Source organism: Leptonotus elevatus, chromosome 16 (genome assembly GCF_054856555.1).
Source record: "Leptonotus elevatus isolate MCC_2025b chromosome 16, RoL_Lele_1.0, whole genome shotgun sequence".
In the NCBI taxonomy this organism is placed as follows: Eukaryota; Metazoa; Chordata; class Actinopteri; order Syngnathiformes; family Syngnathidae; genus Leptonotus; species Leptonotus elevatus.
The window spans coordinates 7,494,799-7,731,508 of record NC_141254.1 but is presented as its reverse complement, the minus strand read 5'-3'; the positions used below and the strand labels follow the sequence as shown (position 1 = coordinate 7,731,508).

The window sequence follows — 236,710 nt, the reverse complement described above, 5'->3', positions numbered from 1 at the left end:
CGTCCAACCCGCCTCCCATCCCCACCACCAGAGGCCACCAACCCAAGTAGATTTCAAATCTGTGGGAAACACTGATATATATATATATATATATATATATATATATATATATATATACGTTTTTAAATGCAAATTTAAAATAATGTGTATTCATAATAATATGTATAAAACACTTTTGAATAATTTATAAATCGTAAAATAGCATTTTTAAAGGTAGAAAAATATTAGAATATATTTGGAATATATAAACTTGTATTCACAATATAACACTAGAAATCGCATACATTTTATGATTAATAAATCAATTACAAAATCGAATAATCAGCATAGTATAATTCATTTTGAGTTTTTTTTTAATCCCTTAATGTAATGTTATATGAACCCAAAGTTGTATTGAGTTTTACATACAGTAAAGCTTCTTGGGTCCATTTTGCTCTTTCCAGATTCTTTAGTTTAATTTAGTTACCATATGTACTCAACATCTCATTAGGAAAATGTACTCTTTTAAACTCATCTATCTATCTATCTATCTATCTATCTATCTATCTATCTATCTATCTATCTATCTATCTATCTATCTATCTATCCATCCATTCATCCATCCATCCATCCATCCATCCATCCATCCATCCATCCATCCATCCATCCATCCAGCCAATCTATCTGTGTCAGTGTCAGTCCCTCAATTAGCCACAAGAGGGGGATAACGGACCAACAAACCGACGACGCACTTGACACAATTTTCGAGTTTATTCTGAAACCTCTGACGCCATTTTATAAAAGATGTTTTACTTTGAAACCGGAACCGCAAGCAGGAAGTGGCGACGAGAGATATCTGGTTTGACTTGACGTAGCCCGGATGACTAGAAGCGATCGAAGTCACCGGGAACTGGACGAACACTTTATCCACCATCATCTTCGCATCCTTTCACGTCTTCGGCTGTGAAAGACGTCCTTTAATTCGCCAAATTAGTATTTTACTTAGCGGTCAGCGTCTCCTCTTCCTCCCCTCGGACTTATTTTCCTCCTCTGCCGCAGCGTTTGGTTGTCAGGCGGGCTAGCATCGGTTCCTCCTCGGTTCTCGCTGGAACATGGTGGTGTCCTGTGGCCAAGAAGGCGACGAGGCAGCCCGGGGTCGTCAAGCAGAGTCTTTTTAAATCCATATTTCACGACTGTACAATCAAACTGTCGTGTTTGGGATTTCGCCGTGTGGTTTCTAGACGTTGACGGCTATCCTCCCCCATTAGCGGCTTTTGGTCGTGGAGGTGAGCACAACGCGGCAATTTGGCGTCCGAAGTTGCCCTAAACTTTTTGGGGAGATAAAAGATGGCGACATTGGAGGAGACATCAAATGCAGTCTGATGGAACCGTTTTACCTCCTGCGTCACTTTTAACAGCCTTGTTTTCATGTTTGTTTGCTTGCTTGGATTACAACAGTATTAATATTATGGATATTCGCAGCCAAGCGACAGCTCGGGAATAACAACAACCAGCACCACCACTACCGGTGATGACGACGATGATGACCGAGAAAAGCGATGGTTTCCCCTCGTCGAGATTTTGAGTAGTCGCGGGCAGTTCATTACATGGAGACTCGCCTGACATGCCGAGGACGGAGTTGCCACTACCCGACGGTTGGGAGAAAGCCCGAGACTTTGATGGCAAAGTCTACTACATCGACCACATCAACCATAGCACCAGCTGGATCGATCCCAGAGACAGGTAAAAAAAGAAAAGAAAAAGGAACAACGCATGCCGAGCTGGCATGGATCAAGAAAGGAGCAAACAAATGGATCATAATTCCATGATAATCCCATTAAAAATTGGTCAATTTTGGCCCTCTATCCTTTACTTTGGAAGACTAAGAAACATCAGTAGCAAGGCAGGCAATAAGGCATTGCCGCAAACAAAAATAGAAAGTAATATGTGTACGATTTTTGTGTGACTCCTCAAGGATGAATTGAAAATGAAGAAGTTTTATGATCAAATAAGCGTTTCGAAAAATTTATGAATTATTTGAATCGATTTAGAAAATGTGAATTGTAGGTGAATTTCCTTTTGGAAAAACATATATTAATTAGAATAATTTAAATTGTCAATTAAAAAAGAGCAGATTTCTTTCTCAAGAAAAAAAATGGAATTCGTAACAAAGCAATAACATTTGGAGGGAATATTGATTTGAACCTTTTAGGAAATGCTGAATTTGAAGTGAATTGTTTACCTTTTCTATTAATTGGTGAATTTTCACAAGGATTTCTTTAAAAAAAAATAGGTTTGAAAGATTTGAACTGGAATTCATGTGAATTTACTTGTTTTAATTATATCCTTTCAAGAATGTTTTAAAAAGAAAACTTGTTACTCTTCCAAAATCAGGATTTTTTTTCTTTTTTTAATGTTGAACCTTTTGAAGTTAGAATGATTGGAATCATTGAGTACGAGGGCAATTGTAAAACAACCTCATCAATTGAAAAGTTATGTTTTTTGTGGGAAATGTGGAATTCTGGGAATGTGAAAAATAATTTCCACATGGTCCTCAGTGAGCTTGCCATTTTAACGATAGTGGGTTGAGAAATCTTGTTGAAATGTGTAAAAAAATCAGTCATTTGAGGGCATTTAAAATGTCATCAAGGTTTATTGGTAAACCTCTTGATGGGAAGATGTTTTAAGCGGTCCTGTTCCGTCACTGCTCACTTACTCTAACGCCACTTAAGGTTTATGTTACCATGTCGGCAGGAGATTACGACTAGACGATTGGCCACCACATGTGCAATGGCAGCCCATTCTGTGAAGAAAGATGGCGAGCGTCCGTAAAGACAGTAAAAGTGTGGATTTTATTTTTGCTTGCGGAGGCAGCACTTCATCACTGAGGCGTCTATTTACACATTTCAATTAATATTGTCGATTTGACACATGGCCGACCATATATATACATGCAGTTAAAAAAATAATTCTGTAATGTTCCCCTTGAGCACTTCGATAATGACAGTTAGGTGTGGTTGCTGCTGTCTCCTATTAGTTTCGTCCCTAACCGTGATGACTGTTAGGTCACAACAGGACAATCAGGATGGCGCATCCAATGTAAACAGCACCAACAGCTCGGCCATTAAAATGTTTTCCGCCCACTGGCAGTGAAAAACTCTTAATACGCAAGAAGCAGCAAAAGTAATTCACCAAGTGTATGATGGATGATATGAGTGATGAATTTAAGAAGAAGCTAGAAAAGAGTCAATTCCAGATATCTTGAGCAAGATGAGAAACACTTCATTTTTCAAACGACATTGTTTACACAAAGCAACACTTTTATGTTTGCATTACATATGCCATTTTGACCTGCATGCTTTGAAGAATCTTACGGATTTTAGGGTTGGGTGAGATGGCCATAAAAAACTCCCCCAACAAAAACAAACGAGCAAAAAAACATCGCAAAGATAACATTTAGATTATTATTTTTTTCACTTGTAGAGAAAACAAATGTAAAAGGACACAGATACCGCTTTTTACCCAACCTAGATGTTTTTCCAAACATATATTTCTTTCCTGACTTGACTACTGCGTTCCGACGTAAACCCCTGTCTGCGTTTTATGTCTATTATGAAGTGACATACGCTTTAGAATTTACAGTTATCTTCTCTTTTCTGCCAAGTACATCCTGCTTCTTGTTACCTTCTCATAGAAATCCACGCTGGTAATAGGCTTAGCATGCGCGGCTTTATACGTACAAAAACAAGGAATGGCGATGAGGACCCCCACCCCCTGGGCTTCACCTTTATCGCTTACTTAAGACCACTCAGACTTTGACACCAAATCCCTTTCATTCCTCATGTCTGGAATCCAAGAGGCTTAGGCTTGTTTTGCTTTGCTTTTTAAATTTTATTTCCCTCAGCTGCGGCGACTAACATGAGTCCAGATGTTGCGTCATGACAGTGCCCCTCAAGGTGCTCTTTAAAAAATAAAAATAAAATCTTACTTCCCTTTCATCCTCAGCTCACATGGTTGACATTGATGGCATCCTAAAAACTAAAGTGACTGCTTCTTGAAACGTCCACACGGCTCACGCTTAAATGAGTCGTGAAAGGACAGGGCTTGGCAAACTTAGATTTTTAAAACCGACCAATGGACCAGGTCATTCATATAGATGAGGTAATGGTTAAAAAAGAAGAAAGCTAAATTGACATAACTATTTTCGTTCTACTAATAAGAAAATGTCAGTTAAATTTGTAACTGTATATTGCTAATTAATTGGATTATAGTTAACAACCATTTAAATGCAAGTAAAATATTTATTTTATAATATTTCCGAAATAAATAAAATCTATCAATTTTAATTGACCATTTTTTTGCCGAAAGGGAAAAGTCAAGTCATATAAGCGAGACATATTTTTTTTATCGTATTATTTAAGATTAATTAACCACTTAACAAAATGAATTAAATGGTAAATGTACAGCATATATACAATTGAGAATTTGAATTACAATAAACAGATTAACAAATTGTTTTGAGATAAATTAATTGAAAAAATACATTACATATGACATTTGACATTTTTCTTACTTGTGACTGCCACCTCTGGCCTAAAGTGTAACTGCAGCATCTGTGTCAAGCTCGTGCACTGTGCCTGTGCAGTATGTGCGCTTGCATAAACTCTTCTATTTTTCATTTTTCTTGGAGTCTGAGCTGGAGCGTGGGCTGTACTTGAAGCCAGTCTCCTGTTTTTCTTTTTCAGTTTTCGTCCCAATTGTGTTGTACGCGAACACTAAATGTTTGTGGGAATGAGCATGATGTCACTCTCCACCACTCCACCACTCCCATTTCCCAAGAAACAAGCTGATAGGCGGAGTCACAGTTAAAGTCAGGGCTCTTTGTACTCATCTGGGCATTGTTGGAGCTTGGATGATGTAGAAAAATATTTTACATTAACATTTTAAAAGTCCTCAATGCACCTTTAAGGCAGTTAAACATTAGTGATATCGTTATAATATACCTGCCTGTTTTTTCACTCAAGTTCAGGAAGATTGACGATATTAGGCTACGTTCAGATCGGATTTTTTTGCCCAACTGCGACTTGTATCTGCTGACTTTTTTTTTTTTATGTCAGTCTGAACGGCTCAATTCCGATTTTTTTCATATCCGACCTGGGTCACTTTTATATGTGGGCCTAGATCGAATACGTATCCGAATTTTTGCAATGCAACCGCAGTCTGAATGGCCAGGTCGCATACATCCGATCTCGACGTCATCAAAAGTCCAATATGCGCTCCGTTCGGACGGGGGCATTAAGCTTGATTTATGCTTGACGCATCCTCGAGGTCTGCACGGCTCGGGAGACTACATGAATCAGTAAAGTTGTTTCGAGTAACAGTTGTGACTTCATATTTGACTTTAATTTAATCCCACTTGAAACACAAAATATAAAGATGACATTTGTGGTGGTGATATTAGTAATTTAGCCACGTAGACGGCTCATTTATTACGCGCGGCAATGACGTGACTTCGTTAGGGAGGGAAAAAAAGGAGAGGTCTCTGCGAGATGAGGCGCTCGAACAGGCTCGCTTCATTTTCACAAAATATTATTTCTACCTCCTCCTGCATCGCTCCTCTGTTGATATGAGATGGTAAAAATATGAGCCCCGACGACGGACTTATAAACGTCCGTGGTCCTGACACGCTGGACCATACGTATTTACTTCCGCGAACACAGCGTTGTGAGTGACGTATCTTCTTCTGCACATGCGAATCACTTTAGGGTCTCATTACGTCCACACAGCAGACAGACTGACAATTAATAGGTAATGTGAACGCTTACTAAAAAAAAAAAAAAAAAGATTTCACCCAAAAATCGGAATTGAGCATTAAGACCTGCAGTGTGAACGTAGCCTTAGTCAGTGTGTTTAGTGAAAGTACCACTGACAGGATAGCGCCCTCCAAACACACATACACTCACATTCCTGAAACACACGGCGTGAAGGGCCGAGCAGCACTCGCCGGCCAAGCGTACGATTCATCCCAAATCCCTTTCACTGCCTGCCAAGGTGCACGAGGTTCAAAGTTCAGTGTGAGGCCCCACAGACTGCTACAGGCACCACAGGCGTAGACTCATCCTTGTCAAATACGTAACCAACAGAATAAGAATTTATGCTTGCAATAACTTTCAAAAACACTTTAAAGACTCTGAGCATCGTAGCAAGCATATTCTTGATAAATCGTTTAGCTTTTTAATGATTGTTGTATTTGAGAGCATTTGAAATCATCACAGTTGGTTACTGGTTAGTTGTATATTCTCAGTGGGAAGACGTTTTTAAGATGTGGTGTTCTGTCACTGCTCACGTGCCCCCTCTATTACGGGGCCAATGCCAATTGCGGTTTATGCTAACATGTCGGCAGGAGATTATGTCTAGGCGACTGGCCGCCATGTGCAACGGCAGCCCATTCTGTGAAAAAAGATGGCAAGCGTCCGTACAGACAGTAAAAGCGTGGATTTTATTTTCGCTCGCATTATAGGCAAGCTGACACATGGCCAAGCACATACAAAAAAAAAATTCAGTAATGTCCCTTTGAACACGTCGATAATGACAGTTAGGTGTGGTTGCTCCTGTCCTCTATTTGTTTCGCCCTTCACTGAGATGACTGTTTGATCACAACAGGACAATCAGGATGGAACATCCAATGCAATAAGCGCCAACAGCTTGAGCATTAAAATATCTATATTGAAAAATTGAAATACTGGGAGTCATCTACAATTTGGAACATGCATCTTACACAAACCACAGTTCACACTATCACATTACATTAGCGTTTACTGTACAGGAATCTAACAACCGTGTCAATGAGGTAGCTCAAAACTAGCCAAGTCACATATGCTAGCAGAGGTATGTGCGACACGAATGCTTGGAAGCGGTAAGCAACATATTTCAGATTGCTAGCATTGTTTCCACTATCTAACTGGACGGACATGTTGCACCAGTAATCATCCGCTGTTGTTTGAAAATAGTCAGCGACTATATTGGCGCTAGTTTGAGCTCCAGAAATATGCTTCGCCTCCTAGAATACCAAAAAAGCACTTAAATGAATAAAGAGAAGCTAACAACCTCTAGAATGAAAGAAAATGAAAAATAAATCTACTGATGCCTTTCCAGACCCCTGATAAAGTGGGAAATGGAAGGCATTGGAAGAACAATAATTTCACTTCATGGTGGTTTACTGGCACTTCTGGGATTGCGAAAGTATTATACAGTGTCAATAACTTTGACAAACCCTTAGTACCAGCGAAAAGTGAGGAATCACCGTTGTTCAGTAAAATCATAACTCTCACAGTGGCTTCTATTGCTGTTATGTCACCCTTTTTGTCATTTTGTATTTCAGGCTTATTTTTGGTTACTTCTTTTGGTAGCACTGAATAAAGAGAGTTCAGTTTTGATGAAAACCACTCAAGTGAGTGTGGGCAGACTTTTTGGCCTTTAATAAATTCTTCAGTGTGCAATATCATCCCTCCAGCCTTCGGTGACGCACCAAACGCGTGTCGTCAGTCCACAGGAATGTTATCAGCCAGATAAGGCACGGTTGCCGCTCACAGATCTCCTGCTGATATTCCCATTTTTATCTGGACTGACGCTCAGCCGTGACAGGAAGTAGTTTGTGTTTGGATGTTGGACCTCGACACGAGGGATTCGAACGTAACGGCGAATGAACATTTCTCCCTTGCTGCCGCCGCTTGACTCAGCATTCAGCTATGCGGCCAGGCCTCGGCGCCTTTACACTCCGCCGTGCGCTTTGTCACTTTGCTTTAGCGCGCCAAGGCCCGGCCGCATAGTTGTTTGCCTTGGAACTCACGAGTGGGTATTTTGCAAACTCATTTTGGAATGTTTAGTGCTTTCCTCTTGCGTTTAACACAAGCCAAGCTATCATGTGATGTGACTGGAAAAATGCCTCAAAAAAACTTATTATGGGCACAATCTTATTAAAACATGTAGGAGAGCTTCGTCTTGCGTTTTTGCTTGCCTTACAATAGTTAAAGGTGTGTGACGTGTCAATTGAAAACACAGGAGAACATCAGTGAACTGCTTGTAAGTTAGGCAGAACGTTTACATTTCAACATGTGAGGAGTGGATTAAAAAAATAGGCAATGTTGAAATTCAGACGTTGTTAACATGGTCATTGAGGGACTGGCTAATTAATTTAGGAATGAAGTGTAGATATATCCTGAAGTTGTACAATCTGTCTACATGCACTTTGCGTACAAACTAAACCATATGATTGAAACTGATTTGGTATGTTGGTGCTGTGAAGCCGTGGAGCACACAAGAAGGACTTCAAGTGGCTATTGAGCGACTGACAGTGAAATGGAAGCTGGGCCGCCATAACCAGCTGGCCCTTCACACGCAGGAAAACGGAGAGCCACAAGTTTGGGTCAGCGGCCCTCAGCTCCCACCATTAGAGGACAGGATTTGTGGGCGAGAGTATAGAGAGGGGGGGATCAACTAATGGGGGATGCGGCCAGCCAACCAGCCGTTGGCAGCAGCCTCTGTGTCACTCTGTCCGGAAGCTAAATTTAGAGCCAAGCTGAGGCAGTCTTACCCTGGCCCCTTTTTCTATTATTCATCAGTGAAAAGGACCCAGTTCACTTTCTATCCACAGCGAGGCTCAGTGTTTGTTTTTGTGGCACTTGTCTCTTAGGTTGGATTTATACTGCATGCTTCAAGTGACAAAATTCAAATAATTTGCTCTTTGCTGGCACAATTCACTTCTGCGTCATGTTATAGTAGAGTAAATAGAAACACCCTCACATGGAATTTTGATATAAGATCAATCAATCAGTCAATCATCTTTTTTGGCCATGTTTGTTAAAACACACAGCACATTTGTCACAATTATTTACTCTTTGATCCAGCTCATTACTCAATTTGTATTTTTTCTGACATAGTAGCACTTTGCTGGATTTCTGTTATGCTCTTACTTTGGAGTCAGCCAGTCCTCTCTTAAACGTCTTCAATTGTTTCAAAATAACTGCAAAGAGACCATTGGCGACTGTCGCTATCCTTGTTTCTGTGGTGTATATGAAGCTTGCGTGTACCTGAAATTTTTGCTCGCACCACAAAGCAAAAATTCTACCAAGCGATGGCTTATAGTTACCCTACAAATGGTGGAACAAACAAAAAGAAGAGACCATCATTTAAGATCATGAAGGTCTTTAATGTGTACTCTTTCCATTTCAATGGGGGAAAAAATGCCTTAAAATCTTCCCTTTAAAAAAAAAAGAAAGAAAGAAAGAAGCTTTTCCTGGTTTCTGGTTGATTTCTAATTTCATTTTGGATTTTTAGTCTTGACTTTTGTGCTTTTATTGTTGCGTGTACTGTGCACTTTGAGATTTATTTTATAAATGTCAAGTGCATTCCAAATTCTATCTATTATTATTATTATTATTATCATCAATGACATGTAAACACTTCATCATTTTGAACTCAATATCAAATCCGTCACCGTTTTATACCCAAATTTGAGCTAGAGCTACAAGTTACAAACAGTATCTTATTTATTCAAATGTAGGGGAATAACATCATCAAACTTTTAAGATGAAGATCTCAATGTAAGACTTGAATTGCTGTAAAAAAATATGTTTGATTTTCCATTTAATTAATTTAGCTGTACAAATGAGCCATTTGCACTCTACTCAAGTATTACACAAGAATTCGATTTTTCAGTTGCAAAAATTAGAGTTTTTATGCCTCGGCCCTGGAAGGAATTCAGTCTGAAACTCATAAAAACACAGTTTTGAGAAAGAGAGGGCCAAAAAAAATGGTAGCATCATTGAGTACCCCCGCCCCTCACGACGGCGGTGACTGGCTGGAAGGCTGACGGTTGCCCTAGAAACCTCCAGGCGATGCGTTAGTGCTGCTTGAGGAATGCCGCGGGTCGGTTTCCTCCTATTGTGGTCGGCAGGAGGGCCCCCCACCGCCCACCCTCTGCTTTTTTTTTTTTTATCTTCCCCCTCTTGGAGGTGAATAGAGGACTGTGAAACTCCAGACTGGTCAACCACCTCCCTCCCACCCTACCTCCTCGTCCTCTCCCCAACAGCGCCTCATGGAAGCTCTTTCAGACATCGCAATGTGCTGGTTAAAAACCCGTTCAGAGTCACTTGTGTAAAAAGTTGAGGAAAATAAACACACGCTAAATTCAAAACACAATTCTGATTTTGACATAATTAGGATATGCATTGTGGTAGCTTAAAGAGAAGAAAACACATGGCAGGTGGTACCTTAAGGTCAGAATTAAGCTTCTTCAAAATGTGGCAAACTTTTAAAATTTACTGGATTCGTGGACTCTCTTGATAGTCATTGAACCAGAATCCTTGGGCCTCAGAAATGATTTCATTACTTCACAAATCAGCATCTACTTGGACTTCACAATGAACTGATAAGCATGTGTGGCCTGTCAAAGTTCACTGCAAGCTCACAAAACACTTTTTGGGTCCTTTTTGTCCTGTTTATTTTCTTATAATGATAACAGGCTGTCTAGTAGTATTTTGAGGTAATTGGCACTTTAGCTCACGTCTATATAAGGTACAGCATCACTAAAATACAGTTGTTTTTTTCTTCGCCACAGGCAGACGAAGCCTCTGACGTTCGCCGACTGCATCGGAGATGAGCTTCCAGTCGGTTGGGAGGAGGTGTTCGACCCTGTGGTCGGTGCATACTATGTCGACCACAACACTAGTGAGTTTCAACAAAAATGTTGTAGGTCTTTTAACAGTATATTTGTACAGTTCACTTGTATTAAACTTTGAAGAACAAATACACTTAATCTTTTAGTGTGCTGATCGGTGATCTGATCTCATTTGGTTCCTCCCAGAGAGCACCCAGGTGGAGGACCCGCGAGCCCAGTGGCAGCGGGAGCAAGAGGCCATGCTGCGGGAGTACCTGGCCGTGGCCCGAGACGCCCTCAGCGCCCAGAAGGAGATCTACCAGGTGAAGGAGCAAAGGCTCCGTCTCGCGCAGCAAGAGTACCTCCAGCTCAACAATACTTGGCGGGACAAGTCCACATCGCAGACCAGCTGTGAGTGTCACGTCGTATCTCATTGGTCGAGCAGAATCAGCTGGAAATTAAAAGTACATTTGGATAGAAAGTTATCTTGTATCCACGGCGTGCGGCCGGACACCCGTCCTCCTCAGTCATTGTCAGACCAATACCAATGCGCTGTGGATTTCACTGTTTCCAGTGGTAATGGAATAATTGAGTCACATGTTGTAAACATGTTTCCTATTACATAGCAAATGCTGTTATGCGTCTGTTGAATATTAATAAGAAAAATTTGGCTTTTTGTCAAACTATGAAGCTGTTATTGAAATGTTTTTCTAACATTCTCCTTTCCAGTGAATTCCAGAACATCCACCTCCAGCAAGTATGACCCAGATATCCTCAAAGCAGAAATAGCCACAGCCAAAAGTCGGGTAAGAGAGAATGTCACGCACACATTCACATTACTGTCACACCATACACGCCTGTGATCCACGATCTCACATGTACCACATAACCTGTACCAAAAGTATTACTAGTAACCACGAGCTTGATTCATCACCTCGTGCAATTTCCTATAATTATAAAATTGGACAAGGTTGCTTCCCTCATGGTTTGGGTTGGGTTCTACGCCCCAAAATATCCATTCACCGTAGTCAATACAAATAATATTTAATGGGGACACACAGTGATTGTCAGTTGATTATTGATCATACAATAGACATTCCATTTTAAGTTTACTGTAAATTAGACCCCAAAAAAATAATGTTCAGTGAACCGTTTAATTTCGTTTAGTAATTGTCTATATCTTAATACTAACATGCAAAACACTAAGGACAAGCTAATGGAAATTTGTTTAGACAATGCGGTAATTGTAAAAACATAAAATAAACTGCTACTTAAACAACACAGTGCAGCAACACATACAACAGCATTTCCTCTACATTCATTTAGCAGCAACATCCAATTTTGTTGTATCTGCACCTTACAATGACAATAAATGCTTTAAAAATAATAATAATTCTGTCCTCAAATTGATGTGTCTTTCTCAGGTCAACAAGCTTAAACGAGACCTGGCCTGCATGAAGCAGGAGTTGCAGTACAAAGAACAAGGCTTCGAGACCCTCAAAGAGTAAGTCATCTCTTTTGGGTGTCTTAAATGCAAGCGTATTTCTCTTCATGTCACGTTTTTAAGCATAGCTAAAGTGCAGATTCCCTTCCCTGTGTAACACATTGGAATTCGACATTTGTACAAACATCATCATTCTAGTAAGCAGTAAACGTCTCCTTATCGCTGCAGTTATTGCCTCAGCATTTATCGCACATTCCACACCGCCATTAAACACGGACACCTCAATCAAAACACCAGCTGAGGAGAGTAAGTGGACAACAAACGCTAGAAGCCGGTGGCGGTGGAAGGCATTCATTCTTCCTTTAGTTTTAATCCCAGACCGCCCCTAATGTTTAATTCTTTTATTTTGTGTACGTTTTTGAAATCCACTTCTTCTTTCTTCAGCAAATCAGCTGTCAGTCCGAGCTGAAAGGGGACAAGAATGTGTGTCTCTCTCGCTCTCTAGCTCATGCAAGTGAGAGTGTCACAGGAGGATTAATGAGTAGCCGAGCGGTTGAACAACATTCCTGCGTGACTTCGTCCCCCCCCCCCCCCCCCCCCCCCCCCCACCCCCTCTCTCCTGTTACAGTCATCAGGCGGCACTCGGCGACCTATCGCCGCTTGCGCAAATACAAAATAGGCTTAGAGCTGGAATGCGGCCGCCCGCTTCCTGATAAGATTTTGCTAAATACTTGACGCGTTTTGAAATTTTTCGGGCCTGGCGGGAATGCGTGGGAAACTTTGTTTGTTGAAGTAAAGCCTCATAGAAATTCTTATGAAATGTACAACAATCAATATAGCATGATGACCTAATATGAGACCAGTCCAATGCAATTTTACATACATTCTTTAATCTGACCTACCGAGTATTTGCATTAAGACTCCTGTAATATTGGTTCCGTAAACTTTCCCATTTTGTCCCTAATAATGGTTAACTAATTAAAATGCATTTATTTATTTAGACTATTAAACACTGCAAATAATTCATATAACATAAACATTTGATCATTTAATTGATTAATTGTACAGTAAACTCCCATTGATCACAGGGATAGTCTGATTCCAGACCCAACAAGAAATTTTCTCTAATACTATATGTTCAATAAACAACGTAGTGCGACTTATTATTAAAGTTACCCTAAAGCACTTTTATTTGCCACTCAGCCTCATCACACAGTTCCTCCCGCTCTGCCGTGTTTGAGAAGCACTTAATAGAGGATAATAGTCTTCTCTCCCCTCCTTTCGCTTCCTCATTCTCCGTGTATGTCGCTCTCTCTCTTTCTATCCTACCTCCGCCTCTTCCCTCCCTGAAGAATGTGGAAGGACCTGTTGTCCTGACATGCATGACTTCATTACCATACACGCTCCGCCGCCCCCGGTGGCTGTTTGCTGCAGCGCCGCTTAACGTGCCATCTCTTTATAGATAATAATAAATATGCAGAGGGAAATATGGCGAGCCGTTAGAGCACTTATTGATATCCAATTGAAAAGGACTCTTAGGCTTTTTGTGCTTACTAGTAAGACAATTCAGCACGCTAGAGTAATGAGTGTCTAAGTTACTAGTAATGTTTTTTTCTTGTCTAGTCGCACTTTTGGCCTACTTGTATGCCCTTAAATTGGATGATAAATACTCAAAACGCTTTTGATATCCTTGATATCAAGTTAATCCATAATGGAAAGACCATTATTTTTTCCTCAATATCCTTGAAGTTGATATCCATCTTAAAGTTTACAGTGCACAGCACAGTATATGGAATAAATGCTCAAACAGCTTTATACAGTGATAGACAAATTACCTGCCATGAACAAAATGACCCTTCCTCCCCTGCAGGATCGACCAGAAGGTGTCCAACAGCCCGTATGGCTTCAAGCTGCAGGAGGCGCAGGCCATTCTCAGTGAGGTGCGCTCCATCCGTGACGCCATCAGCACCGGCGAGAAGGAGAAACAAGAACTCATGCAGGTGCGAATATATAACTCGGCCTGTGTTCGGAATCATTCGCTCATTTCCCTGCTTTCATCACTATATAGGTTTTTTTAATAGTTTGTATTATGTAGGTCACATAGAATAATTCCTGTATAGTCATTAGGGAGTAGGAATGGGTAAACGATTCGGAATGGAGCAACTACGTGTGGAAATTCATCATCCCCCTAAATGGTTCACTCGTCAATGTATGAATGAGCTCATTAGTTGTAGACACTTGTCCTCACTCTCCACCTTTCCCGCCGCCCTTTTGTGATCATTTGCAGCTGACGGCTCGATCTAATCCAACGTGTGTTAGGTGCTTTTGTAGTATTCAAACACATCATGGTAACTGGCAAAATCACAAATAATTGAAGGAACAGTGCAAGTGTAATAGAAGTTTTCCCCTTATTTTTGACATTTCTTAAGCAGGTTATACGCTTAACGATTTTTAACTTAATAACGGAATCTTAAAATAAAAGAGAACTCCAAACTTGGAGTAGAAAAACGTATACGTATATAAAACGTATATTTTGCCATTTGTTCTCTCCATACAGAAATTGGCAGTTCTGAAGGATGCTTTCCAGCTGGACTCGGGCTCGCAGCAGGATCTGTGGGGCAGCAGTCTCTCGCTGGCCAACTCGGAGCTGTCCATCCCGCGACTCTACTCTGACGCCGGATCCCAGACCGACATCCCCGCTGAGGTGAGTCCCAGTTGTAAAACCAGCGACTGAAGCAATAAGAAAATAATTTCAATGAAGCTGCTTTCTGCGTGTGTATAGTTCGTGAACAACTCCAACAAACTGGCGGAGAAAGTTCGCCTTAGTCTAAAGTATGAAGAGGCCAGACGAAGGTAAGGCATTGTTTTGCCGATTTTTGCTACCTGACGATTTTTGCTACCTGCGACCCCCATCCTAACCTCCCTGACGCCCGCCAGGATTGCCACCATCGAGGTGCAGATCGCCAAGCTGGACAGCGAGGCGTGGCCAGGCCTGCTGGACCCAGAGCGCGACCGCCTCATCCTCATCAACGAGAAGGAGGAGCTTCTGAAAGAGCTGCAGTACGTGCGGCCGCGCCAGCGCCTGGAGCCCAACGACGCCCAGAAGCTGGAGACGGAGAAGAAACGTCTGGAGAGAGACCTGCAGGCTGCGAGGGACAATCAGAGCAAAGCTCTGACTGAAAGGTCAATCTCTCATTACTTGTGTCCCCAATTTCTTACTTGTGGTTTACACTGGTGGTTTTCAGATATGTCTCGAGACAGTCATTCGGAAACATAGTCATCATTTCTAAAACAATCACGTCCATCATAACTTTAAAAATTTATACAGCTGTTGGTAATTGCAAAGATATGATGTGTAACTGTCCTTTCTCCTGCGAGGAAGAGAGTTGCCAGGCAACCCGCTATGAGTCCCGACAGTTACGACCCCACAGAGAAATAAGCTGAATTATAGTTATGAGCACTGTGTACACTTTAATGGCACGACATGCAGTGAATGTGATTCTACCAGCTCCGCAAAGAATACAACAAAAACTTTCCAGAGTGTCTCTATAGTAAATTTGATAAACTTCTTTATGAGATGATGCTGTCGTCTAGTAGAAGGAGATCACAAGAACAGTCACGATGAAGGTTACTTTAAGGTGATGAAAAACAAATGACCTTCAATTGTCCTTTGAGAGTGACGTCAAACCTCTGTGATCCTTATCACAAATTACAGACGATCCCTCCCCCTTACACTCTCAACAGGTCTCCTGTTGTTCAGGTCGGACCCTTCCTGAGCTCGAGCTCTCTTTGTGCCCCGTCTCCTGTTGCCGTAACACGAAACGTTCATAAAAGTGCCTCTTGTGGGTCGCACTCAGGTGCTCACGTTCACAAATACACACATTAAGTACACTCACACCATCCATCCAGCGAGATTCAATACAAGAGCCTGCAGCCTGCATTCTATGTTCAGTTCATATAATAAACTACATAAAACACATTTGTCTTCTTTTAAATTTCCTGACATTCATTGTGCCACTATTTTGATCCAAATGAAAGTATAGGCCCAAATGTTCATATCTTAAAAATGCAGTTGAGGTTTCAGCCCTAAAATGTGAACGTTTAATTAAATATTAATTTAATATTATTATTTGATTTGATTTTATGTATATTAGGTGTGTGAATTGCCTAGTACCTGGCGATTCGATTCGTATCACGATTCAATCCGATACTGATTAATCCCGATACGAATCTATAAATTGATTATTGTGATTTTTTTAAACTCTAATTTAGAAAATAAAAATCATTGAACTTGTACATGTACACTGTAAGATTTGTATGAAAATGTATTTATTTATCTGAAAATTACTTACTGAGCCACTGTATTTAACAAACAGGTATCAGTCTTTTTCATGTTTGAACAACACTGAAATAAAATATTAAGGCTCAATGTTCCATTAATATAACAATCCTAACCCTAAGTAAAACGTTTTGTTGAATATTTCCATAAAAAATTTGATGTTTAAAAATCGATTCGGCCGCATATTGAATCGATTCGACAATTGCGTGCTGTAATATTGCAATATATTGCCGAATTGATTTTTTCCAACACCCCTAATATATATATATATATATATATATATATATATATATATATATATATATATATATATATATATATATATATATATAATTTCTTTTTGGGGGGGTGATTTGGGGTCAAATAATTACCGTAATATTTAATTAAATGTTCACATTTTAGGAATGAAAACTCAACTGCATTTTTAAAATATGAACATTTGGGCCTATACTTTCGTTTGGATCACAATAGTAGCACCGTGAATGTCAGGACATATACAGTACAACCACTTCAGATGTTGGCACGACAGCAAGTACTACGAGTGAATTAGTAGAAAGTGAAGGTTCAATAGCCACGGACCATGCAGAGCTGCTCTGTAACCCGATCAAAGGCTTCCTTTCTTTGGCTTGTTTCCATTCAAAACATTGGATCATGTGACCAGCTGTCAATAGCCACCTTTCCTCTTAACAAAGACCCCAATCAGATGACAACACTATCACTTGAACGCTGAAGCAGTCACTAATAATACCTTGTCTTTTGTTGCTGTTGCTGTTTTTAAGTCCTCTCCAGGCTTCTGTCTCTGAATTCAAATCACCCAATTGAATGAGACCGAATTTTTTACTAAATAAGTGACTTTTTTTCTCCCCCAAGGTTGCGACTTCACTGCAGGAGAAACAAGTTGGTCAGGGAGCTGGAGGAATTGGTTCGACTGGCCACGTCGTTACATACTCAGCTCAAAAGGTTGGTTCACTAGAGGGTCTGTGATGGAAAGAAAAAAAACAATACACTTTCTAACTTATACCCGGAAGAGCTAGCAGAAGTGTTAAGGTAAAGAGTGAGCAGAGAAGTCTCTCAAGTGTCATTTTGCCCCAATAAAATGTCCACATTTTTATGACAGGGATCCAGTGGGAATATAGTCCAAACATCTTTCTCAAATTTAAATATTCATCTCTCTCTGTACCACTTGTCTTCATTACGGTCACGGGTGGTTAATGTAGCAGGGTGCATAAAGAAAAAACAACACATCAGACCTATGGACAATTTAGATTCTTCATTGAACCTAATATGCATGTTTTTGTAATGTTCTGTCAGAAGTAGCCAGAGTACCCCAAGAAAACTCACATAAGTACTGAGAAGGCATCCAAACTCCACACAGGAGGGATGGAAGCAAAATTCCAACTGCATACTTGCTCACCACTCATCGACCGTGCATTCAAATATGAAGACATTAGTCAGCATATGTTTAAAATATCCATTCTATTTCACAAGACAACCGGTAAGCCCTATTAGCAGAAGAAAAGTGTAGAAATTTGAAGTTAAAAATTTCAAACAGTTCAGCACTGTTGCTGTGGCGCCATCTGTAGGAAGTGGTTGTACTTAAAAAATATATATTTTGGGGGGATAGAAGTTCTTCTGCTGGCATCCTTTATTTATCTTTTTTTCCATTTAATTTGTTTTTTTTGTGTGCAAACACCCTCCATTCATGTAATATTAAGTATATAGGCTAAACAACGCTTTTTTTTTTTTTTAATAAGCGTGGGGTTGAGGGCTAAATGCCACTGAGTGGGGGATCGAGTAAACAATATCTGCACACTCATTCACACTTTTTTTTTTTTTTTATGTAAGATACTCACTTTTTGGTAGAAATTTCAGGCAGAACCTAAGATGCACAACAATCTTTACAGGTGAAATTTTTTTAAACTTTTGAATGATTGTATAATGCTTTATTGTTTTCTTTGTGTGCCTCACGCAGCCTGTCCGCCAGCACGCTATCATGTTCGTCCGGCAGCAGCCGAGGCTCGCTGACGTCGAGCCGCGGCTCGCTGGCCACCACCTCCAGCCTGGGCTCCACCTCCTCCCTCAGTTTCACCGACATCTACCTAGAGCAGCCGGAGCTGGCCGACCCGGACTTCCAGAACAAGCTGGACAGCCTTCTGCAGGAGGGCGGCCAGGCGGGCTACCGGCCCTCCAACTCCATCACCACTATACACGAACACGAAGTGGTAACGGGCAGTGACGGCAGGGACACTGAAAGGCCCGTAAGCCAAACACCAGGGCTGGCTGGAGATTTTGACAAAGGTGTGGGAGGAGTTGGAGGAGGGGAGGTGGGACCATCCAGGATTCAAGCACTCAGACTCTCAGAGACCCCTCACTCCATGAGCTCTTTGTCGCCGCGTTCGTCGCTTTCCTCGCTCTCGCCACCTTGCTCGCCACTTGTCACGGACGCTACCTTCCTGTCCGGGGAGGCCTTCGCCGGCCAAGCAGGGCCTGGCGGGGTGAGCCTAGATCTGGAGCTTCAGAGCAGACTAGCAGAGCTGGACCTCAGGCTGGACTCCCAGGAGCAGCGGCAGGAGAAACACGGCGCCCCCGGTGGGCTGGAGGAGAAGCAGAAACGCAATGGCTTGCTGGTCGAGGAGGTGAAAGGTAAAACGTTTGTATGATACATTCCAGACCTACCCTAATATAGAGAAACCAAATAAAATACAGTGCGGGACACCTTTTAAAGTCATATTCTATCTTTCCAAGCAAAACACCTGTAAAAGTTTACTTTCCCTGCACTTTCCTTTTTCACGCTTTCAGCTCCAGAGTTGCAAGTGACGTTTCTCGCAGCGGTGCCAAAGAAGATGGGCGTGATCTCAGCCGTGTCTGACGAGTCTGTTGCCGGTGACAGTGGCGTGTACGAACCGTCTGAGCGCAGGTACCAGTACCAACCCGCCCCAAAAGCTTTCAAGGAGATAAATTCAGCGTTTTTTCCACCGTGTTTGTTCTCATGCTGAAAACACTATACTAGTGATTACCAACAAGATGAGATTTACTCACTTAATTTCACACTTAATTTGTGGGCGGGTACTACAGACACCCATGCATGTATGCCAGCAATAAAAAGTAAATTTCACATATGTTGTCTTTAAAATGTGTTCCCATAGTTGGTAGGTGAGGTTGAATTTTTTTAAAGTTTTTTTTAGTATTTCTGAGTGATGTTTGTGTTTCTTCCAGGCCAGGCGTCGCTGCCGACCTCCTGGCCTCCGACGAGGATCGGCTGCCTCTGGGCTGCGCTCAGGTGCAGCTCGGCTTCCGCTACGAGCCACGAGACCGGCGCTTCACCGTCTCCGTCATGCGGCTGTCCAACTGTAGCGCCCTCTGTCTTCCGGCTGACCAGAAAATGTAAACATTCAGCACTAGTTTTAATGAACTGCGAAAGTTGAAGTGTGATATAGCGGGGGAACGCTGTACGGCAAAATCCTCTTTGAAAAAGCTAAGGCATGATGTGACACGCAGGCATGTTCGCGTGGCGGTTCTCCCCTGCGTGGAGACGACCCGCTGCCTGTTCCGAACCTGCGGCTACCCACCACAGGAAGTCGTAGACTTCAACGAGGTCTTCGGCGTGCAACTGTCATACAGTGCACTGCGGCAGAAGACGCTGAGGGTTGACGTGTGCGACGCCGACAAGTCGGGCCATGAACAATGCCTGGTGAGTCTTGGAGAACTTTTGTGTTCTCCGCCGCTGGGAGGTAGCCAAAGTCACCATGGAAAATGTTGTTGGTTTTACATTCAGTGTGAAAAGTACTAACTTTTTTTCCCTCCCTCCACAGGCGGGAGCTCAGATCAGCCTGGCCGACGTCAGCTGTTCGGAGGAGAGACTAACCAAGTGGTACAACCTGCTGAGTCATGTTTTCCTGCCCATTGTCAGCGACAAGGACAGTGGTTCAGCCGCTGGCTTGGACACGGTAAGACCGGACGCAAGATTAGCGTAGGCTGCACACAAATTGATTCGTCATTCTTGGGAAGTTAGTGAAGTGCAGAGGATTTTATTTGTGAAGAAAAGGTTGGGCTCAAATCAATGTTACTTGTTTCAGACCGAAGCTTCCAGCAGTGACAGAGTTCCGGGCGACGAGGAAGCATGGTGAGTTTCCTCTTTGAGTTTCCTCAGAGCCTGTTGTGTCGACCTTGTGATGCACCGACTTCCACACCCACGCGTTGTCTTTTTGCGAAACGGCGACACGACGTCGGGCATTTCTGCGGTAAACACTTCTTCCTATTTACTCATGAGAGCGGATGTGAAAGGAGTAGGAGACACTGCGTCGGGAATATTTGTGGCATGACAAAACGCTCTGGAACGTGCGGTCGGAATGCCGCCGGGCCTGTTTGTGAGCGTAAATAAAGCTGCTTGAATTTCCAAAACATCTTGTGACATGTATTAAGGACAATTTTTGTTTTTGGTGATGTGTCCATGCACCAGATACACACCATGTAGTTTATGAAGTGCTGTGTTCATGAGTGACACCCAAGGGTCAGCGCCTGCAAGAAGTGGCCAATCTAGTTTCAAGGCCGAGGCTATTTCTTTGGTTGTCATGGTAACAAAAGCGGGACTCACCATTGGCTCAGCAGCATTTGGGGCGGGGTATATGATCGCAATGGAAAGCAATCAAACAGACCTTTAAATCGTGGCCTGTCTCATTTCTGATGGCTAACTGTACATGTGACTTTAATCAATTTAAGTCAAGTGAAATCAAGTTTATTTATATAGCTCTTTTTTTTTAATATATATATATATATATATATATATATATATTTATTTATTTATTATTTTTATTTTTATTTTTATTTTTATTTTTATTTTTATTTTTATTTTTATTTTTATTTTTATTTTTATTTTTATTTTTATTTTTATTTTTATTTTTATTTTTTTATATAGCTCTTAATCACAAAGGAGTCTCAAAGGGCTTCACATGCCCACAGTTGACAAATATTAACGACATCCCCTGATCGCACCACATCCTTAGGCACGGTGACCTGCTGGAAGTGTTTGACGACGAGGAAGAGCGCTGCGCTGTGGGAACGGAACCTATGGAAGAAGGAGACATGTTCTTCGCTGACGGCGGCCAGTGGGAGGCGGAGGAGGAGGAGCAGGAAGAAGAGGAGGTGGAGAGTCATACCAAAGTGCAACCTCTGGCCACCATTAAAGAAAAGGTAAACAAAAAAAAAAGAAGGATTTAACCCCCATACATAAGAACACCATTTAGTTTTGCCATCTCATCACATTTGTGCTTGCCTAAGGTGAACAAGGAGACGAGTATGGACAGCTTGCCGTCATCCACTCACCACTCGGTGGTCCGGCCCAAGGAACGGCGCGCCGACCTCCACCAGCAGCACGCCTTCATGCGGGGCAACGCCATCATCCGCTCCAAGACCTTCTCCCCGGGACCGCAGAGCCAGTACATCTGCAGGGTAAGCTAACTGGTAGCGCCGACGTTAACAGCAGCAACATGGACGAGTGCTCGGCTACAGCTCGTTGGTCTTCCTGCTTGCAGATCAATCGCAGTGACAGCGACAGCTCCACGCTCTCCAAGAAGTCTCCGTTTGTGCGAAACGCCTCAGAGAGACGCAGCATGCGCCTGAAGAAGGTACAATGCGCGACATCACATTTGAAATCAAAATTAAAATCAGTCACGCTATAACAACACAGTCAATTTATAACTTTTAACTTAGTAAAAAAAAATAATACACTGTTCGCCATAAATACTATTGTAACAAAGTAACGTTTGTTCATTTATTTATTTATTTTTAATGAATGTTTATATTGAGTGGAGGAGCACCGTAATTGAATCAAAATGGGAGCAAAACGTAATCAGATCCATCACAAAAATAAAACTTGAATGAATGAGATTTGATGTTAACTGGTGTTCACAATGTTTCATTTACATCATTCTAGAAACCTCGATCAAAATCTGAATTTGTTTTAAATCAATTCACGAATTTTAATTGGATTTCTCCCAATATGTGCATATGAGAAGAATGTTATAAAATATACATTGTTATATTTTTGATAACTAACAGAAATAAATGTCATGAAAAATGTGTATACCACTTTTAATATATTTTGAAAATGTATTGTAGTACATGGCACGATTTTTTTCCCGTTTACCTTTTATAGAAATTAAATGACATAAGAAATAAATATAGAAATAAATATAGAAATAACTCTTAAACTACCATTACCTGCTTTTCTCTGATTGGCTGGGAGAAATCACATGGTTCTCCTGCTTTTTTACGGGATGTGGAGCATCCATGGTCCCTTGCCGTATAAAAGCTGTTACAACATCCACATTACAAAGTCACAAATAAGCTAATGTCTCGTGTCATCCAGCCTCCCGTGCAGGTGAAAGGTCTAGACGGCCTGCTGCGCACCTCTTTGGACCTGGAGCTGGACCTGCAGGTGTCCCGCACCCGGCAGTCGCGTCTGGCTCAGGAGCTGCATGTATTGCGTGAGCTGAAGGCCCAGCTGGAAACGGCCCGGCAGCAGGGCCGGGGCGAGCTGCCCGCCTGGGTACGAGAAGACGAGCGCTTCCGCCTGCTCCTCAAGCACGCCGAGAAACAGGTGAGCGTTCAACCGACGTCCCCCTTTTCCACTACCATATAACATTTAAGCCCGTTAGATGGATTTCTAGCCAAGGAAGTAAATGTTCAAACAGTTTTCTCATAAGCTCTGGTAAACTTGTGGCTGTGTCCTGCAGACTCATGAGGAGCAGCTGCAGGAGAAGCGCGTGGAGAAGATGATGAGGGCGGCGGCGAAAGACGTCCACAAGATCAGAGGCCGCAGCCGTAAGGAAGTCCCCGAGGTGCAGACCTTCAGGTAAGAGGAACTGATTTAGTTTGATAGACATTCACTTCCTGTCTTGAAGAGGAAAGGCAAAACATATTTACCGGTAATGGTTTTTAGGGTATGTTTAAAAAAAATTTATTGTAATGTAATACTGCATCAGTAATAGCTATTAGAATTACACTTATTACTTAAATCATTTATTCTGTAAATAATGCACTACAATGACTAAAGTATTTATATATATATATATATATATATATATATATATATATATATATATATATATATATATATATATATATATATATATATATATATATATATATAAAAAATTCCTTAAAAATTGCATAAAGATTAAAAAAAAGTTGTTTGCTTTGTAAGATCCTGTACAAGCGCACTTAATTTGATGATATTTGAAAAAGATTTTCACATGAACATGTTAAATGAGATTTTCTATGTTGTGTTTACATTCTTTTACAAATTTGGATCAAATCTGGATTCAGATTAACTAAACAATTGCGGAATGACAGACAAACGGTTAACATTCTTGCACATTTAGTGAAACAATGTGGCAAAGTGCAATATGTCCTGGACAGCCTCCATCTTATCGCTCGATCTGTCTTTCTAGAGAAAAAATGGCGTTCTTCACACGAGCCAAGTCCACCATCCCGGACCTGCCGGCTGACGACGTCTAGCCAACATTTCAAAGGAGTCACCCTCCTCTGCACCTCCTTGCGCAAGTCAAGTCAAAACGGTTGTATGAAGAATTTTACAATATCGTAGACGCAAAACAAACATGACCGTGACCACTCAGCATTGTTAGCTTTTGTAACTGTAGTGATGACACTGCTCAAGTTTTTCTTTTTCTTTTTTGTGTTGTTTTGTTTGTCTATGTTACTAACACGCCTTTCAAATCATTCCAGCACAAATATCTAATCTTACATCAGCAAATGGTACTGAAGCAACAAAAGGTGATTGAAATCACAAATATACAATATGAACGATGTTTTGAAATAATGTATCTTGTTTTCAAATCCACTTGAACTGGAAGAGATCCTTATGTTGTGATTACTACAAGTGCCAGCACCTCATCACAAACACACCTTTCTTGAAAGTAGATAATTTCTCTCACAATATTGACTGCTTTCATATACATCAGCAAGAGAAAATATTTTTATGCTTAAAAAAATAAATCAGGTTGTTTATATTCTATCGACAGCACTGATGGTCATAATCGTGTTTTTTTTTTTTTTTGAATGAGTAAAAAACAAATACTCTCTCACACTCAGGTAGGAAATTAGTTAGTCGGCACTTTAACGGAATGATTGTAATCGGAAAAAAGACATTGTCACGCTGGAATGATTTTTGAAACTTTAATTTTTTTCTTCTTTTTTTTCTTTTAATGACTGCAAACATCTCGATTGTATTTTTGAAACCAGCAAGCACCAGCAAATGGGAGCACACCAGCACCTTGCTCTTCAGTCTGATTGGCTGTTTGATTGAACTTGTTGTAACTGGACGAAATTACAGTTTTAGCATCAGATCTCGAACTGGACCTTTTCTTATGTTTAAAGAAACAACAGAACCATTAATAATTTGTGTCTCTTAATTGCTGGGTTGCAAAGGGGCAGAACATTTCCAGTAAAATTGTGCAAAGTTAAAAATGTTGGAAATATTCCAGATTGGAAACTTTATGGTATTCAACTGGGAATTGAGGTTGATTTAATGGAAGTGTATCATATTAGAATAGAAACATTTTGATTTGTCATAAGCAGACGTGCAAAAATGATTGCTTTCCTGCCCTTGAGTGGCAGCCTTTACAAACCTTGCTCAAATTTTGGCACAAAACACAAAGCAAAAAATAATAATAAAAAAATAGACCAAGCGATTCCTACGAGTTATTCAGCCAAACCCGGCAGTTGTTTTTTTTCCTTCTCCCAGATAAATTCCCATGGAAATTTCCTGGCATTTTGCAACTGCTGGACATGAGATGGCGGAACTTCCAAAGCACACGCACACACACAAACACCTCAGACGTAAGGATGATAATCTTGTTGGACAGTATTGCAAGACATAAGATAGTCAGCCGTTTGGCGTCCTTGGTCGGGAAGGGTCAAAATCCGGTTATATCTACTTTTTTTTTTAAACATTCTACTGGAGGTCAACCATATTCAGCAAAAAATGTTTTGTGATTTAAAAATAACAACAACATGCGAGGCTTCCATCTTCTCTGCAATGATTCCAGTCACGCTCTGTCATTCCACGTGTCCATGTGTGTGTGTTGTTTTTATTTATTTTTTTAATTGGCTTTTGTTGTACCAGTATACATTTGTGTGTGTGGGTGAGAGAGAGAGAGAGGCCATTCACCTTTTGTACCAGCACGATCTCAAAAGCACTAAAACAATCTTAATGTGGATCAGCACTAAACGGTTCACCTTCCACTAGGGTTCCCCAACCTTTGTGAAAATGCTGTCATCCATTTTGTCTCTTATCAAGAAGCGCCCACAATGTACTAGCAAATAATTTTGTGTCCACTATATGTCCATGTTTTTTTAGTCCGTTGAAGATCCTACAGTGCTTAGAAAAAGTCTACACATCCGTGTTCAAATACTAGGTTTTTGTACGTAAAACAACAACAACAACATTCTAAATAATTTGAAAACACAACACCTTACCTAATATGAAGCATGCTTATGGGCTGTTGCTGGAACTGGGGCCTTAGTCAAGGTGGAGGGAATTATGAACAGTTCCAAATAGCAGTCTAATGCTAGAAATCATTTGGTTTATTTATGGTTGATCAGAAGTACTGATATAATTTGAATGATTTTGCACGCAGCCACATGAATTTGAAAATAACTAAGAAACTGTCATTAAATAAAGCAAGCTAAATCATGTTAAGAAAAGTCTAGAATAAAACAAAGGAAACAAAAGTCAGGTCACAATAATAGCGGAAAATGTTTTTGAAATGATTTCTGTCTTTTTTCCCCCCGTATGACAAAAACCTGGCCTTTGAGCAAGGGTGTGTGTCGACTTTTTTCAAATTCACAAGTGATGAGAGAGAATAATGAGTTAAATATTCTGTTTTGAAAAATCCAAAAGCTGGAATGTGTGTTTATTTTTCCTCAATGTGAACACTTTGTCAAGAGAATCTCAATGTTTCTTTTTGCATGCGGATGAAGGAATGTAGTTTTTACCACACACGAATGTCAAGAGAGAAAACATGCTGTTGATGGCACAAGTGATCATTTTTGTGTTTATGTAGTTAAGAGCCCCCCACCCATTAATCTGTTTGCGTTCAGATGATGAGGGTGAGGACGTGTGCGTTTGTATGTGTGTGAGGAGGAAACAACCAGCATGTATTTATTGCACTTTGTGATTTGGGTGTGCTTTCCCCCCAGTTTCTTTTTTTCCATTTTCTCGTCAGGAGTCCCAAAAAGCTGTGAATTGAATTCTCAGACACTGTACTGTCGACCGGAGTTGTAAATATTTCACCAGCACACAAAAAAACCCACACAATATGTTTTGTAGTTTCACAACAAATAAAACAATATCTTTTATTTTTGTTGTCTGGTTCCTGTCTTTTCTATCAATGGAACTATTCATTTTAATACCGTTTTATATATATATAAAATATTACCTTGAATTTAACATATTTTTAATGAAATGTGTATTTCAGCTCAATTTTTCCGTAATGAATAAGTTTTGCATTCAATGTATTAAATATAGCAGTTACATTTTAGTATTGTATATAAATAATACTATTTGTAATTATGTTTGTGTAGCACCTTTTAGTTGCCACCTACTGTTGGTCATTATATATATTTTTGCTTATGGGCCTAATGTAGTTTATTTAATGTACAGTATAGTGTATATATAATAACAAAATGTTTGCTGTATTTTGCCGTAATTTTATTTAAATATAGATGTGTAAGCTATGTTTGCTATTTGTAATAATGTTAACAAATTTATCAACTGTATGTAATCCACCGGTGTGTAATACTACGTTTGTGCAGCAGGCAGCGACAAATACGAGTCTGCTTTGCAACACCGCATTAAACAACGAACAAGAAAATTCTCCGCCTTCCCGGAAGGGAAACTGTCAACTGCATCCTCTGCTACGTTCGGCCAATTCATTTCATCAGCCACGCGACAACGCACTCCCACTTGCAGAGTTTCCCCACGACCCCGGTGCTTCGGAATGGACGGAGACCGAGTGACCGATTACACGACGCGGCTACAGAAGCAGGTGAGTCCCGCTGGGACAGCGATAACCAAGTTACAGCTAAAACCGGTGCAACGTGTACACCAATGACAGCCAGGTAGTTCCAGGCAGATTTGGCAGAAGCTTTCATATTCCGGTTTTAAGTATTAAAATGTGAAGTTATTTGGCTTGGAATGTAACATTTGACATCGACATGCACAATTCTCAAATTCGGCGTTAATTTAAAAGAAATAAATGTCTTATTTGGAGTGAAAAGAAGCGCATTTTGTGGTTTGGTTGGGCTCAACGCGCCGTGTCGTATTTTCTGACGGCACTTTAGCGACTTTTCTCATTGTTTCTAAGCTTTTAATTAGTACTTTGCAACTTATTACTCTGCCGAATTGTGCACACATTTATTTTCATATTTGGTACCTATTGATGTTAAATGTTTTGTAAATCGTGTAACTTTAGCTACAATCGCACATATTTGTTGAATGACTTATTTATTAAACGAAGTTCTGTGCTGGGCACGGCCTCTGAATCCAAAGGCATTTGGTGCCATCGGGCAATCAAAAGTATAATTTACCCCCCCCCCCCCCCCCTTATCATGTACTGCATAAGGCTATATTTGTTATGTATATAAAGTATTACAGTTTTGAGAATTTTTACATTCTGTTTTTTTTTTTAAGATCATTTAGGGCAGCCACCTACAGTCCTGCTCACTGTTATTGACACCCCTTCATTTTTTGCATGATCTCTACAATATCTTCAGAAATCAATGGAAATGCGCCAATTTTAAATCATCAGCACCTTCTAATTGGATGTCCAAAGTAATTCAACAAAGGAAATTGTTTTTCCAAAGAAGGAAATAGAAAACACTGCATGTGCAGCAATAATGGCACCCCTCTTTTATATTTGGTTGCACACCCTTTGGCAGTGATGACAGCTTCCAAACGTTTCTTGTAGCCATCCCTAAGCTCTTGCACTTCTCTGCTTAAATAGTTTTTTAATCATTTGGTCTTTCGGGATAAAACACAAGTTCTCTATAAGAAATCAAATGTTTTACTTGATTAATTTTTTTCAGAAGATATTCCACATTATGTACTTTACCTTCATGGGTGGCAATAATGGTGAGTAGTACTGTAAGTGCTGTAAAAAAAGAAAAGAAAAAAGTGTATTGCCTGTTCAAATTTTGACTTGGTTTCATTCTGATGCACTTTTATCTCAAAGTACTTTTAGCCGCAATAAAATTGATTAATATGTTATTTATGATCATATGCCTTATGTGTGTTGCTCCTAGTATGATTAAGCGCTTGCAATATTTTGTTCCAGGAGTGCGAGATCCAAAGTCTCTCTGCTGAGCTGGAGGGCCTCAAGAACCCGCAGAGGTCGAGTCCCTCTTGTCGTCTGGATGAGCTGCGAGAGGAGAACACCAGGCTGCAATATCGCCTCAACATCCTCAAAAGGGTGAGTGAGCGGCACGGGGCACTCTTGCCTCTCAAAAGCGGCGAGATTGTGGATTTGGAATCTTGGTCACATTTTGTTGGTTAAAATTAAGTAGAATATAAATTTATGAATGGTTATCAGAAGTTATTAATAATTGTATTTAATAACTTATTAAATTAAATGTAGTAACTTAATAAATACAAATTATGTTTAATATAATGTTATGAATTGTAAGGTCAGAGTATTAATTTAATATTATTTGAAAGTTAAAATGTATTTTAAGTGAAATTACTTCACTGAAATTATGCATTTTATTTGCTTAAAAATAGTTGCCTGTGCGCCCCTCAACTCACTTTAATGTAGCGCCTTGGCACCAAGATGCCGCAAGATGGCGCCAGAGTTGAAACATGTAGATTTTTTTAAATGTGCATTTAAAGAAATTACGTATTCAATTGAAATACAAAAGTTTGTATTTGATGAAATTAAATATATCAAAACCCATAAACTCATTCACTGCCATTGACGGCTATAAACGTCAAAAATTAATTTGAACTATTTCTATTAATTTTACATTTTTCTCCACTTTTGTTAACAAGAGTATTAAAACCTAGAACTTTTTTTATTGTACATTTAGAACAGATGTAAAATTTGTGATTAATTGTGGGTTAACTAGTGAAGTCATGCAATTAATTACAATTAAAATTAATTAATCTCCTGTTGCCCCTCATTTTTTAATAATCTTCTTTTTTTTCATTCACTGCCATTGACGGCTATAAACGTAAAAAATAATCTTAACTATTTCTATTGGTTTAACATTTTTTCCACTTTTGTTAACAAGAGTATGAAAACCTGGATTTTTTAAAATTGTACATTTAGAACAGATATAAAATGTGTGATTCGTCATGAGTTAACTAGTGAAGTATGCAATTAATTATAATTTGTCGGCCCAAATTTTCAATAATCTTTTTTTTATGACTTTATGGTAGTGAATGAGTTCAGCAAACTAAATGCAAAAATAAATATTTATACCTTAAATGTAATAATAAATAAAAGCAGATCCAATATATTTAATAACATTTTAAAATATTAGTAAAATTAGTCTTTATTGATAAAAAAAAAAAAAAGAAAGTAATGCGCAAAGATGTGCATATGAAAACAAAACAAATAGTACTGTAGACAAATTTATGAGGATGTCACTGCGCGTGTCCTCAGAGTCTGCAAGAGGAGGCCCCCAGCTGCGGGACCGCCATGATGAACATCAACCAGCGGCTGCAGGACATTTTTGCCCAGGCCATCCGGGCCTCCTGCCCCGAGCTGGACAGCCCGCCACTCTCCGTCACGCCCAACCAGCAGGCCAAATTTGGGGACTACCAGTGCAACAGTGCCATGGCCATGGGACAGGTAGTAGATGGGAGCCATTAGTTTGTCTTTTTGCAAGATAGATACAACAGTTTTTGCCAATTAGTGCTCGATTAGCATACAAGCCGTCAACTTGTGTTTCTCTTTCTTGCCTTTGGCAGATGTTGAAAACAAAAGGCATGAAAGTCAACCCAAGGGAGATCGCCGAGAAAATCATTCAGAACATTCCGGCAAATGAACTCATCCAGAAGACGGAAATTGCAGGACCAGGTATGAAAATCAATCATCTCAAGCGGATCACACGCATTTTCATTTTGTCGTTTGTCAAGTTTTTTGTTGTTGTTGTTGTTGTTGTTGATCACGGTTCCAACTTAAACCTCAAAGATTGGCCAGAATTTCAATCTGAAGTTGAAAAATGAGCTACAGTTGGCTCTTGGCGAGAGAAACGGGGCACACTTGGACTGGTCGCCAGTCGATCACAGTGCACATGCAGACAAACAAGCTGAATGAGCTCAATCTCGCTTGTCCAGGCTTCATCAACATCCACCTGAAGCGCTCGTTTGTGTCCAGACTGTTGAGCAACCTCCTGGTCAACGGCGTGCAGCCGCCTCCGCTCGCCTCCAGGAAGAGGGTAAGACGCACCACGACGACGATGATGTCACTCTCCAGTACAACTAACTGAATTGTTGTTCAGGTGGTGGTGGACTTCTCGTCGCCCAACATCGCCAAAGAGATGCACGTGGGCCACCTGCGCTCCACCATCATCGGCGAGAGCATGAGTCGACTTTTTGAGTTCATGGGCTACGACGTGCTCAGGTGCACTCGCGGTTATTTACTCACTTATTTAAGATTGACGTGTGTTAGCATAGCACGTCCTTAGCTTAGCATGAGCAGCGGAAGCCATTTCGCGCTAACGTTTGTCGGTTTGCGCTGAAGGCTGAACCACGTGGGCGACTGGGGCACGCAGTTCGGCATGCTCATCGCGCACCTGCAGGATAAATTCCCAAATTACCTGACGGTGTCGCCGCCCATCGGGGACCTGCAAGCCTTCTACAAAGTCAGTCCGCGCATCAGAAAAAATAAATAAAATATATTATATATCTCAGCCGACTAAGCGTCTATCTGCTCATCCAGGAGTCCAAGAAGCGTTTTGACGAGGAGGAGGACTTCAAGAAGAGAGCGTATCGGTGCGTGGTGCGGCTGCAGAGCAAAGAACCGGACTTCCTCAAAGCCTGGAATCTCATCTGTGACGTCTCCAGGGAAGGTGATGCTTTCAGTCTTATCGTCTTCACCACAGAAGGCCAAAATGAATAAGCAAACGCACAAATAGAAAATGACAACACATAGAGGAGATGCTGACAAACTGGTGTTCCCCACTATCGTTGGCGTCCGTTTTCAGAGTTCCAGAAAGTTTACAAGTGCCTGGACGTGCACATCATCGAGCGGGGGGAGTCCTTCTACCAGGACTTGATGAAGGACGTGGTGAAGGAGTTTGACGAGAGAGGTAAGAAGCCCGTTTTTTATTTGCTTGAAACTCACAGCCTCGGAATTTGCCCTAAAATGGCCACTTCAAACCAAAATGGCAGACTATTTGTTTTTCAGAGGCATGAGCATCTTTTTATGAGAAATGTCTTCTTGAAGTCATGTCAGATGGCGAAATTGGTGTTGGAGGCCTGATTTTTATCTTTTAAACTATCCAGGGGGCGCTACAGAGCATGTTTCAAAGCAGTAAAATTGACTGGGATTATTTAAAGCATAAGAATAATCATCCTTTGTGATGTTTCCAGTGGTGCGAGTTGACCACTAGGGAGCAGTATTGCCACATTAATTTCTCAACTTCTTTTTCCTCGCCTTCCTCTGGCCTTCTTTTTCATATTTCCAACTCTGTGTCTGTCTCTGATCCCCCAACCCCCCCCCCCCCCCCCCCCCAGGCCTGTCGGAGCTGGACGAGGGCCGCAAGATCGTGTTCGCCCCTGGCCTTTCCGTCCCGCTCACCATCGTCAAGTCGGACGGCGGCTACACGTACGACACGTCGGACCTGGCCGCCCTGCGTCAGCGCCTTTTTGAAGAAAAGGCCGATATCATCATCTACGTGGTGGACAGCGGACAGGTGGGATCGCCGGGAAATGATTGGTGGAGTGGAAAATATCACGTTGACGGGAAAAAAAAAAATCCAGTATGTTTTATGTTTTTATTTCAGGGCTCGCACTTCCAGTTGGTGTTTGCTGCCGCCAGGATGATCGGATGGTATGACCCCCAGGTGACCCGGGTGGAGCACGCCGGATTTGGAGTGGTGCTCGGGGAAGACAAGTAAGACTGAAAACTAAATTTGGCTTTAGAGTGGATGTAGAGTTTGGTTCCAGTATGCTAAAAGTAGACAGTGTTGAGGGGCCAATAAAATGCTAGAAGGGTAGCAATAAGGGTGAATAACAAAATACCACTTAAAGAACACATTGGTTTCAATGACTTGTTGAAATGCTAGAGTTGGGTTCCGGCATGCTAACAATCAGCTTTATCTGACAAAAAAATAAAAATAATAATAACATTACAACTCATAAAGTTATAGATTGACTTGACTTCATCATTGAAATGTTTGTGTAGAGTTCTGTTCCAACATGCTAACTGTCTACACGGCTTATCTGCCAAAGCAGCGCTTGACCTACTGCACACTAAGTTATACAGTGGTTTAACTTAATTGTTGAAATGTTCATTTAGAGGTTGGTTCCAGCATGCTAGCACTTCACGCTACTACTAAACTACTAGGTAACAGTAAACAGTAAAGCTCTTAGAGCACATTGGTGATGAAATTTGTGTTTGGAGTTTGGTTCCAGCATGCACAGTACGCAATCAAATGCTTGTAGGTAACAAGAGTATAACACATTCATCTGTAGTGTGTTTACTTTCATCTTGGCTTCAAATTTAAAAGTTTGATGATAGTTTGGTTCCAGCCTGCTAACAATCAGCGCACACTGTTTATAAGCCAAAATTAATAACAGTATAACTTAAACAATAGTATGTATTTGAACGTTAGCATTTTGGGCCCAAACTCTAATCTTACTGTAGATTTCTTCCAATATTCCTGTTGAAATGTTGGATTAAGACTTTGGTTCCTGAAAAACTAACATGTATTGGTCCCTCTCAGGAAGAAGTTTAAGACTCGCTCTGGAGAAACGGTGAGGCTGATGGACCTGCTGGAGGAGGGACTGAAGAGATCCATGGACAAACTCAAGGAGAAAGAGCGAGACAAGGTGTGAGAGAGGCTCATTATATGTTGCATAAAAATGGTGGAAAATCCAGGATTTGTAAAAGGGTTGAATGGAGTGAGGTTCCCAAAGTGAGCGAAGTTAGCTCATCAGTTTGTCGGCTTCCTAACAAGATGGTGTCTTCAAAGCATTAAGAGTGTGATCTTACTTAGAAAACAGGTGGGACAATCCAGGGTTTGTAAAACATGGCAAATGGAGTGAGGTTACCCAGGTCGGCGAAATTAGCATATCAGTCATGCTTCTTAACTGTTTATGTGTCTTCAGAGTGTTTACTTGTGTGCACCTACTTAGAAAGCAGGCAGAAAAATCCAGGCTGTGTAAAAATGTGTGAATGGACTAAGGTTCCCTGGGTTGGCGAGTTAGCTCATTCACGTCATCTCCTTCCTCATGTTTCTATCCTTCAAGAGTTTGTAGCCTGGTCTTGCTTAGAAAACAATCAGAAAAATTGAACCTTTTTTCAGGCTGTGTAAAATGGAGTGCGGTTACTCTGGTGGGCAAAGTTAGCTTAATCAATTCTTCTACTTCTTTTCAAATTATGAGTGCATGGAGGATGGACTGACTTGGAAAAAAAGCACCAAATCCAGGCTTTAATAGTTGTGAATGGAGTGAGGTTCCTAAAACGTACAAAATTAGCTAATTTATTTGTGTGCTTCACAATTTGTGTTTGGTGGATGGATGAGATCTTGAATTTCACCCGTCCTTGCAGGTTCTGACGCCGGAGGAGTTGACGAAGGCCCAGCGCTCGGTGGCGTTCGGCTGCATCAAGTACGCCGACCTATCGCACAACCGCATCAACGACTACGTCTTCTCCTTCGACAAGATGCTGGACGACCGCGGCAACACGGCCGCGTATCTCCTCTACGCCTTCACGCGCATCCGGTAAGCGCCCGCTACACCCGCCCGATCCCGACCGCTCTGACGCACCTTCGGCGTTCCCGCTCAGCTCCATCGCCCGCCTGGCCGACTTGGACGAGGCGACCCTGAGGAAGGCGGCCGAGACGGCGGAGGTGATCCTGGACCACGACAAGGAGTGGAAGCTGGGCAAGTGCATCCTGCGCTTCCCCGAGATCCTGCAGAAGATTCTGGACGACCTGCTGCTGCACCCGCTGTGCGATTACCTCTACGAGCTGGCCACCACCTTCACCGAGTTCTACGACAGCTGCTACTGCGTGGAGAAGGACCGGCACACCGGTAACGAACATCAGTTTTGCCTCCCTTGTAACGTCGTCGTCGTCGTCCTACGTGTGTGCAGTGACGAAACTTGTCAGTCAATGTGGGTTCATCCTCCCTGGAGTGTTGCCACTTCAGGCTTCAAGCTGTTAAATTATGCTAATTCCCTATTAGCACCGCGGGGCTAATATACTTAGAACCCCCCGTGGGATTGTTTTATTGGGTGTAGTACAAAAGCCCTGTTGGAAAAGCTTTTATTTCTTCTTTAAACATGGCTGAAAATTTGCCAATTTTGTTTGTATATGAAAACACTCAGTAGTGCCCCCAACTTGCCCCTGACACTAAGTTCATTTGTGGACACAAAACTGGGTGGACATGTCTATCCTAACATTCCGCCCAAAATAGCCTTCAATGACCCATGCCCAAAATTCAGCCATTTTGGTTTGCAGCAGCCATCTTAGGTGAATTGAGCACCGATCAGAAGCCTGCAAGGAATTGTGATGGATTTATAACTTGTTGTTGCAGGTGAGGTGGTGAAGGTGAACATGTGGCGTATGCTGCTGTGCGAAGCCACGGCGACCGTCATGGCCAAAGGCTTCAACATCCTGGGCATCAACCCGGTGCAGAAAATGTGACGGCAACGGCCGCTCTTTTCCATTTCCGCAACTCAATATGATCATGAACTCGCGCTTTAACAATATGTCAATTTTTTTTAAATTAAAAAGCTGATATGGAACAATCTGCTCCCCGTCAATTCATTTGTTTTTTTTCTTAGCTTAACTTTTAAACAAAAATTGTTAAGAGAAACATTGGCATTGAATGCTAACATGCTAATATGAGTGATGAATGTAAACGATGTCAATGAAAAACACAACTTGACCAAGCTTGAAAAAAAAAGAAATTTGTTGAAGGAAACCCTGGCAAGCTACACGTACCATGATGTAGCTTCACATGCTAATAGCATCCGTAGCATTTTTTTTTCTTGTGAAAAGTTATAACACTAACTTACTGTATTATGCTAACTTTCAAATAGCATAGATGGAGTATAAACTAGAATGAGCAATTCTGCTGTCTCATTAGCAGCCAGCTGTTAGCGTAGCCGCAGAATATAAGCATTAGCCCTTGCGTAGAGTGACATTTTGCTAATGACGCATTATTTGATGAGGTTATTTGTGGCCAAATCGTGACAGAGAGGCTAAAAAAAATACAAAATGGAGCATGTGAGTCAACTAGTTTCCTGGTGATGAATGCGTCGGGCCTCTGGTGAATTGGGTTAGCGTTTTTTGGGGGTGGGGGTGGGGGGGCACTGTCACTTCAAGCTGTGCTGTGCTCCACATGGGAGAGGAAAACAAATAAATTCAAGTAAGTTTCAAGTCAGCCCTCAGGCAAGAATCATGTTAGTCGTCGCATTAGTCATGTGCATAGATTACGTCTTTCCTCAAAAGCATTTCTACACAGCGGCGCTTGTCCTTCGCCATGAAAAGTCTTTATTTATCTGCTGATTTATTTGCCAGTCTTGTCTCGTGTGGCGTGGAGAGATTAAAACGTCTCATCTGGGATGAAATCGAGATCTATGGAAAATGGATGCAAATGAGGAGAGGGCGATTGACGCCAGAGGTGACTTGTTTTGATGCGCCGTGTGACTGACACCTTTATTAAACTCTTGTTTTCTCCTTCAAAACACTTGTTTGCGCTTCCAAAATGCATTTGCATTTGCTCTCTTTTAAATGTTTTCTTCTCTAAGATGTTTTTGTATAAATAATGTATATTTTGTTACTTATATACTGGGATTTAAATCATTCTTGCATTGACCTTGTTTAAAACTTTTTTTCTTAAAATCAGTTGTCTCCTTTGGTTTGGTTGGTTTCTCCTTTAATTCAGATAATTTCTCTTCTGTTCTTTTGTTATTTTCTTTTGTCAGTTATTTTCTTCAGTGACTCTTTTGTTCTTCTAATCTGATCCTGTCGCTTCTTTAATTCTGTTAATTTCTCTTTTAATTCTATTGTTTTTTTTCCCTTTATTCAGTTTTCGGGCCCAAAAATGTTCCTTGTTTAAAAGCTTTTCCTTTGAATTTGTTGTCTTCTGCAGTGATTTGGTTAGTTTCTCCTTTAATTCTATTAATTTCTCTTATAAATGTTGTTTTTACACCTTTAATTCAGTTTTCTCTTTAAAGCCTCTGTTCTTTTCTCTATTGATTCTTTAAAATGTCACAACTCATTTTAAAGTGTTTTCCATTTAAATCCCCCTTTAATTCTCATGTTTTCCCAATTCATTTATGAAGCCACTTTGGTTGTTTTCTCTCTTGAGTTTGCTGTTTTGTCCTTTAATTCAGTTCTTTTCTTTTCATTCTGTTGTCTTGTTTTTCTCCCCACAGATTCTGTTGCTGTCTTTGTTCTTTTCTACTTGAAAATTTTCTTTGTTGAAAACATTTTTCTCCTTTCAATTTCTTTTATTTCTGTTCTTTTAACTTCTTTTCTCCTTTAATTCTGTTGATTTTTTAAGTCTGTTCTTTTCCTTTTCTGCCTCAAAAACTTTTTAGTTTAAAATCATTTTTTTCCCAAAAATTCTTTTTTTGTTTATTTTTCTTTTTTTTGCTGCTTTCTCAACACCCCCCCCCCCCCGTGTCTTGTTTTAATTCAGCCGTTTTCCCCTTCACAATAAAGACAGCAAGTTTGTTCTCAGAGAAAAAGAAAAAAACTCTTTAATCAGATGCTTAGCTCTGATCACTTCCTCACTCCAAACCTTAAATATCTGTGACTGTAGTTACATTAAATAATAAGCGCAGGAGTATCGCGCATCCCCCGAAGAGCGCCAACGGGCGTCCACTTGTTGGGGTACGTTTGAAACTGTCAAGTGGACGCCAAGAGGTAGATGTCGCTCATATTTGACTTCCTGCTGTTGTCCTCGTCCCCACTTCCTGTTTGTGTTCTAGTGTGACTCTTCTACGCTTGTTCTTCCTTTGGACAGCGCTCGCCGTCCTTCGCCGTTTTTCTTGTCAATTGGAAAAACTCCAAGGCGAATAATGCCAGGAAGCTTGCGACAGGTCCCCGTTTGTCTTTTGAACAAGTTGCAGTGTGGGAGGGTATGAAGCGTAAAAAAAAAAAAGCAATTTAAAAAATAAAAACATTCCTCCAACTGGCCAGTAAGCGTCCTCAACCCTCATGTGGCGGTGTCTTTGTGCTGACCTCGGAAGGACGCTTTGATGGCCAGCAGAGCAGCGACCATGCGATGTCCGCTCACTTTGTGGTGCCATGCAGGAGAGCGCCCCCTAGAGGGTAACACATGAAACGCTTCATTAACAAAATGTGCAGTCTTTTTTTCCCTTTTTTTAAAAAGATGAAACTACTAGCTGGTTTTCCTTGTGCAAAGGAGAAAAATGGCAAAAGAAAAGGGATCCACAGGCTTCAAAATTGGTCTTGTCTTTTAAACCTGAAGAAACTCTCTTCCAACAGCTCTGGTAAAGAACTTGACGTAACACGGGTGTGAGAAAATGGATCTAAAGTGTGTACCTGGTGTCGGTGCGGCACAAGTGGGTGAGACGGGTCTTGCCAGCTGGCGTGGGCTCCAAAAGGTAGAGGCAAGCGTGCGTGTGCACTCTGATGCCCTCCGGTGGCGCGTTCGGGTGCTGCGTGGACACGGACGACATGTAGAGTGGCCCGCAAGTCGCATCCGCCTGCCACGTTCTACAACGGCCACATTTCTTAAATTAGTACATCAAAAAGTCAAATCCTATTAAAACATTGTTGTCATAAGTGTCTTAAAAATGAAGAATTTTGTTAAAAGAAAATAGTTTGTGAATTTTTGCAAGTATGAGAAAAGGGATGGCAGGGATTTTAGATATTGCTTTTTCCTTCCTTGTGATTGGTGCGTTGCGATGCCTCACGTAAAAAAAAAAAAAAAAAAATCTGACTGACTCAGAGGTAACGCAGAGTTCACTTACACTGACAAAAAACACGAGCTCATGACAAAGGCAAACACACACGCGGTCAAATATCATCTGACTCCAGGCTGGGATAAAATATTCAGTAGCTTCATTCACCCCAAAAAAATTTATAAGAAAGTGCCATTTTTCAGTGGTTGTTAGATTAGATTATTTTTTTTTTTTACCTGAGCAGCAGGTGCTCCCGGGGCAGGCAGGAGGCCAGTCCGGCGTCGTGGCCCTGGAGGAGGTAACGGCAGACGTGGGCGCGCTCACCCAGCGTCTGGATTACAGCTGCCGGCCGCGTGCTGACGTCGTCCCACGGCCGCTCTTCCACCAGGAGTCGGCGCAGCAAAACCTCATGGGCGACGTCCACATCCGCCGACACGCGCCACGTCCACAGGGGGCAGTCGGCGCACATCTGCCAAGACGAAACACAGGAAACAAGTTGAACTATATGTTGTTTTTTTAGAGGAAAAAAAAACAACCCGCCTTACTATACGTAGTCATTTTAACTTAGTATATATTTTAAGTCAAATTACATTGACGTAATTTTTTTTCTATACGTCATTTATTTAAAAAAATAAATAAAAGTCTTAATATCTATAGTCTTTTTAAATAATAAAAGCCTCACTATACATGGTATTTAAATTTTTTTATCAAATAAAGGTCTTACTAAACATGGTTATTTTTTAAATAAATGCCTGATTATACATGGTCATCTATTTAAAAAATGCCTTCCTATATACATGGCTATTTTTAAAATACATGTCTTAACTATACATGGTAACTTTTTTTTAAAAAATATTAATAAAAGCATTACTATACATGGTATACATTTAAATAAAAGCCATAGCATACGTGGTAATTTTATTTTAAATAAATGGTCTTATTTTAATAATTTTTTTTTAATAAAAGATTTCCTAGTATAAATGGTTGCTTTTTTTTTTAAACATCTTACTATAATATACATTGTCGTTTAAAAAAAAAACACCTTGCTATATGCTCATATTTTTTAAATAATAAAAGCCATACACATTGTCAAAAGCCTTATTATTGGCCGTTATTTAATTTTTTTAAAGTAAAAATTATAATAAAATAAACACCTTACTATACATGGGTCTTTTAAAAAAATGTGATTAAAAGCTTTACTGTAAATGGTTGTTTTAACTTACTATAGATGGTCTTTAAAAAAACAACAAAACCCCCCGCCTTACTATACATAGTCATTATAACCTAGTATACATTGACATAAAACAACACAACCATTTCTATACATAGTCAATTTTTTAAATAATAAAAGCCTTATGATATATGTATTTTTATTTTTTTAACAAATGTCTTACTATACATGGCTATTTTTTAAAATGAATGTTTTCTGAATAAATGGTAACTTTAAAAATAAATAAATAAAAGCATTACCATACATGGTCATTTGTTTATTTGTAATAAAAGCCATAGTATACATTGTAATTTTCTTTGAAATATATATATTTTTTTATAGTTTTTTTTTGCTTATAAAAGATTTCCTATAAATGGTTGTTTTTTGTTTGTTTTTTGGGTTGTTGTTTTTTAAGCATCTCACTGTTGTTTATACAAAAAAAACACCTTACTGTACACGGTTGTTTAAACAAACGGCTCACTATATACATAGTGATTTTTTTAAATAATAATAATAATGTTTTTTTTTTAAACAAATGTCTTACTGTACATGGCTATTTTTTTTTTAAATGAATGTTTTCTAAATAAATGGTAACTTTAAAAAAAAATAATAATAAAAGCATTACTATACATGGTCATTTATTTATTTATTTTAAACATCTCATTTTTGCCTTACTGTACATGGTTGTTTAAACAAACGGCTCACTATATACATGGTCTTTTGTTTCTTCTTCTTTTTTTTCTTTTTTTTTTTTTAAATAAAAGCCTTACTATACATGGTCATTTCCTTTAATAATAAAAAGCCTCAATATACATAGTCATTTTTTTAAATAATAAAAGCCTTATTATTGTTTTAAATAAATGCCTTACCATACAAGTTCATGTTTTTAAAAATGTGGTCAATTTAAAAAAAAAGCCACTTACTATAAATGGTCATACAAAATCCTTACAATATATATATTTATATATATATAAATAAATAATAAAATTAATGCTTTATAAAATTAAAATAAGACCATAGTTATTTTAATTTTATGTTTTTTCTTCAAATAAAAGATTTCCTAGAAATGGTTGTTTTGTATTTTTTAAACATCTTGCTATATACATTTATTGTTACGACGGCGTAATAGGGCCACGTATAAATATATATATTTTTTTAGAGGGTGGGGGCAATATTCAGAGAAAAAAACTCGCAAATTTGCCACTTTCTAAAGTGCAGAAAAAAAACTCAGAAAGTTACGAGAACTACACGTAACGTACTTTTACTTTACTTTACTTTTCGGTCGGGGTTCCAAATAAGGAAATAGTAATTGCTTTAACTCTTTGAAGCGTTGTGTGCGGCCACTGGCCAGCAACAAAGACGCCTCACTTTGCGAAGGTCCACACCCGGACGATCAAACATTTAAGTTAATTTGTTAAAATGTACATTTACTTGTACATTTATGTTTCCAGAATTATTATTTACACATTCATACATTTTGGTATTTTTTTGTACAAGTATCTAAGTTGATGTGTCGAATCTGCTGCTCTCTGTCGTTCACTTGCGTTTACCTAAAGTATGCTAGCATCTGATTGGTTAGTGTTAGTCAGCTGATAGGGGATCAGGAAGTGTTGTCGCTCTAGCTGCGGTGAATGACGAATAAAGTTAAAATTTAAGAATGAATCCGTCTCCATCCTGCCTTTTTATTTTATAAACAGTGTCCCATTAACCACCAAATTTGCGAGTTTATAAAATGGCAAATTTGCAAGTTTTTTCAAAATCACCTAGCTCGAATTGGAGACGGTCAATTGTCATCGCTGCACTGCTAATGCGAAGGATATGCGGTTTGTGTCCAATCTGTAGGCTCTCTTGGGGCCCCAAGCAATTGCCTGCCTTGCCTGGTTAAACTAGCTAACCAACTATTGTTGACAATCTGCTGCTCAGATTTAATTATAACTGTTTGATTTTAGTTATAACTGTTTAGATTTAGTCATAACTGCTTTAATTTCCTCAGTAAAGCTTGATGAGTGTAATAATGTGACGGAACGTTTGAAGATTCTTCCTTCCTTTTCCCACGTAATTAGCCATCTGTTTTGGGGGAGAACATGTGTTAAAAAGGATTCCTTTGTTTGCTGAGGGGGTGCCAGGTTGTCTGACCTACTGTATTTCCACATCAATCGGCCATCTGTCAATGTGTATTGTCTGTCTTGCTTGCGAGAGGGGTGGGGCTTAAGGGCAGCAAAGGAGGAAGAGGAAGGGGAGGGTTTTTTGGGGGGCTGCTATGCTGAAACTATAAGAACGACTACAAGTGGGAGGAGACACACACACAAGGGGAACGACAGCGTTTTGACTGTAACTTGTCTGTGACCAGAAATTTCTGCAAAATAAATCCTTCGAAGGACCTGTTAACCGATCTCCAGTCTGATTTTACGATCGTTTTCTTACACTATGTATATAAATGTACATAGCTTAAACTAGACAACTGGCTAACTGTGTATCAATACAGTTTAAAGTAAACTTATGATATACATTAGATAACTGTTTTTTATAAAAGTAGTTCAAACTCCCTAACACTAACTGTATTTAAGCATATATACATAGAGGTGGTGAAAGAAACCAAGAGTCCTGTACATAAAAGTTGCTAGCGCTAGCAATCTGTCTCACTGACCTTTTTGACAGCTAGCGACACATTTTCAGGAGCGGGACGACTCTCCCAGCTTCGACTCTTGTCCTTGGCTTCCTGGATGAGCAGCTGCGTAGTCTGCTGGAGTTTCCTCGTCTTCTCATCCAGATCTTCCTCAGTCGGCTCGTCAGTCGGACCCGCGGGGCTCAGGCTCAGGGAAGGCCAAAACTCCGGAATCTACATGGCATGAAAATGTGAAAGCCACAGAGCCCGATGATGTGTTTTGCGCGAGTTCAGGACGAAGAAGTTGGCGGCTACCTCGAAAAGTCTCCGGGCTTCGGTGATCATGTCGGCCAGGCCCTGCGTGGCGGCCAAATTCTCGCTTAGGTCGCGCTGGTCCGGTCGGCCCAGGCTGTACTTCCTGTGACTCGATCTGTCGGAATGACACGGGAGAAAAAAAAGGTCAGTCAAGCAAGTTTCCAATGCTGCTGCTCGAGTATGGAATAGAAGTAAGAGAACGGATCGGTTTCTCTGTTAACCAAAATGTGACTTTGAAAATTTTGAATCAACACTATTCGAAGATGGCGACTGGACTTTGCGGTGGTTGTCGCTGAAACATTTGGGAAGGTTTCTCACCATATTTTCTCATAATATTACTTACAATTAAGTTTCTTTTAAAATTCAGATTTATAATTTATGCAAATTTTTTTAAAACTTTTTCATTTTAACAGGACTTTTTTATTTATTTTCTTTTTTAAAATCTAAAACATTTTTTATCAATCTGTCAAACAAAAAAATGTTTAACTTTTTCATTTTAACAGGACTTTTTTTTTCTTTTCTTTTTTAAAATCTAAAACATTTTTTATCACAAAATTACAACCTCACGTGTAAAATTATGATTTTTTTTCATGGTCAATAATGATTTTTTTTCCTTCATAAAATTTCTTTTTTCTCGGAATAATACAACTCCGAAATGATTTGTGCTAAAATGACAACTTTTTTTGTTTTAATTTTGTTTTTTGTTTTTTAAAAATTTAATTAGAAACTTTACTCATGTAAAACGAGCATATTTTCTCATAAAATTCCAACATTAATATTATTATTGGGACCTTTTTTTAATAATAAAATTAGGACATTTTTTTCCATAAATTTGTGATTTTACTTTATGGATTGATATTATTCTGATAAGATTAGGACAGCATTTTCTTCATAAAATTAAAAACATTAAAATTATTATTTAAATTTCAAATTAGGATTTATGTATAATTCCAACTTTATCTCAAACAAGACCTTATAATGTAAAATTATGTTTTTTTTTATGGCCAATTTAGATTTTTTTTCCTTCATAAAATGACATTTTTCTTGGAATAATACAACTTTGAAATAATTTGTGTTCAAATGATAACTTTTTTAGTTTTAATTTTGGGATTTAAAAAAAATAAATAGAAACTTTACTAATGTAAAATGAAAAGTTTTTCTCATGAAATTCCAACATAAATTTTCAATATTCTGACCTTTTTTAATAGTAAAATTAGGACATTTTCTCCATAAATTTGTGATTTGGACAGCATTTTCTTCATAAAATTAAAAACATTAAAATTATTATTTAATTTTCAAATTAGGATTTATGTATAATTCCAATGTTATCTCATACACGACTTTATAATATAAATTTAAGATTTTTTTCCCTTATAAAATTATAGTATTTCTATTATGAAAGTATAAAGTTAGCCCCTTGTTTCACATAAAATAATGACTTTATTTTTAAAATCCTTTTACGTAGAACCATTTTTTTCTCATATATTAACCTGTTAGCGCCGGCGTCCCTCTTGAGAGCATTGAGGTGGAAAAGCGAGGGTGCGAGGCACACGGCGACGTTGGTGGGCGTCATGTGGTTCTCATCCACACACGCCACCACGTCGCGGAGGAAGTAGAGCAACGTCCGCAGCGCTTCGCGGTTCTCGTCCGGGAGCAGCAAAATGGCCGCCTGGGCCGCCAGCAACTGTTGATCCTTGGGGAAATCTGCCGACAAAAGACGATGTTTGAACTTTTATGGCCTCCAAGATAAATGTTTTACGATTTATAAAGTGCAGCACGCATACAACTCCTCCAAGGTCATATTCGAGTGGTTTTAAAATAAATGTTTATTTTTTATTTTTTCCCAAAAGCTTTCTAAAGCTTTAAAAAAATTTTTTATTAAAGCTCCATTTGAAAGATAAAATGATGCTCACATTGGTAAATGTGCAGGAAGGACTCGCACAGCCTGAAAGTGAAGATGGGCTCGGGCAGGTCCCGGAAATACTGCTTCACCAAGTCGGCCACGTCGAAAGCCGACTGACCATCGTAGCAGACGCCGTCGGGGTCGGACTCCAGCATCTCCCGCAGGTACTGGATCCGAGACTTCAAACCCGACTTCCGAAAAAGACCCACCTGAAATCACATGCCAAGTTCAATTTCTTGACCAGACAGACTGTCTGGGATGTGAAACAAAACAGGAAGGGGAATCTGACGGGTCGCCAAGCAACGCCCCCGATTTCCGAGGCAGAAGCGGAGTCACCTGGTCCAAACATCGCGTCCTGAGGTAAACGAGCGCCTTGAGGATGCTGGGAGGGAGGGGCTCTCCTGTCTGCTGCGCGTTGACGAGCAGAGGAACACCGAAAACCCGCCTGGACTTGGCAGGCGACGCCTTGCCCTTCCTCACCAACGGCTTGGGAATGCTCCTGTGGGAAACACACATGCTCGTATTTTGTCCCTTAAAAATAAATACATAAATACTGCTATGTCAAAATGTGATTTTTTTTTTTTGGTCATAACGAATGTTTGACTTTAGTCTCATAAACATAGTACGGCTTTCTCTGTCTAAAATCGGACACTTTTTTTTTCCTCTTATGATTTAATTCTCGCAAAAATGACATATTATTCGTATAGTTACGATTGTTTTTCTCATAATGGTACGATTTGATTCTTGTAAGTTTTGTAACTTTCTTGCTATTTAATTCTTTTTTTCCTCATAAAATTATGATCAACTCATTCACTCCCAGCCATTTTCACTGAAGCAATCCCCTTCACTTCCATCTCTTTTACTGGAATTTGACTGATTTTGTAAGGCCCACAGAATATTGTGTTCTATTGCTATAAAAACATGGAACCTACCAAAAGAAAGATTAAAGTTTCTTCTTTCATCGGGAAAAAAAGTATATTTCTATCTGTTTCCGTTTTGCAGCAATTAGCATTAGAATATAGCAAAATGTCATCATTATTCACAAATCTATTTGGAATTGTGAGTAAATTTGCTTTTTTCCCCCCAACATGGCCCTGGTTGATCTCTTATACTCTGCTGCCACCTCCTGGTAATTTTTTCTAATAACTACCATTGCTTCAACCGTTCTGTGCAGTTGAGAGGCTGCATCAAAGCCTTCTGTATGCTTTAGTATTAAAAAAAAAAAAAGCACAAATACGTCTTTCGGACACTTAAAACATTTAAAATAGAACATATTTATACTTTTTTGGGAGCAAATGAGTAATTCATAATAAATTGCATTTTTTCCTCTTAATTACTTACCTTTTTTGTCTTCAAATTATTACTTTACTCCAGTCAAATTCTTATTCTAATTGTAAAAACTACAAACTAATTGCTCCTTATATTTTGAATTTTTACACGTGATGAAATTATGACAATATTCATATCAATTTTGACTTGTTCGGATATTACAACTTTCTTCTTTGAAAAAAATACAACTACTGACTTAAAAAACCCCTCATACAAATATGGAATATCACAATACTGCTTTTATTCATGTATACTTCACTTGTTTGTGGAATTTTCTCTTGATAGTACACAACATTATTCTCATAAAAACTTTTCCCCCCAGATGAAATTCTTGAGAACGGTTTTGGAACGCTCCTGCCAGGCTACACAGATGATACTGAGATCCGCTGGTGATCAGATATATATATATAAAAAATTTTAGGCCATCAAACAGCTTGGACGGCCACACAGGAAACTGTCTAAATCCTCACCATGGCCCAATGTGTTTCCTTTGAAGGAAGAGCCAAATGAATTTTTTTTTTGTGTGTGTGTGTGTGTGTGTGTGTGTGTGTGTGTGTGTGTGTGTGTGTGTGTGTGTGTGTGTGTGTGTGTGTGTGTGTGTGTGTGTGTGTGTGTGTGTGTGTGTGTGTGTCCCTGATGGTTGAATATGTGCAGCCTGGAAAAACCATGCAGGCTCAGGAAATCATGGAACAGGATCAAAGACTGGGACATTTCAGGACATTATTATTATTATTTTTTTTAGTAATCACTAATGAATCTCTTGTGCGGCTCGTCATCCTGTTTCACGGCGCCGTTATGAGAGCCTTCGGGCTCCTTTTTTACACCACCACCATCATTTCCTGTGAACCCGAGAGCGGATTCCGCCAAAGTCCCAATTGTGTCTCAAAGATTATCCAGGTTATCCCGTTAAGAGCGATTTTTTTATTTCCCTGCCTGAGTTAAAGTAAAGTAAAGTAAAAGTGTGAGTCAACAATTGTAAATTATTATGGTCTGTTTTACTGCCACTTCTCTCTTCCCTCACTCTTCTGCTTTCAGATTAAGTAAATCTAATGTATAGCGTCATATCACGTGATTGATCTTGCCCAGTCGGCATCCAATGCAGCCTTAAAGTTTTTTCTTTCTGCCTAAGTGGGTTTTGTTGGAGTTTTTTCTTGCCCCGATGAAGGTTTTACAACATGGAATACCTTTGTGAAATTTTACTAAAATGTAAATTCAAAATTTTAGTTCACTGTCCTGTAAATATAAATATCCCAACACAGACACATTATTATCTAAACTGTGAGTTGATCTATAAGTAAAAATGTCCACATTTTGCTCAGTGTCAATATTTAGTGTGGTAACCATTATTTCCAATCACCGGTCACAACTGAACTCTTCTTAAGAGAAGTTATAATGCCACATTTACAAAAATGTGAGGCATGTACTCACATTTGCGAGATACTGCATCACAGCAGTAAAAACACATGCCATTTTTATCCAAGGTGTCTTGCACATTTTATGTGCGCACCATGCTTTAATCAGAACTGGGTTAAAAATAATAGCTCATCCAAATGAGGGATTAGCTCACAATTTGCTGTCAGGGCAACTTGAAATGTCTGGCACTCAACAACGAAGCAGAAGATTCGTTAAAAAACAAACACATTTACATTTGGAGATAATAATAAAATGCAAAGATCACTTCCTCATATACAAATATTATTAAGGGAAATGAGAGATACAAAAAAAAAAAAAAACTGCTCCAAATGATTTAACCTTGTTACTGTATGTTATCTCCAGAGTGCAATTTTTCAAAAGTTTCTCTCCTGGAAAAAATATGTTGCTACTTACAGTAATTTCACAATCGGGGAGCCAATCTGCACCTGAGCCATGAATAATAGATGACTTTTCAAAATAGGCTGTCTGAAATATTTATCCTTTTTGCCCACACTTCAGCAAATGCTGCAATTATGTTTGTGTTCATCATCAAACGTGTTCCTTACCAGCTCCAGCCTTGCTTGCTGGATGGCGAGTGTTTGTCCATCAGGGCGGTGAGTTTAAGCAGGGCCAGCTTCTGGAGGAGAGCCAACTGGGAGACCGACTGGTTTTCCACGCCCGGACTGGCTGGCAAAGAGGGAAGGCTCTGCTCACTGGACCAGTGCAGCTGCTGGCTCACTCGGCTGGAAATATAAAAAAAAAAGAGAGAAAATGCCAGAAACACTTTACTAAAGAATAATAGGGAATCAAATGACCATATACTGTCTTGACATTAGTGAGTTAGCATTTAGCTGTTTGACTTCCATTACTTCTTATATGGCTTAGTTGGTTGAACATGTATGTGTTTAAATATATACAGTTTAATTCTCTTTCGTTTTATGTGTCAGTTTTACAGCAAACGTCGACTGGGAGTGACAAAAGAACATCTTGAAGAAAGCATACTTGCTATCTTATTTGGAGAAATGTGTGAGTGAGAGAGTCTTGTACGATAGCACTCTTATAGAAATGTGAGACTAAAGAATACTAAAAACAAAGTGTTTTATTAATAAGTTTAATTGTGTACACAAAAAAAATTGCAGCGTAGCAAACTTAGCTCCGCCCCAAATACAAAGTTCTTCATCTGTTTGACTTCAGCATCAATTACTACTTTCAGGACTATGCTGCCATCTTGTGGCATCTTAAAGGTATTGCAGGTCGCACATAAAAAGTTTGAATAGGTGAAGACATACAATACATCCCAAGTGAAAGTGTAGTTTAAAAACTCACCTGCTCTTATCCTGCGGCGATCTGGTCTTGGACTCGTCCTCGCTCACCGACGACTTCTCGCAGCTCTCCTCTTCCTCCTCCTCATCTTCTTCTGAATGCTGCGCCTCCAGGTGGATGTGAGTAGGGGAGGAAGGGCAGGGGGAGGCGGCGGAGGAGCCGTTGGCAGGTGAGTCGTGCGAGCAGGAGGAAGTCGAGGAAGAGGCGGAGGAGGAATCTCGCTGACAGTCGTCTTCGGAGAGACTCTCGGTCCAGGTGGAGACCAGTTGCTGCAGATCATTGATCCTTTTCAAAACTGTGTCCAGAGCCGAGAAAACGTCCTCGCCTCCCAACAGACGAGATACCTGTCAGATAAACACCAAAAATGGAAACACCCACAAGGAAAATGGCGCAAACAATAACGGGGTGTAACCCACCTCGTCACCCATCCTTTCCGCATCGCTAACACTCCCCCCGCTGCCACTCCCCCCGCTGCCACTCCCCCCGCTGCCACCTTCGCCTTCAGAAAGCTGCTGGTCGTCCGGCACGTTGTCGTAGACGCTCAGCCGGTGGTCCGGCGGGCTCGGCGAGACGTCGAGCGAGGACGCGCCCCGGCGGCAACTGCGTCGTTGCTGGTAACCGTGAAAGCTGCCTGTCCTCCAGTTGACGGAGGACTGATCCAGGATGGGGGACAGGAGTGCGTGTTTGTGGGCGAGGGAGGTTGGAAATGTGCCCGGTTTGTGGCTGCGGGGGATGTGGAAGAGCAGGCTGTCGTGGTTGATGTTGTTGTTGTTGTTGTTGATCTGGTCTTTGTAGTCCTGAGAGAGTAAATGAAAGGTTGAAGTCAAATTTACGGAAATATTATTGAAAAATATATATTTTTAAAGGCCATATGTCTCCTTTAAGATATTAAGAAAGATGCAAAATGACAGGTGTCTGAGAAGTGATCCTTGTGGGACACCATATGTGATTATTCCCATTCATTTCCACGCATCCACTTTCAACTGTTTTGTACTGACCGTGGTGCCTGTGTGGTGGTGGTTGTTGTTGTGGGTCACTCCCTCGTCCATTTCTGTGCGTTTGCAGTTACTCCGGACACGCGTGACCGGGCTCGGCGTGCTGACCGCGCTGCTGTTCTCCGAGTGGCTGTTGCTGCTGCTGCTACTCATGGCGTGCGGGGAGGAGGGCGAAGAAGATGTACAGCTAGGAATAGACAGTAAACAAAAAAAGTTAGCTTTCAGTTAATGGGAATTTAAAAACAACATGTGATTATGTGGCTCCGTAAAGATTTTATTTTTTAAGAGAAAAAAAAGGGAAAAAGTGGCTTTAGAAAGGAGCCCTGGGGAATACCACATTACCTTGTCCAGGGGTCTACCATTTTTGCTATCAAGTTTCTGGCATTTTTGGCAATTTTGTGGACATTTTATGGTCATTTTCAGGATATTTTCTTTTGTTTTTGGACATTTAATGGTTAGTTTTTGAATGTTTCTTTTCTGCCTTTTTTCGTGCAATTCTGACATTTTAGCAATTTCATTTTATGCTATTTTTATGCTTTTCCTCTTCCTTTTTGGACATTTGAAAGTTAAAAAAATTAATAAATAATTTTTTATCTACCTTTCACATCTCTTTTTCTGACGACTTTTAAATGTGGACTCTGACATGGTTTGAATAATTAATTAATATATTTTTATTTAATTATTAATGCATTTAAAGAACACAGTATTTGATCTAAAAAATATGTTAAAAAAATATTAATTTCTACTAATTTCTTTAGAGATCCACAGAGAGCTACAGAAGAGGGACTAAAGAGCCAAATGTGGCTCCGGAGTCACAGATTGCAGACCCCTGCCTCGTCTCAAAGCATAAAGCCAGATAACCGATTCGACAATCCTCACCTGGAGCCCCTTCCTCCTGCAGACCCTCGGACTATGCCGGCCATATTTGCATGGTTCCTCGGTGCCGAGAGGATGCCAGTTGTACCTCTCAACCTCAGTTTCTCCATCTTCCTCAGAAGGCTGGTCCCCTTTTTGCGAGGCGGTTTATCCATGATGCAGGCTTCCAGACTCATGATGGATGATCCTCCGCCGCTTCCGCCTCCAGGTGACGGGGGTCCGCTGAATGAGATATCCATGGACGGGGTCTTGTTAGAGGAGGAGCAACGTGAGGAGCTCCGGCTGGTGGCCTGGTCGTCCGTGGCGCTTCTGTTTGGGTCGGCACCTTCTCTCGGACTCTTCCGGTTTTGACCTTCGCTCTCGGTGCTGCTTGAACTGTGAATGGAGCAGACGTCGTGGTGCTCATCCCGGAGGTCACACGGAGACCCGTCCTGAGGGGACCTTGAGGTGTCAGATAAGTGGAGAAATTCCGTAGAGGAGTCCAGCCGTCGCCATTGTCGCATCCGACTGTTGTAGTTCCACCTGGGGCTGATGGCGCAAAAATCGTCCTCGAGAAAGTCTTCATCGCTCTGAAAGAGGACACCGTAATTGTACAATAATCACATAGAGCACCACAAGCAGTAATTAACCTGTTTTCCTTTCAATCTTTCCCCTCGGAACAGAAGCCGTCAAGCACCAACGGGCTGAATCATCCGTTCAAACTAAATGATGCCGAACAAGTAAATGTCACGGCGCGACGCCATTACACACCACTAATACGAGCATTTTGCTGCGTTTCATTTTCTTCATTCTTTGTCCGCTCAACAACTCACTTGTTCACGATGTTTCGCTTTCGGCAAGTCCAGCCTCATCTCCGCGCATTTGTTCAACGTGATCAGACGCCTGCAGAGGAGTTGGAAGTTAGTCAAAAAGATTGCATATTCAGGTCACCTAGGAAATACTAAAGCACTACTTTGGCTAGATAGCTAGCAAGCATATAATGACTGTTTTGATTCCAACGTGTCGAACAACTTATTATTTCTTCAAAGGCAAGCTTTCAATTTTCAACATTTAGGCAGACAAAACAAACTAGTGCAACAACAGCATCATCTAGGACTAAGGCACTTAGCAGCTAGCCTGATGCTAGCAAAAGTAGATCGATCTGAAAGCTTCAATTGTTTTTTTCCCCTTCCTTTTAGTAAACACAAAATGCCTTCCCGTTGATATAATGGCCTCAATGCCATATTACTATGTTGGCTATATGTTTGTTAGTTGAAAATAGCTGCTAAAACATGTAGGATAAGAATGTTTGATTAGCTCCTTTTTGAAAATAAGCTAGCTGTTTATTTCCCAGCTAATATGATTCAATTAGATCTAATGACAATATTTCTTCACAGCAAGACTTCTGGCTACATCATTTTCAATATTTAGATGGATTATAGCATTTATGGAAACAACATTGTCCAGTACAGTAACAAACCATTTGTAATTTGCTACTTCCCGCCACAGCTATATTGATTTCATTTCTACTTTAAAATTTGCTCTCCATCGGCAAGTTTCACTTCTATTAGCTTCTGTCATTAGCTGCTTGTTTAGTTCCCAGCAGGCAGCGTGTCAGGACTTTTCTAGCACTTTTACTCTACCGTGACATCCTGCCAAAACACAACTCTGCAGCCGGGAGAGAGCATAAATGTGAGCTGCCGTCCAAATCTCATTAAAAGCTGAGCGGTGAAAAGCGCCGGCGACTTGCAAAGTGGCTCAAGGACTCCCAAAGTGGCATTCGATGCCTTCTTCGTGATGTGTAATTATCAACTGCAGCCAGGTTCTGACTTGGTGTCCCAACAGACAAACGACAGTATTTGCAAAGAAAAATTCCCCAATGTCATCATCATGAGCGTGTTACCTGCAGAGGGAATCCAGAGCGTCTTTATCCAGGAAGTGGTGATCCCTTTTGGCGAGTTCCACATCAATGGGAAACCTGCAGTCTGATACGCAATCATATTAAGATTACTTTTGTATTTCCTCAGATCGACACATGTTCCTTTTGAATTCTAAAATTGGTTTCAAAATGGTCTGTTCCAATGAGAGCAACGTGAGACTTCATAACTCCTGATTTATTTTCCTTCCATTACCAAGAGTTCCACAAGTCTTGTCCCGAACCCATTTAAAAAAATCTGACCGCAAATTATTTTGCTTTTGCTTCAACATTGAAAATTAGGACTTGCCTGAATGATGCTTCAGGATATACATAAAGGCTGGTTATTTACCTTTGAACAGCTGTGCGTACTGAGGGAAGCCGGCTGCTCGTAGCCAATCGGAGGCCTCCTTGGCTTCGATCTCTGTAAAGAAATAAAAACGACGACTCTTGAGTCAATGGCAATCACTTCATGCTCCGATGGCTTTAAGAGTACAAATATTTGCACTTAATCAGCCGTCCCTTTATGCGATTCGATTTCCATTTTGGGGGAGGGGGTTGGCAATTAATTATCTGTAACAATTTTAATTACTGCTGACTGGTGGGGAAGGTGAGGCAACTTGGGCCTTGTTCAGATTGCCAGCCCAAATCCGATTTTTAGCCCAACCAGATTGAATGCGGAGGTCTCTTTTGTAGTCTGAACAGTCACAAAACACATGAAATCCGATTTTTGCGGGTCGGATTGAAACCACATGCGTGAGGTAGTTTCATATCCAATTTGGACAAGATGCGTCTCAATCTGATCAACTCGAAACACTCACAACGGATTTGATGTGTCCGTGACGTCACTACGTGCGCAAAAAACAAAGTCCAATCGGTTCGCTGCCCGGCTGGTTTTCTCACGTGTCGGCAGTCAAACTCCTTGACTGCTCCACTACCCCGTCGACTCCTCTTCATGCTCAACCGGAAATAAAGTGACATTTTACGTTACTTGCGCTGCACCCGGTCTTGCTACCCCATCAATTCTTCACATGCGCAACCGGAAATAGCGAGCTATGCCGTACATGTGGTCATTAAGGGAGAAGGGAGAAGAGAAGAGAAAGAAACAGCTTAATGCGCTTGCGAGGAACGGGAAGTACGGAGCGGCAAACTGCGTCATGACGTCAAACACTATACGCGCTGGGCGCCGCCTCCGTTCCACGCTGTTGCTCTCTTATTGTCAGTGTTGTGGTTCCATATTGCTCCAGCAACCTGTCAGATGGGTCAATAATGTGGCTCAGTCTGAACGGGGCCAGATCAGATTTGGACCCTTGCTAACGGTCAGCCCTAAAAAGGAGGAATCCGATTGGAGTCAGATATGCCTGCAGTCTGAACGCAGTTTTGTTGGTATTGAAAATCCATGCGATTATAGCCCAGATATATTTGTGGCAAAATGAGACAAAAAAATATCATCAAACGGAAGAAGTTTTAAGTATCCATTAATTTCCGGGTCATCTTACTTTCCCTCTTTCTCTTGAACAACATTTTCATGAAAATTTCCAGATGGCTGTCCTGTGGGTAAGGCACTGATGCGGGATCGGGCTTGAACTCAATCTGTGAATATTCTGGTGAATAAATCCCAGCTCTAATCTTACGCCAATTTACTCGGAATGCAGTGTGGAAAAGGGCTAAATATAGCAGGGCCTTAGCCTAAATAGACTTGTGGTGTTCTTTGCACTCGAGTGAAAAAAACCCTGTTAGCAACTCTGTGAGAAGAAAAATGGCATTATATTACCTTGTGTATATTCATCCTGAACAGTCCAACAAGCCCCTTGGCTGAAGAACTGAGCCTATTTCAGGGGCCTTACGATGGAGATGTGACATTTGAGCTTGAAACGGGATCAAGTGTGCTCGCCGAGCAGGTCGCAGATGTTGGCGGAAATCCGAGGGATATGTGGATGTTAGAGCCCAGGTCTTAGTAACCCACCTCTTTTTTCCACTAGACCACCAGTACCGCAGAGAAACGGGTTACAACTTTGAGGGTCACGTACAGTAAGCACTTTTCACTCGAAACTAGCAGGGAAAAATATACCAAGAACATGTTTAGTTGAAAGCGGGGTACACACATCAGCCTTTACTGAAGCATTTTCCCTCCTTTGAAATCAGAGTCATCAAAAGTGCAATTATTGGATGTCTTCTAAAGATCATCCTGAGTAAGAAATTTGTAATGCGGGGTGTTTAAGTAATTTTTCCTCTCCAATTTACTCTGAAAATGTAAATGTTAAAGTGGTGTAAACACATCATCAGCGCTAATTTGAGCATTTTCCTTATGGCCTGTTTCTTGGATGTCTTGTAGGTAGGAAGATTTTTTTCCCCATCCCAATCGGTTCAGAATGTCGAGCTCGACATTTTTGAATGTTAAACCTGTTCAATCAGTCACAGATGAAATCGACAGAGTTTTTAGTAAGACTGGGCAATAAATCGATCTAATTTCATTAATTGTCATTTTAAAACTCGAATGTTGAATTTGAGTTTTGTCTTCTGGATTATTATTGAATTAATAAAACGTTTAAATAAATGTTTTTGGGGGTTTATTAGATTAAAATTGATTAAAATTATAATTATCCTGTATGACTGATTTTTTTTTTTTTACTTTTTGGCCATATCACCCACCCAGCCCGAGTTTTTAATTTTTTTCCTCATCATGTGTGGCTCTCTTCCATTTGAAAATTCAGAAGTCCCTTTTAGATCCTCCACAGCAGCTTCCTGACCTTCAAGCAGAGCACTTAATGCACTTGCCCAGAAGCCGGCAAGGAGTTCACTGAGGGGTAAAAAAGGTGAAACTCAGCACTCCCATGTCAAATGTCAGACAGAATGCAAGCAAGAGAAAGAATGCGGACGCCCGGAAGGATTTGCCCGTGTACCTTCCTGACGTGATGACACATAGTCGATAACATGCAGTCGAGTCGTTTGATGTTGACAATAAAGCAGCTTGACCAGAAATGACACAACTGCTAAGACTCACTTGTCTGTCCCTTACAAACGGAACAAATGTTTAATGAGGACGAGCGCTACAGAAAATAAATGGCCGGCTAACCTATCCTGGCTCAAACGTGACACTTTCATATCATTTCTCACGGATATTCCTTCGGTCCTGGTCAAAGCTATGGCCAAAAACAAAATGGTGGATTCCATATGCATGATGAGAACTTCCCAGGCGTTTCCTATCGAGGCGGGGCCCTGCTTAATCGCATATCCAAATCTCTTATCAGAGTCCTTTGGGGCCACGCCACAACTTCCTTTGGCACACAGTCATTTAGAAAAAGGAAGAGGCCTTTACCGAGCGACCGCGGTAATAGGACGAGTTGGGCAGATAGCATCGCTTACGTAAACACGGGGTCGGGACGGCGGACGATTGAACGCCATGGCCGGGTTTGACAGTTCATTGTTGTTTCTGACAGGTGTGGAGTGTTTTCTTCCTGGCCTGGGCTTAAAACTTCCACAAACTAATTAGATCAAGCGTGAATTAGCGTCATTTTCAAGCTATTTGCTCTCTTGCGTTTCTATTTCGGTCAGTTTCCATTTTTATCGCTTACATAACTTGCTGTCAGATGAGATTTGGGGGGCATATTCCGACAGTATCGCACCTTCAAGGCCCGGGTTTGATCTGCTTATCACTTGTTCGCTAGTTGCTTTGAATTCCTTCAGCCAGAGTTGAGTTAGCTAGAATTGGACGCCTCCTCAAAACCCAGCAAAAATGTTATTGTAGTTATGAGTTTGGTTGAATTACGAGCAAGATTCAGATACGCTCGAGTGGGGAGTAAGATGAAGGAACTTTCAGTCTCCATTGCCTTTTTTTTAAACAGCATAAATAGTCAAACGCATAAATTGTTATCCTAATAGCATAATTGTCAAAGTGTAAAAGTCATTATGAATTTACTGTTACGAGATTAGTCGTCCTGATAATTCGCGATTTTTTTCCTTTTAAAAGGGGAAGACAACCCCAATTTTTTCTTTGACAGTAATATGTTCTATTCAGCCCCACTAGTCTAAATATGGTATTCTGGTTAATATTGCGAATATGAGTTAAGCAGCAAAATCCAGCCGTTTTTATCCATCTCAGGGGGCGGCCATTTTGCCACTTGCTGGAGATGACATCAATGTTGCTCAGGGCTCAGGTAACAACCAATCACAGCGCAGCTTCAGAAAACTGGTGAGCTGTGATTGGTTGTTGCCTGAGCCCTGTGCAACATTGATGTCATCTTCAGTTGACAGCAAGTGGCAAAATGGCCGCCCCCTGAGATGGATAAAAACAGCTGGATTTTGCTTCACAACTCAAAATTGCACAAATATTCATCTGAATGTCATGTTTAGACTAGTGAGGTCACATATAATATATTATTGTCAAAAAATGTTGAAGTTTGACTTCCACTTAACTTTCCATTTTTTTATGAGGAGTTGAAGTGGACTAAACAAAGTCAGGACTTGGCCTTGTTGTTGTATTTTGCTTGAGCGCTTATAGTGTGAGAGATGCACACCCCTCCGACCCCTTCTTAATTACCCGAGAGACAATGTAATCACGTTATGTATAAAGCAACTCGTTAAAAAAAACCCTCTTAATTAACCTTTTGGCTCTTTATTTTTTTAACGATTACACTACACTGTACACTTACTGACCTCCGATACTCCCTGCAACCTTCTGTACTTTATTTAAGACAAAACAGCAATCAGGCAGTTTTTTTTTCCCCAAGGACATCTTGTTTAAAGAGTCTTCCTAAATTCCATATGCTGAAGGCGCGATGAAATCAGATTCACAGGTAATGCATTGTACAGTAATTTTTTTTACCATCTAACAGCCATCAATTAGGCTTATAACCCTGAATATTAATTGGAAATTAAAGTTTTTCTTAATCCATAAGGGCCTCAGAGTTGCTCAAGGTTATGAAAGGGCATCACGTCCATAACTGAAATATTTGTGGTCTGGTTTTCTGGTGTACTGGAAATGGGCAACACAACATATCACAAACACAACCCACAACACTCAGAATCAACTTTCACACACACACACACACACACACACATCAGATGACTTGATAATCAGGCCCAAGTTAACATGACAAACAGGACAGGTTAAAATCACGACTGAGGAATAAAATTGCCAGCTTCTTCAAGTAAGGCGACAAAATCACACACAGCTGGTAGTTGCAGCTGCATTATGAGCTAATGCCAGCACTCTTGTTGCCATCCGTTGCTAACAACACTCGTACAAACTACAGTGGAAAGACAGCTCTACTGAACCCCCCTTCCCCCGGAACCCCCTCCCATCCAAAAGAGTTTGTAGTTCCGCGCCGAGCTCTAATGAGGTGGAATAAAGCCTCCGAGTTAGGATGAAGCAAATTGGAGCGACGGCTGGGGATTTTTTTTTTCAAACAAAACACATCACGATGCGGTGTGTTGTTGATTCCCTTTTTGCGTTTGTAGCTGTATACGTGATCAAGAATGCGGCAGACGCAAACTGACGGCAATACAGCACAAAGAGTCAGAATGTCTACATGGATAAACCACTGACGGAAAAAGAACTGAGTAGGTGATACGTCTGTAGTTCACTGTCGAAGCTGAACTGCAGCACTTTGGAATCCACAGCTCATGTTAAAATACAGACAAAACTATCATCAGATGTCAGAAAAATGTGATGATAACCATAAAACAGGAACATGAGGGAATGATTTACAGTTATTTAATGTCACAGTTCATTTTTGGTGCTAAATTGTGGATTTTCAAGCCATTTTCAGTTTAGTAGCGCGGAGGGTTACTGGAGTAAATGCAATGTGAATGAGGAGGAGGATGAAGAGGCAGATAAGGTCCCCAACTGAGCTTCAGTAATACCACAGAGCAGAGAAAATTAATGTGAGTATTGATGTATGATGTGTTGCTGCTCCATGTAGGGTAAAGTAGCACTTGTTTGAATGTTTATAATTACAGTTTCATCGATGCTAATCTCCGTTAGCCTGTCAATCACATTATATGCTAGCATTAAGCTGGAGGACTGTTGCTAGATGGAATTATGTGGTTCGGATGAACATTTTGGTGTTTATTTATGTGATACAAAGTCTGAGTTTATTTATTGATTTATTTTTGTCAGTTTAACAAAGTTGTGCTATATTAGCTATAGGCTTATATGTAATTATATTTTGCGACTTTTCCTGCCACTGTAGTGACTTTTTCTTAACGTCATTTGAAAATGTTTTCACATCATCTTTAAAGACAAAATATTTACATCAAGTAAAAAAAAAAAAGTTTTAAAAAAAGTAGATTTTCGTTGGATTTTTCTGGGGGAAAAAATCTATTAACAGCAGAAATCTGTCAATTTTTTTAGATTGTATTTTAAAACCATACACTCCAAGCTTACGATCAACATTTCCACACTTTTCCAATGTGATTGTTGCTCTTGTAAATGAAAACAAAAACAAAAAACCCTCCCCGTATAACCGGCAAACAGACATTCGCAGAGGACACATTTACAGTAGCAAAGGCTGCATCGGCTTCTAATTAATTACCGCTCACGATGCTAATTAAACACCAATCGCCCGCTTATTTTGCGGAGGCCTATTAAAAAGCAGCTGTCATCACAGGCAAACGTTCTAATATAAGTCAAACACATACTCACTTGGGATTAACATGCTTGACGCTTGTTAGCAAACTTCCATTTGGATGCGATAAAATACACACAGTAAAAAAAAGAAAAAGGAGTTTTAAAAGAAGTCAATCCAAGATGGGTGAAAAGTCTTATATCCTGAGCTGGATCCTGTCCTGATGTGTTGCTTGTGTTGGGCATCATGTTAATAAAGTCATTGTTCAACATTTCCCCTCCCTGCCACTCCTCTTCCTCTGGTCAGGACCAGACCATCTAAACACCAGGGGAAAGGAGGGGAGAGTGTTGGGGAGGGGGGGTGGCCGGTCAGTGTCCTAAAAATAAACCTCGGCGGGGAAATGCTCCCGACATGTGACCATCAGCAGGAAACTTTTTTGCAGTTAATATTTCTTTTTTTTTTTTAACAACATAATGGGCAGTAGGGTCATTTTGAAAAGCTGAATGCAGCAAGGTTGTGGCTCACATGGATTTTCTATATGGCTCAGAGCAAAAACTAATTTAGAAGTTTAACCCGGCATACTGGTGAGGTCAAATTTGACCTGTTTCGACAGCAATACAAATAACTTAAATGTCTTTTTTTTCACCCTGAAAATTGTTGACTTTTACTACAGTGACCTAAAACACATAAAAATGGAAATATTTAAAAATATCTAAATTGGAATTATTAAAAAAAATAAAATCATAAAATACAAATCCCTCCCCTCTTAACACATTCACTCCCGGCTGTTTTACTGGATTTTGACTGATTTTGCAAGGCCCACAGAATATTGTGTTCTTTTGCTATAAAAACATGGAACCTACCAAAAAAAAGATTAGAGTCTCTTCTTTCATCAGGAAAACAAGTATATTTCTATCTGTTTCCGTTTTGCAGCAATTAGCATTAGAATATAGCTAAGTATAATCATTATTCACAAATCTATTTAGAATTATGAGTAAATTAGCTTTTTTTCAACATGGCCCTGGTTGATCTATTTTGCTCTGCTGCCACCTGCTGGCCGTTTGTGTAATAACTACCATTTCTTCAACCGTTCTTTGCAGTTGAGAGGCTGCATCAAAGCTTTCTGTATGCTTTAACATAAGAAGCCCCATTTGAAAAACTTATAAATATGTCTTTGGGACACTTAAAACATTTAAAATAGACCGCATTTATACATTTTTGGGAGCAAATGAGTTAAGTGCTGTGGGCGTGTCCACTTATTGAAATCAAATTCCGCTCAACTGTCAATCAAATACAACTACTGCAAATGGTTGCCAACTACATATTGAGTTGCGAAAATGTGTCCACTCAAAACATCCGGTGGCTGGACTATATCCTACCAGGTTCGCCGCATAGCTATTCCATTCTGCGACGAGGCGCTCTAAAGCAGCCATGCCGGTGTGAAGCCACCGTCTACATGCTGGCTGGCATGTCAGACTTTTATTTTTACTTTTAGGCCGACACTGCTGGGACGGAACAGTTGAAACAGTTACCGCAACTGTCTGTGCTCCCACCAAATTTCACTATTCCACCTTGCTGCCCCGTCAGAGAACATAAATTCTCACACACACAGTCCCAAAAAATTGTTGCAAAACCATTTTCCCCATTGGAATTAAAATTGTTGTCTTAGCATATTTCTTTTTCCTTAACCTATCATCGGATTCGGAAAGAGTCGTAAGGAAGTTTGTGGGGGGCGGGAAAACTGAAGGAAAGGTTGAATGTGAAACTATTGCGTAGCCACGGCCATTAGCACATTAGCTTGTGATTCTATTGTCTTGGATTGCACAATTCACAAATAGAGAGAACGAGGAAGGTCATTAACAAGATTACCACTGAAGAAGCGGCACTCAGCCAAAATGAGAAGGTATCCAAATGGGCCAATGACTAAACCCGTAAAGTGAAGTCCTCGCCATGTGCTCACACACTCTGTACTTCTTCAAGGTTTCATCAGCACTCAGTCCAAGGTATACCATTAGCGCTAATGGCCTTCCATTTAATGCGTAGGTGTTTGCGTACGGGCTTTCAAATGTGAATAAACTTATAAAGGGAGAAGCAAGGTCTCGGTGAATCGCTACATTAATTTCCAAGTGGAGGAGCAAAAGAGTGGCTAATCAACTTTTTCAGAGTTTGCTGAAAGGAGACCTACTTCTACAACTCTGCTTCAAAAGTTTCGGTTTAATCCCTACATTTGAAAACAGATATTTATACCTCCATCCCTTTATTTTGTTAAAATAGGATTGTTACATTTATTCAAGCTCAATTAATGACGACACGTGTCACTATTGTAGGAACGGAACTCCGTCATATACCGAGGACATTTAATCGATTATTTTGCCTTTGCCTAAATACACAGTAGTGTTAATTTCGTTAATGAAAACTAACAACAATATTTTCGTCAACACACATTTTTCACTGGACTAAAACTATACCAGACTAGACTAAAACCCTCATTAATAAACAATAACTGGGATTAAATCAGTGTGCATTTACATCAACTAATGAAGACGAGACGAAAATGTACTCCACTAAATAAAAACTGAACTAAAATCTATGAAAATTTTAGTTCGTGAACAAAGACGAGATGACAATTATATGATCTTGTAAAACCGTGTCTCTACTAATTAAAGAGCCACTTGAAAAAAGAAACCACAGTCGGAAATTTAAAATGAGGTTGGATTTTGCTTTTCTTTTTTCTTTTTAATTCTGCTGCAGACACCATTCAAACAGGTTCGAAGCCATATGTCAGCGCATCTGCCATATTGGATGTGGCAATTTCGCATTCGCCATTAAATCGTCAAATAATTAGTAAGACTGAGTTAGAATGGGATACCATAATCAAAGGTAATGGTTACTTATTAATCCATCCTGAGTTGTGGCTTGATGATACATCTAGAGGAGAAACTGAACGAGGCGTCTTTACAAATAGCTTCACTTCGCCTCACCCAATATGGCTGCGGCATCAACGTACTCAAGACGGCGTTGCCGTCTACTGTAAGTGTATGTAGTGTAAATGCTGTCTATAATACTGTCAGCGGGCGCCATTCAGTAACCCCCCCCTCTGAAGCCAGGGCTCTGGTGACGGGTCTGGTCATGGTGACACATAGTGACACACACCCTTTCAAATCTGCAGCTAGATATACATGGGACAGACAGGAGGTGAATTCACGCTGAAAGGTTTAAAAAAGAAAAAAAAAAGAAAAGGAAATTGTAGTTAAAATGTGACATCAATCCAACAGCTATGACGTTCCATCAATAACGCTAATCCGACCGCTAACTAATACTGGCTATTTACTAGCTTATAGCATGGAGCCATAGTAAACAGCTTGATATATTGTAATTGTGTGTGAAGTTGTTTTTCATCAAAAAGATGAGAACATTTTATGTGAAATAATTTTAGATCCGAAATTTTCAACTGCTGTCAAAAAAAATAAATAGGGGTAATATGATTGTCCTGACTAAAACTGGACAAAAATTGGCAGTTTTTGTTGCCTAAAACTAGACAAATAAAATGATGTGTTCTTGGACTAAAGTAAAGACTAAAATGCTAGATTTATAGTCGACTAAAAATGGACTAAATAAAAATGGGATGAGGTTGACTAACTAGGATAAAAACTAACAAGCGTGGTTGAAACTGGACTAAAACTGAGACAAAACATGGCAGATAAATTTAACCCTAATACACAGCAAGTTGTTCGTCAAAAACGGTCAGAGGTCAGAGACTGTCTGACAAGTCAGACTTTTTGGAGAAACTTCCTATGCAACCCTCAACTTTGGCCTCCATGGACTTCAGGGTAAGACGCGTCTAGACCAGGATTGATCGGAATTTGTCATGAGGCTTTGTCATCCACCAAAAAACCCTTAAAAAAAACTCTCTCTTTCTCTATCTGTGTGTGGAAAGGTTACACAAGACTGCATTTCCTTTTCCTAAGCCTGGCGGGCGTCAGAAGAGGAAGAATCCAACAATACTCCCAACGGATGGGAGTTTCAGTGTGTGTGTTTGTGTGTGTACACGCTTGTATTTGTGTTCCAGCCAGGCGGCTATACGCTTACAAGGGGACGTGCGTGACGTGTTTACTCCCGCAAACTTCGCATGGCTGCTTACTTGTGTGCTCCGGGGTGTGTCCCAGTTTACTGTTGTGTAAATGTGCATGTGTGTGTTTGCGTGTAGTCTAATCTGAAGGCAGCCTCAGAGGCTTTAGGGTTCGGTATTTCCGACTCAGTCCAACAGGAAGCGTCCTTCCCTCTTGAAATTTTGCCTCACCCTCACAGCTCATGTGACAGAGCATTAGCGTAGCGACAAAAGCAGTCAGTATGATATGGCCAAAGTGAAAAAAAGTCCAGATCGATAAGACTTCCATCCATACAGCTAGCTAGAGTTTTGCCAATTTCACAAAAGAAAAGTTACAAGTTTGATGTCCACCAACGAAAAGTGGCCGATTCAAATCAAAATGGCAGACTTTCGGTTCAATTTTCAGACATGGGTACCTGAGACTTTGCATGTTTGTACGTATGTTAGATCTTCAATAAAAAAATGACTTTTTTTTATTTATTTTTATTATTAAAGATGACAAAGTATCAGAAGCAAACTACCTCGCGAGGTTCTCCCGAGCCAAGAATAATATAACAATGTGTCCTTGTTGACGACACTATAAATAAAGTGTTTTTGTTCAGGAGCTTGATGGAAACCCGGGGACGCTGCCAGGAGCCCGTGGAGCCCCTGGCAGTGCGTTAGAAGGATGCTATTACCGGACTTTCAGCCCTTTCAGCCCTATTAGTGTTTGGAAATTCCTCCCTACCCCCCAAAAAACCCAAGTGAGTCAGGTCAGGTCCCACCTGAAGCCACTTGAGCGGTTAGTGGGAGTGTGACGCGGGGGGCTGTGGTGCCAACCTCACCAAATATAGACACACAAACATTTGGGTTGAGTACAATGGAGCACTAAACAAGGACGCGTGAAGTCTCATTAAGAAAGCATTGATGGTTGTTTGACACACACTGACAAAAGTAAAAATCCATTTGGACAACCAATTATGAGCTTCTTGTTTGCTGTCAAATGATCCCTTCTGAGTATTGGACTTGGAATAATTGAGTGATGCCATTTTTTTTTATATATTAAAGGTCAACAGAGGATTAAATGTCTTCTGAGGCACGTGTCTATTGTGCTGGTAGCCCTTTTTTTTGTCAATAGTTGTTTCTTTGAAGAGAAAAGTACAAAATACGAGGACAAAAAACGTTGAGCGTTTGCTTGAAAATCAAAAGTCTTTACTGCAGTCTGATGTCCTGTTGAAAAACCTTTGCCCTGCATTCTTTCGGTTCCCCGGTGACGCCGTCAAGCAAGCGTAACAAGAGGAAGTCTCTGCCCAGAACACAGCGATCCGCAGAACCAAAGCAGACTTCTATGGAAGCAGCGGAGGAACCGTCCTGTCGGCCCGCTCAGGAAATGCCTCAGTGATTAATCGCCGCCTTCCTGAGAAGGCCGTCTGTGATTGTTGCTGCTCGTCATTTCGGCTCATCTGTCAGAGCATATAGAACTCGTAAAAAATGTGTCTGATTTATCGGCATCCCGTGAAATCTTCTGAATGGTATTGTTCATTGCTGGTTGACATCAGCGTATCAACAATGAAATGAAAGTTTCTATTCAACAAATTCAGTCTGGATACACTGTATCTTTTTCACAAAACCTGATGGCAGCATTGTGGTTGGCACGTCTGCCTCACAGTCCAGAGTTCTTCAGCTACTCTCTACTTTCTGGGTACTCCAGCTTCCGCACACATTCCCAAAAAAATCACACAGTGCAGTCTAGGGTGAACCCCGCTTCTCTTTACAAACGTTGACTGGGAATCCGCCTCTTGGTGTGAATGGTTGACTGTCTCTATTTTTGCCCTGCGATTGACTAGTGACCAGTCCAGGATGCACACCGCTTCTCTTGCCAAAAGACAGCTGTGCCCTGTGACTGACTAACGGCCAGACCAGGAAGTACTCGGCACCTCTCACCAAAAGTTAGTTGTGACCTGCCATTGACTGGCAGCAGTCCAGTCATCCGGGATAAACTCCAGCTCATTGTGTTGATAAATGGTTTTCTTTCTTTGCAATATGCCCTGTGATTGTCTTGTAAGGAGTCCAGGGTGCACTCTCCTCTTGCCTATGTTCTGCAATTGAATGGGCGGCCATTTCAGGCTGTACCCTGCTTCTTTCGCCAAAAGTCAACTGAGATAAGCTCCAGTTACTCGTGATGAGGACAAGCGGGATAGAAAAGAAATGGATGACAACGTGTGATATTTGACAAAGTCAAATTGTCAAAACTCAAGTCTTTCCCGAGTTATTTAGAAGTTGACTTCAACGCCAGACCTTCAATTAGTCTGGCAGCATTTGACAACTGTGGCGCTTTCCTCTCCTGAGGCCTGTTAATCTTTGGAGGAGAACAATGACAATGAAAAAATGGGGCTGCGTCATTATTGGCCATTCATAATCCACTTCTGTGTTAAGGGGGAAGCCATATTTAATCTGCAAATGTTTAATTTACTCTTTTTGTACTCGCTCTAAATCCCCAGCAGTGTTCTTTTGGCAGCTTTAGGGACTTAATGGCAGCTCGGGTGATGATGGCAGTGTTGGCTGCCTTCCCAGGACTTCACGTTTTGGGGATTCTGAGCACTTTGAGGAAACTTGGAGATACATACTGGGTATTACCGTTTCCCCCTCGATCGATGTTTACGTCACTCTCTTTGGGATTTAAATGGCACTTTTTGATTGATTATTCCTGGAGGAGCAGGTCCGGTGTGGTTTTCGCATGACATTGGCTGTACTTTGGAGTGCAGAACTCACTCACTCAGCACCGCAAAATGACTTTTAAAGCATCCACGACCTCTTTGAATTACTGCAACATAATGCGGCTGACGAGAAGACAAATTGCTTTAAAAAGTACTAGAGAGTCATTAACTGTGAGACGGAATCCCTCTGACATTGGCATTAATGCCAGACTCCATAATGACGCCTGCAAACTGCAAACGGATCAATGCACTTGGAAACACATCAGACCTTCAAAACAAACAAACAACTAGCGAAGTAGCGAAAATGTATGTATGGATGGGTGCTTACATCTGCCACTAGAAAACATTTGAATGATTTTAAAAGTACATGGTGTTTGGTAGCTCTAAAATACATATGCACGTCCTAAAACTGGTGAGTTTTTGGGCATGTTGAGGCCCCCCAAAAAAGCCTGACATATTTGGGAAAGTCGGAGTCCATCAAAGTGCAAGTCCTGGAATTCATTTAAAATGGCTGCTTGAAAGAAAAATGGCTGAATTCCAGCTCAATTTGATGCAAGGATCCTTGAGACTTTTTCCTGCATCCTGTTATGATAGATATGTCCTTCCAGTTTTGTCTCGATTGGTGAAACTGGTGCTGGGAGCTAAATTACAATTTTACTTACTTCAATGTTTTGCTTTAAAAATGGCACTATTGATTGAGTTGTGGGGGTCATGTTTAGAACCCCTAAATTAAAATTAGAATATATAGTTCTCAGGCAACAAGTATGCAATTGGTGACCCTAGGGCCCGTCAATTCCAGTCAATCCTTTTGTTTCCTTTTGTTTCATGTTTCAGTCATTTTGGTAGGATTCCAAATTGGTGCTCTACATTTATGGCTGCGCTTCAACTGGAAATCCGACAAATGCGGTTGACTTCCATTTGCTCACAGCTCGCTACCTTCATCTGGGGGGCACCCAAACCAAGAGGTCTGCCCCTTTAGATGAGGACGACACGGGCTGGACAAGGGCTTGCCGCCGAAAAGGTTAGACCATCTTTCCCTATTGAAAATCATTAGCCTGAAAAGATCATGACATTAAGGTATGATCTTAGTGGCTTTGAGGGAGCGATGGCCGTGGCAAAGATGGACGGATAAAAGGATGATAACACATACGTCATGACATAGCATGGAATGCATAATATCGTAAGTCAAAAGGAATAGGCCGTATAACAGGACCGATGTGTCGCAATTAGATGGCTCTTTTATGGATGTGGCAGTCAGAATGAGGAATAGTGTCCACTGTCCAGCCATCCCGATACTTCGATAAATCAATGCCTCTGTCAAATAGAGGGATTTTTTTCCCCAAACACGCAAATACAAAATGAAAACATTTGCAAGCAACTATATTCAGCTTTGTGACAAGGCCACGCCTCTCAAAGGCACACAAGGATACAACACTACAGTTGTTGCGACTGGGCCGAAATATACCCTTTTTTAAAAAACTGTTTCTTTCTTCATATTTCTCTTTTATTAGGTTTTTATACAATGCAGTGCTATCATTAAAAATATGGAACAAAAAAAAATTGTGGGCTGGAATGGATTAATGGCATTTCAATTCACCTTAATGGAGAGTATTGGTTTGATATGAGTAAACTGAGTTACGAGCTTGTTGACAGAACAATTAAAACTGCTAAGTCAAAAAGTATCAATGTATTCCAAAACTGCATACACCTAACAGCCTGCCCCCTCCGCATTTGCAGTAGAGTAAACAAACACTTCCAGACACTATTGCAAATACGATAAGTGTTATTGGAGGCAGCGACTGTCGGATAGCATCTATCTTTTCCTTACAGAGCAACCAGGCCAACATGCTACAGGCCCAATTCGACATACTGTATGTATTTAGGCTAATGCTACGCTAGCAGACACTGTGTGGAACCAAATGATTAGAGCATCCAGCACAATATGCGTGTGCGTGTTTGTGTGTGTGTGTATGGTTTTGTGGGTTCAAATAAAAAAACATCCGCCAACACAAAGGCTGGAAGTGGGTCACTGAAAGTTATTCTGCTGCTGCTGGTCCTGCTATTTTTGTCACGGTGCAAAAATCAAGTTTATATTCCGCCATAGGTCGACAGATTTTTCCATTCTGAGGTTTAGTTTACTTGACATTGTCATAGAGAATGACATTTTACAAATCGACAACATATGAGGGTTCAGAGTTAATGTTTATAAATAGTTGTTTTTTTCTTTAAATTTTATTTAAAGACATTTGGTGATCGTTTCTTATGGGTGGGACGGTACAGGCAACAAAAGTGAGTGGACCCCTACAGTAAAATGCCTGAAATGTCAATATTTTGTTTAGCACCTTTACTTTATCTGGAAACCACTGCTTTGAATGGGCAATCTAGTTGAAAGCATCGACTGTGTAACGCATGGTCCGGTCCGTACCTTGGTTATCAAGTGGGCACGGTTCATTCCATTTACTTTTTCCTCAAATCTTTATTTTGCCTGTGAGCCAAAACTGCATTTTGTAATGTACAAAATAATACAGCGAACTGGAATATCAAGTTAACTTTGACCTTTGTGCAACATGTCCATCTGAATTAAGTGGAAAAAGTACTCACACTCTTTACTGAAAAAGACTCCAAAATGTACAAAAAGTACAAAAGTATTTTTTGTGTGTTTATTACAAATTACAATGCCCGTTTTGATAAATTCTTTGAAATCTTCTCTGCACACCAGCTTGTTGTCTTTTTACTTTCTTTTCAAACAATCAATCAATCATGATCTCAACAGCGATTGGCTTTGCCTTTCTCTACACTAAAAAAGTCACAAGCTTCTTTCGACAAAGAAAAATTGGGGAATAAAAGTAACAAGTCTTCAGAAAAATAAACACTCATGTAGAGTACAGGATACCTGGAAAATGCATTTAACGCATTTGCTCCCAAAAACATATAAATACGTTCTATTTTACATATTTAAAGTGTCCCAAAGATATATTTATACGTTTTTTATGTTTTTTGTTTTTTATGCTAGCGCATACAGAAGGCTTTGATGCAGCCTCTGAACTGAAGGGAACGTTTGAAGCAATGGTAGTTATTACTAAAACGGCCAGCAGGTGGCAGCGGAGTATAAGAGATCAACCAGGGCCATGTTGCAAACAAGCTGATTTCCCCACAGTTCTAAGCAGATTTGTAAATAAGGATGAAACTTAGCCATATTCTAATGCTAATTGCTACAAAACGGAAACAGAAATATGCTTTTTTTTCCTGATGAAAGACGAGACTAATCGTTCTTTTGGTAGGTTCCATGTTTTTACAGCAATGGAACACAATATTCAGTGAGCCTTGCAAAATCTGTCCAAATCCAGTAAAACAGCTGGGAGCGAAGGGGGTTGCTTTTGTGAAAATTACTGGGAGTGAATGAGTTAAGTACTTCCTACCACTGCCTTGTGACATTTCTCTCTTCCTAGGCCTGACTGTGCCTGATTAAGACACGGCATCTGGTGGCAGGATACGGCTGCTACTGTGTGACATCAGGCATCTGAGTTTTATGTATTTATAATTTTGCGAATGATTGGAGGGTTGCGGGCGAGGGGGTGGGGTTTGGATGCTGAGATACGATCTCAAGGAGAGAAGGTGGATATGCTCATATAAGTCAAGAGGACACACAACAACTCTAGGGACAGTTAAATTTGTCTACAGTGAAAATAATATTACCCCCCCTGAAAAAAGCATCGTTATCTGAGTGAAAGTAAATGAAACTCTGGGTTTCATCCATCCCGCTGTTGTTTTTTTTCCCGACACCTGCAATTTCATCCCCCCCTCCGCCCTCGTCTGATTGAAACAGGTCGCCTCGAATTGAGCGCGGCACCGAGAACCGGGGAGAAGGAAAACAATCGTTTGCCATTGTTCACTCGCCGAATTGCCAGCTGTTGTTTTCCCTTAAAGCCCGAGACAATCGGATGATCGTTAAACGGGCCCCCACCGCTTCTCTCCAGGGGAGCTTTAGGGAGAACGCTAATGGACGGAGAACGGTGACAGGAAATCGAAAGCATCTCGCCAGAGGAGTATGACGAGTCAGTTCAGATAAGCAATTAGTATCTGATGTAATTGCAAAGGGTTTTTGGATTGGTTCACTTTTTGAAGCTATAACGGAAGTCCAACTTTTTACATGACTTCCTTCTAAACTTCGGGATTGCTAACACTGTTACGCCCCTTAAAGGCACATACACAATACTACTGTTGCTGTGACTTTCGGCTGTTTATTTTTTTTACTCATCCAATGAATAAATGAAGTTAGGAAAATTGTTTACAATCAGTGAGATTACGATCCAACTTGTTGCTATGAAATAAATTGGATTGCATTTGGACTCAAAAAACAAAACAAAACAAAACATTACTGTGTTTTCACTCCATTATTAAAACTTTGACCTGCTGTCGTTTCTTATCATGGATCTTATCTGCGCCACTGCCTTATCCCGCCCGTCACGACCCCTAAGCTGCTTCTCACAATACACCTACTCTCTTGGATTCACCTTCATCTCCCCCACTTAATACCCAGACTCACTTTTACCACTTCCCTCTGCCTCTTCTCTGATCCAACCCTCTTACACCTTCCAATCCATCTCTCCAGGTGGCGCGGAGGATTCTGGCAAATAGCACCGGAGCGGGGATAAGCCGGTCAGATGGAAATGCAGCAAAAAAAAACACCTGATACGAGGCTATAAGGGCAGTAAAAAAAAAAAAAAAGTGGCCACCTGGAGATTAAGGCATCTCCTTTTGTAGGAGGAGATGGAGAAGTCACTAGAGCTGACAACTATGATGAATGTGCAGAAACATTACCAGGAGGCACCGGTGCACAGAGAGTGCACACTGCACATGATCATGAAGACGAAAGAAAAGCAACAGAAGAGATCTTCACTTAAAGCACAGGAGTCACGGAATTAGAGAATGCTTTGGCTTGCACTTGGAATTGGCACGATGAATCATGTTTGGATTGCTTTGGTTGATTATGTGGAATTCAATCAAAGTTTGGATTATTGCGATGTAATTTGTTTACTAAAGTTTGCTGCTTAAATAGGCAGCTGATGAAATCAAAACTGACATAAACAGGAAGAAGTTTGGGGCAGAACAGGGACCATTTTGAAACTAAAAGAAATAACAATGCTTATGCGAACATTGTGATAGGCAGGTGCAAAGTCAATTGAGTGAGGTTCCCAAATTAGTTTGATGCCTAAATGGGCTGTTGATGAAATCAAAACATAAAATTAAACAGAAAGAATGCAATGTGAAGTGCAGAATGGCGACCGATTTTGAACTAAAAAAAACAATGTTTGCACAAAATTTGTTAGAGACAGGGAGAAATTCAATTGAGTTAGGTTATCCAACTACTATGCTGCCTAAATGGGTTGCTGATTAAATCAAAAGAAAGAGTAAACAGGAAGAGAAGGAAATTGGAGGCAGAATTAGGAAACTTTTCAACTTTTGAATAAAAAAAAAAACTGTCAGCGCAAATATTACAATACACAGGTGGAAAGCCAATTGAGTGAGGGGACTCACCTCATTTGTGGCCTAAATGGGCTGCTGATGAAATCAAGTCAGTAGACAGGAAGAGAGGGACATTTAGAGCACTATTTTATAGCTAATAAAAAAAAAAGACTGGATAAATATTTGAATACCGTGAAAACCTATGCCACAGATGGGTGGAAAGTCAATCGGGTGAGATTCCCCAACGAGTTCGCTGTGTAAAGGAGCTGCTTTTGAAATCACTACAGAAACTAAACAGTAAGAATGCAAAGTTTGGTGCAGCAAATGACATTTTTACTAAACACAGCAATTCCAAATATGGTAAAGATCCAATTCAGACTGGTAGAAAGAAATCAAATGTGGTTGCCCAGAATTCAGACATGAGTTTGAAAAGAGTCTAAAAAATACCAGACCCAACCATCTGGCTACCTCAACGGGCAGCCACCTAGATCACCACAGAACGTAAACAGGGGGAGAGCATGTTTAGTAACAAAGAGGTCTGTTTTATAATTATGAACACGTTTATGCTATATGCCTTGAGAGGACACAATTCAGGCCCTACTTGTCTTCTGCCTAAGCGGGCTACTGTGGAAATCTTAACAGAAAGTAAACAGGAAACAGACAATATTCAATAAGTGATTGGTGACGGTTCAATTAATTCAGGCCCTACCAGTTTACCGCCTGAACGGGCTGTTGTCAAAGCTAGGGAAGAGAGCATACAGTATTAAATATCTCTACCAAATTTTGGTAGTGGCCGTGCACCATTTACTAGCACATTTCTGCTATAAAGTATGTCTGGAGATTATGCAATTAATTCAGACCCTACGAGTTTTCTACCTAAATGATTAGCCTTTTAAAATGTGATTATTTTGTGGCTGCTATAAAAATAATACAAACTAAACAAGAAGAGCTCAGATTCAAGTTGTATATTTAACTGATGGGCGTTTTAAACGAACCAGAATTGATTAAAAGTGTTAACAAACAAAACGCTAAACAATGAACTGTAACGGATTCCAAATCTCTAGCAGAGAGTAAGCTTCCCTCCCAGGCGGCTCTGCCCCCCAAATTTAGGCCCAAAAATGCAAATGATCCTTGCCTCCTGTGTTAGCGTGCTCTAAGAGAGCCGTTTCACCACAAACGCCCATGTTGCCATGTTTCCATTCGGGGAAGAAAATAATGGATTGATTCATGACTGCGAGGGAGGCGCTGTCACAACAGCAGAACTCTAATTTAGTCAGACACGCAGAACTCCCGCGGCATATTTTGACATCGGCAGATTCACACCAATGTTTAGGTTTGGGAGGCCTGGAAATAAAAGAAAACAATTACTTTACCCTGTGAGATGGAGGTTTAAACTTTTTCGTTTTTTTGCCGTGGGAGTGCGACAGATTGCTGCGCTACCTCAGGACCAAATGTAATTAAAGCATCCTTTAACGTTCAACCATCTGGAACTACATGAAAAGAGGCATTGTGGTTGGGGAGATGTGAAAACAGAAACACAATGCTCCAAAAATGTGAAGTTTTGTCGAACCCCAAAAATATATATATAGAAAAATTGAAAATGAGAGCTAATGCTAAACTCGGGATATGAATTAAGAACATTTGTAAAATACCTCAATTAATAAGGGAATATTGCAATTGAAAATGTGATATACTGGATTAAGGAGGGGAGTTTTTGGAATGCGAAAACATTTCTCATGATGTCCTGATCAAGTGGAGCAGTTTGATGTTGGAATGGTTTGAATCAGTTGAGAAATGTGTACGCATTAGGAAAAATTGTAAATTGTCTACATTGATTTGTGAATTTTACCTAGACAAATTTGGAATTCTGGATAAAGTATGGACTTTCTTGGAAGACAGACAATAGCTAGGATATCCTTAACTCATTTGCTCCCAAACGTATAAATAAGTTATATTTTAAATGTTTTAAACATCCCAAAAAACGTATTTATACGTTTTATGTTGTTGTTTTTTATGCCAGACCATACAGAAGGCTTTGATGCAGCCTCTGAACTGCATAGAACGGTTGAAGAAATGGTGGTTATTACACAAATGGCCAGCAGGTGGCAGCAGAGCAAAGGAGATAAACCAGGGCCATGTTGAAAAAAAACATAAATTACTCACAATTCTAAATAGATTTGTAAATAGAAACTTAGCCCTATTCTAATGCTAATTGCTGCAAAACGGAAACAGGTAGAAATTTACTTTTTTTTCCTGATGAAATAAAATACTTTAATCTTTCTTTTGGTAGGTTCCATGTTTTTATAGCAATAGAACACAATATTCTGTGGGGTTTGCAAAATCAGTCAAAATCCAGTAAAACAGCCGAGAGCGAAGGGGGTTGCTTTAGTGAAAATGGCTGGGAGTGAATGAGTTAATGGGAGGAACACTGGATAAATGTGGAAATTTTAATAGGATAAAAAAGGGGAGTCATTTATTCATGCACAACATGTCTTGTCTTATAATGGGATTACTAATCGTTAATCATCATTATGATAAGAACAAAACAGATTTTGTCATTAGGAATAAATGCAACCATACAACAGAGCTGCATCAAAATATTCTTTTCTTACAAAAATAATGAGCTAAAATAGGGAAGAATAAAAAACAGCATCCCACAGTTTCCAACAATAAAGAAAATAAAAACAACGCCCCCCCGCAAGTCTCCAAATCTCATCCCCGGCCGGTGTGTGACCTCCAAATATAAACAGTGCCAGATTTGTTTTGGGCCTCCCCGCCGCACCTCCACCACTCGCTGTGTGTCGCGGTCGACCCGCAGGCGAGAGTCTCAGGTTCGTCAGTGTATCAGCACAAATTAACTTTTTATATACAAACAAGCTCTGATTGAGCAACTGCAACAACAAAAATTGGATATCATCCAGATATTTTTTCGACTGCAGGGATTCGAGCCGATCCAAGGCCGACTATATCCGGAACTGGTTGGGCGATTGAGTGGGAATCGATCAAGCGGCAACTGCGAGAAAGTCAGCTGTGTGAATCATTACATCGTGATTCATATGAGGGTAAACGGCAACGGTAGGCAGTCGATATGAAGAACTGGGAGCCAGAAGTATCAGGTTCAAGACCCGCAATGCCTACAAAATATGACAATTGGGAATGGTTGGTAAAGGAGACCCAGGTTTTTTTTCCCCGAACAATTTTGAAGTGCCCTTGAGAAAAGGCATCAAGGCATCATTTCTAATGTTATGCTGCAGGATCCGGTTAATGTATGTCCCAGACCTTGATTTTCCTCATTTTAATTTTAACCGATTCCAAAGACTGTGCCAAACTCAAAGACTGAACCTCTTCCTCCCTAATCCTAAATTTATTCTTAACTTTCAACCAACCCTAACACAAACCCCAAAACTCGCGAGCCCCAAATCATAAATCCAAACCGCTAACACTTTAAAAATTGGTCTTTCCTTGGTTTGTGATCTATCACCTAAAATCTTAACAAACACTTGGTTGAAGTAAATATGATGATGACGAACTATGAAACTGTGTAAAAACACATCAGACAAATGGATGATGATCTTCTGAATATGGCCACATCCTTTTAGCGGCAGACATTTAGAATAACGAGGTGCGAGTTGTCCAACGGGCAATCGATTTGTCAAAAGTGTCAGTGTAATTGTGTGGTCTCAATGATGAAGCCATTCCTCCCTCTCACACACGATGACTCACTCTGAAGAAGCTGTCCAAAGCGAAATTCCGAGCACAATAGTGACGATGGAAAACTGCAAATTGAAACGCTGCCTTGTGTGTGCGTGTGACTACAAAAGATGCAAACGGCTTGTTAACAAACTTTTGGCCAGACAGTTGAGAGCGCAAGCGGGGTGAGGCAGAGTTTTTTTTAATTTATTTTTTTAAAGACAAGATGCTTTTAAAATCTGCCAACAAGGAAAAGACTGACGCCAAGAACAAGAAACGCTGAACTCCGTTTGCTCCCTTTCATGCTTGTTTCCCTCCCGCCGTCCTCCCTTGTAAAAGGTCAAATCATCAGCTGGCGTGCAATGTGGTCACCCCATCAATTACATAACACTCATTTAACATGCTAAAATGCGTCTCGCCGTAGCTTGGAATTTTAAGGACCGTGATTTCACTGCTCCGGAAGGAAATTTCAGGTGGAAATTTCCAAGCCAGATTCCTCCCCAGGACCAATTTTTGCATGGAATCTTGGGGGAAAAAGTTGAGTAATGAAACGGTTCAGCGAGCTTACGTCGGCCATTGAGCCAACTAACTGCAAATGGAAAACGTGTTAACTGCAAATTGAATGTCGCCTAACAGGTGTCCACTGTGAGGGAGGAGCACGTTGTCTTCCTCTTGGGGGGTGAAACATATAGATACAAACCGGAAAAGCATCTCTCTTTGTCATTTTGATATCACTAAATGTTATGTCTGTATATGTGTGTACTGAGATTCAATATGAAAACTTCTTGAGGTTGCACAGAGGTTAGTTTGTACGCACTGCACTTCCATCGCTACGTGACAGATGCTGAGACTGTTGGCTGTTTTTTTTCCCTCTCTCTTGTCCAAAAACTAAAATCCCTGCTGGGCTCACACACACAAATATACACTCAGCGTGGAAGAAAACTACCTCATAAAACAATATCAGATCATTAGCGAGCCCACAATCACAAACACATGACCCGGCTCGACATCTTGTCTCGCCCTTATTAAGGCTGTCACCATATTAGCGACGTTGAATTTCACGCCAAGAGGAGAGCAAATTAGGTTGGAAAGAACACGTGCCTTTGTTGCGAAGACTACAAATTCCATTATCTTTTATCGAGGAATGAATTAAATTAGGTATGACTTAAGAAAAACAGGATGCTAGAACACGGATCCAGATATAATTCATTATGATAAATGTAGCCTGGAAGGAGCCAGGAAGCGCCACCTTTCCTTCAAGACTTCAAACCGACCTAATCCAAACCCTAAAAGAATAATCCTTACCCTGATTGAAAGACCAAACCTTAACCTGACCTACTCGAACAAAATCTTACGGACCCTAACATATCAGTGAACTGAATTCCCGAAACCAACCCCGACTGTACTGTAATCATGTGATCACTACTCTGTCCTACCCTAACCCAAAACCACCAACACTAGCTCAATCAAAATCTTAACCCTAGAACCTCAAACTACACCAACCCTAACCTGATGTAAAATTTGCTGCCTATGTACCGGTATTTATATTTGCTTTTTATGTTGCTTTGATTTAGTTGTCGGCTGCCAGTTCAGCATTGAGTGAATAAAGGTTAAATGAATAAATAAAGAAAGGTTAAAACACTACAATGACGCTAAATTAGTAACCTCAACAGTGGCACCTGTCCTCAACACATATTCAACCACAAACCCGACTCTACCCCAAACTTTGACACTACTGAGCCAAATCCTACCTAACTGTACCCTAACCTTACACCCTACCCGGACCCACTAACTCAACCCTCACCCCATCCCAAAACCATAAACATATCAGTCAACTATAATCTATTAAACCATTTTGAATGGGCCTTAAATACTGAAAAACAAAAAGTAAGGAATGTTTCTGCAAAAGGTAAATCGCTCAAACATCCCCTATTTAATGCTGGCTTCCAGGAACTTGAAATCCGAATCCCGTACTTCTAGTCCATATGGATATTGTCTTATTTCACAGCAGGCAGGGATCTCTCTGCCATTTCACATCTGGAAATGTTTTTTTTTTTTTTATGTGAACAACAAAAGAAGAGTGGGAACCCACATACAATCCCTTGAGCATGTAATAGAGACGGCATACCTACGAGTGAGAAAGCGAGGCAGCAGGAAAAATAAGAAAAACGGATGACAGCTAAAGAAAGATCTTTTTGGGGGTGAGGGGAAGGAGGGGAGTCACATGACCGAGGTGCTTAGGATGGAATCCAGGCGGCCGTGACGACAGCTCCTGAGCATATAAAAACAAAAAGGTACGAGGGAATTGGTTTTATTCTGTTTCTTTTTCCACGGCAGGCCTGCCGCATCTTTGGTGGGAATCAACAGCAGAGCACCTTTGACTCAGAGCTCCCGTGTCACTGTTACGTCGCCAAATTACTACTTAGAATGTGAAGTGTTGTATAATGGTCGGCGTGCGTTTCCCGGGAATTCGTAAATTAAAAAGTAATATATTAAACGGAATGACAGTGTCACTATGATTGAATTCCTCACTTCATACAGTTGAACCTATTAAGTCGCCTGAGTTGTACAATTCAGAATTTGAGGCAAAATAGCGCATTAGGGGTTAACACGTCGGAGTTAGTTATTTGGTTCGAATCTGCTCAGGTCTTCCTGTGTGATGCTCGCATGTTCTCACCGGGTGTTCTCTGAATTCTCCAGCATGTTCGGTTAACTGAAGACTCAAAATGGACCACAGGTGTGAATGTGGCCTGTGATTGGCTACCAACCAGTCGGGAGTTGCTTTCCTCTCGCCCAAATTCAGCTTGGATAGTCTCAAGCCTGTGATCTAAATGAGGCGCTACAGAAAAATGCATGGACGAATTTGCCATTCAATCCCTTTCCTGGAAAACCAACGATGTATACGGAGAACAAGAAATGGAATTTATTGCAATGAGATACTCACTTCAGCGGCATGAATGCTCCTCTTCAGTACTCTTTTTGATTTTAAGATTAGTTGGTTGATTCAGGTAAGTTTTAAAGTTTGACTGTCAAGAAAGTTAAAAAACAACAACCAAAAACATCATCTATGATCTTTAAATTCAACTTTTACACAGGTTCGACTGTACTGGGTGTCCTTGGTTTATGATGGTCCCGACATAACATTGCGAGGTTACGGATGGCACAAGGAAATAGTCTTCATGGCTTTTTTCCCGTTTATAGCTTGGTTGTTTTTCATACAATTGTTTACTATAATTATTCCTTCTTAAGTAGGCTACAGGTTCGGGTTATGTGCGGAACTATGGCATAAACCAAAAACCCCGCCGTATTTGGAATAGGAGAGCACCAAAAAAGTCAAGTCAAAACGAATGTTCTTAAACCAGTGAAGCGGGCAAGTGTAATATTCCTAATCACAAATGAAGTTTTCAGCCCGCGTTGCCTTCGGCGCTACATCACCAAACATAAGCGGGAAATGTTTTAATTCCCTGTCGAGGAACATTTAAAAGCTGAACTATCAGACTTCCGCACTGGTTGTCCCGCCGAGACTCGCATTTGCCGCGGGTTGAGGTTAATTACGGACATTCAAAGCTGTCCGTGTTGGAAAGGAAGCGGTTGAAAACCAATGTTGCTACTCTGCCACTTTGTGAGGCATGGTGGCCTTATAAAACTTGATTGAATGCTTCCTGCCGTATTATCCCTCAGAAGTATCCCTTTACAACTACCCCACCAAAAATAAATCTCATACCATGACAATGCTGTTTCTAACGTTTGCAACTTCTGTGGATATCCTGTCTTTGCAATCATTTTTAGATTCTTCGTTGGCGTCCGGGCTTCTGGAAAGCGTCACAATGTCCCATCGGTTGACGGGGCAAGAGAGGCGTTTACAGAATGCGCCTCGAGAAAGACTTTTGTTTGGAGCAGTGCTGTGGGTCAGAGACCTTATTTGGCCTGTGAGTTACAGAGGCGTAAATATTGAGACGCGGAGATGATGAAGACGAGGCAAGGGGACATAGCGAGCACAGATGACCAATAAATCTGTTTAGCAGGCAAAGAACACTGATGAGTTCTTTGTTAAATGGACTTAACCCATCAATCGTTGACAAAAAAGATGCAGACGCTTCTGTATTAATTCTGAAGCATAATCAGCCTGAGTCAAAGCATTTTTTGGTTCAACTTATTCTTTTTTACTGTATATGTGAATATCATCAGCAATCGATGGTAACATTCCATCAGCACTGAAATATTGACATGCTATTTTGCCAACCTTGGGAACCTCACTCTAATAAGTTTCCACATTCTCACCAGTGTGTGTATACAGTACAGTATGACATATTAGAGTACAGTAATTTCTGGACTACAAGGCGCACCTGACTATAAGCCACGCCAGCTAAATTTGGGGAATACTACACATATAAGCCGCACCCGACTGTAAGCCGCAGGTGTTTTTAATGTTACCGCACCGGGTTCCCGCTACTTTATTTTCCATAATGAGGGTGCAAATTGTCTCACTCTCATTCTGTCTCTCTTACTGTATTTGGGCTCACTTGGTTTGTTTTGCTCTGCCTGACGCTCTTGCACTTCCTTTATAGCGCGTCCCATTGTGATCGGATGGATAAGCCGCACCTTTGTTTTAGCCGCAGGGTTGAATGCAAGTGAAAAAAAGTAGTGGCTTATAGTCCAGAAATTACTGTAAAATGCCGTCATTTTTTGTGCAAATTGCTTCAAATCATTTTTGTCTTACTGCTTAAAAAGTCCTTGAGGCTCCAAGCTAAACCATGACAAAATAAAGCTCTTGTTGACAAATATGAGCATGTCAACACATGAATGCATTCAATAGCGAGTCCAACAGAAGAAAATTCAATAAATCTCAGGTATTGATGTACTAACATTGCAAATCTGGCCAACCTCACACACTCTGCCTAATCAATTTTTACAGCCAACCAACTGTAAGACATTTCAAGTCCATAGCTTCAAACTTTTTTCTTACTGCTTAAAAAAAGCACCTGGGGCTCTGAGCTAAAACATGCAGAGTTAACTCCAGTTTGTTTATTTTTTTTTAAACACATGCTGAAATGTGAAAAGAAGCGACAGTCACTATATCAGAAGGAAATGGTAATGAACCGCAGAAGCTGGGGAACCTCACTCCAATTACTTTCACCTGCGTATGTTTACACCAATGCAAAATCAAATGAATTTTAAGTACAGAATGGTTCAATAAAAACATTCCAATTAGGTGTTGCTCAGGGATTGAGGAGCAAAAATATTGTGAAGCTAACTTCAACAACCTGGGGAACCTCACTCCATTGACTTCAGGCTGCAAATGAAATGGGCATGATTGAATGGATTTCACACGCTCCTGGTTGCCTCTAATATGCCTCGATTGTGCCGCAAAGGAACTTCGCCAGCTTTAGGAACTTCACTCCGTTCACTCTCTGTTTATATGGCTATTGATATTGCAATATTCAAATAAGGCAATTTTATTTCTACAGTTGAATAAGCTAGTTAAGTCACCACAAACTATCTGAAGGACGATCTACGCTTTTCAGGTCTGCTGCGCTCACAATTTAGAGGAATCAATGAAGAGAAACAAAACAGCTCGGTAAGCTCTATAATCACTTCTTACGCACACATACTTTCATAAATATTACCAGAAGCGCAACGCTTGAGATGGCTGTGTATAATGAGGCCATGGCCTTCATCTAAGCGAGATAAACTGGGCAAAGAACAAAAGTGCAAAATGGCGATCTGAGTAAGATATGAGATCGACGTGAAACTCTTGACAGACGTTTGTGTGAAGTGCGAGATTACATAACACGCCTCAGCCAATCGGCCGGCGCGAGCGCTCTGACATCATGTGTTGACTTTCCGACGCACGCACTTACCACACAGCTGGATCTAGTGTCAACTTTCTCAGGGAACAAAAAGACCCAAACAGCTGTAAGCAGGAAAACATACAGTTGATGTCCAAACATAAATCTGCTTTTAGCATCGTTGGGATACTTTGTGCACAATTTGCATCCCCTTGCTTCACATTCTAACCTCGCATCTAAACCTGAAGCCCTCATCAGGGCATTGGGGGCGGGGGCGGGTGTGAGGGGGTCACCTTGACGTTTAGCAGCCAGTCTGGTGAGTTAATCATCCATTAAATAGCCCCTCCCAAACAGGTCCGCCATACCGAAAACGCAATAAATAACACCTTCATTTTCATCACACACTATTTCAAAGTAAGCCTGATTGATGTCCGTTCCCAAGCACCACCACCACCGGCATCAGGATGCCACCTGCAGCGTCAAATCAGTCGTGAAACGGCCAATCAGTCGTCGCTCGTAACTCTTTTGGAGGTCTTTTGAGGATGTGGCGGACGGAAAGTGGAGTCACACAATGCGCTTTGATGCACTGCTGTTTCTTTTTCCTTTTTCTTTTTAGGTGGGCCACCGACAACTTAACTAGGCTGCATACAAGAAAACTACAGTTCTTTGTCTTACTTTTTTAATTTCTCTTCCAACTGCAATTTCACATATCATTAACACTTCATTAAAAAACTTAACAACCCAAATAAAACTTTTAGCTACCGAGCAGTTACAGCACGGTAGATCAACAGAATTTCTGCTCTTTTTTTTTTTGTGGCCTGGTCAAGCCACACGTTTCCCTGGAGTTTTGTTGCTCGGCCAAACGCTGAACACTAAGCCAAAATATGACAGTAAGAAATATAAGACCAGTTCATTTATGCACAATAATTCCGGAAGTAAATCCCTTCCCTGCATTAAATATAAAATACATATTGGTCAAAAGGGCTATGAGGGACTAACATGACTTGAAGACTAACATGAGATAAAGAATTGCATAAAAATGTCTATCAAAATTACAACACATTCAAACAGATGTAAATTTTCTAGCTTCACAAATACCTTGAAGGTATTTTTATGAAATCAGAAATGTTGTTAGGACACTTGGGAACTGTTTAAGATTGCAAAAAAAAAAGAGGAAAAAAAGCAATATGTTTCCACAGTTTTACGCTTACTGTTTTACACATCTATTTAAAATCTTAGCTTATTTCATTGACGTGAGAGAACGTTATAAGGCGAAATGATGACAAATGCACAAAACGGACATGCGACTTATGCCCGTTTCCATCTGTTCTTCTTTAGCCAATATTGAGAGGGAACTCTGCCGCTGTAGGTGGCAATATACACCATAGAGATGTGATTTCCCCAGTAATTTAAAAAAAGAAGATGAAAAACAGGAAGAGACTGCGTCGCGCGATGACGTCGTATGAATTTGCTTTTGTAATTCTTGATAAACCGTAGCGTTTCTTTGCTGTTTTCCATCTAAAATTGCATTAATATTCGCTTCTTTAATTAATTCCAAAAAGATTTGTTTCGTCATCCCCCAAACATACCTTACTTTGTCGTCAACCATTGGTTTAAAAAAATTAAAATACAATTATTTTAAATCGTCCGCCATTGCTTTGTGACTACAAAAGTACGCGTGACGTAATAGCCGGTCAAAACGTGCGACGTGTATACGGACTTGTCAGCGTTTATTCGCAAAACCTGTTTCCATAGCCACAATTAGCATTTTCTTCGCAAAACTTTTTTCAATACTCTTCAAAATACACCCCCTCCAAGCGTAAAATTTTTTGGGGCAAACTTTGACCCCTTTTTTCAAATTTATAGCGTTTTATCATTACGTTTTATTTATGCATTTCTTGAAAGTTCGAATATAAATGGGTGAATGGAAACCCCACTACTCATTCTTGACATTTATATAGGTCAGTGGCAACAAGCGGTTGGATTCCATTTGACAAATATACACGTCGACGGCAGTGCTTGCTTGATTTATCAGGTCATGATGGAGTGCAATGTATCCAGTAAACAGAAAAAAAACATATATACTGAATATGTATTTGTATATGTATATATATTAGTGCTGTCAAAGTTAAAGCGTAAACGGATTAATTAATCACAAAAAAATTATCGCATTAATCATAAATTAACACAGATTATTTGCACTATTAATTTGGACCATAGATTATCCTTTACCGTGACCGCGGATGGCTACGTTTAAGATGGCAGGTTGTGTTTTAGCAATAAACATAATTACATGCATTATAGTAAAGCATTTAATAAATGTTTGCATATAACATTTAGAATATTTCTTCATGTCAAAATATCGGGGTGATTTTTTTTCCCATTTTAAATCATGCAAGTAATTAACTGATTAGAAAAAGAGGAGGGTGAGCGTGTGCATTGGATCAAAAACTGTTGAAGACGTCCTCATAACATTAAATGTCAAAAGAATCAACACATGACCGGTGCTCTTCAAATTTGGCGGGGGAAAATGATGATAAAAAAGCCTTTTTTTAATTAAGCGATTAATCGTGATTAATCAAAATTCTAAGATGTGATTAATCTCATTAAAAATGTTTATTGTTTGACAGCTCTAATATATATATATATATATAGTCAGTGCATAGTTTTATACCTTTCATATCAAAGTATTTAGCACACTTTAAATAATAAAAAATAGTGAATCAAGACGAGAATTTAGCAGATACAGAGCATTGGCAAAAATGTGCTGTTTCTGACATTTTTGTTGGCTTATTAGTATGTTGAACTTTTAAAAATATATACTTTTAATTCCACAAACTACACTATCCACATATGAACATTCCCCTGAAAACCCCCCCCAAAAAACAAACAAACACTCTCATCTTTTGCTGCTTTGCATGCTGGACAGTGGTCGTTCCCATCCCGACTCACCCCACAGCCGCCTCTCCCTCACGCTCCTCCAGAAGACGTCCCAAGCCTTGTTGGTGGAAACTTTCACATGCTCGCTGAAGGACCTCCGCAGTGGCGTTTTCACCGCCATACTCTTATTAATGAATTAAATATTCCTGGCAGAAAAAGTGCAGCTGTGAGTATTGGAACCCATGTGGGCAGCGCTTGCTCCGTCACGACTCACGCTGAGGGTGACTTGGACTGAGCTGGAGGAGGAGGAGCGAGGGGGCCCTGACACTTGATGCAAAAAGTCTGTATGTAATTTGTGAAACACCCCTGGTAGAGGTACTCTCCGGCCCCCTTATGCCCTCCCCCAAAAGGTGTTTCAAAAAAATATGTGCAGTGGAACAATAATGGCAAAAAGCAATGGCAAAAAATATTTTTTTCGTTGCGGCAAGTTATCAAAACATGCACTGTATTGTATATAAGTGACAGTGACAAACAAAAAACAAAAAAACTTCGCAGTCTGTCTGTACTTTTTTACTTTTACTCAAATACAGCAATTTGATCAGTACTTTTACTTTTACCAGACTACCCTGAATCCTTTCCTCACTTAACTACAGAGCGCAAGTTTTTTTTGCCACCTCTGCTTTAGCAATCTCAAGAATTTCCCTGCGGAGGATCTGCCAATGCAATATGACTCATGCATACGGTTAGCTGTCGCTTAAAATTTTTGCGGAGGTACAAATCTAAAGGCCACTCACAAACCCAGCCTCATTTTTTTTTCTTGACAACAATTTGCATACAAAGGCAACAATTTGAATTTATGTTTTGCTTTGCAGTGCACAGCACACAAATGGACGCATCATCACTCCCATCATCATGCAGCACTTAAGGAAAAAGGCACTTTACAGATGCTTGAAAATGCTATTATTCTTCAAGGATCATCCTATTAGTGAGCCAAATTTTAAGCATACCTCATGTCCTTTGCATTTGCGAGTCAGCTTTATTCCTCATCTTGGTATTGTACCTTTAAGCACACAGACAGAAAACAATCAGTTAAACAAAAGAAAAGAAAAAAAAGAAAAGAAAAAAAAGCTACTTATGAGTCATTCCAAGACAATTTAAGCACAAATATTTTTGTGTTTTGGGAAGAAAAACAACCCTGTTGCAGTCGCTCAGGCACCAGAAAAACATGTATTTACTAATCCTGCTGAAAACATCCTTTACAGAAGACAATAATAATAATAATAATAATGCAACTTTTCCATCATGTGTTTTTTTCCACACAAACAATAAACCTAACCTAATGCTGAAAGAGTAGCCTCAAGATAATACTGTAGCCTGGTTAGCGTTTGCTAAAGTAAAAGGACTTTATTACGTGTCCCCAGTGGCATCAACATTATCTCTGGTCTTTACCTTTGGTTCTGCTAAAATGATATTGTATCTAAATATGAATGTAAGCCCATTTTTCTTGATAAAGGTTAGCTGTCGTTTATGCTAGCTTTAGCCTCTCGCTGCTAGTTGTTAGCTTTAGCTCGCCTTAGGCCATTTCTACGCACCGTTTGACTCTTGTTATTCAAACAAGAACTACATTAACTGTATTTTTAAAGCATTATTAATCATTTGGTGTGTAAAAGTAAAATAATATTAACATATGTTGTTATCTGTACAACTTGACTTGTATTTTAATTACCAACATGTTCCCACAATTTCTCAAAAGGAGGCCAATGCCTGCTTTAACGTGAAGCTGTTTACACCCCTGTTTTTTAGGTTAGCCATTATATTAGCTGTAAAACTAAACATAAAACAATAAGAATTACACACTGTGTATTTAACTAAACCACATAACTTTAACATAGGCCTAACTGTCTTACAAAAACTCTGCAAGCATAATTCTAACACATGATGCAAAACGGCTAACAAAAGTAGCATTGATGTTGTGGTAATTAAAGTACCACTGATTGTCCCGCCCATCTAAGTGGGGTGAAATTCGTTCTCTTCATTTGACCCGCTAAACCTGCTAGCAACATAATGCAGGAAGAGCATGTTTTGTTAAAAACACTATTTCAAGTTTCACTAGTTTCACCGTATTGAGTTGCTCTCCAGGTGTTTGTTTTGGTTTTCCTACCACTTGAGGAAAAACGTATGACAGCACTGTAACAAGTTTGCCCAATGTTTATCCCATTTACTTGAGATATGACGCGACTGCGGTGTTGACTTGTAACTCTTGTTCCATTTTCACCCAAACAAACAAAAGGAGGCTCAGAAACATGAGCTATTCGAGCGTGTCTTCCCACAAAAGTCGAGCATAGACAGTAGGTGGAGAAGTTCTTGCGGCTCTGACGTTGAACTCAACTTGAACCCGTTAAATCCAGCACCGGCATCAAAATGAGGAATTTTTGTGATGATCCAAAATTAGAAGCCTCAAAGCAAAAGTCACTCCTTGTTTTCTTTATTATTATTAATCCAAAGGTTGTTGTTTTTTTATACTCCACTTCTTCAAAACCCCGATGAAACATTCATGAATGTCTTCTGTGCATTTTGACAGGAAGTATCTTCACCCCTACCCTCTTCCGGTAAAGGCAGACTGATGGGAGGCATCCTCCAGCGTATTTGTTTACCCTTCAAACAAGACCTCAATTAGTTGCATCCCCGACAGTTTCCCCCCCGTTTTGCCGGAGCAAAGCAGGTAATTAAATTGCACTCAGCAGCACGCCGCGTGCAAGGATGGATAAAACGGCGAGCAGTCGGAAAAACGAAGTTAATTCTGAGCACGCCTATGGCAGATTTGCATTGAGTGTGGCTAATGCATCGTATGCATGGGCTCAACCTCAACGACGAGGCGGATGTCGGATTAAATGATTATATCGTGTAATGCACGGTTCAAGAGTAAGACAAACGTCTACAGACAAATTCAGAATTCTGAAAAAAAAAGTTCCAGAAACATGATTGGCTAATGCTAATCGAAACCCAAACAGATACAACAAATTATTATATTTAAGTATAGGGACAAACTAAATATAATACATAAAAGTTAAATAAAACTACTAGATGTATCACGGGTAAATTGTCACACTGCAATTTTTTCTCCACTAGAGGGCGCAACTAAAAAGTGGAATGCTATTTTTCTTCATATAAATGGTCAGGGGTTGTGTACTGTCTGAGAAGAAAATAGCACATTGTAAGCTGACATGAGTGCCAGTTATCTGTTTTGCACAACCCAAAGTAAAATTCTTCAACTTCATATATTTTGAAACAGGCGTCGTACATAGACAAATTCTAGCAGAAAATCATGTGTACTCGTTAGAGGATAGATTCAGGAATCTTGTCAGGCCTCAATCACTGCTCTGTTTTAAGCAAACTTTAAACTAGAGCAACATGGTAGTGTGGGGCAATTTGTCTCATTAATTTTGTCATTTTGGGGTTTGTTGTCACATATGCAAAGAATGGGCCAATGAAAAATGCAACTCTGGCAACTCTCTTTACATATGCCAGAATTCTTCTTCAAATAATGAGTCTGAAGAGTGATGAAATGAGTTTGCCAAGTTTTGTTTCATTGTTTAATTTTTTATTTATTTATTTATTTTTTTTTTTTTTATAGAGCTCAGTATTGTTTATTCGGAAATGTCATCATCATTGCTCTTTTTTTTTTTTTTTTTTTTTTTTTTAAATATATATATATATATATATATATATACACATATATACATACATATATACATACATACATACATACATTTTTTTTTTTTTTTGTGTGTGTGGGTGAGTATGTGTGTGTGCGTGCGTGCGTGCGTGCGTGCGTGTGTTTGTTAGCTCACCAGAAAACCTATTAGAAAAAAAAAATCTCATACCGTTCACCTAAATCGAACACCAGGAGACCCGAGGGGACCGAAGAAAACCAAGGAAGGTGAAATCCAGCACCGACCAGACACCCCCCACCAGAACTCCTCCCCAGCCCAAGAAACATCCAGACCCCAACAAATCCAAAAAACATAAAATCAGGGAGGCCTCAAGAGACCAACGGAGAGACCGAGAAAAGGAAGGAAGGACAGACGAAGCCGCGTGAGATCCGAGACACAGGCCTCCACCGATTCAATAACCTGAGGAGGAAACAGATTGTGTCTGAGTTTTGGTAGATGCTGGTGTGGTGGATCTGGCATGCATGAAAATCTCCACCAAAGAGGGGAGCCGTCGACCCCCGCCGGAACAGAGCAAGCGCAACACCTCAGGGCCCCCCAGGCCGCGGCAGCGCCAAAGGACGACCCCCGGGCCCCACCAGGGCCACCGGCCGGAGAGCAAACCCAGGAGCAGGAGCGCCCCCCGCCCCAACCCGGCCCGCGCCCCCGGCCCAACGCAGCAGGACGGGGCACTGCAGGCCCACCAGGCACCCCACCGGCCCCCAACCCCCGCCCCCCCACAACCCCCCGCCCCCCATCCACCCCGCCACCCACCCCAACCCAGCCCCAGCCGCCCCCATGCCCCCAATCCCCCAGACACCCCCCACCCCCAGCACCCCCCCACCCCGCAACCCCCACCACCGCCCCCCCCCCCCAACAAAGCCGCCCCCCCCCCCGAACCCGAATTTTTTATTTATTTTCCAGTTGTTGGAACTACAGTTCCACATTTCAGGACTTGTTTAAATTTCTTGATGAACCATCCTTCCATCAACCAAAATACTTTATTTTTTTTAAGTCAATTTAATCTCAAATGTCTAGTTTAAGGGAAGCAAAACAGGCATTTGAGGCTGAGAGCTATGACCTACATGCCAGCAGACTTTAATCTATTTCATAATATTTCATGTTAAAGTTTTCTCAGTGACTATGGTAAAATTTCAAGATTGATGATAAACAATTTCTCTGGCTGAAAAACAAACAACAAAAACCAGAAAAAGAAGGATATTTTTGTCCTTGTTTTATTAGTTGCAAAATCCAGTGTGACAACTTACCCGGGCAATATGACACATGTTCACTCCCTCTATTTGATGGCTTATAACTCTGCACTGACACAAGGTATGAAAATGACATAAATAAATAAAAATATACCTAAGACTTTGGTCTTTCATCTGGTCTACATTTTGTTTATATATGATGTATTGATTCCAACAAATATATAAAAGTATACAAATTGATACAACTAGCCCTCGTCTCCCCCTACCCGAATGAATGTTTTAAAAGAGCTTAAAGATCAAAGTCAAATGTATTAAAGTTAAAATTTAAATACAACCGTACAACATTTAGAGAACGCAGTATCTACAGTTCATCATTTCACTGACATTTCCATCCTGTACAGCAAAATGTCAGCGCTTCCATAAAACTGACCTGGGAGACGTCCAGTGCGGATAACAATGACCCTCGGGAAGCAGCGCATTGTCCTTTGATCCCCCCGTCGAGGCCCCTTTACACCCATAGCTACACCCCAAACGCTTTCATGGCGTGACGTCCTTCGGATCAAAGGTGGGTTTACCGCAGAGCTCCGGAGCCAATTAAAACCCCCGCTGATCAAAAACGAGCAAACGCACAGTGGGTACTGTGTTTTTCACAATGCTCTGCGTAATCTGTGAATCTCTGAAAATTTGATGCAACTCTGCTTCTTGTGTGCACCAGAAACTCATTTAATCCTTTACTATTGTTTACCAACATTACAGAATGGTCTATAGAGATTCAAATTGTATTATCACTGTAACATTTCACCATCAAGCCACCATCCCTTACCAAAAAGAAGTATATTTAAGTATGCCTGAAGTATACTCAAAATTAGGAGAGTATACTTCCAGTTTACTTATTGGAAGTATACTCCACCAAGTAAATGTTAAAGTGTACTTGTAAGTATACTGAAACATATACTAAAAGTTTATACTGTAGTATATGCTTAGAAGGCATTCGCTGTAACGGACCAAAATTATGGGTTACATTTATTTATAAAGTCCTAAACACCATGTGGCTGGATAGCCTAGACGTTAAGGTTGTTATCTTCGTTACCAGATTTCGCAGGTTCAATACCTAGCAATACATCACTGGGTACTTTGCTGTGTACTAAAGTATACTTATTAATATACTTAAGTGTACTAAAATGGGCCAATTTAGTCCCAAGGAGTTTGGTTTTTAGTAAACTCTAAAAATAAACCCAGGTATACTCTATATTATGTACTAGTATGCTACTTTTTAGTAAGGGATATCAAAAGTTTTTCTTTCTCGTTTAAAATGGCTTACTTTCTAGAATTCCACGTCACATCCTGGCCAAAGGTCGCATCTTGGCCCATTATTGCGCCTTTTGGTGCTGTAAATGCTTGTTGTGGTGCATGCTAACCTAGCAATTTGTCACACATTAGTTGCCATGACTTCTATTTATTTCATTTCTTCTATTACTTTCTTTTGGTAGTCGGCAGATACTGTTGGTGCATTACCGCCATCTTCTGGCCACTGGTGGCACTGCAACGTCAACAGAATTAGGGAATTGGGATTTTGGGTGCCAGTCTGAACTCTAATTTTAATAATAAATACAAGCTGTATTTTTTATTTGCAAAACTTCCTCACGTTGACAATTTTATTAAAACATCCCCAGCTCTGCTTACCTTTTAGTTTTGGGGGAGTGGTTATTATGTTAATTCTCCTCACTATTAGATAACATTGGGGCGTAAGTGTAGAAAAACTCGATCAGAGACCCATTTGCCCAAATAGAGCATGAGCTGCAGTCAGAGCAGGAGATGTTCACCCACAAACAAACTCACTAATGATTTCCCTGGTTGTTTAATTTCACACTCGATGCATGGGCAGGCACTCCAGACACGCAACCATTTGTATACAAGACATTAAAAAGTCAATTTCCCTTAATATGTCCCCTTTCAAAGTGGTTATAACAACAACTGCAATGCTTTTGTGTTGTTTGGCACACACACACACACACTTCAAGGGTAATCTATGCGCTTGCAGCAGCAACGCAGCTGACAGCTCTTGGTGCGATGCCATTTCGAGGGTGGGGGGTGCAAAATGGCCGACGGGTGGCATGTGAGCGGATGGCTGGGAGTGATGTCACCGCGTCTACCTTGAATACCTTCCCCACACTATGTCAAGTCAAATCAACCGGTACGCTTCAGTGGATGGCAAACGGGGGCATGCAACAGTCACAACAAAAAGAGCCTTCCAACACTCATCTTCACTTTTCTTGCTGAGGAAGGCTTTTCTTCCAAAATGTTACGCTACAGTAAATCATCTACTGGTCGAGTAGGGTTGTACTTTTGCTTTTCCATTGTCATTTTTTTGTGATGCTGCTGCAGAAAGGTAACAGTGGTGGCAAAAAGAAAATTGTGTACATGGAAGAAGAAGCCCATTAAAAACACATTTGAGATCCATCCATCAATTGGACTGACACAAAAAGGGAAAAATCATCCAGTAATTGACGCCCCCCAAAAATGTTTTGTCATTTTTCTTTTTTAATTGTTTAAGGCGTCAGGGGTGTCAAAACGTTTTTGTTTGAGGGCCGCATACAAAAAAATTTGGCAGGACGCAAGGGCCACTTTAAAATGCTTCAATTTTAATTGATTAAAAAATAAATAAAACAAGAAATTATTATTTAACATTCAGAACCAAAACAAGATCAAACTGTCGTAAGATGACTATTTTTAAAGGGACAGTAATGTAATAAATCAACTTTTTGGAGCTTTTAGCCATCTTAAAATGCTAATTTCTCACCAAAAACATCACCGAAGTGGTGTTTTCCTCTATTCGCCTCTCTATGAGAAATTCTTCTCTCCAAGCAGCAGCCCCTCCCAACCTGAGAAAACGAGTGGTTGCTCACTGTATGCCGTTATTAGGTGTGGACCCGCTCCCTCTATGGACTAAACGCACGCCCACTTTTTTTCTGAACCCTCCATGCTCTCAAGATAGTGATAAAAATAGCCTTTATCAGTAAAAAATCTGTCCAAATGAATTCAAAGCAATCAATTATCCTTCACATTTGCAATGCCAAAGTGCAAACGACAATTGGCCGTCTTTAAATCCCATGAAGGTTCTGGCTGACACTTGTGTGAACTACAAGTAAAACTTTCGCGCTGCTGAACCTAACTGATTGAATGGTCTAGTGGTAAGCACGCTCGCCCCAGAAGGTCCCCGGTTCCCGAGCCCCTCAGGTGTTTTTTTTCTCGAGGAGTGCTCCAGCAGCAGGCTGCAGCCGGCCCGCCGGGAGAGCGGCAACCGCACGGGGTGTGGCGGGGTTTGACTGAACCGGCGGGCGTTTTACTTCCGTGTTAACAAACATAACCAGCAAAACACCTTATAGTTCATAAAAAATGACATCGCCATGGTGTCAGAGGTAATATTTAATCATTATATGCCTATAGTTAACTGTGAGAGGGCTTAAAATACCGTGATGTAATCCTTTTAAAACAGCTTCTAGAGGATCATTAATGCAGTATGCTCATAAATTAGATCTTGACACAAAGCAAAAAGTGGAAGAAACTATTCTTGCTTGTAAAATCGAATTATCTTGATTCCCCACAGTGTTTTGAAGAGAGTGTCTATTATTTTAGTCGTGAATACTTCATTTGTATCTTATAACTAGCTTTGCGGTCCGTGTCAAATGGATGGTGGGCCACAAATGGCCCCCGGGCTGTACTTTGGGCACCAATGGTTTGAACATCAACATTTTACAAACTCTAACCCTGAAGCAGTTAAATATATCAATGCAAACGTATCTTACAAAATGTATCACTGGTGTACATGTTTTAATTTTGAAATAAATAAATAAATATAGATGAGCGAGTAGTGATACCAGGTATCGGTATTTCCAAAAAAACACTTAAATACTTTTTGTGACCATTTATGTTCAGTGGTGTGTAAAATATGTGCCTTGTCTCAGTAAAGGTTGTGAAAAACTGCATTAAATAAGACGTTTGGGACCTCTCCATTCTTGCTTCCAGAATTCAACATAAAGGAAGGCCTGGCGTCTGAATACTTTTGTCCGCATGGGGGTTACAGACTATAGTTGCAAAGCAACACCCCTTAAGCCCCCCTCGCTTTTTTCTTTTTTTTTACCGCATGACCTCAGGACAGCAGTCCGAGCGAGAGAGAAAACGACTGCGAGGGGAGCCCCCGAACGCTCGCACAGACCATCAGGAAGCAGAACGAGTCTCGAGATGACTACTGATGGCTCCTTAAAAACCCGACTCCCATCCATCCACACGTGTAAACATCCCCTGCTTGCCGTATCGCGTTTTATTTATTACGCCTTCGCTCGGTGCCCCCTTCTGTTCAACCTGCGCCCCCTCCTTAATCCTGCCGCCCTCATCTCCATTTCCAGCATTCCTCCGAGGTGACGTCCGCTGCCAGGCTTGCGCAACGGCATCCGTATATGAGCCGCCGCCGGGTTCTGACAGGTAAACTCCCTGGACGCCCGTTCGCCCCCGCCGGCGGCCGTTAATCCCACGCTTTGCTCGTTAAAGAGAAAGACTCGGCATGGAAGCTATTACGGAGGGAAGGAACTGGACGAGAGAAGTGGGGGGAAGGAAAAGTGGAAAAACAATGCGGGCAAACTTCGAGTAAAAAGCAACAGGGTAAGGACAGAAGTAATGGGACACTTGGCTCGTATTAGGGATGTTTGATACCACTTTTTTTGAGACTCGATACTAAAATCTTCAGTACACACCGATACCAGATGCCGATACCATTAGTACTTTTGATACATAAACATTTCCACACACAAAACAAAACCTATGGTCACGAGCTGTGGGTCGTGACCGAAAGAACAAGATCCCGGATACAAGCGGCCGAAATGAGTTTCCTCCCTGAGGAGGTGCTCCGGGCATGTTCTACCGGCGGGAGGCCCCGGGGACGACCCAGGACACGCTGGAGAGACTACGTCTCACGGCTGGCTTGGGAACGCCTTGGGATCCCGTCGGAGGAGCTGGCTGAAGTGGCTGGGGAGAGAGAAGTCTGGGCTTCCCTGCTAAAGCTGCTGCCCCTGCGACCCGACCCCGGATAAGCGGAATTGAAGTGAAATTGAACTACTGGGAGTGGCAATAAAGAGCTTTAAGCTTCTTCAAAAATATTTAACCATCTTCCAGAATTTGTTGATGTGAGGGGAGGATCTGGTATTGAGTATATTGTACAAGGGAATAAAGTATTGAATTTACCTTTGTTTTATTTGTGAATCACCATATTGGCAAAGTGAATGTTGTCTGAGCACTAGGGCCAGATTGACAGCCGTGCAGCCAAGGTTTGTGTTTGAGGGCATAATAAGCGGTCGTGTTTATGTAAACAAGAGACAAAGAAACCTCAGAAAGGATTAAAAAAAAAAGCTAGGAAGGTAACAGCCCGCAGGTTTTGACAGATGGCGTAAAACTCAATGGCGCCTGCATAACAATTCTTTGATAGCCTTTTTAAGGAACTCGGCCTGAGATAATTGCAGCGGTTGCACAATTTTCTTTCCATTTGAGAAGTAACTGAAACCGATCCCAACTGATATGCGTGAGAGAAGCGGGGCACAATCTGGATTGCACATCCAAATTTTACACAGCTCAGTCATCATCAAGGTTGCAGGTGACTGAAGCATAATCCAGCCAGAGAAGTTTGATATTCAAGCTGACTTTTGGTGAGAGAAATAGGTTACTCACCTGATTTTTGGTGAAAGAAGTGGGGTATACCCTGGACTGCTGAGCCATCTATTTTCTGCGCATCCTAGAATCCTTAGGATTGCTTTTAACTGATGCCTAATTCAGCCAATATTTGGCAAGAGAAGCGGGGTATCACAGCTGATATTTGGTGAGAGGAAGGGGATATAATCAGGACTGTCCATGCATCCATTTTCAAAACCATTTGTCCTCATTAGGGTTATAGTGAGCTAGGGCCCATACCAGCTGACATTCGGTGAAAGTTATCCCAACCAACTTTTGGTTAGAGAAGTGGACTCCACTTTGGACTGTCCATCCATCCATATCATATTCAGCTCGGTATCCTTGGGGTTACTAGTAATTAAAGTCTAGTTCAGCTAAATATTTGGCAAGAGAAGTGGGGTATAGAAAAATGGGTTACTCGTCTGATTTTTGGCAAGAGAAGTGGGGGTACACCCTAGGCTGCCCATCCATCCACTTACCGTGATTGTCTTCATTCAATTTACGATAAGCTGCAACTTAAGCAAGCTGACTTTTGTTGAGGGAAGCACAGAAAAAAACAACTCTGGATGTTTGCCAGCCAATCACAGGGCACAAATCATTGGGGGCGGAGTTTGAAGGGAACAAGTGACTTAACCTACAAAGGCTGACTTTTGATTGATGCAACAGTTGCGCAATATGCGTGCGAGCGCAGTTTGCGACGCTGCAGCCGGCAGCGTCTTCATTAGCCGTGAATGGTAATGAGCGAGCGCTAGTTTTGTTTGCCGACATTTTTAATGCATTCCTAATAGAGGCTGCGTGTGTGCGCGCCTTTTGACACCTGCCACACAGTTCATGAGTCAGTACTATACTTTACATCTATTTTCTAGCCAGCTGAGCTACTTTCCATCCATCAATTTTCTGCTGACTTTGGCGAGAGCAGCGAGATACGCCCAGGAAAAGAATAAATAATCATTAGATAATGTGTATGATCCCCATATTTATGATGGCCATCACTCAAGGTTAGATAATCAAAACTTAAAACAATTTATAAAATGTTGATTTTTCTACAAATATCATCTTGAAAGATACTATGTCTGCTATGTGTTAAAGTGTGATTCGAGAGCACAAGTGTAATATTTGGAGAGAAAAAACCCTTCCAAATGACAAAAATAAAGTCTAAAGGGAATGTTACACCAGTAAAGTTGTAATTTTACACAAAAAAACAAGTTCCAACAAGTTCTCATAGTACAAAAAAACCCCTTACATTTTATGATAAAAATGTTGCAAAAATTATGATTATTATTTTTAAAGAATAAAATTGCCATGTTGTCTGTTTCTTGCTACGAAATCATAACCGACCGTAAGTTGAAGTTTACTGTCAAACCAAACATAACCCAAAGAGCATTACTATTTAACAAAAACACTAAAAATACCTAAAATATGCTAGCTTAATGCTAACACACAATGCAAAACAGATAGGCTAAGAAAACTAACATCACTGTTGTGGTATTAATAAATATTAGACCATAAACAGCAACATCACACATAGCTAGTCAATATGATAATAATGACAAGTATATCGTCGCTGCTATGTGCAAAAAACGTATGTTCATTTTTAATTATTTTATTTTATTTTTTACATTTTTGGGGTGTGTGCATTCAGTTTTATCCCAAAAATGTTTATCCTCTACCAAAGAAGACCAATATTACTGCAGTTTATTGAGTGCAAAAATCTGATTATTATTATTATTTTTTTTTTTTTATAAAAATGGTGCTTTTTCCTGGTGACATTACAAGTTCGTTCTTCTGTGTCCTTATGTTGTGAGCGTGACAGAAAATAATTTTGAGCTGACGTGCAGATTGGGAGCCGAGGAAGGACCAGCTCAACGCCGCCTCATAAGCCGAGCGGAAATTGCTCTTCCTGTTGCGTCCTCGCCCGCCGGCTCTTATTGCAGTATTTAAGACAAACAACATTTGTCAATTAGTCCGCAGCTGATTATCAAGCCGCCAAAGCCACACCATTGAGTCTGCAGCAGCTGCTTATTATTAATATCTTATCTTATTGGAACACTTATCACTATCCTCTTAATCCACCAGCAGCACAAGTCGTGGTGAAAAAAAAAGACAAAGAATAACACAAACGTGACAAACACAAATATGGTCCTAAAAGTCCTAAAAAGAAAGAAAAAAGAAAAGAAAAAAATCTCCTAACATTGTGAGAATTTTACCGGAAAAAAAATGGTAATACTACAACAAAACGTCCCAATATTAAGAGTGAAAAAAGGTTGGGGGGGGGGGGGGGGCGCTAGGTTGGGGGGAGTGGGCGCTGGTCGCTCCCTTAACTCACTGCACTAGGTTTGCACAATACACTTTTATAGACATATAGGGCACATAACACACTTTGGGGGAGGGGGGTGGGTGGGTAGGGGTCACATTCAAGGTTTAGGGGTAGAGTTCTCCAGTCGGGGAGCTGGCGGACTCAGTAACAGGGGTTAGCTTTCACTAAGAACGCTGGAGTGACGACCGGGGCTTTTCCCCGCTGGGCCTGGGGTTCGGGGGTGCCGGCCGTCCTCCGGTGCTCCCATCTCCCCTTCTGCCCCCGGTTTTTCTTCTGCCGCGGCCTGGGGGGCCCTTAGGTGTTGCGCTTGCTCTGTCCTGGCAGGGGTCGACGGCTCCCCTCTTTGGTGGAGATTTTCATGCATGCCAGATCCACCACACCAGCATCTATCGAAACTCAGACACAATCTGCTTCCTCCTCAGGTCATTGAATCGGTGGAGGCTGGTGTCTGTGGATCTCACTCGGCTTCGTTTGTCCTTCCTTCCTTTCTTCAGTCTCTCCTTTGGTCTCTTGAGGTCTCCCTGATTTTTTGGATTTGTTGGAATTGAGATGTTTCTGGGGTTGGTGAAGAACTCTGGTTGGTGGCCCGGTGGGTGGTGTCTGGTCGGTGCTGGATTTCACTTTACTTTGTTTTCTTTGGTCCTTCCTCGGGTCTCCTGACGGCGGTGTTCGGTTTAGGTGAACGGTATGGGATTTTTTTTAATAGGTTTTTGGTGAACTAACGAATACACACACGCACGCACGCACACATGCACGGACGCACACACGCACATACACATACTCACCCACATACAAAAAAAAGAATAATAAAAATTAAAAATTAAAAATTAAAAATTAAAAATTAAAAATTAAAAATTAAAAATTAAAAATTAAAAATTAAAAATTAAAAATTAAAAATTAAAAATTAAAAAATAAAATAAATAAAATAAATAAAATAAATAAAATAAATAAAATAAAAAAGAGCAATGATGATGACATTACCGAATGAACAATACTGAGCTCTTTTGAGAAGAAAAAGTGTTTCGTCTACGTATAACACGGTGACTGCCATGTTTGTGTACTGCCTTCCATACGTCTGCTGCACAATGTTGCCGCTCGTACACGATTTTGAAAACAAAGAATCAACTTTCGGTGCAGATTCCAAGTCAAAGTCAGGAAGAGTTGACGCTTAAAGTTGTTTGCGCGGATCTCCTCACCTCATTAGCTTCCCGTTTAGGTCCATGAGGCGTCGTCGAGCTCGTCTACGTTCCCCCTTTTGAGCTGGCAAACTTTTTGATGGGGAAAAGGTGGGCGGGGGAGGGTGAGTTGTGATTTGCTTGCTAATTGTTAACAACGAAGGAAGAAGAAAAACAACAACGGAATGGGATTGACTGCAGGGGGGAAAACAGCATTCATGCATTTGCAGTGACTTTTTTTAGAGGGTAGTGAACATTTCGACTCCTCTTCGATTCCGTTTATGGCACTCGTGCGATGCATTCGGGGTCACTTACGATGTTTTGGTAAACAAATAAAGACACAACTCCAATGAAGAGTGCGGCCACTCTGAATAATGCCTTTTATTTTGGCACCATTAAAAAAAAAAAAAGTCAGTGGATGTCAAGTTTTGGACCGAAGAAACAAGCCGGATGAAATCCAAAATTTGAATTCAAGAGTCCTTTCCTTTTTCTGTCTTCGTTTGTGTTTGGGCAGAAAAACTCAAACAAAAGGTCAAAAATCAAAGTAGCACACATTTAACACTCAACACACTTTTTTTTTTAGGGAGGAATGCAAAGACCTCAGGCCGCGCCCATACAAACACACTCACATGCACACACACACAATTGTGATTAACCGTGTAAACAATTCAAATCAAAACAACACATTTGATTACACGCTTTCAAATAAACAAAAAACACGCTGAAATATTAAAATACCTAATTTCCTCAAATAGTGGCCATGTATTTACTCAATTCACTCCCCTTTTAGATGAAAGCATTTGTCACCATCTACTTATCTGAATGCGGCAAGCCGTAACAGCTGTTAAGTCCCTCCCTCCCTGCCTCCCCTTATTCCCTGGGTTTATTTGCTCAAGTAGTTATTATTTGAGGAAATATGGTAAAAAATGAGGTGCACATTTCTGATTTTGGGACATGATGAATTCCTGATGGTCTTTGCATTCGGATGGGAGAAAAAGGCAGGAAAATGGAGGCCATGTTGTGATGATGATGATGATGATGATGTGCTTCTTCTTGCCACAAGTGTAAGGCACAGGCGCACTTCCTCCTCGAACAAAATGTGCAAGAAACAAGAAGGGGTGAGCACAGCTGTCGAACGAGGGGATCGCAGTCCAAACAATATCCATAAAATGAGCCCTCGGGAGCAGGGATTGTGGCACAAAAAAACATTTTGGCACAATAGATGCTGATTTCACAGTCAAGTCAATTACATTTTTTTTTGTCAGAAATGTTGTTTGCAGCCAGCCCGAGTGTCGCCCGTAGCTTTGTAATTCGCCGGAACATTCACTGGGCACGCTCCACATGGGATCGAAATTCCTCAGGCTTTCAGCCTTTCTTTTGTCATTTTCCTATTAATGTTTAATAAATATTAAAAAAAATTGTGATCGGATGAGGAACACATATGTGAGTTTGCTTTTTCCAAGTAGGAGTGACCCACGCTGGACAAGCCAACAATGTATTTATAATACTGTACAGGGCTTAAAAAATGAATTAGACCAATCTGTCACGCTTTAATGCGGACTCTTTCCCCCCAAATTTTTTGGGGTGCTCTTGGTGTGTTGGAATGAAGAGTGAATGAATTAATTCACCTATTTGTCTCATAGACTATCCAGCGTCATGGAGTACTTTAATGCAGACTCTTGATTTTATTGCACTTTTGAAATTCCACCATTTTGAACAAGAATTAGGAACTTGATATTACCAGAATTCATGCCTAAATTTGAGTCTGCAACCTATTTATCCAAGTCTGCGACCTATTTACCTAAAAAAAAATCTGTTTTACCGTGTCAAGGTTGAGGAATTTCAAGTCAATTCACCTACTTTATAACCAAATGTGGGCCAGATGTTTATTTGTTTATGAGATTTAGTGTCATAACATGCTTTAATGTAGACATTTTCAAAAAAATCTGCACTCTAGTCTCCACATTCTGCTGTACCACATTGAACAGAAATTAAGAATTATAATATTTTAAGCAAAAAGCAAAACATTTTAACCAGCCACCATGTAATAGCGCTCATCCAATGTCATGGGATGCTTTAATACGAACTCTTTCGAGTTCAGTGTGCTTTTGACATGTTGCCATTTGAACAAGAAGGAGGATTTTCAAAATGAATATAGCAAATTCCATCCATTGTCATGACATGCTTTATGTTGGCTCTAAAAAAATGTCAGTCTTATGATCACAGTTTTGAAGAGAAATCTTTTATACCCAAATTTGAGCCGGCCACCTATTTATTGCATAGTGCTGTACGTCTGGAATCATGAGGTATTTTAATTCAGATTCTTTCATAATTTTAGTGGACTCTCATAGTTCTACCTTGCTGAAAAATAAGTAATTTCTAACTGGGTGAACCTTTATATCACAAAATTTGAGATTGCCGCCTATTTGACTGAGAGAACGTCTAAGAATCATGACCTGCTTTAATGCGGGCTCTTTCAAAATTTCAGCACGTTCTCCATTTTCCAACATTTTGAACAGGAACATCAACCTGAATTACCCACCATCTTGAGGAGCATCTGTCATCATATGCTTTAATGCGGACTATTTCAATTTCAGGGCACTTGTGACATTCGACTTTTTGGACCAGGAATCTTTTGTCCCCAAACTTGAGCCAGGCACCTATTTTTGGCTGAGAGAGCATCCAGCATCATGAAGTGCTTTAATGCTGACACTTTCTGCTTTTTCCATTTGAATCATTTTTAAATTTGAAAATTCATGGATAACAAAAATTACATTTCAGCATTTAGCAAAGATTTACATTAGGGTGGCAGTTTAATGCATTTGTTGAACGCCTCATGATCCAGTAAATCCTTGCAAGTAAATTAAAACAATTCCAAAGCGAGGATATGAGTGACGGGAGAGTGGGCGGGGCTCGGTGATCACCCGAGTGGTTCTGGCATTCAATCCGTGTTTCTCAACTTTCTGTGTTCATGTGATAAAACGTGTGTATGGCAGTTTTGGGTCACGCCATTTCAAAGCAATTATTCCTCTTCGTTATTCCCAATGGTGCGACTTCGTCCGGATCAATACACATTAAAAAAAGAGTCTCAGTCTAGCAGATTGAATTCCCTTACGTAGAAAGCGACAGAATATGACGTAATAAATACAGCGATCCAGAGGCTTTGTTTTCCCACTTATTTAGAAAAATACGGATCAGGGCCTCAAAGATCAGCCCGAGGGACTGTTCCGCGTGAGACTCCGTGAGTCCGATGTCTCTCGTAATGTCGTGCTCGGTAGTCCTAGAGGCAGACGTTGTTGCTGATTTGGCAGGTGGAGCCGGTGCCGGCCTGGGAGAGGAAAAGTCTCCCGTTGGGGCAAACGCAAACCTCGTAGACCGTCTGCCTGTTGCCGGACGACGAGGCGCTGGTGGACGCCTTACCCTCCGGGAGGCGCATCAGGCGGATTCGACGGGCGTCCAGGGAGATCTGGAGAAAAAAACAACAACCTAAAAATCAGAAAACTCTGTTGCAAAGAGCTTACCAGAAGGTCTTTGAACTTTCCATGTCATGCTTTCCTTCCATTTCATTAAGTGGGTGAGGATTTTTAACCTGAATCCTCCATACTCAAATTTGAGCCAGCCGCCCATTTGTCTCAGAGGGCATCCAACATCATGAAGTGCTTTAATGTGGACTCTTTCGATTACAGTGTGCTTCTAACACCCCAGCATTTTGAATGAGGAGTTTCAAAGAAAAACCATCTGTTTCATACCTCAATTAGAACCACAACCATGGCATGCTTTAATGGAGACTCTTTCAAAATGTCAGTTCACCCTCCAAGTTCTACCATGTTGGACAGGAAAGAGGAATTTACCCTTTTTAACAACAACATTGAGCCGGCTACATATCATGTCTTACAGAGAATACAGTATCGTGATGTGCTTTAATGTGGATTATTGACAAATTTACACACTTCACATTCTGCCACTTTGAACAACAGAAACTGAAATCACTTGATTTTATACCCAAATTGTAGCTAGCCGCCCATTTTGTCTCAGAGAGAATCCAGCTTCCTAATATGCTTTAATGCTGACTCTTTTAATATTTTTTTTGCTTTCGACGTTCTATCATTTTCAACAAGTTATTTTTATACCTGAATGTGAGCCAGCTGCCTACTTGTCTCAGAGATCATCCAGCATCCTGTTGTGCCTTAAAGGATCTTTGTGCAGTTTGTCACTTTTTCTTTTTTTGTTTTTTACTCACGACTGCCACCTCTGGCCCAAAGCGCAACTGCGGCATCTGTGTCAGGCTCGTTCATGGTGCGCGTGTGAGTACGTGCACGATCTAACAAACGCAAACATGACTTCAAATGAGGTAAGAAAAACACCGCCCCTCCCTTTCCCAAAGAAACTGTGGAGTGTGCGCGTCCGCACACTCTACTATAAAGGGAAGATAAAAGCTGATAGGTGCAGTCAGAGTAAAAAAGTTAGGGCTCTTTGTACCCATCTGGGCATTTAAGCTTTAATATTACCTTCTTAAACGGCTCAATGCACCTTTAACGCGGACTCTTTCAATTTAAGTGACCTCTGGACTTGTTATCCATTTTGTACAGTTTGTGAAGTCTAAATATTTGCAAAGCATTGGGACTTTGTGTTGGTCTTGGAAAATGGCAGATTGGATTGACACGTAGGCGAAGCAGATAAAGTCACTTAAAGGAATAACTTTTTTTTTTTAAAGAAAGAAAATGAAAACACCTCCTTCCTCCTTTGAACCTCAGTTCACATTTCACCTGGCCTTTTCTTCACATTCTTTCTGTTAAGCTTCTTGATTGTTACTTCAGCCAATGTCTCCTCGGTCTACTGTAATTGCTCTCCAAGCAAAGTCTGCTTCCGGCCGCCCCCGCTGCTCACTTGCTTTTTGTTGGCCCCCGCAAAGACGCGGCTGAATCTCTCGACCAGCTTGCTGGCTAAAGAAGCTGTTGCGTGAATGTAAGTTGCAATTTCCTTTCATATGAAACAAGTTGCAATTTATTTTCATGTAAATATTTGTTTATGTACATAAAAGAGAATGTATTGTCTCATGAAACAAAAAATGTAGTATATCGCGTTTGTGACATTAAAGAAAAAGAAAATATATCCCAAGAGAAAGAGAAAATAAGATGTCTGCATGACATTATGTGTATGTTTGCATCACATCCAATTCTTCCCATTTCCACTCGCTCCGAGCCAACATCGATTGCGGCCTCCTGTGGGACTCGCACCTCGTTCGTGACAAGAAAAAAGATGACTAAGGGTCTGCTCCTGATGCCCATTAAAAGGTAAAATGCCGCCTCGGAGCGGCGCCGGATGACCCGCGACGCCTCGGAAATGTCGCGCGACCTCCTCCTCCTGACAAACGGTCGAGCCACGAGAGACGGAGTGAGGCGGAGGTCGCCGCGCGGAGCCGTGAGCCAATCAGTGAATGGCGGAAGGTCGTAATTCTGACAAAATGCTTCCTGCAAAAGCGCCGCTAAAAGGGAGTCATACGACGCCTGGATGCAAGCTTTCAGCGTGGATGCACTCCCTGGAGAAGCGATCCAATTTTGTGCAAGGTGCTGGAGGTGGAAGGTGTTTTTAAGTAACATGGAAGCTAATGCATACAAATCATCGAGCGAGACAGCGAACAACAACGCTGTTGCTCAAACGCTGCCTCGATTTTCATTGACAATAAAAATCACACAAAAGCAGGCATCATTAGTACTCAATCTCAACGCTGGTAGTTTAAAGTTTTTATTAGGGGTGTCAGGTGATTACAATTTTTTATTGTAATTAATCACATGACTTCAATAGTTAGCTCATGATTCAACGCAAATTTTATATCTGTTCTAAATGTACAATAAAATATTTTTTTCCTAAGTTTCATACTTTTAACATAAAAGTGTGTGTGTGTGTGGGGGGGGGGGGGGTTAAACTAATAGAAATATGGCTGCATCTCTTAGTCATTGATCCAGTAATTTCAAAATAATTTATAAAATGTACTGTACTGTATAAAACGAGTTGATTTGTGTTGAGGTCATTTTTCTGCCACTAGATGGCATAATTGCATTTGTAAGACGTTGGTGACAGCTCAGTGCATTTTTCTTTTCATATTAAGAGGTATTTAATCTTTAACATGAAGTAACTTGTGAAATTCTGCACATTTTATAATTGTAAAATACAACTTGACCCCAGTTTACACAAATATGTGCATTATTATTACATTTATTACTGCTAAATTCGTTGCGACTGGAATTCCCCCAGCTTTCCAAGTAATGGGCGGTCATTAATCAATAAAATAATAATAAAAAATTAGTGGCGTTAAAGGTACTTTAAATTAACTGAAAATTAATGCACTAATTTTGACACCCCTAGTTTTTACTAATGCGTTAACAACAGCATAGCATCGTCTCATGTCTCGGTGCCCTGCGACTGACGGGCGACCAGTCCAGGGTAGAACCTGCCTCTCTGTCCCAATACTTTTGACTACACAGCCCCCCAAAAATGACAAATGATCCCATTTCTTAATTTCCTTTTGTCCTTAATGGGTTGATGTTGAAAAATGTGCTACGTACGGCGTATTACGCAATCATCATTTTTTAAGTAATTAATCACGAGTCCCAATCTTCCTTCCTTTTTGTCTGACGTCCTCCCTCTGTCCTCTTTCTGTCTCCAACTCTGTGCTTCATGTACATTTTTCCCGCTCACTCATCTTCCACGCCGATCCGTTCCGCACATCAGCCGACGCTGATAAAAGGATTTCCCTCCCTGGCTCTGCGGCAGTGGCGTGGTGTCAGATCTGTTTCACATCAGCCGAGGAGGATTAATGGGGGGAGGGGAGGGGCCGCCAATAAAAAGTCTTAAAAAAGTTAGTTGTATACATTAAGACCTGCTGCTGCTGGTATGAGCGAAGAGGATGTGGAGGAAGGTGACCTTGGCACTTTGTTTGTTCCAATTAGAAATCGGAAAGTTCATCTGGGCTCTCACACCTAAACTAAACGTTGTAGACTCAAATTTTGGGCTGTATTTAGTGTATAAAGAAAAAGAAAAAAAAAGAAAAAAAGAAAAAAAGAAATCGGACTAAATACTAAATATTGTTTGTGTACATTTGCTATAATACCGAATATATATATATATATATGCGGCCTCCTGTGGGACTATATATATATAGCAGTAGGTGTGAAACTCTTCTTCGTTTGTCTTTATGATTGCATTATACCGCCCCTTGGTGGAGCAAGTAATGACACCAAAAGGAGTTGCACTGAATGAATCAAGATGCCTAAAATGTTTAAAGGACAAGTGAACATATTTTTTTGTTGTTGACAATAACATGTTCTATGCAGCCCAACCAGTCTAAATTTGGTATTCTGGTTAATATTGTGTTGGTGGAATATGAGTAGCAGCAAAATCCACCAGTTTTTATCAATATTAGAAAGCGGCCATTTTGCCACTTGCTGTCGACTGAAGATAACATCGATGTTGCTCAGGTAACAACCAATCACAGCACAGCTTCAGAAAACAGGTGAGCTGTGATTGGTCATTGCCTGAGCCCTGAGCAACTGTGATGTAATCTTCAGTCGACAGCAAGTGGCAAAATGGCCGCCCCCTAAGATGGATAAAAACGGCTGGATTTTGCTTCAGAACTCATATTCCACAAAACGTTATGTTTAGACTAGTGAGGTCACATATAACATATTATTGTCAAGAAATGTTTAAGGTTGACTTCCACTTTAATTCTCTCTTTAAGTATGTTATTACAAAGTTTTTATTGATGGTTTGATAGCATTGCCATTCATTTCAGTGGGGAAAGATGACATCATTTTTGGGGGTATGTTTTTACATAATTGGCCAATAAACCCGGTTCAGATTCCGATACGACCGTTATGGCTCCCTATTGGTTGTGCTAATATACTGTAGGGTACCTCTCCGTCTTTGGACTCCAGTCGCAGCTCGTTCCTGCAGATGGCTTTGATGTCCCCGGCCTCGGCGAGGATCTGGATGCCTTTGGGGGCCTCCATGAGCAGGGAGCGGGTGGGCGACTCCAGCCTGGAGGAGAAAACACAATCCAATGTCAGTCATCGTTTTTCAGTTAGAAAATGTATGTATGGAGACTTTCCCCAAATAGTGGACAAATAGACATCAATAGATTTTATTGATGTTTTAGCGAAGCTTCATATAATTTCTTCTTGGGCTCCCACCTCCTCTTTGTTCACCTTTAGGCTTGTGCAGAGAGCTTGGTAATGCAGAGGGTGCTCAGTTCTTCGCCGAGGTTCTTTGTCCGCTCGGCCGCGTTCACAAAAGCCCAAGGAAAGCAATCAGCCGCGCGACAGAGCGGCCCAGATTGCCATTTAACCTGTGATTTGCTCCTGCGCTTATATATTTATAAGTCCAAAGTGTTCCCGTCGGCCTCGGAGGACGACGCGACCAAGGGCGGAGGATGCAAAACAGACAAGAGAGGGAAAAGGATGCAAGGAGGCGGCAAATTCTTATCATGTCAGAGACGTCCAATCATTTCCGCTTTTTCTTTTGCCGCGTGCGTCCCAGTACGGTCCCGCGTGCTGCGTCTAAAAGTTATTAACCTTAGATTCAAGTTGCAGATATGAAGTGTTGAAAGGATGATGAAAGCTTATCGATCGCTGAGGGGAAATGAGATTGGAACAGCGAGGAAACAAGGGAACGTTTTCATGCGTAAAGGAACGAGGTCGGACGTATAAGTATAGGTTGATGATACCGTAAATTAGTAATAAGTAAAACCTTGAAAAATAAAGCTGAACTCAATATTGAACTTGCTCTTCTTTAACAAGACGCTGAATGGCAAAATTCACAACAGGTCATTTGAGCCATGAATCAAGCGATGCATTTCCGAGGATGTCCTGAGATTGCACTGAAAAGCTCAGTAGCCTTAACTTTTGTGTGAGCAGTGCATTTCTGACCATTTGCTTTGAAACTCTTCGGTATTCACGGCACCAACGTACAACGCGATCAATTTCTTCTCGTTTTGCGTGTAGTGTGAGATTAAAGTGTCGTCCGCGTTTGCAACATTTCTGAACTCTGCTAATCGTTTTTTGTTTTGTTTTCTTTGGCGTGGGCTAGCGTGAATGCTAATAGATGATGTGGATGCGAGTGCGGGGGTGACGGGAAGGACGCGCTTGCATCACACAGCGAGCGAGTGAGAGAGACATCCTTGGTAAAGGAATTGAACTGAAAATCAAACCGCCGTGCGTGTGTGTTTTCTGTGTGCTTTTTAATTAATCATTGTAATTAATGGGACCTAGATGAGGGCAGAGGTTATGCGATTAGATTTTAATTTGGAAAAGCAGCGCGGAATGCTAATTGGCAGGCCTGTTTTATTAAGATCCATGAACTAGTGGGGGGGGGGGCCTTTATCTGTAATCAACAATGTTAACAGTGTATTAATATATGTCAACAACAACAAAAATGTGAGGCAGACTAGGCAGAACTCGTAAGTGACAGTATTGTGGTAACAGCTGCTTTGCTGCACCCAGTGTCGGTATCAGGTGTGATCGGGCTGCCAGATCGCATCGGGGCCGCGTACCGATGACGTCATGCTACAGGATTGGCTGGAAATTATCTGGTTGACGTCTCAACATTGGATAAAGAAAATATTAAGGATGTCATTTAAATAACAAAATGTATTGACTGAAATTGTAAAAACTTAAATAAATCTAAGAATATATAAGCAGGATACTTTAAGATTTAATAAATATTGAAATCGATTGAATTAATTATAAGTGAAATAACATAAAAATAAATAAATTGAAAATAATGTAGATAAAATAGGACTTAAAAGCAAACAGTTAAAGAAATATTAACTCATTCACTGCCATTGACGGCTATAGACGTCAAAAATTAGTTTGAACTAGTTTCACATTTTTTCCCACTTTTGTTAACAAGAGTATAAAAACCTAGAAAAAAAGGTATTGTACATTTAGAACAGATATAACATTTGTGATTAATCTTGAGTTTAAAAATATCATTAAAAATTTTGAGGCGTCAGACGATTACATTTTTTAATTGTAATTAATCGCATGACTTCAATAGTTAACTCATGACTAATCACATTTTATATCTGTTCTAAATGTACAATACTTTTTTTTCTAGGTTTTCATACTACAAAAGTGGGAAAAAATGTAAAACTAATAGAAATAGCCTATAGTCGTTGATGGCAGTGAATGAGTTAATAATCTAAAAGCTATACACTCAAATTAATTTGCTGAGATGTGACAAATATTGTCAGTTTCGATTGCTTAAGTGTTCCTATTATGACTAAGACTGTTTTTGTGATGTATTGTGATTTGAGAACAGCTAAAACAGAAACCAAAGCAAAGTGATGTGCACATCTGACTTATGCATTAAAATAAATACATTAAATGAAATAAAATCCGAGTCGTGCATTTAAGTAGCGCTGCTGTACTGACGTCATCAGCACCATCTGGTACCCACACCGACACAGGGCGCTTGAATATGTGCGGAATACAATGAAATCTCACAACTATCAGGGAATATACAGTAGGAGATAAATGTGCCCCTTAGTGTCATAAAACTCGGTCCACCAAAAAGGATATCATGATTTGGGGCTGCTTTGCTAATACCGACGCATGTTGTCTTAAAAAACAATTTTCCTGCCAAACGTTATCCAAAAAACAACCCTGACAATGCCAGCCGATTACGAGTATTTTCACTTGTCTTTCAAGGCAAACTTTTATTGAATATTGTGTGCTGTGAATAAACAAGAACGATTTCTTTCATTAGAAAAAAGTATGTTTCTACCTTATTTCGTTCTTTAGTAATCACCATTTGAAAAAAGATAAGCAAGCGAAAATGGATAAAATAAGGAGAAAAGATAAATTTTCTGCATTTTGACAGTAATATTTTTTATTTAGTGACACTCTGGGAATTTGATTTAATATCCTTGAAAATGTTCTATTTCCTAAGATCCGCCATGTTTTCATATCATTTGATACCCGGGGAGCCTATTGAAGAGAGATGCAATGCTGCCATCTGCTGGCCATAGCTAGTCATTCACAAAGTAGCACTGCACAAGACGTCACACTGCAGTTTGAGAAAAAAAAAACCGTAGTTGACGTCAATTAACGTTATCGGGATCAGTCATTGGGATTTTAGTGTACTGTACGTCAATAAACGTTCTTTGCGGCAAAAGAGTTACATCCATACAGGGTACATTGAGAACAGATTGCGGAGGTTGCACTGTGTTGTAATTGAAGTCTAAAAGTGCACTTGACGACTTTGAAGCCTTGTCGGAGTTTCACTTTGAGCGTCCTTAAGTTTCGTTGAAGGCTGTGGACGATAAATCGCCCGTCCATAAGGCCGGACTCCAGGGACGATCATCATCACAGGTTGGAGTAAGTCTATCAAAGTCCGTGCCACGCCAAACAAAACACAGCATAAAAAAACCTCCCTACTTTCTTTTATTGCCTCTTGCCCGCCACCCCCCTCGTCACTTTGCGCCTTATTGCCTCATAAATATTGCTTTTTATCTTGAGCTCGGGATTGACATCCATCAGAGCGCGCCCACGCCGCCATTTTATTTTGGCACAAAGTCGTTGCCGTGATGCAAGGACACACGCAGACGGATGCGTCGCTTAGAAAAGTGACAGCTCCGAGAGATATCTCCGTGTAAGTTTAATAGGAGAGCCTCGTGAACGGGATCTCGGAATGTACCTTCAAGACTGATATGATGACAATGACAAGTCCCGCAGAATATTTGCATTTACATTACTGAATGTGGACCAACAATTGTTCTCATATCTTTCCTGTTCGGTTTCCAACCATTCATCCATTTAGCGGCTAAGTTGACTTTTGGCGAGAGAAGAGGGGCCCTATATCCGCAACGGTTCAGCGTCTTGACTTAATCTAACCAACCGCCTCCTTGGACCTGATGAGGCGGCGCTGCAAAGTTCTCTGACACAGTGAAATCATATTAATAAGATCTTCGTCATCAAGAAGTTCCCCCGTTGTTATTCCCCTCACGCTCGCGTTTCCTGGATGGCAAAAAGGCAACAAAAGCTAAAACCCTCGCCACTCTTTCCCGACTTTCATCTTTTGTCTCATCTCGGTCTTGTGCCTCCTACACTCACGCACTCGTCACTCTGCGCCATCCTTTCCCCGCCGCACGCTGCTCTTCATGTTCCAGCTCGTTTCGCGCTCGCCTACTTTTCAAATTCGCATCAAAGGCCTGACACGGATTGAAGCGCACCTTTTGTTATACAAAGTACGAGCCACCCAAACAAGCTGAGCCCGCCGCACACAAGTTGCCTTTAGGACACACAGGAAATGCTCCAAAGGACTTTGATCTCAGCGTTCTGACAGGGCACAGTTGACTTCTGGGGCAAGAGGAGCGAGCGGGTGACACCCTGGACTGGTTTCCAATCAATAGTAGGGCACAGCTGAACTTTCATACCGATAGACAACTTCAATAGGCACGGGCCGACTTCTAAGCAGCGCACAATCTGATTGGCTGCTTGCAGCGATGAATAAACAAGATGCCACCAATTAACTTTTTTTCCTCCTTCTTGGCAAGCAGAGAGGGGAGGGGTGAGCAGTTGTGAGCAAGACGAAAAATACAGGCATGCCTCTTTTGCTCTGATTAATGTGCATTGTCCTAAAAAAAAAGGTGTAAAAATAAATAAATAAATAAATAAATAAATAAATAAATAAATAAATAATAGTACCAGCGGGTACTAGTTAGCTCGAAAGACAGCATGGGTAGCCATTGGGTCTTTTCTAAAAATAGCTCACCAGTAATGCGACATTGTTATTTACTAAAAATAATTAAAACAGAATAAGAATGGTAACCGTGCTTGCGGGCTTGCGTGGGTTTTCTCCGGGTACTCCGGTTTCCTCCCGCATTCCAAAAACATGCATGGCAGGTGAATTGGACACTCCAAATTGTCCATAGGTGTGATTGTGAGTATGGTTGTTCGTCTCTGTGTGCCCTGCGATTGGCTGGCAACCAGTACAGGGTGTACCCCGCCTACTGCCCGAAGCCAGCTGGGATAGGCTCCAGCAATTCCTGCGACCCTTGTGAGGACAAGCGGTACAGAAAATGGATGGATGGATGGATGTTTTTTTTTAATGTATTTTAAATTAACATGCTACATGTTCCTTCTGTACCAAATCTTCTACATTTTGTCATTTTGTTTCTCAAAAGGTAATTTTAGTAAGGCTGGGTATCGATTCTAATTTCCTTGATTAATTCTATTCCATCCTTATGCAAACTTTCTTTAGAACCGCGAGCGACTGACATCAGATATGTGACAGCGGCCTACGCAACGTTCACAAACATCAGACACACGCCTGCCTCCGCTCATTAAAGCTGATGTACTCCATCTCAAACACAGGTGCGATGTCGCCACATCCTTAACTGACGTGTGTGTACGTGTTGGAAGTGGGACTTTTTTTTCCTTTTCACAATAACTCACCGCAGCTCCTTGAAGGGCTCGGCCCGGACGTGTGGCGTCTCCACCGACTTGCTGAACACGGCTCCCTGGGCGCCTGGAAGAAAACAAACAAAATGGGAAACAGCTGTAATCTAAAAATGTGTCAATCAAAGAGGGGGAAAAAAAATCTGGCCACATGGTGTTAGCATTAGCATTAGCATTTTAGCTTCACAAGTAAAAAAATGTGTATCTCTTCAGGTTCACACAATATTTTTTCTTCCTCATCTTATTGATCCATATCGGTTTGTAATCAATTTTCTTCATCACTGCTTGCATGCGTTGCACATATACCGACCTGCTCTACTCGCAAAGTTGATAAAAATGCCAACATATTTGAGAACTGTTATCAGTTTGTACTCAACTTTCTTTTTCATCGTTTGCCTGCCTTGCACGTACTCCTGCTTGTCAAGCTGATCAAATGCAAAAATAATTCAACACCTGCAACTAATGTCAATTTAGCATTATTATCAGTTGGACAGGTTTTTCTGACATTGCACACACCCACTCTCACTACTCACAAAGTTGCTCAAATGCAAAACGGAGTAATTCTTAAACAAACAATCCAAAGCAGTTGTAATGACTCAATTGTTAAATCTCCGTTTTAAGCTTTCTGCCTCACTGCTTGTCTGCTTTGTATACACCCACTTGCTCCACTTGCAAAGTTGATAAAAACCCAGAAATAATTCACATATATACTCAGGTGTATGGTATTATATGAATAAAACAAGTTTAACATTTAGCTGAAGTGCAGCTGCATAAAAGGAACACATTCAAGTCTTTTTGGTCGCTTAAGCTGCGTTGAAAATGAAAAATAAAAAATCTAACATCCGCGTAAGCTTTCATCTCACCCCGCGCAACCTGTCAACCAAAAGTAGTGCTTTGTATTCAGTGCTGCTTTTTAGAGACACAATAAAAGCATCCCTATGCTTTTTATTCCAACAGATGGTTGCGGAGCTGATGAAACGTTATCAGAACGTACACACACACACGCGCTTGCTAACGATCATTTTTGTCACTTACGAAGGACTTTCATCAGCGCGGCAATTCACGTAAAAAGGCAACAAGTGTTGTACTTTTCGTAATGTGGGCATTAAGCGCGCAGGCGAGCGTGAAGAAACAGACGGTGGCGGCTGGCGAAAAAAGAAAGAGGGGCTTGTAAAAGCTGCACTCACATTTTAAGTGCTGTTGTTGTTGTTTTCGAAGGGAGCAAAAAGAACAAAATACGCTTTTTTCTTCCGCATGTCTGAACATGACAGTTTGACGCATAACGGCAGTATTTTGCTCACAACAAGATTTTTTTAATTTTTTTTATTCACGGGTAAGTTGGAGCCTATCCCAGCTGGCTGGTTGTCAGCCAATCACAGGACACGTATAGACAAACAACCAATTTCAAAAAATAATTTCAAAACATTTCTTATAGTCGACCTAAGGTGACGATAGCCAAATTGCTGATGTCATTAATTTGTCAACTCACTCACTAGAGTCGAAAGACTTCAGTTTTTTTTTTTTTTGCAGTTCATGCTAAAACAGTCCTTCTGTGACTCTCCAGGTAACTTTTTTTTATTTTTATTTTTTATTATAGTAGAATAAAGAGTAATTGCCCATGCACTACAGTAGGTGGCAGTGCTGCTATGCACACAATAAGTCTACACTTCTTGTAACTCACACTGGATGTTTTGTTTTGGGCACAGTTACAGCCGACATTCATTTAGCCAATAAACAAGTTGTTGATCGAGCAGCGCACGTCCGCATTTCATCATCAAGCAGTCGCTCCAGAACATCCTGTCTGCTCTGTTGCAGGAGGGCCTTTGGTGAATTCACTACTTGACAAACGACGTGAGCATTTAGCTTGTTTGTCAGCTCACGAACTCTGAAGTCAACCAGGTTGAGTAGTTTTACTTTATTTCATTTTTGCTATAAAGTTATTCAGGACTGGACTGGCATTTTGACTTAGGCTAGCTGGCCCAGCCCGATTCCTGACCGCCCTTGGCTACCACGTAGTTCAGTTTGATCTCTATATTCTAAATTGTGTGCCGGTCTCTCGGGGTAATATGGAGGAAAATAATCATTGAAATAGCACCAAATCAGCCCCAACGGACACAGGCCCACCGGGCATCTGCCTTGAATGCCAGATGGCCAGTCCAGCCCTGAAGTATTATATAAGTGTCATGACAATTAAAACATGGCCTATACACTTACGGAAGGACTAACGATGGCAACATTGGAACAAATAATTACATTGACATTATTTCCTATGGCCAAGAATGGTTTTGAAAGTAGAACAGAACTTGAAAGTCGCTTGGCTTTCCTTAAGCTTTTTTGCTCTGGCTGAGTTAAAATAATAAAAAAAAACTTGCCCCAAAATATCATCTTGTCAGCATTAGCACTGTGCTTGGACGTTGATGGAGGGTGTTTACCTGCATTAAATGTCAAGCATTATTGACACGTTTACGCCGTCTAAGTGTTTGGCCGCCGCCGGTTTTTATTTCTATCCCGCCCGCATTTTCCCCGCCAACAAAAATCTGCCGCCTGTGAAGCGATTTCTTGATTACATGCTTGCGCCCACGCGTTCCGGGGTCAGGTGAGGAGAATGAATGATGCTATTAACAATGAATGCATATATATGTGTGTGTGTTTGTGTATTTGTAGGGCAGCCAAACATCATCAGTTCTGGCCCGAAGTAGCTCAGCGATGATGAAACGCAGCATGGAGAGAGAGAGAAAAAAATCCCCTACAGGAATATATCTAGTGATTGTGGATGTGGCGGTTACACAATAACCACATTTGTACTCGCTGTAAACAATCACAGTGCGGCTCAGCTTCTGACTAGCATTTGTCACGGCAAGCGATACGATTTTGCCAGTATGTCAAACTCGATGCTTGTATAAAAATCCATGCAGCATGAAAAAAAAGAAAGAAAAAACTAGCGCTGGGCTAATGCTACTCGGCCTTTGGCTAGTGGATGTCAAGGCTAACAACTCTGGCACTGAAACAGGAGTTTGAGGGGAAATAATGTTTTCAATCCTTTTCCTATTAAACCACACTAAATTCTCGTGGTGATAAATCCACTTCTTCTTTGATGATTAAAGTTTTGGATTCACGCTTTCCACTCTCAACTATTCTCATCTCATTCCCTAGTTTGCTCGCTCGGTTTTCCGTGCGCCATATTTCTTAATAGTCTTCCGTTTTTAGTATTGCAGTCAGCCCGGAGGTGAGGCCCCGAGACCTTTGCTAATAAATGCTCAACACACCCTGCTGAGGGGCTTTGCCACTTTCCTCTTTACCCTTTTGGGAGCCTTAACATGTCTGGAAATATACAGAGATGGGAAGTACTCTACTTGAGTAATTCTTTTCAGTACTTTGTACTTTCCTGAGTATTTATTTTTTAGACTACTTGTTACTTTTATCTCTTACATTTTAACATGAGTATCTGTACTTTTTACTTGATACATTTTCAAAACAATGTCGTTACTTTTTTTTTTAAATGCATGAAAACGATTAAAATACTTTTTACTTCTACTCGTCAAGTACATTTCAGAGCCTGTACTTTTTTTTTAAACTTTTGAGTAATTATTTGAGTGAGTATTTTTACTTTTGCCAAAGTGGATTTTTACACAAGTAATTGTACTTTTACTCAAGTAGAGAATGTCAGTCCTTTTCCCATCTCTGGAAATACAGTACTTGGAAATTCACTCTGTGGCTTTACTTGGAAAGTTAAAAATAAATAAATCAGACCCTGATACTAATTTCACCCATGAACAAGCAATTGAGATGTCATGTTCATCTTAGCAGGACGCTCGAGAAAGTCTCAAAGACCCATGTGTGAAATTGAACAGGAAGTCAGCCATTTTGGTTTGAAGCAGCCATTTGGAACAAATATGGAACTGAGCCCAAATTGCAGCATCAAATGTTGCTGATTATTTTAAGGCTTCACCTTGAAGTGGTTTGTACAAACACAAAAGAGCGGAGTGATTCGTGCCGCGCTGGCGACGAATACAAATATTTTATCCTCGCTCGTATCATCACTCGGCAACAACTGCGTTGACAGCGACTGTGAAGTCAAATGAAAATATGTCTCGTAAGAACACTTTCTTGTTTCTTGTCGACAAGTTCTCCCTCCCTCTTTTTGTTTTCCTCCCCCTCCCTCTACAGTATTTCATTCAAAACAACCAACACATTGAGGCAGCAACCACTGCAGTGGAGTAGCGTTATGGAATACAGTGGTTGGCACACGGTTCATAATTGCCTTTGCATACCACAAGATGGTGGCAAGCACCTTTTCTCTGGCCTAACTAAATGTAGCTCATCTCAGTCGCTGACAGCAAGATTTTCATTTTAGACGGGCACAAAAACAGCAAATAGGTGAGTGAATGCCAAACTACGACTGAATATGCGATGTCATTTTATTGTGCCACCTGTTGCTAGGCAGAATTTACATGGCTCAATTTTAACTGCCTCGTGGGACAATGGGAAAAAATGAAAAATACTCACTTCCTTGAGAAAGTCACTTAATCCAAGGATTGTTTTACAACTAGATTCAGAGGTTGCTGCTCTGTATTGTATATAAAATACATATAGGCATTTCTGCTATATAAAGCAACAGAGTCTCTAATTGGAAAGAATGATAGCGAGTGGGACGTTTGATAACCCCTCTGCAAAATGGGGCCTGGCGGGGCCGTCGAATTGAAAGGGGCGCGTGCACGCTGATTAGCAATGTGTGTGCGTGTGTGTGTGTTTTTAAACTTATTCAAATTCAGTCTGTCTTGGTGCAAAAATAACATTCATGAAATAGTTTGGGAAAGGAACTTATTAGACGGGTCTGCTCCATAACAAACCCACGCACGTTTAAAATATTCTTTGTCATCTGTCTTGTAACACACGCACGCACGCACCCCCGCACGCCTGCTTGCCCGCACGCCCGCACCCCCCCCCCCCCCCCCACACACACACACACAGTTGGGTTTACATGTCTAGTGGGGACATCTCATTGACATAATGCATTTCCTTGACCCTTACCCTAACCCCGGCCATCAAAAATGATTGCCTTAAAGAGGTTTGGACGCATGGGGACCACCAAAATGTCCCCACAAGAACACATGGTCCCCACAATGATAGTAAAAACCCAGAAAATGGTCCCCATGATGTGATATTATACCCCATCCCCCTCCACACACACACACACACCGTTTTGTTTTACTATCTTTGTGGGGCCGTCTCATTGACATAATGCATTTCCTAGCCCCTTCCCCTAACCTCAACCATCAAAAATGATTGCCTACCCCTATTCCTTAACCTAACCTCACTATAACCCAATTCAAACCTAAACTCTAAAACCTAGTCTTGACCCTCAAAAAGAGGTCTAAATTTGTGGGGCCCAGCAAAATGTCCCCACATGGACGGGTGAGCCCCATAACAAGACCACACCCACACACACACTCTAGGGTTAGTGGGTGTTATGTGACAATAAAGACGGGAAGGAACAAAGACAAATACATGAAGTTCTTTGTTCCGATCGACTCATTTCAAGGAACTCTTGTCACATTGCAAAAAGTACACACACATCCCAATCATACCAATTGAGACTAAAAAAAAAAACGTGGATGGTGTCACTTAAGCCATTCAAGCTTTAACCTCGGGTGCAATCAGTCGTCATCTGTGCCTCAGCCGCCGGCGATCAATGTAGACGAGCCGCGTTTACGCCTCGGCTTCCTCTTCCCTCGTCTTCCTCTCGTAAACGCGTACCGGGAGCCTTTCCCTACCCACGCGACAATCGATAAAAGCCATCTCGCCGTCTAATTTCCGCTTCCGCCGGCCAAAACGGGACGCCGCTTTAACGGCAGATGATTTCATCGGAAGGTTTTCCAAAAATGTGACCGCGCTTGATGATGCTTGTGTTATCTTTTCATCTTCCTCTTATCCTCACCATCACTCATCACACACCGCATTGTTGATCTTCAATTTCATCAGTCTTTTTTATCCCCCAACTTTTATTTCCACCCACCTTCATGCATTCTTTTTCATTCTGGTTGCTTCTCACTCAGTCACACTATCAGGATAAATCAGAATCTCATGAAGCATGCAGAAAGTGATGTGGATAGAGCTTAGGTGGAAAAACGGGGGTGGGTGCAAACATGAAAAATATCCCCCAAGATTCATAAACATTAATACTCAAATTGAAGTGGTTTTGTTGATCCATGGCGGGGCCATTTGTGGTGCAGAGTTGAGGCCACACTATTATGGAGAAAATCAATTGTTACAAACAACTGAGTGAACTGAATTTGCATTGGCCGAGCTGAATAACCATTGGATGGATTTGTCTATTATTATGATCTATTATTAGTTGTGTATTATTCATCATTTATTATTGTCTTATTCCTCAATAACTTCCTGTACATTTATGAATAAGTAGAGACAAGAAAATCATTATTTCAGCATACAACTATTTTCGTGACATTTGAAATGATGTAATAAATTAGTATATCATCACTGCTATGGGAAAAACACTAATTTCCCCCCATTTTTTTATTATATTTTTAGGTTTTTGGAATGTCTGCATTCAGTTTCATCCTAAAACCAAAAATATTTAAAAAAATTAAAAAAAAAAAAGAAAGAAAGAAAGAAAGTGTTTTTTTACATAGCAGCGACGATATATTACACTCCAAGCAATATCTTTAAAAAATAAAATAAAAAAACATTGTCAATGAACCACTTGAATGGTTCAAGTCCAGATGGCCGAATCATGTATTTTGCTCGTAGATTGATAACCTGACCAACCATCTGTTCCCTCCAAAAATGTTCCTGTGGAAGACATTTCTCGGACCATTAAGATCACATCTACCCACCTCTAAGCTCCATTGCCCGGGCTGTCAAAAGATTTCCTTCTTACACATCGTTTTTTTTTTTTTTTAAAGCCCGTTGTGCCGTAAATCCTTACGCCATTTAAGAGTTGTCAGGGCAACTCTGCAAGGTTTACCCCAAAACGTCAGCCGCTGTTTTATCCGTCTTATTTCTTTTTTAACTAGTCTTGGCATCAACCATATATAAACATGCTGACAAAAAAAAAGGAAGAAAAAAAAAAGAGTCAGCCAGCAATGTGCTATTTCTGTCTCGATCTGCAAGAAATTATGTTCAAAGCGCAGCTGCTGCAAGAAGACGTGACATCTCTGGCTAATGGAAATTTGCAAGCGCAAACACAGGATCAGATAATGTCTGTACACTTGGTGAAGCAGCATTGGGTTCATCATCCAAGATTATTAATGTGCTGTGTCGGGCAGAAGACCGTAAAAAAATTGGGTGGGGGACGTTGGGTAAAAATAATCATGATTGCCTTCTGCTTTAGATTTGCCAACTGGAATCCGACAACCACTGATGAATATATTTGTAGAATAGTTGTACATTCAAATACTGAACATCGAATGTGCGCCGAATGACCGGAATATCTATTAGATTTGGTGATGCAGCGTGTGGTTTGCCACCCAAGTTTATAAAAAAATATAAATACATATGTAAACATTAAGATCAAAACATAAGCAATCAAATCGCAAGCTTCGTGGTTGTTTGAAGATGAATCAAGCAAGCGATTGTCAGGCATAAAAGAAAAGCGAGAAAAAGTGCAAAGATGTCTATTTCAACTGTGAATAAAAGACGACAAAACGGCAGCGTTTGGCTGAGGAATTAACACGCCGTAGTCTAACCATCAGCCGCTAAACGATGTCGTTATGTCAATCGGTCCGAAGGGAAAGGCGTCGGCGAAAAGCGCATCGTCGGCGAAAAGTATTTCGTCATCAGCGTCCCCATTTCAGGGATGAAATATTGGAATACGTCTGGAAACGACATCTCTGTGTTTCACCACCCCCGGAATGAGGCTTTTCTTAACGGGTTTGGTGCCATTAGCCGGAAGCCAGGTTATGCATGCCAAATTCTACTCCACCCCCCGAGCTGAAAAGGCAGCAGGTGGCCCAATGGAGGGGAAATTGGCGGCATCCATCTGGCCCTCAGCTCTACCCTCTTCCACTTGCCATGGAGAAAAAAAATGACATCAATCTGTGAGGGGAGCCACAGCATGGAAGGATGTATGGCTACGAATTTTCTCGCTACTCCTCACTCAGCACTTTTTGCAAAAAGTTTGGCGACTATCCTCTATATTCTTCCTTCGCCTTGATAGTGAACCCCATTTATTGTGAGGGAAACATTCCATACCCACCTGCAATACGGAACATTTCAAGCTATAGACTGACCATATATCAAAACACTGGTTATAATTAGGGGTGTCAAAATTAGTGTGTTAATTTTTAGTTGATTTCAAGTACCTTTAACGCTATTATTTTTTTTAAACGCACAATAAATGACCGCCCCTTACTTGGAAAGCCTGTACTGGGGGAATTCCAGTTGCAACGCAGCAGACACGCCCGCGTCAAAATTTAGCAATATTAAATGTAATAATAATGCATATATTTGTGGAGACTGGGGTCAAATTGTATTTTACAAGTTACTTCATGTTAAAGATTAGATAGCTGTTAATATGAAAAGAAAAATGGCACTGAGCTGCCACCAACGTCTTACAAATGCAATTATGCCCTCTAGTGGCAGAAAAATGACCTCAACACAAATCAATATCACACTCGTTTTACAGTACAGTACATCTTTTTAATTTTAACTAAATTTTATGAATTATTATGAAATTACTGTATCAATGACTAAAAGATGCAGCCATATTTCTATTAGTTATTTTTTTTTTAACAAGAGTATGAAAACAGATTTTTTTAAATACATTTTATTGTACATTTAGAGCAGATATAAAATTTGCTATTGCGTAACTATTGAAGTAATGTGATTAATTACGAATAAAAATCGCCTGACACACCTAGTTATAATAGTTCACCTTTGCCACACATTAAAACTTCAACTTATAACAGCACACTTATACTCATTAAAATACACTTTTGAAAGTATTGTTTAGCGCCTGTTCGCACTCTCTCGCGAATGATGAACGCTGCATTTCGTCTTCACCCCAGCGAGGATGAAGCTGACGGTCGGGCTCGGTGGCTAGCTGATGAACCGCACGAGTCCTCGAGGATGGGTTACTGGAGCTTTCGTCGGAATTATACATTAGCATGAAATATGTGGCGCTGGCCGGGGCCATTGTCTCATTAGGGCGGGTCAAAGAGAGCCGGAGGAGACGCCGCGACCAAAGTTGAGATGACTAAATGGGACACGTTTGCTCAAAGAGAAGCAGGCCATGTTTTTCAATGAGTGTGGTAGTGCTCGTGATGGTGAAAGTGATCGGTGGGTGAGTGGATGGATGGACAGGGTTCAACACGGAGAAAATACAGTGTACGGTTACATAATTCATTTATTAGACCACCTATCATACTAACGAACTTTAATGCGGATTTTAACTCAACTTTTACACAATCTAGGTTCCTTTTTTTTTTTTTTATCTTATATGCATTATTCAAATTTGGTTGCAATCGAAATGATTTGTAGATTTGTGAGATAATTATTCTAAAACTAAAATGGCTGTGCACCTTACGCCTTTGGTTCTTGAGACTTTTTTGTACGTCTACTCAAGCCAGACCTGCCTGCCAAATTAGATTTTTCTCAGCAAAACTATCTCTGGCAGTTGAATTTTTCAAATGTTCCAGAGAAGGCAACTCAGGTAATTTTTAGGAGTCACAGCTGAAATAAGTTAGTCGACCTCTTGTGCATTTTACAACCTGGGTTCTAGAGATTTTTTTGTAAGTGAGTTGGACCTGCCTGCCAAATGTAATGTTGCTCTGTAAAACTGTTTCCAGGGGCTGAATTTTTCCAATTTTCAGGACACATTACTGAGCCAATATATCACGATTGTCTAAATTGGATAAAACCACCAGGAAAAATCCGCATTTCATCGGGTTTTGAGTCAGGTAAAACCCTGAAAATTTATATTTTAGCATTCAACATTTCATTTGGGTTTAAATATCTAATATAATTTAATTACTAGGGTGATATTGCGATATTAAAACTGCCACAATATCGTCGTTGTCATGTCACGATATTAAAAGCAGCACATCTGTTAAAAAAGTCAGGTTGATTTCCATTTGTGCATTTCTAGCACCCTCTGGTGGCTAGTTTTTTTTAAAGTGTAGTTTAATTTTCAGAAGGGATGTTTTTGCCCTTCTATGTTTAAAATCTACGCTAATGCTTGTGAACCAAGTATATGTGGAGGAACTCAATGTGTGCGTGCATTAGCAAGTAAGTGCCTCAATATTAAGTGTTGTTAGAGATGGTATGTTGTTTATATGCATTGCTGTTATGTACAAAAGCACAATATTGTGCTTTTTTGTTTGTTTGAGCAAGCTTTTTTTTTCCACAATATCGTTATAATTATTATATTGTGACCTTCATATTGTGATAATATCATATTGTGATGTTTGGATATCATTACATCCTTAATAATTACTGCGACATTCCCCAAAAATTATCTTGGCAAATAAAAATGTCATTTATTGTGCACATGCGGCATTAATCAACAGCAGTATCCGCCAGGTTAACCCTGGTTGGATATAATTACCAAACCTGATTGAAATCCCATGGCGCTGTTTGCAATTGTGTGCAAAACAAATGTGTTAATAAATAAATCTCAAGGGAAAAAAATTGACCAGAGGTGCAGATACTGAAGTGCGACACGGCAGCAGTAATTATCCTTTGCGCATTGAGTCATTTTCATGATGTATTTCAAAAGCAACACACCGCTCGGACGGCGGGTAAACGGGGGCTGGTCACACAACAAAAACACACAGGCTATAATTAGAACAGTAATTTGTTTCTGTGTAACAAAGCACTTTTGATTTCAGATCACACACAAAAGCTTATTTCATCCATGAATGCGTTACCTTAGAACTCAATCTTTTGCAAAGGCAGACTTTTTTTCCCTTTTTTTCTTTTTTTAATACGGCTCTTGTGTCGATCCCATTAATGACTACAATTCTGTAAACATGATTCTCAGGACAGCTAAATTGCTTGGAGTTACAAATACAACAAATCGTCATTTACTCGTGTGTTCATATGGCGAGCGCAGTCGCAAATGAGGAGCAAGTCGTACAATGTTTACAGAAAAAACAAATATGGTGGCAATTAGATGGGGCCGAGGTACACAGAGTTTGCATTCATAACAAACAAGCAGCGATGAGGGCAAGCCTTCAAAACAACGAGGCGCTCTAAAGCAGCTATTTCTTTTCTCCTTTCTCACACTGTCGCACGCACTCCCAGCAGACAACGTAGCGCTCTAAAGCTAAGTTGCAGTATTTGAGTAACCGGGAAAAACTCCACACAGGGATGCATCAATTGAGATTCAAACCCGGATCTCCTGACTACCAGGGAGAATTGCTAACCACTACCCTACCATGCTGCCCTATTTTTAGACTATCAAAGGACATCTGGTGCCGCTCAACCATCCCAGACTCCACCCGGTTACCTTCCTAATGCTCTCTTCTCTTCCCCAGCCACGCGCACGCGACTTTGAAAGTCACCTTGGAGATCCATCAGTAACGATGCGCCGGCATCGCCACTGTCACTGATGATGCCTCCGTGCCGGATGCCGTAATGACATTTGTACTAAGTGCGCTCGCCTCCTCCCTCTTGATGGATGCTTCATCATATTTGACGCGGGGAGGGGGATTAAGACGGCTCGGGACCGTCTATGACGGGTTCTCAAACTGGAGTCCGCGATAGCCGTAGCTTGGGGGTCTCCAAAGTCATTTACAATAAATTATGTTGTACCCTTTTTGATAAAGTGCTAGTGTGCTAATAAAATATACATACTAAACCAATTATTGATCCTCATTTTAGCTTTGGCCCAGTTAAACTGGGGATATGATTGTGATTTATCATAACATAAATCCATAGATTAATAACAGTCAATAAATGGTTGTTGATGGTGTATAAATACACAATTATGGCACATTTTTAATATGCAGTGTTAGATTTGCAATTTTTTGTAGCTTCTTTTAATAATTGTGCTCAGGCCAAAAGCCTCGTTGATTATTAAAGTATTGTTTTCGTGCATTCTTGCGGCATCTTGGTGCCAAGGAACTATGTCAAAATGAGGGGAGGAGGTTCAGCCCTGATATAAAAGTAGTGCATTGGTGCCATCTTGCAGCATGTATAGGCAAATATAAAGCTATTTAGCGGATGTCAATTACATGCGGATTTTGACTGGATGTCTTGAAAGACTTAAGACGTTCAGAATTTTTTTTCACTCCAATAAAAGGCAAAATGTTCATTACTATGGCATTTTTAGATACACATGGTAGTTAGTATTGAGTTGTGCTTATTAAGGGTTCCTTGGAAAATAATCCTTAAAGGGTTCCAGGACCCCAAAAGACATGACCTGACTCATTAGTCGGGCCAGCCTCACGTGCCCCGAGCGTGGTTAGGGCGCGGGGGTGGAGGAGTGCGCTCACCCCTACCCACTGCCACGCTTACAATCTAATCGGGCTTTGTAACCGCCGGCGTCCGGATTTATGTCAGCCATGAAACGAGGATGGAGGCGGTGTCCTCGAACCCTGCGGCCAGAGAGATTCCTTTACTAGGAAATTGGGTATCCCGCTTTGATAAGAGGTACTAAATTCCCATAAAGAGACATCAGGTCAAAATCGATCGGGTTTGTCATTGTGTGAGTTAGGGCCAAGAGTGCAGAAGAGGCGCAGATTACAGTAATGTGAGCAATTTCCGACAAATACAATAAAAGTGGAGTGTAAAACACAAAAAGTGCTATTATGGGAAAATGGCAAGAAGAGATTTAGGTTGGGTGAAACAAATACTGTAAGTAACTTCCTGAAACATAAACAACTTCCACATAGTATTTTTACAAAGCAAAAATCTTTTGAAAGGCTGAATGCTTGCGCCTTATTATTACGATACTCTGTCACTCTTCAAATTGCTTAACATCCGTGTATAAAGCTAACACGCCGACCCAAACAAAAGAAACACACACACGGAGATCAGAAGCTTTGCGCTTTTTATGGATGCGTTTGGTCGGCAGGAATTCGTTGCACATTGACCACGCGCTCCAGATAACGGCGCGAAATGCGGACCCGGTAACTCGGCTGTCTTTTATCGTCTCATTACAGCTTAACGGCGTCCACTCCGGAGAAAGGACAGCGGCGAATAAAAGCCGGCAGAGGCTTTGACGGATGGCAAATATAAAAGTGACAACACCTTGTCTCCGTGAACTTATAACGTGGTCACGTCAGTGACGCTACAAAAGCAGAAACCAAGAAAAGGAAGCCTTACGTTATAAAAATTATCACGCATCGCTAAAAAGGATTAATACCTTCTCAATACCGCAAGATGGTGGAAAAGATCTACTTTTGTCTAAATGAAAATCCTCAACTCACTTCAATATAGTTTTTTGACAAGCTGCAACAAGATGGCTGCAAAGCACTACTTACCGCTAACTTTAACTGTTCAACTTACTTCCTTGACACCAAGATGCCACAAAAGTACTTTTCTCGAAATCAAGTGTTCAATCATTTGATAGAAGCTTGTAAATAAAAAAAAAAAAGACTTTTGTCAAAACCAAAGAATATCCTGTATTGATTGTTAAAGTTTTAATTAAGTCAAATATTCCCAATTTCATTATTGTTTTCCTCTCCCTTTTTTTTAAGACCAGTTTTTGCAATCCAGTTGTTGTAAATATCTTCTGCCTGGTTGTGAATTCCGGGCAGCGCATCATTGATCTAAAGCGGCTACACCGGCACAAACCCTTGTCCAAACAAGTTGCTGTGATCACACGAACAGAAGAAAAAGAAAAAAAAAATCACACCCTCATCATTCGCTTTTCCTGCCACGTTGCGGCCTGGCCTCCATTTGCCTTGCGGGAGGGAAGGGAAAGGGGGGGGGGGGGTCGCTGAGTGGGGGAGTGTGGATGATCACACGAGCGCATCCTGAGCTGATAACGCACTCCTCCTGACCGTCTATCTGCCAGGCGGGGAGCGCGACACACTGAGTCAATGGGACATAAACGGAGGGAAATGAAAGGGGGCTAATTGTAATTGCTATCGTAAAGATGAGTGCAGCAAATGGGATGGCACATGACTTCTTGTGATTTTGCCGCCATGCCGCAATGACGAAACCTTAAGTTTTATGTCATCCATCTGTCTAGGATATGGTTTAAAAAAATGTTTTCGCTTTGTTATGAAAAACAGGATCACCCATTTTCATGTCCATCTTCATTGGCTGAATTTCAGCATGAACCTGTGCTTCATGCATGAATGGGAAAAAAAATGACTTGACAACCAGTCAGACTGGACCTGAAATTTGGGTGGTAACTTTCGAGTGCCTCATTGTTGGCCATGAGTGTGCACATGTTACGGAGAGAAAGGCAGATGAGCGAAAAGTGAGGAGGGGGGTGGGCAAAATGCTAAATGCTAGATGACATAGCATTCTTTCTTTAGGTCAGGGTTCACCAATTCCGGTCCTCCAGGTCCGGAGTCCTGCAGGTTTTAGACGTTTCCGCCTACCAAAACACCTGATACTAAAAATCAGGAACGTTATCAGGCATGCGGATGAGCTGATTATATGAAACAGGTGTGCTAGTGGGCGGAACCATCTAAAACCTGCAGGACTCCACACCTTGAGGACCGGAATTGGTGAACCCTTCTCTCGGTCACATATGGTATTTGATTGACAGTTGAGCTAGACCAAAAACAACAGCTCAATTTTTCTCAATTTCAAAGCTTCATTTTATACACTTGGCAATTTGTTTCAAGCACTCAAATTAGACAAGGGTGTTCACAACGTGCAGCACTCCCCATCAAAAGCAATCACGAAGCCAAGCGCTTTGATAGAGACGTCGTAGCAGAACACTGCTGAATGGTATAATCTACATCTTTAGAAGATTGAATCCAAGGCCATTGACAGTCAATCTAATTCGTTCCAGTGACAAGGTGAAGGCCAAAAAAGAGACAAGTGCTTTAAGCAACCGTCGCTGGGTAAGTAACCCCATTTGTCAGGTAAATAAACCCCTTCAACGCACTTGTATCTCAGCATCAAGGTGACTCCTGCTACACCCCCAACCCCTACTCACGCTACCCAATTCCTCCACTCCGCTGCGCTTCTCTGCAGGAGTTAAACTTTGAACACATCCGTTCGCTGTTGAACTCCGAGGGGGGAAGCGCGCCGCATGAGTGAGCAATGCTTACTTTGGAAGCGAGAGCCGATTCCGAGGTGGCCGGCGCCACTCCAGGGAGAAGTCGCCGCGACACGGGGAAGCGCTTCTACTAAATGTTTCAGGTTTGGACTTGACTACAACGGGGTATTCGCTCCTGAAAGCTTGAGTGTCCTTGGGGTTTTAGCGAGCATGTCTTTCAAGTGCTACAGTTCAGTGGTGTGCACAAAAAAATCTCCCAGACTGCAGTACAGTGGCACCTTGACTTACAAGTGTAATTAATTCCGTAACCAAGCTCGTAACGCAATTTTAAACGTTTTCCCTCATTGATAATCTGTCATTTTTTTGTTCATGTTTTTAATAAGTTGCATAAAAACACAATACAACAAATAGGTTTTATGAAGCTAGCTTTTGCTAATGTGAGTGTCTGATTTATTAAGCTGGTAAATGGACTGCTTCTTATATAGTGCTTTCATCGACACCGTATGCTGCCCAAAGCGCTTTACAATTTTAAGCCTCACATTTACCCATTCGCGCAAAGATTCACACACCAGTGGTCGGCTGCTGCGCTGACAGGTCCACTGGGAGCAAATCAGGGTTCAGTGTCTTGCTCAGACACTTCGACATGGTCACCAGGGTGAGGATCGAACCCACAACCTCACGGATGGGAGACGACCACTCTACGACTGAGCCATGCCACAAGTTGAACAAGTAAAGAAGAAGATATCGTTTTTTTAAATGTTAAAAACCAGGGTTTGGACAGCCAGCCGCCGTAGGCAATCTATTTCCTTATTTAAAGGTCTATGCATCGTTAATGTACCTTATTTACACCTTATTTCATGGTCTATGCCAGAGATTTCTAGACTGCGGTTGAACGCCCTTCAGGGGGTGCGCGAAATTGAAAATAATGGCGGTCTGGTGGGCAGCACGGTCGGTAAGTGGTTAGCGCGTCTGCCTCACATCCCATCACACTGCCAAAACTTGTTTGTTGGCAACTCTTGTCAATTGTTCGCAGATGTGGATGGAAGTGTGAATTTGTGTGTATGTGCGCTATAATTGACCTAAAAATAGCTCTTCACCGCTGGTTGTCATGACAACAGAGGCCGAAAGGCATGAACTCAACCTCAAAACAGACTGATTTCAGCAAGGCTAAAATAAGAGCCAGGCAAAAAGCGTGACACGAACACGTTAGTACGACACCTGGGAGCCGTTTGAAGTGATTTTAAAAAATGCATAAGTCTCCTTTAAGAAAAAGCCAAGCACGGACATCTTCGCCGAGAGGAACAATGCAACGTCCGTCCAATTATCCGTGTCTCCATCTTCTCCTCGCCATCTGCGGCTCGGCGGCGCTTTCCAGTAGGCTGACTCTAACCAACTATGACTGCGAAGGATGTTAAGTGCATGTAGATGAGCGGCCAGAGTAATCGCTCCCATCTGTAAAAGCGATGAGCAAATTGTCTCGGGCGACGCCTGGAAGGGGATTCCTTCACATTTTTTGGCCAAATACATTTTTACCCAAATATGAGCGGACTGCCGTGACTGATGGGTATTTTTATGCAAGAGATTCCATGCGTGGGCATTTGGTACCTGGGCCTTCAGTTGGGCTGACTTAATCCAGCTCTTAATACCACCATCGATGTAAATACGCAAACACAACACAACAGCACAAAACTGTGCCGCGTTCGTCATGAGAAGCAATTTGCAATCAATATTTATGCTCAGATAAAACCAATCAGACGACAGAATCATGATGACGTCATTAAGGGCCAACAACCTGACTCTGAGAGGATGAATTTGAAGTCTGATTAAAAGAATATTGTATTGCTAATACAGTGTTCCCCAAAATGTTTATAATTGTCTAGAGATGTCAGCATAGGTGGGTTTTTCATAAAATGATGGCTATACATTCCAAAAATAAAACTCAGGTTTGGGAAATCTGTGCATGTTTGTTGTTTTGTTGTTGTTGACTGTGTGATTGAAGTTACATGGGCTAGCACAACTAATTCTGAAGGCCTTGGGCAGATTAGATTGACATAGCAACGCGTACGCTGATTGGACAAAAAATATATAACATACACATGGCAAGCAGACCAAAACGTTTCTATCTACAATATCAGCCATCGGGAAAATGGTGGGAAAGACCACCGACTCACCCATGACCCGGAGCCTCTCGGCGCCAACCACCACCTCCTGCTCGTCGGCCGAGAAGAGCAGTTTGCCGGATGTGGATTTCACCTCGAACATATTCCCTCGCGCTTTGAACCCGCTGGATCCTAATCCCAACAAACACAAAAGCTGACACTTAAAATCCTTGAGATAAAAAACATTTTTATCATTGTCGTGCATGGTCCTGATATTGTGGTAGCTTGGCTAGCGAACAAGCTAGTAACTCGATTACTTTTATAACAAATCAAATTCCTGATTAAAATGAATTGAAATGAAAAATGACCGCCCTGTTAGCGCAGGGTTAACGTCTGTTGCGAGTGTTCTGTAAAAGGACACGTCGCAAGGGCCCTTGTTCAAAATTAAACAGAAAGTCAGCCATTTTGATTTGAAGCAGCCATGTTGGGTGAATTCCAGCGTTCTCTTAATGATCCACAACTTCAACAGTGCTCGACCTGCTAAAACACTGAAAGAAATTGAATGAAAGCCTTGTTTTGACACAGTGAGATGACCCCCCTCCTACCTCCCCCAAAAACAAAGTAGTACGCCAAAGTAGTAGAAAAAGGCGGCTGATTGACACTCGCAATTGATTCTGTCGCTCTCCATTTGGAAACGGGGGGGGGGGGGGGGGGGGCTGTTCACATCCCTTTCAGACAGAGTTCGCATGTCAGAGCCAAAAGACACTCGGTGTGCATGTTTACTCATAGTGATTTGTATAGCTCGCCGGTCTGCCAGGCTCTATTAGCGCCAGAGTGCAACGTCGCAGCAGAGTTACGGCGGGCGGGGATTGTGGCAGCCTGATGGAACACTGAAGTACCAGTGCAGTATAGCATGAAGGATTAACTGTCATGCAAACCACTAATTGTGCACATATATATATATATATATATATATATATATATATATATACATATATATATATATTTTACATTTCCATTACATAATACATTCCATTGACTTTTTGATCTGAAATTGCAGTTGTCTTCTTTAGCATCAGCACATCTGTCTTTTACCTTCTTTTGTCTCATGTTGACTCTTTTTAAATTGACTTCAAATGTATATTTAAATACCATCATGAAGTCTTACATGAAAGTTGAAATGCTTTGACGTTGCACAAACCAAACATGATTTGTGAACGCGAAGATCAGAAAGGAAAACTTTTTATTGTGGTGTTGCCCTCCGTGTCGTCAGCTTTTGAAAGCCTCTTGACAAGCGAAGGCATTGTTAAAAAGGCAATGTTTTTATTTTCGACCCGCGTCGTACCTGTTACGAGTTGCGTGAGTAGCTTGTTGTTGCTGTTGACGACGTTGACTGATACGTTTCGGGACGAATGCAGGTACAGAGGACGACCCTGAGGAAGGACAAACAGTAATACGTTTTTATTTCCTTAATAGTTCACAATGACCAAAAAAAAATTGTCAATTTTGTCAAACCATTCTGGAGAATTTGGATCCAAGTGTCATTGGTGATCTCAGACCCATCTCCAATTTACCATTTCACAGTTGAAAGAAAAATTACATTGAGGTAATCTCCCATCAGACAATCATGTACGGCGTCCCTCAAGGGTCCATTCTTAGCCTGCTGTTAATCTTTACCTGCTTCCACTTTCTCAAATCATACACACACATAACATAAATCACCATAACTATGCAGACCAATGATACAATGTATCAATGACATAAACCAATGCATGACAAATACATTTTCAATTTTCCACTTTTCCATCAGCACTTTATCGCATGTCACCGTTCATGCCTGAGCAATATTGTGGCCTTTTAAGCTATCTTTTATTATAGGTTTTATGAATTTAGAATTGCGTGGCTTCAGTGTAATAACACATGCCGAAACATGCAGAGTAGCACTGAGACTCTACTGGAGGAACTTCAACTCAGTTGAGACTTTCGTTATTATATGATTTGGTTGATCATTTTGGGAGTTTAAATATGCAATGTTTAATTTTCTTTTGTGTCAGTTATACAGTAAACTTCAACTGGGAGCGATAACAGCTTGACGAAAGCACGCTTTACCCTTTTTGGGAGCAAGAGAGTCTTCTTTTTGTTTCCTTAAGGACCCAGTGTGTAGTCCTTAGTACCATCCAGTGGTCAAAGAATAGCATTAGAAACACGCAGGAGCATGCACACTACACTGGCTCAGAGAGACCACATTTGGTAAGCCTACTACCAATTCTTATTTTGCATTAGCAAATGAGCATCTTGGTGAGCATCGGAGACTTGGCAGCCGTTGTGAAGCCCAGCGAGCGACAACGAAAGGCCGGGCAAGCTGGAATTAGCCAGAGCAGCTAACAAGAGTGGCTGCCGGCTAGCGGGAGTTAATCGGAGTCATAAGCTGGAGTGGCTAAAAAGAAGCTAGTAAAAAAAAAAGAAGCTAGTAATAGTGTGCGATCGACGAGCCCGAATCACGGGAGTTAGTGATGACCACCTTTAGGCCCCAGCTGTGGAAGGTAAGCTGCGGTCGATCGACCCATTTGGTCCGACACTTGATGCAATACCACCCGGACTAACTGTATTCGCAAAGTTGTCCTTTGGTCATCCGTAGCAGGAAGATGGCGGCGAAATATGGCAGCTCAATTAAGTTGAGACTACAGCCATGAAATATAATTAGTTATTAGCCTAGACTTACGATTGTATAACAAAAAATAAGTTTATGCGATATAACATATATTTTTTTGCATACTATTGACATTGTCGTTTTAAAAAAATGAAAGAATTATTAATTCACCACTAGATGGCGCTAGGGATTACTAAATGTGTCTTTAAAGTGATGTTATACATTTTTTCATAATTTTTTGACAGCGGCAGAGTGTGAACAGGCTCTAAGGAATACTTTTAAAAATACGTATTAAGTTTAAATGTGTTTAGCTTGAAAAAATATATTTTCAAATGGTTTCTCTGTTTGGCAAATTTTATCGCGAGGTGGGTTTTAAATGTACCACTCCCACTACACGAGAGTTCACTGTAAAACGCCAGCTTTTGATCTGTCGTCCCACATCCTTTCCCAATCGCCGCGGCAACGGAACATGTTAGTCCCAGCAGGACGTTGTCGTCTCTCACAAAACACAAAGAGAGCGTGTGTGTGTCTGCATATCTTTTCTTTAAGGCGGAGAGGCTTCATAAACGTGTCTGTTGCAAAGAAATCTCAGTGAGTCGTGCAAAAGAAGCACATTTGAAAGGGGAGCTGCAATTGGATGTAATTTCAAGTGCAGCCAATTAATTCTTATTGTTTCGTTTATGAATCACTCTTTGAATTTAAAGCCATTCAATGAAGAAGTGTTACAAAAAATTAAATTTAATTGCTGAAATGTGACGTGTGCGCAAAATATAGAAGGAAAATCATATATTTTTTAGCTGCAATAGTGAATGAAAGGACTAAAGCAGATATGTACAACTTACTTCATCGAGTAAGCTACTTACTGGTTTGGACTGGATTTCTTTGGCATAGAGAGGCTGAAGGAACTCCGAGTGCCCTTCCAGCTTGAGGCCCTTTTCTGTTATTCTCAGGTTGCCCATGCCGTCCTGCACGGAAACAAACACACATGTTGGTTATATTGTGTTTAATATTTCATGTACGTCCACCTTGTCACTCACGTATTTGCACTTCCAGCTCAGACGCACGCACACGGCAGCAAGAGAGGATATTAACCAGCGTCTTTATATCCTGCCTTTTCGTTTTTGCATCACCAGCTGGATCAGTGTAAAGATAAGACCGCGTCAAAGTGGAAATACTCTTTGTTTTTTGCCCTTGCGCCTCCCCCGGGTTCTAAGGGAGCACATGGAGATCAAGGCAGGTGAATCCCGGCGTAGCAGGGGATGGTTTTTCAAGTATTATATTGCAAAAAAAACGTATTGTTTGCTTTCCAATGTGGAGAAAATCGTGGCCGGGGATGTTAAACTGCCAAATATGGGTGCAGACAAAATTGTGGATTTGCAAACCACTGTAACAAATCGTTGTAGATGGCACTGTGACTTGACATGTCAATTTTTATTTTTCAGATTTTGGTGAAACCAAGCCAAACTCTATTTTGTAGGTCTGGAAAGAAGAGTCGAAATGTTCTAAACCTGCTGGCAATTTTCAGCTTTGAAAACGGCCGTTTTTTTTTCTCAATGTATCCCAGTAAATAAATACTAGTGACGGATGATGTGGAGCGAACTTATTAGCTGCATTGTTCAGTCATGCTATAAGAAAACTTCCAATCCAAACTGTTTTGTTTCTTCTCTTTAGCGTGCACACGGCGAGGCGAGCGGTCATGAATAATTCACGAGATGACGACGACTTCTTAGCAGGACACTCAGATGAGCATCTCCACCTTCTTCTTTTTCTTCTTCAGGGTCGCCTGCTTAAACTGACTTTCATCTCGTGAAAAGTCTTCAGCCTTGTTTGGGCTCCCTTGATGACAATTGTGTTTGTCGACTCGGCTTTTTATGCCACCTGCCATCCCTCGCCCTTCCCGCCGGCTTTGTTTTCAGGTTCAGTCTGACCACAGCTGCACTCGCATTGGGATGCAATTCAAGGAAATGGAAGACACACAAAAACTATTCATTAAAGTTGACGGGAAATCTAATTAGACTTCAAATTGGGAGTGTTGTTTTTTTCTTTTCTTATTTTTTTATCCCAGTTAAGTTATTCTTCAAAGGTGGTTTTCAGTCAGTTAGCCACTAAGTAGTCAATCACAATTATAGATGGGCAAATTTCTAGTAGGAGTTTGTCAAAGTACGAGCCCTGAAGTTCACCCGAAATTGCTGCTTCAATCCAAAATGGCAAACTTCCTGTTCAATTTTAGGTCCTTGAGACTTTTTTGTGCTTATGATGGACATGTCCGCCCAATTTCGATTGGTGAAACTGGTGTTGGGGGCAAAATTTTTACAACTTCCAGAGGAATCAGAGATAATGTAATGTGATTTTTTTTTCCAGGGCATGCAAGTGAATGACTTTTTGGGGGACGCCTTTGGGACCCGAAAATACTTCATTTTGATCAGGATACACACACTTGCCAAAAATTGTGAGTTTTCCGTTTTCTGATCTGGACTAACGACGAGCCCTTGAATTCGCCTGAAATGGCCGCTTCAGACCAAAATGGCCGATGTCAAGTTCAATTTCGGGCATGGGTCCTTGAGGCTTTTTTTTGTGCGTCCTGTCATAAGCAACATGTCTGCCTAATTTCGTGTTGAGTGGTTAATTGGGTGTCGGGGGCTAATTTCGTCAACCTTTCTAGCAGAATTTGAAATATTGTAAATTGAAGTCATCTGTTTCCAGACTGTGCTGCTGAGTGAGTTTTGGGGAGATGTGTTCGCCACCCCTAATTTTTTTTATTACAAGACAATTGCACAAGCTTTCAGGTTTCAATTGGGCATATTTCTTATTCGCCAGAAATTTCCACTTCAAACAAAATGGATTTCTTTCATTTTGGGCATGGGTCCTTGAGACTTTTTGTGTGGCTTGTTATGATTTTACCATTTTACCATTTTCCGTGTTCATCGTTGAAACTGGTATCTGGGGATATATAGTTGAAAAGACTTCTACTGCTACAAAAATCACAATCATTGCCTCCGCTGTCACCACGGAAACTTGTGGGGAGTGTTTGTTTGTGTGTACCTGTCGCTCTACCACTCAGATTGATTGGCGACCAACGAGCAATGGTGACATGGACGCTAACGTAACAGCTTGTACCCCCCCACCCCCAACCCATAAGCTTTCATCATCCTTCTCCTTCGTCTTCCTTCAGATGCCTTCGGGGGTACGGTGAAGCCCGGTTATCAATAATACAGAGCACTCAGGCTATTATTGAGTGCCTGTGTCGATATGCATCAAACCCCGGCTAACCCGAGGCTAAAGCAAATATAGACGTCTCGAGGCCCGGGGCAAATATCACAATGACTCCCGACATTAAAAATACACCAGTCGACAAAAGCTGAGGATTTCCATTATTTACACTATCGAGATGGAAGCACGGAAATTAACTGAACCAATCAGGGAGCATTTAATACACAACGGAAAATGCTTGAGAGGAGCAGGCGGGTGGTGGTATGCAGCGTGAGCAGAGAAAAAGATGATAGGGTGAAGTCTTGAAAAAGATTCAAGGATTTTGATCAAATAGCAACATACAAGCAAACAGACAAAAAGTATGACAAATAACTTATATCCGTCTCGATACCATTGTTGGACGATTGCATACTTCCAGTTTTGTGGGAACAGCTGGGGAAAGACCCAAACCTCCACTCTGAGTCTTTGGAATGAACTTTCTTAAGGTCGCAAAACCCAAGATTCGAAAATCTGCGTCCCCAAAACATTCTTCAAGGTAAATGAAGACTGAATTATCTATCTCGATATATGCCCTGCGATTGGATGTACCCCACTTCTCTCACCAAAAATCAGCTGGGATAGGCTCCAGTTACCCATATGAGCACAGATGTGAATGTGAGTCTGAGTGTTAAGGCTCCTTTTTCCATCTCGGTTGCTTCTCTGGTATGGAAGACCTACTTAGGACTCACCTCGTTGTTGAAAACTGTGGTTAAAAAAAACAAACAAAAAAAACAACTCGAGATCAGAAGGTTTATTTGGGCATAAAAAGACTGAGTGGATGAGTCACCATCTGCAGCCATCTGTTCAGCAAGAGTGTATAGCAAAAAGAAAAAGGGGAACTGTTGTTGTTTTGTTATTGAATGTCACGGTCAAATTGGTTCTGTTATTAAACCAGAGACGTTCATCGTTTGCACCCCTGACCCCGGTTATATTGCGGAATTTGAAACAATGCGTTTCGACAGTACAGTATACAAGTAAGTCTAAATTTAGAGAAGCGTGGCTTCAGGCTTCATGCAGGAACGTGTCCACCACAAGGTAACGTCACTTTTGCATGTTAAGTGCAAACTGCACATGTAGTTTTAAATATATATTTTTTAATCTAGTTAAAAAAACACACCTTCAAATTAGAGAAAACCAAAATAACTTCATTACATCTCAATGGTCTCATCTATTCTTTTGCTTCATCTTCTACTCAGGAACTCGACTTGTCCGATTGTCCGTCATGTTTCAAACACCGAAGCTTGACTTTTTATTTTTTTTGTGTGAATTTATTTGTTTTGGGGGATTTGAGAAGCATTTGAAGAGCTTCCATGTTGTTGTTGTTGTGTTTTTAAATATCCCACAAAGATGGCGGCCTTTTGTCACGTTGCTCCTGACATGCTTGTTGTTGTTTTCATGTACAAAACACCAAAAATGTTCAAATGTAAAATTTGAGGTACAGATCGTATGTACGCCCCCCTCATAGCTAAAGTACCACTTGATTCAAGGTTTGAAATTACAGTAACATTTAAGCAAATTTATTTTGGCCGTTTTAGATCATGTTAGCATTAAGCTAACAGGCTTTCGTGTTACTCACAGGTGGCAGCTAAGGTAGCAAGTCTATATCGCGACTCAGTGCTACACGATGGCTATCAGCAGAATTAGTTTTGAGGACAACCCCCCCCCCCCTCCCGCAAACAGGCGTGATTGAGGTCCTCTCCGCCGTACAGCATCATCCATCACTGGGATTAGAGAAGAAGAGGAGGTAAGGGCGGGGGTCTACAGCCTGAGAATGAACGATCAGGCACACGGAGAGATAAACTCACAGAGGCAGATTAGGGCAAAGTTGGAAGGAGGGAGTGAATGAGGTGAGATAAAACAACGGCACAGGGACGGGGAAGACGGAAAGGGGGTGTTTATATATCTCCGTTGCAAATGCTCATGACACAGTGTCATTATTACTTGTGCTCTTTGGCCTTCGTGTATGTACAGTGTTGATATATAAAGTGGATATAAAAAGTCTACACACCCTTGTTGGATTCAAACATGAATCATTTGAAAATATTTCCCACCATTTAAGTTCTTCTAAAAAGTAAACAACTGAGAAAATGAAAATGAACCAATACATTTGAACTCATGTTAAACGAGAGCCAGCACATGCCTGACTCAAAAAAACATAACTAAAAAAAAAAGTTCTGATGTTCTTGAAGGCTTTTCCTGACATTTAATTCACATGGGTTGTAAAACCCTTTGATCATTAGCGTATGTACATTGCAGACATATAGAAGAGCAAGACAGCTGCCGAGTCCTCTCCAAGACGTTATTTTGCCTCTTGGCCTGCAGCTGCTATTTGTCAGAACGGCTGATGGATTTGCTGTTTGCTTGGACGCCACAGATGCCTTCGCGACGCTCGTGATTGACGGCTGACGTTTGCAACCTGCGGGCCTCTCGCTCACCCTTTTCCCTTCCTCTCTCTCGCTATGTGTGTGACTTTTGAATGTTGGCGACCGGGCCTCATGAGGATGAAGGCACCAACACACACTTATGAATAAATGGAGTCAAAGAGGAGCGATTAAGCTCTCGATTATTAAGTCATTACTTTGGCATAATTGGACGCGCTTTATTGTTTTTATGGCTCATCGGCTAGAGAATGGCCGCTGTCACAGCCATGTTACTCTCTATGTGTGTATGTGGATGAAGTTATGCTACCAACTGCAGCAAAGCCTCTTAAGGGAAATAAGGGCCTACTTCAAAATCAAGGCAACCTTTTTACCATTAGGGCAGCAAAGTTATTTACTGGTTTAGCTTGTCATGTAGCTTAAGACATGCTGATGACCCTGGAAGCTCCATGAACTTTTTGTTAGAATTTTAAGATGAAGCTGTCGATTCCCTATATGTTCAAAATTAAAAGAAAAACAATATGTTGAAAAGTCGTTTTAAAAAACATGCCTAACTCATTCACTCGCAGCCATTTTCACTGAAGCAATCCCGTTCGCTCCCAGCAGTTCTACTGGATTTTGACTGATTTTGCAAGCCTCACAAAATATTATGTTCTATTGCTATAAAAACATGGAAAATACCAAAAGAAAGATTAGGGTCTCTTCTTTCATCAGTGAAAAAATTATATTTCTATCTGTTTCCATGTTGAAGCAATTAGCATTAGAATATAGCTAAGTTTCTTCATTATTCACAAATCTGTATAGAACTGTGGGTAGATTAGCTTTTTTCAACACGGCCCTGGTTGAGCTCTGCTGCCACCTGCTGGCCGTTTTTGTAATAACTACCATTTCCTCAAACGTTCTCTGCAGTTGAGAGGCTGCATCAAAGCCTTCTTTATGCTCTAGCATAAGAAAAATAAAAGAAACAAAAATAACATATAAATACGTCTTTGGGACACTTTTTTGTTCGTTTTTTGACGCTAATAGTTGATCTTTTTCTGCAAATGAATATTAGCTCTAAATATCGGCTATCTGCCCCCTTGACTACTAATTATCAGTATTGGCCCTGAAAAAGACTTATCGGTCTATCACTATCGGTATCAATATCAGCAATCCTGGCCCACAGTATCGCACACAACTACTTCATGTACCCCGCTTCGCTCACCACAGTCAACCAAAATTGGCTCCAACTCGCCCGCGACCCTAATGAGGATAAGCAGTAGAAAAAATAGATGACTAGTCGTCTTATTATGTTATGAGCTCTTGTAGATATGAAACTTATTTTTTTTAAACAATCTGTATTTTAAATGAGTTCGATACAATAAAAAATAACAACTCACCAAGTCGCAATCTGAGGCTACATTGAACGCGCTCATTAGTCCTCGTTAAAATCACTTGTAGCGTGCATGCTACCCTATGAATTGTGCAGCCTTGATACACACAGGAACCCCTCCCCAAAAACAAAAACAAAACAAATCTCTTTTATTCTGTACCTTAAGTCACGTTTTGCAAAGTGGAATGTTTCTTTTTTAAATCTAATTCTTCTGCAGTGGCCACTTGAGATGCTTTGGAGGATGCTGATGCATCTTCCGCAGCACTTTACGTAAGTTCCACTTTTGCAGCTTTTTTTTTTTTTTACTGAAGATTGCCGAGGAAAGAAAAGGCTTTCAAAAAGGCATCAAAGAGTTTGCACGAAGTTGCTTTACACTCCTCTGATCCAGGGGTGGGCAACCTACTGCCGTGGGCCATACCGGGCCCATGAGAGTATTTGATCCTGGCAGCCATGAAATTTTAAAGTAATAAAACCTTTTAAAAACTGTTATATAAAAAAAAAAAGCCTTCATGCATCCATTCAATTTTCATAGTCTTCACCAGATGGCTTTTGACGAAAGAAGCGGGTCAAACAGTGGAGTGGCAATTGTTATAAAGCTTCCGATTCATCCATCTATTTTCTATGGCTGACATTTTATTTGTAATTTTTTAAACCGATTTGATTGCCACAGGGTCAGACACTTTTCATAAACTTTTGCAAATGTACTCTAAAAAGTACATTTATGAAAAAAATGATAATAAATAAATGCACGTAGAAAAATTAATGCACATTTAAAAAACCTAGGAAAAAATAAAATTTCTGATTCAAATCAAATTGGCTATGCTTATCGTCAACTACTGCAAACTACTCCAAAATTCACTCTAAAAAGTATTTTCTAAGGGTAAGTAATTTATATGTATTGTATTTTTGGTTTATTATGCTAACTTAGTTAACTTTGCTTTATACTCTTAAGACAGAAAATAAGTTGCAAATTAAAATGAAAAATAACATGAATAAAACAAAATCTATGCAAATTACTAAAATTCTGATTTAAACCAAATTGGCTATACTTATTTTTTTGCAAATTTGCTCCGTAATTTTACTGTATTTGATTTATTTAGATGTGGTCAACTTCGCTTTATACATGTACGACACTACACATTAAGAACAGCAACTTAAAATCTAAGATTATAATAATATACAAAATAAATGTAAATTTAAAAAAATAATAGTACATTTTAACAACTCATAAAAGTAACAAAATGATACAAATGTTAACAAAAATTTGAACAAAATTGGCAACCCTTTTTAAAAAAAAATGTACTCAAACGAGTGTTTTCAAAGGCGGAGTATTTTAGTTTAAGCTAGATTTTATTGTAGCTGTATACTTGAATGATGAAAAAATGCATACCAAAATTTAATTAAATGCAAATAAAAAAATCTAAAAGAAATTACCGTTAAGTAAAAAAAAAAACGAACAAGCTATCGCTGTTCAAAATTAAATCAAGCCATATATATATATCATATATGTGGCTTGATTAAATTTTGCAATGTGGCATCAGTAGCTTGTTATCAAGCAAATTGATTCCAAAAAGAGTGTGTGGTATATTCTCTATTTTAGCTGTGGTTAACTCGTCGTTATACTAAAAAATGGAAATTATAATGTAATGTCAAATACAAACACTCACGTGTACAATCACAGATTTGAGTATGGAAAGCAACAATTGCGTGATCATGATTCCATGATAAACAACTTTTGAAGGCAACCAACGACACGAAACAAAAGAAGCGGCAGCGCGAGCTCATTTCCACATTCAAACTTGTTTTCTTCCCAAGCAATTACGTCCCAACAAGCGCAAGGCACCCGAGTGGAAAATGGAAGAATTCATTTCATCTCAACGCAACGCTACGCTACAAAGTTGGACTTTTTCGGCGGAATTAAAACACACGCACACACAAGCCAAAAATCGAATAATGCCATGGCGGCGGGTAATTATTTGTCAAATCTTTGTGTTCCTCACTGTTTTGCATTTAATCGCTTTCTGTTGGCTACAACACAACTGGCTCATTTCTCCATGAAATAAGTCTTCCTTCCTGTAACTGCACTTGACTGCATGTCTCATTACGGCCTCCATTCTGCTGCAGCAAATTGCATGTGAACTGCAGACAGAGATTTGCCTTTTGTTTTTTCCCATCATCCCCAGGTTCCTCTTAACTCCATCGCCACTGACCTTTCGCCAAAAGCTGGCAGGGGGGAAAAGTGGCTCTTAATTGCCTCAAATGAGAGCCTTGTAGCTCCAATCTCATCAGCGGTGGGAGATTTAAGGCTGCCGGCAGCCAATTCTGCAGCTTATTCCGGAGGGAGCCGCTTCGAGGGGGCGGGAAGAAAAAAATAAGTTTTGCCAACTCGACCTTGACTCGAAATATGTTATAATTCAATCAATTTAACCTCCTATCTTTTCTTTTTGCGCCACCAATGGAGTTATGATTTTTTTTTTTTAAATGGACTTAATGGAATAAAATGAAGATATCAAATTAGAAATATTTTCGTGACAAATGTGACACATGAAATGAAATACAAAGAACACTAAAAATGATTATTGGACATCACGTTGTGCCTTGGAATTCGGCCCGAATGGCTGCTTCAAACCAGAATGGCTGACTTTCTTTTTAATTTCGGCCACATTGGCTCTTCAGACTTTATTGCACGGCTTGTTTTGATAGACACATGTCCACCCAGTTTGGTGTTGATCGATATAACTGCAGGCAAGGGCAAATGTTGAATTTATTTTCTGAGAATCCTCAAATAATTGCCCAAATTGATGCCTCATTACACCCAAAATAGATATTTACAACTATTTAAAATGGCTGATTCAACACAAAATGGCCAACAAAGGTATTTCAAAAAAAAAAAAAATGGCAATCCAACCAAGCCTTGTATCACTTTCACATTGTATCTGATGAAGAATGTCAATCCAAATTCAGGTCAAATCTAATTTTGATTGCAAAACAATTTAAATCCAGTGCAGGAAATATCAGTCCACATTTGAAGATGGTTGTGATTTATGATATGCTGTGTTTTATCTGAATGAAATAGTGAAGAATTTGAAATGTCAAAAACAAGTTTAATTTTAATCTGATCCCGTTTTGGAAGCATTGTTCAAATCAACACAAAGTTGGCACATGTTTGTAGAATGAGAGGCCGATATTTGAAATAGAGCTGAATTTGGATTTGATCCAAATTGCGTGCAGTTTAAAATAATCAAACATGGAATATCCCAGTTATCCTTTTCAGACAGTATTTAACTTGAACCAAATGTAAATGGAGAACAAGAAGCAATAATTAAATTTAATTTGAATTTGATCCAAACAGCAATGTAAATCCCACATGGTAAATCCTGTTGACCATCAAGCTACCAAGTCTAAATACATGCGATTTTAAATTTAAATGCACAAGATTAACATCTGTAAATGCCAGGTCAATCTTAATTCACATCTGCTTCAGATTGCACTTTTGCCTTTTCAGGTTTGAATTACATTGAGCAACTTTCTAAGCTTACGTGGAGGTCTGCATTTACACAATAGCAGGTAGTCTTGATAGACTCTCTGTTTCTTAACCATTATCCTTTGAGCAAAAAAAAAAAAAAAAAAAAAAAGGGAAAGAAAAGAAAAGAAAAGAAAAGAAAAAAGCCCTGGGATGAGCCGCTTTGCAATCAGATGGAAATTGACAGCTCTCATTTCATTTCCCATCGCCAGCAATTGGGAGCACTTAGAGGGGCGTTTATCTGCTGAGAGCCTTCGACTGCATTTCCAGTGAAAAGTGGTCTGAAAATGATTGTACACGCCTTGAGTTGATCTGGAAAGACTACAGTGATATAAATACAGTAATCATAATACAAGTTTCACAAGACAGGACTGTTGGGAAAAGGGCTGTCGTCAACTGGTAGTCTCGGTAGACTTAAACATTCGAAACCGATGTCTTTGCCGATGGTTTGCGTATAACTGATGGACACACGGGCATGCACAGACAACCCTTTTAAAGCTATTCTGTCTATTTACCATTTAAACTACATAATGCATCTATCAGAAATATAGGATGCTGTACTATTACGTAAAAAACAAAACATAATACATTGAAAATAATTTTTCTGGAAAAAAATGTCTTAACTACTTCTAACAAATAAATTGTAGTAAAAAATAATTTTTTTGCGGTAGTTTTATAAAAGTCATTTAAAAATATGTACCTTTACATAATTGTGTTTTTCCACAAAAAGATTTATTCTAAATGTTCTTATTTTTAAAAAGTGTTACCTGTAATATTGAAATTAATTCATAATATTAAAGTACAGTATTCAAATACATCGATTTTGAGGGGGAAGCAATGTTCATGTGTTCTAAAAATCCATCATCTCACTGTCTGCAAAAGACTTCCAGCCTGCTTCTAACGAGTGTTACTTTAAATAAAAGCCTATTAGCATTCATGTCCAGATGCCACAAGGGAACATCTGCGTCGGGGTTACGTCTTCCAAAGTTAGAAGAGCGGCCAGGTCAAAAAAATAAAGAGACAAGAGCGAGACGTCCTCCCGGCTCTCACGTCTCATCCACCGGATGGTTGCGATACTTTTGGAGAGCGTCACATGGAGCTCGGAGCGAAATTGCTCAAATATGCAAACATTTTCAGTCCTGCCAACCTCAGAGTTAAAGCATTACGCCTTGCACAGACCATCTGCTAATGCTGCATTCGAGGATGGTCCGAAGTCTGATTTATCCGAGTGGGTTTTTCCCAGTTCCGACCTGAAAGCGTTCGAGGCGAAAGTAAACAACCAAAATGGTGGATAGTGATAAATTGCTTTTTATTTTGGTCCTCAAAGCTCATTTTGACCTCCAGCAAACTTACCTTCTCGCAAATGTTGCTTCATTTATTGTTTTTATCTTATTTCATAAGCAATTTATATAGTTCACCGTATAATTTCATGCTCGAGATAACGGCATACTGTCACGTACGTTCTGTTACGTTATGTCAAATATTTATGAATGTAGAAAGCTATTTAGTTTTATATTGGAGTAAATTGTGTTTTACCATTCAAGGTCTGTGTTTCCAAAGTGGTCATCGCTGTATTGTAGAGTGACGTCACATTGTGGTCCGTCTGTGACTTCGCAAGTGGGATTTCTGAGTTCAAGGGGGCGTTCCCGTACACACCTGAAAAGCCCGACTTCCGACCTCGAATGCAGCATTAGTCCTCACCTAACATGATGACATCATGACGACATCATAATAGTTCTCCAGTTAAACAGTTCAAGACAAGAAAAATGGCCTAATTCAACAAAAGTCGGACTTTTCTAAATATGTGTATGCTCATAATTATAAATTCTCTTCTCGTAATCATGACTGTCTATTTTCCTAAATTTGTTTTCAGTTAAATTCAGACTTTTTTTCTTATATGACTATTTTCACTGAATATGACAATTCTCAGTAAATAAAATTTCTTAAAGGTGGGATCTTAAGTTTTTACTCAGAAATAAACACTGGACGTATACACATGAAATCCTTCTCAATCAACACCTCTGTGCTGTTCTGTTAATGTGTGGTGGTGATTTTGCCCGTATTATGACATTTTGTTGTGTTTTGCCATAAGAGGGACGTTTGTAGGCGGAAAGTCAATGTTTGGCTCCAGCCAATCACAAGGCGGGAGGCGTGTCGCTGAAGGCAGGCACAATTTTTACAAGCGGAGTGGGGGGGGGGGGGGCTGAGCGATGGGAGGAGAATTGTTTGGTTACAAATAGAAATGGTCAAAACTAAAGACCCCACCTTTAAAATTTAATAACGTAAAATAGAGTCATTAAATTCAGACTTTATTCAAGATTTTTTTTTCTTGAGAACGTGATTTTTATTAACTCCAAACTTAATAATCATTAACTTAGACTTTTTATTGAAAGCCTTTTTTTTTTACATTTTGACGCAATTCCGACTGTTTTACTTAAACTAAAGTATATTCACAATAGTCCTAATTTATTCTTATTTACAGAAATTTGTTTCTATTATTTCCCCCCGGAGAATTACTCTAATTTTATAACCATTAAATAAAGTCTGTCTTGTGCTACTGACTTTTTCTCGTAATTTTTTTTTTCAAGAAAAGTGCAATTATTTATTTTTTATTTTTAGCATAGTACTTTAGAATTGATGAATTCCACATTTTTTTCCTCAGAAATGTGACTTTTTCTCGACGTTATATTATGATTCTTGCAATTCCCCCCCGATCTTATTACTACAGCTTCACACTTAACAGTTTGGAACGTCTGACTACCTTATTCTTTCTCTTTGAACCATTATGCAAGGCAGCATTCACTTTTATAACAGTTACCGTATTTCAGAACGGTAAAACAGTCACCACAAAACAGAGATATGAACCGAACTGTGGATTTTTTTTGTGTGTGGGGGGGGGGGGATTCAGACTTTTTGCCAATTGACTGAAATCATTGAATGGAGTCCATTTTGCATGAATCATGTAAGTTGAGATTCCACTCTTGCTTCCCGCCTCTGGCTTTCATGCTGACTTTCTCTCCCTGTGTCAACCCATCTTTCTCAGCTCTCTGTAATTCCTCAGTGCTCATGATGACTCACATACTACAAAAGCATGACACACACACGGGCACACACACACACACACACACACACATAACATGCCATCACACACACGGCAGTAGTGATGAATAAAACATGAGGTCCACTTCACAGCGGGGCTTTAACATGAGATCTACATAAATCAGCCAACACTTTCTCGTGGCACATGTGAGGCGCTATGACGATTTAATATGTCAGCCGGCGATTCGAAAGAAGGCAAAACATTCCAACTGCATTAGCGTCGACAAGGACGTCGTCGTTTCCAGCGACGTTCTTTTCCCCAGGTGAAGAATGAGGAGCCAAGATTGGTCATCGGATTTGTTTGAGACAACCAAGCGGCAATTTCATGCAGATGTAGCGGGTTTACATTTTTGTCCACCTCCGCTTATGTAAAAAGAAAATGACGATGACATTAAAATGAATTGATAGTGAGAGTAATTTTCAGAATTTTGGGGGTAATTTTTCAGTCATTATTTTTCCGGAGATTTTTTGGGGAAGAAAAGGGGGAAATTTATTTATTTATTTATTTATTTTATGAAACAGTTTTGATTAAAAGAAAAAGTATGTTCGAATTTAAAATAAATAAACAAACAAACAAATAAATAAATAAATATCACATTTCCCCCCTGCAAAAGTAAACTTTAAAAAAATACAAAAGTAAACTTTTAAAAAGACATCCCTTCTATGTGAACGAGAAAAAAAAATCTTAACTTTTCAGATTTTTGGGCAAAGTAAGTTGTTGTTTTTGTTTTACATTTGAATACATCAGCCCACATGTTAGAGAGGAGGCAAAACATTCCAGTCATGTTAGCGGTGACAAGGACGTCATCGTCTCCAGCACTGCTCTCCCCCCGGTGATGAAAGACGAGCCAACGATTGGTCCTCGTATTTCTTTGCGACAACCAGGCTACTGTTTTACACTCGTGTGAAGACACTGGTAAAAATGCACAATTCTTACTTTGAAACAAAAATGTAAAAAAATATATATTGGTGGTTGAAATTTTGTGTGGTGCAACTTGGACAGTCTCACATACGGGTGTGCTCACTTTTGTTGCCAGTTGATTAGAGATTTTTGGCTGTGTGCGGAGTAGTACATTTGTACACTTGGCAGTCCATTTACACTGTTATACAAAGTTTGTAAGTTGCACTTACGATGGTGAAGTTCATGACCTTGAGGATCCAGATGGTGAGGCCCAGATTGACGAGGATGAGGATCATCAGCAGCAGGACGAAGAAGTAAAGGCAGCGTTTCCTCCAGCCATAGATTCCCACTTTGTACACTTGCGCTTGCTCTGAACTCTGGACATTGTTCCTATGACTGCACTGTTCTTGGGTCATCTGGCAGGAGAGAGAGGGGAGAGCGAACAAGGGGGGGGGGGGGGGGGTGTCACTGGTGGTCTTATTATGCAAATGACAAAAAATTCGCACAACAGCCCTGTAAGTGAGAATGCTTTTTGGTCCTTGTGAAGAGATTTTTAGCCGTAAACGTTCCTCACCGTGGTGCACTTAGTCACTGAGCGCGTGTCAGGCCCGACAAAAGTTTAGTTAGCGATCCCGTTGAGTGATTGTCCCATAAGCCCGACAACGCCAGCGCGTCTTCGATGCCATCCAATAGCGATTAATGATGACTCTAATTGTCGGACGCCGCCGACGAGGCACTTGACGCTCCGCCGTAATGGGCCGGCCCTAATAACTGTGGGGCTAAAATACAATTTACCGTGTTCTGCGTTTGAGCTGTCAAATGGCTTTTGACAAGCAGGCGCATTAGTGGCTAACTGAAACAAATGGCACAAGACAGGGGGCCCCCGTTGTGGACTAACTCGCTTGTTTCTATTCCGATTGGAAGGTGGATCTTATTTTGATGTCCCAGCCAAACGGACGGGAGGGAAATCACCAGGCGGGAGAGCAAAGCTAGCAATGAAAATTCAGATTATTTGCACCAGGCTTCAACCTTGGCAGTCCCATTTCCCAGGATTTAGTTAAACGACTTCCCCCGCCCCCTCATGAGACCTGCTTCACTCAAGCTTAATCTATGAGAACAGGAACAAAGATGCGGCGACGACTACAATTGTAGCGACAAAGGCTGTTTTGAAGTCATGAACTAGTTTGAGTGGCGTTCGAATAATACATGCTACTGCTACGTCAAGTTCCTGCAGTGCTACACAATTTTCAGTTGATTCATGGCCTACTGGTGTTATTTGTACAAACATTGTACAAATATTTATGGTAACTATACTTTCTACTGCATTAGCATGAAACAGTACGTTCTAAGTTACAAATTTGGGTTCCAATCACTGCTAAAGAAGCACAAAAAAATGAGTACATTGACTGAGTAAAAATGGGATTTTCACTTTTTTTCAACATTTTTCACGTAGATTATCAAGGTCAATATCTTAAGTGAGAATCACAAACGAACACAAAAACGATCCTATTCAAATTCAACTTCAAACATTTCAAACGTACTTTTTTTTTAACATCAGACATACATTTATTAAAAAAATCACAATATGAGTGAATATGATAGAATGTTCACTAAAAGCTAAACCATCAGTAGAGGAACAAAGACGTGACGATGACGACTGGGCGGACTATTTCGGGAGCAGTTTCGCCGGAAGCGCTAAAAATACTTTTGGCGGTTATAATCAGATTTAATTGCCGTTTTGTCTCACTCGATTATTCAATGTGACAATGTATTCAAAGGCTCTCCTGAAAAGACAAAACAATAAAATAAAATCCAGTGATGGCGCTCCAGTAATGTGTCAGGCTGAAAGAGGCGCTTTGTGCCAAAAGCAGGGAGGAGAAGCAAATTAGAGGCAAAACAAACTAATGGACCTCGTACCCGCACTGCTGCTATATCTCTTCTTCAACCAACCAGAGACAGAAGAAAAAAAACAGCAGCCAAAAAAAACCCAACAAAACAAAGTGCGTCTCTGATTACACAGAAAAATGAGTTTTTACAAAATGTTGGCCACTTCCGAGTGCCAAACAGCCAGGCAGCTGCCGGCTTTGGCCCTTTTATGGACTGCACGTGGACCTGGACCAGCCAGGACCCGCCGTTGCCAATGGCCGCAGCCCCTCAGCGGCCGTACCGATACGAGTTGAGCAAATGGCCAAGAGCCAGCGGCGCTTTTATAATCTCGCACAACAAGCGGCGAAACAAACCATTACAGAAATGTGATTGGCTAATTAAAAAGTTTTGACCGGGTTTCAGTTTAAGGTCACGAAAGAACACCTGCAGCGGCCAAAGAAACCTACAAGGGGTTTATACAACACCAAAGGTGGGGCTGAGGGATGCATAATTGGGTAAACAAAGTGGTCAAAATTTTGACACACATATTTTATTTTTTACGTAAATATCAGATATAAAATATTTGTTGTCAGACTCCTTGACTACTTATCATCGGTATTGTAATCAGCGCTGAAAAAAAAAAAAACGTATTGGTCTATCTCTGCACTCTAAAAACAGTTGAGTCAAAAATAACCCTATTATGGGTAAAAAAAAATTGGATTTTGAATAAAACAACCCAGAAAGTTGGGTCAGATCCTCTACTTGGGTCAATTCAAAACATTTCTGGGTTTTGCATAAAAAAAAAGATTTAAAAAAAATGAGAATTTAGTATATTACAATCCATAAAGTTGGTTCAGATCCTCTATACATTTTAATTACACCCATCAATTTTCTATAGTGCTAAATAATATATATAGTACACTCTAAAGTAACCCAATTATTGATAAAAAAAAAAAATTATATATATATATATTCTCGGTTGTTTTACACAAAATTACCCAATTTTTGACCCAAAGTTATAGCAACTCATAAATTTGGCTCAGATCCTCTACTTGGGTTAATTTCACCCAACGTTTGGGTCGAGAGAGTGTAAGAGTGTTCTATATATTATTATTTAGCAGTAAAGAAAATGGATGGATGGATGATATTGTAGCTCTGCACGCAATTGACTGGTGATATCAAGTTCAACAGACTTAAAAAAAAAAGTCTCTTAGAACGACGCCACTGTTATTAATATTCTGTGCTGTTTTTTTTTTTGTGTTGTTTTTCGCAACTCGGCCCGAGGCGCCTTCCCCGCGCCGAGCATATGAGTGTTTACGGTTCATGACACAATTATGATTAAGATGTTAGCCTCTCACCGCGAGGTGAATGCGAAGAAGTGCTGGGGAAAAAAATGAAGAGAATAAACAGAAAAGCAATTTTGTGTCGCTGTCTTTCTTCGGGGAGGGTGGCGAGCGACGTGGTGTTAACCTGCCTTTTGAAAGTATCATTTTTCATTAAAGTGTGAGATTGTCCCGAGGGTGAGCGTGTGTAGATCCAGCAAACGCAACATTTAATTTCACTCTGGCCTTGTGCGATTAATTTCCAGCCACATCTTGATCATTAACAACGGCACGTAATTGCTGGGAGCCAACCCGATGCTTTCCACGCTCAAAAAAGCCTTAAATAAAACACCAGTTTAATGCGGCGGCCGCTCGCGACAAACACTTTCCACGCGTATCGCTAATTAATCGCCGTTGAATAGCAAATGAGGCGCGGAAAAGAAATTGGGTTTTAAATCATTAAAAGGAGAAAAGTGTACGCTGACGCATCAATCTCTGAATGGACAAATGAAGGTAAAAACATTAAATTATCTTCATATTGTAGCAAATCACTCAAATAGAGTATTAGTTTTGTCCTTTCTTGAGCAAACACTGCAGGCTGCAAATATATAGTCAAGTTTTTGTTATTTATTTACTGTCCAATTATGAGGGATTTCAGTTATTGGTGGATTTTCGCTATTTGCAGTCGAGTTTAGTCCCTATCTGATGCGACATAAAAAATAAAAAATTAAAGTAATTTTTAACATAGGCATTTTAAAAATACAACTTTATTATCATAATATTGCCTTTAATCTTATTATATTCTTGGAAGAACTCTAATTTATGACAAATTATTTTGTGGATGACCGTTTTGTTTTTCATGTTTCTTGGATGATTTGTGCCTATTAAGTGAATTTTGTTGTTGTAAAGATCCATTCATTCATTCCAATTTCCTACCTTGTTAATGCATAGAAATGTCGCTCGAAATAAGAATTTCCAAAATGAAGGCATCATTTTTAGGGTTTTCAGCCGTAACAGTTCAGTTCAGAAAGTTAATTAACTTTTTTTTTTCTTAAGCCCAAACGATTCGGGGAATTACTATACTAATTGTGTTATTTTGTTCAAATGCTCATCTGCTGCTTATTCGTTCACTTTCCTCCCCGTCAATTTATTTCTCATCTGTTTGAGGCAAAAGACTTTTGGAGATTTCCCAGCCTGGGATAAGTCCAACACGTCGCCGTGACGGCGGGATGCCAGTTCACACTAAGCCTGGCAAAGTCACTTCTACTTCCCTCCGCTACTCCACTGTAGGTGTCTTTGAATCCGGTCCAGGATTACGGCTTTTAGATCAGGGGGTTGTGGATTTAGGAAGTCAAAGACGCCAAGAAAAACAGCCGTCCTGAATATTTTGTTTTCAACTGGCTGCCAATTGAAATTGAAATACATATTGGAATTAAAAATACAATAGATCACACCATGAAATGAGCCAATAACTCAACAGAAGCTTGGATCGTATCATATTGTGTTGGAATAGCTTTATATGTGATTCATCTTGCCAAAAGTCAGCTGGGATGGAATCCAGTTGCCAGCGACATGTGTTCTGGCTTCCTTCCGCATCCCCAAAACAAGCATAGGAGGGTCATTGAGGACTGAAATTGTCCACAGGTTTCGCACCCTGGAAAGGTTGCAGTTACTCGCCTGAAGTTACTCACTTGGAGCTAGCTTTGATTTAAAAACAACACTTTCTGTCTTTGTCATTATTATCAAAGCCGCCGCCGAGCATGCTTAAGCTACTTAGCACTCAACAAAACATTTCCCGCACACGCCACAGATTAGGAATAAACCGAATATGGACCAAGTTTCTCATCTATCTAAACGTGCAGTCTCGCTTTGGTCGCCGCCGGGCCTGCGTTCAACGCCTTAACCGGCTGACAATTTATTGCTTTCTCATCCTTTTTGTCCCCACCCACTTTCTTCGCCTTTATTGTTGTTTGAAAAAGCAGCTTTGTCTGGGATGAAACTCGTTAAAGTGTTTACTGTGATTAGGGAGTTGTTGTTTTTTTTCTTTTTCTTTTTACTGTCTGGATGTATTAAACAATGCGAAGGGCCAGTGCGTTTGAGGATAAAAGCTGGATGAAAGAGGAGGAAAAAGTAGCATTCTGCTGTTCACATTTCGGTCTGTCTCCAAGGATGGTTCACAGACAAGCGTGTGTATCCTGCTCAAAGTTGATGTAATGTATGTTCAGGTTACAAACACAACCAGACCAAAATTCACTCAGAGCGCTGAAAAAAATGACTCACCAAAGCCAGTTTTCAAAATTGACCTGACTCGGGTGGACATGCTGGGAATTCAACAGGAAGTCGGCCATTTTGAACAGGAAGTCGGCCATTTCGGATTGAATCATTGAATTTGGGCAAATTCAAAGACTTGTACTGTTCTTTGATGAACATCTATTAGGAAAGTCGGCCAAATGAGCAATCAGTAAGCCAAAAACAAATTTTTGCAAGTGTGCATATCTGAGTAAATTAACGTGACCCTGCAAATCTCTCCACAATTCTCTAAGAAATTGATAGCACCTCTTGAAAAGTAAAGTTATCGATTGACACAAAATCATCATACATCAAGAAGCTAAAAAATGCAATGGAAAGTCAGCCATTTTGTTTAAAACCATTTTGGATAAATTCCCAGGGCGTGTTCATAAAAAGGTTAAAAAAAATCAGCTGTGGGCTCCAGTTTTACCAACTTACATAAAGTTGGGTGGACGTATCATATCAGGATGCATAAAAAAGTTTCAAGGCCGAAATTGTACATGAAGTCAACCATTTTGGTTGAAATCAGCTGTTGTGGGTGAATTCCAAGGTTTGCACTACAAATTTTCCCAATTGGGCCCTAATTGGAAACAGAATCCTAAACAGATGGGCAATGCTAAATTGCTCATCTTTTCTTCGCTATAAACATCTAATGTAGCATAGACGCTGACCCTAAATACAAAAATAAACTAGCTCCTAACACCAGTTCAAACCCAAAAGGGTCTATCATAAGAGGATGAACAAAAAAAACTTAAGGATCCTTACCCAAAATTGAACGAGAAGTCGGCCATTTTGGTTTGAAGCAGCCATTTTAAGGGCAAATTCACACACTGCTTGCATTTGTAATCTGTTTTGCATTGTTGTTATGTCCATCAATACAGTAAATAAGTTGAATGTCATACTTAAAATCAGATTTCCGCATGTATTTTGCTGTGGAGTAACGGATTACAATCGCAACACCGTAACGTTGTAATAACAACTAACCCTTTCAAATAGCAGTAACTCGTAGATTATATTACACTTATGAAGTAGCTCACCCAACACTTATGACCACCCACCAGCACCAAAGTGTATTTTTAGCCAAGAGGCAAGGGAGGTTATGGCACTTGACTCGGGAGGCATGAGAATTTGTCTGCTTTACTTTGAAGTCGAAGTGGGCTAAAGTGAGCTTCTAGAAATATCCACACAAGATTGAGAGAAATGTCACCTGTTCCGCGAGAAGAAAGGGATCCCCATCCCTTACATCACCATCCCACTTTGATTAAGAAGAAAATCGAATCAAGGTGCAAGAGATTGGGTTAAGTTCTTGTACAATATTGTGTTGAGGTCTTAGGACACCGTTTGATTGTTTTAGTAATGGTGAAATAAAAAATTGACTAATCGCATCTTGAGGCAAGTGCAGTGAAACAGACATGCTAACCGCTAGGTCAACATGCTGCCCTGAATTTTAGCACGGATGTCGAAAAAAAAAAAAACAATCCAACAAGTTATTTTTCCCTGAAAGCCATCAAAGGGCTAAGGAAGAAAGATTGTTGGCAGCCTTGTTGGAGGTTTGTGCTGTTTCCCCCAGTGTTTATTGCGTCTCAGCACAGTCAGTTCATGTCCTTAACAGTACTTTTTATGCAAAACACGCAATTCCGGATGAATCTTCAATGCACAAATTCCCCAGGCTGTCTGGCCCGCGTTATCTTCACCGGCACTTTGAACACGGTTCACGACGTAACGCTCTCTGTAAAAGGTCCGGTTGTCCCGTTTTTTTTTTGGGGGGGGGGGGGGCAGCTGAATGAACATTTGTATGCGCCAAGGTGCCACGCCGCTTTTGCTAGCCTGCTAAAACAATAACGTTTATGTTAAGTGCCCATCAGTTCGGCTCCACTGTCAAGCGATGTGACGCAGCAAACAACGAGCTGTAAACAATGACAACGTGCAGTCGCTAACGCATGAGAGGCCAGCATAACTTTTTTTAGGAGATGCGGTTAAGATAAGTGACGTATGACTGTCCAGCGTACTCCAAAGGCATCGCCGTGAGAAGTCAATGACATGATTTTCTCATCTGGTATACGCAAGAACACTTCTATCAAATGTGTGATCCTTATTCAAAGCTGTCTTTTGGAGGGACTGTAAAGCAGCAACATCATTCCAAAGTCCCTCTACACACCTTGGCTGGCAATTTGGACTTTTCAAAAAAAAAAAAAATTAAAATTCTCTCTTCTTTTCGCTGTTAAGTGTCCACAGCAGCCAAATACTGGCTATTATTATTTTTTTTTCTCACCAACTTTTTCTCTTCTCCGGTGCCTGCTGCCCTTCTCATGTTGTACGCGCACTTATGGCCAACAACAAGGCGCTCTATAGCATCCACACCAACGCAATATCCAACCAGTAGATGCATTTTCGGGTGTAGCCATGATGAGAATAATTTTTATATTATGGTAGAGAGGTGACTCATACCGGACTTGTTGTAGTCTAACATTTTTGTAATTTAGCTCCATTTTCACAGACGAGCAGTTTTAGTATTTCAGTGCGATCCTAAACCCTATAAAGCTTGAACCATATGAGAGAAAATTCTGATTATGTGTAGAGTATTTATTGGTCCTTTTGAACAAAACAAAAAAAATCAATCACTTCCACATAAGACTATTGATTTGTGTCATATTTGATACATCTGGTCACAATGCTTTAAATTAACTAATAACTGTCATAAAATATAATAATAAACAGACATATCAAACATATTAGAACATTTCCCACTATTAATAAGTATAGGTGTCTCTCCTTTCTCAATTGCGGTGATTTTGCAAGGTCGCTGGAAAAGCCATCAGATGGGTGATACTGCCCTCTAATGGATTACCCGTGCAATGCATGTGTCAAATCATATACGTCAGGGTTTTAATGGGGGAAAAAAATATACTCTTGAAATAGATTGCTCAAAATGTCTTGCATTTAATATGATGCATTTGGCTTTATTGGCTTAAATGTATCATTTTCCCCAAAAGTCCACTTTGAGACCTGCTTTTATGCAATTTTACATTTTCAGGCGCGACAATGCAACTGTCGTGCAAATTTAACAACTCCAACTACAGCGATTTCTGTCAAAAGGTGTACAAAATGGCACTGTAAGTGCCATGCCGTGTCGCCTCCAGGGTCACATGATACGACTGTCATATCTGATTTTTCTCATCTCTTGAAGTCTTCACAACGGCCGCGCTGAGAGCCTTCCATTTACTTTATTTTTGACTTAACAAGTCGCACTGGCGCCGCTCGTTTATTCAACGTGCGTGCACTTGGATGGTTGTCAGGCAATGCCCGACTTGCAAAGCGCAACCTTGAAACGATGATGCGGGAACACAGTGATGATAACGCCGAAGGTGGGAAACTAAATCATAAATCAATGCCATCATAAACATCCAAAGGGGAAGAGCATTTTTTTTGTCACAGAGAAGCTGTTTTGGATGTTAAACAGTTGTTTCACTGAAGCCGAGCATTTATCCATATTCTTGATATCCATCTTAAGGTCCATGTACTAGTACGCTCTTTGTCCTCACTAGTAAGACAATTTCGTAGTGAGATTACATTGCTGCACACTACGTTAATCTTGAGGCAATACTGTTGACTAATTAACATCTGCGCATTACTTGTACAGACTTTTATGCTACTAGTAGTACTACAGCACACTGTTGTCCACAAGTGTACCATTTTGCCTTACAAGTAACGTGAGAAAAATCCCCATACTAGTGCATGGACAGACTTATTAATGTTACTAGTGAGATTATAAAATGCTGCAAGACAACATCTAGCTCTTCAGTGATAGCACCACTATTGCTCTAATACTAATAGTGCACATATTTGCCTAACTAGTTACACATAGTTGTCCTACTTGTATATGCTAAAGATGTCCTACTACTAAGGACAATTGCCATACTAGTACATGGGATATATTGAACAAAAGCCTAAACCGCTTTCCATAAAGCTACTAGTACAGTCAAGTAAAAAAAAAAACATGCTAATATACAACTAGCGCTTCACTACTATGAGTACTAGTTGCCAACTAGTGCCCAGTTTTGTTTCACTAACATGTAATTGCCAAATGAGTATGCTAAGTTTGTCTACTTGCAGAAATATCATGCAGCAGTGGCAGAAGCATTACTAGTAGCAAGTCTCTGTCATTCTACTAGTGTGCTAAATTGTCTTACTAGTGAGGAGAAGTGGCCTTCCAAAAAGCTGCTTGAGCATTTATTTGATTTATTTACCTCAAGATTCATGTACTAGTACACTCCTTGTCCTCACTAGTAGAACGACAAGGGTGCACTAGTAGAAAGATTTTGTTTTTTCTTCTACTGCATACCATTTTTGAACAATAGTAGGACAACTACTGCACGTCTCTAGTGAGCCAAAAGTACTAATAGACATTTGTGTGCTGCTAGTAGGGTCCAAAAGGCTACTAGTGTGTGACACATGACAACTAGTTGGTCATAGATGTTATACTAGTGGAGCACAATAGTTTATGGGTAAGTTTAAATTGTACATCAGAAGGTCAAACGTGACACTAGAAGTGGCAAAAAATTACTAGTAAGAAATATTGATTGTACTAGTGTGCCCTATAGTTGTCTTAGTAGTGAGGACAAAGAGAATCCAACAGCTTTCCACGGAGGACACCTTATAAGGACGCCCTGAAATACAAAGCTTGTAAAATTATACCCTTTAAAAAAACTTGGCAGGGACTTGGGCTGGGAAGGTACAACGTTTGGCGGGCGCTACGGCGTGAAGAGGAGCGAGGCGGAATGAAAAACACGAAGGGGATGGAGACACAAGGTCGCGGGCTGGAAGGCCGCTGGGTATTTGGGGAGCCGACTAAAACTGTGCCGAGTGACAGCTGCCCGGTGGAACGTTGGGGGTGGGGCGTTCGCTCGCTACGTGCCAGGGCTGCATTCTTTGGTTCAGGCCAAGGCGATCAAAAAAACTGCAGAGGGGAAAAAGTGGGCTTCTATTCGATACCCTACCAGTCACAATCTTCTTTAATATTAAGGGATTGTGAATCTTACCAGAAAAGGGGTATTTACATTTTTGTTATGCTAATGCTAGTCACGTTAATCCATGTTTCTAGTCCACACTCGAGCAGCAAAGGTCCGTTTTTTTTAAATGCTAATGCTAATCAAGGACTGCTTCGAAGAGACTATTCTGTAAAGTTGTATTAAACCAGCGCAGGTTCTAGTTGAATATTGGAGGATTGTTTCCAATCAAAATAAGGGTCTTTTGTTCCACTAATACTAATCAAGAATTGTGGGTTAGCCGCAATTAAGGAAGTTGGAGAATTTCACACATTTCTGACTCAAGATGCTTGAGGTTGGATGGCTTCAAAGTTCTTTAGCCTCAATGCTAATTTAGGATTGTGTCACAGGGACTATTCTGCCAAGTTGTGTCATGTGTAAGCACAAGCCACAACTCTCTAAAAATTGGGGGCTTATTTCATATATCAAATCAAGGATGCTACAGAAATGAAAGCATTTCTATTTTATAAACAAAGATACACAAGGTGGCTGAAGTCGATGCTGCATATTTTTGCGTTAAATGCTAATTAAGGATTGATTCGCAGGGACTGGACTTTTCCATTTCTAATAACAACACATTGTTTTAGTGTTTCTGCCCTTGTAATCAATAATTGCCTAAGGCGATCCACCTCAAACCTCCACAAAGAAACAGAATAAAGAGACTTTAATAATCCCAACTCTTTTTTTAACACTCATGTCTATTCAAGTACACGTCCACACAACGTCGTAAATGAACAAAACAACAAACGCTTTCCCATTTGTGATCGTCCTCCGCACAAAAGGGCAAATCTTCTCTGTCTTAATTAGCTTAATCGAGCATGATCTTGGCCACGTCGCGTCTCGGAGGTACGCCGATATCCTCGTTGTGAATACAGAGATAATGAGAGCAGAATAATGCAGAATCCCCGGGCATCAATTACAAATTATTCATTATTTTTCACAACAGCTGCATTGGGTCATCTCAATTTTCAAAGAACGTTTTTTGAGAGCAGGTTTTGGTTGCCATTCAAAAAAAACATGTTATCCGAAAACGAAGAACATCTTGAAGTTCTGGAATTGAATGCTTACAAACGGACAAAGAAACAAGCAAAACTATTGGCTTTCTATATGTTTAACTCAGAAAAAGAAAACCATCTAAATGTTCTTCAGCTTCAAACCCTTTGAACCACATCAAGATTCAAGACTTGAACCGGTCCCAAGAAAAGCCCTAGAGCAAATATTGTCTTTCCTCGCTAGGCCACTCGCTGGGCTCCCTGCAGCCAGCAGTCAGTAGCTTCATTCTGCGCCACTCGGCCTCGTCTTACTTATTTATAGCAGCTTCCCTTTCCCCGGAGGGACCACGCAATTGAAACCAAATGTGTGGCCGGGAGCCACCCCGTCACCCTCCCCACCTCCCTCACCTCCTTCTCACCATACACAAACATGGCTGGAAAATGTTAGCCGAGGACTTCATTTCTTCACAAATCGCGGTAATTAGATTGGTTTCATGCCTTTTGGCCAACACAATATAAGAAACAAGAAACTGTGAGAGAAACCGTAGGAGGCGCTACTACGGGCAATGCTAAAAGTAAAGACGGTGAGCTAAAATGAGTCAGAAAACTATTTGACAGCTGTATGTGAAAATTACCATTAACAAGAGGACATGAAATCAGAAACAAAAACATTTAAAGCTCATCGTTTAAAATACTTTAAAAATAAACAGTTAGCAAGCAAGCTAAACTAGCTAGAAAATGTTCAGAAAAAAATTGCTAATTAAGAACATAATTGCTAACAAAAGGACGCACAAAATTAGAAATTAGCAGTAAAGCGAGTTCTTCCTGGTTTCCGATAAGAACTACTTACTGTTACAGATCATGCTAACACTTGTAAAGGCTAACGAGAAAGCTAAAACAAGACAAGAAGTAACTCAAAGACAATCAGTAGGCATATTGGGAATTTGTTTTTATAAAAAATAGGACTCAAAACAACAAAATAAGAAATAACTAACGAACAAGCTAAGCTAAGCGGACAAAAAATTCCTGAAAGAACGCTAACAAAAGGACATAGGCTTACAAAAATTTGAAGCAAGCTGAATTAAAAGCAGTTTTTTATTGTTGTATCATCGAATTAACACTAAGCATTCTTTGACAAATAAACAGTTAGCAAGCAAGCCAAAGAAAACGATTGCTAACAAAAGGACGCACTAAGTTAGAAATGAACTAAATTAAAGCGAGTTTTTCCTGGTTTCCAATAACAACGACTTACTATTACATATAATGCTAACAATTGTAAAGGCTAGTGAGCAATCTAAAACATGACGAAAAGTAACTCAAAGAAAATTAGTATGGAATTTTTTTTAAATAAAAATAGGACTTACAACAACAACAAAATAAGAAATGAGCAAAAATGCAAGAGGCATTACGACAGATGATGTGACAACAAAACTAAGTGAGTACAAACTAGCGAGCAAGCTAAAACAAGCGGACAAAAATCAGCTGAAAGGAAACTATTGCTAACAAAAAGACTTTGAAACAAGCTGAATTAAAGCAGGTTTTGATCGTTGTACCATCAAACTAACACTAAGCATTCTGTGTGTCTTAAAACTTTTCCATTCCAATCTATGGCTAGGAATGAGTTAAAGGGTACGCAGCTCGGCCCACCTCCACGCCCACCCGACACTTCCCGAGCAAAAGCTAACTTACCATGACGCCGTCCCGTCCTGTCAAGCGTCCTCACAAGAATTTGTTTGCCGGTGTTAAAAATAGGACGCGAGCGAAGTGGCCCTTACTGAACAACTGCACTTGGTTTTGCTCTCTTGTCAGCTCTTTCCAATAACACAAGGTCCCCCCGCCTCTTTTCACTCTTTCCTGGATGCCAGTGACCCAAACTGTCTGACTTTCTTTTTTCTTTTTTCCCCCCTGTTGCTGCGCTGAGTGGAGTCGTTGCAGGCCGCCCTCTGACTTGTCTGCCTGATTTAGAAGCCACATGTGCTGGGAAGTTTAAAGGGGCTGAGCTTACTCGCCCTATGTCGTCACGGCAACGCGGGCCAAACCACCCCCTGTTTGGGGTATTAAGTTAACTTGTTTTTACACTTGTATGACAGATAAGAATGATATTTTTCAGTTGGTAAACTTTGTATTTTCTTAAATAAGATGCTTCAAACAAAGGCAAACGAATTGAGTTAAAATATGCCACAATTGCATCAGACATTAGAAAAGTGATGAAAATCTAGACGATCTGTATGAAAGCTAGCATCACCACTATTTACTATTACCAATAATGTGTCAAAAAAAAAATTCTGAATGGTAAATTTTCTTAAAACAATGGGCCATCATTAAATTCTGACGGTTTAAAAAATTTTTTTGGGGTAAATAAAAGAAAGGATTTGTTTCATTTTATTTATTTGAAAGAAGAAAAATTATTTAAGTTTAAATAAATACAATGCTAACATTCCTTCTATCTTAATTCTTCTTAGTAAGTCACAGTGTCCCTTCACTCAAAGTGAGTACAAACTAGCGAGCAAGCTAAACCAAGCGGACAAAAATCAGCTGAAAGGAAGCTTGGGCATAGGCAAACTAGGCAGTCTCCTAGGGCGCCATCTAGTGGCCAAACTGCAGGGCCCCAAAAAAATGTGCGTAACTTCTCACTCCCTGCCTCTCTGCTCAAGGAGAAGAAAACAAAACTTAATTGGAGACAAATTAACTTAAAATAATCCGATTTTCTTTTCTTTTTTTCAGTTAATTTGCCAATTCTTATCATGGAGACCAAAACAACAGCATTATTTCAGGGACAACAAGTTTTCATGTCTCAATATTATATTTTTTTTACTTTTGTGTGACAATTTAAAATAATAAAAGCAGACATGCAAACCACTCTACAGGAAAATCCTACCAAAGTGCAGAGGCGGGGCAAAAACTAGCTTCAAGGTTGGAACTGGATTCAATCTAGCTGGTGTGAAGTAAACCACTTTCACCTAATGACAACGCAGAGAATCCTTTCTTTTTATTTTTCCCGGAAAATAAACATATATAAAGTTGATCTGATTTGCATTAGAATAGCAACTAAATGTAAGAATGCATTTTGTTTGGGCTGCACGGCGAGTCCAGCGGAGAGAGGCTGCGATTTGGAGAATGCAAATTCCCGACAGCACGCGAGGACAAAGCTTCTCCTTCTCCCGTCTCCTTGGAGCTCCCCCCCCCCCCCCCCTCCCCGTGATCCCATTTGCTCCGCCAGACGGATGCTGCCCGTTCGGGTTGGGGGGGGTTCGGTTAGCTTTGATGCTGCAGCCAGCACACTCGCTCACTGTCCTTTTGTTGGACAAACAAGGAGGAAACGGTGGCTGATTTGACTTGTAATTGGTGTTAACTGCAGTCTGTGTGCGGGACGAGCTTCCCCGTTTCAGTCATTGTTGTCCTGTAACCCATTTGGCTTGGGAAGAAATGCACCCGCATCAGCACTAATCCACATATAACGTTTCTTTTTCGCCATTTAAAACGCTTCCCAGGTGTATCTTGGCTCACCGCTCTAATTTGCTCTGAGACCGAGCCATTGAAATTAATTGAAAAGTTGGCAAAAAAAAAAAAAATTGCTATGCTTTTATAACACAAAATATCATATAAAGTATTCATGTTGATGTGTGCTTTTAAAGCAACACTAAGGAACTTTCAGTTTACGTTGATTGAGGACAAAACCGGTACTGCTATGCCTGAAGGAAGACCATATTTCCCACGAGGACAAGCACATTGCGTCGTTTTTGAGGTCACGCCAGCGAGTGAAAGCCAGGCCAATGTTGATCCTTGATTTCCCTTCTTCTTCTGCCAGGAAAAGCAGTCATCGGGCATCGACATTCAAATTGACTTCTGTCTTTGTAACGAATGGGTAAAGGGGGAAGTGACAAATGCCATAAAGCAGTCAGGACATTTGTAGGTTTTTTTTCCTGTGGCAGTGTGCCTACCACCCTCCTCAAAGTTGCTTAGTGCCAGTAGACATGATATATGACAAAGGTACCATTCAACTAGTTTTAAGTCGATGTTTCATCAGAAGAGTTACGAAAATATTTTATTAAGGTTGAAAAGTTCATTTGTGCTACTTAAAGGGGTGTGGCCTATTCTCTCCTGAAGCCTTACAATGACCTGCTAGCTTTGGTTTCGGGAGCTTTGCTCAAACTATTTTTGAATATAAATACATTTTTTAATTATGCAAATGAGGCAGGCAAACATTCGTAACAGCTCATCCAAAGACACGTTTTTGTACATAGATAGCTCAAAAGATTTACTTTTGTTGTGTAATTTTAATTTCACACTAGGTGGATGGGTAGACACTCCACAAAGGCAACTATTTGTAAAGGAGCCATTAAAAAGTAAATTTTCCGTAATATGTGCGGGTAATTTAAGTCAACGCCATGTTTGGGTTTCCATTCCATTGATTTCCCACATAAGCTGTGATGAAAATGCAAGGCTGTGTGTCGCCAGCAGGGCAGCAAAGGAGTGTGGGTTGGTTAGTGGGGGCGCGGGAAAGAAAAAAAAAGAAAAAGAATAGCAATCATTGTTGAGCAGCCCAAGTGGGTCTGGGAAGGCCTGAATGGCGAGTGGGCAGCAAAGCAAGGGAATGTGCTCGCTCGCTTTTCCCTGGACTGCATGTCAAGCGTGATTAACCATATTGGCTGCACAGTCTAATCGCATCTGTTACACAAGATGAGGGCTAGAACCGCAATTACCATTATACTTTAAGGTGCATTTGAAAGGCTGCGCTGTAGTTTGGTTAAGCAAGAACAAAATGTATGAATGTAAAGGGTTTTTCTTTTGGTTCTTAACCTCGTTGTAGATACGAGTTTCCTAAATGCACATTCACCAAACCCTTCTTTATTGAAAATTATATGTATATATATTTTTTTCAAATTCAAGGCGTAATTATAGTTTATTGGTGAACAAAATGAACAGGGAGAGTAGCCCTTTGAACAGGAAAAATGAATACATATTGAATAAACGGCAAAAAATATGGAAAAAAGTTGTGGAAAAAAACAGGAATCTACAAATATGTGAATCTACAGGTGCAGAACTGAGAATATGCAAGGGTTGACTTTAGTTTTAATCTGTAAAATCACCATTCACCACTAGATGGCAGACATGTCTTAGTTGCACTTACAGTGATTTTTTTTTTTTTTTTTATTGATCGGCAGATTAATTAAGCCCTCCTTGTTACAGCCAATTTTTAGCGAAACACGCCTGCACACATTAATGCAATTAAAATGTGCATCTCTGGTGAATATGATTCGTTTTATTTGATATTTTTGTGATACTTTAGATAAATATTGATGTTTACCTTGCTTCAGATGACGTATGTGGCACAGTTGTACGCTTTTATATTGCGAGTGTTTAAAAAAAAATAGTATTGAGGGTTGTGCAATTAATCGAAATTCAATTAAAATTTCAATTACTACACTCCACAATTACAAAATTGGCATAGTCGTAAACAAAAATAAAATATTATTAATACAAATTTTGAGTTGTTTAAATATATATATATATATATATATATATATATATATATATATATATATATATATATATATACCTTTTTTATTTTAAAATGACTAATTTAAAAAAATCTTGTTTGGTCCAAAAATAACTTGTTCGCGATTCTCATTTAGTACGATTCAGAATCGATTTTAAATGTCCCAAAATCGATTTTATTTTAAATATTTTAGACTATCTTCCCTTTATTTGTGTGTGCCTTTATTTGGAGCGCTTTTCATGTTGTACCCGGTTTGGCCAATGAGGGGCAGTGTGGTTCCACATGGTCTAATACACTGTTAAGTTGTAGCCACATTAGAGAGTAGAAGGAAAAAGTCACGATCAAGTTATTCCAATAAAAGTTATTTTTTCCAGCATGGAGCCGTTCTTTTGAGTGATAATAGTGCCGCGAGTAGCGCGCTAATTAGTATTAGCGAGTCAGACTGGAGTAGATCATCATTGCAAAAATCATTGTCAATCAAATTAATTTGAATCAAAAATCGTTCCCAATCGAAAATGTATTCTGAATCGAATCGCAGGCCTAAAAATCGGAATCGAATTGAATTGTTCATTCAAAGATTCCCACCCCTAATAATTCTAGTGTATCAAAGAAATTTGTCTTAATATTTTTTACATGTTTAAACATTTCCTTGTTTTGTACCAAAAAATGTTATTGCAATTATTACCAAATTTATCGTGATTAATATTTTCTTTATAACGAGCATCCCTAATTGAGGATTTCTAATATGGCAAGGTGATAGTGGTAGTATTAAGGTGGATTAAGTCGGATAAATCCCCCCAGAAGGCGCAGGTACCAAAAGCGCCGGCCTCCGATATCAAAAGGAAGGGCACTAATTAGTCCGATTGATTTTGTTTTGTTGCCACGCTCCCCCGTGGGGTCGCGCGGTCACCGTGCCGCTGCTCGTCTTTGTTATGTGGCCAACACGTTACCGCCAGCGCAGTCGCTGCACTTGTGTGAGTTACGCCGACCGACACTCGTTTTGTTTCTCCATCACTCATCTGTCAGCGCCCGGCGTCCCTGCGGGCGCTGCCGCCGCTGTGCAAATCCACAACAAATGTGCTGAATGTTGTTTTTGCCGGGTATAGAACTGTATACCCCAGATAGCAAAAAAATAAATAAAAATACTGCTTTGTTCTCAGCCTATTAGAAGCCCAGACAGGTTTGCTGCTGGTGGCGGTGGCCGTGGGGGTTTTTATAGCCAAAAGCAGCTGAATATGGAGGGTGGCACAGATGTCATCATGAATAAATACAGATTCTTAGTTGATTCAAACTGTACTGCACTTGTTGTTTTGCAAGCCGGATTCTTCTGGAAGCTTCCAAGCAAAGTGTTCCCTTGCTATATCATAGATTTTCATTGATAATGTCGTCAGTGTAGTACGTGGACGTATGTTTTCCTGGCCAACTTGTTTTTAAAATTCACGCTGGTTAAACCACAGTGCAGACTTCTGTAGATGGATTACTCCGCTTTCTTTTTGGTGTTTCACAGTTTGTGGTGTCACAAACGCTAAAGAAAATTATTAGCATCCAAGTCACTGTTGTTACGAAATATTAAACACAAATGAGACATCGTTTCACTAAGTGACTAGCAAGAAGCTAACGTAGCAGGTTACATTCATAGCCTACAGCCTACTCATGGCTCCTATTTGACGTTTTATATTAGCCCCCACTTCCTTCCCCACAAAATTGCTATTCTGAAAGAGAGAAAGAAGTTGTGAAAGGAGGTGGGAAAACGGAATCTCTCCAGTGGCGTCTTAAGATTCTCGTCCAATCCCAGCAGGAGCAGCCGCACAACAGGTAGTTTATTTCAAAAAGCAAATCCATATTTTCCATTTGTCTGAAAATCACCAACCTCTCCCTTATTCCCCACTCCATATACTTCATGATTAGGAACCAATTATTCTTATAAATAATTAAGCAATCACGCCACAGCGCTCCGATAACAACGAGTGGAGTCCACTCCAGAACGGCGGCGGCGTTGATTTCTTTTTTTACTGGAGCGTGTTATATTTATTTATTTTTTCATTTTATTTTTAATTTTTTTTTTTTTTTTATGTCGACAGAATAAGTAGAGCTTAATTCGGAGGCTCCATCTTGTGTGTACTCCTGAGGATTTAGTAGGGAAGTGTACAAAATAAAAATGATGCGTACAATTGCACAAAAATATATTTCTTTAGCAGTTTAAGAGAGGCAAGAATTACAGTTATAATTCTTTAATCAAATATATACTGTAAATATCATTAAACATATAATTGATATATGTATTTAAGGCAAATTGTAAAATGTCTGAAATGTCCTCTTGTTTATGTTTAACAAATTTAAAACATCATAAATCATGATAAGTACTGTCTCAAATAGTCTCCAATTTCGATACTGTAAATGTATTGGATCGTATGCCGAGAAACCTTTCTTGGGAGGAGCAATATGGCGGCCGCGCGGCTTCAAAAGTTTTGGCTATCCAGTCATATGTTCAGATGAGTGGAATCGAGTTAGCTGTTGTTAGCTCAGATTAGCAAGTCTGCGCATGGAATAGCTAGCATATGAAACAACGATTAAAAAATCTAGGATACTCTGAGACCGCAAATACGGAACCAAAAAAAATCACAAGTTTGGGAATTTAGCTGAATCTATCGTACCAAAAGAATTGATCGTTTTCAAGATGACATCGTTCAACATGCAAATACTGAGTAGTTACTTTTTAGCTTCTTACTTGACGGTCCTGTTTTTGCTGTAATTCTGTTTGCGTAGCTTCTTTTTTTTTTTCTTAAAGGACCTTTGTGCAGTTTGTCACTCTTTTACTCGCGACTGCCACCTCTGGCCCAAAACGTAACCGCAGCATCTCAACTGTGGAAAGTTAGCAGTTTATGCTTGCAGTGTCGCTAGCTAACACCACAGGCTAATGCTAGCACAACGGCACATGGCCGCTACTCCGCGGGGACGCGCATGACGTCACCCTCTACCCCTCCCTTCTCCAAAGACACTGTCTCTACTATAAAGGGAAGATAAAAGCTGATAGGTGCAGTCAGAGTAAAAGAGTCAGGGCTCTTCGTACTCATCTGAAAATTGGTGGACCATGCATGATGTAGAAAAATCTTTATTATTACCTTTTTAAACGGCACAATGCACCTTTAATGATTATTAGTAGCTATGATTGAGCCCGAGAATTCTTCCTAGCAACAAGTGTCAGTGACCAGGAAAAGGCTTCTGCTGACATTTCCTCTGGCGCTTGCATTTTTGATGAGTCGCAAGGTCCTTCCTGCTGCATGCGCAACGTAAGCAGAAATACACCGTAATTAATCATAACGAGGATTATTCCTGGGAAGCGGCCATGTCGACATATCAGGTTTGCTTGCTCGATTCAAGGCTGCCATGGAGCCAAAGCCATCATTAAAATGTAGGAAGTGAAAACAAAGTACTTCTTGTAAGTATCTGATGAGCTTTCCATTAAAACCTCATTGGCCGGAAAAGGAATGCCGACCACAGAGATGGGAACGCAACATCTGCCCTCCAAAAGAGTTTGACCCACAACAGAAGATTATCTGATTAGATTACAAAAATTGCCAAAAACAACAGTTGTTGCAAAAATCACACCATCAAAACAATGACACGATTCAACTCGAGTCCAAGTCACAACGACTTGGGTCGCCATCCCTAAGTGACAGTTGTCCTGCGTGCCTCAAATGAAAAGCGACAAGGTGTGCATCGAGACAAGCCCGGCAGGTTAATGATCACTGCGCCGCCGCGGCCCCCGCACCCCCTCGCCATCTGCCGGCCGTGTAATGGAAGCCCCGCCACCACGCCGCACTTTCCTCCCAGAGAGGCTCACGAGGTAATTTGGCGACCGGGTGGCCGCGACGACGGAAACGTGGGGAAAATGCTGATGAAACGCCAAAGGTGTGGCGCGGGTTTGCCGTTAATTATGAGCTACGGGTGGCGGCGACATTAACGAGTGCTGCGGAGGTTGCGCGGCATGACGGCTGGTGGTATTAAACAATTTATAACGAGGGATATGGAGGAGGTGAATAATCCCCAAAACTTTTCAAAAGATTGCTGCAAATAATTTTGTTACAATTATACGGAAATTCCTAATGAATGTAAAATATATGCTAATTTCTGTTAACATCTCTATGGTGTTTGTCTTTATATGTTAGCCATAAGATAGCAGACTGTCGACTTTCGAGGCAGTTCGCAGCAAAGACATCCAAGCATAAACTCTCCATAAGCTCACTAATTAAACGGATGCAACAAATGTGAAGCAGTCTGAAGCAGCCCTTTTAATTTTCGTAAACATAACTTCTTAATGCAGCAAATTCAACACATGCCGATTTTCAGTAAAAAAAAAAGTTTATATATTTTTTACAAACAATACAAATTAATAAATAATAAATACAATAAATAATAACAAATAAAACGGTTGTGCGTAATAATATGGAACAGCGTATTTGATTAAAAAAAAAAAATGCTGTCGTTTTTTCAGAAACATTTGGGTTATACTTTTAGAGCTGTCAAAATTAATCGATTAATCGACAAGTAATCGATTATCAAATTATTCAACAACTATTTTAATAATCTAGTAATCGTTTGGAGACATTTCTTAATGTAAAATTGTCCAAATCTCTTGATTTCAGCATATCCAAGATAATTGTTCACTTATTTCTGTAGTCATTCATGAAAGAAGACTGATTACTGTGTTTAATCAAAATAAGACATTTTCGAACATCTGATTTTACTTTGGAAAACAATGACCGAACCTGTAACATTAACCCCCCTTTAAAAAAAATAAAAATAAAAATCACTGTATGGATACGAACTACGAAATGAACACTAATCACTGCTTAATAAAGAGTAATCAGGGAAAAAATGCTTTTGGTAATACACTTTATTGCAAAATTAAAATGAATCCGATTAGTCGATTAATTGATTGAATAATTGATAGAATAATCGATTCTAAAACTATTCGCTAGTGACAGCACTATATACTTTAAAATGATGCAGACTGTCATTTGTGCACAACTATTTAGGAAACTCAAAGAAAATGAATGTAATTTGTATGCGTTAGCATGCTACAGGAGTATTCGTAACTCATCGCAAAATCCCGTGATAAAGCGAAAATAAACCCGTGATACAGTGAGACCACAAAACAAGAGCAAAACCTACTAGTTCCAAATATTCTTCCAACGTCCAGTGTATCTTTCAGTTCACCAACATGAGGCTTCAGTTTGCGCCAAATGACATTTTCCGCTTATTACGTGGTGGAATACGTCAACGTTAACTGTTGCTTCATTTGATCTCTTTTCACATTTTCCCCCCACAATCCCCGAGGACCCACAATGCAATCTGTCCGAACCTCCTCAATGAAAGTGCCTTTTCCCATCCCACTGCGTCTCCATCACCGCGCTCCAACAGAGGACGCCGAATACAATGGCGGGAATGTGCTGTTCTTCATTTTAGTTCCATCGGGGAGTTTAGCCGGAAAGACGGATGATGAATAGCAGTAGACAGAGTCAGTCAATGAAACGGAGCCAGAGGGCTGACATTAAACAACTCCCGCCAAATTAGATTTACATGCAGACGAGTGTCCTGCATCGCTACCCGTGGATTCCCAATGGGTGGCTCCAAAAATGGTGAATTCATTCACACGTTAAGACGTGTGGACACATTGTTTGGGCAAGACTCACACCTTGTGGAGTTGACTTAATTGTGATTCGCCCGTTCTCCACAAACATAAAAACAAAATGTCTTTCAATTTGCTGGTGCCCATCTGTTTAGTATCTGGGGTTCAAATGTGGGAAAATGGCATTGCGTGGGTCAAAAGCAGTTTCACTGAATGACATTTGGTAGGCATGTCTATCATAAGTAGATAGATGGAGAGAAAAAAAAGTAAATGGAAAATATTGAATTAAAGTACTTTTATAAGAAAGTTTTTACTGATAGAAAAAGGTCAAAAGATTATGAAAAGTTATCATTTTGGGGGGGAAATGATATTCAAAGAAAAGATCAAAAGTATGAGTTGTGACAAAAGTGGCATAAAATTACAATAAAATCTGAAGAGAAAAAAGTCCAATGATTTTGCAAATAAAATCATTTTTGGAGAAAAGGATCTTAACAGGAGGCAAAACATAAAATAAAGTCTCAATATAGAGATTATATTACAAATATAAAAAAGTTTTACATAAATTTCACAATAAAATTGAAACTACAATAAAATGCTATAAAATTACAATACAATTTTAATTCCGACAAAGTTGTAAGATTGCATGACATAAAAATGTTCATTTAATGAGAATAAAATTGTAATAAAAGAAAAAAAAGTAACCCTAATATAATTTTTGTCAATTTAAAGAGTAAATTACAAAAAAATAATTTAAAAATGTTATGGGGAAAAACAAAAAATACTTTGGCAGGAACACCCGTCGTCCTCCTCAAAATGCTCGTAACCAAGCGCAAACTCCTTCCAGCTGCTGAAAATAACTGTATTAGACTCTATTAATATTTGATACACTTTAATGTTTTATGTAACAGAAAATCCCATGTAACCCAATTGAACTAATTTGCATTGCTTTCACCCCCCCCCCCCACCTCCCCAAGAGATTTCAACACCATTGCCAATATTCAACACTGAATAAACGTGCGATCACAGAGAATCCTGGCTTAGCATTTTAACATGATTATTGATTAGCATACACTCTAGCTAGATGAAGCCGTATACAAGATGGACGGACGGACGGACGGACGGATGGACGGACGGACGGACGGACATTGCTGCATGCAGCAACATGCTAACTTAAGCCATGCAATCCCACACAAATGGGGCACTAAATGTGAGCATTAAAACGAGGTCCCCTCAGGCTAATAAGAGCGTAAACACAAAGCAAAAATAATGTACATTTCAAAGCCACCAGAAAGCCTGGAAAACAGCCAGCCAGTTTTTGTGGCGGCGCAATTCTGTGTGGGTACTGTATTATGTAAGCTTCCCAATGATGAATTCACAAGAGGAAATAACACATTTCACTTAATAATCAACCGCCTTGGTTTTCATTTTTAGATCATCGGCATATTTGTTCTACATTTAAACTATACGTAGCATTAAACTGTATTTTCTTTCAAGTGTCGAACCACAGTAGCGATTTTGCCGGCTATAACAACACTTGTTACAAATTGTCAGAGTGAATAATTTCCATCTATTAAACTGTTTTTGAAAAGATGTCTGACAGTTCTTGCCATCCTATATGGAGCACTCACTCAGCAGCTAGCTGCTAGCCATTAGCCGCTAACTTTGGGAACGGGCGCTACGTTCTACAATGTCAGCTTAATTAATCAATTTTTAGCCTTTTCAGCTTTAATTGCGATTGAACATGATTTCAGGATGATGTAGTGTTGATGTTGGTGAGTGACGACAGTTTGTGAACGCAAATTAAACTTAAACTGGGCTCCGTCTATCCAATTTCCAGTCGAGAAGACGAGTCAAGTCAGCTGTCACGCCACCCGCGCTGCCACCAACAACTTCAAAATAAAAGCGTAGCTGATGCCTGTGTTTTACTGTATTTGGGAAGATTTTTTTTTCTCTAGTTGGCCTTTCGTCTAGCTTGATTTGTCTTCCCAATGGTATACACCAGATAAAAGTGCATCCGTGGCAAAACAAGGAAAGCGTGTGCTCCATAACAACCACACCTTCCGACAGTCCCGCCACTCCAACGCGTCGCGAGATCCCGACGAGAGCAGACACGGAAAGGCTTTCCTTTGAGTGTTTTCTCCATTGATCCGAAACGCCGGCGGAGTGCAAGGTGAGGAGGAAGCCACGTGGGCAACAAGAGCCGAGATCACAGCTGGGAGCTTGAATCCGCGCGTCCCAGGAAGCGCATGTCAAATATGTTGTCTTAAGAGGCCAATGAATCATTTATGAGTCAGCAAAGAGACGCAAGAGCGACACAGCAAAACAATGCAACAGTTACAGAGTGAATAAGCGCTGAAAATAAGCTTTATGTGGATTTCTTTGGGTACTCTTATTTCACACACACACATATATATATATATATATATATATATATATATATATATATATATATATATATATATATATATATATATATATATATGTAATTAATTTTTACTTTAAACAACAAGTTTTTTTTCGGGGACACAAATGGTAGTAAATACAAAATGGTGTTCTTTTCAAAAGGATTTTTCAAAATAAGAAAATAGGCATACATCATGCGATAAAACAATTTCTACAGTAAATAATTTTCAATATTACAAAACATTTAGAATATTATGAGAATTAAATGGTACTTTTAAAAGAAAAAAATATTTAAGACAATAAAATGGCAAAAGCAAAAGAAAACGTCACTATTATTTCAACAAAGTTGTGATATTTTGAGAAAAACAGTATTATTGTGATAATAATTTAATTAGTTTTAATCTGTAAAATCACCATTCACCACTAGATGGCAGACATGTCTTAGTTGCACTTACAGTGATTTTTATTTTTATTTTTATTGATCGGCAGATTAATTAAGCCCTCCTTGTTACAGACAATTTTTAGCGAAACACGCCTGCACACATTAATGCAATTAAAATGTGCATCTCTGGTGAATATGATTCGTTTTATTTGATATTTTTGTGATACTTTAGATAAATATTGATGTTTACCTTGCTTCAGATGATGTATGTGGCACAGTTGTACGCTTTTATATTGCGAGTGTTTAAAAAAAAATAGTATTGAGGGTTGTGCAATTAATCGAAATTCAATTACAATTTCAATTACTACACTCCACAATTACAAAATTGGCATAGTCGTAAACAAAAATAAAATATTATTAATACAAATTTTGAGTTGTTTAAATATATATATATATATATATATATATATATATATATATGTAATTAATTTTTACTTTAAACAACAAGTTTTTTTTCGGGGACACAAATGGTAGTAAATACAAAATGGTGTTCTTTTCAAAAGGATTTTTCAAAATAAGAAAATAGGCATACATCATGCGATAAAACAATTTCTACAGTAAATAATTTTCAATATTACAAAACATTTAGAATATTATGAGAATTAAATGGTACTTTTAAAAGAAAAAAATATTTAAGACAATAAAATGGCAAAAGCAAAAGAAAACGTCACTATTATTTCAACAAAGTTGTGATATTTTGAGAAAAACAGTATTATTGTGATAAAAAAAAAACTTAACATTTTAACAATATTAGAAGGGAGGAGTGGCAATATTGAAATAAAGTTTTGATACTACAGGAAAAAAATCTTAGTTTTATTATTCCAGGGAAAAAGTAAAATAAAAAATGCCATTTTAGCAGAAAAAGTTATAGGCTAAAACCGCAAAAAACAAACAAACAAACAAAACAGCTGCAATGTATTGTAAATGAAGTTGGAATATGAGAACAACATTGCAATCTTAAGAGAACATATTGTACAAAAAAAAAATGAGTTGTGATATTTTGAGAATAAAGTTGCAACATTTCCAGAAAAAAATTGTAATAAAAAATAATAATTTTGTCTTGTGAAATTAGTGGTCCATAACGTTCCCAAAAAAAATGCACAATTAAAAGAAAAATCCATATAATTAGAAAAATAAAGTGGTAAAAAGGCAAGGGAAACTAATAACCTAATATTTAAAGTTCAAGGGGAAAAAAACAAAAAAATGACCGTCATGTTCGCCGTTTGCAAGTTGAGCCCTTTAGCACTGTGTTGCCATTTTCAATCGACAGGAAGTGGCAGAGAAAATGGCCGCCTCCCTGAGATGCATTTAAACGCGTGGATTTTTCTGCTTTGTTCATATTCCACATCACAATGCCGCGTTTACACGAGTGGGAGCGCATACAACATAACGTAAGCAAAAATGTTGACTTGACTTCACTTTAACATATCTTGGTACAATTAAGTGTCACTTAAAAGCAAACCCAAAACATGAACTGGAGACTGCAGCCTTGACCGCTTCTTCTTCTCGCCCCAAATTGATTTTCGCTCGGGTTTCTTGCAAGGTGAGAAATGCACTCAACGCACTCATTTGCACACGGCTGAATGGCAACGCGCGTACTAGCGCGAGTGTGTGCGTGCGCGTGTGTGTGTGTAAGTGAATCGGAGCCCAAGTGCTATTGACGATGCCATCCCCTGAAATGAACATAGTTTAGAGGTGATCTGCAGTCTGCCGATAAGCACAACGATTGTGTGTGCGTGCGTGAGTGTTAGTGCGTGCATGTGTGTGTGTGTGTGTTTGTATCTGCTGCTTGATCAGTGTTATGCATTTGTGGCCTGCGCGCTTTGTCACATAAACAGAATAACAGCGCATCCGTCAACAGATACGAGTTCTCTCAAGCTGCATCTGTTCACATCGGAATTTAGTAGGATGTTGTACAAAACGTAGTGCCCAATACACCGAAATGCACTCTAACCACTATCAGATGAAGCGGGGGGGAAGGTTCTACCAGTGCTGGGCATAACACTCCATTGTGAAGGGGTGGGGGGGGGGGGGGGGGGTAGGGGGCCGGCGTTTGTTTATCTACTTTAGTGCAGATTGAGGGGAGCCATCTTTTAGCAGTGGATTAGCTTCATTTTGTCAAGCCATAAAAAAGTAGTGCTTTGCCACCATTTACTGGCATCTTGGTCACAAAGAAGGAACTATGTTGAAGTAAGTTGAGGAGTTTCATTCAGAAAAAAAAGTAGTGCTTTGCTTCCATTTTGTGACATCTTGGTGACAAGGAACTCAACTGAAGTGAGTTAAGGAGCCTCACTAAGAGAAAAGTAGTGCTCTGCTGCCATTTTGTGCTATTTTTGTGTCGAGAAACTAAGATGTGGAGCCTTTGACAAAAGCAGAAATTTTCTGCCATTTTGTGGTATTTTGCTGATAAGGAACTATGTTGAGGAGCCTCATTCAGACAAAAGTAGTGCTTTGCTGCCATTATGTGGTATTTTGGTTCCGAGGAACTATGTTGAAGTGAGTTGAGGCACTTCTTCCTGACAAAAGTAGTGCTTTGGTGCCATTTTGTTCTATCATGGTGTCAAGAAACTAAGTTCAGGAGCTTTCTTCCTGACAAAAGTAGTGATTTGCTGGCATTTTGTGCTATCTTTGTGTCAAGAAACTAAGATGAGGAGCCTTTGACAAAAGCAGTAATTTTCTGCCATTTTGTGGTATTTTGGTGACAAGGAACTATGTTGAGGAGCCTCATTCAGACAAAAGTAGTGCCTTGCTGCAATTGTGCGGTATTTTGGTTCCGAGGAACTATGTTGAAGTGAGTTGAGGCACTTCTTCCTGACAAAAGCGGTGCTTTGGTGCCATTTTGTGACTTCTTGGGGACAAGTAACTCAATTGAAGTGGGTTGAGGAGCCTCATTTAGACAAAAATAGTGCCCTGCCACCATCTTGTGGCTTCTGAAGGATATTATAAACATTTTACAGCAGCTTAAAAAAGTTACAAGTTCCTGTTAGTGTCTAAATACGTAAACATTATGATATATAATAGGCATTTATTTAAATCAAAAGTACAGACACACATTTTTTAGAACACTAAAATCTCTTCCTTCTTCATCTTTCTATGCTGCTGTTTTGGTTAGCAACAGAGTTCAAATGGGATCTCCAATTCTGGCATGTCACTGAGATGAATAAAGCTTCTATCTGATTTATTCCCTGATGGGCGAAAAAAGGTCTATTGAGGGAGGCATTTATTTATCTCAAGCCATTATTTAAGGCAAAAACAGTAATGAATTTATAATAATTTGCGCATAATTGGTTCAGCCTCCACTGGTTTGCGATCTAAAGAAGTCCTTCATCCAGACTGACAAACAGGACCACCCTAGGCAGGGTTGTGAGGCGCTCCGATAAGGGTCGGGCGTCGATAATGATGATGATGTAGCCTGCGGGGGAACACCGATGAGCAAGACATCTTATAAATAATGCAGACTTCCATAGATACTCATTAGCGCGCTACATGCTACATACGGTAAAAGGTTAGCGACAGTTTCAGGGGAGGTCATTTTCTGCTTCCAGTGCTCAAAACAAGACTCATAAAAAGCTTGCTCGGAGGAGTGTGATGTGGAAGCACTTGATCAAACGCCTTTGAAATGAGCCACATAGTAAACACACAACAGATTCTTTATCATCTGCAAAGAATGCTTGTTGGAGTTTTTGTCTGTATTTTCTGCCCCCTGGTGGCCAAAACGCACACACCAGAAGGAACACAATGTGGGGCCACTATCAAGGAAATTTTGGTCATGCGTTTTTTGAAAAATATTTGATAAAAATATTAATCACACTTTCAAGATTTTAAAGACGAGCATGCAAATGTCAGAATTTTTTTGGCACATTTAAGTTTCATTTTTTAAGTTCTGGCTCCATAACAGTGACTCCGTATTTCCCATTTGAAGAAAAAAAATCATGTAAACCCCGGACCCGATGGTTTGGTGAGATTACCGATAATGAACGCTGTTATCAAGCGGGAGCGGACGGGGAGTTGAAAGAACTAAGTCGTGACACTCGCACACTTTAACAGAGTCCGGGACAAATGGAGACACAGTACGACTTGTGTAACAACTTATGGACGCATCTCCTGCGGCCTCATTACCGATTTCACATGAACACACAAGCGCGGGATATGTTGATTCGTTTAATAATTCAACGGCTGCGCCTCCCTCCGCTCAGCAAGCAGCTGGTCTACCAGCACGAGTGTGTGTAGCGTGGAGCGTGGTGTGCGGTGTAGTGTGTGCGGGGCGGGCGCGTCGGCGTCGTAGCGGCACATTTGCAATTAAGCGAATACGTCAGGAAACCCAGCTGGAAATCTGCCTGCGTTCAAAAATATTTATCTAAATCTACCGGTTGGCATATTTAGAAAGGCAAATAACGCGCGCGGCTTCGATACTAGACGTTGCGTCTCAATTAGCCGTTTAGCTCGTCACATGAACATGTCTGCCCAAATACATAACGTGACATTGCACTTCATTTTAAATATTATCCACGGAGTATTTTTCCATGACTTTTCCAAACCTTTCTAGGAAATCAAATCAAATTAACCGACATTGCAATGACACAAAAAGTCCAATTCGTCACAATTCTAAATGTTGCTTTTATACTTTAAATATTACAGTTAATATACACATTTTATGGCAGAGTATCATGTGATCAAAGAATACTGCACCTATGTGAAAATGGCAGCACATTTGGAAAAATTTCCACTAGATGTGGGGTGGCCAGGCCAGACCACCAACATAGCTCCGCCCCTGTTTTTAATGACTTGGAAAATAAATTGAACATTTATTTTTTTTTCCATAAGTTTTTAGGATTTTCATGACCATGATAAAAAACATTTTTAAAGAAATGATATATTACCAGGTTTTCCAATGTCAGTCTTTTGATTTGCCCTTCATGTCGATCAAGGTTATTTTAGTAAACGAAAACTCCAGAAAAAAATAAAATTCCAAAAAGAATTCCGTTAACGAAATAAAATAAAAACAAAAATGCTTTTTAAAAAAACGAAAACTAACTGAAACTACATTTTACATTTACAAAACTAACTAAAACTAACTATAATTATAGCAAAAATGTCCTTTGTTTTAGTCTTTGGTCATTAATTTAATACATGAACCTTTGGGGATGATTTTAAATGTGATTGCAAGTATTTTTATTTCAGTATTAACCGGAATAAAGACGTTTGAAAGTGTGTCACACAGAAATGATGTCATCTAGCAGCAGCCAATAGAAAAGCACCTTCAGATGACGTCAAGTCCTGGGCGACAAATTTGCCTGCTTGACTTTTGGCTCCATCGGCTCGCCTGCTTTTTCATTTAACTCAGCCGAATTGCAACGCTAGGTAAGAAATGCGTTATTTTTTTCATTTGACCATGGTGTTTATTAATTATTGCGCACAGGTGATACACATTAAAGAAAAAAGAAAAGAAAACTAATACTGAAACTAACTAAAACTAAACATTTAAAAAACTAAAACTAATAAAAACTAAAATAACCTTCCTGAAAACTAATTAATACTAAGTTTAAAAACACGAAATAAAAACTAACTAAAATGAAAATTCCATAACTATAATAACCCTGATGTCAATCTCTTTGAAAGTTTTCAATTTCTGCTTACATATGTCTTATGTAAGGTTCTTTTTTTTTTCATCCCGGCGATCCCAGGTGAAATATGAAACAGGCTACGGAAGCTGAAAAGGGGAAAAAAGAAGGGGAAAAAAGAAGGGGAAAAAGCGTGACCAATGGCTATCTTATCGTTTTTCAGTTTTAACTTCCTGGTTGCGCAATTTATTTTTCCCTCCCCACACTTTCAGCACAATGGCAATGTAACAAATCTGACACAAGCTGAATGCTTGACGTTTTGGTCAAAAAACGCTGATCTGTCACTTCTCGTTCGAGCTTTATTCTTCTTGCAAAATGTTACGTAAAGACTCTTGCACGGGTGATTGCCATGAACATTTTTTTAAATAAGTGCAAGCGGCAGCAGTTTTCTGAAAAGTTCACAGAATTTTCAGCTTGAAGCGTTTCTTCAACTACACGGCTACAATGGCAACAATGGCGAGTCCTTGAAGATATCCTTCCGTGAGCTCTCTAATCTGGTAAGCCTGTGCCTCTTTAAAGAAAAGGTCACAATGCTAAATAATTTGCTCCTAATGGGAAACGTGTGGAGGTCGGTCGCACTGGAGTTCGGTGTAGCTATTAATTAGTGTCAGTGTGACGTCGCATATGGACCTATTATCATAAGGCCTCATGGGAGGACTCTTCAGGCGGCCATTATTGTGTAGAAAGGGACATGGGGAGTGCATTAAAATGCCAGAGTTTTTTTTTTTTGCCTTTGTCGGTCGTCGCGGGGCTATTTTTAACAGCGTGAGAGAAGGTCAAAGAACGAGGAGAGCTTCTGAGTTCTGTTGCCGCATCAGCTGCCATCACTTCCAGCCCAGACTATTTTTCTTTTTTTTTGCTCACTTTCTTCACTACTGTCAAAAAGTAAGGAGGTAGAGCGAAGTAAATCTCACAAAGTTGTTGACACTTTCACAAAACTTTTTTTTGGGGCTGTGTTTGTGCCACTTAACACTTGACAGCTCCATTTCTTGGAAACAGACCGACCGTTAATGGACAAAAAATGTTGAAATTGCATCATTGATGTTATAAAATAGATGAAAATACAAAATCTTTGAATTATCCTAACAGGGGAAATCACAATGGCTATGTGAAAGCACACTTTGGCTAGTTCTGTTTTAAATTGTTAAAGCAGCATTTGAGGATGTTAAGGACGCAAAAAAACTTTGACCAAACTTGTGTCATATTTTGCATTTTTCCATTCCCAGGCCACATTCGCATCAATATTTACGAAAAGCTTCCTTTAAACAATGCAGTAGGTAAAAGTTCCTCTACGCTTCCGTTGAGCGAAGCGCTTTTGACGCGCACAAATAACGGCGGCGGATTGCTTGTTTGAATGCTTTCAGAAAGAAGCCGATAAAATATAAAGTGGGAGCTCTGGGAAAAAGTACGAAAAAGAAAAAAAAACACACAAAGAGCCGACTGGCAGAAACACAGAGGCTGCGGGGCATGTGTGCTCGCGTGCCGGGACGTCGCCCGAGACACGCCGAGTAAATATTAAATCCAGGAAGAGATGTGTCAATATTTATGTCCTGGGAGCAGAATCTTGGAAGTGTGCAGGGGTAAGGTATTACTTTCTCCATTGTGAAATTAATTCAAGGCAAAAAGGGGGATTTCAGATCCCGATACTAAAAATAGGCGGTCTTGCATTGCACGCAGCATTTTAGTACAGTTTATAGCTTCCAGTCGGATGGCACGGTGGTGTAGTGGGTAAGAAGTCTGCCTCACAGATGGGAGACCTTGATTTCAATCTATGTGTTGACTTTGCATGTTTCCTACCACATTACAAAAACTGGCAAGGTAGGCTAATCGAATGTGTATTTTTTAAATGACAAACCCCAATGAAATCTTTTTAAAAAGCTGATAAAAATTAGGGAAGTCACAGTCCAAAAAAATTCTGCGCCCAAATCCGAGTCCAGGTCACTTAATTTTGAGTATCTAATTATTTTTTTAATATATATTTTTTGATAAATTTCAATAAAGGTATCCCAACACGATACCTTTTATATGACTGTAAACAGGCAGCAGTTCAGATAAATTAAATAAACTTGACTTTAAAAATTAAGAAAATTTAAATTCCGATCTTTTTCAGCTGATAATCACATGATCAGGCCTCTGTAATAAAAATTCAATATACGTTTTGCACGAAAACTGAGAAAAAATGGTTGGGCGAGGGGGTGGTGAATAAATCTAAAACACAAAAAAGAGAAAACAACTAAAGAAATATAGAAATTAAAAAAATACTAAAAACAGAAACAAAAAAAAAAATCCTCAAGTAAGCCAATGTCGAATCGCGGGTATGCAAGGATTGACTGCTGCTTAAGCGGCTTAGAAAAATAACATTTAACAGTAGAAGAAGGGTGTCTTTCAAGTGAAATCAAAACAAGCTCAAGGGAAACAAACTAAGGTCGCATTTTGTTTTCCGACTTGTGCAAAATAAACACATAATGTCTCATTTTAAACAAGAAACCGAAACGGCTCGTTCACGTTCAATGGATACAGTAACACTGCCTCCCCGTGGACGGCGGAGGAACGCGCCTTAGACACGTGAATATCTGAGCGCTTGTGTGTGTGAATATCTCGAAACAGCGTGATGTTTGTCTCGAAAATAAATGCGCGTGAGCAACGATCCACAAACTCACTGCAACTCGCAAGCATAAGTCATGGAAAATGCACGCACAAAATTAAAAAAAAGACATGAGAATATCGCGGATACATTTGTGGATCTGAAAAACACGTGAAAATCACAAAATTATTTGTGTGAATATTTTTTGGACAAATCTCTCCCCACTTAGTACTTGTGAAGCACCTGTCTCTCCTCTCCTAAGAATTGATTTGTTAGAAGAAGAAGAAGAAGAAGAAATCACAATATATAGGGAGGGAGCGAGCAGGCCCGGCGTGCAACAGCGAGCGAGCCAGCGAGCAGCCTGAAAACAAGAAGTTGGTGAGCATGAATGTGGCTAGCGGCCAGCTAGCAAGAACTCACGACACTCGCTACCTTGAGAGGGGTGCGATGGGCAAGTTCTAGCGAGGGGTGGAAGCAACACAAATACTTTTCACCGTTTAAACAGTGCCGCAAACTTAAGTATAAAGTGTGTGAAGCTGCGCACCACAGGAGCCCCAGTCGTAAAACCGTCCACAAGTTAGGGTTTGTCATATTTTGTGCCTTTGTAATGATCCTTGTTTGCATCTGTGGATATGTCAGAAAGGGGAAGAAATTCTGTAGTTTTATTTCAGTAAACCATTTATATTGCACTTTTCTCGTGAATAGATATCAGCAAAAGATTAGCTGATTATAGTTTATAGGCAATTTTTCTTTAAGATATATTTGTATTTAACTATGTACCTTGCAGAGATTTAGTTTAAAAATGGTTATGCAGCGTTGATATTTACGTTTTATTAGTTGGACAACTGAGCATTTACATGAACCAGGTGAAGAAACCCATTTATTATTTATTCATTTGATTGAGCCACTATTTACTGAAATTTCAATAAAACTACTTGTGAGCCAAAAATGAATCGGGAAATGAATTTTGGTCCATATCGCCCAGCCCTACTACATTGTCAGTAGGCCTATTATTTTTTTTGTGGATTTTAATTGCTATGCAGGACAAACATAAAAGTAAAAATGTTAGCGACAGTTTCGGGGCAGGTCATTTTCTGCTCCTAGTGCGCAAAAAAACAGCCTCATAAAAAGCAATAATAGTAAAAATTTAAAGCTAGTTGATTCTTATAAAACAAAATAAATAAAATTGTCATATATCTGGTTATGATGTGTATGGTCCTAAGTGGCCCCCCTTTAGTACTCCTGAAAAATGGTGTCACCCCCTCCAGCATTTAAGTTGTCCATCCCTGTCCCAATGGCTGCAGCCCGCACTTCAGATTCTCCTCATGACTGTCGAGTAGACTTTGATTTGGTGTTGTTCAGCTAAACGCTCCCGAGGTGTCAACAGGACCACAGAGCAAGTCAGAGCGGGCTGATTATCTCATCTCTGACAAGCAGGAATCAATTACAGACTTTGCTGCGTTTTGTTGTGTTTTCTTTTTGCTTAAATTTGCATGAATTAATGAAACCACTTGACATTCATTACAGACAAGACAAATACTTTATTTTTCTCATTTTCTTTGATGTAAACATACAAACACAATCTCATCTACTGATAATACAAGCCAAGAGCGTGGAGAAAAAAAACAAGCACCTGTAAGATGACAGAAGTATTTCCACTAAAGAAAATAATTTAATAAAATGTAGGTCAACATATGCTAAGCAGTTGAACATATCAAATCAAATCAATTAAATCTCTGCTAGGTGTTAGAGATCCCAAAAATGTCAATGAACGACTAATGCGTTATTTATTAGCTTCAGGATTGGCACATTTTGTCTATATCACACAGTTTTAGGCCTGAGAATAAAAACAAGGTGAGTTTTTCAACAAATTACAGCTTTGCCAAAAAGTTTGCGAATAGCTTGCGTCTCCTGGCGGATTTCACCAACCTCGTTTTGTTTGTCTGTTTTTTGTTTTTAACCATGTCTATATCAATCACGCAGCTGTCATAGCGATCGTTACGATAAATTCCCTTTAAATGGTTTTAACTGTTAAATTCCTTCCTATTTACTTCCAAATTCACGTTTGCATCTAATGAATAGCATACATCGAATGGAACTTTAACTACTTCCTGGTTTTGCATCTAAGATTCATGGGAAATGTAGTCCTACTATCCACTGAGGTCGCCACTCACCGGTCAGACGACGCAAGTTTGCAATGCGAGACCGGCACAAGCTCAATGTCACAGCCAGCTTCTAATAGCTATTGGGACAGAGCAGAAAAAGTTGCATAATGGTGAGTATTTAACGCTGTTTAACTGTCAACCAAGACTGCATTTAGCATTAGCAACCCCGTTGAGGAAGATTGACTAGCGATTAAATGTGGTGAAATTTGCTGTATATTTCATTTTCAGCGAAAGTTTCGTGTCCCGTTTTTTTATTTTTGAAAATCTGGTCACCCTACCTTTAAATAAAGCTTGTAAAGGGAGCCAGCAAATCCTAAAGAAGCCGGAAACATCCAGCAGCTGCCAAAAGTTGTTTCCAGTTCAATCTGTCTTTTTTTTTTTTTACAGCGTGTACACCATAAAAGCAAGCCTGATACATACACGCTTACAAATCTAGCAGACATGACAGATTTTGATATTGCGCCTTCTAGTTTGATTTCATAAATCAATTTTTGGGGGTTGCCTCGGGAAACACCTGAAAAATCCCTTTTAGTGCCGTGGTGGGATGATAATACGTTGCAGCGTACCGGCGCCTTTGGCTTGATTCACTGGAGAGGCCGCTTCCTGCCCGCTTACAAGGCGGCGACTAATTACTTCAATGATGTCAAATTGGCCGGCGGCTCGGATGCATGGAGCACGTCGAGCACAGCGATTCTATCACTGCGAAATTCACTCTCAGATGCTTCAAACTATTATTCCGCAGTGAATTCCGTGCCCCTAATTGAGGCGCTTTTGTTTCTGCGGGCATTCGTAAGATTGAAAAGTGAATGCTTCAGGTTGAGGCAGGTTGAGTAACTGCTGTGCTTGTCACTTTGGGAAAGTGGGAAAGAATGGTCTTAAATGATAGAAAATTGTATAAATTGCTAGTAAAAAAAAAGCGGCGGGAAAGGTGAACTATTTTAGCTTCAGCATGCACTCTATTCATCCGATGAAATATGACCATTTATGCCATCTGTCAGCTCCGACAGCGTGAAATCAGATGAATGGATGCTTTTTATTTGGTACTTTTTTCCTTTCCTTTGCTATCCTAATTGAAAGAGGCAAAACTCTGTTATTTTGGTACCCTTGTGTAGTGTGCATAACTGGAGAAAAACATTATTTTGGTACTCCTAACAGCAAGCTCCATCTTTGAGTACCCTACCATAACATGTTGGTACCCCAAAGTAAATTTTACAAATGCCCAAACTTATCTATACAACCAAGTCTTATAGTGCCATACCCAATGTTTGGCGACTAACAGACTGTAAGAAATAAGCTACGTATCTCCAGAGTAGAATGCAGACTTAAAGAAAAAGAACAGGGAAAAAAAAGAGAGAGCTCACCTCAGCGTGCGAGTGTGCTGAGTCGGCGTCCGTTGGGCTTTCCCTAATCACCTGAGACGAGGCGGCTGAGCGATCCGGGCGGGCCGCCGCTGAGCTGATCATCCTCTCGGGGGCCACATGATCATTACGACTCCTCAGTCGTCCGCCGCCGCTCGCCTCCCATCGTCATCGCTTTGGAAAAGAGAGGCGACAAGTAGAGCGGATCAGCAAAAAAAAAAAGAAGAAAAAAAAAAGGAGTCACAAGGAAGCTTGGCCGGCGGCCTCAACTCCCCGAGTGGTCATTGAGCTTGACTGTTTCCGTGTTAAACGACTGTGATTTAGCCAATTAGCAACGTTGCAGGCGCCACTCGAATATTAGAAAAAGTAAAATGGCAATTAGTCACCAGCCGTGACGTTGTTGTGATGATGCTGCTTTATTTGACTATAAAAAGTAAAAGTTGATGGCGCAACTTTGCCGGCCTTCAGAACAAAAGTCATGCCGCAGCCCCTTTTCACAATTCTACCGTGCAAAAACCGACAGTTATAACAAAGCGTCTGAATTGGACAATAGAGAAAAAAAATTGTTAATTGACCTTTGCACATGTAGAAATAGTAGGGGACCGTGTAGAAAATAGCTTTTGGTTCCATTCATTGACTGTATTTGTGCATTTCCATGACAGAGACTCTCCACGCTTCACTTTTGGCATGTCACAGATTCGTAGTGCCAATAAAAAAAAGTGCGGTGCAGTATTGCAGATTGTAAATGTAACTTCATTATGGCGCTAAAGCTTTCAACAACCCCCCCCCCCCCCCATCACCATTTCAGGTTCGGTTTTTTATTTTATTTTATTTTTTATTTAATTATCTCAGCTCAAACATGTAAGGATGTGCAGGCAAAAAAAAAAAAAGCTGCTACATGAAGTAGCATCCATTTTTCAGTGGGGTGTGGTTTCAGCACATTCAACTGACACACCCACAGCGTAGAGGAGCAGAGACAACGGCTTTATTTTTCACGATTTTGAAGCCTCATTTTATTGATGATATTTTCAATCATTCAAAATTCGTAGTCTTCTTTGACGTGCCAAATTTCACAAGACATCTACTTTCACTTCAAAGATAATTTAGGTAAGGTAAAAATCAAATAAAAACATTTGAAAGAAAATTGATTAATTAAATAAAATTGGTGTGAATGTGAGTGTGAATGCTTGTTTGTGTATATGAGCCACTTAATTGGCCAGCAAGGTAAGACTAATTTCAGACTGAACCTTCCCCGATCTCCTAAACTTTTCTCCCCAAAGACCTCCTCTTCAATTTAATTGACGTGTCTTGCTTTCTTCATGAAACCTCCAACACACACCCAGACTCCGTCCTGCTGATAAAAATCCATCTCTTGGCCCATAGTTCATGAAATTCTTTCTTTTCTATTCCGCATATAAAGTTGAAGAACACACACAGCGAGATACACACACACACACACCCACACACCCACACACACACACACACACGTATACCGTTGCCTAATTAGGGCTAGAGTGTGAATAAACGAGCAGGTTGGGGCAGGTTAATGAAGGGTGGCGCCGCTCTGCTGCGGGCTGGAATTAAAAAGACTGTATGTGAGCCGGGTCCTGAGTTGGGGCTACCGCTCTTGAAATTAGCATGTCCCGGCATGGAGGAAATGGAGGAGGAGTCAAGATTTCTTGCTTCTGAACTTTACTTGCCCTTCCTTTTTCATGCTGAGAAAAATAAAATCAATGCTGCGGGGAGGCGTGAAGAGGGTAAAATCAAGGGGTAGTTCCTTGACTAATTACTAATGAGCAGGGTGTATTTGTGATTTGCATAACTGGTATGTTTTTTTGTTTAGTTTTTTACCTGTTAGATCATATCACCTAATAACACCATATTTCAGTTATGCATCTATTTAAGGAAGGTGTTTATTTGTATTTAGGTGGAACGATGCACACGCGATGAATTGTGGTGCAGTGTCTATTATGCTGACAATAGAGTTTATGAACCTAAACAACAGTCACAGTCAGTTTTTTTTCTTGACAGGGCACCTATTCGAGGGAGGCATTTATTTGTCTTGGGTTTCATGACGCTTCAGCGACTAAATTGCAGTGTCGCCTCATTGAAGGCCCACTACAATATTGACAATATAATTCTTGAACTGAGTCAACAGCTACTAGCATTAATTTTATAGGCGTTTGAGGGAGGCTTGCATTTACTTTACAAGCTGAGCGGGCCACATTTTTTGTTTGTGTGGGAACAATAGCATCTATGAACTGAGAAAAAATACACTTAACAATTTTTGTTGTGATAGGGGAAAGAAAGGTGTCTATTTGAGGGAGGCATTTATTTTTCTTACACTTAATGCCTGTTACTGCGTATAATAACAGTTAGTAGCCATTATTATTTCCTGAGATTTTACAAACAGCGAGGTGCTTAATTGTGGGAGGCATGAAATGTTTACTCTACCCTCTGACTAATTGAAATGCAGCATCCATTCACGAAGGGGCCACTTTACAAGTGCCCACCATTATTATTTTGAGATGATGGGGAAAAGGTTGGTGAATATTTGAGGGAGGTGTTAATTTTTTTCTACCCTGCAATTAAATGAAACAATGCATCTATTAGAGACCATGATACAGGTACTTGCTGTTATCTATTTTCTGCCAAGGAGGAAAACAAGGGGGAATATTTGAATGAGGTATTTATTTTCCCCTACTTGGCGACTAATTGGAACAACATAGAGAAAATACAGTATTGGTTATTAATCTAAACAACACATATAAAGGCCTCCCTCCTAATAAAGACCGTGTCCCTAATAGACACCAGAGCACTCTCAACCATTATTTCAAAGTATACATGATACACATGATGGACTTTGAATACGGTAGCTCCTTCATTATAATCCATGGGGTCAAAAAAAGACTCGTAGTGGTAGCCAGCTGATACGATTAGAGGGGAGGCATAGATGCCAACGTTTGCATTTAATGTGCATAATTTCGGACGGCCTGCTTCGTCTAATTAAGCAGGTAGGCGGCACTGGCCACGAACTGGCGGCCATTAGTGTCACTCCTACTTCCAAATTAATGGAGGCGAGGATGAATTGAGGCGGACTGGAAAAAAAAATTAAACATAAAGGTTAAGCTCTCTTTCTTTGAGTCCATTTCTCCTTCATCTGTTCACTTTCAAATCCTGCCACTCGCATCTGGAGCGCTGTAACAGACGTGTTACATTTCACACACAAGCGTTCATTAGCTGAATGGCGGCCTTTTACGCCTCCAACAAACAGAAAATCACGTCGTGTGAAAAGGCAAGCTTTCTTCTGTGAGTGGCCGAGGCTTATGAGCTTGTTGTTAGGTATTCGTTTGCAAAAGCCCAAATACATTTAACCCACAAATGTTTATAATCAACTGTCATTCACTTGAACAAATTAACGCTTCCTGGTTCTGTCACAGCTGCATGTCCCGCCCTTATCAACGGCTGATTGGTCCAACCTATCAAAGGTTGGTGGCGAACGTATCAGGGGAGCAGTACAAGACGGATTCTTGTAGTATTTGTGAACAAATACCACGAGGATTCAGCTTGCTGGCAAGTTTATCAAAGAGACGCACTTCCCCTTTGCACTAGAACCCCAAAAAAATTGCTGTGTCTTTGTTCATAATCTCTATTGTTAGTACGGTAATGCTCATCTAATTGACAATGCACCACAGTTAGTCACTTGTGAAAATTTAACACCTCCCTTGAATAGAAGCCTGCCTTTTCTCCATCATCAGGAAACAGTAACAGCAAATAACTGTAACAGAAAAATAAAAGTCTAGTAAAAAAACAACTACCAAGTTAGTCACTGGGTGTGTCGTTCCAATGAATAAAAATAAATGCCTGCCTGAAATAGACATCAGCCTTTTCAAGAACTATTGTGTCTTGGTTCATAGACCCTATTGTTACCACAATAGCTTCCACCTTATTGACTAAAATTGAAAAAAAAAAAGATTAAATTCAAGAGTCCCTCGAATAAATGCCACACCCTATTTAACCACCTTGTGGGTGACCCCCTTTGGAAAAATAAGCGCCTCCCTCCAATTCCACTTCACTTGACATAACTTCTAACGCAATTTAATATTATTCCAACAATTTGGCACTTGTACAAATAAAACCCTCCCTCCAATAAATGCCTGTCTCTAAAAACAACCACGACATATGATGGAAACAAATGTCAGAATCAAGGTGCCCTCATTATCATGTTTTGAACCCCAGGGAAAGATATTGAGGCATCTGTTTGAGCTCGGATGTATTTGTTCAAGTTGACGCCGCACCAGGAGACGACGCAGGGCATCAAGCAATATTCACTAATGAGGGCAACTTGCTGGAACGCAGCGGGAGATGACATGTTTAGCAGCTTCTTCCCAACCAACAATTTAAAGCTATTAATGAGCAGGAGAGTTGATATATATTCCAGTGCTGTTGTACGTTATGTTTGAATTAAGATGTTTGTCTTGATTCCGTGGTCGCTGCATCGCATTTAAGCCACCACATCTCATTAGAGTCTCAAGAGAAATATGGGGGGGGGGGGGGGGGGGGGGGGGGTATCTCTTAAGATAGAAGTAAATCATGAGAACAAAGTCATCATTTTTTTTCTTCTTTTGATTGGTAAATCTTGAAAAGATTTCAATGTCGACATTCTCCGAAGAATCTCTGGTGTGTGTTTTTTTCCGTGCCCTCCCTACACGCCTCCTACCCCGGGGCAATTCCAATTCCTGACACACGTACGTCGCGGCGTGAATTCAGTCATGGCTTGACCTTTAACGGCAGATGGAGATGCGGCCTCGGCAAAAGGTAACATGTCAATGCGGCTCCTCCCCCTTCGCATGCGTAAACGGACTCGTTGACCATGCAAAAGGTCCCCAAAGGTTTGTTTACGGGGGAGAACAACAGGGGACAAAGGAGATAGTGTGGACTGTCGACTCATCTGCAAGTTTGGCAGAAGAAAAAGAGCAAACCGAAACTTCTCATGGGAATTAAACCAGGTAATTTGTAAATTCATTTTTAGCTCTTAATAGGGAACTTCAACAGGGTAAATGTTCTATGGAACCGCAAAAACATAATGCCATTGTCAAGGAAGAAGCGGATTTTGACATTTTGAGAGGCCAGTCGTGGTGAGAGCTACTTATTGGCTACTGATTAGTGTGAAGGGCAACCAGTTTGATATGTTATTATATATATATATATATATATATATATATATATATATATATATATATATATATATATATATATATATATATATATATATATATATATATATATATATATATATATATATATATATATATATATATATATATATATATATATATATATATATATATATATATATATATATATATATATATATATATATATATATATATATATATATATATATATATATATATATATATATATATATATATATATATATATATATATATATATATATATATATATATATATATATATATATATATATATATATATATATATATATATATATATATATATATATATATATATGGCGGCACGGTGGCTGACTGGTTAGCACGTCCGCCTCCCAGTGCAAAGGTTGTGAGATCAAGTCCGGGCTTCGACCTTCCTGGGTGGAGTTTGCATGTTCTCCCCGTGCTTGCGTGGGTTTTCTCCGGGTACTCCGGTTTCCTCCCACATTCCAAAAACATGCATGGCAGGTGAATTGGACACTCCAAATTGTCCATAGGTGTGAGTATGGTTGTTCGTCTCTGTGTGCCCTGCGATTGGCTGGCAACCAGTACAGGGTGTACCCCGCCTACTGCCCGAAGCCAGCTGGGATAGGCTCCAGCAACCCCGCGACCCTTGTGAGGACAAGCGGTACAGAAAATGGATGGATGGATGGATATATATATATATATATTGGACCGAAATAAAAATTATTTAACCCCCCAAAAATTTTTCCATTAAACAGAAAAAGAATATACTGAAAGATATATATACACACACATATATATATATATATATATATGCATATATATACACACACACACATACATAAAGCCCCTCCCCCTCCTCCGTCCGGAAATTATTTAGAAAAACAGGACTTTTTTTCTGTCCTTTTACATCTAAGACTGAGACGCTAGCTCAGAATTGGCACGAAACTATTCATGAACACGAGACGAGTGATAAGTCATCGAGTGTATTCAACGATCTCGGCAGTGCGATAGCTTTGCCGTTAAAAAATCCAAGCGTCTCAACTCTGAGTTTGGGAGGTTTGCATCCGCTTTGAAAAGAGGCTAATCCCCAAATCCGGGCTACATTTATCTGCTGGAGAAAGGCCCAGCCGACAAAAAAACCCCAAACATTTAAGATGGATGCCTGCAGTGTTGAGGCCGCAGAGAGTGTGAGAGTATTAAGAGCGTTATCTGGGATTTGGACGCATCCGGAACGGGAGGCCGGGACAGCCTGGCTGCAGATTGGAGAGTCGCAAGGTGACACAAACAATATCAGGTGGAGGTACAGAGCGAAAGTGGTGATGGAATCGTCCTCCATCAGGGCAAAGGCCACTGTCGCAATACTGTAGCTGCAACAAGCCTTGAAGCAAAACAAAAACATTTGGAACAATGAGGAGTAGAGTGTTTCGTAGCCTAAGTTGGTATATACCCTTAAAGAATGATATCATATTGGTATTTTAAAATATTTATTCAAATACACTAACTACAAGCTTTTTTTTCGTCAAAATTGGAGGAAAAAAGCAAAAAAATGCAAGTATTTGACAACCCTACCAAAATGTCATTGCCTGTTTATAATTTAAATTGTAAATATCCTGAAAATCACCGTTTACAGAATCCATTTCGAAGACTCGCCACACTTCTGCAAACAACCCTGGCTATCTGAGCTCCCCACTCGTCACAAAAAGCTCGTCTGTCAGTCGAGATGCATCACTTCAACATACTTGAGACCAATTACTACTTTCCTATTATAAGCAAAATGTTGTTGGTTCAGTGTATTTTTTATATTCATCAAGTATATCCATCTTAATAATATGAGTGCCTTCAAATTTCATAGCATAAGATAGCTCATGCCTAAAAAATATTAATGTTTATCCCACTTCTCTTGCCAAGTCAGCTTCAATAAGTGAACTACTTTCAAGTGAAAACAACCATTTCAAACGGAATACTGTTGTTTCCCCACAATATTCATCAATTGTACCCCGATTCTCTCGCGAAAATACAACTAGGATAGACTTCTTAATGTTCATTCATCCAAGTGGACTCTTTTTGAACCATAAGGCCGCCCTTGTGTCATGCGTATCAAAGCAAAGGTTACCAGGTTTGTTTAACTATTCATCAAGTGGACCCCACTTCTCTTGCCAAACGTCAACCTGGATAAACTTATTACTGGGTGGTCTGTTTTGATTGATGTGTAACACTGTGCCTTTTAATTCAGGGTGCAGTATTGTCATATTCATGTGGATCCCGCTTCTCTCACCAAAAGTCAACTGTGATAGACATGTTAATAAGCAGATTCTTTCAAGTCTGTTCTTTGTAACTTTGTAAATCAAAACCTCTGAAATTCTCAAAAGGCCACGTTTGTTAATTAGCATTTTATCTGTCAACCGACGTTTTTTTCTAATTTAGTTTAGTCACCTTGAGTTGCGCTTTCAATAGACTAACAACAATTGCACCAACTCGACGGCATATTTGGCAAAGAGTCACTAAAAATTGTGAAGCTGAGACCAGTGAAAAAGTAGCAAAAGTCTGCTCTTTGAAAAAAAAAATGAAGAGAGAAGAAGCCACTGGAACGTAATAAGTCAGGAGACGCATGATTGTGAGTGATGGCGAGTCAGAAAGAGACAAGTCAAGGCACGAGCAAAGCACTGGAAGGCTTTCTGGAAGAAAAGCATCAATAATCCTCGTCCTTCTTTCTCGCTCTCCTCCGACTCGCCATCCTTCATCCTCGGGATGTTTTTTTCCCCCCCACTCCTCAGCTTCGAAGGATTTTATCATTCTCGCGCCGCCCCTGGGGACTTATTCCGCTTTAAAATCATTGATGCTGATTACCCCCGGCCCCGTCATATTGATTTTTGAGATTTATTGTCGCTCGGCTCCCCCTGCAAAAGGTCCCCGGCCCCAGTGTCCCCGAGCTGGCCTTCATTTGTTAAATCGCTCGCTTCTTCTTGACAGGGGGACACGCCAAAACTCCATATGCACACACACACTCTCTAAAAATAGTCTCCAACAAATCATGCACTTTAGGTATCTCCTCCAAAGGTCCATTATTGGATGTTTCAAAGCAACAGGGAGTGTTGGAACTTGTCTAATAAGTTCTGCTCTTGCACTTGCCGACTCTCAGTGGTGCTATAAATCACCCACAATCCCTCAGTCCGGCAAAGCAAAGAAGCCTGGATCAAGAGATGACATCGCTGGTGCGGCGCGCGTCTCTGCTCCTCTCAGCCTCTGATTTGCACTTAGCGGTCGGAGTCGCACATTTTACGACATGACTTTCAACATAACGTCACGCGTGCTTGCGAGCGGCAAAAGTCCAAACAAAACGAGGGAAATGGCTTCAATGATGATTTTAGCCTTTGTTATTGCCGTAGTTTGAATGCCAGTCGAAAAGTAGACGTTAAATTGCTTCAAAGGGAGACGGAACGCCAGTCTTTATTTATATTTCAACAGGCGTTGATTGAAAAAATAGACGTGGAGGAAATTTAAAACAAATAACATGATCATTGAGGGACAGGCTAATTAATTGCTCAGATTATAATGGCACAGGTAGTGAGTGTGCTAGCTAATGCTAGCATTGACCTTTTGTATGCAAACACCCACACATTGTGGTTTTTCGAAAGAAAACCATGAATTTACATTGGTTTCCTTTAGAGCTGTCAATACCCCCAATTTTTTTTTTAGAATTGATTACATATTCATTCCACAGATTAATAATTGATTAACTCATTTGCTCCCATAAACATATAAATACGTTCCATTTTAAATGTTACCAGTGTCCCAAAAACGTATTTATAAATTTGTTTGTGTGTGTTTATGCTACAGCATAAAGAAGGCTTTGAACTGAGGAGAACGTTTGAAGCAATTGTAGTTATTACAAAAACGGTCAGCAGGTGTCAGCTGAGTATAAGAGATCAACCAGGGCTATGTTGCAAACAGCTGTTTTCCCCAAAGTTTTCAACAGATTTGTGAATAATGATTAAACTTAGCTATATTCTAATGCTAATTGCTGCAAAACTGAAAAAAAAAAAATCCTGATGAAAGAAGAGACTTCCATGTTTTTATAGCAATCGAACACAATATTTTGTGGGCCTTGCAAAATCAGTCAAAATCCAGTAAAACAGCCGAGAGCAAAGGGGGTTGCTTCAGTGAGAATAGCTGGGAGTGAATGAGTTAATAATTGGATACAATAAAAGTTCACAGAACTTTTTTTCATTGGCTGGCAACCAGTTCGGGGTGTACCCCGCCTACTGCCCGAAGCCAGCTGGGATAGGCTCCAGCGCCCCCCGTGACCCTTGTGAGGACAAGCAGTTAAGAAAATGGATGGATGGATGGAACTTTTTTTCTGATTAGTGTTCATAACCAGTTTTTGTTGGTTATTTGGTATTTGTTTTATAATTTATTTAAATAAATAAAAAACTTAACAATGAAGCTATATTGCGCGAAAAGCATTGACGTTGTATTTCCCAAACATTTGGGAACCCAGAGTTCAAAATAAACACGGTGAAGCTGCATTTAGCAGTGATGCTGCACGCAAATAGAATAAGTCAGCCCTGAGTGTAAATACTCCAGGTTAAAATGTTTTGCTTTTTTCCCTCTACCTTTGATTAGGGTCTTCTAATAGAATATTCACTATGACTTTATCATCCTATTGCCCATTTCATGACCGTTCCATTTGTAGGGAGAAGTGAGGCGGCAAATTTTTTTGCTTTTACAGGCTGTGTTGAAGGGGCTACTGAACAAACATATTTGTCCACAAGTATTGCGTGGACGCTACAAAGTCCATCCGAGCGCTTCAAATGCCAAGTTGTCATGCGGTGGCGTGTCCGGGCGACAGGCTGATTTGTCACAGCGGCGTGTGGCCATGCCGCCTCGGAGGGGGGCCCTGATGGATCACGCAGCAGAAGGCCGCTGTCTGGGAATCCCGTCCTGCGGCGTGACATCCTTCTTGTCCCAACCAACACTGTACGAGGCTATAAAAGTCAGGTGGGAGTTTGCATACAAAAGGTCGAATCATGCTGCGTTTAAGGTCTGATGAAAAAAATTGGAAGTCTGAGCTTTCTATGTCATCAAGTCAATCTCCATGTATTTGTGACAACGTGGCCCGTACCGGCGGGGCGCAATGTTTTGCGCTGCTGGCACGCAACAACTTCACAGATGGTTTGACCGCGAGCTATGAATATGCTGACATGAATATACAAGAGGAGGAAGAGGAGGAGGAAGCCGGGGGGAAATGTCGGACAGCTGCTCAAACAACCAGACAAACCCCGCAAACGTGAAACATTAGTAAAGCTGTACAAGGCTACATTAGCTTTTTGCGCTAGCTGCCAACTGGCTAGCTGCCATACGCTTGGGATCAAAAGCTAGGTTGGTAAACTGTATGTGTGGGTTACTTTTGTTTATGTCAGGGGTCAGCAACCTGAGGCTCTGGAGCCACATGTGGCTCTTTGGTACCTCTTCTGTGACTCCATGTGGATCTTCTAAAAAAAAAAAAAAAATTATTTAAATTGGAAAAATGTATTTTCTTTTTACATATTTATTGTATTTTTTTTATTTTTTAGATATCATATTCTTCAAATAAAAAAGAAATTAAAAAATTATGTATTTTATTTTATTTTAAAGTTTTGAAGAGAATTTCAAAAAAGTGATCTAAAAATGTCCAAAAAGGAAGAGGAAAAGCAGAAAATTACCATAAAATGTCCATGAAATTGCCAACAAATGTCAGAGAATTGAAGGCAGAAAACAAAAGAAAGCAGAAAATTAACATAAAATATCTTTGGAATTGCCAAAAAGTCATAAAATTGTTTTTTTTAAAGCAATAAAGAAAATAAATGTCCAAAAATAAAATTACCATAATGTGTCCATAAAATTGCCTAAAATATCAGAAATTTGACAGACAGGAAGAGAAGTCTAAAAATGATTCTGAAAAATTAAAACAAAACAAAAAAATATATTTTTTAAATCCAGAAACGGAAGATGCAAAGTAGAAGGAAATGAATCTCAACGCATTGGATGCTGCATATTTTTCTGTTATGGTGCAGCTCTAATTAGCTCTTAATAGGTTAGAATGCACTAACGCTCTGTTTCCTTCATCACAATGTTTAAATGTATTCCGGCTCCAGACAGCTTTTGGGGTATTTATTTGGCTTGAAATGGCTCTTTTGACAGGAAAGATTTGGACCCCTGGTCTATGTTGACTATGGGGTAGGACGGTGGACACGTTGCGCACAACAACTGCCTACACGCGTAAACCGAGCTGGATGCAAACATACAACAATACAAACAAACAATACCACACTTATGAGCGCGCCAACCATCACTCTTCGACAAATTCAAGGTAACGCTAAAATTGTTCCCTGCACGGTTAATAAAGATTTTAACGACGGCAACAGCGGAGTAGCGCCGTAGCGCAACAGTTACTTCATCGGATGACGACATGGCCATGAAAGAGGAAGCAGAAGTTTACTTACTTTACGACGGGACGCTCGGTGGATTTAAAGGGCCGCTTCCCATTCGTGTTTGCTGCCAAGTCCAAGGCATTAGACAGCTTTACTTTTAATATCTTTTAAAAGCCATTTTTAGCGGCCGTGACACACATTCAACACGGTAAAAAATAAATAAGTAAAAAAAGCGGATTGAGTCCCGAAAAGCTGCTGACCTAATGGTTCGGAAAAACAAATAAACAGTCATGCGGTGAGGAGGAGGCATAAAAATGAATGAATTCCTCGCAGGGGTCACTTTATGTCTGTTGGCGCCTCGCTATGTGTGTGTGTCAGTTAATGAACACTCCAGAGTTGAGGCAGAAGGCCCAACACTTTTTTTCTTTTTTTTTTTTACAGCACACCGTGAATCTCCAAGAAAGCCATCAGTGTGTATAAAAGCATATGTGCACCCATGAGATTGTGTGTGCGTGATTTACAAGTGTCTGTCTGTGTGTGTGTTTGTGTAAGTGTGTGACAGTTTTGTCTGTGTGCAGTGATGCTTCCCAAGTAAAATGAGGGTGTGGGGATAAAAGGAAGTACAACTCACAAAAATAAGGCGTGTAGCGGCGACAAGCTGAGCTGAAATACGATTAGCGGCGACCTCGAGACGCTCCAAAACAACAATGGCGGGAAAGCTGTTGGGGGTATTTCAAACTAATGCGCCTGAGTGGAAATATCATTCGGCATTATGATGGCGAGAACATGATACTTATGTATGAGGTAGCAAGGTGTAGCACGTGGTTAGCTAAAACGTCTCTGCCTTGCAATACATCGCCATGTTTTCACGAGAACATAGCGGAAAATCGTACGAAAAGGTTCGGTGGTGAATTACAATCAATCGTGCCTATTTGAGATTCATCATTCAAACTCATCAACTCCCCGGCATATTCATGATTCAGTATTCACAGATTTACTAGTTGCCGATTTTTTCATTTTGAACCTATGCTCCATTTTGGTGCCAAGGAACTACATGGAAACACGTTGAGGAGTTTCATATAGTGCTTTGACGCCATCTAGTGATTTCTATAGGCAATAATAAACAGATTTTCACTGTTTGCCAGGAGATACTTTATGACTAATTGGTTCCGTGGCCATTCTTGTTTCAGCCTCCCATTAAAAAAAAAAAAAATATATATATATATATATATATATATATATATATATATATATATATATATATATATATATATATATATATATATATATATATAAATATATAAACAATTTCCAAAATGATGACCAGACTAAATTTATGTAACGTCTGTTTAACTTATAACATGAAAGTAAGGTTAATAATGTAAACAAGAGAAAAAAAAATGCAGTTTTACTCAAATTAGGGTGATGCAAAAATTAGTACACTTCACAGAACATCTCTGGAGCAAAGACCAAAAAGCCCAAAATTTAGACTCGAAACGTCTAGGTGATTCTCATACTTTCATTACACAGGTGTCAAGCAGACAGTTGACTATAAATGGGGTGTGTTACTTAAAGAAAACAGTTTCCCATTTCATGCTGTTAGCAATGGCACCACATGGAAGATAAACATCACAAGATCTGAGAAAGAAAATGTCTTCACACAGCAAAGTTGAAGGCTACAAGAATATCAGCAAAGCATTACTCAGTCAGAATACTGTAGCAAAAGTGGTACAAACATTTTAAAAAGATGTAACTGCAACCATCTCACAGAGACGTCCAGGTCGTCCACGGATGCTAACAACTCAACAGCAGCGTTTTCTGATGAGAAAGGTGGAAGAAAATCGACATCTAAGTTCACTGCAGTTATCTAAGGAAATAAAAAAGCCAAACTGGGGTGACTATTTCCCATGACACAATACGACGTACGCTGCAGAGGAATGGCATGCATGGGTGCCGTCCACGGAGGAAGCCCAAGCACAAAAAAAGCGCACCTACAGTTTGCCAGGGCCCGTGCTGACAAAGTCGAAGACTACCGGGACTTTGTACTCTGGAGTGATGAGACATGAAAGTGAAACATGGTGGTGGCAGTGAAAAGTTGAGCATCACTCTCCATCCAGCATCCAGTCCATTCTTGAAGAATGGAAAAAGATTGATGCAACAAAATGTTGCCAGTTTGTTCATTCCATGCCTAAAAGCTGTGCTGCGATTAAAAATCATGGAGGCCATACAAAGTACTAGATTTAGTCATTTTTGTGGAAGGGGTGTACTCATTTTTGCATCACCCTTATTTGAGTGACACTGTAAAATGGTGTAATCTAATTTATATTATTAACCTTACTTTCATGTTATAAGTTAACCAGATGTATATTCAACTTGGTCTTGCCAACATTTTGTAAATTGTTTTTGTATTTGAGATATTGTTTAGAAGGGGGTGTACTCATTTACGCTGAGCACTGTATATATATATGTATATATACAGCAACGACAACATTAAACAAAATATAAAGAAAATGTTTTTGTCACATTTTTTGCTTCAAATCAATGGAAATTGTGCTGCTCCTCCTGGTGCACCCGCCTTGGCCACCAGAGGGTAGTATAGAACAGACATATGGATATGAGATGCTACAAGATAGCGGCAAAGCACTATTTTAATATTATACAGGGTTGTGGCCTGACTAAATAAAGCTCATCCTCTCACGTCAACATAGTTCCTTGGCACCAAAGATGCCACATGATGGCGTCAAAGCAATAGTTTTACATTAGCTATGTAATGTATTTATATAGTCAAATATTTAAAAAAAATAAAAAAAATTTACACAAGCTATTAAAAAGTAATTTTGTTGCATATAGCCTTATTTCAAAAATATAGAGAACATATTTTTACACATATAACAGCTCGAATTGTGGTTGCCATGCAAGTCATGTACTGTAATTTGCACTTGTAATTTCCATTATTAAGGTGATCTTTATCACAGCACAGAATGACCTTCATGGCATGTTTTTGTTTGGCGTTGAGTCCTGCCTTCCTGTTTGTGTGCCATTTCCACACTAATATGATTTGCACTCACATATTACATTAAATCTTCGTAGCAAATTAAATCCTAATCACCAGATTAAAGCTGTTCTGCGCCTTTCATGCCACCGACTCGAGAACATCGTTCATCTGCAAATGACTGGCGGACTTGCAAGGTGAGGGTCTCCAAGCAGGTGGGAAGGACGGCCTCTTAATGATAGAAATTACTGAAGCGCGTCAATATTCCAAATGAGTGGTCACTGTCTTGGCCAACATGACTTTGACCTCACCTTTCTCTTTAGTTTGTTACTTTACTTGAGTCTCGCGCCTGCGTGTTAGCATGACAGTGTGGCTAATTAGCTCAACTTCAACTCACCAATGGTGAATGTTTCTCCATGCGGTCTTTGACATCGCTCGGACATCCGAAATGATTGTTTAGATGTATTTAAACTAACAGAACATAAAACATTTTTAATGCGCTGATTTAATTACCGCCACTTGTGCGAAGGTGGGCCTTATATTCCTCAAGCCAATCCTCTGCCTGCATTTCCTACAACAACCAATAACGGCTCAATATAAGTTGAGCCTCTTTGACACATCGAGTGATGGTGGCAAAAAAATACATAAAAAATGAATTTAAGGGTAATTTTTTTTACAGTGTTTGTACTCTGTATATTGTGATTGTTAACTGAAAATTGATCAATTAAAAATGAGCCATATTAACTACTCTTTCACATGAGAAGGCGGGTCTTATGTCTATTTTTACCTACAATATAATCAGAGTCCCTTTGACACATTAATGAGCAATGAAATTTGACGTAAATGTTTACATTTTAATCAAAATTATGGATGATCCTTCTCTTCAATTTCATTGATGTAAGAAGGCGGAGCTTACCTCACTCAAACTCATAGTAAATAGACAACAACATGAAGAATCACAATGAATTGAATCTAATATTTTTATACATTTTAATCAAGGCCCCAAAAGAAGGATGATATGAAGTTGAACAAAATTATTAAATTAGAAAAAATATGATGATAACCATAGAACCACAAATTGAACTCATTACTCAGCTACAATGACATTAGTGCATAAAAGTTTCCAAATTAACCATTTCCCATTTAATGATGTTGTTTGGGTCCACTTCTTGAGCATTCAATAAACGGAACGGCACCCCACCCTCGCGGCTTTATTAAATCTTTGCAATGAGACAGTTAATAAGTATGACTGTTAATTGTTGCCGTGGCGACGGCGGGCGGGCCCGTTTCATCTGCCAGCCAGAGATCCGATTGTAATTGCTCTATTAAAATTCTGTCGCCGCGCTACGTCGGCCCACATTTTATTGTAAGTGCATTACAAGCGCAACGAGTGCGGCGCGAGCAGACTTGCAATTTAGGCCGGTGCCTTTCCTCGGCGTACAGCTGACAGTGGCATGTTACATTCGACAGACTCCCGCAGTGCAATTAGAGAGTGAAATAAAGACGATCGTTTGGAACATGAGAAGGATATTTCACATATGGCCACCACTGCGTCAAAGATACATAGAATTTGGGGAGCTATCAAATATCACGCAGATCGAAAGCATCATTGGCTTTAATGGCTTGAGGAACAAAATTCTCAGCATGGTGGATTGCTATGTCATGTCATGGCTAACCATCCCACTTCTGACGCCACAGAAGTTTTCCTCAGCACAAATTTGGTGGCCAATTCCAAACTGGGTCACCCGTGCAAAGGGTTTCCTCAACTGGCCACGGACATCAAATAAAACAAAGCAAGTTTATTTCTGTAGCACATTTCATGTTTGAGGCAACTTGAGAAAATCAAAGTAGCTTGCAAAATTGACTAAAAGAACATACATTGGCAATGTTAAAACATTTAGAAAAAAAAGATCTAAAAATGATTGTATGTGAAAAAAGCTAAGTTTTAACCTGGATTTAAAAGCATTTACACCCGAGGCTGACTTCACTTCTGTTGGCAGCTTATTCAATTTGTGTGCAGCATAACAGCTGAATGCAGCTTCACCGTGTTTACTTCGAAATCTGGGTTCCACTAATTGACCCAAGTCTGCAGATCTCAGAGCCTCAGTCTTAACTTGCTGAAAATGTCATATTAGGTTCTATGAATCAAAACCTCAAGCTTTCAAGGTTAGCGATTGGCAAAGTTAGCATGAAAAAATAACTTTACTAATTACTTGATTTTGAAACAAACTGAATTAGATTACAAATTACTTTATTAGTTACTTTCAGCATATAATAATGTAATTTATATTGCAAATTTTTACAGAGGTTCCCCCTCCCCCAAGCTAAATACCACTTCATCAAGTGTACTATCAACCTTAACAACAAACTCAACTTAGGTATTTGAAAACACGAACGTCACTCCGTCATTAGCATGTACAGGTGACGTGCGGACAATGTGACTTGCCGCATGCATCCCATAATACTTTGAGTGACTGAGTTTGCTGTGGTGATTACTTGCGCCTCATGTTACTCACTTCTGCCGCCTAGTGGTAACGGTCTACACTCTCCAGTTGAACTTTTAAGCCAATGTTGATTTGTCACAAATTAACAAATAATAAAGGCTTGAACTGCTGGACTGTATGGCAAGGAGGTTACCGGTCCTAAGGTGTCTTCTCAACTGGACACACCGGAGATCCCACTGTGAACACAGTTTGAATTCCAATCGATCTCACTGGGCTATACCGCTGTAGGAATATCATCAAGACAGGGAACAAGAATTCCCTTGAATGCTAAGAAATACTCTTGAAGTTAAGGTTAGGGTATTCTAGGGATGACATTGGAACTATCTGCTTGGATGGTCAGTAAGTGTCAGGATCATCCGACAATACCGCCGCATGCTCCTTGAGGGCACTTTTAACAAATATGCTAAACCTCTTCAATATTTTAATTTGGACCTTATTTGGGCCTTCTGGTCATGTCATGTCAGTGGACTTCTAATTTCCGTTTCCCCCCGAAAATCCATCAATTGCAAGCGCTGCTCCTTTAGTTATTAACCTCCTGTGCAGGAGCGCCGCTTCTGTAACAAGCCCACAACTCACAGGCATGGACTTGCATTGTTAAGAATCCATTAGAACCAGCAGAATTCAGAGTTGTATTGTGAAGTGAACCTTAGACGGTTTCAATCTTTTAAAAATATGTATATTTCCTATTTCACGACCGGACACACACACAGAGCACGCACGGTAGGCCTATAAATGAATGAAATAGCATAAGGATCCATTTAAAGCAGAAAAGCACAGATTTCATTGGATAAAGATGGCAGTTATCAGGGAAGGGAACTTCAATTCCCCAGCAATCCTTTCAGCGATTCAAGTATGTGCTGCTTGTAATGCTAATGCTGTTAGCTAACACTACTGCTAATTCAAACTCGACACAGCTCTGCTTAACTTTTGACTTGGTAGTTTTTCAACCTTCAATATTCCCACTGAGTGTTGTCATTATGTCAATCAGCCTCACTGACTATGTTTACATGCAGTCAATATTAGGGTTCAAGTCAAAATTCCGGTTTCTGCAACATTCGGGATAACCCGGCGTGTACATGCGTGAGCAGATAGCTTTACTCCCGTACACAAAACCCGATCAAAACCGGACAACATCATTACGCAAATCATTTTACATCATTTCCACTTTTAACTTTCTATGGTAATAATAAAGGACATTATATTCATGTCAATCAGCACATTAACCCATTCACTGCCATTGACGGCTATAGACATAAAGAATTATTTTGAACTATTTCTATTAGTTTTACATTTTTTCCCACTTTTGTAAACAAGAGTATGAAAACGTAGATTTTTTTTATTGTATTAGAACAGATTTCAAATTTGTGATTAATCGTGAGTTAACTCGTGAAGTCATGCGATTAATTACGATTAAAAATTGTAATCGCCTAACGCCCCTAATTTTTAATAGTCTTTTCTTTAAAAAAAAAGGATTTGAAATATATATATATATATATTTTAAGATTAAATTCAGGGGTAGCGGGCGATTACAATTTGTAATTGTAAATGTTCGCATGACTTCACTAGTGAACTCACGATTAATATTTTTTTTATATCTGTTCTAAATGTACCCAAAAAAATGTAGGCTTTCATACTCTTGTTAACAAAAATGGAAAAAAAATGTTAAACTAATAGAAATAGTTCAAATTAATTTGTGAGTGAATGAGTTAATTTAACTAACTAATTAACTGATCGACTCCAAATATCAACGTTTGTTTACCTCTGCGTATTGTGTATACACACTGTAGCATTTTTGCCATAGAGACACAAACAAACGCTTCAACACCTGCTGGGAATTTTTCCTTTCAGTTCCTTGTTAGAAAACAGCAAGTTGTACAAACATTGAAAAGTTTGGAAAAGGTCAAATAAAGTTCACTGATAAAGGTTATACCGCATTTTAGGTTCATCCTGAAAATGCACTTTTTGTGAGCAGTGTAACGTGACTCCAGACAAGTCATACGACTTCAATCGCCCACCTCTGATACTGACATCATTTAGCTCGTAGCCACGCGGTATTGATGCACGCCCAGAACGGATACGGCAACCCCTCGACGAAAGATCTGCGTCCATCTTTAGTTTTCCATTACACGCTATACAACAAATGGCAAGGCACTTGGATGGTGAGAGATTAAAAGCTCAGAGCGAGGAGGAAGAGGAAGGACATTGTTTACACAGAGACTGGCGAGGCGAGATGTGGCGGAGCGAGGCCGATCTTTATTTACACAGCGGGATTTACGGCGGCCTGGCGGGCAAGCCGTGTGGCACGGGGAGGCACATCATTTCAAGCTCGAGTGCCCGCTGTGCCATCAAGTGCTCTGCTCCCACCCCGCGACCAACACCTCAACCTCCCGCCTTGAAAGAAAGAGCACAACTGCGGAATACCAACAAAACCTTCTGACCTTTCCTATTATGTAGACACGCCGCAACCTCTCCGCCAACTACCTGCAGTGCTATGGCAACACTCAAAATATGGACTTTTGCACATTTCCCATGCTAGGGGCTGCTCGGGTTTCACCGTGGGGCCTTTGAACACATCACAAGGCGAAGTGGGTTGGGGTTCTGGAGCATTCTGACAGTTTGCCACTTGGAATGCAGCGCGGTCAAAACTGAAACGCCAAAAGAACGGCAGCACCGGAATTTGAATGTTTTTCCGGCAACAGACAGAATTTTAACAGTTTTGAAAAAAAGAGGGCAGCACGGCGCAGTAGCGGTTAGCACATCAGCCTCACAGTCCAGAGGTCATGGGTGTGAGTCTCCCTAACACTGTCCAGGGTGTACCCCACCTGAATTAGAACATTTTGGTTGGCACACTAACCAAACACAAAACTTTGCGATATGTCCTTGGTGGGTCAGTGACCCACTTGGCCCCCACTGCAAGCAGACTGTAACGTAATTCTACAAAGGTTTGATTTGGTCATGTTTAAATAATCTGACCCATCAACAAGTCAAACTCAAATGTTTGTGATTTGTCCTTGGTGGAGGTAATAAAGACAACACAGGTCCATTTGCTCTATCTGGTGGGTCACTGCCTCACTTGGCCCCCACTGCAAGCAGACTGTAACAGTGCCAATTCTTGATATTATTTAGCGGCATTTTTTTTTTGTACAGGACCAACAGAGACACTTTTTTTTTGTTTTTGCCACAGGCTTTACAGGATTAAATGTGTTGGGGTGGAATGAAATCAAATGTATAATCATGGCAGATATCACGACTACAGAGCAATTAAATTCACAGTTACAACCCATCAACAAGACTTAAAAAACAATGACCAACAAAGGGAGACAGAATGTGAAGCCTGACGGGTCACCAAACAGCGCCCTGATTTTCTCAAATGAAAAAGAAGAGCATAAGGAAGGAGGAGTGGAAAAAACAACTATATAATATTTTTTGTGTTGTTTTTATTTTTACATGATCTTTTTTATCTCTCGCCAGTGTGTCCGGCACGCATTCTCCACAATTCTAAGTAGTTTTTGCATTATCTGGCTAACAGGCTTAGAGGCCTGATCTTGGTGAAGGGCAGCCAACAGACGCTTGCGAAGGTTACTGGAAAATAATAGCTGGCAAGGCTCTAATAGAATCTGCGCGTCCTCACGTCCAGTCTGACTTCTTCCAAATAAAAACACGCAACGGCGGCGGCAAGGGCGCCGCTTCATCCCGTCTGAAAGTCAATTCAGGAGTTGAGAAGAAGATCACGGTGTTAAAATAAAAAGTACACCGGCAGACTCATCCTGGGATGAATGTGCACCATCCAGATGATGAGCCGACGCAGTTTGAGACTGTGACGTGGTGGGAAGACACAGATAAAGCCAACACACAGCAGGAAAGACGGCGCCTGGCGGGACACCACAAAATCCAAATATAGAAGAGAAAAAAATTATTTTCACAAGGAAAAAATTGTCACCATTCAAGGACAAAATAGAATTCTTCAATATAAGCTATTTCTGAGGCTTGGAATGAAAAGAAAATTGGAGTATTATAAGAAAAAAAAAGTCTAAATGATAGGAGATCCAAACTATTCTACTTAAAAAAAATTTTTTGTGTAACATAAGAAAATGTTTAGTTTTTTGTCACATTTTTCTAGATTTTTTTCCTGTAGAGAAAATATGAAAAAAAAGTTGTAATATTACAAACGGAAGAAAATCATGTTAGCGTTTAAAAAAATAATATTATGGGGTGGGGAAATCAATTTTTTAATGAAAATAACATTGTAGCAATTTTACAAGAATAAAGTATAATTTTTAAATGAAAAGAAAATGTAACGTTATACGAAAAAGTGATCAATACTACAAGAACAAATGCAAATTTTTACAAATATTACACTGTGTATGTACCAGAAAAAAAGTTTTATTTTTTGCAATAAAAAAGTCATCATTTTATAACATTATTTTAAAAAAAATAAAACAATAAAAACCAGGTTCATTACAAGTAGGGCTGTCACTATGAAATTAATTTAATGATCAGACAACATTTTATTTTGAATTCGAATGCATTACAAAACCGCCCTTGAACCCTCAATTACTGTTTATGAACCAATTTTTGTTTTTTGGTCTTGTTTAGTCATAAAGATAAAAATAAAAAGAGGTTGAGAGATTAATGTTGATTCCGTTTCTTGTTCGGTCATCGTTTTCCAAATTAAAAGCAGATGTTTGCAAATGTAATGTGTCATGAATAGATCATGACAAACATCCCAGAATAATTACTCCTGAGAGGCTGAAATCAGATGATTAAAATGAAGTTAAATAATGACTCTAAACTCGATTATTAAAATAGTTGTCGATTATTCTGATAATCGACTCAAAAAATTTGTTAATTTTGACACCTCTTATTACAAGAAATGCAGCATTTTCATAGGAAAAAAAGCAATTTGGGAAAGATCTAGATTACATAAGACTAAAGTTGATGTTGTGCGCCGTCATTCAAGTACAGTTGTGAAATGATCCGTTTTCTCTGCGGCTTGTCATTTCATTACATAACGTCTGATTTTCGCTCTCATTGTCTCGTCTCTTTCCAAGGCCCGCACGGCGAATTAGCCTGCACGCTGCCAGAATAATTGCCGACACACTTGAGAGAGGAAGCGGCGCGTCTGCGAGTAGATCAAGACGGAGTAGGCCAAAAAAAGCGACAGGGAAGGAGTGCACTCCTACCTCCAAATGAGTGCGCTGTCCTCACTCATTGTCATGCGCGTGGCGGCAAAGGTCAAGACTGCAGATGAGTTAATAGCTAACCGTAAGAAAATAAAAAGTAATCATCAGAGTGCAGTCACTTCCTACTAAGCAAACATTTTGCATCCCTTACATTATTTAGGGGAGACCGTGGCTAGTTGTAACACTTTTTATACTTTTATATATTTCCCAGAATCAATACATCATATATAAACAAAATGTATAGCAGATGAAAGACCAAAGTCTTAGGTATATGTTTCGTATTCATGTCATTTTCATACTTTGTGTCAGTGCAACGTTGTAAGCCATCAAATAGAGGGAGTGAATATGTGACATGTTGTCCCACAAATGGGTAAGTTGTCACACTATATGGGGTAAGATGTCACACTGGATTTTGCAACTAATAAAACAAGGACAAAATTATAAATGTTCTTCTGTTTTTTTGTTTGTTTGTTTGTTGTTTTTTGTTTTGTTTTTACAGCCAGAGAACTTGTTTGTCATTGATCTTGAAAATTTACCACAGTCACTGATCAAAATTGAACATGAAATATTATGAAATAGATTAAGGTCCTTAGGAACTGCTGGCATATAGGTCATAGCTCTTAGCCTCAAATGCCTGTTTTGCTTTCCTTAAACTGGAAATATGAGATTAAATTGAATTTAAAAAAAATGAGGCTTTTCAGTTAATAGATGGATGGTTCATCAAGAAACTTAAACCAGTCCTGAAACGTAGGCATACTGTAGTTCCAACAACTGGGAAATCGTTCTTTCTTTCTTTTAACAATGAAACAAAACAAATTTCCTCACTCTTAAGACAGGCAAGACTTAAGGCAATTCTGGCACATGTAAACACAGTTGCCAGAGGTGCATTTTTCATTGGCCCATCCTTTGTGACAACAGACCCCAAAATGACCGAGACTAGTTGCCCCAAACTACCATTTTGGCTAATACTTGCTCTAGTTTAAAGTTAACTTAAAACAGAACAGTGACTGAGGCATGACAAGATGCCTGAATCTCTCCTCTAACGAGTACACATGATTTTCTGCTAGAATTTGTCTATGTACGACACCTGCTTCAAAATATATGAAGTTGATTTTTTTTTTTTTACTTTGGGTTGTGCATAACAGATAACTGACTTTCGAATCAGTTCGCAATGTGCTATTCTCTGCTTAGACAGTACACAACTCCTGAACATTTATACGAACAAAACTATTATGCCACTTTTTCGCTGCGCCCTCTAGTGGAGAAGAAAATTGCAACGTGACAACTTACCCGTGATACAACTAGCCCCGGTCTCCCCTACTGTCTGAAATATAGAATGTGAATAAGAAGAAAGCAGAAGTGTAGGATTTGAGTGGAAAGGATATGAAAATATACATTTTTGAGAGAAGACAGTTGTAATGTTGTGGGGCAAAAATGTACAATTTATGACAATTAAGTTGGAATATTATGACAAAAAAAGTCCTAATTATTCAGTGGAAAAAGTGCAACTACTAATCGTTCACTGCCAGCGCTTTTAGAAACATTTTCAAGACCCAAAGGATGATAATATATTTGCAGATTCATAAAAAATCAAAGAATAGACTCTCTTCTTTCATGAGGAGAAAAAAAAAGAAACAGCCTTGTTCCATCCTTTTATAATCAGCAGTAGAAAAAGAAAAATTGCACAAATTGCAGCTGCTTCTCCCCCAGTGGACTCACAAATTGTGCTGATCTCAAATAAAAAAAAAGGGGCACTGATGCCATCTAGTGGTGGTTATGCATCCCTAAAGTGGTTTCGAAGTTTGAAATTTACAGTGGAACAGCTCCCGAACCTTTCCCTAAAAAAAAATGTAATGTGACGAGTCTACTTGTCAATGGCAGTGCGGTGGGATTTTTTTTTTGCCATTTTTGAGAGAATACAATTGGAATATTTTGAGAAAAAAAGTAATTATCAACATTTCCCACAGATTTGAAATCTACTTGGGTAGGTGGACTCCGGGGGTGGAGGACTCGACTCCGTGGGTGTTCTCAATCCTGCTACTTGCGTCTCCTCTAACCTTATGATCTACAAGTGAGTGACGGCGAACTAATGTTATATGCGGTATATCTGGTTGCGACACGTTTAAAAAAACGTTTTAATTTTATTACATTTTCTTGAAATCTACTTGGGTGGTGGCCAATTTACTTGGGTGGCCCGCCCAAGTATTAACATGGTGTGGGAAACACTGGTTATTATTGTGAGAATACATCTTCTGGATATTAGAAGAAAAAAGTAGTAATTTTTAGAGCATAAAATTACATTAGATGACAAAAAGTTGCAATTTGAGAGAATATATTTGAAATATGAGGAAAAAGTCAGAATTTCCATCACAATGCTTGCAACACTTTGTGGTAAATATATTTTCTTTTTTGAAAATGTAATTGTAATGTAAAAAAAACTGTTTATATTTGTGAGAATAAAGTTAGAAATATATATTTAAAAAAAAAGTAGCTGGAATATTATGTGAAAAAGTCAGCATTTCTATTGCATTAATTGCAATATTACTAGAACTAAAAAGAAAAAAGTCCGAATTTGTATTAGTTGCAATATTATGAGAAAAAAATAGGAGTGTGCCAAAAAATCGATTCTCATAAGAATCGCGATTCTCATTTAGTATGATTCAGAATCGATTTTAAATGTCCCAAAATCGATTTTATTTTAATTATTTTATACTGTCTTGCCTTTGTCTATGTGTGCCTTTATTTGGAGCGCTGTTCATGTTGTACCCTGTTTGGCCACTGAGAGGCAGTGTGGTTCCACGCAATCTAATACACTGTTAAGTTGTAGCCACATTAGAGAGTAGAAGGAAAAAGTCACAATCAAGTTATTCCAATAAAAGTAGTTTTTTTGCAGTGTGGAGCCGTTCTTTTGAGTGATAAAAGTGCAGCGAGTAGCGCGCTAATTAGCATTCGCGAGTCAGACTGGAGTAGATCATTACAATTCCTTGCACATCTATAGATTAAAGCAAAAATAATTGTGAATGAAATCATTTTGAATCAAAAAGCGTTCTTAATCGAAAATCGATTCCCAAAAATTGTAATCGAATCGATTCGTGAGACATTCAAAGATTCCCACCCCTAAAAAATTTTTTGCAGTATTGCAAGAAAAAGTTTGAATTTCTTTGAGAACAAAGTATTATGAGAAAAAAGTTTACTTTTATTGCTGGACCATTTATATTCAAGTATCCGTTGCTTAAAGGGTTTTAATGGCCGCAACACCATCGATGGAGGTTCCGTTAGCCTGTCTTTGGCATTTGCATTGTATGTTAGCTTCAAACTAGGAAAACTTTGGTTCAACTAATCTTTCTTTTAAACTTGAAATGGAAGAGACATTATCCGGGTATAGATGTCATATGTCGGGTCACTCGTAAGCGGAGGTCTATTCAAAAGTGGTCGTAAAAGCCCCCTAACAGGCTTTTGTAGGATTTGGATGCACGTGTGTTCCTTTGGGACAGCAGGCAGGTTAAATCATCCCCTCTTTTCCAACGTGAGCTCATTGTATCAGAAAAGCACAGCAAAGAGACGCTTTTTCCACACGGCTAATGCTCGCTACCTGCCAGTAAGAAATAACAAGTGCAAAGCCGACTGATGTCGCCGTTAAATCGGCTTAGCGGGAGCTAACATGAGTTCGTGTCGGAAGACACGGACGTGGTTTGGAGCGCGCGCTTGTTGGAAACGCACGTTATCCTTGGACACCAAATGGATTAGCTCAAGAAAGACCACTGTGGTGTCAAATGACAGTTCCTTTGCAAATAGGACGTTTTTATCAATTGAGTTTGGGAAAAAAGATCAACAAAAAAATAAAATAAAATATATAAATATTTTATAAAATAGGAGTACATTCACATAAGAGGATGATCATAAAAATATTACAAAAAAAGGGACAAAAAAATCTAAAGATAATGATTCTTCTCGGAAAATGAGGACTTAAAAAAACAGTATAATTTTACACCTTAAACACGTTACCATTGTTTTGTAAGGTTTGACCCCCCTGCCCACCCCTTAAAATAAAATAAACATTTATTAACATGAAATCAAGACTTCCTCACCTAGATAAAATTTTATTTTTGATTGAAAAAATAATGTATGATAGTATTGTTATTTATTTCACCACAAACACCCTCCACCAACCAAACAAATATAACTTTTGAAAAATATTAAAACATAAATAAATATGATTTAATTAAATAACGTTTTTTCAAGTAAAATTTCTATTTTTTTCTCTAAAAAATACACCTTTTTTTTCTAAAGAAAACCGGGACGTCCTTTGTTTAGAAACAAACAAGCAAACAAAAATCCCTATTCTCTTTAGGATTAGTCCTTTTTTCATGTACAGTACTTCTTTTTAAAGGCTCTGCATTCTCCTGGCAAACATTTTATTTTCCATCTTGCCCTATTTTCTCTGTTCTTTTTTTTTTTTCTTTCTTTTTTCGTTAAAGAGCTCAGTATTGTTCATTCGGTAATGTCATCATCATTGCTCTCTTTTTTATTTTTATTTTTTTTGTATGTGGGTGAGTATGTGTGCGTGCGTGCGTGCGTGCGTGCGTGCGTGCGTGCGAGTGTGTGTGTATTCGTTAGTTCACCAAAAACCTATTAAAAAAATCCCATACCGTTCACCTAAACCGAACACCGCCGTCAGGAGACCCGAGGAAGGCCAAAGAAAACAAAGGAAAGTGAAATCCAGCACCGACCAGACACCACCCACCGGGCCACCAACCAGAGTTCTTCACCAACCCCAGAAACATCTAAATTCCAACAAATCAGGGAGACCCCCAGATACCAAAGGAGAGACTGAGGAAAGGAAGAAAGGACAAACGAAGCAGAGTGAGATCCACAGACACCAGCCTCCACCGATTCAATGACCTGAGGAAGAAGCAGATTGAGTCTGAGTTTCGATAGATGCTGGTGTGGTGGATCTGGCATGCATGAAAATCTCCACCAAAGAGGGGAGCCGTCGACCCCTGCCAGGATAGAGCAAGAGCAACACCTCAGGGCCCCTCACGCCGCGGCAGCGCCAAAGGACGACCCCCGGGCCCCGCCAGGAACCCCGCCCCCCATCCACCTCCGCCATCCACCCCAACCCAAAAAATCTGTATCAATAGGCAAGGACTGTACAGACATGAGCTGTTTTCAAGGATATGCTTTTCTTTGTATGTAACCAAAAATAAATAAAAAATTAACATGCCTGCCTTCATTCACCTTGTATTGCACTTTACAAAGTACAGTAGAACCCCCCCCCCCCCTTCCTCTGATGGGCACTTGAGGATTACACTCCCCTCCTCACCCCCTCCCCAAAATCCCCAACCAGCTGCTGCACCGGAGATAAATGCAGAGAGGACGGTTATTCCGATTGGCGGGAATCAATCCTAAAAGTTCTTGTCGAGGGATGTCTCGCCTGTACGCCGCCAACATTGATCTGTCCGTGAAAAAAAATGGCAAACTGTTAGTGCAGGAGAGCGGAAGGGTCTCAGCGTCCAATCGATTTGCACACACTGTGGAAATGCTCTTGTCCGTTCAGTTTACATGTGGGCCAAGAATATCCTCATCAAAATTGTCAATATCAAATTGGGAATTATACCTCTTTTCAAAATGTTTTAACAGATGAATACAATCATAATCATTCATGGCCATGATTCTCTGAAAAAAAAAAAAAGGAATCTTGCACGGACAGCGGCTAACGTGCACCGAAACATATCCGTCCATATTTCTCCTGAACTTCCTGATGGCCACCACGCCCCTGACAGCACCAAAAATATGGCAATGATGACTTTTTTTCTGGATAAAGCACAGAAGCACTATACAGTGGCTGCAGCCTTTTGAGACGGGCCACACGCCAAAACATATCGTCTTGTTGCCATGGAGACAACCTGACAAACGGACACATTTTCAAATCCAACCAGGAAAGACCCATCAGATCTCCATTTTAAGCCACGCTCGAGTGCAATTTGACTCATCTCACAAAATGGAGGCTGTTCCCGCTCCAGTGTTGCAACAAACTCCCAGCAGGACGAATGAATGACAATTGGCGAAACGGAGCAGAGGTGACCCGGCCTACTCTCGGCTGACGCAGCGCCAGCAAAGCGTGTGAGAAAGCGAGCGACAAGAGCGGATTGGACGCCGCTCACGGCAAAAAGGTTCCTTCACGGGTCGTTGTGCGTCGTCGAGTTTGTTTACTGGAGCTTGGGATCTCTGATGGCAGATGCGAGATTTCATTATGTTCTTCACTTGTAAGCACACAAAGAATCCAGATACATGCTCTGCTTTCGTTTTTTGGAGTGAAATAACTTTTCTTTTTGTTCTACTGCATGACAACTCGCATGAGCAAAAAGTAAAGCGGTCTTAAAGGATCAAAAAGGTCCATGAACAATCTCCTCAGTCGCACTTCAGCGCCACCTACTGGCAGTCTCTGACATTCCTTCACCGGCAAGCCCAAACTGTATTCTTGTTGTCACCCTTTTTTCGGATCCTGACCAAAATTGAATGAGTTCTTTTTGCTTTAAAAAAATGCAGCTTCTGTTATTTGGCAAAAAAAAAAGAAGCCGTTTTGAAGCAGGAGATAAAAACTGTCTGCAGTAATTTATATCTTAAAATGCTAAATATTTTCCGGGAAGTCAGTGAATGCAGTCTGACTAAGTTACGTCCCGCTTCGGTCGGCTGATAAGACTTATCTCGCTTAGCCGAGCTCCTTATGAATGCTAAGTAACTAGCCCCCGTTTTTTCCCCCTTCCATCTTCATTCAAAGTCTTCATAAACAAAGGGTTGATAAGCACTTCTTTTTTTGGTGGGGGCGGGGGGCTCTAATCAGCTTTGATGCAGAATTAATTAACATGATGACATTTTTTGGGAGGATTTTTTCAGGGCAAAAGGTCAGAAGTGGGAGGAAATTAATAAAACATAAGTCAGCAAGTCTAAGAGGGTGGATTGCTGAGAGGAATATTACAATTTAAAAAAAAATCCTCCATTTTCTTCACGGCATTCAAATGACTTTTTGACCTATTTTGCATAATCCTGTAAACTTAAAAAAATTAAAATAAAACTATTTTAAAAAGGTTAGTCTGATTTGTTTGAATGAAAAACTGTGTTGGCTCTGGTGGCCACACTTGTAAGTTGATTGATCATAACAGCCACGGACATTTCTCTTTTTTGGATGATCCTTTTAACTAGCCCACATTAGTCATACTGGATAGGAACAGAGTCCTGACTCGACTAACCAAAAAAAAAAAAAAATGCAAATAAACGTTACTATTAGCTAGCATCAAAGGTCAATTTGTATTCAAACGAATCAGCTGGCCTTGTTCATTTTTTGTCTTCAATAGTTAGTTTGTTTCTTCACCATTCAAAATTGTTTCATTAGTTGTCTAAAAATAATAATACATTTGTAGTAAAGACCCGGCACGACAATAAAAGATGCCATACAGCAAGGTCGGTATTCTCATCTTAGCCATGATGGCTGGAGGTTGAAGGATGAATGTAGACAGCTGGAGGGGTCAGCGGTTAAGGAGGGCAGAGTGGGGGGTGCTTGTTGCCCACCGAGGGGCCCCTCCACCCGCCACACACTTCCCCACCCCCTGGTTTTCATATACCAGGGTCATGTGAAAAGACCAAACGCAGCAGGGTTTCCACTGAGGAGGCCAAATTAACCTTCACAAATTCTTCATAGCACAGTCAGCTGGACCAAAAGGTTAGGAGAAATCTAGTCCACAAAACATTAGCGCTATTTTTATATTTTCATTGATCTCATTTTTGTCTTGTAGTGAAGAGAACTGTCAGAACACAATCCAGACTGGAATGGATGTAGACTTCCACCAAGGTCGTACCACTGAGTGAAAACTTCTGGTTAAAGGACTGCGATGAAATGAAAAGCAACGTGAACGTCGCATTTGTACTTTATAGGAAGGGGATAAACGTTCAATGATAACATTTGATGAAAAATTTGCCCAGCACTAAATTTGTCCGTTCCAACGTTTATTAGTAAGAAGGCTACTTTCTAATTAGCGCCGAGCAGCTAACGTTAATAGCCCCCCCCCCCTCCCCCCCAATGTCTTCAAGACACGAAAAGCCCAAGAAAAATCCAAACAGACGTTAGTTCATCATAGAGGCCTACTGTAATCACAAAAAAAACGTTGCATTTGGTTTTGTTAGTGAGTAAACTACTTCCTGGTTAGCGCCTAACAGCTAATATCAGCAGTTGAACCCATGTTTTCAGTAAACAACACTTCTAGAGGCTGCTGCCATTTCTGAGAATATATATTTTTTAATAATCAAAACGCAAAGCAAAGAATTTGAGGTTGTTTGTCCGTTTGTTAGTATGCAAGCAACTTTCTGGTTAGCGCCAGCAGCAAACGTTAGCAAATGAATCAGAGTGTTCTTTTAACACCACCTGTCGCCACTGTTGACTAAGTATTTTAAAGAAATACAAAAACAAAAAGGTGCAAAATGTAGCATTTGAATTTGTTTGTCTGTGAGTTTGTTAGTTAGCAAGCTACTTTCTGGTTAGTGCCTAGCAGCTAACATTAGCTGTCCACTCCATCTATCCATATTTTATCATTAAACATAATCATAAAATGTGTATAATTTGAAGTAATAACAGAAACAGATTTTGTCATAAAAATTGTTTTTTGTCAAATTTTTATTGTAAAAACTACATTTTGTCATAGAACATACTTTGTTGTAGAAACAGTGTAATTTGTTGTAAAAAAAAAACCCACATTTGTCAAAGAAGTATATTTTGTAGTAAAATCCCTGCAATATGCAGTAAAATAAAAATTGTGTAAAAACTGTAACATCCTAGTACATGTAGTAAAAATTATACATTTTGTCAAAACTAGATTTTGCCTTGAAAAGTACATTTTGTATTAAAGCACAACATGTTATTTTGAAGTAAAAACATTATGTACATAAAATAATAACTTTCTTATTGACTCGCCTTAAGAAAAACAGAAGTACGTGTTGGAAGGAAGCCTGCGATCTTCACTTCCTGTTGATCCATCAACACCGTCCAAAGGAAGTCTTGCCCGGTGCCGCAAACACGTGCAAAGCCGGCGCTGTCACTCAACCTGACGAGCTGTCTGCCTCTCTCGGAGCTCGTCGGATTGAGGTAACGAGACGCCGCCTTGTCGCTCGACACGGGAGTTTAAAAAAGCGGCTCTGACGGCTACGCGGCCTGACACCACTCAAGTATCAAGGTGTCACCAATATGCTTTATTTTTTTTTATCTTATTGTACGCCGCTGAAACATTAGACACACCTTAAACATTAACACTGCACTTAATTATGGGGGGAAACTGATTCAATTAAGAGGTTTAGCAAATCAAAGCTAAATACGATTGAACTTCTACTTCAGTAGCGATTCTGTCGCATACCACTAGAGGGCTATGCGGCCTTAAATGACTCACTCGTGTCAAAGTGTCACCAGAGCGGCTTCACTTCTTCAACGTTGCGTGTGAAAAATGAATAAATTGAGGGCAACTTGTAGAAAATGCTGCCAAGAGTTTTGACATTTCTTCTCGAAATACATAACCATCAATAAAAATAATTTACTAGAAAATATCTAAAAATATATGTCAAAATAAATAAATAATAATAATACAATTGTAGATGATAATAACAGAGATAAAAATGTTATTACATTCATTATAATTTTTCAGAATGATACATATAAATAATTTTTTTAATTCTACAAAAATCAGTAAAAAAAATTAATGAGGCTAGCAGTCTACTAATTGCATGGCACGGTTTTCTGTGTGGATTTTTTTTTGCCTAAACACCAGGCTTGAAGTCATGTTTATCTTGTCAACATATGTCATCAGTCGAGAGGAATCGAGGCCGGAAAGGATGGCAAATATTCGACAAAAAACAGCCTTCGCGTTTCCCGACTAAATAAATGATTAAACATGAGCAGGATGTGGCATGCGATCTAAAGCGAGAGGGCTCGTAAAAAGAGAATCAGTATTCAACGCGGACAAGAGCAATAAGAGCATACGATAATAGAAGCCGTGCAAATAAATGAGCCGCACGGCATTCAACGGCGCCCGCGCCGCCCGCGCCGCCCGGCATGCCGATGACGGATTCCGAGCGCGCGGCGGGCAGGTGCATGCCGGGAAGCGGCGTACGGGGCCCTCCGGGGGGAAACAAATTACCGCTGAAGGTGCGACTTTCCCCGCCTCCGTCCGGGACCGCATTTTTACAACGCCGTTAAATCATCTAGCGCTGGCTCGCCGCCCATGATGGAGGGGAAGCTCTTTGCTGCAGATTTAGAGCTCAGGACAGTGTGGAGATGTATATTCACTTTATGGTCATTAGCCCCAAGCCCTGGGAAAAGGCTGCCTTTAGCTTTCCGGCTTTTGGCAGGGCTCCCGATTGAATTATAAGGGTTACTAGTCCAGTAGCGCCCCCTGGAAGGAAAGAAGGAAAAAATAAATCTGCCTCCGACAACGGTTTCATTGATAAACACCAAATTTGGTAGACGTGTCTGTCATACCAGGCGGCACAAAAAAGTTTCAAGAACCCATGCCTGGGATTCAACAGTAAGTCCCCCATTTTGGTTTGAAACAGCCATTTTTGGGCTAATTACATTACTCGAGAGTTAGGAAACAGTAGCTCCCGACATTAGTTTCACTGATAAACAAGAAATTTGGTAGACATGTTCATCATAATAGGACACAAGAAAAAGTCTGAAGGACCCATGCTGGAAATTGGACAGAAATTCCGCCATTTTAGTTCAAAACTGCCAGGACTCAAAAGTTGGAAAAAAATAGCTGACGACACCAAATTCCCTGATAAACACCAAATTTGGTCGACATATTCTTCACAACAGGACGCAGAAGTCTCAAGGACCGGAATTAAACAGGAAGTCCGACATTTTTTATTTGAAGCAGCCATATTTGGGCAAATTTCGTGACTCGAAAGTTAGGGGGAAAAACTAGCCATAGACACCAGTTTCACTGATTGACATCATAACAGGATGCAAAAAAAAGTCTTAAAGTGAACAATGAACAAAAAGTCGGCCATTTTTGGGCTAATTCGGGCACTCGCACAATGCTCCCGACATCACTTTCACAGATTGACGCAAAACTGGGTAGTCATATCTATTGTAGCGGGATGCACACAAAAAAGTGGGATATTGAACAGAAAGATAAAATTTTGAACATTTTTGGGCCGTGCTCATCAAGTGCATACGCGTGTGGAGCATGGTGTCAAAGTTTGATGATAATTCCAAGAATGCGTCATGGGAAATGGGATGCGAAAGCCCCTATGTCATCGCTTGCAGCTTTAATTATTTCTTTATTTTATTCAAGCTCCTCATTAGTCACTCATGCTAGTGGCAGCAATTTAGCACAAATGGGAAGCAGTTGCATAATTTAAGGCCGGTGTTGCAGCAGAAAATGAATACTTAAAAGATTAATTACTGTATTATGTTTTATACTGATGAAAACAACATGAGAATGAATGGAAAATTCGTAGTCTAACCGCCCATGAGGTAGAAGCCCGACTGTGTGAATATACACAATTTTCAAGCAAACACACGACAATGTCAAAGCCGAAAGGTAAGCAGAGCTGCGTTGTTAGCACAGATTAACAATAGTTTTTGATTCTGTTTTTGTGTCTGTGCTCAGAATGAAGTAATCATTCAAGAGTGAGCAGTGGCTCGTCTGATTATATACTGTGTTGCTGTATATTAATCAAACGGGTTAAAAGGAGGCGGCTCACCTTGTGAAACATCTCACTGTCAAAAGCTCCTTAGATGCTTCAACAGTTTTTTTGGGGGGCGTTTTTTTTTCTTTTTTTCGCAGAGCAGGCGTATGATAATTGGAAGGCAGCGGCCCGAGGAGCCACTGTGAGACAGCAATCATATTTTGCCAGAACTTGACAGCTTAGACAAAAAATAAAGTAGACAACACAAAGGGTTCCAGTAGAACAAGTGTGGGCAACCTATGGCCCGTGGGTACATCAGACCATTGGATCCAATTACGCAGCACTTGATCAAGTGATAAAGTACAAAAATATTTGTTGGAGAGAAATTTAATAGAAAATTATGTTAAAATAATAATACAGATTACAAATAATAATTATATATATATATATATATATATATATTAAATATTTTAGGGGTCAACAACAGCCCAAATCTCTATAAGTAGTGCCCTATGCAAATAAGAGTCCCTCTTACTAGTTTAACCAATCTTCAACTAAATTGATCATGACAAGACACATGAAAAAAATCTCAAAGACCCCGCTGGAAAATGAACAGGAAGTCGGCCATTTTAGTTTGGAGCAAATGCCCTTAAGAAGCCCCACAAACTAGAATAAATAAATAAATAAATCAGCCCCCTGCACCAGTTTGACCGATCGATACAAAATTGGGCGAAAATGTCTAATATAACAAGTTGCATGATCATGCCTTAAAATGATCAGGAAGACGGCCATTTTGGTTGGAAGCAGCCATTTTGGGTGAATTCAAGGGGTCATACTTTGACAAACTCTTTCTAGGTCATATTTGAGCCCCAAAGGAATCGTTTTTTTGGAGGCCTGAAATCTCACCAATCATGGTAAGCTTTGACCAAGTCAACATTGTAAATAAGAAAGCCTTCTTAACTCATTCACTGTCAGTGAAATGTAAATGTTTTAGGGGTCTTCAACATGCCACAAAAACAACTCTCAATAGTTACCTTTGGAAAGTTAGAAATCTGTTTGACCAACCGACAAAAAATTGGATGTGCATGTCTATCACAATCACCAAGATGGAGATGATTAAAAAAATATTTTAGCTTTGAGCCTGTCGAGACCCCCAAAGAGATAACATTGATATACTGTAGATATTTGGCTCCATCCGCCAAGCACTCCTCCTCGGCTTCTGTGGATTTATACATTCAGCAAATATCGACAGGCCACTTCTTGTCGGAAAAGAATACAAATGGAAAGCAAGCCCTCAGCTGTCCAAACAATGCCTGACTAGGCAAACACATGCCAGGTTGGGCGGTTTGGATAAACAATAACAGGCTCCTCAATAATCCCGCGAAACAGAGGCGGGATTATTATATATTTTTTTGTGCTGTTGAAGATAACAGCAGAGGATTCTCCGGTGAAAATTAAAATGCAAAGGAAAACCCTTCCTATTCTTCAGTACGGCCAAACTGTGTTGTACTGACAAAACAAACGCCTCGGTTGTACAAATCCCGACTTTCATTTGTCCTCTTTGTGGCGGTGATTAATCAGCCGCACTCTGCCCCCCCCCCCCCCTTCGCGCCTCGCAAATTACCCTAAGAAAATCCCCCCAAAAGGGGACGGCGCGTCTGGTATGGGTGGATTTACGGCGTTTTACACCGCCAGTCTTCTCCCCGCCCATCAATCGCGCATTGTCAACACAACTTGGAGTGCTGCCGATTCATTACGGGCGACGCACATTTACCGGGGCGGCAGCTCGTTTGCAACTTCAGAGCATCATGAGATGGAATGTGAGCTAGCATCCGCCGGTAACGAGCAAACATAGCGCGTGTTCATAAATGCTCAAATACAAATGTGTGAGCATTAACATATTGTAAACAGGCCTGAGTTAACTCATTGTGGGGAATAACGTAGAACATATTCAATATCGTTAGTTTTAGCAGTGAGGGTATGATTAGCTAGGCTCGAGTAAAAAGTGTGCGGTGAGCATTCCGCCAATACTGACGAACTGTCCGTCAGTGAAAATATTTCTCGCCATATGCCACTACTAGTATAAATGGTATAATTTGTCCCAAAAAATGCTGTAAGTACACCTCTGCGGAGGAGTTCATATTCCTTGCACTCTCTGACAGTGAGACCGCCACTGCCACCTACTGTAGTGGATGTGCAATTACACTTTGTTCTTGTACGGAGAAGAAATATGTACATTTCTTTACATTCTCTTATATTGTCGGTGGTTTGATATAAATTGGCAGTATGCTGCTGGTGCTTTTTGGCAACAGCGTTAGACCGTCCAGTTTAATTAAATCGATTTTTGTAATTAATTTTTCAACGTTTTGATAACGCCGAGGCTTGCGGCTCAGTCCCAGCTTTTTGCGAAAAAGGTTGGAGAGCATCTGAAGGGGTGGGTGTGACATCAGCTGATCAAACCGAGTGTGTCGTCCTTCAGCTGAAGCTCCGTAATGCGCCACAATGTATTCTCTGAAGTGAGGGGGAAGAACAAAAAAGGGTGCCTTGACTCATGAGCCTGATACACAAATAGGGAGAGCAAAAAGGCACAATCTTGGCTAACATTACGCTCTGAAAAAAGGCCAACCTAATTATTCAAATTACACATACAAGCAGATTAGGGTCATTTGATGTACATTTAAACCATTCCCTAGCCAAATTACGAGTTATTGTGTGTTCAATAGCTGGGAAGAGACAAAAGACAGAAAGATGTATTGGAAATATTTAATGGATGGGTTAATAATTATTTTCAATATAATGATAAAATATTTTATTCATAATGTATTTTTTCCTCTACATTTTGAAAGTGATTGATTGATTTGGAACATTTTGAGGAATCTTTTGCAGCTTTCTATATTACTGTGATAAATTATCTTATAATCGAGAGCATTCTAGTTAGTTATAAAGTAGTACCATTGGCTATACATATATTGACAAATTTTGGATGTGGATTGATAGGGGGGGGTGACAATATAATTTTTTTTTAAGTTTCTAGTTGTATTATAATAATATAATTAAAATCCAACACAACACCTGAGTCTTTTGACACTTTTTAAAATTCTACTTTAAATTTTATTTTCCTATTTTAATGTAATTTCCAGTCACAATAATAATTAATAATAACCAGAATAATCAGTCACAATTTTGACTGAATAATTCTAAACTAAAATTATAAGTAACTAATAAAATAATATCTAATTTGATCCTAATTGGATATTTTCCCATAGCGGTGTACTCGCTCATGTCAAGTAGTTTTTATACAAACCGTACACTGCATATTGTAGCAGTGTCATTTCTTTATTTCTTTATCATTAGCCCATTAAAAAGATGTAAAATAAACAAATATAGGAGAGCATGTGAAGAGCGCTTACACCAAATTCAACACACCTGCTCTCCATTCATACCTGAGGGCTTGTAACACTCATGAGTCACAGTTACTGGAGGTAACAAATTCTACCTAACTGTGACATTTTCACTTAGGGGTGTACTCACCTTTGTTGCCAGCAGATAAGACAGTAATGTGTGTGTTTTGACGTTATTTTGAAAGGACATTGAGACTGTTATACAAGCTGCAGAACTATATTTAGTAGGTGCTGTCCCGCTAAAATATTGAGAAAAATGGGAATGATGGACTGATTGCTGTGAGATATTGGTGAACAGCAGACAGTAATTCCGTTGTGACCGTTCACTCATTTCCCTTTGGGCAGGTTCCTCCAGATGGAGGCGAGGGTGACGGGTTGGATGATTCCGTATGCTTGTTAAAAGCTTTTATTCTCCATCATCTTCCCTCCCTCGGACGTACTAAACTCCCTTAATTAGAGTTGAAGACTTTATTTCCCCCTCCTTCTCTCTCCCGCTCGTTTAATTCCACGTAGTAAAAATCCAAGCAGGAGCCTCCAGTCAAAAGCAGGTTTTTTGGTTTTAATGGGGCTTCTTGCTTTTTGGCACCTGGTGCAGGTTACAGGTGCCGGCGGAGTGACTGCGGGCCGCGATGGCAGCAAGTGAAGGCTTTGGTGTTTTAATGAGCTCCGGTGGAGTGCTTCCACTTGTTGTTTTTGAAGAAGCCGACTTGATCCACTTGGCTTGGAGGAGGCGGCGGCGGATCGAACCACTCGTGCACGCAAACAATTAAATGTCAGCGTGCTCAGATTTAGTGACAAAAAACTTTTCTTTTTTTTTTTGCTACCCAGAGTTACAAGTTTGCTACCAGGCCTTGGATTTACTTTATCTCCCAAGATTCACTTTATTGAATCCGCTGAAAGAATGCTAAATGCTAAGCTAATAAGCTCCGCAACAGCTATGATGGGAGCTGGCAAGTAAAAAATAAACAAAATCAAAATTCTAAGGCTTAATTTAAGCAAAGTTTGACTTCTTAAAATAAATCAATCATTTGATTTAGCACCTAGACCTTTCTTATTTTTTTGCCAGCAACAAAACTAAAAATTATTTAATGCTTGAAACAAGTGAAATGCTCTTTAACACCTAAAATAATAATAATAATCATCATAATAATAATGAATAAATGAATTAAAAAAATATACGGTTCATTGGCAAATTAAAAACTCAACATTGTCAAAAAAAAACAAATAATAACATGGTATGAAGAAATATTGTAATTTCATAAGCCTGTTTATTGCTCTGGGACCACTAGGGGACCCCCAAGAGCAATTTGTGGAATGGAACACAATGCAATTTTTTTTTTAAATGTTTGTATTAAAGTAGTTTACTTTGTCGACGCCGGATTCTACAGTACAGATAACAAACACAAAGTGGCTCAGCCTCTGATAGCAGATGTCTTGACAAGCCATATAATTTTTTGTCAAACGTGTACTTGACGCAAATTCCGACTAAATCCGAAACTCTTTCATATTATGAAGGCGGTGGTGCCTGACCATTCAACCATTTATTCCACTGAACCAATCGGGCACATTGCTCCGTCCATCAGTGGGTCCATCCGAAAAGCTTTACTTTCATGCTATCACTGCCCAATCTTGACACTGCAAGTCCACCAGGAGTAGATAAAATACTTTTTTCAGAGTATCTCATTTAGATGCTTATGTGTTTCTATTGTGTGACAATGATGAGAAAACTGCCAAAGCTACCATTAATGTGTGTTTGACAAGAAAATTTTGTTTTGCTGGTGTACACATGCGAGAGAAAAAGCCCACGAAAGATGTATTTTGTTGGATGCAGTGTCCTCCATTATTCCTCCGCTCAATCTGAAATTAACGTCCATCCATCCATCATCTGCCGCTTATCCGGGGTCGGGTCGCGAGGGCAGCAGCTTTAGCAGGGAAGCCCAGACTTCCCTCTCCCCAGCCACTTCAGCCAGCTCCTCCGACAGGATCCTAAGGCGTTCCCAGGCCAGCCAAGAGACATAAGCTCTCCAGCGTGTCCTGGGTCGTCCCCGGGGCCTCCCGCCGGTGGGACATGCCCGGAACACCTCCCCAGGGAGGCATCCAGGAGGCATCTGAACCATATGCCCGAGCCACCTCAACTGGTTCCTCACAACGCACCACATCATCGTACCCAATGACTTTGAAATTAACGTGATTTAAGATATTTCTTTTGGAGCTACTTTGTTGTTCATGGAAGTCAGAGTGGGTGGATTTAATTGGTACCTCTTTTCATGGCTATGGCAATCGTTCAAAGCATTGCAGAACACATGAAGGCCATTTTGTCACTGTTATTGAAAACAGGCATTTTCATCCTGGTGAAGTTTAAGAAGCATCCAAATTTTTGGCCTGACAGCGTCCACTGTTTCACTTTGCATTGTGAAATTTGGTAGTCATGTTTACCTTGAGTAGAAGAACCACAAGAAAATTGGGATTAATCCTGTCATTTTGGTTTAAAACTGACATTTTAGGATCATTTTAGCCATTTGGAGGTCAATAACATACACATGGAATTTTCTTGATTATTCAACCCCTGGCACCAGTTTGACTTAGTCATGTGAAATTTTTTAGATATGTTTTCTACGAGTAGCCCCACAAAAAAGTCTCAACAACCCATGCAGAAAAAGACACACAAAGTCCGCCATTTTGGTTTGAAGCAACTATCCGAGGCTCATTTTGGCCATTTCAGAGTCATTGGTGTACCCAAAGACTTTAGTGGAAATTGAGCCCATGACACCGATTTTATTTAACATGAAATACAGTAGTTATGTTTATCACAATCAGACAGTTAAAAAAAAGTTTTAAGAACCCGTGCCTGAAAACAAACTGAAAGTCTCCCATTTTAGCCCAAAGCAACCATTTCAGATCAATTTGACCATTTCCAGTTTAGTATTAAACACATGGAATATCTTAAAAATTCAGCCCCTGATACTAGTTTTACTTAGCAACATGAAATTGGTCAGTGTTAAATTTCCAGTGTAAGCAGAGTTATTTTAACACTGTCAGAGTAAATTTCCTTACGTGTTGGGGTGGATGTTGGGTGTAACCTGAATAGCACTACGTAGAGTGTTAAATTGACCACAGCCTCATTTCCGGTGAAGGAGAAACTGTCAACATTTCAATAGCGATACATCCAGTTGTTGTTTTTGGGGCGGCGTGGATCAGTGGTAGGGTGGCTGCCTCCCCACCTTGAGCTCGTGGGTTTGATCCCAAGCCAGTGTGACTATGTTAAAGTATCCTTGAGCAAAATGTTGAACCCACGGTTGCTCCACGGTGTCATCAGTAGTCAAAATCTAAAGTGCTTTGAGGGTCTTGCAAAGGAAGAAAAACACAATATAAGTGAAATACCATTTACCAGAGTAAAGTATAGTTTGGGTTAAATTTTCAACACTGACACTAGTGTAATACACTCATAAATGTTTAACCACCAGAGTTAAGTGTAGTTTGGCAGAATTAAATGTTTAACACTGACAGTAGTGTAGAGTACTTTCAACACTACTCAGTGTTTACCAGTGTAGATTTTTAACACTATACAGTGTTGGAGTAACACTGGTTAAGTGTGGAAAAAGTATCACTTTGAAAAGTGTCAGATTTGCACTCATTGGTGTGGACACATATAAACATGTTTCTAGTGTTAGATTTAACCCTCAGTGTTAATCTAACACTGGCAATTTTGCTGCGACAAAAGACACAAGAAGTCTGCCATTTTGCTTTCAAGCAAACATTTTGGTCATTTTTTAGTTCCCAGGTTGGAAATGTAGCATGGAATCTATAGGAAAATTCTGTCCCGGAAGCCAGTTTCCTTTATCAACTTGATATCTGGTTGGTGTGTCTTTCATGAGAAGCCCCACAAAAAAATTCTCAACAAGCCATACCAAAAGACTCAGGAAGTCTGCCATCTTTGTTGAAGAGACCATTCGGCGCTCATTTTTGTCATTTCCAGTCATACTTCAGAGACAAACCTCCCCTTGAGAATTTATCCAATTGCCACCAGGTATACTCAACAGATGGGTGACACTTGATTGTGAGGGATTTTAATTTTTCTTCTAGCTTGGTGTTGAAGTTCATCACCATTGAACACAAAATTGTTGCATGTGAGCAGATAGGGCGGTTCTCTCTCTCTCTCTCTCACTCGCTCACTCGCGGCAGAAGCAGCTGCCACCGCAACACTTGCTGACATCCACGAAAGTCGCTTCACATCTGCTTGTCAAATCTGCCGGAATATCAAGACAAATACGATGAGCTCCGAGCTGGTGCATCCGCATATTGGATCCCTCAGAGTGCGAGTAGCCTATGGTAGCAGGCGACATTATGTTCCAATACAGATTGCACATCCAGATGCCATGACTCATCTGGTCAAAAAGTGTACATATGCATGATTTAAACCCCATTGGCAGGCTCGCCCGCGCGCGTGCTGTCGCGCTACAATGGGATATTAGCAAAACACAAAAAACAAACATGAACTTTGAAGAGCACTTAATCTCCCCATTTGTTCTCAATTCCCTCCTGTGTATTTTCCAAACATTGATCCGAGACATTCCTCTGTCACAATTCATTCCCGTCAGGCTGCTTAGCGCTTGGATTAATCGCCTCCTGCTGACTAAACGCCGCGCTCATATTGTCTGTGCGTGCTCTGCGGTTTGTCAAATTAACCGACTGTGGTGGAGGAAGACGGAGGCCGAAGAGACTGAGAGGGAACCCTATCGATTTTTGATTACACGTGACCCAAAGAGGCCACGGTGGCGACAAAACTACAACACGTTTAGCCACCCGCTGGCAAACATGTGCAGTTGCCCCTTCACATCATGTCAAGATGGTATTTAGCATCAATTAGGCAGGAGGAATTTTCACACAAACAATATTCAACAACTATTGATTTTGAATGATGATTGGCACTATATCCAACCTTGGTCAATGACAGCTGCCATTTCTAACCTTGCCAACGTTTTCAAGATCAGATGTCCAGTGTACAAGAGTTCAATTGATTTTGAATAAAATTTGACACAAAATGGCTGATAAAGTGTTTCTAGTTGAATGTGATGAGGGGGAAAAAAAGTTAATTTTTAACCAAACATCTTTCGGTTTAGGGGAGAAATTGTTGTTTTTTCTACCAATACGAGACTCAAAAAGACTGAGGTGTTAGCCAGAAATAACAAGAACTCTGTTATTGTGCTCCAGTGTTATTTTGCACCTCAGTATCGACCTGAAGTGCAAGGATGTCAATTACTACTTTCCTATTTGTCCATTGATTACATTCACAGGTACAGTGGGACCTCAACTTACGAATGACCCAGCCAGTGTGTCTGTTTTTAGATTGGATTCATCACTTGGCTGCTACCTATCGCCATGTGCTTACTTCAAGCAGTTGATCACAACTCCCTGCTAAAATTGACAGTCAAACTGAGCATAAAATAATTACACGTCATGTATTTAACCCAACCACATTATTTCATATTATGAAAATCTGCTAGCTTAATGCTAACACACAATGCAAAACTTGAACACAAACTGCAGCAACACATGTAGACAAAAATCTCAGTATATTTTATCAATGTCTGTATTATACTGCCCCCTAGTGGCCAAGGCACACACCGGAAGGCAGCCCAATGAATAAAAGCGGGAAATCGTTATATAAGAGCTGTTTAATTGTTGAAATTCAATTCCATTAAGATATTACCGTTTGTTTTTATAAAATATAATACTGTATAGATTGCTGTTTTTCTCAATCCAAGGAACTAGTGTTTGTTTTGGGTTAGTTACGGTTAGATGTTTGCTTTAGTTGTTATAGTTAGGGTCAGGAATGAAGGTTAAGGGTTGGTTTTGGTACTTAAAGGTAAAGTAGAGAAGAGTTACATTTCAAACTGAATGAATGAGACGCGGATTATTTCAAGACACCGACACTCAACACCTGCACTCAACACAGTAGTTGTAAAACGCCTCGAGTGACTTGTCGCATTGTCGCCTTTTAATTTACGCCAAACCAGCGCAACTTAAGAAAATGAAAAATCCGGCGGTCGTTAGTCAAATCGGCCATCCGTCGAGCAGATAAAATATGACCATCCGTCATGCAGTCAATATGACACGCAGCTGGCGGCCTCTTCAATCCGGGCTCATTCGACCCTCAGCTACACGGGAGCCTCGTCGTCTTCTTTTGTGAAGCTCGCACATAGATCAGCGAGCAAGCGTTCCATTCGGTAAACACACTAAATTACACCGCTTGGGGGAGAAAGCACGTAATCCTAAGCAAGTCTCTCGAATTACATTTGACTCGCGCATCTGCATGAGAATGATACGCCGGGTGTTATTGTGCACGCTGAGATGGAAATCAAATAATGAATGAATTTTACATCCCGGCTCGCTTCATTTTCCCCACAGCTCGGGGGATACGAGAAACCTACAGGACGACGGTGATATATATACGCAAGCCGCAAACACACACAATAACAGTCGGTAATGTAGTAGAGCCGAGTGTCTCCCACGTCTGAAGTGGATGTGCTCCACACAATATGGTGTTATTACAAGGATTTATGTGCAGACCAGCACAAAAAAAAACACAGGAGAGGAAGAGGATGCGTGTGTTCGGACGCAGTGTGATAGTCTCAATGTTTTTTTCAAATGGGTTTTGCTGGATTGTGGATTTACACGCGAAGTGGTGCATTTTTGGGTTGGGTTTAGTGGTTTAGTTCGAGGTAAGGGTTGGATTCAGTGATTCGGCTGAGGGGGTTAGGTCCTTGAGGTCCTGTGTTGGAGGAGGGAAACCTCTAAAAACATGCATGACTGTGGCCCTCGAGGGCCTGAGTTTGAGACCTTGGGTGAAGTCTACGGTAAGCTGGGATAGGCTACAGCTTCCCGTGACCCTGAACAGGGTAAGCGGTATAGTGAATGGATGTAGGGATAGGTTTAGTGTTAAAGATAAGTGTTTAAGGGTAAGGGTTTTGGCTTTAAGATTGAGGTTGGATTCAGGGATTATGTTTCGGGGTAAAAGTTAGATTGGATTTTGTAGTGAGTTCAAGGGTTAAAATTAGAATGGAGTTTTAAGGTAAAGGTGGGTGTTTAAGTAGGCGTTTAGGTTTGGGGTTTTGGGTTAAGGGTAAGTTTAAGGATAGGGAGTTAGGGTTGAATGGTTATGTTTGAGTGTTTTGGTTTGGAGGTTGGGATTTAGTTCAGGTTAAAGGGATAGTTCAGGTTTTAGGACTGTATGACATCCTGCAATCAGCACTGACTTACCGCTGACAGCGTCCTGTGACGCGAGACCCAGTCCGGTTTTGGTAAGTAGTCCGACAAGCTGGCTGGGGTCACGGAAATACACGGACTACTTTCGTCTCGACCAAAACCGGACCAGATCTCGCGTCACAGGACGCTGTCAGCGGTAAGTCAGTGCTGATTGCAGGATGCCATTCAGATTCATGTCCCAAAACCCGAACTATCGCTTTAAGAGTTCGAGATTAAGGGTTCATGGTTTACGGTTGAAGGCTTAGAGTTATATTTAAGATTTAAGGTGGAAAGGTTAGGATCGGAAGTTAAGTATTTGTTGTCATTAGTGTGATCGGAGATGGTTCTCAATTTTGGTTTCCTAGGTATTGATCTCATAAGTGACATCCGGTTTTGGCTTTCCTTTGGCCAAATCCAATCTGCCTTAATTGCTTTAAGACACGCTCAAAGCTCAGTCAATCAATCTTCACATCCATTTGGATTGAAAGATGCTCTTCAACGCTCAACATAAAGATAAAAGATGGCTACCTGATTTGACATCGCCAACAAACACTAAATATGTCAAACGAACGATTCAAGTTTCACCAGCCAAAAAATCTCTGGACGACGACAGACAAACGTAATGAAAACGATTTGGCTTCCAGCGTTTCTGGCAGCTATTGGTTAAAGTGGTCATTTCTCAGCGCCTCGTTCCAATAATTCCGTATTCATCGTGCAAATTGCTCTGCTGGGGAACGGTCTACCTTTAAAGCAACGCGGCCTTGATATACTGCAATCAATAGCTCATCAGAAAATATTCCTTTCGACAAAATCATCAGCGCATATGAATTGGCAGCACTAATTGAACAGCGGCTTATGTTTCAAAACCATCGACCACCGCGGAAAGGTAACTGCGGGGCTGTGATTAGATGTAAACCAACACCACGGTATCAAATTAAGACCCAGGTGGTACTGAGACCGACTCATTGGTAGTTTGTCTTCGTTTTCCAAAACGAATTTCAATAAAACAGATAACATATTTGTGGGGACATTTGGTTAAGCCACACCCCCAAACAATTCTGGAAAAACTGAAATGGAGAAAAACTGTTGAATGCTTAATCTCTACTACTTAGTTCTCAGTCTTTGCACGGCCAATCATCTACAAACATTGTGTAATATATTTATAAATAAATATCTGAATTCACTTTACAGAGTCTTTAGTTACAGTCTTTAATATATCTAATAGAAATATTGCAAATGATGTATTCTCAGAAAAATTTCCACTTTAATGTGTTTCGTTTTTGTTTGTAATATAACAAAATCGTATCATAGTAAAATCATGCCTTGCATCCTGTTTAGGCCTGTTTGCTTTTGTACTTCTAATCATACTTTACCTCAGAACATAAACACTCTTCCATTTTAAAGAGTTATCGTTCGCGATGAGCTGCGGACATTAAAAGGCGTACTTAAGGCTTCCTCTTTCAACGCAGGAGATTGTATTAGCAAAATAAAGGCTTAGGCGGGAGAAACCACATTTGTTGGCAGGCAACAAAAGCGACGGCGACAAATGCGGTATTTGGACTTGCCTCGCTTTTTTACCCCTGCCACATGTTAAATATTCATGCCCAGCTATTTTTCATTGTTTACGTCCTCGCGTTTGGATTTCCATTCATGCGCTTGTTTGCCTTGTCGCGTATTAGCCGCAGTAAAAGCACACAGTGACACTCTATTATCTAGATTGTAATTATTTGGCCAACAGTTTATCAACATATACTGTATAATTTATAAGATTTTAATGTTATGTATGTTTGTAGTGATCTCATATATGCTAATGAAATGCTCTCATACGTTATTGAAATACTCTCATATACAATACGGTGAAAATCTATGCGGACGCATGCCCGAAATTGAACAGGAAGTCGGACATTTTGTGTTGAAGTGGCCATTTTAGGTCAAATACCAGGGCTTGCACATTAGGGAATTCATCCAAATGAGTCCCAATCGGAATCAACTTTCCTACCAAGATGGCCGACGCCAAATTGCAGAGCTTTTTGTAACTACTAATTTGGTCATTTGTGAACAGAAATTAGTTTTAGTGGTTCAATGGTGGTCTTAAATAATTTGGGGCGATTTCAGTTGAACATTCTTCATTTTTGTTCAAAATGAGAGCTCTCTGAAATTGAAAGAGTCCACATTAAAGCACTTGATGATCTTTTAATGACACTTTGTCTAAGAAAGTTGCTAAGCGTTGTACTGTATATGTGAAGTTTATTATTTTAATAGACTTCCCTTCTCAGTTCTTGAACAATTTACTCTGAGATGGAGTGTGCACATGTAATTAAGCGTATAATTAAGGTGTGTGCGGTATTCCTCAGTATTCCACGAGTGCACCATTGCTAAAAATCCATCATTCATGCTTCCTTGCTTTTTTTCTGTCACTGCGCCGCTTGGATGTCTTCCCGTCAACACCTGCTCCTTCATCATCACCACTTTAGTGTCTTGTGTTGAATGCTTGTGTTTGTTTTCTTCATCTTGCGGGTTTTTGTAGTGGCAGAAAGGATCCAACCAATTTTGATCATCATCATTTAAAAATTAACCTTCCAAGAATTCTGCATTTCTCCCTCGACATTTTTCAAAGTCTCACACTTTACGTTTCAGTTTCTTCAAAATGCTTTTCAGGAGAGAAGGTTTGGCTCATAATTAGCGCTTTAATTCGCTTATTGGTGTGAAGCAGCATAAAAACACTGACAGAGCTCAGCTAAGGACAAATCTTCTGAGGCCACCAAAATATATATAGTATATATTTTTTTAATTATAAAATAAAATGGAGGAAAAAGTCAATATTTCATTTTGGAAGGCATCTTGAAAGCTAGTCGAGCGAAGCTTTAATGCAACAGAAGATTTGAATAATTAACATTCATCGCAATTCCGCCGCATGTTTCTTTCAGTCAGAAGTTTGAAGGTTTTTTTTTTTTTAACAAAAACTCTTCATGCATGGAAGGAAAGAACTTGGCTGCCTGCAGACATGATCACAGAAACCTCAGGTGCCGGATGCAGAAAAATTCACTTAAAAGCCAAGCAGCTCTTTGCCATATGAGCGGCTTCTATTTAATAATTTCCAAAACAAGGTTTGTCTTGCCCCAAATGATTCGAGCTGATAAGACTGCATAAAGGTCAATGCAAACAGGTGCCGGATGCAGAATAATTCACTGCCTTTCTGCTGATCTCCAATACAAGGCAGCAATCAAAAGGAAAAGCCATGACACAACACACAAAAAAAAAACCTTAGGTGCCAGATGCAGTAAAATGAATTTCAAAACCAAACAGATTTTTTTTTAACTGCCAAATTTAAAGTGAAAATTCTTCACAATTGACCGACTAACTTCAGACAAGACCACAACAACTTCAAGTGCTAGATGCGGAAAACAAACGGCTCTTTTTTAATACAGAATTTGAAAACAAAAAACTCTGCTGAATGCATAAGAATCCATTGCAAAACCAAACGTCTGTTCAACCAAAACTTGTCACAGTTGTCTGTTAAATAACTTGACCACCTGCAGACCAGACCTCAGAAAAACCTCCCGTGCCGGATGCAGAAAATGTCACTTCTAAACTAAATAACTTTTATTTGAATACCAAATTTCAACTGAAAACTTTACACTTGACCGACCAACTCCAGATAAGACCACAAAAACCTCGAGTGCTAGATGCGGAAAAATCTCCTGGAAAACAAAACAATGCCCAATTTGAAATGAAAACTCTTCACACCTGGTTTATCTGTGAAACAACTTGATCAACTGCCGTTAACACCACCAAAATAAATAAATAAATCAGGTGCCAGATGCAGTAAAATCATCTGTAAAACCAAACATCTTTTACAATGCCAGGTTTAAAATGAAAACTCCTCACACTTGACTGCTCATAAATTGACCGTCTGCAGACCAGACCTCACAAAACCTCCTGTGCCGGATGCAGACAAATCCTCTCTGGCCGTGCCAACTGCCTCTCTCTCTGCCTGTCGAGCAGAGACGACACAGTGATGCTCATTGCTACAAACGCTGAATGATGCATAGCAAGCAGGACAGAGCAGCACCAGTCATGACCAATCACACGGTGCACCGAGTGATGTTTAGGAAGCCCCAAGGTTTTATAGAACTTCCTTTCTTAGGTTAAAAAAACACACACACAAAAAACATAAAATCCAGGAGTAGAGTGGAATCAGACTTTGGAGTGAGTCGGAAAGCCTTACCTCTTTAGTCAGATGCCAAAAAATTGGCTGGTGTGAATCTGCGTATTTGCCTTTTTGTCTTGAGATAATCTCAAGTCTAGTTGAAGAAGTCCAGGTCAAGACAAATCATTTCCCGGACTTGCTCAAATCTGTCCAATCTGGGAATGGGAATATTCCTGAGCATCCCTTCAGCGGCCAGATCCAAATTGACTGCTGCTCAAATACCAGCAAAACGTTCCTATTCTGGACGGGAGGCAAAAAACGAGCCGTTCCGGCAACATCGCTCCAGTTTATCTGTTATTTTGTTGTTGTTTTTCAAAAAAAGAAAGAAAAGAGCCGCTCCTCCTCGGTTGGCATGCGGTCTTCTTCGCAAGTCTGCGCCGGGAGGAGAGTGTGAATGCATGCGTGCATACGTGTGTGCGAGAGGGATGAGGAGTGCAGCGGGAGGCTGCGAGCGCCAAGTGGATCGGGAGAGCGATGTGAGAGGCGAGACGAGGATTTCGAGAAAGAGAGAGAGGGAGGGAGGGAGGGAGGGGTGAGAGAGGGAGAGAGAGCGACTCAGACAGTAGTGACTACATTAACAGAGGAGAGTATTTATTCCACATTCTTGATATCCAGCTTGAGGTTCATGTACTAGTAGACTCTTTTTTTCCCCTTACTAGTAAGATAATTCAGTAGAACTCTAGGGCCAGGCATGTGCACATATATTCTGGGGGCAGGTGCTTAAACCCCAAAATGGAAAAGTTTTAAAACATGAAAAATGAAAAATTACCCCCCACTACATTTATAATCGCGGGCCAGTCCGGTCCCTATGATTCGCGAGGGTTCACAGAATATATAGTATTTAATAGGTGTGTCAGGCGATTACAATTTTTAATCGTATGACTTCAACAGTTAACTCGCGATTAATCGTAAAGTTTTATATCTGTTCTAAATGTACAATCAAATATTTTTTTCTAAGTTTACAACATAAAAGTGGAAAAAGAAGTTAAACTAAGAAATATGGCTGCATATTTTAGTCATTGATACAGTCATTTCATAATAATTCATCAAATTGAGTTAAAGTTAAAAAGAGTGTGATATTGATTTGTGTTTATGTGATTTTTCTGCCACTAGATGGCATAATTCCATTTGTAAGACATTGGTGACAGCTCAGTGCATTTTTCTTTTTATAGTAAGCGCTATCTAATCTTTAACATGAAGTAGCTTGTGAAATTCTGCACCTTTTTTTAATTGTTAAATACATCTTGACCCCAGTCTCCACAAATATATGCATTATTATTAAAAAAATTAATTTTGATGGGAACTTGTCTGCTGCGTTCCGACTGGAATTCTGGTCATTACTCGCGCGTTTTATAAAAAAAAATGAATAGCGTTAAAGGAACTTTAAATTGACTCAAAATTAACGCACTCATTTTGACACCCACAGTATTTAACTTTGTTTTGACTTTTTCAATAAAAGTGGGTGAAGGGAAGCTGTAGTGTCAATGAAAAATCGACACACCCCTATTCAATTGGCAGCTTTTTGTGGTACCCTATGATCAACTATAGGACAGCATGACCAGCATGATAGGCAGTAAAATAAGCATGTGTGCGCGTGCGTCAAGTTGGCAAATTGACAGAAATTCCTTTTGCCAAGGGTCATAAACATCGATTCAAATATTTAAAGAAGCGCGAGTTGAAGAAACACACACTTAAGGGGACTGACGCATGCGCGCGCACACACGCCTGCTACTTAATTTGAAGGGAGAGGTGTATCAAGATCGATACGTGTTTTTAAAGCCCAGTGTGATGGAGGACAAAGGTGAAAATCGACTGTGAGCTCAAGTCTACTCTCCTCTTATGAGGACATAAAAAAAGAAAAAAAATCTTTGATGTAACGTTTCAAAAGCAGAGCTTTCGCTGTTCATTAGTAGCTTGCTTTTCACATTGGCCGTCACCATAGATAAGACTAGTGGAGACTGTGAATATTCTTCATGTCAGTCTATTCATGATTTCTTCTTTTAATTCACACTATTGTTGAAATAATGACGCTACATGAGTAATTATCGGATCGATACCAGAGCGCTAGTATCGATATATATATATATATATTTTTTTTTTTGGTTTCTCATGGGTCCTTTGCCCCAAACGCGCACATGTGCTGGCCTACATTGCAAATTTAAAAAAAAGTCCCTCGTATGTTTCCATTGAGGATATTAAATTATGGCATGTTTAAGAACCTAACAAGAAAGTCCAAAAATAAAAGTTATTTAATAGGACAAATGATTGAAAATACCATAATAGTTTATTAACCTAAAAGTACTATCAATATCGGCACCAGTATTTAATTGGTATCGATCGATACCAAAATCTCAAGTATCGCACAGCTCTAGTGATTAATACTTGATACATAAAAATGGCCACTGTGCATACATGTCATTTACGACGAGAAACACTGCCTTACATCATAAAGCAAAAATAATTACATTTAAAAAATATCCCGACCCCCCAAAATAAACACAAAAATAAATAACAAAGGATTATTTTTTAATCAGCAGATTTTTAAAGCAAAAATAATGAGGTTTTTTTTCATATGGGTGAATTAAAAACCCAAAAATCTGAAATCCCCCGGAAAAAAATAAATAAATAAAAAATCGACAATGTATCTCTTTACTGTTAAGTTAAATGCAATAGGACAAAGAAATGCAAAACAGCCAAATATTCTTTATTGTTTATTGTTATGTTATTCCCTTACATACTTTTTAAAAATTAAATTGGCCATCTGAATTTTATTCTGCCAATTATCGAAATCGGCGTAAAAAAAAAAAATCCCAATTGGTAATCGCCCTAATAAATGTCAAGCTTTTGAATGCAGTTAATGGCAACTAGCACATATATCAAATCAGAAGCCAAGTGAGGAAGGCCAATTCCAGTCTTAACGGCTCGCACCCCCGAGTTTGGGGATGTAAAAAAATGCGGCCGGTTTGAGCGGTCGCCAGCATCATTACGACAGTGAAAGGGAGACGATAAACAAAGCTTTGAAACATGGCTAGCGAAGCGGCTAGAAAATTAATTATGCATGCGAGCCGAGCCATTGTCGGAGAAAGTCCTCGTTTAAAGCGAGCAATCATGAAGACGCTATACGGGGAACATGTATGTGCTTTTGACGTGTGGGAGGACGTAAATTATAAATGAGAGTCATTTTCATGTACAAAAAGATGTGCAGTTTTTTTTTTCATGCCAAGCTATAAAGGGACACCAATTCTTTACGGTTGTACAGATGAATGGGAAAACGAATCACCAAGATGCAAAGTTGCCTCAAAGTCAGCGGGACGGACGGTGTGTTCCTTTTTTAGATTTTTGTGCAGAAGGCTCATGTCACACGCCATGATCCTTTTTCAGGTTGTGGTGCAGCACACCGAGGTCACTTTCATTCAGTGTGCTTCTTCAGTCGCGTGTGTAACATACTCAGATCACGTTTCCCCGGGTTCCTTTTTCAGGATTGTGTGTACCATATTTATGCCACAGCCTCACACCATGCCCCTTTTTCAGGTTTTTAGGCACTACACGTTTTTTTTTTTTTTTTGGTGTAGGACACAGACACTGCATCACATACTAGTGTCACATCCTCAATTCATGTTGTGTCGCATATGGATGTGGGACTCTCATTTTGAGCTTGTTTTTCAGACTTTTTTTGTAGCACACTGATGCCATACTTTCACCTTGGTTTTTGTAGTTTACTGAATATACATTTTCCCTCTGTGTCCTCTTTTTCAGACATTTGTGTGGCACACTGATGCCACGCTTTAACTGCCTTTTTAGGATTTTGCGGAGCTCACTGGAAACGTATTCTCACTCTAGTGTTTTTTTGTGCACCACACTGAACCGTGCTCCGCTCTCTGCGTTTTTTTTTTTTTTTTATGATTTTGTGTATAACAAAGATTCCACAGTCTCTTTGTTCTCTTTCTCAGGTTTTCTGGACCATATTTCCGTCTCACTGTGTGCCTCTTTTTCAGACTTTTCTATAGTTCACCAATTACACACACATTCTCACTCTGCCCCTTTTTCAGATTTTTGTGTAGAATACTTAAAGTTGTGGTTTTGCACGCTCACTCTGTGCCCCGTTTTCAGGCTTTTGTGTTCCAACACACTTTATCACGCTAACTTGCCAATTTTTTCACTCCGTGCTACTTTTGCCGGGCCTTTGTTTCCTAATGCCACCTGACTGAAATAAACATGGCCTGTTTGCGAAGGGGAGACAATAAACAACGCTTTGAAGCGCCGCAAACGAAGCCCGGCTTTCGTGCGGAAGATTAATTATGCATGCGACGCTATGAGTCGACACTGAATGTATGTTCTTCTGACGTGTGGGAGGAAGGGAATTATGAAAGTCATTTTCATGCAGAAAAAAAAACGTGTGCGGTGTTTTATGCCGTGCTATTAAATGATCTCAATTCTTTATGGTTGTACAGATGATTGCAGAAACCAATCGGCAGAACCAGGACCACAGTTGCCTGATTGGTCATCAGCGCGATAACAGGTGAGACGCTATAAATGTCGGTCAGCGAAGCATTGATTGGAAAACGTGATCGGTATGGGCAGTAGTAGCGTACGGCTGGGGATTGTGGAGACCAGCTGCACATTAGCGAACGGTCTCCCGTTGAATAGGAAAGCGACTCCGCCAACACGGCCCAGTTGCTTCAGCGCCACTTGAGTGACGTGGAAACACTCCATGCAAAGGAATTTTGGGATGCATTGCCAGCTGATTGGATGGAATCAATCAATCATGATTGCATTCAAAACCATGAAAAGACAGTGTTGGAGGCAGTAAAATGCTGATAATCCTTTTAGTTAAATTCTATTTTTCATTCATTTATTAATGATTGATTCTTATTTATTTATTTTTCATAATTTATTAATTCATTCATTTTTATAATTGTGTTTATTTTTATCAAACACATTAAAATGTACAATATTCATTATTCTTGTAGAGAATAAATCCAATGAATACAAATATATTAATTTAATGATAATCATTTTTATTATTACCAATTTTAGGGATGGGCAAGT

General features: G+C 40.1%; 4 protein-coding genes across 10 annotated transcripts; 2 read left to right on the top strand and 2 right to left on the bottom strand.

Moving 5' to 3' along the window:
- Positions 1-849: 849 nt before the first annotated feature.
- On the top strand, positions 850-26,799 carry wwc1 (WW and C2 domain containing 1). 2 transcript variants are annotated; one of them, XM_086098830.1, is made up of 23 exons: positions 850-1,265; positions 1,462-1,722; positions 10,598-10,707; positions 10,844-11,047; positions 11,366-11,442; positions 12,061-12,140; positions 13,951-14,080; positions 14,638-14,784; positions 14,863-14,933; positions 15,018-15,263; positions 17,290-17,379; positions 18,392-19,062; positions 19,219-19,336; positions 19,636-19,803; positions 19,918-20,110; positions 20,232-20,366; positions 20,496-20,542; positions 21,423-21,609; positions 21,697-21,867; positions 21,951-22,043; positions 22,787-23,017; positions 23,154-23,272; positions 23,871-26,799. In XM_086098830.1, exons 2-23 carry the CDS (start codon positions 1,604-1,606, stop codon positions 23,935-23,937), a joined length of 3,474 nt encoding a protein of 1,157 aa, XP_085954956.1. In that variant the 5' UTR covers positions 850-1,265; positions 1,462-1,603; the 3' UTR covers positions 23,938-26,799. The 2 variants fall into 2 exon arrangements, with proteins under 2 accessions (XP_085954956.1, XP_085954955.1); XM_086098829.1 differs by having other exon boundaries at positions 850-1,722.
- A 533-nt stretch (positions 26,800-27,332) lies between these two features.
- On the top strand, positions 27,333-35,425 carry rars1 (arginyl-tRNA synthetase 1). Its single transcript, XM_086098711.1, has 15 exons — positions 27,333-27,488; positions 28,776-28,910; positions 30,102-30,290; positions 30,410-30,518; positions 30,779-30,879; positions 30,943-31,064; positions 31,185-31,305; positions 31,383-31,512; positions 31,648-31,752; positions 32,180-32,358; positions 32,449-32,558; positions 33,391-33,496; positions 34,218-34,390; positions 34,455-34,702; positions 35,207-35,425. Exons 1-15 carry the CDS (start codon positions 27,441-27,443, stop codon positions 35,314-35,316), a joined length of 1,986 nt encoding a protein of 661 aa, XP_085954837.1. The 5' UTR covers positions 27,333-27,440; the 3' UTR covers positions 35,317-35,425.
- A 1,941-nt stretch (positions 35,426-37,366) lies between these two features.
- Positions 37,367-89,944, bottom strand: LOC147160544 (rho GTPase-activating protein 7). Of its 4 annotated transcripts, XM_086058008.1 has the most exons (19): positions 89,856-89,944; positions 84,621-84,673; positions 83,686-83,819; positions 52,768-52,839; positions 52,404-52,485; positions 51,334-51,403; positions 50,525-51,090; positions 49,649-49,832; positions 49,067-49,447; positions 48,654-48,994; positions 47,894-48,070; positions 44,922-45,084; positions 44,596-44,794; positions 44,173-44,386; positions 42,683-42,797; positions 42,410-42,601; positions 38,789-39,021; positions 38,191-38,364; positions 37,367-37,949 (listed from the first exon to the last, which is right to left on the bottom strand). In XM_086058008.1, the coding sequence occupies exons 3-19, from the start codon at positions 83,792-83,794 to the stop codon at positions 37,841-37,843; spliced, it is 3,381 nt and encodes a 1,126-aa protein (XP_085914134.1). In that variant the 5' UTR covers positions 83,795-83,819; positions 84,621-84,673; positions 89,856-89,944; the 3' UTR covers positions 37,367-37,840. The 4 variants fall into 4 exon arrangements, with proteins under 4 accessions (XP_085914134.1, XP_085914135.1, XP_085914136.1 ...); XM_086058009.1 differs by lacking the exons at positions 84,621-84,673; positions 89,856-89,944 and having other exon boundaries at positions 83,686-83,866; XM_086058010.1 differs by lacking the exons at positions 83,686-83,819; positions 84,621-84,673; positions 89,856-89,944 and adding an exon at positions 59,062-59,242.
- Positions 89,945-98,096: 8,152 nt separating this feature from the next.
- sgcd (sarcoglycan, delta (dystrophin-associated glycoprotein)) lies at positions 98,097-232,114 on the bottom strand. 3 transcript variants are annotated; one of them, XM_086057854.1, is made up of 9 exons: positions 231,680-232,114; positions 182,843-183,013; positions 145,851-146,036; positions 131,962-132,063; positions 129,794-129,881; positions 128,521-128,640; positions 111,199-111,271; positions 105,658-105,781; positions 98,097-101,210 (listed from the first exon to the last, which is right to left on the bottom strand). In XM_086057854.1, exons 2-9 carry the CDS (start codon positions 182,942-182,944, stop codon positions 101,025-101,027), a joined length of 981 nt encoding a protein of 326 aa, XP_085913980.1. In that variant the 5' UTR covers positions 182,945-183,013; positions 231,680-232,114; the 3' UTR covers positions 98,097-101,024. The 3 variants fall into 3 exon arrangements, with proteins under 3 accessions (XP_085913980.1, XP_085913981.1, XP_085913982.1); XM_086057855.1 differs by lacking the exon at positions 231,680-232,114 and adding an exon at positions 205,133-205,155; XM_086057856.1 differs by lacking the exons at positions 182,843-183,013; positions 231,680-232,114 and adding an exon at positions 158,824-159,079.
- Between the last annotated feature and the right edge of the window lie 4,596 nt (positions 232,115-236,710).

Excerpts from the sequence above, each read along its gene's own strand:
- rars1 (XM_086098711.1), top strand. The coding sequence starts at position 27,441 with ATGGACGGAGACCGAGTGACCGATTACACGACGCGGCTACAGAAGCAG. Across the intron at positions 27,489-28,775 it reads CGACGCGGCTACAGAAGCAG|GAGTGCGAGATCCAAAGTCT; the intron begins GTGAGTCCCGCT and ends ATTTTGTTCCAG. Across the intron at positions 32,359-32,448 it reads ACGTGGTGGACAGCGGACAG|GGCTCGCACTTCCAGTTGGT; the intron begins GTGGGATCGCCG and ends TTTTTATTTCAG.
- wwc1 (XM_086098830.1), top strand. The coding sequence starts at position 1,604 with ATGCCGAGGACGGAGTTGCCACTACCCGACGGTTGGGAGAAAGCCCGA. Across the intron at positions 11,443-12,060 it reads TAGCCACAGCCAAAAGTCGG|GTCAACAAGCTTAAACGAGA; the intron begins GTAAGAGAGAAT and ends TGTCTTTCTCAG. Across the intron at positions 15,264-17,289 it reads AGCAAAGCTCTGACTGAAAG|GTTGCGACTTCACTGCAGGA; the intron begins GTCAATCTCTCA and ends TTCTCCCCCAAG.
- LOC147160544 (XM_086058008.1), bottom strand. The coding sequence starts at position 83,794 with ATGGCGGTGAAAACGCCACTGCGGAGGTCCTTCAGCGAGCATGTGAAA. Across the intron at positions 49,833-50,524 it reads GCAGGAGGAAGGGGCTCCAG|CTGTACATCTTCTTCGCCCT; the intron begins GTGAGGATTGTC and ends GTCTATTCCTAG. Across the intron at positions 48,071-48,653 it reads TCGCCGCAGGATAAGAGCAG|CCGAGTGAGCCAGCAGCTGC; the intron begins GTGAGTTTTTAA and ends TTATATTTCCAG.
- sgcd (XM_086057854.1), bottom strand. The coding sequence starts at position 182,944 with ATGATCAGCTCAGCGGCGGCCCGCCCGGATCGCTCAGCCGCCTCGTCT. Across the intron at positions 132,064-145,850 it reads AGGTCATGAACTTCACCATC|GACGGCATGGGCAACCTGAG; the intron begins GTAAGTGCAACT and ends GTTTCCGTGCAG. Across the intron at positions 111,272-128,520 it reads CGAGAGGCTCCGGGTCATGG|GCGCCCAGGGAGCCGTGTTC; the intron begins GTGAGTCGGTGG and ends GTTTTCTTCCAG.